Source organism: Sciurus carolinensis, chromosome 1 (assembly GCF_902686445.1).
Source record: "Sciurus carolinensis chromosome 1, mSciCar1.2, whole genome shotgun sequence".
Classification (NCBI taxonomy): Eukaryota; Metazoa; Chordata; class Mammalia; order Rodentia; family Sciuridae; genus Sciurus; species Sciurus carolinensis.
In genome coordinates, this window is record NC_062213.1 from 31,684,975 (window position 1) to 31,973,332 (window position 288,358).

Genomic DNA, 288,358 nt, shown 5'->3' on the forward strand with positions numbered 1-288,358 from the left:
TTCTCAGGCATGCAGAAAGGGCATAATTTTGAAATTTCTAGCACATAAATGTTGCTATGTAATGATGACGTCGGTAAAACAGCTACAATTAGGTACAATGGAATAGTTCATAAACATGACTAGTTTGATGTTACTGTTTCTACATGATTATCTTGGCTCAAATTTTTGAGTATCTTCTGAAAAATTTTAATAATTTAAATATAAGATGCTATCACAATAATATGGTACCTGTGAGCATGTCTATAGAGACATCCATACTACCAAGTTTAGCGGTATAAACTCTTATCTTTTGCCTAAGGGGCAAACACATTCTTCCCTGCAGTATTGAATGCAGGACAAAAGATTTCACCAGCATGAAATAGGGTAGAATCACGTGTATTTAATGTAACACTTTGTTGAGTAGAGTATTCCCCCAAACTCAAGGCATCTGGAAGTTTAATTCAGGAAGCTTTCAAAGTGGGAGGAGGAAAGGGAACTAAGAACAAGAAACACCAGTAGAAAGCGAATTTTTCTTAAAAAAAAAAAAAAAAAATCAGGGTCCCAGTTTCTTGAGTACTGCAGACTGGGTATCACACGTTTTTATGAAATTTCCAGCAGGAAAAACAAAGTCAGGAAACGCTTGTTCTCAAGACAAGCAAAATACTCATCTCACTCCCTAAACTGTACGTTTTGATTTCAGTCTTGCTTTCACATCTGAAGTCTGCTTTCAGCTCTTCCTATAAAACAAAGCCAAGACGTAAATTAAAAAGTGGCAGAGGTACGGCTTCCTGCGGAATGTGGCTCAAGTTTAAATTGTGCTTGTCAGTAGCATTGGTCCTGGCCTAAATCTTGGGAAGGAAAGTCTAGAAGGCATCAGTCCCTCCTCAGATCCCCCCAGCAGGAAGGTTGGCGCTAAGGTTGGAACCGAGCCCAGTGCGCTAGAGGGGACGAGTTGGGCGTGAACCGCCCGGCTCTGTACACAGCAAGGTCTGGGGGCGCCTCCGACCCGAGCTGCTGTTCATTAGCCATCCCCTCTTGGAAAGCTCGGCAAGAGTTTCTCCTGGAGTTATACTCCTTATAGCCGGTCAGCTCTCTTTAGGACCTCAGGGAAACCAAAGAGTTTCTGGCTTTAGGACCCAGGAACGCTGAGGCAGCCTGAATTTAGATGCCTTGGACCACAGCACCACCTACTTATAGAAGCATCCCGAGCCTTAGCCGGTCTGCATCTCCAATGGAAAGTGCGCTCGCCACATCCCTTCCGCCTCCCGAGAGCTGTCTGTCTCTCGCAGGGTGACCAGGGAGAAATCATAGCTGTGAAGTGACCGTGGAGAGAGCCCGGGAAGCAGCACAATTGGATAGAAACGCCGAAAGCCGAAGCACCCCTAGTTCTGGGATCGCACTCGCGGGTGGAGACGCAGCATCTTAGTGGCTGCGGAAACGCCTGCCCAGTCGCGCTCCTGCCAGTCGCCGCCGGCCGGAGGACCCTCAGCTTATGCGGACCCTGCCGCGGGGACCGGAATCCCAGAGCCGCCAGGAGCTCTAGGCGGGTGTTGGCAAACTTTTCCCGAGCCCACGTGCTAACCGAGCGGCTCGCTTCCCGAGCTCGGGATGGAGCGCCGCGCCTAGGCACCCTGTGCCTCCCGAGACTTATGTGCGCACGGTAGGCGACCCACACCTTGCTGCCGCAGCGCTTGAGTGCCCTATCGTGGGGCCCTAAAGGGCCCAAGAACGTTCTTTTAACTCTGCAGTTTCCGTGCCTTTAGAGCGTTCTTCCTTTCCTTGAGCGTCTGCACTAACCCTTTTCCCGCGGTTCGGAGCCCTTAGCTCGGCAGAGGTTACTAATTCACTGATTGTAATTTCTCTCCAAGTCGTCTGCAGCTGTAACGCGCTGCAATAGGCTGCTCCGTGGCTCGTGCCAGGCATTGGGTTTGTTCCTCCTTCCCTCCCTTCTTTAAATTGGGACGCGCGAAGGCGCAGCTGCCTGGCCGGGATTCTCTCAGTCTCCCAACCACCCTGTTTCTCGCTCTTCATCTCAGGTTCACTGTAGAAGAGATGCTGATTGCGCCGAATTGACCAGTGCAGCCCCGGGGCTAGTGGTAACCCTTCCTCTGAATCGCCCCCATCAGCGCAGCCGGCGCCTTCTCTTTGGATGAGCCCTTCAGTTCCTCGACTTTGAGAGGCGTCTCTCTTCCGCCCGATCGTCCAGATGCAGTTTCGCCTCTTCTCTTTTGCCCTCATCATTCTGAACTGTATGGATTACAGCCACTGCCAAGTCAATCGATGGAGACGCAGTAAGCGAGGTGGGTTCCTCTCAGCAGAAGGTGCGTGGGGTCCTGGGTAGGTGGGGGGTGTCCAGGCGCTTACTCACGACCGAGCTTTGGGGACTCAGATAGGCAGAACGGTGCCCTCCACACACCAGCTCTCGCGGGCCACCTCTCTTTGCTTTTGAGGCCCTGAGCGCTGCGGAATGCTCCTTTCTTCTGTCCCCAGTAGGTGCGGTGAGCCGGAATGAGACGCGCTGCGAGCCCGGTGAGCCCGGCGTCTCTAGAGCGCTCAGCGCTAAGTCGTGCGGTTCGCACGCCGGTTCGCTCCCGCGCCTCTACTCCGGGACTCTTGCTTGGGTCTCATTTCTTATTTGGGGTCCGTTTTTCTTGTTTGCTGTCTTTTGTCCTGTTAATATCTTCCCTGAAGCCCATTTCTCTGACTTCTTCAATTGCGCCCCAAATCCTGGCCCCAATTGCTTTGGACATAGCCTAACCTGCGAGAGTGTCGGTGGGGGTGGGGGTGTTGGAGAGCTGGGTAAGAGTATCTATCAAGTTGAGCTGGAGAACCTGCGTTTCCAGGAAAAGGGCAACATTGATCTCTTTTTCTGGAACCTGAGACGAAATGGCAACTTTCTGAATTAACCAGCTACTCCTGCGCTGGCTTTCTGGAGAGTGTTTGCCTGCAGCGTGATGTTTTAAAAAAATAGGCCCCACTTCTCCATTTGTTTTCCTCAAAAGCGGCGATTTCAGAGAAGGGTTTCTGTGCACAACGAAATTCACTTGCGGCTTTCGAACCGCTCGCTCCCTCTCCATCACTTGTGAGAGCAGCAAGGAACGCGGAAGGAAGGTTTCAGAGAATTAACTAGCTTTCCTGCAGATTTATTGTGCGCTTATTTCTGTCTTCCAGTCTTGCTGGGCCTGCAGCTCATACAACTGCATTTTAGAGTATGTGCAGTTAGGCACAATTAAGTCCTCTCGGGGGAATTGAACATGAACCACGCCACATATCCCTTGAATTACCGGCTCAGGGAATGTGCGCAGGAGCCCTTTGCAGGCTACCTACCTGGTGAGAAAAATCTATTTGTCTCCATCCAGCAGTTGAGACTTGCGCAGTTAGAATTTGTCAAGAGGTGTATAGATCTTGATTCCGGCACCTCACGCCCATGATGTAAACCTTTCGACCTGTGATGTGATTTGTTTATAACTCATTTTGTACAACCTGTGGCTCTACATCTAGATTTTTGGAGAGCCCGTTTCAAGTATTATTTGATGACTTTTTCTTAAGGATGTCATTAAGCTGTTCTCACCATAGGGAGAGCTAGAAGTTGACCCACTCCAGGGCAGAGCTGGCTAGGACTGGCGTGGCACTTTCGCAGCCATTAATTTCTATTGGTGATATGTATCTGTGGATATTAAGGATACACACACCTGCCCTCACACCTTTCATTTCTGATTTTAGAAAATGCTTATTTTAAGAAATTGCCCCATCTAAAAATACAAGGGAGAAATTTCTTCCTACCGGTCATGAGAGTTTGATACTGATATGTCATTGAAAAGCTCCTCTCCATGTCCTTCCATGCCCCAGTGTTTTCTTTTGAGGTATTGACAAAGCTGAAATTGATTATACAGCAGTCAAAATTGTTTAGAGAGTTTTTTTTTTCTTCCTTTAAAAGCTGAAGCTGCAGCCTATTTAGTTGAAAAAGTAAAGTGCTTAAGATTTGCAAAATATAGAAATATCGAAAACCCTTGGACAAATTCTGGTTTACTAGATGCCTTACTATTTAGTGATCACTTTCTGGTCCACCCCGCCTGTCCCATTGTGTTGAGTGGAGAAGAATCCAGCACATTGTTTGAGTAGAACTTATTGCAGCGATGCCGTTGGTGCTGTTCGTTGGAGAATGACATTACAGCACTCCTGCGGCCAGAAGTGATACTGCACGTTTCTCTACAGGGCCATCTGTAAAGTTCTGCCTGTGGCAGAACCCATTTCCTTCAAAGCTTGCCTTGGCAAAATCTCCTGTAACATCTACTATCCGCTTCCCCAAACTTTGACATTCAGAAACCCGGTTCCAAAGTGTGCAATAGTAACTGTGGCCAAAATGACCTTTCCATTGCATAAAATTTGAATGCTTTCAAGTACATGTAAATTAATAAGGTTGTAAAAGAAAAGGCAAAAAAATTCTATCAAAGTATGTCGCTTTTTTTTTTTAATCTTTTTTTTTTCCCCTCCAACAGATGTCCTTCTCCAAATCCCAAGTTTCTGGCTAAAATAACTGCGGTCCTTAAAAGTGACCACACTATCTGTGCCAACAAAGGGTGTACTGTGTTTTTAATTAAAAGTGGAACTACTTAAAGGGCTGGCTAGACAGTGCAGGGTGATAGTAGCTTTTCTGCTTTGCAAGGAAGCTTAAGGACTGCATTGTGAGGGTATTGAAATGAATAGAGATCTAACTCAAGTTGTGTGAATTGCCCCTCTTCACAAACTTAAGCTGGTTTTAATTGATCTCATGTCCACTGATTGATCCTACACCAATTGTTGTGCATACCAAACAATTGGCTTTCCCAAAGGAGATTGATTTAAATTAGTTTCTTGGTGAATGCCTGACTACTAGCCAAATCATGTCAGCAGTGACAGTTGACATGCTAGAGTTTATTGTGGTGCCAACATTTCCCTTTTCCCCTTTGTTTTGTATAGTGGCAGTTAAATATTACTTTCTAGGAAGAAAAGTGATTACTACTTTTAGTAAAAGGTGTTGTAGCTTAGAAGATCAGTTGTTTTCTTGGCTTGTGTTCCCATGTAGGCGGCAGTGGTACCAGGATTGGTTAGGCTTCCCCTGGGATCTCTCCTTTTTATTTATTTTTTTCTTTTTTCATATTCCATCTGCAAATAATCAAACCTTCACTGTGGAGCATTCTCAGAACTCCTTTGGCATTATGTTTAGTCTGCTCTATGATCTCAGATGCTCCATAATATCATTTTCTTAATGAAATAAAATTCTTGGCAGAGATCAGATAATTTAGTCAGTTAAAATCAATTGCATCCAGTCTGGGATAGAGAGCAAATGTATCATTTAACTCTATGTTTTATTTCAAAATATAGCCAGAAGATTGAGAAAATAGAATGTAGACCTTCTATACTTTTGGGCAAAATTTTGTATGGGGGAGACCATGAACAGCACTGCTAATTACCTTTTGCATTTTCTTCTCCATATTTGAAACAAAATAAAAAAATGCATTTGATAGTCACGAATGGGACCCAACTGGAATACTTTTGCTTTTATTTTTCTATGTTAGGCACAAAATCAATACTCAGAATGAATATCTTTGTAGAAGAAAGACACATAACATTTTGGAAATCTGATTGACAACTCATGTTTTGTCTACATGGTAACAGTGTTAAATTCCATTGTCCTTTTATCCCACTTCAGTGCACAGTCATTATCAGCTACTGCTAACCCCCTACTGTCTATATCTGTCTTATGGACCTCTTATGATTTATTTGTATGGTAAATGGTGTTATTTTATTATATTTTTTGGAATGATTGTAAGCTACATTTTAGGCTGAATTACTGAAAGCGGATAGACAAATCACAACTTGATTACGATCCCTTAGAAGTTTTTGACATAATATGATGACTTAATATTATATCCCTCCTATATTTTAACCAGGAACTTGATGCAAACTTCTTGATAAAACTCTTTGAAAGCAGCAAGGCTTTAAGACATACAGCTGGTGTTTCTGGTGGCCTGATGGCAGGGGACATGGCATGGTATGGTAGGGGTTGATTTCAGTAGTCTTTTATATACTGAGTGAAGCTTCAGTTTCTCCTTCCTCTATAACATCTCATTTCCAAAAAATCACATTTGACTTCTTACATGATAATGAAGTGTTTACCATAAAGTGTGGTGTGTTTCTGGTGAATGAGGTTGGGGTGGAAAGATAAATGCTTTCTATTAAACCATATAGGGCTGAATTAATTTGTTTGTCTTTTTAAAAAGTTAATGAAGAGATTTGGAGATATTTGTTTTTTACAAGTACTTTTTAATAGTTTATTTCTCCTATTTCAAAATATAAAGTGGCACATGGAACATATTAACTTACACTTAAATGGAAAAGCTTTAAAATACATTTTGCATGCATGCTTACTTTTCTGAGTTCCAGAGTATTTCAGAAAAGCTGATGTGATGTTTAATTTTGCAACATAAACATGTTCTTTTTCCTTTTTCTTTTCTTTTTTTTTTTTTAATTGACTGCCTTTGCTTCCAGCATAATTGCATCAGTTTTTCTGGCCAGCGTCTTACCAATACAGGGAGGTCAGGAAGTTGCTGTGCTCAAACCAACATCTTATTTTGCCACTGAAATTTGGAAGTGATTCAGAATAGGTGATGTTTTCCTAGCCTCCATTTAATTCTGGCTTACTTTATCTGCTCTTAAAATCAAGGCTGAAGAGAATCCAATATTTGCAACAATCACAAGTTGGAAATGACACTTCTAATTCCTTACTGCAAAACTTCCTTTTCATTTATCCAGAAACTGGCCAGTTTATGGATTATGGAGCTACTTTTTACTACTTCCAACTGACTGCCTTTGTACAATCCTTCCACCCCCTGGATATAGGTACTCTTATCCATCCCAAGTCCAGGAAATAGATGACAGACAGATTTTTCAATGTAATGTTTGAGAATCACTTTGCTAAAAGGAAACGATAAGCTTTGGATGAATATAAGGTTTTGAATTTTTATATTTTTCAAGGTGTCATGAGGTTCATTACTTTTCCTCTATAGCAAATGTGGTCTGTCCATGTTCACAAATTATTATGTTTTCAGCTGGAATAGATATGGAAGTGTTAAGACTAAAGCACATATGCAATTGTATATAATTGGGAAGATACATATGTATATGCATATACATATGTATGTGTATGTATATGTACACATATATACATATGTTTACTTGTGTGTTTGAGGGTGTGTAGAGGGCATGGGTGGGATGGGATGATGATGGAGGTTTGGGTTTTCAGAACTAAACAGCATTTTTCACCCATGTTTCCCATCCTTCCATTTGGATTTGTTCTCTTAGGATGCAGGATGGTTGGGGGAAGGAATGAGACAGAAGGGTGACTGCTGTGCCTCTTTCCAAGACCTGCCTCCCACCTGTTCTCTTCGCCAGGACCTCTTTTCCAAAACCCCACTGTCCCCCTAACCTAGCATTTTTGACTCCCTGCCTCTTTGCCCTGCCTGCCATCTTGTCCCCTTTTCTTCACTCCTGTGCTTACCTTCTCTTGCTTGATAATCCTAATTAATTCTTCTTCAGTCTATTACACTCTGGCTTCTACCTCCAGTCTTTTCCTGAAATGATTTTCTTTTTCAAAAAATTATTATATAGACTTTTTTTTGTGAGCAGTTTTAGGTTCACAGCAGAATGGAGCAGAAGGCACGACATTTGTGACATGGTCATTCATGTTCCATACACAGAGTCCTCTGTTGCTGGTTCCCCTGGAGATGATTTACCACAGCTTTACCAGGAAAGTCTCTTCCTTTTGGCTGGTGACACACACTGTTTGCTGTCCATCGCTTTGCTGTGGTCCTCATTCAGAGTAGGTTCTGAGTGATATTTCACCTTGTATTCCTTTTCTTGGATTTCTTAAAAAACAAAAACAAAACCCCATCCCTGTTCTTCTATGCAGGGTCTTCCACAATAGCCTCAACATTTTTTAAGCTTCAGGTTATACTGATTTCCCAACTGCTGCTCTATAAATAGATGCTTCATGCTCAAATTTGACAACTCATGTCCTCATGGCTTCTCTCAACTGTGTACCTCTGTCGTCTTCCCTATTTCTACTCATGAAGTTTCCATGTATCAAGGTTGGAAGTCTCCCTGCAGTATTTTACTTTTCTTTGGCGTTCTTTTCTTTCTTTCTTTTTAAAATCAGTTCATTGTAGCTTAAACTATACCAGATTAGAGCAGTATTTATATCCATCCCCTCTTTTCCATTCCCAAAGGTCTTTCCTAGCTCAGTCCTCACAGGCTCCTCCTCTCCCCGTATCCATTGCGTCCTCACTGCATCTGTTACCATTGCTGCCACATGACATTGTTCTCAACCACCAAAAGCATCCAATTACTTTACTGCTGGTAAACCCCAAGCTTCTAGGACTCCAGGTTGACTACAAGTGAGCACCAGCCTCTTTCATGTGGCTGTCAATGTTCCCACCATCTGATCATAGCCTATTCTGAACCTTTTGCAACCCTGAAGGTACTGTCCACTTACACTGTACCAAGTTATTTCATTTTGTATGGCCAAGCATGTTTTAGTGCCCAGCTAAAATGTCACCATCTCCAGGAAGCCCCCCTGGAATTGCCTACCTATCTTTCTAAAACCACATCAATCATTCCCTCATAGTTCCTTAGCTTCTTGTGCTAATCTTAAGGGACTCTTATTTTCCTCTTTATTCTGATTTTCATGAATGTCTGTCTCATCAGATCTTTAGCTTCTCTGTGGTAAAACAATGGCATGTTCTTCATTGCACTCCTCAAACTAGACCTAGTAGGGTACTTCCTGCACAAGTCATAGTTGAACAAAAAGTCATTGAATAGGCAGTTTTGTGGTTTGCTCTTAAAATAATTTTGACTTAATGAGAAACGTGGTTTTTTTTCAAATTTGACCTTTGTACATAGTTGAAGTTTGAATATTTAAATACTAGGTGCAATCTCACTATTTACTGTTCCTTGTATCATTTAAAGAAGAATAAAAACGTTGAAGTCTAAAAGCATCCCTAGCTCAACTCTCATTCTGAAGTCTCTTCTGATAATTTCAGAATTGCACAGAGTATTCTAATACCTGTTTGTGTATTGACATCCTGTTGGCTGTTTGAACGACAGTTCCTAAGTGGCTAGTGATTTAGGGTACATTAGTGAAATGTCTGGGAGAAGGATAACTATATTTTTAAACACACTGTTTCTAGAGAAAGGAACAACAAGGGACTTGGCACCCCCAAGCACTTTGCCCATATGAATAAAAAATCCTTCAGGGGAAATTAAAAGAAAATGGTATTTGCCTTCTTGAAGGCATTTATATTTATATGGTTAAGTTACTGCAAAATAAATTTAGTCTTTATTCTTACATTTATGACTTTAGTGTACAACAGTTATGAGGACACACCTCTAAGTGACACAGCATGTATATTAGGACAAGTTCTTCTACTTCGTTGTTCAGTGTCTTTCAGAACACTGGAATTTCACTGCCTTTGGGAAGGAGGCAGAGCCTGTTGGACTTGAAAGGAAGGTGAGCTGTTTACGAAGTTGAGGCCTGATTTTAAAACTAACAGTTAAGTGGAAGAGAGAACTAGAATCCAACTTTCTAAATTCACTGACTTTTTCTGTGTACAATATACTTTCAATATAAATATCTTCAAAAGAAAAGTCACCTTTGAATCCATTTAAAAGTTCTTCAGACCACAGATTTTGATTCTTAGAACTTCCTATAGCTCATAAAGTAGCTGATATTAAAAAAAATTGAAGACTGAGGAGTGAAGTAATTGAGGGATAGGACCATAAATATGTTTTAGTAAAAATTTGCATCATTTTACAGTAAACATTTTTATCATTCTTGTATACAAATTACAGGAACCTCGTTTATCTCTGGTACTTTAAGAGCCAGAGGAAGTATATGTGTGTATACATGCACTTATGCATGTGTTTCTACTTGTGTATTTATAGGGGTGTGTACTGTATTTTAGGTGTCTACATGTATACCAATACAGTCAAAATAATGAATAAAGGTCAGAGAAAAGCTTTTAAATGTTCCTATTTTTACTCTAAAATATGGAGAAAGTAATTAAAGGTAGATTTTCTCTAGTTGTTTGGAGAAAAACCTTTCAATTTTCACCACCAGTGAAAAGAGAACACATATAAAATGGAAGTTTTCCTGCTCAGTACATCTCTTTTGAGCAGTTCTTAATTTGGGAGTTCAGAGGTAGAGTCAGGGTTTTAATAAATCTCCTGAAACTAACAGCAAAAGATTTTCTGCTTTTTTGGGGGAGATCTGGATCTTTCCCTAGTGTCTCAAAGTGGCTCAGGGCTCCTCTCCTTCCTTCAACAGGTTAAGAAACGTTGGTTAATGAAATAGCAGGTAGACTTGCTGAAGTAGCATGATGCCAAGCAGCTGCTTCAAATTGGCATAGATTTTGCTTCCTAAAAACTTGTTTTCTTTGCAGGTTTTTCAGTCATTTGCCAGGTGTGTGCTTAGCAATATGAGGCCATGTTAGAAGTAGTGTCTCAAGATTTATTTCAGAAAATACTCAGCCAGTCTCTTCCTCAAAGACAATAGTTGTTAAATTCTCCAGCCCCCTAAAAAGACTTCATAAAAGTACAACATAAATATGCATATGAGGGGCATTGTTAAAAATCGTGTCATATGAAAAGTTTTATCTCATAAGCAGAACAGTTACTGTAGAGCTAACAACAGCTGTTGGAAGTGTTCAGCTGATGTCTTACAGAGCTGGCCTTGTGACTTGATGCATCACACTGCCACTTCACAGAGTGGTCAGAACCAGGGCTTGGCTCTCTTCTGGTCGGTGGATTTTTGCTAGATCCTTGCTCTTATGTCAATGTATTTTAGAAGTTTTGTTCCATAATGGAGTTAGTCCCTCGTTTTGGTGCTTGGTACAACTTGCCAACCAACCACCTCAGCAGTTAAAATGCAGGGACCAACAGAGGGCACACTTTGCCTTCTTTCCCTCCTGTGTTGTTCTCTGCGGGGGCTGCAGGATTTGTACTTTGCTTTGGCCCCTTGCTTGGGGTGGCAAACCAGCTCTGCTACCTCCATTGAAACTGTGATCATAGTGATGTCATTGCAGAGGAGGAAGGGGACAAATCAAAAGAGCTTTTGGTCTTCCTGAGCATTTTTGGATTGGTTCCTAATCTGCTTTTGACAAGACTTCACCAAAAGGCAAACTTAACCAGATTTAATACCGGCAAGGTAGATATTAAAGCTGGAGATTGTATTAGTCTGCAGGTAGATTCCAGCATCTACACCCACTTTGAAAAACATAAGGTTTTAAAATATTTTCCATTAAGTGTATGCCTAAAAATGTAAACAATTAACAGTTTGGAGTTGCCCAAACGTTTCCACACGTTACCAAATATGCCCAACTGGAAAATTATTTGCCAAGTTCTTTGATATTTAAGGACAGATCCCTTTCCATGGATCTTTCATATTATAGTCCTTAAAGAATGGTGAAAATTGTCTGATCTTATTTGAAAAACTCTAGTTTTGGCAAAAATGATTTACTCCCCCGCCCCCTTGTGTAATAACGTCTGACTTGGAGTTTAGAAATGCTCTGGTACCTCATTGTTATTTCCTTCTCATGCTGTGGTCCAGTGGCCTTTTGTGGTACTCAGAAGTTGGATTTTTAACGTTGCAGGATGTGCGCTACGCCATCACTAACTTGCCCATTTAGTTAATCACTCTTCTCCCCTCCCCGACTCTGTAAGACTTTGAAGATTTACTTTGACCCACTGGTTCAGATGGCAAATCCAATCTGCTGTCTTCATGATGTTTCATTGAATCATAGTGGAGTTAATATCCCTTGACCAAAAGACATCCTATGTCTACCCTCCCAAATAGAACTCTTTGGGGTAACTATTTTCAGCTACTCCACTCCCATAGATGGTTTTTGAAGTCTCTGCCCTGAGGGAGAGATGCTTGATGGTCCGGTTTATTAGGAACAATTGCTCCTGGGATGCCCAGGTTTCTATACCTAAATAGGAAGGCAGTCTTCTTCTCTGACTTGTCATTTCCTGTGGGTAGTTCTTATATGTGGAAGAACACTATTAAAAAAAAAATGGGGGGGGGCGCATTTCCTTCTTGATGTTTTAGAACCCATGTATGTGTGCTTAAGGGTCAGATTTATTTAATATATTTGGGGATTCTTAAGTATTCTGCACTCTTAGTAGATATGAGGAAGTGCTGGGGAACAGCTGTAGGTTGGGTGAATTGGAATGAGAAAACTACATGAAAAATTTCTGTTTATCCATGGATCTGGACGCCTTCTAATTCTTTCAGAGAAACTAGAGCTATTCTACCCACAGCCTTTTTTCTACTGATGTTAGCTATTATGTGGCCACCCTCCTTCCCCTGGCCGAGTATGGTAGAGGAGCCTTGTTAGGGTCGGGAGACTGTGATTTGAAAAACCACTGGGGTCTAAGTGGACAGTGGTGGTTCTCAGAAGCACTCTTAGTGGGCTGAGGCTAATTTGTTGGATTGGGTAAGCCTTTTTTACCACTTCTGGTGGCCAAGAAATCATATTATGGTTGATTTGATTCTCACAATTTTTAAAAAATCTTCCTTGAATTATCCTGGAAATTGATCTAGAGTTTGAAAATTACCCTTGAAGATTGATTATCCAGAACCATGAATTTAGTACAATTTACTTCTTCCCTTTGTAGAAATAAAGATAACTAGTTCTTTGCAGCACCATGTGTGATCTCAACACGACGTTGAAAGTGTTTCAAGAGAATAATTACTGTTCTAAAGATTTGGAAGTCTTCTGTACATGAAGCACTCAAGTTTTGTTAAATTTAGAAAGATTTGAAGAAATGGTAAAGGCTGGTCTCGGGGAAAGGAAAAAAGAGCAGGGACAAGATTCTAAGACTTGAAGCCTATCATGTGAAAAAAAGGATGTGATCATTTCTACTTTAGAAGGTGTTTCCTAGAAAGGAAGATTCAAATTTCTATTTTGAAAACTAACCATTAGTGGAAGAGATCTGTCTTGTTGCCTTAACTCTGGCTTTGGAAACGGACACTTTTCAAGAGTGGAGAGCCTCTCAAGTGTGGTAAAGCAGGTGACTGTACTGAGTGAAGGACCCTAAGCACGTTGTACACTGTACGAACCACAGTATGAGCATCTATAAAGCACATGGCATCTGATAGCTGCTTACATATAAATTCTTACTGACAATTATTTGAACTCAGATTATGAGACCCTTGCCTTCCTAAGTGGAGGATACTAAACAAAATCGCTTCTTTAGATTCTGGATCCCATGCCTCTGCATCATCATTGTAAACTTCTGCAAAAAGTACTGTAGACACTGAAATTTGATCCGAGTTCCTAAAAGAGGAAAGAAGGTTTATTTCTCCATTCTTACATGACCATGATGTCAATTTGTAGTCTGTTCCATTATAAGCAAGTCTGATATTTCAGTACAACTATAATCAATGTGGCTTATGGCATACAGATATTTTGCTTTCTTTAATGAGGTTGCTAGACTGTAAAGTATTTGACAGTTCGTTAGTAACTGTAACATATGAAAGCATAAAGGGCTTAAAATTGCTATTGGATGAAGAAGAAAGATGTTGGTTTATCATTTATATCACTTGGATTGTATTTGACAGAGTGGTGGGTAATGATTGATGCCCTCTGTACGGGAATCATCTGGTGTAGTAGAGGTTCCTGTCTTCAGTCTTGCTTGGAGGAATGTTCTTTTTTAATTTTTTTTTAGTTGTCAATGGATCTTTATATTTATATGCAGTGCTGAGAATCGAACACAGTGCCTGACACATGCTAAGCAAGGGCTCTACCACTGTGCTACTGACCCTAGCCCTGGAACAATGTTTTCTTAATGATTTGGTTGCAGACGGATGATACACCAGTCACACTTCTGTGTAATATGAAGTTGAACAGGACATTTAAATTGTTGGCTTACAAAAAAGATCCCAGTGGCTGGGAATAACGGGATGAATTTACTGATGAAACCCTAACTAGAAATGTGTAGAGATTACTCTTTTTTAAGATTAAAGAACCAACTATGGAAGAATACAATGTTGGAGTTGAAGGCTTTTCATTTACTTTTTTTTTTTTTTTTTAACTCAATCTGAAATTATGTGATATAGTTGCAAAAAGAATTGACTGTATTAAGAGAAATATTTACCTAGATTCAAGAGTAGAGCAGATGAAGGCCTCCAGCCACACCAGTCTTATGTTCATTACTTTCAAAAGTGCATTGTATATTGTGATATTATCTATTATCTAGATATTTTAATATCTATTACAGTAGTAATACTGTAATAAATTCCTAGTGCTGCTCTAACAAAATGCCATAAACCAGATGTTTATTTTTCTTTCCTATTCCCATCCCCTTTCCCTTCATTCCCCTTTGTTTAATCCAGTGAACTCTTCTTCCTCCCCCTCCACTTTAATGTATGTTAGCGTCTGCATATCTGAACAGTCAGCCTTTGTTTTTTTTTATTTTTATTTTTTTATTTTTTTACATTTACATAGGGTAATGATGTTTATTTTATTTTTCCCCTCCCCCCACCCCTCCCACCCCTCTTTTCCCTCTACACAGTCCTTCTTTCCTTCATTCTTGCCGCTCTCCTTAGCCTAACTCTAAACCTAACCCTAAACCTAATGCTAGCCCCTCCCACCCCCCATTATATGTCCTCATCCGCTTATCAGCGAGATCATTCGTCCTTTAGTTTTTTGAGATTGGCTTATCTCACTTAGCATGATATTCTCCAATTTCGACCATTTGCCTACAAATGCCATAATTTTATCATTCTTCATTGCGGAGTAATATTCCATTGTATAAATATGCCACAGTTTCTTTATCCATTCATCAATTGAAGGACATCTAGGTTGGTTCCACAATCTGGCTATGGTGAATTGAGCAGCAATGAACATTGATGTGGCTGTATCTCTGTAGTATGCTGATTTTAAGTCCTTTGGGTATAGGCCAAGGAGTGGGATAGCTGGGTCAAATGGTGTTTCTATTCCAAGCTTTCTGAGGAATCTCCACACTGCTTTCCAGAGTGGCTGCACTAATTTCCAACCCCACCAGCAATGTATGAGTGTTCCTTTTTCACCACATCCTCGCCAACACCTATTGTTGCTTGTATTCTTGATAATCGCCATTCTAATTGGGGTGAGATGAAATCTTAGGGTAGTTTTGATTTGCATTTCCCTTATTACTAGGGATGTTGAACATTTTTCCATATGTTTGTTGATTGTTTGTAGTTCTTCTTCTGTGAAGTGTCTGTTCATTTCCTTAGACCATTTGTCGATTGGGTTATTTGTAGTCTTGGTGTTGAGTTTTTGAGATCTTTATAGATTCTGGAGATTAGTGCTCTATCTGAAGTATGATTGGCAAAGATTTTCTCCCACTCTGTAGGCTCTCTCTTCACATTGTTGATAGTTTCCTTTGCTGAGAGAAAGCTTTTAAGTTTGAATCTATCCCAGTTGTTGATTCTTGCTTTTATTTCTTGTGCTATGGGAGTCCTGTTAAGGAAATCTGATCCTGAGCCAACAAGTTGAAGATTTGGACCTACTTTTTCTTCTATAAGATGCAGGGTCTCTGGTCTGATTCCGAGGTCCTTGATCCATTTTGAGTTGAGTTTTGTGTAGGGTGAGAGATAGGGGTTTAATTTCATTCTATTGCATATGGTTTTCCAGTTTTCCCAGCACCATTTGTTGAAGAGGCTATCTTTTCTCCATTGCATATTGTTGGAACCTTTGTCTAGTATGAGAAAATTGTATTTATTTGGGTTTGTGTCCATGTCCTCTATTCTGTACCATTGATCTACCTGTCTATTTTGGTACCAATACCATGCCGTTTTTGTTACTATTGCTTTGTAGTAGAGTTGAAGATCTGGTATTGCAATACCCCCTGCTTCGCTCTTGCTACTGAGGATTGCTTTAGCTATTCTAGGTTTTTTATTCTTCCAGATGAATTTCATAATTGCTTGCTCTATTTCTGCAAGGTACATCACAGTCAGCCTTTTTTTTTTTTTTTTGGGGGGGGGGATTGGCTTATTTTACTTAGCATGATTGTCTCCAGTTCTATCCATTTACTGGCAAATGCCATAATTTCATTCTTTTACATGGCTGAATAATATTCCATTGTGTATGTGTACCACATTCTTTATCCATTCATCTATCAAAGGATGCCATAACTTAGCTATTGTGAATTGGGCTGCTATAAACATTGATTTGCATCACTGTAGTATGCTGATTTGAAGTCCTTTGGTTGTATGCTGAGGAGTGGGATAACTGGGTCAAATGGTGATTCTATTCCAAGTTTTCTGAGGAATTTCCATACTGCTTTCTGGAGTGGTGGCACCAATTTGCAGTCCCACCAGCAATGTATGAGTGTACCTTTTTCCTACATCCTCACCAACATTTATTGTTACTTGTATTCTTGATAATTGTCATTCTAAATGGAGTGAGATGGAATCTCAGTGTAATTTTAATTTCTCTAATTGCTAGAGATGTTGAACATTTTTTCATATATTTGAACAATCGTATTTCTTCTGTGAAGTGTCTATTCAGTTCCACTGCCTGTTTATTGATTTGGTTATTTTTTAATTTTTTATTTGTTCTAATTTGTTATACATGACAGTAGAATGCATTTTTGACACATTGTTTTTTTTTTTTTTTACTTTTTTTTTTTTTGAGTTCTTTATATATCCTGGAGATTAATGCTGTTTCTGAGGTGCAGGTGGTAAAGATTTCCTCCCATTCTGTAGGCTCTCTTCACATTCTTGTTTTCTTTGTTGTGAAGAAGCTTGTTAGTTTGGTGCCATCCCATTATTTATTCTTGATTTTATTTCTTGCTCTTTAGGAGGAATTTGGTTCCCATAGACCTATCATGCCAATTGAGCAAATACTGAGATTTGGCCATACTTTTTTTTTTTTTTTTTTAAATGTGTTGAAATGTTATAAAGCAATTCCTAGATATTTCATTTTATGCTACATATTTTTGAATTCATTTCTTACATGGATGTTTTCTTACCAAATCACAATGTCACTAATGTACCTAACATAATTATTAATAACATAATAATTAATATTAATATAATAATGTACCTAACAATCATAATTAATAATAGCTATTAATAACCTGTACATAATGGATTTCCCCAATTTTCTTAAAAAATGTCTCTATGCAGTTTGTATGTGTGAACCAGCATTTAAAACATACCTACTCATTACACTCAGTGGGATGTCCCTCTAGATCCCTAGATTTTAGAGCAATACTTCTTTCTTACCCCTTTTTTTGTCATGACTTACTGAAAAAAGTGAGTCAAGGCTCTGCAGAATGTCTAACATTGGGGATTTTTCCATTTGCTCCTTTGTAGGGCTCATTTAACTTGTTCTCTATCTTCCATATTTTCTGCCAACTACAAGTTCTCCTGGAAGGTTGAATGAGGTCCAGGTTCAACTGTTATGGCTAGAACACTTCCCAGATGATACTCTGTGCTTCATATTGCATCACATCAGGAAGTACACAATGCCTTGTGCCATTCTCAGTGTTGCTAAGACGAACCAGTGGGGTCATGTGCTACCAACTTGATCTCCTCATTGTAGAGTACCCATTGACCTTTCATCTGCTGGTTTTTTCTGTGATGATCTTTATCTGAATCATAGTTTCTTCAGGGGTTGCACAACAGTGGAACTTTTCTCCTCTCATTCCTTCTAAATTTATTAGCTGAAGTTCTACTGAAAACCTGTTCCTTTTCAACCATAGATGTTTTTACTTTTAACCAGTTCTTATAGGAAAGATAGGCAATAAAATTAATTCTTTAACTGCAATTTTCCAGAGTAAGTAGTGGGTATGTGTGAAGTTAGACAATGGGTCAACTTCACTGCAGGAGAATCAAAAGCTTTGGTTGTGTTGATTCATTGCCTGTCAAGCGAAGGAGGTAAAGTTCTCCTACAGTCTCTGCTTATTGAAACAGCGGTGGTAGGATGACTTTTTGGCTTCTGCTAATAGGAGTGAAATAGAAACCTTCAGAAAACCTGAGTTCTATTGACCATCTTCTGATAATGTTTTCTGTTAATAGTTTTCAGAGAAGCCACGATGGGAACATACAGTGGCCTCAGCCTGGTGTAATCTGAGGCTCACTGGGTGGAAAAACAGTACTTTGTACTACTTAAACACCCCCTGGAAGGCTTAGGAAGGAGAGGAAGGAAAATATTTGAGGAGATCAACTGGATGTTGTAGGATACAAGTAATGTCACCTGAGAAGGATTAAAGTTTCCTCAAAACTTGACCTGAATGGCAGCTGGCCACTTAGAAATTGCTCTTGGAGTCCATCAATGGCTCATTTTCTGCTGTGCAGTCTTCAACTTGCAGACACAAAAGGTCTAGAGATTTCATGTCTTTAGTGGTTAAATGACAAAGTTTTTTTTTTTTTTAAATTAACATTCTTGTTGCTTTTTAGCTGCAGCTGGCTCTTTCTAATTACAGAAATCTTTTTATTCACTTAAGAACTTAGCTTATTGCTACCAATCAAGTTAACATTGGCACGAAATTTGTGCGACCCATAGAAATATGCCTATAATATCTACATTTAATAATTTTATTATCCAAAGATAGACACAAAAATCTATTTGGAAATTTAAAGAGCTTTTTGGCAATTTTGAACATAAACATGAATATAAAACATTTAGTGAATGATTTGAATATACAAACCCCATTGCAGGAGAAGTACAACCCTGCAGAAATTCAATACTTGTAAACTGCCTTCATGGTGATTTTTAGTAAAGCAAAAACTACTGTGAACTGAAGAAACTGGTTATTTGGCAAGTTAGGAAATAGAACTAGGAATGTACATAGCTTCTTTTAGTAACGAAAGAATGAGTGTAGTTCAATGTGTGTAGTGTTTTTAAGTTACTATGCAAATAAGCTTCATATACTAATCAGGGCTAATAGGTCATGTCCTCTATACTTTTTTTTTTTTTCCATGTGTGTTTTGAAAGTTGTCTTTGTAATAAGCCCTGCACGTTGTTGAGACATTTCAGTCTTTTGCCTTGGAAGCAAATGGTAAAACTTTGTTTATGTAAGAATGTTTTTAAAAGCCACTCATTAGTTTTAAAATTGAATATAAACCCCAAACTTATTCATTGTTGAAACTTTGAAAAATAGAAAACAATACCATGAAGAAAATAAAACTACCAATAGTCCTTCCATTTAATTTCAATTCCTGTTAACACATTTTGGCTTTTATCATTTCAGATGTTATTTTACCTGTCTACATAATTTTAAAATTTAAGAACTTTATATATCATAGCCATGTATTCTTAACTATTTTAATGATATATCTACATCATAAATTATTCACCATAAAAATTTTAAAATCCATTTCCTTATTGGGCAGTTAAATGTTTTGGTATCATTAAAAAGTTTGATATTTAAAATGCTGCTGCAATTCTTATGCATCATTTTTCACAATTTTTAGATTTTTAAAATTATTTTTAGATAGGTAGAGTGCATTTTTACATATTACACATACATGGAGTATAACCTATTCTAATTAGGATCTCATTCTTGTGGTTGAACATGATGTCGAGTTATACTGGTGGTGTATTCATATGAATGTAGGAAAGTTATGTCTGATTCTTTCTACTGCCTTTCCTATTCCCATCCCTGTTCCCTTCCTCTCTCACCATTTTTTTTTCCTTAGGAATCATTGACAGAACTAGATATAACAGTATACAGGAGTCATTTTATTTATTGAGCACTTAATATGTAGCAGTCTTGCAGGTTTTTCTTTTTTCCCAGTGGAGCTGGGGTTCAAACCCAGGACCTTGGGCATGCTAGGCAAGCACTTTACCACTGAGCTATCCAGCAGGTTCCTCAAGCATAGAATAGTTCTTCAGGCTACATATTATTGAATCCTCAAATTACTTTGTGAAAGACCTTCTATTTCTCCCCATTTTAGAGATGAAGACTCAAAAGCACAAGAGAATGGATGGTTTGCCCCAGGTCACAGAGCTAGTAGGGTAGAGCTAGAGTTTCATCAAGGCATCCCACTTCTTCCATGTTCTTAACCAACAAGATGGAAACATGAAGCTCTTGATCTTACTGCCTCATGTTTTCTAGAATATGTACTGACTGATCCTAATTCAGTAGGTAGGAGATGATAGACATATTGCCTTGAGTCTTAGAACTTTTCCTCTTTTTTTAAAAACATTTTATTGAAGCATTTCTGTTGAGAATAAAAAGAAGTCACTCCATTATCCCCAAGGAAATCACTATTTAAATAATTTAAGAGACTTGACATTCTCTCCCATTTTTTTTTTTTTTTTCCTGACTCCAAATAACATGACTATCTACTCAATTGCCTCAATCTTATTACCTGCTTTCTTGGTAAAACTTATTCTTTCTACATCCCCTCTCCAGTATATTTTGAATTCCTTTTAAATCTGCTGCCATTTTGTAGACCTCACTTGACCACGTCCCTCCCTAACCACTTCAGTAGCCTTCAGAGTATCTTCCTGTGATCCATTCTAAAAAATTGGCACTTTTGCACTTAAGTACGCCACTTAAGTGCTTCTATAGATTTCTGTTAGAGTTCAAGTAAATTCCAAACTCCTTGCCCAGCCTGGAAGATTCAGTGTGATCTGACTCCTGCCTGCCTCTCCAACTCTCCATTTTTTTTTTTTATCTTAATCCTGCTGGCATGTTCTATTTCTCAAACACTCTAAACGTATTTCTGTCTCAGGACCTTTGCATGTTTTGTGTACCCTGTCTGAAAAGTGTTCTCTATCCTTCTTGTGACATTTCCTGTCCCCAATACTGGAAAAGTATCTAATGCAGCACATTTTTTCCTTTCTATTTTCCATAGCAAACTATTGGGACCAGGACTATGGAGAGGCAAGAGGGGCTTAGGGTACAAAATGGAAGGTGTGCACTTGCTCACACCTGAGAGAGATCACCTCCTTGAATTTTATATGCTAGGAGCTTCACTTATATCCCTTTACTTGCATCTCTGCTCTGCTCTGTCTACTGGTTATTTTTTCTAACACTCTATTCTTGAGTGTTTTTCATTTTTTTCCCATCTCTCTTCCTATGAGAGAACACCGTGCATTTAACAATCTTTCTTTTGCCTCTTAGACATACAGCTAGACAGTGTTTCCGAGCCTCCCTCAGAGTTATACAATTGAATTTTGGCTAGTGAAATGTGAATAGAAATGGTATATTTATTACTTGAGCTTGGCCCAGTAAACCTCCTATGGGGGTGTCTTTTGCTCTTCTTTGTGTATCAACTTGGTAGAGAGGAATGAACCCTTTCTTTGAGACCCTGGAAGATGACAGGACCACAAGGTGAAGTGTGTGTAGATCCTTGAATGACTCTGAAAGTCTCTCTGCTACATTATTTGTAATGGACCCTGCATGAGCAAGAAAGACATTGAGACTTGTTTGTCTCAGAAGCTAGCATTGCTTGTCCTAACTAATATAGGTCCCCTTATCTCACTCCACCAAGGTTTATGGAATATAAACTCCAAAAGGAGGTAGCTTCGTTCATGTTGTATTGCTCAGTATGGAGTTTATCCTTTTGTGGGTGTCCAGAAATTTTTTTAAACAAATAATGAAGAATGTAAATACAATACCAATATATAAAATTTCAGACAAAATTGCAAAACGATATAGATTATGAAATATCTTCTGAGTTCAGAGGGGAAGAAATATTGTGGGATAATGTTCTAGGAAGAGATTTCATGATGCTGCAAGCTTGAGCTAACTCGTAAGCTTAAGGCAGTCACTGTTTATAAAGTGGTTCTTAAATTTCTCAGCCACAGATATTTTGAAAACATGTTCCAATGGCACATCACAGTAATTTCACACCAGAAGTATACAATTTAGTCAAAGCTCACATATTAAGCTATGTCAAATCATTTTTATAGTTATATGCCTATAACCCGAAAATATTGAAAATCCCCCTTTATTTTTTTTCACTGATTATGACCAAGATTTTCTAAAGTGTTAAAGAATTTTTAAATTCTTATAATAGAAGTAATATCTGCTTTTATGACTTATATAGTGAAATTCCTCAGTGTTCAAGGTTCAGTGGGTCATTTTGCTTTCCTGGTGGTAGAAGCATTTGTTTGGGGTTAGGACCTGGTGGCATTCCTTCTGGAAATGTCTATGAGCTCTAAGGAGAGGAGATTGTTTGGCACTGTACTGTCAATGGGAAAGATTTTGTCAGTACTAAGTATTTTTTATTCATTTTATTTATTTTTGGATACTGGGGATTGAACCCAGGGGTGCTATACCACTAATCTACACCCTCACCTTTAGTATTATTTTTAAATTTGGTAAGTTGCAGAGGCTGGACTTGAACTTACCATCTTCTGGTCTCAGTCTCCCGAGTCACTGGGATTATGGTATGTGCCATTGTATCCAGCTGTTCTTTTTTTTTTTTTTTTTTTTTTTAAAGGGAACTGATTTTTAACTTGGGAATTCTGGGTGTGGAGGAGCACGAGTAAGAGGCAAGTGTGATCTCTGTAAATGAGGTTTGCAGGTGGTCTGTGGTTGGGTCTTGGAACATGCTGCTGCTAGCAGTGGGCACCTTCCCACCTTGAAGTTTGCCCTGCAGGTCAGGTGGGGCAGGACTGTGGTGGCAGGAGGTAGCCAAGGTTTTATGATTACAGGATCAATAAAGACAGGGCCAGCACCCCTGTTAAGACCTAGAATCATTAGAAGCTCTGAACCCTTTATTCACATTTGTATTCTAAAGTCACTGGTAATGTAACATCTTTCCTAAGTTAGTCCTCACAAGCAATCCGTCACCAGCTCTGCTACAAACTAATTGTGTGTGTGTGTGTGTGTGTGTGTGTGTGTGTGTGAGAAATAGAACTTAAATTCACTTTTTTTGACCAGATATTCTGCCTATTTAAAGTAAAAAGTTTGATCTAAAAAGTCCCAAGAGCCCTTCTAAGGATAAAACTTGTATCTCTAGTCTTCATTTGGTCCAATTTCTTGCACTGATTAAAATTCTTTCTTGTCTCTATTACTGTGTGGTGTTGATTGGATTTCTTTGTTCTGTGCCTCAGTTTTCCTCTTCATGAATTGGAATGCTCATTTCCTATCTTGTGACTTGGCCATGACAACCATATAGAGGCACATGTCATCTAATGGAACAGTGCCTGGCACGGGGCAGGTGTGCAGTGATTGTGCCCTGCTGTTAGATGAATTTTCTGCTTGCTTCTTGTGGGTGTTTCCTGGCTCACATTTGCTTTCCATACCAAGTCTCTGATAAATTCTCCATTCATGGTTTGGATAGGTTTCCTGAAGTAGAATCTTTAAAAAAAATTTTTATTCTATTTCCTGTGAGCCACCAAGGTACTTCTAAAATATGTAGGAATGAACTGGAGAAGAGTTAGTTTGATTAATCTTAGTTGATCACAATACTAAGGAATCTACCCTGTTGGAAGTTGGTGCCACACGTCAGGTAGGCTTCCTCAAAGGAAGGAGCTCTTCGTTTTCAATTGGTTGCTTCCAGTAAGGAATAGAAAATATAGACACATTGAGATACCAAATGTTGCTGCAAAATGTTGCTCGTCTTGAATGGACAAGTAGAACATTTGGACAAAGCAGTTTTGAATACCATCCCAGCAAATGGAGAGGAAAGATAGGGAGGTAGTGTAAAAGATACACATACTATTAAACCCCATACTCAGATTCATTCTTAGAGTGTGAGACCCTGAAAGGTTCAAAGACCAAAGTCACATTGAGGTGATGCCCAGCTGGGACTTCGACCCAGGACACTCCTGCCTCTTAACTTGGAATTTCTACTTAACTGTCACCAAAGGCAGTCACCAACTCACACACACGACCAGGGTTAAGTAAGCTTACATTTGTTTATTCAAGTGTTTTCTTTGGGCATTTCTATCCTTGCTCTTTGGTAACTTACACCAAACTAAGCTGTGTACATGTTAAAATATAGATTTACATGTATTTTTTTTTAGAAAGTAAAAATGCTATGATAAGTAATATTAAAAGGAAACTTTCAGCTTTTTCAGCTGGTAGAGTAGTTCTAATATGACTCATTCTTACAGCAAAATAAATCTATTTACCTAAAGCTGGATCATATAGAAAGCTGGGAACACAAAAAAGTGATTTAAAGTTCTAGCCTGGCATGTTTGTGAACTCACTTTTCACAATACACTTTTAGAAGCTCTGAACCCTTTATTCACATTTGTATTCTAAAGTCACTGGTAATGTAACATCTTTCCTAAGTTAGTCCTCACAAGCAATCCGTCACCAGCTCTGCTACAAACTAATTGTGTGTGTGTGTGCAAGACGAGACCCTGAGTCTTCTACCCTGTTCTCAAGTCATTCATGCATTTCTTCAAGTCTTACTATTTTTATTGATGAGGCTTTTAGGAAATAGTGTTTTAAATATTTCTTTTAATTCATTTTACATTCATTATTAGTACCACATCTCCTTTTCACTGTAGGAAGCAGCCAGCTCAAAGAAAAATTAAATTTCTTTGCAGCACCCCTGACTTTTTCCGTCGATGGGGCTGCACAACCCCAAACCTTAACTGCACCAAATTTGACGTCTTGATTTCCTACCTTTCAACTACCTTTGCTATGTTTTTTCTCAATGTGGTGACTGCCAGCAGCACACTGACTAGATTATTTTATAGTAATGGACGTTCTGTTGTAACATTGAGATGAGTTTTCATTTTCTCCCTTAACATTCCAATTTTTCTTCATCAGTTGTGTTGCTGGAGTTAGAGATGCAGAGGGAATGAGGCATGATTTTTGCCCCTTGCCTTAAGCCTAGCAGTATTGTTCAACTCTTGCTCACATCCTGATTTTTGTGGTGTAATAGGGTCTTCACTTTGGGATTCACCTGTGGTCTGTTGCTGTAGCCATCACAGTAATTATTCTCCCAAGGAAGAATCTGAAGGCTCAAGTCAGTAAAAGGGAATCCAGGAAAAAGCAACTGAGCAGCATTCTCCCTCCCAGAGGACTGTTCTGCCCTTGGAGCTGTCAGTAGTATAACTTGTTCTCTCTGATCTCATAGATGGTATCGTTTGGCTCCCTCCCACTCCACCACTCAGTGCAGAGGAGGGTGGTGAGATGGGGACAGATCGCCAGGTACATCAGATTTCGGGGCCTGTTCAACATCTACCAGGTAGTGGCAATGGTTTTTTCCTGAAGGCTGTTTCATTTATTCACACTCACAACTTATTATTTTGCTTTGTTCATTCTAAACAGAATTTCATTAATGCCACCTTGCCTCCTTTTATTACTTTAAAAATACTCTTTCACTTTTAATTTTGATTAAACTCAAAATAATCAGAAACAGAAGGAGTAGTAAAATAAACACAGCCTAGAATAAAAATATTAATGTCTTGCCATATCTATTTTAACAATCTATATATACTACATAGATCCATATGTACTATCTATGTATTTTATATAAATATATTATATATGAAAACAGAACTCATTTTTTTAAACAGGGGAATTTGAAGATATTTAGTATGCCCCATGAAAGAAATAATGAATTATCCAAAAGAATTTTACTCTTGGATAAACTTTTTAAAACAAGTATTATCCTTGATATATATCTCAAGCCCAAAATTTATAGCTAGTATTCCAGCAATTAAATATTTACAAGTAAAATGCATCTTGTTTGCATTGGAAAACTTTTTCTGGGGCTGTGGCAATTCTACTTGGAAGTGCAACAGATATAAAGAAATAACTTGGAAACACAGTGATGTGGAGGGTACTGAAGGTTTCTCAATGCTGACTAACTGTATTGGAGAAATAGAAGAAATAGAATAGTGAACCTTATGGTATTTTGTTTTGTTTTCCCACAGATTATGGAATTATGTATATGAGAGAATTTTTTTTTTTAATTTTGTAATTCCCATTTTGGGGTAAAAAGAAAAAATAGCATGGAAAGGGTTTTTTGTGTTCTTCCTAAATGTTAGGCTTTTAAAGGGATAGTAAAGCTATGTGTAACTCTAGAGAATGTGTTATTTTGGAAAGCCAAGATCACAGGTAGATGAAATATTTTAAGCTGTGGAACTTCAAGAAAGTTCATTTTTAAACATGGGTTTTCCTAACATGAATAGATTTTTCATAATTTCATTATTACTTTGTGACTTTGGTATTTCTAGTTGCAGCTGTCATGCTATTGTGCAATAGCAAATGGGGGAAGGTGAGTAAACGTGGACAGGTCAGCTCTGTTCCCCTCCCCAGTATTCCTGGAATTTGCTTTTTAAAGTCCCTCATGATTTTTTTTTTTTTTTTTTTTTTTTTTTTTTTTTTTTTTTGCTCAAGTTGATAAGAACTATATGATGGACAGTGTGCTTCACAGGCACCACTGTAGGTTGAAGTTGTGTGTCTTCAAGTTGCTCAACCTCTGTAGGCCTTAGTGTCCCCATCTGTTAAATGCATGTTAATGGAACCTACCTCCTTATAGTAGTTGGGAGGATTGATAGCTCTTCCTAAGAAGTGCTCATTCCTACCTAACACGTAAGGACAAAATAGTTTTAACAATCAAACTTTCTGCAAAATCAATACACAGAAGCAGATCCCTTGTACACAGGTAATCTTTAATTTTATTTTTTGAGGCACTGGAGATTGAATCCAGAGACAATCACTAAGCTACATCCCCAGCCTTTTAAACTTTTTATTTTAAGACAGGTTTTCACTAAGTTGCTGAGGTTGGCATGCAACTTACACTCCTGCCTCAGCTTCTCAGCCTTCTAAGTCACAGGGATTATAGGAGTGCACTACTGCACAGCAGCTCATAGTCTTTAAAGAATAATTTTTTTTTTGTATCAGTCATTTAACTTTTCCCATTTCCTTGAAGGAATATTGTAGACATAGCAGATCAGTTACTTTTTAAAAGATACCTGCTGTCTGTCTTTACATAGTTATTCTCCAGAACCAATGCCCAGCAACTTTTCAAGAGTATTTTGGAGTATTTCTACATACAACTTTAATTTTTCTATTAAAAAAATACTTAGAAATGTTCCTGAGGTGTGTTGTAGACCATGTATGGTGAAATATGCCAATTCTTTATCATTATAAGAAAATATTACTTCTACTGGCAAAATGTGAGGTCACATATATCCCAGAGTTCCCTTTAATACACTTGGCCTGGCCTCTGACATAAATAGAATTAAAAATTGCAATTTAAATATTTATAATAAGATTGAAAGTTTTGAATAATGTTTCTAGTACATGATTAAATTTCACATTCATTAGTAATACTTCATATCCTGGCTAATGCCTATAAGTTATATTAAGTAATACTGAAGAGCAGGAAGGTGATAAAAATAATCTCAATTGCTAATGCTGCTTCTAAGGGATGACCTCTCCCAAGGAAATGACTCTGGCTGCCAGGTCCTGCTAAACTCCCATGACTCGGGTGCTAGTGCCTGCTTTAGACTCAAGGTAGCTTCTGATCCTCATCTTTGTTTTCCCCTTTTTAACTTTTCCTATTTTCACCTCTCAAGATACTTAATCAACTATTGCCCTTGGAAATGACTAAGGTTCCCACCTCGCCCCCCAATTATATCTGCTGCATAGGTAGAATTTTGTCCCTGTAACTAAATGTGTAACTTTATTTCTTTAGATTAATAAATGTTGGGGGAGGGAGTTCATAGGATAAATATTTAAATTCTTTTCTATGGATAATTTGGCAGAACCATGTCAAGGTATTAAGTAAGATTTCAATTATGAACTTGAAACATGCATGTTTAGACCCCTAGTATATCTGTGCTCTTACTTAGGGAAATGTTTTGCAAGTGATAGTTTTGTCTCAAGTCTTCCAATATTAACCCAGAAGAAAAGTTTACCCAAACAAATATAAGATTTTCCTTCTCAAAGCAAATGGTTAAAAAAAAAAAAAAAAAAAAAACCAGTGACCATTTTCATTGCTAATCTTAGTTCTCTTTATTTTCCCTTTTACATCATATCATGTTCACATCATAATGATTTTGTCTACCACTGAATAGACAATTTTCTTCCTTTCTAATCTTTTGAATAGTCAAAGTACTTGTTAAGTGTTTCATGGTGTATGTGGTGTGAGAAAAATCTGTAATTGTTCTTGATTTGGACGTTTCACAAGGCAATCAAATCCAAGATATTATAATCCAAGATAAATGATAGCATATTTTATCTTTGCATTTGTGAAATCTTATTACGCTGTTCTGCAAGTGTATAAACGTTTTCTTTTCATAAGGCCCTGGGCCTAAATGATGGTTGCTCATTAACAAATGGTTTCCGTATTCTGTGGAACATGTGTGGGCCAGCCTTCCTCCAGCCGCAACTGCCATCTTGTGCGCTGTCTGGAACAAAGGTGGGTCCGTTAGCATTAAGTACACCTACCTGGGCTTTTTGTCTCTCCCAGGTGAGAAGTCTTTCATTTGAGTGTTCACTTAAGTGGACCTGGAAAACAGGGATTCTTCACTTCCACGAATAAAGATGGCAAGTAGGAAGGCAAGATTTCAAATGTAACTGTGTTTTATATTACACAGTTTAATTTTAACCATCAATATCCTGGAGGGCTGCTGCCTCCACAGCAGGCTGGATGTAGTCAGCAGCAGTTAGCGAATAGTTCATGTTTCCCTTGCATCTCCTTTGACATAGAGATAGGAAAAAAGCTTCCACCACTTAGAATGTATGTATTGGTATAACATACACAGATGAGATGACTCTCTTTTAATGTCTGGAAAAGGGGAACACAATTCGGCTACCTTGAGCACAGTTGCATGTGGCTCAGATATTTCTGCTCTCCCACTCTGAGTTGTTGTGAGTTTTGATATCTGTGGAGAGTGAAATATATTTCTTGGTAATCTGGATTGTGTCACATAATAAAGGGGGACACGAAGTAATATTTGGATTTTTGAATGCAGTTGTCTAGTACAAAATTTTTCCCTCATTGATCACCATATGTATATATTATATATGTCAGGTATGTATATAATACATGTTATATATATATACAATCAATCTTTTCTGGACTGCAGAACTGGTGGCACTTTGATTTTTGTGCACTCACTTTAGAATTGGGACATATCAGCCCCTTGTGGAACACGGATTCCTAGAGCAAAGAATACTTGAGCTTCTACTGGGTGTCATGCATCATGCTAAAAGTGACTGCTGTTTACAAGTCAGCAAAAACATTGCTTTTGTTTTAGTGTCTTTAGTGGAAAGTGGGAGGTGTTTTCCCTTTTCTAAAGTCAATTTTGATAATTCAAGTGCAGTTCTAGCCATATACGTCCTTTACATCTCCTAGTCATTAAAACAATGTTTTGAACAAGAGGCTCTTTGATTTCACTTTTCCCTTGGAGTGTCCCCCCCCACCCTCACCAGGGACTTTCCTTTCCTCCTCAGCCATAACCAGGCTACAGAGCTTTCACATTCCTTTGCTTCTTGCTTGGCTATCACAGTTGAGAAGTTCTGCCAAGTTGTCATGGGTATCTCTTTAATTTTCTTTCAAATTAAACGTGGAACGAGAGAATGTTGGCATGCTTCAGGATGAGAGGTGCTAAGACTATCTTTCTGGTTTTTTTCCAAGAGACTACTTTCTCCTCAAACTATATTAGGAACAAGTCTAACCAAATTAACCATTCTTTGGTTGTGATTTAGCAAAAGAGTAATACAATGTTTTAGACAAACTTTAGAAATAATTTTTCTTTGCCTTGGTACGAACTGAATATTCTTACTTGGTGGATGCAAGTCATCCTTACCTTGCCAGGGCCAGAGAGCACACAATGGAGGGCTCTTTACTGGCAGACCTGTGCTTCCCACTATGCTTTTATCTCTGAGGCTTATACAATAAAGTACAGGATTTTAAAGTGGCAAAACGTTAGCATTACATGTAAATAGAGCAAGCATTTTAATCAAAACAAACTTCCCACTACAAATTGAGTATACTTAGCAGTAAGGTTTAAAAGCCCCATTTGTCAAGGCTCTGGCTGTTACATAATTGCTCTTATCTTCCCCACTCCTCCTCACTGGCTGCCTGAGGTGGTTTTCTTTCTCATCAACTTCTCTCTGAGGCAACTCCATGCTTTTTTCATCTGGTAATAATAGCTACTGTTTATTTTTTGATTTTTTTTTTTTTATTTTGTTTTTATTTTTGTATGCTTAGAATGTTTTATTTTTTTTAAATCGTGGATGGACACGATACTTTTATTTTTATGTGGTGCTGAGGATGGAGTTCAGTGCCTCCATGTGCTAGGTCGGTGCTTCACCACTGAGCCACAGCCCCAGCCTGCTTAGTAAGTTTTAGCCACATGCTTTATAAATCTAGATTATTCTGTTGACTCCACAGAGTGGTCATACGCAGTTGGTATGAACTGTGTAGCTCATAGGTGAGGGGTTAAGGGGATCAGAGAAGCGGGGCAAGAGGCATTTGGGACTGTTTTGTGATGAACCAGCATCTGAAGAGGGCGTGACTCCAATGGCTGATTCCCCAGCCTCCTGGTTTTGTGGTCCAGCCAGTTTCTTGCTTCTCCAGTCTCCCGCTGCTGTGGTCCAGACGGTTTGTCCTCGCCTGCCACTGCTTCTCCAGCTTCCTCGTGCTCCTCCCTGTCACTTGGGTCCCCTGGGTGTCTGGAGAAAGCTGCATCAAGGGCAACATGTGTTCCATTTTGTTCTGTGTGTTCATCTTGCCATTTATTAATTCAGCACTTAAAGAGCACCAGTATTGAGCCATAAGGAGTTCTGGGTTACAGGAAATGTCTTTTCTGGGATCTTCGTCCTGTGGAGATCCCTCCTGTCAATTTTCCAGGTTTCCTTGGAAAAGGACTGCTGCTCGCTGCCTGTGACCTTTATGAGCCGTTATTTCCCTCCACTGTTACTTAAGGGTCTCCTTTGTCCTCTACAGAGTTGTTCCTGCTGTTTTCTCCTGTGTCACCAATCCTCAGACCTTTAGGGCTTTCCTTCAGGATCCTTTCAGAACTCATTTACACATGGTTCACAGGGTTCCCGCCATGCGGGTGACCCTGGAGAGCTTGTCCTTCATCTTATTTTTGCCTCAATTACTGGATCAAGTGACTGCATCCTGGGAACCTTCCAACTCCCAGCTCTCAAATTTGTATCTTTTCTTGACTAATTTATATTACACAACTATTCCTTACTATGCCTTAATTGAATTTGTTCTTTGACCTTGTAACCACAAGTCCCTAAATCTCGTTCTGGCCATTTTATTATTAGTTTTTCCACTCTGTCAGTATGTTGGTGCATCCAGGATTCTGCCTAGACCCTGGTCGTCTTCCAGGCTGCATTACCCCACCCATTTCCCTTTGACCTTTGGCGATGCCAATTCCATGCTGCCAAGGGATATTTGGTGTGCTCTTTGACATCAGCTGGTATTTATCACTCCTTGGAGACCCTTTTAATCATTGGTTGGGGACTTCTTAGCATTTGCACTTTATGGCACAGTGACTCCTCTGGATGGTTTTCTGTGGTCTTGGTCTTCATTCCATGCTGTCTCTTATTCAGAAAGCAACATTGCCACTTGATATACTGAGAACATTGAGGCTGTCCACTGAGGGTTCACTGGTCTTTTCTCCCATCCTCACCACACTTGGGCTTTCCTGTTACTATCCCCTACCTTTCTTAGGAATTTATTTATTCACCCATTCTTTTAAGTTTGTTCCTTTCTATTTTAGATGAAGTGGGACCTATTACTTCCCTTGTACTCTTGGTTCCATCTCCTGTTCTGGACCTTGCTTGGATATGATCTAATTTCTGTCTTCTGTCTCTCATTCCCTGGCACCATCTGCTTTTACTTCTGTGAGTTTTGGGGGTATCTTCAGTATTATATATAAAATCATATTTTTGAACTCTTTCAATCCTAAAACCTACTATGTTTGCTCTTTTGTTAACAATTCCTTGAGGAATAAAAACATTTGAAATCTCCATGGGAATTTTCTCTTGCCAGTCATTCATTCTTCAACTCATTCTAAAATATTATAGGGAAAAGAAATCTGATTTCTTTGTGTTTGGGGCTCTTCTCTTAATTTTTTTGATAACTTTAAAATCTCTGTAGACAAACGCTGCATTTCCATTTACATGCAGGAAGACCTCATTTTCCCTAAAATTATTCTAAGGAGGAAACAAATTCATTCATTCGTTTTTGATTTTTCGTGGTGCTGAGAATTGAACCCAGGGCCTTGCAATGCTAGGCAAGTGCTCTACCATTGAGCTACACCCTCAATCCTAAACTAAACAAATTTAAAAACTTGTAACTCCACAGTCTGCTATTGATTTTAGCAGTAGAAAATTTTGACCGACTCTCCCCCAAGTAGACATTTTTGACTGATTCTTCAAATACCCTTTCTGTTTTGGGTTCCCACACTCAATCTGTTACAAACACTTGTTTTTGGTTCACGATGAATCAAATCCACCCTTTGCAAAATTTCCCCTTGCCAACAGTCTGTTGCAGTCATGGCAATTGCAGAAGTCTGATTATTTTTTCCTCTCTCCATCACCTCTACTCATTAGTTTTACACATCAAACCAATGTAGGCTTTATGTTATTACTCTTTAGGTCACATTGTTCTCTTGTTCAGAGTTAGGAACTTTTCAGTGCCTGGAGGCCAGTTTTCAGACCTGCTGATAGTCCGTGTTCTGTTTGGTCTGAACTCCACCTACCTTAAAGTTTTCCTCCAGGACCATCAAAGTTAACTGCAGCACTCGCCATTCCCAAGGTGTCTTGCATTCTTTCTCTGGGCCTTTTGCTCACATGCTCCCCTTCTTACAAAGCCTCACCTAACATGTCTTTCCTTTATCTTGCTTCTGCTTTTGGAAGCCTGGCCCATAAGACAGATGCCTTCACAGGTCACCCTCCATTGAGAAATTACTGGATTAAGACAGGAAATTTCAGTGTTGCTGACACTTATCAGCCTGTTGATGAACTGTTTTAATGCCTATTTACATAGACTTTCAATGGATGCTTTGCAAGGACTTAAAGCTCCTATGGGCTTTTTCCTCTGAACCTTCTGGGAACTGGTGCTCAGAATTATTTTCTTGATTAATCTGTTTATATTATCTGAAAAAAAGGGTATCTTAGTTCAGGCTTCTATAACAGAGTACCATAGACCAGGTGACTGATAAGCAACAGAAATTTCTCATAGTTCTGGAGCCTAGGAGTCTAAAATCAGGGTGGCAGCATGATTGGGTTCTGGTCAGAACCCTCATCTGGGCTGCAAACTGCCAACTTCTTGTATTCTCATGTGCCGGAAATATCTAGTTGGTCCTTCTCATAAGGGCACTAATACCTTTCCCCAGTATTCCACCCTCATGACCTAACTACCTTCCAGGGGTTCTTCCTCCAAATGCCATCATATTACTAGTTAGGGTTTCAATGTATAAAACTTTGACGGAGGGCTTATAAATATCAGTCCATAAGGGAATATAAAATTCTTGTCTATTAATTGTCACTCACTTGCCTTCCTCTTAAGTCTGACAGGGAAGAGAGGGGCAAGGCCAGCCCAGAATGGAGGCTGGATGGATGAGCTCATGTCTTTTTTTTCCCCCCTTTCAAAGGGAAAACCACCTTTCAAACGCTATCTTATTTTTTACTCTAGACACACAGAACAACACACTTGAAACATTCTTTTATTTTCTAAGCACTAAGCCAGATTGTCTGCATTTGGGTCCTGATTTTACAACTTAATAAATGAGTGACCTAGGGCAAAATGTGTAACTCTGTGAACTTCACTTTCCTTCTTTATATAACAGGAGTAATATAAGATTTGTTTTGTAATATTAAGTGAGTCGATCTATGTAAAGAAAGCAAATTAAACAGTGTGGCATATAGTGCATTCTCAAATGCTGGCAATTCATATTAAGCAGTGAGGAATTTCACAAGTAAGGGGAAAGTATTAGAACTTGTTTCTAACTCACTTGCTAGGTTACTAAAGTGTTATGACTTGATACATGAGATAAGAACCACCAAGATCTAGGAACTCTTAAAATATACAGCATAAGAAAAGAGAGTGAATGGAAATGTTAGGGAAATCTTAGACTCTAGATTCATATTTATTTATTTTTTTGGGGGTACTGGGGCTTGAACTCAGGGGAACTCAACCACTGAGCCACATCCCCAGTCTTATTTTGTATTTAGAGACAGGGTCTCACTGAGTTGCTTAGCACCTTGGTTTTGCTGAGACTGACTTTGAACTGCAATGCTTCTGCCTCAGCCTCCCGAGCCACTGGGATTACAGGGGTATGCCACCATACCAGGTTCATATTTATTTCATTGTGATGTATGATGTTCTCATTAACCAACTTAATTACTTAAGCTATCCAAAAATAGGGATAATAATTTAGTAGAGCATGAGCAAAGCATTTATCAAACACTTCCTAGGTGATGGCAATGTGAAGATAATTAACAGGTGGTTTCTGGGGGATACTGAAGCTCATAATAAACTGTATAAATGTATAAACACAGCACAATGCTGCAAACTGCTGTTGACACAGGTACATATCAGGCCACAACTTCTCTGCTGAGGTCTTAGCAGAGGAGGGTTTCATAGGTGCTGAATCTCAAAAGATAGTCAAAGCTTTATGGAGCAGGAAAGCACATCTTTTGCTACAGATATCAACACACATTTAAGTGATGCCAGGTAGGTTTTTGCTTTGCTCTACTAAGAAATGTGAGGCGTGCAAAGCATCAGTGATGGTTTACTTAGTGTGAAGGAAATGTTAACTGCTAATTTTATCAAGTTTTAAAAAGTATTTTTGTCATGGTTTGGATGTGAGGTATCTCCCAAAAGCTCACGTATGAGACAATGCAAGAAGGTTCAGAGGAGAAATGATTAGGTTGTGAGAGCCTTAAACCAATTAGGGAATTAATCCCTAATGGGATTAACTGAGTGTTAACTGGAGGCAGGTGGGGTGTAGTTGGAGGGAGTGGTTCATTGGGGGTGTGGCTATGGGGTATGCATTTTGTATATGGCGAGTCGAGTTTCTCTGCTTCTTGATCACCATGTAAGTTGCTTACCTCTGCCACACTCTTCCACCATGTTGTTCTGGCTCAGCTTAAACCCCAAGGAATGGAGCCTGCTGTCTATGGATTGAGACCTCTGAAACTGTGAGCTCTCTAATAAACTTTTTCTCCTCTACAAGTGTGCTGGTCAGATCCTTTTTGTCACAGCAGTGAAAAAGCTGACTTAAACAATTTTGGATTTTAACACAAACTTTTTAAATGGTTGCTTTTCAATTCTTGGAGGGTAGTTAGTACAGATACACAGGATGCCTCTGTGGCTTTATCTTTGCAATGTATTTAATGAAATCAAGAAAAATGTTTACATAAGCCAGCCCCTGGATAGACTTGGTGGTTCCTGAACAGGATTGTGAAGGGAATACCATGGGGGATCATTTAGTGATGCAGGAGCTCAGGCCCTGCTCCAGGAACAGACTCCTTAGGGGCAAGCTCAGACTATGTGTAGGAACCACAGAAGTTCAACAAATGGGGAGAAATCAACATAAATCATAAACTTGTGCTATTGATGTGGAAGATACTAATTGAGTATGTGTTTATTCCACTCAAAGGTGAGACTAAATACAATCAGAAAACACGAAAATGTGTTGACACTCAGTAGGACCTATTGCCAAATTTTTGACTTGTTATTATGTGGTGACTTAAAGAGCTAGAAGAGGCAATAATTTGAGGATAATACTAAAATTTAGAAAAGATCTAAAATTCTTTTGCTGTTGCTGGATAGGTAATCAGTTGGTCTTTGTTCAACTTTTTTTTTGTCTTGCAAAAGGATTCAATCTCCTTATTTCCAGTTGATTTTTCTTTTTTTTCCCCCTCCCTGTCCTTGCAAATAAGCAAAGGTCAAAGCTTGGAGGGTGTGTTTTCCTGGAGAGCTTTCAATAGATTTCAATTTGATTTAAAACACCAATGTGTTATCATGTGGGGGGTGGGGAAGCAAAACAGCACTTAGGGGAAAAGGTTGGTAATTCCAGTCAAATATGCAGAAAAATAAAACTTTAGGACTCTGATTAGTCACATGGAGTTATGACATGATTAAATGTTGTATGCACACATGTACATTCCGTATAGACTTGCAATTTAGCATATTTCCTGGATTGACTACCTTGGGATTCGATCTTCACATAGTTTTGACTGAAACCTGGGCATAGAAAGATCTTCCTCTACTTTGGTGTTATTGTGACCCCACACTGTTACTGGGCCTCTGCAGTTATTATTCTGAGTATCAAATAAAGGGGAAAAATGAACATTAAGAATATTTTCTAATCAATAGAGGTTATCTCCTCTACCTATCACTCAGATATGACATTTATGATCATTCTTCATATGCTTCATCTGTCCTTTCTCTTTGTCTATTACAGCCTTTTTAAGCAAATCTGATATCACTTTTCATTATTTATAAAATGTTCATTTATAACAGTCATTATCACATTAATACTAATTCCTCACTATCACTGAATACTCACCACCAAATTTCTCAGATTATCTCAAAAATGCTTTTAAAATTATTTTCATTCGTATGTGGATCCTAGCTCAGGAAAGACATTTTAAAGACATACTTAAAGAACACTTCATTCCTGATATAGTTAGAACAAGTGAGGAGGTGGGGGGAAACCCAAAACAAAACCCAGAACCTCATGGGATTTCTTAAGTATTTTTGTGGAAGGAACTAATACTTTCTCTCAATTTTCTGTCCTTAAGGGGCACTATGATCTATCCCCTGAGAATGAGTGATCCAATGCACTTTTTAAACAATGTAAACCACAGTTTCTGGTTTAATGAGGGATTACTTTTCACATTGCATTCCATGTCCGTGCAGATGCATGATTTCATATTCTAAAGTTAGTACTGCAATTACTGTTTTGATTGCACTTAGAAAAATGCACACAAAGAATATAGTGACTCAGCGCAGGGTGTTGCCAGTGGGTTGTCGTTTTTAGCTTTGCAGATGTGATGGAATTGCATAAAGAATGCACAGCTTGGTGTTGCTTTTCCCTGCTCACCATGCCTTTTTTTCCACATATCACCACTGACACCAAGCACAACCAGCTCCTGTTCATTATTTTTGTAACATTGGTGAGGATCTAGGAAGTGCCATATACAGAGGGATTATACGTATCTACGTCCAGAGCTTCTTTTTGATAAGCAGTAAAATATCAGTTCCCTTGTGATCCCAAAGAATATACTTTTTCCTAAAAGTAATAAATAATAAAATAATAAAAGGATATACTTTTTCCTAAAATAATCCAGTGTCTACTAGGAAGTCTGATTTTCAATATAAATGGATGCCCAACATGGTACCTCAGTCTCTGAGGTAATTGAATAGTGTTATTGCAAATACGTGAAGGGGCACTGAGTTAAGACATGCCTGTCTCCTGAGGGGGGCACAGAAGTAGGGTATGGGGAAGATTAGTTCTAAGGAGGGGAGGAGGCTGGGGTCAGGAAGTTCTCCCCAAAGTTCTTGGAGTAATTCAGCTGTAATAATCCAGGAATGGTAATCCAGCAGCTGAATTGGGCATCAAGAAGGGATGATAGAGAAGTTAAGAAATGTTGTCCCAATGTGGTGACATCTGGGAGGGAAAGGGAAGGTGATGGCCAGGAAATTTTACTGCAGTACACAATAAGAAATTCTTCCTAGAAAAATGAGACATGAAGATTGGTAGGGGGAGGTTGATTATTTTTATTTCAGTGTCTTAACTTTGAAATAATAGACAAGGGGGAATTCTCAGTAAATATGTGACTAGCACACAGAATAGAAATGGGAATTATTGAATTGGAAGATAAGTAAGGCTATTTATTCTTTTATATAATCCACATTATCCCTAATATGCCAAACTATATTAAATGACAATAATAACACTTAAGTCTTTCCTGAAAGATTTCATTATTTAGCAGGAATGAAGTTGAATGAGTGGGTTCTTGGGATGGATAATTTGTTGTTAAATGTTGGTGATTATGTTTAGTAAGACCCCAATTTGGTAGACTTCATGGAAGTTTTCCTGTAACTTCCTCTCCTCTTTGCTTTGTTTTCCTTTTAAAAATTGTCTTAATTTCATAACTTGGACAAGAATGTATAAAATATTTGACTGGAGTCATAGGGTTTAAGAGGCAGGATAGGGTCATCACTTGGATTTGGTCCATATGCTTGAAGAATAGACAAAATTCCTGAGCTAACCTGTAACCTGTGCAAGCTGTGTGTGGAGTTGGGTGGCAACCTTCTCTCCTCCCCTTCTGCACCCTTCTCTGCCCATCTAATCCACCCTGTAGCTGCTGGGCCAATGCGCTGCAGTCAGAGTATATGGAGCAGCAGTTCTCTTCTGTTCCATCGCCTTTCTTCTCTTCTTTTTCCCTTGTGCTACAAATTGGGGAAACTCATTACTGTCTGGAAAAAATTGCTGGGCAGATTAGTGTATTGTCTGGTTCAAGGTCATTTTCCCTGCTCCCCAATTTAAAGAGAGAAAGTCGAATCAGCAAAAGTTCAATCTCGAACATTCTCAGTATTGGTAAATGTTTTTTTGTTTTTCATTCATGACCAATCTTGAATTTTCAATGTGATGTTATGGTCTCCCCCCCCCGTCATTTATTATTCTAACTCAGGTGACATATTATTCTAACTTGAAGAATAATGTGTATTTCCTCTTAAATTGAGAGAGCTTTGGCAAACATAAAGATTTAGTTTCTTTTTAAAAAAATGGATTAACAATCTACTTTGTGAATTTTTCAAAGTATATGTGATGCATAATGTTTTTAATAATCAGTAATAAACATGACAATTTTTTATTTGGTAGCTTAATAGGGTCATTCAGTTATACCACAAGAAAGGAAAACTCATAGTGGACTCCATCTGTTTACTCTTACAACTTCTTGAGTCAAGTGTTCTGCACCATGTAATGGTGATCCATTAGAGATGCAAGATCTTTAGGATCTTTCAAGTACTTTGTTTGTATCTAGTTCTGAAGGAAGATTAATCTGGTAGGTTCAAGCTTATGACACTATGGTTTAAATAGACTGGTTCAAGTTATGCTCAGTCCAGTTTAGAAATGTAACTTGCATGCATATCCTGTGTGATACAACCAATTTCACCAAATTATTCTTGTATCTGGAAAAAAATCATTCAGTGGGAGATTCTATTTTTCTTCCTGGTAATATAAAATGAATATCTTGATCCTTGAAACATATGAATACAAGAGTATAATCAGTAGCAAATTACTTTTCAATTTTTCAGGAACCTTGAATATCATGCAGAATGTTAGATATCCTATATCAAATGTATTCTCTTATAATATTTACCTTCAGAAGAGGCAAAATCAGTAGTCGACAGAAATGTAAAAAGAGAACAATTTCATATCAAGAAATGACTTTTGTTACGGATTATAATCGGGCTTCCTTAGATTGCTTTTTTCTTTCCTGACTTGCTTGAAATGGCCAGAGTTGTAGTCCCTGCTCTGGATTCCTGTGGGAACTTGTGTACACCTTTGTGTTGTTACCTACCATTATTATATTGGTTTTATTTTCATATATATCTTATGTAGGTGGAGCATATTTAAACCAGCACATGAATGAGTAAAGGTCTGTGGATTCCACCCCAGTAATTTCTGGACATCACATGCAGTTACCCTATGGTGTTCACTATAACTTTTCTCCCTATCTTGGATACCCACTAGTCATTGTCTATGGCTCCCTGAAGACACTTGGGAGTGACTTGCAATGGCCACTGCCTACACTGGTACAGGTGCCAGGCAGGTAGAACCAGAGACTCACTTCTGAAACTTCTTGGGTTGATAATATGGAGGCCATGCTGGCTTCCATGCAGAGGTAGAGACACTAGTACCCCACAAACTCGAAGCTGCACATTAATCACATGAAGGAACACTGCTTCAATCTCTCCACAAGAGTGTCCCCTCAACCTCCTCATCCGGCTACAGTCCTCATCCTTCCAACTTCTGGAACTGAAATCCAGTCCAAGGGATTGGCTAACCTCACATGCCAGCTGTTTTATCTTTTCCATCTTAGAATCCTACCTTGCAGAACTTTCCTTTATCCCTTGGTTAACAGACAAACTATTGTGGTGAATAGAAAATGGGAGAGGGGTCATTTTTATCACAAACTTTTGAAGTCCAGCTAGTAGAATTTAGATAACTCTGTTAAGTGGATACTTGTGTTCCTCATTATTTTCTTAATTCTGCAAGGTAAGGGCTGTCATTATCTTTGTTACTTACACAATGTTAAAGCACTTACACAATGTTAAAGGAGTTAATTGGAAGAAAAATTATTGCACAGTCTGTCAGATGTAAGAATTTCCACTACCCTATTCAAACTAGGATAACTCCTGTTGGTATCCTCTGCTTCTCATGCATAAAGAATATTAAATATAGAAATATACTTTTGTTGCTCAAGTTCTATTTCCGTATCTTTTAGTAGAAAAGAATGTTTGGTGTATCTTTTTATTTCCCTTGAGTCATCATTGTTCTTGGGAACACTGTGATAAATGTTGTCTTGCAGATACTTTGCGATGTTAAGAGTTTTGTGGTAGGTAATGCTTCCTGAGCCTCCAGATTTGTGGCAAATTCAAAATGATGATTCTCATGGGCTATTTTTTCTATTTTAGGTGTGGAATACTTGAGTGTAGGGTGCCTTAGCTGCTAATTTTGTATGGCTATAAGAATTTTCTTTTGAAAATATTACTTTGAATGTTGCCACCATATTTGATAATAGCCACTTACAGGTTAAAAACTAACACTGTATATAATATTTGCTTCTCAAAAGAATCCTTAGAAACTTTATCTCTGTAAAGGACCAAAAGGAAATACTTTAGACTTTATGGGTCCTATCTCTATAGCTACACATCAATTCTGTCATAGTGCAAAGCAGCTATAGACAGTACATGACAGGATAAATATGGCTATATTCTGAAACACTTTACTTAAATGTGGTGGGCCATATTTGGCTGATGGGTCATAGTTTTCTGAACTATGCTACAGAGATCTCTTTTATTTTTGGGGAAAAAAATTAAGAGACATATCCAAGATCACCTTGCTTTAGGATTTGAACTAATTCCATTGTGTCATGATTAAAATATGAAAATATCAGTAGTAAGATATTTGTATTTTCTGTCTATACAATGTGCAATATAGGCCGTATTAGCATCCTATAGTTTAGAGGGTCAGACAGTCAATAAAAAGCATTTCTTACCTGTCTTAGTTATGAATGATGACAAAGTCGGTATTTTCAGATGACAAACATTTTTGTAACTAGCAAAAGTTGAACATGGAGAACATAACTTTTGAGCACTGCAAAAATGCATTTCCAAATCCCATACCTAGGATTTGGGCAGGTTGGTTTAGTAGACATAGACAGTGTGGATGACCATAAGATGCATGTGGAGGCCTGCTTCTGGAACACTTCAAGAATGGTAAGCACATTCCAAAGAATGGCAGGATGGAGGAGGATGCCGGTCTGCAACGCACAGTTCATTGTCCAAATTCCCCATTCAGAGGACTCTCTTCCCCTTCTTGGGGAAGAATTGGTCAGATGAAGAGATTAGGAATAATGTGTGCATAGAGGTACTCCAAGAGGAAGGAAATATCAGGAGGAGGAGTTAAGTGCCCTTCCTTCTCTTGCACAACACAGGAGGGTACGAGGTGGGCAGGCAATTAAGTTGTTTTGGAATTTATGATGAAGAGAAAGTACTTCCAGGATGATAGCAATAGGAACCCCTGATGGAGATGGTGGCATTTGGATATGTTCTTGAATGATTTTCATTTGGCTATGTCGGAATATGAATGTTGGATTTCGCCAGAGAAAGTTAGTATCAGAAATCAAGGGCTATTTGGGGGAGTGTCAAGGAGGATGACTGCCAGATCACAGAGCAAGTCTGACCAAGTTTCCTGATTTGACTTTGTGTTCAGCACTGACAATTTTGCATACTCTGCCCTGGTAAAGTGGATGGAAGTTCTCTTGAGTGCCAGGCTAGGAACTTGACAATTGAATTGTTGGGTGGGACAGTGTATGGAATGGGAATGGCTACTTGGTCACCAGACCCTGGACTTTTTGGTATAGGCAGTTATTTTGTTAGGTGAACACTAGGCTGAAAATGAAGGGTGAGAGCCTAAAGACTATCAGTAGACATTAGAAACCACTGAGGAATTTTGGGCAGTGTGGGGGTTACATTAAATCTTATAGTATCTAAGTATGTGTAAATAAGTATGAGAACTTATTAGGAAGGGAAGTAAAACATCAATAGGTATTCTGTGTTTTTGAGGTGGAAATTCTAAAAGGAATGAATATGATACATTTTCTTCCTTCTTATTAGGCTTCCAAAAGAGTTCTTAGAATTCAGTTCCCCAAATCACATCTATTTTGAAAAGTCCACTTTAATAGCTAGTGCTGATTTAGAATGAATTGTTATAATTGAACTCGTGGATTTTAAAAAAATATATAAGTACTCTTTTTTAGAAATTATATCTGTAATAAAGTATATAATTTGAAATCATCATTTAAGAATTGTTTTCCTTACCATGACAATATCAAATACTCTCCCTACATCTAGTAATTTTACTATATTGACCTAATTGGTAATTCATTTGGCTCAACCCATTGGATAAAACTTGTATGGTGGTTTGTTGTTTCTAGTGAACTAATAAATGGGACAAACGAGATGTTTCAGCATCTAAACTTACATTCAGTAACTATTTGTTAGAGTTAATCAGTTGGACAAATTTCTGTACTGAGAAACCTAAGGAAAATACTACGTTGAGCATATTCATCTTTTAAGTAATGAACCTTATTATCTAAGAAATTTCAGAGGTTGAGTTCATGATTTACTTAGATTCCAAGAAAAGTAGAAGTAAGGTCTGGATACATGGAAAAACCAGGAACAACTTTGTAAAAGTACTTTGTGTTAAAATTTGTAGTTTCTTATAGGTAATTATTACTTTGAAATTTTGGTAATGTTTCTCTTTCCTAAATGTGGATTGCATGGTTTAAATTTTTACTGTGAAATCATTTCAGACTTATAGAATAGTTAAACATCATACAAATAATTCTTATATGCTTTCTATCCAGATTTTTCAAATGTTAATGCTTTACCACACTTCACTTGAACTGTCGTGTTACATGTTTTCATATTTTTCCTGAAATAGAAAACAAGTTGGAGGCATGATGTTTGTCTCTAGAAATACCCAGGTGTTTTCCTACAAACAAAACCCTTCCCCTAATTTTAATGCATTTTTTGAAAATAAGGAAACTAAATCTGATATACTATTATCTAGTTCATAGAACTTAAATTTTCCTTATTATTCCACTAATGTTTATTTGTAATAAAATGAAAAAATAAACCAACAACCTGTATCAGATCATACATTGTATTTAGGTGTCATGATTCTTTGTTCTCAAATTGGACCAATTATTGAGCCTTTATTAGTCTTTCACGACCTTGAAATTTGAAGAATGCTGGACTGTTTCTGTACAGTAGTCCTCAATTTGGATCTGTCCAATGTTTCCCATGATTAGAAGGAAGTTCTGAGTTTTGCTGGTGGCAGATGGCAATGTTTTCTCTTCAGTGCCTGTATCAGGAAGCACATGTTGCAGTCTTGTTCCATTTCTGGTGACATTAACTTTGATTACTACACAAGGTTTCTTGTCCATAAAACTAGATTTCCCTCTGATATTAGTATCTTCTGGGAGACATGTCGATACTATATGAAATCTTGTTTCTCATTTATTCAATAGTTGGAGCTAGTGCCTGAAACAACTATTACCATGGTTTTCAAGCAGTAATTTTCTAGTTCATTTTTTCTGTACTCGTTGATTGAAATTCTATACAGAAAAGCTTTTCCTTCTCCCTAGTTTATACATTTTCTTATTTATAGAGGTATAGATTCATGGTTTATTCTTCTATGGATTATATTTTTTATTGTCATTTTATTGCTCAAATTGTTCCAAATTGGACTGGGGATTCTGAGGGTTCCTTTAACTTTGACTTTTTGACATGTTTCCAGAATTCTTTGAACACTTTTCTGCTTTCTGGCATAAGATGTCTCAGGCTGATTTTGTATTTCCTCTGACCCAGCCTGTGAGTAGGTATTTCCTCAAGGGGTTCCTTTTGCTCGAGAAGGGTATTTAGAAAACAAAATCTGGATGTGAGGTGTGCTCATTACCATTAGGCATTCTCAGCAAACAAAACCAAAATGAGTGTGCATGTTTGTACTCATGTACACATGTCTGTCTAGATTTGCTTGTTTTTATTCCACTTGTGTTTCCTCTTCCAAATCCTGTTAAAATCTGTTGAGTGTGTTAAATATTAGCATGATTGTGACAAAACCATAAGAAGTTCTTATTTCCTATACTCCATTCCTTCTATGCTGTTCACATTTCCCTCTTCTACACTATCTCCTGCCTAATGTAGGTAACCAGTCTGTAGTTTCTGGTTCATTCCTCTTATGTATCTTTTTGCCCAGTTGAGCAGAGGTGCAGTTTGTTTTTTTTATTTTGATCTCAGAATTAACATTCACTAGGTATTCTTTTGTATTTTTCATTTTTTTAAACTCTGTAATATGTCCTGGAAATAAGTCTATAACAGTTCAGGGTTCTTCCTCATTCTTTTTTTTAATGGCTGTATTGTATTCTGTTGCCTGGATGTACCATAATATATCCAATTACTCTCCTGTATATGGATATTTGGTTTGCTTCCTGTATTTCCATTCATAAATTGAAATAATTTTTCTGGAAAGAAAAACTTTTTGCAAATATATTTCCAAGTTAATGTAACTTTCATTTCACTGAAGCAATTTAACCCAATTTTTTCAAGTTGTCTTTGATGGAGAGAATTTTGAAGTTTTTGTGTTAGCTTGGTTTTCTTCCTTTTTAAAGTATATTCAACATATAAAAATTGTTACCTTCTTCCACTGTCAAACACAGAAACACACCATATTGGGACTACATACCATGAAATTTCAGTAATTTAATTCATGTTTAATGTGTGGTCAAAAGAGCCCTTATGCTTCCTGACTTTTTATTATCTTAGGTAATCTGAGTAGCTTCTAACAAGAGGTTCTAAAAGAATTCGGGTAGCTGGTTTTATAGCCGTAATTGAGACACAACTCTGCATAACTCCTTCCATCCACCACTTCCTCCTCGCTGTACAGGGCAGAGGCCTTACAGATCACAGAATGGCCATGTGCTTTTCCAAATGAAAAGCTGTTCTTTTATTATCAGTAGTCTTAGAGACTACCACTTTTTTTATTAGCCTTAGAGACTTAGTGTTTTCTAAACACTTGGTTATCTCATATCTGTTACCTGTAATCATAACAGAATGTCCTATCAAATAGAACCATATATATTGTGGTTTTTACAAATAAAGATGTTTGTAGGGTCACCCTACAATACCTTCAGTGTTACTACTTTTCTGTCCAACTGACACCACCTAAGAGGAAGGCAATCTTAATTTTATTTGTACATCCTTTCTCTTAAGTGTTCACATTCTGCTGGTTTCTTAACTTTTAAATCTAAAATCAAAGCATATCATTTTAGTTCAGATGCCATGTGTTGTGTTTTTATCTGATCCTCATGCACTTGAACTCGGGTTTCCTCAACAAAGACTTCCTTGTTTCTGGGCTGATTGACTTTAACCAGAAGCTGGTGCTTTCTAAGCTTCACTTTCACATGGGCTCAGGGGGCACAGTGGCGTGATCCTTGGGGTGCTTAAATGCCATGACATTTTTCTCAATTCTGAATTTCCTGCATTTGACTAAAATTGATGTAATTTTATTCCCTTGCAGTATAATGTGAAAGGAGGTTTTTTTCTTAAGAATAAATTAATGAGTAGTAATGTGAATGTTAAGGGAATTTAATTTAAACATTTTGACTATTAATAGTCATTTCTTTATAAAGAATTACTCCACTCACCCCACCCTCTTTCTGTCTCTCTGTCCTCTCACTCTGTTTGGTTACATGTGTAATATATGACTACATTCTTATTGTGCAGAGGAAAAGCAAAGGGCACCTCTCGTGCCCCCTTTAGTGCTTTTCTCCAGATAAAACTACTGTCATTTTCAAGCTTATTTTTGGTGAATATATGGTTCATCCACAAATGATGCTTTGATATACCTGTTGACACTACAGTTGAACAAATTTAGATTTCTGGTCACCTTCCATGATGACACATGTATTAAGAGCACCCCACATAATTTCTGATTTTTCTATGCGTTTATACCCAGCTTTCCCACATGAACTGTGTGTCTGAGGCTTGGGTATGAAGAGGAAATGCTTTTCATCCCAAAGGGTGGGAAATGTTCCAAATTTTGTTGCTACTGACAGGAAGGGGAGAATAGCTTTTCCTTTCATTCTTGGAAATCCGTTTAGACTTTTGAATGCTGCTCTTTCTCCGAGCTACATGAAGAAGGAAAGGGTTTTATGAGATAGGGATTGCCTCTGAAAACGGAGCCACATTTGTGGTCAATGCATGGTTGACCACAGGGTGCATGAGAATGGGGGTGATGGTTGGACAGGACCTGGTAGAGAAGTGGCTAACACGTCCTAGATACAAGGGAAAACTGTCCACTGAATGAGAACTAGAACTTGTGGTGAGGTTGTTAATGGGCTTCCAAAGCCCACCACCCCTGAGAGAAGTCCTGTGGATGATGAAGATGGATAAAGCCATCACTTTGCCTTCCTGAGCCCATTGACAATGAGGTCATTAAGGTCAACCAAGGAGGGGCTGAAAGCTTTAAGTAGAGGACCTGGTCCCATATCCAGTGGGGTAACACTGGATATGTTACCCCAACCCTCAATGCTCATGTTCCAGGTTCTTGAGAATTAGACATCTACCTGTGCTGTAGGTAGGGGAGGTTTATGTTTAATATAAAGTGACATTTTAAGCTGAAATGTAATAGACCTTAAATATGCAATAACTTTAATAAATTTCTCCTTTCATTTATGGAATTTTTTCCCTGTATCTGACCAGCTGGAATTGGATTCGTGGTAGCAGAAAAAGGGAAAAGTTAAGGGGAAAAATTTTGTATAACCCAGTGAATCAAACCATTAATAAATTAGTTAATGATTTGTTTGGTCAGAGAGGTACAGTTTTATTTATCTTTTAAGTTGATATATACAGCATTGTCTTAAGATTGTTTAAAATGGTTGAGACAAAATCTTGATATTTTTTTTTTCCTATTAATGTTGCACCAGGTTTTTCATGTTATGCATACAAGTATTAGCCCCTGTTTCTGAAGACTAGGAACATTTTTATTTTCTAAAGAGCCAAGTACAAGAAGTATGTGCTTAAAACTTAATAGAAAATCACTTCATTTTAGTAATATATTCTTGCACACTATCCATTGCCAATACTGGATGCTAAGCTCTGAGGTGAACTCAGGGTACATCAAAATGTACAGGAGGTGATACCTGCTTTGGGAGTGTACTCCTCACTGGAGAAGACACATAAACAGCTGTGTGATTTTTATCATAATGTGACAAATGTGACAGAGGAATTTCAGCATACCTCACAGGGATATCATAAAAAGTGGCAAAAGCATCAGAGAAGACTTCCTGGAGGAAAGCCCATGTACCTTTTTGAGTTTGAAAATTGTACATCAGTTTTCAACTATAATGCACCAGTAAAAATGTAGAAAGGGAAAATCACTGAATTGAAAGGAACTGAAATGAAATTATAATGCAAGGAACATTGACTAAATTTTTGAAAAAAACATGTTTTACTAATGTATTTTGAAACACTCTCCCTTTTACTCATGTCCCTTGCATGGAATATAGTAAATAATCGTAAATATTTGTTGATGAATGAATGAAAGAAATGGAACCTGATATGAATCTTGACTTACAAATAGTGAGCGACTACACAAATAAGAACCTTGGGGGTTAGTGTGTTCTAGGGAGGGAAGGAAGGTGAAGAGCAGAAGCAGAAATGCAAGAGTTGGTGGTAATGTTTTGTATAGGGATCAGACATGATTCAGAGAGATGAGGTATTGGTTTTTTAGTGTAGACCATATTACCAAATGGGGCAAGGGATAGGATTTTTATTTAATTTTAAATAAATTCCTGTGATGTTTTAGTGGAGGATACATTAAATGGATATGAGGGTTGGGAGCCTGGAAATGTGTAGTTGGTGGAGTTGCCGAAGTTATGGGATGAGAGAGATGGTGATGGAGTCCTCAGGTTTTTCCTCTGTATGAAATCATGTCAGGGATGATATGACTTTCTCCTTTCCAACTTGAATGCCTGCCTTCTGTTGCCTAATTGCTCTTGAAGCAGTTTCACTTTGGGTTTACATCCAAAGGGAATGAAATCATCAGAGATACCGGCACCCTCATGTTTATTACAGTACTATTCACAATAGTCTAGACATGGAATAACCAAGCTGCCCATCGACTGATGAATGGTTAAAGAAAATGTGTCAGATATAAAAATGGAATATTATTCAATCATAAAAAATGAAATTGTCATTTGTGGCAACATGGATGGAAGCAGAGGACATCGTGCCAAATGAAATAAGCAAGAGGCACAGAAAGACAAATGTCATATGGTCTCATGTGTGGAAGCTAAAAAATCTCAAAAGATCAAATTATTGTGCTGTGCACCATAAATATGTACAAGTATTTTATATCAGTAAAAATAGAACTAAAGGAAATAGAAATGCAGAAGAACAAGTGGAGTGAAGCTCTTGCTTTGGAGAATGCAGGTGGAAAGAGTTGGTAACTGACTGGTGAGGAGCAGATCTAGGATGGATGTAAGGTTTTTGGTTGTTGAGATGTAAGCAGAAGTCTTCTAGACAAGCCTTCTGGAAAAGCTATTGGTTTCTCTTAAGAGAGACTTATCTGGCAGGTACCATGTCACTGTCTAGACTGCTGTGTTACAAATCAAATATCTTCTAACTGCCAGGTGGTCTGAGCAGTTAGTGTTTCAATCAAGCATATTGCTCCCCTGAAAAGAATTGGGGTCCTGAAAGAGGGTAGGTAATGAGGAGTTACATGACAATTTACCTATTGGTCTTACTACCTGGACAGTTAGGGTGCTTGAAGTCTATTCTTTTTAAGAACATTTTGAGAAAATGTACCCATGGAGGACTATTACATTGGCAAGAAAAATGTGTCATCTCTTACATACACTGAATCAGCGGGTGCTTTGGCATTTTCTAAGGCCATTATTGTTGTTCTCATCATATGGGATTAAAAAAATAAGTAGGTAATTGTGGGTTTTTTCATCAGCTTGATTTGAGTGAAAAGTAAATAAGTAGATAAATAATTTAAAAAAATCAAAGGAAAGTTTAAAAGTAGCATGTAAACATGTGACTGATAATTGGCTTAGACTAAAAGGCTAAGGCAAGCCCGCAAAGCCGAAAGCCGATCATGGAGTGTCGTTCAGCTTCTCAGAAGATCAGATAAAGATATAAATAGGAAAGGGTTGAATGGATTGTACATTTTTTTTCTCTCTTAACAAGAATCGGTGTTGGGTAGTTCAGTAAGTTTTGAGTTGAATTCATTTTGTAAACTTGAATATGCTGAAGACGATGAGGTTCACAGACCAGAAATTAAAAATCTAATTTGTTTCTCTATATGCATTATATTTCTATTTAGAATAATCTATATTGTATTGGCTATACTTAAATATACTGCCATACATATCAGGTTTTAAAACTGTTTCAAGGACACATGCAGTAATGTGTGGTTTTGGGGCTGGCATGAGGTCTGTTTTCTTAACATATGAATCATTAAGTATGAAAACCAAATTCTCTTAACTCATGAGCACATGAATTTCAGAGGACTGGCACCTTCAGATTTTAGGTATTTTAAAGAAATATAACCTTAGCCTTTGGTGATATATGCTTTTATTATCAGTGCTCTACCTGGATTTTCTATCATGTCTCTACCTTTCCCTTCATATTTAAGACTGAGGCATTTGGCAAAGAGGAACAAAGTTTTAATTCCTACTGAATATGAAACTCCTTAGGCTTGGATAATGTCTCTATTTTTGCTAAGTCTGAAAAGATGTAAGTTTTAGCCAACACTGGAACGGCTGAAACTGCTGAAATCATACATGTATTGTTTTGTCTCCTACGTAGGAACGCACTTCTGTGTGGCCTGGTTTTACTTGATGTGGTCCAGGGAAAGCTGGTTGGCTGCTTGAGGTCTGTCATGTTGATCTAAGGGAGGTTTGGGAAATATCAGTTAATATACCACAGTGTGAGAAGGCTTTATTACAAATGCTCTGTATCATTAATATACACATGCTCCCCTTGTAAACCCAAAGCTTTACTTAAGAATGTATCATGATAGTTTGGATTAATTCCCTGAGTTATACAAGAGAAACCCACCCCCACCCCGTAAGAAAGAGCTCACCTTAAAATGAGGTGAGTTGTGTGTTTCTGGCAATTTTGATCTTTGTTTTCTGCCAAGATGTAAATGAAGTTCCCTTGTGGTAAAGGAACATAATGTATGAATCAAGGGTATCGTTTTGTTAAGTACTTGACATGCTAAATAATGTTTTGTTTCTCTTTATATCAAACAAATGATTCAGTTCAATGACGGAACGATGCAAGATGCTGTGGAACAAGACTTCAGATTTGATTTGCTATTCTATTCGTTGGTAGCAATTAGGAAAAAAATCTAAGAATTTGAAGAGTATATTAACTGCTGATAGCCTGCAGGATCTTACATTCATCTGTATATTTCTCTCTCTTTGGTTTTGCAGGTTCCATGTAATTGAATCTTAAGGTTAGAATTTCTTTAATCCCATAAAATTGAAAATTTCCAAAGTATAGATAAATCATTCATTACTAACGTTTCAAGGAAATACTACATCCTTTGTTTAAGAAGACACATACACATAGAGTCCAGTAGTTCCTTGAGGCTTGTTATGCTCGGACGCCCTCCGGCTACCCCTCCTTTACTTTCAACTCTGTTTAAATGTTGGGCTTTTTATGTTCCTAACACTTCCTCACATTCTTTTATTCTCCACTTTTTAGTTTGGGGCACTGTCTATTGAATTTCCACTATGGAGGGCAAGGATTTAGCTCGCTTTCACTATCTTACAAGACCATGTTTCTCTTTCCAGTTCTCCTGGTAGTTTTAGAGGTATGAACAGCTGGCACTTATGACTTGTACCCAAACATCTACAACTGAGCCACATGGTATGTGTATGTACATATTTTTTTACATTTATTATCCTATATAACATGATTTCTTTGGATTTGGTTTTTCCTGTATATCTGCATCTCTAATTTGACCACAAACTCTTTGGTTTGCCTAAATCTTTTCCTAGTTTGTTAGAGTATTTTAACTATTTGATACTTTTGAGGAAATATTTTTCAGAGTCTTTGATCTTCAGCAGTCTGGACCTGTTGCTTTTATAGCCATCACAGGTGTTACCTTGGGGATTCCTTCTGCTTCTAACTTGTATTCTTTTATTTTTTATTTTTTTGGTTTACTGTCCTGTTTTTGTGGAGCATATCCTTCAGGGATTTACTGAGAAAAGGTACATTAGATAAATACTTTTGAGACCATACATGATAGAAAATGCATTTATTCTGCTTTACCATTGACTAGTTTGGATGGTTGTGGACACTTCTGGAGGTTTTCTACGACCGTCTCCTCACTTCCAGGTTGCAACTTCCAGATGGGCCCCTCTATATAATCTACCATGTCAACCTCTCAGCTTCCTCTCCAGATCTTTTCCAGTATCCAAATAGGTGTTGGGAGTTAGGAACTTGTGCTCTTAGAAGAGACCTTCTCTTTCTCAGAGCTCTCTCAACCTACAAAATTATCAGAGGGACTGATAGTTGATAGTTTTATTTTTCTTCTTGGTTGTCAAAGAAAATCAGAGCTGAATATGAAACAGTGAAAACAGGTTTCATTCAGGAAGTATTAAAGAGACCTCATTATGGAACTGGGCTAAATTCTGAATACAACAAGAAAAAGTTAGGATTATAACCAAGGAGTTGGAGGGTGAGTGGGTAGGGTATCAGTGGGAGGAAAATCACTAATAGGAGACATCAAGAGTGGGGGATTCTTGCTAAATGGATCTTGTTGAAGGCAAGCCAGGATGATCACATATCAGGGGTGGGGAATGAGGAATCTGATCAGGACAAGGGATTCTCTCTAAACTCACTTAGCAAGATTTTTTGCTACAACTGGCTATGCAGGTCCAGCAAGGTCAGGGACCAGAGTTAAGGCCTACTGGGTAGGAGGGATCAGAGGAGCCTGCCTAAGGTTTGGACAGAGTGTCACATTGTTCAAGTTCTTGTGACTATACCAGATGAGGTCAGGTGTTAGAGAATGAAAAAGTTCAAAATAGTCCTTTACCTCTTGGGGGTATGTGACACTGGTGGAATATAACAAAGGGTGGCTCTTCTGGGGAAGATAATGATGTGGATTTGTTTTCTAAGGACAGTGGTGCCCAACTATTAGTTCCATTGATGAATTTAATTCAGGTGTGTGTATACTGTAAGAAAGTGATACAACTTTGCCTCAAATCAATTTGTCACTGTGGAATTGGAAAGTGCACTTATGCTGCTTTGATTATGGTCAACAAACTAACCTGGGAGTCACAGGTGTAATATGCAAAGGAAATATACAGAGAGTGTGGCATTTTAAAATTAATAATTAGTGTTGAATTAATTTACTATTTTGAAAGAGTGCTCAGGTACCACTTTTTGCTATGAATACTAATCTCTGCCAGATAGTAGAAGCCTATTCCAATGGGGAGAAAACTGTAGGACAAGCCTTTGAGCTTCACCAACTATGCAGAAGCACAAAGAGGCAGACGAACTTAACAGTGGTGGACAAGTGTAGGAATAACAGCAAAATACTAAACACGAAAACACAAAACAGGATATAAGTCTGAGGAACTAAGCTAATTTATGTTGAAGTTACTTGTTTCAATGAGGGAGAGCTTATGGATTTCCTGAGGATTTGTCTGTGGACTTGAATCATCAGGAAATGAATTTTGGAACCAAGTAGAGGATATTCTCTTATCTTTGAACAAATTAACAGTATATCCACTCCTTTTAATGGACAAATGTCCTCCCCAGAAAGATGCAAAGTAGAACTGTGGAAGATCAAAGAACTCTAAAGAGATCAGGATAGGAAGAACCTGTCTAGGAGGAGTAAAAAGAAGCAGGAATCTGTGTACAGGCACAAGTACTGTGAGGGGCTATGACCATTTTTAAATTTTTTGATGTCATGGACATGAATAGTATTGATTTGAGGACACTGCCTTCTGTCAGGAACTGGTGAGCATGAGACTAGAAAATATCACCTTACCCAATAAGTCATAAACTTATGGAACCAATTACTCTAAGAGGAAGTAGGGGTGGAAAATATAAATAACCTCGAAAATAATTTAACTAAAATTTGTGGATGACAGATCCATAATGGGTTATTACAGGGAACTAGGATGTTTTGGGTACACTCCTAACCTTTGAGGTTGACATCAAAGAGCAGCCATTTCCCCCACAGCAGTCCCTTGGTGCCATCATCAGAATCCAGGACAGGAAGGATTGTGAGTCTGATCCAGTGTGGCAAGACCCATTAGACTCTCATCTGTGCCAGATTTGTGTGGGTTATAAATTCCAATACAAGAGTTGTAAATTTTGACGAATGAAAATTTGAAAATCTTAACTCTCATATTTCCTCATCTTTAATTCTCCTTTATATAGTATAGTTAAAAACTCATTTTTAAACTTTTTGGAAGACATTTTTATTTTGTACCCTGTACTTGGTTATGATAGTACTTTGTGACCTAGTAGTTTCCCATAGTGTAGGTTGAATAGGGTCAACTAATGACTTGGGGAAATAGAGCTTCACCTTTGACTTTCTCGGGAATGTCACATTTTAATTTTATTGTTTGAGATTATAAATAGAAAGTTTCTACCTCAATTACTGGGTCTATGATATTGGAAATTTCCCTTCAAAATGATTTTTTAAAAAATTTACATATAGAATGGTATGAATCTACATTGTGTACAACCATAGAAATGAAATTATGTACCCCATTTGTGTACAAGGAATCAAAATGCAGTCTGTAAAAAATCTAAATAAAAATAATAAAAAAATTTATAGAGAAATACTAGGATAATTTTAGGGATTTTCATGTACAAAAATTTGTTAATTTTTTTTTTTTTTTTTTTTTAAGAGGGCAAATTCAAAACTTAGTGAGCGCCTTTCAAGCAATGTGTTGGAGTGTATTGGGGCTCTTGTTTACATAACGCAGATTCAGCAGATGTGGGATCAGGACTGAGATGCTGTAATTCACCAGGCAAGGCCTAAGATGGAGCTTCCAGGTGATGCTGTGGCTGCAGGTCTGAGGGCCAGTTTTGCTTGGCAAGACTTTCAAGTTTTCTTGTCAATTTAGCACAATAGTTTTATAAAGCGAATATTTCTTTCTGAAAACATTTAGTGGAAAAACTGAAAGGCAAAAAAATGATGAAAACAAATTATTTAAATGAATATGATCCAAATATTGTATTTATTTTGCTATTAAACTAATCTAAAAATTTTTCTTTCCACCTATTCTGAATTCTTCACCCCTCTCCTTTTTTCCCTTTGTATTTTCATCATATTGAGAAATGAGGAGCTAAATGACACAAATGTTTCTTGATTCTATTAAATTTAAACACACTCTTTCAGCTCTGTACTTCGCCTAATTACTGGCAATAAAACTCAGTAAAGGGATTTAAGGTTTATGAATGTTCTACTTGGAGGAAATTGTAATTAAGGTTATTAAAGCCTTTGGGTTCCTGTGTGTATTTTAAGCAAATCAGGATTTTATGTGTTTTAAAGAGACAGTAACTCTTTGCCCAATTATTCCCTCTATAGAGATGAGCATGTGTGTTCAGGGCTTGAGGTTCAAATAGTGCATGCCCTACTTTGTTCTTGTAGGTAAATCACAGATTTAAGATAAGACTTTTTTTCCTCTCTCTTAGTTCCATGTGTGAAACTCTGGATAACTTGAAGCAAATACTAGGAAATGGAGAGAGATGGTCCATATTCTTTGGTACCAGAATTATTTTAAAAACCAAATTACTCTTTAATTTCTTTAAAATAGTTTAAGATAGGATAATTGTCATTTACCTTTTATTTGCAAATTATCTATTTTCTTTTTTAAAGAAGTAATCTGGGTTCATTGCAAGGTGTTTATGAAGCACCAAATACAATAAAGAAAAAATTCAATCTATGGCCTTTCGGTAACCATTGTTAACATATTTTTGCAAGATGTTTTTCCATGCATTTGTAAAAGGTAGAAATTTCCTAACACGTGCACAGTGGTGCAAGAAAGTTGTTTTTGTTTTCCAAACTTAAGCTTAGTTTCTGTCTTGAGGTTCTTACCTTCGTAGAAATTTAATTCTGGAAAATTCATGTATTCTGTCCATTGTTTTTCCCATTTCATCCCTCCTCGGACCTGCTCATTGAGAATTGCCTCAAGCTCCTCAGTGGAGGAAAAGCCATCTTATTGATTTACCATCCCCATGCTGTGTTCTGCTTCTGTGTGTATCGTTGCTTATCTGTACGCTTCCATATCTAGCGGGCATCGTACCCCGTGCATTCTTGAGGGCTCTGTTCCTTTGTCCAAGCTATTTCTGTCCTGATTGTGAGGCCATCCCCACTCTTTCCTGTCTCTGAGCCCCTTCTCTGATCTTCTTGGGGTGTAAGATAGTTCAGATAGCCTTCTCTGTGATTTTGGGCGTTAGAGGATATTTCAGGTCCTCTGCACAGACTATCTAGCTACCATATCTCCTCAGATGTCACTCTAGCCACGCAGGGTTCAGGAGCACCCCCAGATGCTATCACTGCTTTCAAAGATACCTTCTGGTCTCAGGTTCCCAAACACATGAAGGCACAATATGGCTTATCCTTCCTTCTGTCCTTCCCTTACAGTTAGGGCACATGTTCCTTGGTACAGACACTTTCAACCTAAACTCAACATTCTCTGTCCTCTCCCCAGTTCCTGGGGTCTTGATCTTGTTCAGTAGGTAACTGGGTCTGATAGATTATAACTTTCTATGCTTATGTACAACATTGTTTTTTTGAGTCTTCTGCATTTCTGATCTTTGATACTCAAAACTAAGTGCCTTCTAATGCAATAAAGTTAAAGGAAAGAACAAATTTTTGCTTGTTCCAGGAGTTTGAAATTGTTTGGAAACTCAATTTGAGCTTTTGTATTTCTTTGAGAAATCCTCCCCTTGAGCCAGTGAATTCTACTTGTATATTTGAGGGGAAAAGAAAGCTGAAGGCTAATATTCCAAAATATTATTCTGTCACACATAATGTGTATGATTTTGTTAATAATAGAAAATAGATGATACATTATTTTATAATCTGTTCCTGTTCTACATACATTCTGTATAGAGAGCCTGTTATACATATTATACTGCTATGTATAATTAATGAATCTTTTTAGTCAACATTGTATACCTAATAGTTCAGTATTTTATTGATGGACACCTAAGCTGTTTACCATCTTAACTATTAAAATAAGTGCAATGATGTAAAATACATGTACTTTTTCACTTATCCAACTAATTCTTGTAGATTCCTAGAGGTGACATTACTGGGTCAAAGGAGAACTTCAATATTTCCAAATGTTATAAGATTCCAGTTAATATCACCAGGAGCAGTATGTGAGACACTCATTTCTTAAATGCTTATCAATATTTTAAAAATCAACCTTCTAATCTTACTACAGGGGGGGTGTGACTTATTTTGATTTGCATTTCGTTTGTCACTAGTGAGATTGAATATATTTTCATGTCTTTTCCAGAGGCATATTTCTTCTTATTGATTTGCAAGTGTTCTTTGTACAAAAAAAATTGCCCTTTATATGTTGTAATAATCTTTCCCAGTTGGCCTCTTTGATTATTATGGACTTTGCCACAAAGAAGTTTGTTGTTTTCATTAAATTTACCTTTTTTTCCCTTCAGTTTATGACTTTGTCACACAGCCTTTGAGGAAACCCCTTTTGGTTACTCTATGGACATAGGCTTGAAAATGTGCAAACCACCATATATAGCATATTCATATGATACAGCTATTAGGGTACATTTACATGTTTTTATAAAATGTGAATCTCATTTTGTTTTTTAATATTACTTATGAGCTAATATTTATTACTTTTATGCCAACTGTACTAGACTACAGTTAAAAAATCATCATCTCATGATGAATAATTCATAGTGGGAAAGTTTGCAGTGGTTTGTGAGAAGATCAAGCCTCCCAGTGAATGAGCTGGATGTCATTTAAAGGTTGTCTTTGACAGTGTGAACTTGGGTGTCTTGTCCCCTTTGTGGAGGGTGATTATCAGAGGCCAAGGCACTTGCTTCTGAGTGAGGAAGGCCACAAGATAGTCAACAGTGATGAAGTCTGCATTAAATAGATGAACTCTCACATGGGAACAGCTGCTACTCAGCTCTGGTCAATGGTTATTAAGCAGGAATGTTAGGCATGCCTTCTATTTGAGGAAAAAAAGCAAGAAATCTGAATTTTCTATTAAAAATATTTCTAGAGGAAAAAAGTACACTATAGACAAAATAGAGCTGTGTAGTGCATGACCATATGTAGTAGTCCTAGAAATGCTTATGTATCATGATGAACTGATATTCCCAGGAAGCAACTGATTTTTTCCCCTTTTACTTTACTCATATGGGTGCGTGTGTATGTATGCACATGTGTGTGCAAACATGTCTGCCTATGAATGTCACCCTATTGATCTTCTCTTCCACTGAGCAGAAACCTGCGATCTCTATTTACTGTCTTTCCCCCTCTTGCTCCATTTCTTTTTAAAATGCGTTATTCTCAGTGTACAAGTAAAAATGAGACAAAGACAAGGAAACAAGTTTCTACAATGTCAATTTCTGCTTCTCTGAAAATGGAAGACTTGGTGATTACAAAGTAATTGCAGGAAGGTGTGTGTTGGCCAGACTTCTCTGCAGATGTGCAGCTCCACTGCATTACATTGAGAGGCACTTGATGCAATTTGTCTGATTTTTTTTGATAAGGTTGATCACTTGTTAATGTGGCTTTGGCCAAATCTCTCCACTGTAAAGGCAACTTCTCCCTTTGTTACAAATAGGTAAGTTCTTGGGTGATATATTTTTTTCCTGGTAAACTTTTACCCAGTTTTGTGAGGATGGTCTTGATCCTTGTCTCAATGAAGATATTTTGTTACGGAGATTCACCATTTTGCCATCATTATGTGACCACAGTCGTTCAAATGCATATTAAAGGACCCTCTACAAGACAACTGGCCTGAACTTAAAACATCTCAATGTCAAGATAAATAGTAGAGGAGATTAAAGAAAGAGGAGATTAAAGAAAGGAACCCAAAGCAATGTGTGGTCCTTAATTAGTTTCTGGATAGGCAGAAAATCATATTTTTGGGACAACTGAGGACATAAGAATATAGACACCAATATAACATTATTTTATCTGTGTTAAATTTCTGAGGTCTTACAATGACATTGTGGTGATGTAAAACAATATCCTCATTCTCAGATGCTTGAAGAATAGGGTGAATATTGTGATGTCTACAACTTAATTTTGAATAATTTACTAAAACATGTATTTTTATCTCTAGATCTGGGTGCATATAGGTAGACATATATAGATATTAATATATAGAAGGAGACAAACCAGGGGAAATTGTTTTAAATAATGAGATTAATTTTGATACAATCTATTCTTAATGACTTATAAACACCAGATTTGGTGTTTCACAATTATTTTAAATTATCAGTGCTTACAACCCTGGTGTAAAACCTAAGGCCTCTTCTAGAGTTTGAGTTAGCAAAGTTCACTTTTCCTGATATATTGAAAAATTAGATATTTATTCATCTTCCTTCTTTGAATTCCTTTCATGTTTTTCAGGAATAAATTTCTCAATATTTAAAAAAAATCTATAAAGATGTAACTCATTAGGCTCTTGATTTTTCTCTTTGTATGTCAGAGATATTTAATCACTACATAAACGAATTTTTCTATTTCTTATAATATGTTGTGTCTTAGTTGGGTTTAAACTTTTATTTTTGTTAAATGTACTGTAGAAATAATTTGTAAAATAGGAAACTTCAGCTTCTTTCACATTTTCTTTGAGATTATTTGCTCCTGCACATATTCTTTTGTATATGCTGCTTAGAATGTTTGAATTCAGTTGTGAACTTCCTATGGAACTATATGGAATTCTCTAGAGCATCATATTGTTATTTGGGATTATGTAAATAGTTTCTTATTTTGTAAATAACCTAATTCCTACTGGAACTGAGAAATTTTGGCCTTAAATCCAAATTTGTTTTCTTAAACTTTCAAGTGAAATGTTCCTATTATCTGGGGTGTGTTTCTAGGGTTATGGTTTCTGTATTTCTATATTTAATTTTTTTTTTTTTTTGGTACCAGGAATTGAATCCAGGGGTGCTCAACCACTGAACCACATCCACAGCCTTTTTTATTTTTATTTTTCAACATGGTATCACTAAGTTGTTTAGGCTGGCCTTGAACTTGCAGTCCTCCTGCCTCAGTCTCCAGAGCCTCAGGGATTATAGCTGTGAACCACTATGTCCAACTCTATATTTGATTCTTAAAAGCCCATGGAAATACTATAGTTTCTGTATTGACCATTCTTTGTGTCAAAGTTGACAACTTGGACTGGGGTTGTGACTCAGTGGTAGAGTGCTTACCTAGCAGGTGTGAAGCACTGGGTTCAATCTGCAGCACCACATTAAAAAAAAAATACTGTTCCTCAGTAAAGCACCTTGGCCTTGAGTTTTTATGAAGAGGTTTTTAACTACAAATCCAATTTTTTTCAGTAGGTATAAGACCATTTAAGTTATCTATTTCTTTTTTTGTATTAGTAATTTGTGGCTTCTCAACTTTTTGATTGGTCTGGCTACAATTGAACTACTTCTATTGAGTTGTTTTCTTTCTTAGACTTGAGTACTATGAACACTATAAACATTTTCATTTAAAAAAAAAAGTACTATGTCCATCTACAACTAAAAAGTTAACAACTCCTTTTGTTTTTGCTAGTTATCTGAAAAATCTGTAAGATACATCTTGGTTTGTGTTATTGACCATTTATCAGACATGCTAAACTTTTTCTCCCTAAGTTCCCCAATCCTGTGCATAAAGCTATATGTTTATGCACATGCTGTTCCTTCTGGCTGGGAGTTCTAGTCCAACTGATAAATTCCTCCTTTCTCTTCCAGACCCACTTTCTCTTCACCCTAAAGCACTTGGTAGTGTGTATGGGGAATGGTTTAAAAACCACAGCACCTTGAAGGTTCTTTCTGAATAAATCTAGGATAATAGTAATATTAAATACAGTAAAAGATTTTACTCTATTGAATGAAATCCACAAGTCTTTACGAATAGAGACAAGCATAAAAATAGGGGAGAAGGAAAAACTTCCTAACACTGGAAATCCTGCTAATAGACATTTTTTTTAATGTTAAATCACCAACAATCATCACAGTAATGATTGATTTAGGCAAGAATTATCAATGAATGCTAAAACTTGGGTGGGGAAATTAAAAGAGGATTTTTTTTTAAACAATTTTACTATAGTTCCTCACAAAATACTTTCAGAGGAAAAAATAAAGATTAATTCTATAACGCACAAAACCTAGCAGACACACGTTAAAGTGATCAAAGTTGGTATCACTAACAGTGCCACCAAATTCATCATATGCCATACAGCAGGACACAGAAAAGGCTGTAGTATCACTTCATACATTACACCAAAAAGACATGACCAATCATGAGGGCACATCAAATAGACATGTTGCAAATAACTTTTTAAAAAATGCAAAACTCATGCAAGAGGACCTGTTTCAAAATTAGAGATTTTGAAATTACAGATTTAAAGAGATGAAAACCTAATGCAATGTGTCATCTTGTATGAGATTCTAATCTAGGAAAATAACTGAATAAGGGACAATGGATTAGAAAAAAAACAGTATTATATCAAATATGTTTGTAAAACAATGTTTTGGGAGATACATACTGAACACTGAAAGTTTTGGAGATGGCACAGTGTGTGCAAATTATACTCAAATAATTAAAAAAGTGCATGCCTACCTCACCCATTATAAATGTATGCATGTCTGTCTCTACACATCTATCTGTATACACATTCACATGCAGTTTAGCTACATTTTGAGAGCAATCAAATTGTGTTCAGGTTTCCATGAATGTATATGCAGATGGCTTTTAGCTTTCAAGGATTGGAGGGAATAGAGGAGAATCATGATCCGCAAGCAGTGGCAAATCCATTCCCAAATCTGTTCAGTCCACACTTCCCAGTAAAGCGCATCTTTAAAGTCCAGTTTTGATGATTTGAAGGGTGTTCTGAGGCTTTCTAATTACATAGGTATGCTTTCTGTTACTTCAAAGGCCCCTTAGCCAGGACAGGATCTGTCTTCAAAGACAACTAGGAGAGTGGCCCATTTGCAGGAAATTGCATGGTTTGGGTGATTTTTGTTTTCTTTGAACTTGTCAAGTAGGGAACCCTATTTAAAAAGTGCTGGCCTATTGCTATGTGCCCAAGCAGTTTAAGACTTTCCATTTACAATTCTGAAGATTTCTCTTTAACTTCTGCCAGAGAAAACCTGTAACTCAGTTTACCCCTGCTCTCCTTTTTGATGTATCAGCAGTTTTGTTTCGAAGAGGTTTTTGTGGGTGACATCTTAATGGTATTGGTTTATAGGACTTAACACAGTTCTAGTTTTTTAGGGAAAAATTAGTATAGTACTCCTTGTGGCTAAAATAAACTGAGTATTTTGCTGTAACTGAAAACAGAAGAGGGGTAGCAAGCAAATTATGAGGATAAGGCATACTTTAAAAAAAACTCACAATTTTAACCATGGTTTAGTGAATTTCCTCCTTAGCTCCTATACTTATATTGCTTAGTGGGGAAATAAAGAGCATGGCTCTTGAAGTCAAAGGTCAGAGCTGGACTGAAATTGCAAGGAAAGGTTTCTTAAACTCTGATCTGTTAATTCACTTGATAGATGGAAATTATGAGTAATAAGAATTACTTTAAGAAAGTGTGAAAGCATTGGGCCTATAAAACATGCTCCCTAATGTTTGTTTTATTTTGTTCCTTCATTTTAATACTCCTCTTTTTCAGTTTTTCTTGTTCTGACGAGACAGAACCTTCTTGGAACAATAAATTTCAAACTGGGTATTAGGTATGGATTGCTATGATGTTAGCAAACCCACAAAGCACATCAAAATGAACTTTTCATAAATGAATACACACCATTGGTTTTAAAAATTGACAACAAAATCACTTAAGTATGGAGAAGTAGTAGCAAGTCATTCTGATTTTTGTTAACATGATTTTTACCAACAGTGACCTACACTTTTTTTTTTTGCATAATAGTGTTTTTGTGTGTAATTATTGTGTGATGATTGTTGATCTTCAGTGTTTGTGTGTTTTCCATTAAGACAAGTAAAAAATATTATCTCTGTTTAAGAAATTTTTTCCCTAGAACAATGGAACTACCAGGAGTGTTCATTCTTAATTTTAAAACACAGCGGTAAGACCAGTGAAAGTTTCCACATCTAAAACACATGGAGTCTTTAATCTACTTAGTTATGACACTGATTCTTCTTGTGGTCTGTGTTTATGACACTAAATAAGCCATCCAGTTTGTTTTCCATTTATTGCTTCAAAAAAATTAAGACAGTGATGTAAGCAGGAGTTAGCAACTAGTTTGTATTCCAGGAAGCAGGTGGCACAGGAGGGATAGTTGAACAACTTGTACATGATGGGAATATGCATTGCATTGACTCCATGCTAACTGTTTCTCCCCTTTGAAATAATTTGATCTAGCCTGATGTGGTGGTACATGCTTATAATTCCCGCAACTGGGAAGGCTAAGGCAGGAGGATCATAAGTTTGAGACAGCCTCAGAAATTTAGCAAGACCCTCAGCATCTTAGTTAGACCCTGTCTCAAAACAAAATAAAAAGGACTGGGGATGTTGCTCAGTGGTAAAGTGCCCCTGAATTAAATCCTTCAAGAAAAAAAATCAGTCTTTAGATAGGTAGATAGGTACAGAAGGAAGATTTCCACCCCCCAACAGGCAGTTATAGAAGTCAGACACTTTGGCACTATGTTATGGTACTTAGGAAGTATGGGAAACTGTTTTGAAATAATGTTAGTGTAACAAGTATTTAAGTACTTTATGGAGCAAAAATCTGGCTCTGTCAGCAGTTTATTTTTTCCTCTTTAAATAATTGGATTATCTTCTTGTATAAACATGGACCCATGTGAGAGTTGGTTTCACAATCTTCATAAATGTATATATTTAGCTCTGATCATGTTGGGGTTACCATTAGCACCAGCAGTCTGTCAACATTTCCACGGGTCTTTTAGAAATTTGTTGTGAAAGCTTAAGCCAAGTTTAAGGATGAGGAATCTGTACTCCACATCAGTTCTAGCCATGGTTTATGGGGTTGCATGTACTCTAACTTTAAGCTTACTTTTCTTTTGGCATTAGAACAATTTCGTGGAGTAATTTCTTTTCTCTCATGAATTCAAGCAGGTGGCTTATTTTATAGAATGTAGGATATGATTCTTTATTTCAAAAAATTCCAACTCTGGAAAAATGAGCAGTACCCAACCATCTATATATTTCTCCAGCTTCATCAATAATTAACATTACCAGTGTTGACAGCTGAAAAGCTTTTGTTTCTGGTGGCATGTTTTGCCCACTTCAATAGTTTAGTTTTGTGATAAGTGTTCCAATTCTTAATTGTACATTTTTCATTGCCTGTGGGAATTAGCATTTAACATAGGGATAGGCATCAAGATTTTATGTCTGGGCCAGGGATGTAGCTCAGTGGTGGAGTGCTTGCCTAGATGTGCAAGGTGCTGGGTTTGATCCCTAGCACCAAAGGGGGAAAAAAGAAAGGATCAAATAATTTGGAGAGTGGGGAGCAAAGAAGAAGAATTCTTACAATAGGACTTCCCCAAGTGGGTGTTCATTACAGGAAATGCTTTATCATTTGGGGAACTGCGTGCTGAATTGAGAGCTCATGGTTTTCCTTTTTTGTTGGGATTTATATATAGCTACCTTGCCCCTGGAGCTTGTCTTTTTAGTTAACTTGAGGTATCGACAACTACTTGGGAAATATGTGTCTGGATAATTTCTAAATCCCACTTATTTCTTCTGAATTATTATGTTCTTGATCTTCTCATTCTGGCAGAGGCTGGAATTTAATTGGTTCTCAGTTGATCAGTGCATGAAACTGGCATGTCTAAGTGATCATTTTAGCTTTCCTTGAGTCTCTCTGTGAACCCAGAAATTCAGAAACTGATGGGTGTTGATTTAAAAAAAAAAAAAAAAAAAAAAAAAAAAAACCTCAGTGTTTTTTACACTATTAATGATGTGCAATCAGAAGCTCCTTGGGAATCTGTGGCCCTTACCACCATGTATGCAGCCCACATTTGCTTCAACTGCTTATGTTTTGGGTGAAATATGTTGAAGGGGCATTGCTTTGTGAAATTTATTGGACCACAACATACTAGTATCGTTTATTGCTCTGACAATGGCAGAGATGGTTTGCTTTGTTGAATCCTTTCAGTCCCTTCCAGTTTGGCCGATTGTCCTGAATGTTATTGATTGCAACTTGTTACAGTGGGAGAATGTGTTAGTATGTTCTGGACAGGTCTGCAGAGTTCTGCATGTAAGGCTTCCTCCATTTATTTTGCAGCCTTAACTTGGTTCATCAACTTTCCATGACCTGTAGTTATTGAGTATCCTGAGCTTCCCAGGACATCTTGGTTAAGTCACTCTGAAGCATTCATGATACATGCCTCATAAAGACTTTGTTCCCTGGGCTGTCTAGAAAAATATCCTGTGCAGTAATCCACACAATGGAATAGTTAACCATGGTTGTAAACGTCCTTCTGAGGTGCCAATCTATGAGGTTTGTGGCTCAAATGGTGCTGGCACTGGAAAGTAATTTGGGGCTTGCAATTTTCTTCATTTGGGAGAATATATTAGCACTTCATGGGTTTAAATAGATCCATGACACTCTCTCCATATTTTAAAATTCTCCTGTTTCTCATAATTTTGAGTTTTTGTGAAGTAAGATATGTTTTAGTAGGAAAAGCAAAATGATCTGATTAAAAACCTTTAATTCTCATATAATTAAGAATATTTTGGAGCTAATGTTTGGAAATATTATTTTCCCAGAGAAAACATCCAGAGATAATTATATATTAATTCTTTCATTCCTAATTGATGGAGATGGATAAAATGTTCTTACAAATAACATTTCTAGATAACCAATTAACATGAAATTCCCAAAATTATTCTTTGGAAAATTACAGCTTTATAAATCTAATATTTAAAAATATTGTTCTCTATTAAATAACTCATGACAAGAGATTGAGGAAAATATGGTTTCATTTTAAAGGTTCTAAAATCTTGGAGTTTGGGGCCCAAAATTTGCCTTTCACTATTGTGATAAAATTTCTTTCTATATTAAATTCATGTTGCATTGATTTAGCTTCTCTAAAACCATAATGGACATTTAGAAACTGATCTCTAAAGCTTTATTAACATTTTGAAATTTAACATTTATTTTCTATGGAGAGCATGAAGATATAATGATGGACAGCTAGCACTAAAACGTGTTCATATTAACAATCAGATCACATGTTTTATGATGTAAAAACTAAGCTAAGTATCCTAAGACAGGCATTTCTCATTTCAGTCAATTCTTGTGCGGTTCATTAACTCATGACTTTGATTGCTTGATTGAGTTTGTGTGTAATAGCATACACATTTTAGGATTTTTATACCAATGTTGCCAAGTTCTATGGGGAAGATCTGGCCTTGACCTGATTTGTATAGGATCCTGCACACAAGTTCCTTGTTACTTGTGCCGTAGGTAAGGTTTTTGTTGTTTGTTTAAAAAAAAAAAAAAAAAAAAAAAAAAAACCTCTTGAAGAGACACATTAGCAATTTTATGAGAAGTTTGATCAGAGTGAATACTATTTGTTGATTTTTAAAAATTTGTTGAACTCAAAACACTATGTAACCAGCAAATATGAAGGGAGGCTAAAGTGCCAATGGTGCATTGTTCAGTTCCATTATTTTCAGAATCAGAAATGTGTACCATTGTCAGAAATGGATGCCTTCACCTAGAAGGAATTTAGATTTCTTGCTTGGCAAGCTCTAAATCTAGCAATAGAAGAACACTTTTAGAAAGCGTCAAGTGTATATTGGAAACAGATGGCCATTCAACACCTACATAAAATACTCTGAGATAAAATGCAAATAACTGGACTGACTTAAAAAGGGTCAATCTTTAAATATTAAAATTCATAAAGAGGGCAAACTTCCTTTGCATTTTAGGGGAGCACAAATCAAATAAGAGTAATGAGTTCTAATTCTGATTCTCTCATGATAAAATTCTTAGTGATAAAGGTAGTAGTGTTCCCTTGTTTCTGCCTCATGGTTTTTGTTCTCAAATCCATGCATCCTTTTTGTGTGTTCCTTTTTTCAAGGGGATATGTGGGTGTTTGTGCTAGAATCGCTGTCTATCACAGGATTTTTAGTGTTTTGTGTGATATACTTCATCTTTAGAATTTCGGGTGGGCCTAGATTTAGAAATGTGTTTTGGTTGGAAGGATGAGGCTGTGGATCTCAGCAGGCTTCAGGGTTGGAAGAGTTGAAGCTCACAGAGAGAGAGCAAATAAACATGCTCATCAAAGCCGGGAATTAATATCTGTTTGTTCACCTGCACATTTGAATTAAATCTCACAGCAATGGACAGAGCCATTAGACTTATTAAGGTCCTGATAAAATAGTTATGTTGAAATGTCTGTGTTCCCTGTGTTTTGCACAGATTCATGTAGTTACCACGTTGTAGAGGAGGTTCTTGTTGAATTGCTGCTAAGTTATTGAGAGAGGGCCATGGAGCTGATGATGGACAATGGTAATTAAACTGAAAAGTATGAGATTTGGGACAAGAAGATTCAAAGGGCAAAGATCACTGTGCTCTTGACCCTCAGCAGTGAGTGGTCTTACAAATGACTGAAGAAGATTGGAGGAGGCTGAGAGAGCACTTAGGATGGGTGTGGCTCTCTTCACATGTGCTTTAGGAGAATTCCTCCTGTGTAGGGTTATAAAGATACCTAAGATATGGACTCGGGTAAGTGTTCCCTAATTCATTTTCATTGTTTAAGTCTGTCAAGGTTCAAGTACATAAAGCAATGCTTTTAATGGTTTTAAGAATACCTTTTTAAAAATAAATGTAGGGCACAATTTGTTGACTCTGAAATCCTTGTGGTCAAGATGAAAGTTGATGTCTGATACATAAATACAAAACAAAAAAGCCTTTAATTTGTGTTGATTCCCTTGGTTCTGTAATTGTCTTTGCTCTATACTTCTTACTATGGAGTGTGATTTATGGTGATACAAAGCTCTTGGCTTAACCTTTAAACTGAAAGTAAGTATAGCTTCAACTTTAGTTTGTGATGACTGTGGGCCACAGAACCTTCTCCTTAAACCATTCTGCTCTATGTAAACCTTTCAAGTTCTCTTCTCACTTCAAAGCTGGGTCTGGGGTTTGAATAACCTTTATGCTGCTTTTTCAAATCTGTAATTATGTTCAAGAGCAGAAGGTAAGCAGCAACTCCTCTCACATGTTGCAGAGGGCTCTGTAGTGTGGCTTTGATGTAGCTCTGGCCAGCAACTGACTTTGCTGTAGTCTCCCGACTGCTCTCATTTAAGGGACATCTCTTTCATAAAACAGTTATATATTGCTTTTCTACATACCATGCTATGCAGTCTTCGTGCCTCTGAACATTCCATTTCTATTGCTCTACCCCAGTTTTCTGTACCCTACCAACCTCTCCAATTTTTCCCTTTCTTGAAACTCGAAATCCCAGTTTCGGGTAGTTTCCCAAACTGGTACCAAGAACAAAACCAGAATAAAACTTCTTTAGAAGGCAGCTGGGAAATGGTAGGTAGTATAGGCTTATGTGGGGGGAGCGAGGTGAAGGTGCTTTATATGTCAATAATTATCCAGTCAGGGTAACGTGTAGGAAGTATACAGGAAAATTGCCTCCGCAATAGAATGCTGAGTGAAGAGACAGGTGGGCATGGATTCAGACTCCACAACTGTACAACTGAGAAGTAATAAGGGTGTGAGATTTGAGCAGAATAGTGGAAGTCACAAGAGTGAGGAACTAGCAGAGGTTGAAACTTGAAGCAACCTGAGCTATTGAAGTTGTAGGGACTGGAAATCGAGAATGAGATCTTGAATTGGGGATAAGAAACTGGTTGCAGTCTTCAAAAATGTGGTCTTGGAGGTCATTAAGTAGGGGTGATGGAAGTAGAGGCAGTAGAAAAACTGCCATTTGCAGGAAATAGGAAAGTTACATTGGTCTGGATCATTGCTATGGAAACATGATTATAGCTTGACTGAAATTGAACAAGTTATGACCTACTATCTACAGTATGATTGCGTTTATGAGAATGCAAATTACATATTGTATTATGCACATGAATATAAAGGGATATCCAGTAATCGCTTCTAAAGGGGTGATTTTTCCATCTGAATTTGTTCCCTAGCCTGCCTCCTGCAACTGTAGATTTACTGAATTAAGATACTAGAAATGTTTGAAAATATAGGAAAAAAAATTTCTGTAGCACTTACTGATTATGTATTGACACTTCATTTTTGCCTTACATGCTTGATATTTTTATCTTTTTTTTTTTTTGACTGCAGGCTTTGTTTTCTGGTTATATAACTATCTCCTAGTCCACCATTCAACTTGTGCACAATTTCTTTTTTAGGTTTAGAATTTTCATTCAATATAATTTGCATATTGCTTTTTTCCATGTGGTATTTAGTCCTTTATATATTCTATAGATAATCCTTAGATATAAGTTTAAAAGTCTCTTCTTAAAATGTCTGTTTCATCAGGTTCTTTGAGTATGAATTTTCCTTTTGCAGAGCTGGACTTCCTCACAGAGGTTTGCCTGTTCATGTGGTTCATTTGATGACAAGGTAGTTTTTCTATGACGCAACTCACAGGTTTTAGGATTATAGAAAATTTCTAGAGGGTATTCTTTCTTTTCTCTTTGTGGGTTTTTCTGGATCTGGACAAGTTTTTATGTGACCTTCTTGATTTAGGGATCCTATCTATTGTGAAAATTTGGCTCTCAGACCTGGATGTCTTGCAGGCTCAGGGTTTGCTTTAATCAACTTTTCTCACTGCTGTGACTAAAGGACCCAACTAGAACAACGGTAAAGGAGGAAAGGTTATTTAGGGACTCAGTTTCAGAGTTCTCAATCTGTAGACAACTGGCTTTATTCCTCAGGTCTCCAGGTTAGGCAGAACAACATGGCAGAAAAATGAGGCCGAGGGATGCGACTCACATGATGATCAGAAAGTGGAGAGATCTCCACTTGCCAGATACAAATATATACCCCATAGCCACGCCCCCAGTGATCCACATCCTCCAGCCACACTTCACCCGTACCACTCAGTTAATCCCATCAGGGATTAATTTACTGATTAGGTTAAGGCTATAACCCAATCGTTTCTCCTCCAAACTACTTGTATTGTCTCACACGTGAGTTTTTGGGGACACTTCATATCCAAACCATAACAGGGTTTCTATGCGTCATGGGTTCTCTCCTGTTCTCCTCTCCTCATTCCTGTGTTGGAATCCATTTCTCTGGACAGTTGGGTGAGGGTTGTAGTGCCTGACATGACAAATGGCTCTCAACTCCTTTTGTAGTCTGGTTGTGTTACCAAGTCTGGTTGTGTGTTAAACTTTTAAAAATTATTTTGCTGGGGGTGGTGGTGGTATTTTGTTTAGTGCCTCTATGTGAATAGAGCAGAAAGACAAGACTTTTGTTCTTTCACCATGGTATTCTGACCAGATCCATGAGCATATTCATGTTTAAACATGTTTTATTTTTGTTTTGTTTTTCTTTTACAGCTAGTTATGTATCAAATCCCATTTGCAAGGGTTGTTTGTCTTGTTCAAAGGACAATGGTTGCAGCCGATGTCAACAGAAGTTGTTCTTCTTCCTTCGAAGAGAAGGAATGCGCCAGTATGGAGAGTGCCTACACTCCTGCCCCTCAGGGTACTATGGACACCGAGCCCCAGATATGAACAGATGTGCAAGTGAGTATTTAACTTTTGTCCATTCTACTTAATTGAATATGCAACTTGGAGGATAAGCTAAGCTGAAAACTGACCTAGATAATGTCTATTTGTAATGGGCTAGAGAAATAGTCTAAACTCAAACTTGAAAAAATTAGTAGGGTGGGAATAAGGGCACTTTTCTTTATATTTTGTATAGAAGCCTATAATAGGGTCACATGCTTTTTCTTTAGTTTAACTGAGTATTTTTCATCATGAGGTTCTTAGACACATGCTGATTAATCTTTGTGAGGAATACATACTCTTTGCTTATATACAAGACAAAATCAAAATACACCACAAAACCTCCCCCCCACCAACACACACACCACAAAGAAATTTACATATTTTATACTGGGACATTCTCTTTGATTGACCACAGTTTCTACAGCTCTTTTTTATCCTTTTATCTGAGTTTATAATACCTACATTAGTCTTACCTGCAACTAAATAAAAGCATTTTTGGTTTCTGTAAAGCACCATTAGTGATAAAATATTCAGTATTTGGAGTCCTAAGTTGAACCATTATAAAAATGGTTGCTAAGAAGTGTTATTCTGTACATAGGAATAAAGGTACAGCTGTTTATCTTTTAATCTAAAAATCACTTCTAGAATGATCTTCTAAATTAAGTAGAAATTAGAATTTTAAATGAAATACCAAAGGAACAGTCCTTTCTCAGATTTTAAGGAAAGGAAGAGATGGGGAAAAGACTAGGGATTGAAATGACAAATGACTAAGCATTAAATAATTTACTACGTTAAGTGCTATATCAGTAAACATTAAATTCTTATCTCTCTCTCCTATTAACATGGTGTATATGTGACTATTAACCAAGATGGCCTTATCCAAGGACAATTACTTTGGAAGGAGACAGAACTAGGGGAGGGGTGATTAAATCTAATAAAAGGAACTACATACATTTAAAAATAAGTGTTTGGGGAACAAGTCTCTCCTGCCATGCTATTTGGCATTTTGGTACAGCAATTCTGTTTCATAGGATTTGTATTACATTAATGAACATATACAGTGTCTTTTGTCACTGCCCACTAAATATCCTCTGTGTCTCAAATTACAGCAACAAGAAAAATGTCCTGAAACATTTACAAATGCCCTGGAATAGGAGAGTGGTATCAATCTGGGATAAGAACCACCAAAGAGCATGTGCTTAGTGCAGGTGTGGTTAGAACTGGGAATGGAAAGACTTGAGCACAGCTGATAAAGGCTTTGCGTGCCAGCCTAGAGTCTGCACATTACGTAGGGCACTGAGCTGGTGGTGGATTGTAGAGCACTTTGAGAAAACTCTAGCAGAAGTGAGGGAGATGAATTGGAGAAAGACAAAAAGTAGAGGAAAGCTATTGCAGTGATCAGATTAGAAATCCTGTTGATGAAAAGTTTGTAGGTGATGAGTTCTAGAGGAAATAGAATCAGGGGGATTGGTAACCATGCACAGTGGGAAAAGGGAGAATCAAATTTGATTCTAAGGTGTCTAGCTAAGTTGCCTGGGTGAATAGTAGCAGAAATACTTAGGCTTAGAAGGAATTTGGATTTATCTTCATTTCATGGAATTGTTGGGATTAGAGTCCCTCCAATAATCCAAAGAAGTATCAAAAGATTGTCTAATTTTTTGCAAATATGTATTTTGTTCTTAAGACATATGATTGGGACCACCTAATAATGGGACCTTGAAATAGTTTCCTGTTCATATTGCTTTAGACTACCTATTGGGGGGTTGAGTCATGACTGTTTTGTGCAGTTTTCACTCTAGGTAGTCAGTGCGCAGGGAGGAAGAGGCAAGGGTGTAGATGGGTTGAGGCATTTATACTGGATTCTGGAACTCGCATCCTGTATACTGTGTGTGGGCAACACAGGGCTATACAATGTTTTACTCAACTGGGGACGTTGGAGAATGAAAAGAACTGCTATTACTAACTTTGTAGGGGCATACAGCAAAAACCAGGACTTTCCTGGGCAAGCTGGTGTGAATGCCACCTCAGCCACACCTTTTGCAGATCATCAAAGTCTCCCTTAGAGCAATACTCTAGGTGGGTTAATATGCACATTTTGACTAAGTTGATCCTTTTTCTCAGAAATGGGAAAGAGAGTGACTGTAAATCAGCTTTGGAATGAGTCTACATATGAGAGTGGGCTTGCTGTGGTTATACTTAATACAAGTGAATGCAACCAGTGTTGGTGTTTACTGGCCTAGAGGAAGTCATTACTACCTGGTACAACCAGGAAATACTTATTAGCAAGACTCCTGTGATGCAAAGTGAAAATTCCCTATCCCAATATTTCCTTTCTTCCTATTCATTTTGTCTATTCTTCCTGTTCCCTCCCCTCCATCCTTGTTTCTTTAGCCCTTGCCAATTGACAAATATGCTACGTATTTAACTTGGTATATATTGTATAACTCTCCCCTCAGGTCACAAACCCTAAGAGGGAAGGGATTAGTCTTTTTTTCTTGAACCAGGCTCTTGTTAGGCAGATTAATGTTGGACATGTAATATTGGACATGTTAAGATGCTCCATAAACATGTATTGAAGGAATACATAGAGTGGAGACAGAGATGAGGAAATGGATAGAGAGACTGAGGAAGAATCCATAGGACTTGGTCAACTGGAGGACACTGAATGAGAGTAAAGGGGGAAATTAAGACTACTCCTGGTTTGGGAGTGACATAGAATTTATCAAGGCACAGAATACAGGAAGAAGAGTGAACTTCCTAGAGAGGATGGTGGAGAATATTTGATTTGGGACCTATTGAGTTGAAGCTAAGGGGACCTTCTGGTGACACTCTCCAAAGTGCAGTTAGATGTAAGAATCTGGAGCCCTCAGGGGAGATTTGAACTGAATCATTTGTACAGTGAACAGAAAATTGACTGGGGTGGGGAGAGTTCTCAATATTAAACCCCAAGAATGCTGACATTTAACATTTCTTGCTGAAGATAGTGTATTTAAAGAATATTGGTAAATAAGAAATTACAAAAATGTGAATTTTGTAATTCTAGATCCAGACTACTTTTAACTATTTCTGGTATATTTTTTGATTCTGTCCTTGTGAATGTATTTAGCTAGGATAGTATAAAATTTTATTTTTGAAATGTAATGACATAGGTTTAAAATTAGTAATTTTGAACATACAAGCAAATCCACAGTTAAATAGAACAATCCTTTAATTTTTGAACTCTGAGACCCATATTCAGGTGTTTTTAGAGAATTACTGCATGTCAAGTTTAAGTGCTTTCAGAAATATGTCATTCTTGAATGATGCAATTTAATGATCCATTTGAAAAAGAAATTAACAAATACATTTAAAATGTTTTTTAATAAAATCTGGACAAATGCAGACTACAGATATAAATATTTTGAGTACCATAAATTCTATATAATGTATGTTTAGAGGTCTGTGAAGATGCAGACTTTAAATGAATATACTGATATAACCCCCATATTTTCAGGATTGTAGAAGTGTTTGCTCTTCAGAAAATGGATTAGGAAGCTGGGGTTGTAGCTCAGTGGTGGAGCACTTGCTTAGCATGTCTGAGGCATGGGTTCAAGTCTCAGCACCATCTCTAAATAAACAAATAAAGGTTTATCAACAACTAAAAAAAATATTAAAATGGATTAGGACTACAATTTAGGAGCCTGTGGTCTTTATTTTGGAGTATAGGTAGGGTTAGAATTAAGGATGCCTAATGGAGAAGAGTACTGGTGAAGCTTTCCCAACAAGATCAGTGGGTATTTATCCTGTGAGCAAAGAGAGGGGCAAACTGTAATTTGGAGGATTTTCTAGGCTGCTTAACTGAGCAAACATTTACGACTTTTTATGTACCAAATAGAGGCAGTGTTTTTTTGAAGAAAAAATTGAAGGGAATCCAATGTGATAAGGACTATAATGCAGACCCACTGAGTGTTCAGGGAACCCATAGGGGTCAACAGACCTGCACTTGGGAGTGAGTGCATCTTCAGGTCACCTGAAACAATCCTGGAGGAGGAGGAAGATGGGTAAGAGCATGAGGGTAAAGAGTGTTCAGAGCAGACTCAACTGAAAGTTGGAACTTAAAATTTCAGAAGTGGAAACTTGGAATATGAGGATAGAGGATCCCCAACCTAAACTGGGAAGACAACCAGTTTTCTTGTTTTAGAATTTCATCTGCTGGCCAAAGATAGAGAGTTGGGAGAGTGGGTCAGAAAGGAGGTGTGGAGAGTGAGTAGGAGGCTGTTTCTCTAAACCCAGGGCAAGAATGAGAACTTTAGCTGCAGCAATGATACTGGAGATGGAGGGGAAGAGATAGAATCAAGAGATGAGATGGAATTAACAGAAGTTGGTGATTCATTGGACATGGACACACCAGGGAAGAGACCATGTAGGTTTTGCTTCTCAGGAGTTGTTCACTGAGAGGGAATAAAACTCTGAGGTTTAGAATTATTTGAGATTATTGATTTTTGGTTCTGATTGACAGTGAAAGTAATTCAAGTTTAGAAACACTGAGTTCAACATGACAGTTATGTAGAAATGTGAATTGAAGGGTTGGACATTCAAGTATTTTAGAAAGAATGAGATAACAAGGAGACCATTACTGAATTCTATCTCCTGTTAATACTGATTGTGGATGCAGATAGTACCAGGAATATTTATTATGCTTAGATGCTTACCAGGATACTGTTACATGTTAAACTGATTCTGGTGGGAACAAAATTGCCATGTCATATAGCTATGTCACATTAGTTAACCTTCAAGGATACTTTAGGTAGAGAAACATACATTGTGGAAACTACTTCCCCATCCAAGTGAATGACAAATAGAACCACCCTGCACAAATGTGTACAGCTTGATACTTGTTAGGTGACTCTTCTTGCCCACATCCCAAACCTTTGTTCTGCTGTATTTGTTTTTGGTTGTAACCTTCCTTCCTCACTGCTGGACTAGGCATTCTTATCTTTCAGCTCATTCTCAGAGATAGAGATTGTTCATTATGGACACATACAACTTGAAACTTTTTCATGCTAGAGTGAGATATTTCTCAAATTGAAGTATCAAAATTACCTGTGAAAACACCATTTGGGGATTCCACTCCTAGAGTTTCTAATTCAGTAGATCTGAGCTGGAGTCCAAGAACTTGAGCTTTTAGCATGTTTTCAGGTGATGCTGACAACAGCTGGCTCAGATTGCACTGTGAGAATCTCTGCTATAGTGTGGTTAGGTCATCACTGCCTGTCACTAGCGATGGAATGGAAGATTTTGTATTTAGTTAGTTAACCTCTAAGCATATGAAGATATTGTGAGGAGATGTGACTCCTTTCCCACCTCCCTCATGATATCAATATCTGCTTAGAGACTCTGAGTTGATCATGGTACAATGCTCTAGAATGCTTTAGAAATGATCTAAATGCTTCATCCCTAAAAACTAAGGAAAACCATGAGATCATTGCTCTAATATTCTGTGATTCTATTAGTACTTCCAGAAGTTATCGCCTCTTACTATTCCCAATTAATCTCTCTCCCCATACTTTGGGTGAAAATGGCTATTTCAGTATTTTCTTAACCCTATGATGTAGGTAACCATTTACATATTACCATAGAAAAGACAAACTCTCTGAGAGGTCCAGAAACCTACCTAAGAAGACATGGTATGAAACAGAGCCAAGAATGGGATCCAGGATTGTCTCCAACTCTAATGCCTATACTTCCTTAGCCACACCATAAAGCTTCTCTTGGGGAAATAACAAAAAGTGCATCACTGGATAAGTTTTAGAATCTGTCTCCCCAGTTCCTCTGGCAAGGGTGGGTGGGAAAGATAGTTCTTCACTGTTAGTTGACATATGTTGGAAGAGCATTCTCTTGTGCTGATGTCTTTCACAAGTGGGACTTTGCCTTACTGTGCAGCCTGTGCTGGGTTAGTGGGCTCCTGCCAGCTGGAGAAAGCTCATTACTGAAATGGCCTTACATTACTAATATAAGAACTGTGACAAGCTGGTTAAGACTGGTCATAACTTAGGTTATGACCTTGGAGGAATTTGAGGATTATTCTGTCTCCTTATTGGAAAAACGGAGATGCAGTCTCTTGATTATTCTATATTTTCTTCTTCAGAAGAAAACTCATCTCTGCAAGATAGCTGGTTACATTTGATATACCAATGCCTGGGATAAAACAGTTGTCCATTGATTTTAGTTTTAAGGGCTTGTTCCAAAATGCTTGGTCTCACCAGAGCCACACTTTAATTGAAGTCTGCCAGTCAACCATTTGGCATCTTGCAGACACTCAATACATATTGAATTATTTCAGTGTCCCAGATGTTATGGGGTCTCTGAGTGCAGTAGGGAGGATTCAGTAATGTTAGCAGCTCTTTTGGATCAGATACTATGTATCTAATAATGAATTCTTAACTGGCACCTTTATGGGGGCTAAATTCTTTTAAACAGCTTATGTGGTAGTTCTATGACTGTTAGAGGCAAGTACACTGAGGTCTAGAGAAGCTAAATAGCTTATTCAAAGTCTTCAACTAGTATGTAGTGGATTTGATACTGAAATGTCTGTCTGATGATACCCAATATTCTTTGATATTGAAGTTTGTTTTCTAGAGTATTCTTTTTTGTATTGGGATTGAACCCTGGGGGTACTTTACCACTGAGCTACCACCTACCCCCCACACCCCTTTTTACTTTCTGAAACAGGGTCTCACTAACTTGCTGAGGCTGTCCTTAAACTTGAAATACTCCTGTCTTGGTCTCTTGAATTCCTGGGATTATAGACATGTACCACCGTGCTCAGTTTTAGTTTTGTTGTAGAAAGGGATTGCTTTATAGAGATGTGGAACAGATCAGGTGTAAATATTTGTATGTGTTTTATTTTTTGCTGTTTGTTAGGTTGGAGCATATTAATTATAGAATGGTGAGCTTCATTTTGGTGTATTGGTACATGCATATAACACAAATTATTAGATTTAATGAAGACATTCCTTTATCATTTAATATAATATAAAAATGAGTGACTTTTTTTTTTTGATATGCTCCTAAGTGAGTACTCTCTGGGAAGGAGTGGTACAGCAGAGCTCACTGGTGGGCCACAATTTATCACATATGAGCCCTTTTCCATTCCATGTCCTCTTCCAATGAGCTGGTAGGGACAATGATAATCAGTTGATTTCCTCCCCCCCTATTATTTAATAGGAAATACTTCTTTATTCTGTAGATTGAGTTCAAATAAAGATAAACAGTTCTTATTGCATTATGCTGGAGAATAGTAAGAGTGTATTTCAAAGAGTTCTTAAAGGACTATTTCATCCAGTTAATAAACACTTTCACTGATCAAGCAGACTGTGTGGGATTCACAGCCCTGCATGACCTCTGTCAGGTGCATGACAGTTTAGCTAAAATTCATATGTATAAATCTGGAAGAGAATTGTTTCCCTCTCTTTCCTTCTTCCAGCTCTTCTTTTCCTTCTCTCCCTTCTCTCCTCCTGCCTCTCTGCCTCTCTGCCTCTCCTCTCCTTAACCCCAATAAGTGTGGATGCTGAAGCTTACAGAGGAAGTATTTCTCCAAACTCCACCATAAGCAGTAGGGTGGCCTTGATGTCTGAGTACACTGATGTCAATGGAATATACTTTTCATTGTACAGTTCCTTAAAAATGAACCATGTTATGTAGAATTATAAACCAGAGTATTAGAAAAGTTTCCAAATTTCTTTGGCTATTTTTTTCTTTAATGGTCAGTTTAAGTATTTGAAATCCCATTAAGGATTTCAAGATGCACAGTTTTAACTTCTAAAGGGAGAAACCAATTTGTGGTAAATCACTTCTTTAAGAGAACAATGTGTTAGAAAGGTTACTGCTCTGATTTGAGCTCAGACAGTACCTAGCTTTTCAGGCTTAAACAAATCACATAACCCACTTTGGAATAATAGACTCATGAGAGTTATAAGCAGACTATCTATAAAAACATTTCAGTAAAGGAGTAAAATCTCTGGTTGGCAGTTCCTTTGTTAACTATTGATCTCATCTGATTTTTACATGCATTTAAAGTCCAGTTTCCTCAGTATCCAGTCTGTCCTTCCAGTCCTCCTCTCTATGTGGTTTATATGCATAAATAAGGCATAAGCATTTTATTATATATAATCAATACCTAATTTGGAAATACCTTAATCTAAAGTATTTTTGCTTATAGAAAAATCATGTGATTTTGTTAAAACACATGAAGTGGATTGTTTCAGTGTTTGTTTTAAAGTGACAACAGTTGAATATTAAATGCATTAGTCATTCAGACACATCTGTCATCCTCTGCTAGGTAAGACATCCTTGCTAGTCCTGTGAGGACAGACTAGACTGTTCTGTTGTCTTCATGGGGCCCTTCATTTCAGGGAGGGGATTATGGTGACCATAGGTGGTAACCAGGATGGAAGAAGAGTTTCCACAGTATCTGGGTGCTGGGAGGGCATGGGGTGCTTTGTGGAGATATCAGACTTGTAGCTCAGTATGACCAGGATGAAAGATGCCTGTGGAGAGGAGGCTGGAGGGGGAGATAGATACGTCCAGCAGGAAGGATCTTGGGTTTTAAAAGCAAGGGTTCGAACTAGGTTCTGAGTGTGAAGAGGCACATTTTGAAGGATTTAATTTTAAGTTGTTCCATAAAATTGTGCATATTTATGGGTGCTATGTGATGTTTCAAAACATATATAAATTTATACAATGTTCAAATCAGGGTAAGTATATTGATCTCCTTAAACATTTCACCACAATAAAATGATAAAACATTCAAAATCCTATCTTCTGGGATTTTGAAACATAGTACATTATCATGTAAGGCAGGGAAATGACATGACAAACTTGCAGTTTTGAAAGATCACAGTGGTCATTCTGTCAGCTGCAGAAGAGAAGTCTTATGTCCATCATTGTGATCAGCACCAGTATGGTTAAATGACCAAGGATTTAGTAGGCTAGATAGTCGATAATGGATACTCACCTGTACACTTGCATGCTTGATGTGCTGGTCCATGGAGAAAGGCAGTAACTGTTGAGAGATAGACCTTATTTTATTTGTTATATAATTCTCTCTAGAAAACCCTGAGGACACTCTCCCTATTTGACCTTGAAGATTGATTATCAAATATCTTAAGAGCTAGAATAAATAAATGATTTTTCTCTGACAAACATGACTGTGGTTTTCAATGCTCTTGACAAGACTTTTATTTTTTAAATGATACTAAGAGCTGGAAAGTAATGACTGTTCAATAGAAGGGATCTTATTGTTCAAGCTTATGCTTCAGTTTCTTTTGGATTTTGTGGTTGTCTCGAATGTGATCCCATTATTTCCATATAGAGCCAAGTTAAGCAACCTCATTCTATTTTAAAGGCATGTACAACCTGTGCTCTGTTCTTTTGTACAAGCAAGGCGCTACTTAGCACTTTAGTTTTCACTAACGTCTTTTCATTTTCACCTGATGATCCTAGGGAGGCAACAGTAGCATCTCATGAACAGAACAAGGACTGGACATTCTGAGAAGTCCACTGATAGGTCTGAGGGTTGGCTGCCACTACATGCACAGAGACACTGTCATCAAACTGGACAGGCAGACACGACAAAGCCGTCCTCACAAATAATCCACAGTACTAGGCATATGTTATACTGGTTTCAGTTCAAACACATTATTTTTTAAATTTCTCTTTTTCCCCCCATTCATTACCTTTATTCACAATCAGTGCCACAGCAAGCAAGAAATGAGAAATTTATTAAAGTAGGATGGAATTTTGACCTGTTGGCAACTGATCCTGAGTCATCTTTCTTGTTTTACCAATGTAGTGTGAAAGATATTGCAGTAAAAATATTCCCATGTTGAGATAATTAAATTCCAGCAACTTCATGCTGGTACTTGTCTTATGCACATAGCCAGATGGTGATTGTAACATGTCACTGTGCCTCCCCAAGCTTAAAGGCTACTACTTAAAGGCATGTACGAAATGAAACCCTTTTCTTTTTTTTTCTAAGTGACCCATAAATTTCAATCATCCTGCCTTTGGGGTCGGCAATCTGTAGCCCAAAGGCCAAATCTGGCCTGCCACTTTGTGTGTGTGTGTGTGTGTGTGTGCGCGCGCGCGCACGCATGCACGCACGCACGCTCATGCGGGGCTTTGGGATAAAAACAACTTAGATTTTTTAAATAGGGAAAAAAATAAAAATATTTTGTGATACATGAAAATCTTTTTAACTCGCAATTTCAGTGTTAAATAAGGTTGTATTAGAAAATAACTGTTTCATTATATATGTACTGTCTGTGACTGCTTTTGTTCTACCCCAGAGTTGAATAGATTCGACTGAGACTGTATGGTCTACAAAGCCTAAAATATTTATTATCTGGCCCTTAACAGGAAAAGTGTGCTGACCCCTGCTCTGGCCTGTTTGGAGTGTGAAGGGATTAAGGGATTCTTCGTGTTTTCTTTTGATGGGGGTTGAGTGGAGGGCAAGATGTACATTAGCTCACGGTATGCTTTTCCATTGAGATTTGCCTTTGCTAAGAATTGGAAAAACCCAACTAAGACTCAGGTCTGAAGTTTGTTAAGCTGCTGTGGCTCCACCTTAACGTGGAAGAGTGACAAATTACCAAAAAAGGAAAAGCACAAGGAGTAACAAGATGTGAGATCTGCTACTGGCAAGAATTTAAAATCTGATATGAGATATTAATTGGCTCATTATTTTCAAAACTTTCTTCATGATTATCAATTTTATTTTGAGGTCATTATATTTTTCTTACACCCTTCCCCCCATTAAATGAAAAAAAAAAAAAAAAAAAAAAAACCCTTTCAAACTCTTAGCATTGTATTCCAAGCAAATGTGTTGAAGCTTTAATTTCACTTGAGAATGATTGTGCATTACTTGACAATATGAGAAATTAAGGCAGCATCTTCATAGTTCTGCATTTTTTTGACAATATTTTGACCAAAATTGAGTGATTCTTCATTCTTTTCTACTTTTTCTTTCTGGTATGTGGATGGGGAAGATGTAAAATTTTAATATTAAGATTTTCTAGTAATGCTACCAGCAACATATTTCACAAGTTTGAGTTTGGGGTTTAAAAAATGAATTGTTGCAAGACTTTGAAGTTAAAATGAGTCAAGAGGGAAAAAACCTATTGGTAGGACATATATTTTCAGGTTGAAATAAAGGGTACTATGTCATATGAGATAGAATGCCATAGCTATCTAGAAAACAATATACAAATTTCCAAATGGAGTCCATTCATGTTAATTCTAACTTGAGGATTAAAATCCCTATTGAGGCCAGGACTTCACTGTCTGCTAAAGGTAAGTCTGGTCTTTCCCCCTTATCCGATGAAGGGAGTAGGGTGCAGAGAAGTTAACCTCTGCCGTTAGCCTCCCCCCCAGGTTAAACTGCCTTTAGATTCATTTCCTGACTCCTGGTTCTAGATGACTTTCTATGTAGGTGCTCAACAAATGATTGTGATCAGTTTGTTGAGCTGCATAATCTAAACAAGAATAAAGCGACTCTTTCTGCAGATAGTGGTCTTTGGATAGTATCCTTCATTTAGTAGTGCACATGCATTTACATACATTATTATATGTCAATATGAAATTATTATAATACACTACTATTGAAAGTATAGTTACATGTAAATTTATTATATATTTTTCCCCATGTGGACTATCCTTTCTGAGTTTTCTTCCTTTCACCATCTTGGACTGCCATTTTTGTCTTGGTGTATTTTTATTCTCATGGTAGCTCACATTCTTTGATCACTAATTACGCATAGATACTGCAAGGATTTTTTTGTTTTGTTTTTGCATTAAGCCTCTGAATATCTTGACAGATCTATGATGTTACCCTCTTTTGATGAATGAGAACGTTAAGGCAAAGAGTGTTAGGGAACTAGTTCCCAGGCACATGAGTGTGTGCCAAGATTCTAAAACATATTTGCTAACCTCTGTACTATTTGAATAGTCACTGGATTCTCAGCATAATTCTTATTCACCGACTCTGGCTCTTATCCTAAGTATCCTATTCTGCATTTGACATAATTGAATTTTGTCTGTGCTAACTATCCTAACCTTAAATTAATCTTGATTTGAATTCATTCCACTGGGTTTTACACAGACATCTATCCTGTCTTAGTAATGCTAGTTTTTTTTTTTTTTAATTACTTGAAGTTCAGTTGTAAATATGAGACTGAGTCTTGAAACCTCTTGATCTGACCTTTGTTAACTTTAGGTTGAAATTTAATGAAGGTTTTAGTAAGCTGTGTGTAGCTACACTCGTACAAAATAATTTTAGCTTATATTTTATAATTTTCATCAATCCATATTATAATGGGATTACTGTAATAGTACACATTAAAAATACATGATTTTTGTAACATAATGCTTAAAAACTTAAGGGTATTTATAAACCATTGCAAGTTTTGGGAGAGATTGTTCCATAGTAGTATTTGAAGTGGAGAATTCTAAAAAATATTTAAATAACTTAAACCTCATATTAAGTTGTACAGTCTAGTATTTTCCACGTGAAAAATTGCTAAAAGCCTAATGCTGCTTTTTGGAACAACCTGTCCTTTAAATTTCTGCTTAAATTTTATCAAACAATGAACAGAGAAACCTCTAAGGGTTCCCAGGGATTGGGAACTGCAGTCTGAGGAGTACATGTCCCCTGGAGATGTCAGTGTTTGCCACTCTCGTTGGAGAAGCCATGAGGTTTTCGTAGTGTGCTGCACATCACTGATGAGCACCAAGCAATAGGAGAAAACGTGCTCTTTGTGCCTATGAGGTCTCCTCTACCAAATTTCTTCCCTTTCTCCAAAATTGATAGCGATGTGCAGAATTACATTTTCACAGTTGAATTTAGCAAAAGTTGTCTTGTTTTTTCCCTCTAATTTTAAGGTTTTGATTTTTGTGTTTATGTGATGGGTCTCATTGAGATAGTTAAATAGGTACTGCTTGTCATAGATTGAACTGGGAAGATAAGTAAAAACACATTGTACCCTGAAAGCACCAAGGAACAAAAGGAAGTGGAGATAATTGTGTGATCTTTGCTTTCTCTCTCTGGTGTTCATCTTCTCCAACTCACTGTGTCCATTCTGTTGCCCCCTGACTATTTCTTCTTAGAACGTTGAGCCTCCCAATGGCTTTCCTGACTTATACCCTTTCCTGCTTTCAGGAAAGTTAACTCTCAGAACACCTTCACTCACCAGTTCACTCTGTATGTTCCTCTAGTGCAGTCACATTATTACCTGATTCTGCTGAGGACCTTTCCTGTAAGTAGCAGAAGACCCTGGAGTATGGGAACCTAGCTTTTCACCTGCCCTAGTTGTATCCATTAGGCTGCCTGGATCCTGGGGCTTCTGCCTGTCTAAATGAGGGAACAAACTGGGTACTCAGATCACTCACTAAAAGATCAACTCACTAATCTTGAACCTGGTTTCATTTTCTATTCACTTTAATTGTTACTTCAAACTACACAAAATATGAATAATTTATCATCTTCACTCACAACCTTTGAACCCAAGTAAACATCCCCCTGAACTGACCGCCCCTTCATTTGTGCCACTCCGGAGGTCCCATCACAGGCTGCATGAGCTTTCCCCTTTGCTGAGGGTAGCCCCCATGCCAGGACACTCAGCCTCTGTCTTAAAGAGGCTAAGCTGAGATTTCAGCCTCCATAGCATAGATCACCTGCTTTACTTTGATATTTACATTCTGTTTAAATTGTTTTCAGGTGTTTAACTGTTCTTCCAATATGATTTATAGTTCTTTACAGTAAGTATAGCTTTTTTTTAATTAGATATTTACAGTGCATGTGTAAGCCATCTCATAGTGAGTGTTCAAATATGAAAGAAATTGAATTTTAAAATAGCATTCATGTTTGTTCACTTGGCAAGTATTGAAATTCCGGTGTATCTAGCACTGTGCTAGGAAGAGAATTCACAGATTAAAAAAAAAAAAAAATATATATATATATATATATATATATATATATAAACATTTCATGGCAGCAGAAATGAAACCCTTTTCTGTCTCTAGAATACTCAACACATGCCTCTGCTTTGTTGTTTCGATGCCCTGTTCCTGCCACATGGCCCCCTTCCTTTGGTTTTAGGACCCCCAGGATAGGGAATGGCATTAACATCTCATGTGCTGAGGGTCTGGCACAATACCCAGCACATACTAAGCCTTGGGGAATGTTCAGAATGAATGTTGAACTGGACAACAGTATAATTTGAAAAATGTTACATTAGAGCCTGTATAGGGTGCCGTGGGAGGACGGGAGAGGTGGTACCCAGCCTGTTTTTCTGTTTTGGGGCCAGGGTAAGCTCTTCCTGCCAAATGACAGCCCCATCAGATTCTATTTGGCTACAGTTTCACTTGGACAGTAATTTTACTTTAACCAATATTGGCAGTCCTCACTTGGTGGATTACATTTTTGAGGAGGCACTATAATTTAGAGGCATGTAAGTTGGCTAAAGTAGGGTCTTAAATTTCTGAACAAGGATTTTTAAACCCATATTTTTATAGTAAAAGGCATTTGTTTAGTAAATTTTGATATAACCATTTTCTTACACAGTATGAGGTTTTCTAAGGTTTGCTAATCTATTGTATGAGCACATTGGTATTTTAATTATGCTTAACTTATTCAATTTATAAGATTCATATAGAGTTTCCTAAAGTGTAGACAAGAAACTGAGATTTCTGGGGAGGACACTTAATGTGCCATTCAGGTGAGAAAGAGGATGTCCTATTTCCCTTTAAACTTTCTGAGATATTTTGAATTTTTATTTATGGTGATGCTTCATATATATAAGAAAGTTGATAGAATTGGTATAAATCCTAATTAAATTGTGGCTAACAAGCTGGAGTGGTTACAAGCTGAGGGAGAATGTGTAGAAATAGGTCCCCAAAGAAGTCTTCCTCATCCCAGAGGAAAGGAGTTGCCCTCCGCCCCTGAGAAATGGCTGGGCAGGCAGAGAGAGCATATGGGTCTGTAGCTACTGAGAAAAGGTTTTCAGGTACCAAGGAGACATCTGGAGAAAGTGGCTTGTGCAGGGCCAGCTGTGATGGGCCCTGGGCTGATCTGTGCATTAGAGTGCGCCTCGTGGTGTGTTGCTGAGTGTGTGGGTCGCCTGTGTGGGTCTCTGTTTTATGTTGTGGCAAAGAGTGATGGAGACCAGGAAGGTCATCAGGGCTTCAGATGTCAGGATTTGCCACTGATGAAAATGTTTTTTAAAATTTCTGTTTTGTGTAGATTGTTTTAATTTTTTTCCTATGATCAGAGTAAAGGAAAAAAAAAGTGCCTCAACACAAGAAAATAGGATACTGGCAAGAGATGGTTTAAATATATGGTTCAAAGGTTACAGCAGGTTCAGTATTATTAGATAAAGGGTATAATTTATGTACCTAAATCTGAAAAAGTTATGGGATAATATGCTTTTATTGTTGCCCATTGAAATTAAGTGGGTTTATTTCATTATGTTAATATAGTGACTTTTTTGGTTAAATGTAAGTAAATTTCAAATGTATATTTTGGTAATCTTTTCTGTTAAACTCACTACATAAATATAATTATAAATGATTAATATGATTCAGAATTATATATAGCATTTCAGCATTTCAAAATTCTACCATCCCTTCCCCAAATAAACTTCTCTGAAGTTGCTACTTTCTCACATATACACATCCTGTGCATGCATGCATATAGTTTTATTGAGTCATACTATAAATGTCCTGTAACTTGCCTTTTTTTCTTAATAGGTCTTAGAATACTTTTTTCTGGGTCTTTACTTATAATTCTCCTTGCCTTTTAATGGTGGTAGTACTTTACCACTTGAATGTATCATATTTTTATTAAATTTGAGAACAAATAATTAAGCTTTCTTCTAGTGGGGTTTATGCTTGAAAAGTCTTAAGGGACTTTACAGAGAATGATAGGTATTTCAGAAATTCCACATTCTGTGAACTTGTATCAGGAGCATGGAATGAAATCAGGAAAGGGAGCTATAAGTAATAATAAAGATCAGTAAAAGACCTTGTAAAATTAATTCCAAATGCTTATTGCTATAACTTTTTGGCCAAAAGGGTTGTTGGTGCAGGCCACATTTTAAAGAGAAATCAGACCTTGTAGATAACAGCTGATTTATGAAGTGTATAGTCTTCTTTTTTTAAAATATAAAATCTTTGTTCTCTTCACCCATTTGTTCTGTTTTATCCTTTGGAATGCTTATTTTTTCTTGGAAAATCTGTAACCGAGAAGCTTGCTTTTTTAAAAAAAAAAAATATAGCAAGAAAACCAATAATTTGTGGATGTAATGGTCATGTATTTTGACCATGATTAAGAGGCAACTGACCAGTGATAGTCCACTGTTTTATTAAAATATAGATTACAGCATTTAAGATAACAACTGAACCTTTTATGGATGTTAAACTATGATTCCAATGCCCACTGTTTCCCTCCCCCAATAAAGAAGCGGTTGTGTAATTTGTCTATGGACTTGAACCCATGTGTGGCTGGTTCCTATTATATTTGGTAACATTTTAGAAGTTGTCTGCTCCATGGTGGTCATTTAATACATAATATATGTAACATAAAAACTCAGAATTAAAATTAAAATTCTTTTTATAGGTCTAAAAACTGTCATTATTTATAATTTAATGAAAAAAGTTCTCCTTTTCATTCTTGCATTTTTTCAATTTTCAGAATTTTAATATTTAGTGATTTCATATTTTAGTGACATTTTCTACTCCATTATCTCTTTGCTTGGGAGAACTATATATTTTATAGCTTTTTAGAATCCTTAGAGCACCAAATGTAGTGCTAGGGACTTGTTAAATGGATAAATGTGATGCTTTGGTGCTTTCACGGCACTTTGTATGCCATTAACCAGTTAAATTTATTATAAATAGTAATATGCTATGTTCAAACCAACCTTATAAATAACCAATCCACCTTGCCCTCCTTTTCTTTCCTCGAAGTGTATTTATTTTCACCTGTGCATCCCTGGGTGACTTCTGTCCCAGAGGTTACAGTTTTACCAGGGAATCTGATTTATAATACAAGCCTATTCATCACTGCTTTTAAAAAAAACACCTTGTGTTTTGGGTAAAAATCCTGTTATTAATGCACTGTGCTTCTGTCTGCAGCCTACCTATTATGACCCAATCAACTGACATATATTATTACAGATCCTTACAATAATCTTGTAAGGCCAGTGACATCTCTGTTTTATAATGGAAGTGATGGAAGCTCAGAGAGGCATGTAATCATCCATAGTTGCAGAGCTAGTCTTCAAACTCAGATCTGACCTGAAAGCACTTGTGTTTCACAGACAATTCCCAGCAGGCTTCAGTTAATGAGTTCTAGAGAAAAGAGACTAGATTTAGGAGGGAGATGGTCTGGGGAGCTTTCAGGACCAACTGAGCCACTAAAAGTATATGATTATGCTGTTAGTCTCAGGTTCTTCATTTACAAAGTGGAGAGTCTAATATGTACTCTGTAAGAAGAGTCAATGGACACATGTATAAGACCTTAGGAACATTGTAGGTTTTCCACAAAATGACCCAGCCTACCCACTCATACCACTGTCAAGTCACCCTCTGATAAAAGGAGACACCAGCATTGACCGACATGCTAAGTAATAGACCAAACATTTAAAAATATTTTCAAACTTAAAATTCTCAACTCAGTTACTATCCCCAAACAGAAGATACTGGTTGCAGCGTTCCTGTTGTCTTTTGAAGGGCAGAACAGATTTTAATCTAGGCAGCAATGTAGTTTGGAGTGTGGGTATTTTCTTCATCTTTGTTTTAATCCCATTTGGAGTTGCAAACAATCCCAGAGATCTTTTTGCTGTCTAGGGTCCTGGGCTGGTGTTCCAACTTAGTTAATTAATGTGGCAAGCTGTTGGAAGAGATAGAATGATTTACAATGAGATGGCATTAGGAAACAAATGCTTAGAACATGTATTTCTCTGACCACTAGAATTTCTATTGGGCAAACCAGTGAGTTTGTAAAAAATTTTATTTGAAAAATAAGTAAATTTCCTTGTCTGAAACATTCTCTTTAAAATTGTTTTTAGGATGCAGAATAGAAAACTGTGACTCTTGCTTTAGCAAAGACTTTTGTACCAAGTGCAAAGCAGGCTTTTACTTACATCGAGGACGTTGCTTCGATGAATGTCCAGATGGTTTTGCACCATTAGATGAGACCATGGAATGCGTGGGTGAGTAGTTTTTAATGTAACTCTCAAGCTGAAACTTTTATCACTTATTTCTTGAAAACACACATGCTGGATATATTTAACCTAAAAATGAATTGGTTCTATTGTTCATTAGAACTGAAAATCATTTTCTTTGCTGACTTGCTGAAATCTTTAGGTACCATGATCAGTAGTAGCATAAATGGTGCTATGAAATATTCTAGTTGTGTCTTTGCTAGGTTAACTACTTGGTGCTGATACAGTTTTGTATCTGTAGAGTACATCTATTTCTTATTAATAAATTATTTGTAAATGTTAGAGTAGGTGTACTCTACTTCTCCACTGTATTCCTTACCAAAGGGGATGCTAAGAACTTTTATGTATCTAAGAAAAAATATATGTTTGTTCACTTTTAGAACTATAGTAAGGTACAGCACCAATGTAGAGACTAAGAAATAATGCTGTGGTGTTCAGATACCTGCTGAAAGAAGAGAGAACCAGAAAATGCAAAACTAGCTCCCTATCATTTCCCTCAAATGCTTCCAAAATAAAACAAAAACACATTTTTGAATTAGGGGGCAGGCATTCAGAATTAACCTGTTTAAAAAAAAATGGCTTCTGTCATGATATGAAAATAGTGTCTTCTACTATAGAGTTTGACTGTTCGGTCTTTCAGAGTTTGTACATTTTGGTATTAGAACTGACCAGCAGCATCACTTCAAAAAATGAACTTTTTAATTATGTGGCATTTGTCATAGACAAAAGTACCCTGTGGTTCAAAGAAGTATAATTCCTAAATGGCAAGTGTAGGACTTTGTGGGCCATAGGACTTCATTTTTGGTGTCTGAGACTAGGGAATGTGGAGAAATACTAGTATATAAATTTAATGATCAGAGCAAATGGATCAGATTGTTATGTGTTTGTATTATTTTGTTTGTTTTTTACTCATTATTAGAAGGATGTGAAGTTGGTCATTGGAGTGACTGGGGAACTTGTAGCAGAAATAATCGCACATGTGGATTTAAATGGGGTCTGGAAACCAGAACACGGCAAATTGTTAAAAAACCAGCGAAAGACACAATACCATGTCCAACCATTGCTGAATCCAGGAGGTGTAAGATGGCCATGAGGCACTGTCCAGGAGGTAGGTTTGAATAATCTCTATCATATGCTGTGTGCTTTCTGAATTCTGTCATCACCCTCCCTTCCAATAAAAGTTATTTATCCATGAAGGAAATCTGATAATAACCTTGGAAAGGAGGTAAAATTCTACATTGCATTTATTTTAAAACAAATGCATAAATTTTGAAGAATATCAAGTGAACATTTCTTTCACTTTCATGATGTCTCAAAAATAACTTAGAAGAATATTTTACAAATGCACTTTCTAAAATGAGAATTCTAAAAGTTTTTTTTTTTTTTTTCTTTTTTTCTAATGTACCATAAAAGCAGTTCTTGTGAAATCAGGTCTTTGCAGATGTTGCTTTGAGGGAAGCAGCCAACTTTCAGCTGAGAAGAGTTTAGATTAGAAAGGTTTATGGAATCTGTAAAATCATCTGCGTCGTTACTAGTTGAAGATGACAACTTGAAATAAACTTAACCAAACACTGAGAGGAATAAATGTTGTCTTAATGTTACCACAATTAGCCGTTTCTCTTTGTTTTGATAATAATTTGTAGAAAACAGCTACTGGTATGTGTGTGTTTATTCAACTCGTGGTAGTAATTGTACTGATTTGCAGTCATTATTCTGTAATAACAGGATCAGACCCATTTAGAAATTAGAGGAGTACATAGCTGAGGTGCCAGCTGAAGCAGAAGCAGTAGGTTGAGCTGCAGTTCTTAGCGCTGTCATTGTGCTTCTTAAAGCAGTAATCACTTGCATCACTGGCGGATGCTCTGCTGCCCACAGATGAAATTGGGATTTTCTGATATAGAAAATAGAAAAGTGAAAAAAGAAAGTTGTGTTTGGAAAAATGCCCTACACCATGATCCAAACTCTTGTTTGCCTTCGTTCTTTCTGTTGGTGCATAGCTTTTCAACTTTATAACTGTTGCCCAGAAAGAGAACATATATCTCTGCTGAAAATGGGTTTATATCCACATTATGCTGCCTCATAGAAAATGTCTATGATCCATGGAGGGAGACAAAACTTTAAAGACGCGAAGACTCCAGTCACCCTCTGAGAACTATTAGATCCAGATTCAGAAGCTACTATTAAGAAAGCAGCTTTTCCTCTTGAATTAGTTTTGCTTTTCCTTACTGGGTCTTTGAAACAAAGTTTTTTTGGTTCTGCTTTTCACTAACAAGGATGGTTTTGTTCACTTAAACTGAGTATTTTTCAGTCAAAATATAAGAAAATATTTTCTTACAAAACTAATAAGCCACTTCTTGGATAGCTGAGAGCATTTAACCTGCAACCTTCTGCCTAAAAACAAGCCTGATGTATTCAGGTATTGGAAAGAAAGACTTTCTTTGTTGTATATTGTTTATATTAACTAGCCCCTCCCCCCATTGCTTTTCCAGCAACGTGGTCCCCCGATTGTGGTTTACGTTAATAGCAAAAATTAAACTGAAAATGCTCCTATAACAAACATGCTTATGTGTAACAAGAGCCAACCTATTCCTGTCCCCTCAAAAACTCTTTATTTTGATCTAGCCCCAGTTCTGCTTGAGAATTTCCCAGATAACAGCTGGATTGTTAACCATGTTTATTCCACTTGTATTTTTTATGCTACCAACAACAGTGTATTGTCTTAATGGAATATGCCTCACACCGGTCAGTTTTAAATCATGCCCCCAGATTGCTTGTGTATGATCTGTTAGTTTTCTCTTTTTGACAAGCGAGTCAGTAACGGGCTCTGTTGTAACCTGTGTTTAGGCTTCACTGAATTTTATCTATTATGAAAGGTTAGATACTGCTCTCATCTCTGTACCTACATTTTCAGTTTTATATAAAAATTTTACATAGCCTCATAGGCTTTTGAAGTTATATTGGATGCTTTTGTTTTATGAAAAGGGAAGTGAAAGAATTGTTGATAGAAATGGCAAATTGCTCTGCAACAAAATATCTATTTACAAGTGTAGAAAATAAAAACTAGAAAATTAATTTTGTATCTTGTTCATGAGATGATAAAAATTGGCATAACTTCCAGTGGAGTAGCCCACCTTGCCTCAGGTGAGGGGGGGAAAGTCTCTTTCTTCAATAGGTCACGGTGATTAATGGAAGAATGGAGAAGAAAACCACTTTATCCCTTTTTACATCTTGATTTGATTTTGGTGATCTGCTTTGACAAACCATGCAAAAATGTAAGTCGTAATCAGGTTGGGAATACAGGCATTTTTCAGATCTTTTCAACATATGTATGGATTTTTCTCCTGTTGGAGCCAATCTTAACCTGATTGCACTCAAAGGCAGCCTTAACCTCCTTCACACTGAAGCGGCGGCACATTAAAATCAGCTGCTTTCCATTACTGAAAGGCAGAAGTTAGAGGTCAGAGTAATGGAATAGTCACTAAGTGTATAAGATGTTACACTGAAAATTCCTAAATATGAGAAAATAAATGGCTCTGAGTAAAAAGCAAAGTGTAATGATCTGGCCTATTTTTCCCTTTTTCCCTTAACTGTCAAATGCGTACTTGTTTTAAGGAATAAAACAAAAAAATAGCTGGGAATTTCTTAAGAAGTACATTCATTTATACTTGAAGTACTCAGTGTTCATTCCCAAACTTCATTTTTATAAGGTTCTATCAGAAATGGACTTTTCCAGAACTCATCTTCAGAGGTTCAATCTGTGATCTGGGTCTCTGAATCCTGTGAACTTATTTTGTGACCCTATCAAGTCACTTAACCTCCCTTGGCCTCCATTTCCTCATGTGTAAATTGTGGGTAATGGTGTGGCGATCGCTAAGGCTCAGTCTAGTTCTAAAATCCAATCATTCTAGACTTAAATGTCAAAAATTATGGGCAAGTTTTGTAGTTGACGTGTGGAGGGTGAGGAAGAGACCTGGAAGCCCAAGAACGTTTATTCATGACCAAGGAACTGACCACTTTTCCTGGTAGCTGCATTTGCTGAGCCTTCTGTATTTTGTGGCTTTTGCCCTCCTGTCAGGGAGGGCCACTTGTGTTGCCAACTTCCACAAACTAAATAGGATTCTTTTAAAATCTCCATGTGACCTCTGGATTAGCTACCAATAAAGCAGAAGTGGAGAATGAGATGATAAGGGAAAAGAAGATGGGGGTGAAAGGAAGATGAAAGACTGGAATAAAAGAGAAAGAATGAAATAGACTTTGGAAAATAAGTGGAAGGAGGCATAGACTTCTTAAAAATGAAGGCTATGCTTGTTGCAGATGTAACCATCTTTACTCCCTCCTTCCTCCCTGAGTGCACTAATAACAGATTCCTGTTGGGATTATTTTAGTCATATATAACCCAAAGCTTCAAGTGTAAGGAATTTCAAGTCTGGACCATGTTGTACATTAGGCAATATCTTTATAAAAAGAGATAAACATACTACTATCATATATTTAAATGACAAATGGAAGAATAAAATCCTGGCTGCTGAGGAATAATGTTGAGGATACTCATGGACAGAAAAGCATGCCATCTGTAGGTGTATATGATCTTCCGTTCTTTCACAGGATTGGCCAACATCATGTGACTTCATTTTGAAATATTCTTGTCTATATGGGACTCCTCACTATTTTGTCATTCCATGACAACTAATTTCATTACTTCAGCCCCTCATGTATCTGTTGAGCATTGCTGTGTACTGTTCATTTCTTGAGGCATGGGCTGGCTTGAAGAATCCTCCGGAGCTTTCTCTGGTGGGAATGATTGCAATAAGAAGTAAAAGGGTGAGGATATATAATTTCATATGGAGATGAGGACTGTAGTGAATCAGGAAGGAGGGAACTAGTGCATGAGCTGGGGTGTACAGTTTAATGTTCAGAAAAATGGTAGAAGTTACATTTGATCAGAGATCTGTACAGAGAAGATCTTTTGAAGATAAGAAAATTTTGAGCTACCTGGTCAATGGCTATTTTTTGTGAGTATTCTTCACTCTCCCACCATGTTTAGGGAAGAGGAAGAAACTGAACTCCAGGGAGGTTCTGAATGGCCCAAGGTTGATACCTAACAAGTCACTAGTGGTAGAGCCAAGAGTAGGACCAATGTCTTGCTGCCTAGGAAGTCCAAGTTTTCCTTCTTCCTTGTGATAAAAGTCAAAGATAAAGCTGTGGTTGTCCTGTATCAAAGTACCCAACTTTATCTTTTTCTCCTACCACTCTCTCCTTACTTCGTCCAGCTTTGAATACCCTAAAGGTGGCTTCATAAATTCCCCAGCATTGAGCCACTAGTTCTGCTTTGATTCGGCTGCTCCTATTAAGACCTTCTCCTTTAATTTTAGTGCCTTTGGTCTTCAGTTTGGGAGAGAATGGGGCTTTGAGATTGTTCTTTCCATTCCTAAGCCTTCAGGCTTCTGGATGAGGCTGTGTGGTATTTAGCCACACTCAGCCTTCATCACTGACAGTTGCCTTTTGGCTGACATAGAAACCCTGGGTGACCTGAGTCCCATTCCCACATCTGATGGCTCTGTGCCCAAGATGGATTTTTTTTTCCCTGACATATTCCTGCAATCAGCCCCTTAAGGAAGGTGATGGTCTGACATATACTCCATAACTTTTTGCTTTCTTATGCTCTTGCTACCTTAGCTTACATATTCCAGTTGGTAGCAATCATATCATGCAATTCTCTAAGCCCTAGTCATATTTTTTTTGCAATGTGCAAAAAATTTAAATATGAAGCCTGCTACTGTATACTATTTCAATTTGGAAATAACTCATTCCTCTTAGGAAATATTACCTGATCATTATCTACTATATTTTTTTTTCAAAAGTGTTTAACTTGGTAAGAAACAAAAGAAAATGTTATTTAGCCACTTGGAACCTTAATTTCTGGAAACATCTATTTTTTGAAAGGCAACAGTAATAAGACCTTTTTAAATCTGTGTTTGCTGTATATAAACTGACAGCAATATGTGGAGTAGGTATTAGATAATATAACTAAAGATGGTTGTAGATTATGATGGAGTAAACCAAGAGCAGGAAATAAGCACATTTTCAGTGGGTTAGGGTCAAGAAAATATGCTTTAGACATGTGTTCTTTATTTCTTTACATTTTGTTTACATTTGCGTTGCAATTTATGTGGTCTGCTTTATACATGCCAGCCTTGAGGGTGGTTGGGAAGAGAAAGGATAAGAGAAAAATCTTTTCTTTTGAAACCTTTCAACTTGTCAGGAATGCCAATATCATAATTTTTATATGATGAAGTGATCATCAAAAAATGGAATTCCTGCTGCCCTTCTGTGTGCTCTGCCACATACTTCATTGTATTTTTTTGAGAAATCAGTGATTTGTGTTAGTCATTCTCAAACTATAGTATTTTCTAGGTATTCTGGATATTTGGAGGCTAATTATGTTTTTACTTTTTATTTTTTAGTGATGATAAACTGGGAGAGCTAGCTACAATAGCCACTTTGATTATATCAAGGTGAAGTTACAAAGATCCACCTGCCTCCAAACATTTCCCTTAGTAAAGAGTCTGGAATTCCTGCTTCAGAGGTATTTAATGGTGTTTTGGAAAGTGTCCATTCCTGGCCCCTAATCTCTCCCTAACCCCTGTTTTTTTAATTTAAAATTTTTACTTATTCCTGCAAAACAGGCAGAGTGTAACCTTGGGCTCCTGTTGGTGGTGGTGTTTGTTGTTACTGCTGTTTTTAAGCAACAGTTTCTTTCAGATTTACTGATTCTTGCACAGCAGAGGAAAAGGGGCTAAGGAATTGGAGGAACTGAGTAGGGGGTATTGGTGGTCTGCACGTATGTAGATTGTGAAGTCCAGATGAGGCACAACTGAGTTTAGTCTTGGGCACAGACACAGTTGTAGTTGTGTAAATCTAGAAGTGCGACACACTCATAACGTGGAGGCTGTGGGGGTAGACGCAAGACAATTTCTTTTCCCAGTTTCATTTTGAGTCTGTCCCGATGCCAGCTTTGCTTGCCAGAGGGGACAAGCAAAGTAAGGGAGTAAGCTAGCAAGTGAAAGAAGCCACACCTTTATGCCATTCCCTCGGCTTCCCATCTGGAATCTCTACCAGCCCCATTTAATTATAGTCTGGGGCAGCATGTCCTAGTCTCTTTTATGGGTACTTGTAAAAAGAATTTCTCAACTACATATGCCACTGAAGGCCCCCGTTCCTATGGGTAATAAGACAAAGACAGGAAAATTCCAAAAGGGCCTTTCTTTTATAAATTTTACTCAGCAGTAAGCTACTCTGATCTTAATGTAAAATATGTAAAACAACTTTTACAACACTCTAAAATAAAAACAACTTTAATAGGACTCACATGGTGTCAGTGGTAGATTCTACACCCTCATTCCCCATGGGAGACTTTTCTCCCTCCTCCTAAGATAAGAAAACCTTAAGTACAAATCCCCTGATAGTTTCTTAGAACAACTTTTTCTCCTCATTGGACACCTCTCTGGGATCTGGAGATGGTGTTGATGAAAGGGAGCAGGCGGTTCTCGTTTGGATTTCCTGTAATACGTCTTCAGCTACTGGGCTGACCTGGAGCTGTACTGTGGATTTCCTCCAGGACCAGGAGGCGGAAAGAGAACATTTCAATGGAAAGAATGACAGAGCTTTACTAAAATCCAGCATGATTCATGTTGTCATCATACAGAAGTGGTTAAGATGATAAAATTATTTTGTGTAACAAATTTGGCAAAGATTTTTACCCTTAACCTGAAAATGTAGAGGGAAATAATTTTTACTGTTTGTCATACTTGGGGTCTAATAATTCTTTGCATTACACTTATTTCCTTTTATTTGAGGACTTCGGAGACTGGCAGTAAAACATTTGGATTTGTCTAGTTAAGAGACATTTAATAATTGGTGTTATCCCCTTATATCCTACCCATTACTCAAAGGATTTAGTAATAGTAATACAAGATAAATGATAGCCTGGTTAAAAAAATATAAAGATCTAAACCAGGAAAACCTTTAACTAGAATAAGAGCTCAGGACTGATAAATAGGCCAAATGAATCTATATTAGTTGAAATAATTAAACCAGAAATTCATCTTTGTGTTTGCTACCATATAAAGGGAAAAACAGATATGGTTCTTTTTATCTTAAAGAATGATTATAAAATGTTTAATACTAACTTTCAGAGAAAAACTTACTGTCAGTATAAACCTACATAATATACATGTGTATACATGCATACATGTATTCTCATTTTAATTTCAGACACAGTATGTGCATGGGTGTGTTGAAGTAGCTCATAAAACTTGAGAAATTAAAGATAATTCTTACAGAAAATATTCTAGTCCCCATAGCTCCCTCTAGAACTAGAATATTTTCTCTGAGAAATACCAGATTTTTGTAGTGTTAAACAAATTTCTCAGAGAATCACATTCAGGGCAATGGAAGTCTGGTGGACCATGTTTTCAATGGTGTCCCTGTCACATCTACATTTCTAGAAGGCGGAAGATGGTTTAGTGTTTTTCCTTCAATGAAAGTTGGAGGTTGTATAATGGGGAACTGTCTTGATAGGAGGCAGAAATGATGTGGAATCAGAACTTATTGACTTCAGTTCTGATTGGAATCATCCTGTAGGTTTTAAATGAATGGCGAATACATTTGGAACTTCTTTGTATCTAGAAAATGTGTAGGCCTATTGTTTTTGGGGGGCATCTACCTTCCAAATTTGTCAATAAACATGGTGTCATTTCTAGACAGTAAGATATTCTTAAATTATGAGGAGTTACATATTTAGATGCAGAGTTATTTCTGCTGATTATCTTAAGCCCTGTACTAGTATTTCAAATAAACTTCTGTGATTTTTGTTTCTTTTCCAAGGTTGGACTTGGATCATCTTAATCTTTATCAAAATTATTTGTTATGAGAGAACCATGTGGATTTTGAGTAAATGCTTACTGAGTCAAACTGACTTTATTAAAATATGCTACAAAGTGCCTTCTCATTTCTCTTTTGAACCTAGATAATCCAATTTTGGAGCTGGCATTCCAAACACAATGATTTTTCTATCATTATGTCTGTAGATTCATCAAATCAATTATGTAAATGTGCTTTACTTCCTATGTTCTAAAGACATGGGCAAATTGGGTAGAGGGAGTGGCATAAACAAAAGGATTTATAGTATAGTTGAAGAGGAAGAAAATGCACACAAAATAACAGAAGCAAAGTTGAATTTTTATTTTATTTTTGGGGTACCGGGATTGAACTCAGGGGAATTGACCACTAAATCACATCTCCAGCCCTAGAGACAGGGCTCAATGAGTTGCTTAGCACTTCTCTGTTGCTGAGACTGGCTTTGAACTGGAGATACTCCTACCTCAGCCTCCCAAGCCACTGGGATTTTAGGTGGGCACCACTGCGCCTGACCGAAGTTGAATTTTTAGATGTTAAAATATTGGAGGGGCTGGGGATATCACTCAGTTGGTAGAGTGCTTGCCTCGCATGCACAAGGCCCTGGGTTCGATCCTAGCACCACAAAAGAAAGATATATTGTTATGGATCCTGATATTACAGGGAAAAGGTATGACTTTTTAGCTGTTAGGGCCAGGGAATATTTCCTAAAGAGCAAAACTTAAGTTATATGAGGTTGGAGTGGTGGAAAGTATTTAAAAATGGAAACCAATTAAGACGGAACGTGATGAGGAAGAATGTAGACACCAAAACATGTGTCATACCTCCGAGGGGACACTGGCGGAAGCTCAGCATCTATGAATGACCATCACAGAAGCTCACAGCCAAAAGCACAAACTGCAGCCTGGCCATGAAGTATGTCCATGGAGAAGGTGAGGATTTTGTGTTTGACCTTGTGTACTGTGGAGAGACTGACTTCTCGGTATAGAGGCATGGAAAACTGAGGATGAAGTGACTAAACACTGCGTTGGTAAGGTGTCAGTAAGAGGATAAGATGTCTGTCCCAGATTTCAGCCCAGATTGAGCAGAGGCTGATTTTAATGGGAGAATTACCAGAGAATGCTTAAGGGTTCTGATGTTTACACATTTTTCTGTTATGCTTGCTTTTCTAATGAATGCAGGCTTTTGCCTTGGCTTACAATCCTCTGTGACCCCTCTATCTCTGTCTGCCAACTTTTTAAGCCAGGCCATTCACTAGTTTGTATTTGTGCAATTTTTCCTTTCCCCTCTTTTTTTTTTTTTTTTAAATCTAGACACATTTGCTTCACCCTAAGTGAACTATATTTGTTTCTATCTACTACTTCCATTTGCCTTTTACTGAAGTCCTTGGCTTTATAATTTATTCCCTATTTTTCTTTTGCCACAGTTACTTTCTAATGGCTTTCCCTTACCAGCTAGCTTGGGTTACTCTGAAAATTTTAAGTACACATATATTCATATCAAGGATGAAAATGTTCTTACAAGGTTCAATTTTAATTGTATAATCTAAGATGATCTTATCTGGTATGTTGGCTACTAGAAGTTACCTGGAACATTGAAAAGGATTCTAAGTGCTGGGTTCAGGAGAAAATTCTTATCAACTCTTGGTATTTGAGGCATGAGGTAGGAAGGAATGTATCATGTATTCTTCCCTAATTCTAATTCTTTAATCTGTTCTGCTCAGAACTCTTCCTGCTGCTTTCTCTCTAGCTTCCAACACACTTGGACATCTTTGACAAACAGTTAACTAGCTTCAGAGATAGTAGATGTTTGTATATTGGGGGAAAAAAAAGTATAAAAAAGTAATGACATTTTAGATTTGGCATATGCTGAGCTTGACCACTTATTATTTATATGAAAAGTTACTTAGTTTCCTAAAGCTAAGTCATGTATAAAATGGGGATGATGTTAACAGGATTACTGTAATAAAGGGCCATTCATGCAAATAGGTGAATTCTTAATCTACATTTTATTCAAATTCTATTGTATTTCCCTTCTCATAGCTGGCTGATTCTTGCTGTTCACTCTTTGATTGCAGTCTACCTCTTGTCTTCAGCTATCATTCAGAAATGAATCAACTTCTTTTTGAACTCCAGTCTCACAGGTGCATGTGCTGGTAGGCATCTTTTCTTCACATGCAAACAGATCAGGACTCCAGTTTTTGCTCAACCACCTCAATATACACATTTGAGCAGTTTCTCTAAACTTCAGCATCAGTATCTGTTATGCAGATACAACATACATTGGCATTGTGTCCTTATAAGCACTAAATAACATTCCTGTCTTGCCTTGTACAGACTGAAGGATCAGAACATGTGATTTTTTTTCAATAACTATCCATCCAGTCCCACTTCTCAACTGTCCATTCATCTTCATTTATCTCTATTTGAAGCCTTTTATTTTCTTTACCCACAATATCACTGTACACTTTGTGAGGCAGAGGAAACAAAAGTTAAATTACATTCTACTAACAGATGTGTCCATGTAGTCAAAGCTGACATGCTTCACCATAATCACACTGCAGTATAAATGGTCAAGTGAAGTGGTAGGTTGTAAGTCTGGTGTGGAAAGCCACTGAGCACCATGATTAGCAGACAGCCTCATATACAACTATTCTCATGTTGAAAGAAATGAAGGCTGAAGGACGGTTAGGGTAGGTTAGTGGTACCAAGGAGGTGACTACAGAATACAGCCCTGGAATCATGGGAGGACTGAGTGGGTGAACAGTAATAGAGGGTGAAGAGAAATGATGGACTGAACAAAGTTTGAGAAAGTGGGACCTGTATAGCTTCACATTTATGTGAATGTGAAGAATCTGTTTGAAACAATGCATCTTTCAGGGAGAATAAAGGCAAAAATTGGGGCAAAAGGAGCAGAAATATGGAGAAGGAGTGAATTCAGGAGATAAAATCAATAGGAGCTGGTTACCATGTTTTCTTATGGATGGACCATTGCCTGATGAATTTGAGGTTGACTGAACAGTGATCTCAGGGAAGAGGAAGTCTTTGCCCATTTATGGTGATGCATGCACAAACCTCAATTCTGGGTATGTGGATATTCAATAAGGAGTTAAAGCATGGGCATAATACATGATAGTTTATGACAAGGAAACCAACCATCCAAGTGGCAGGAATGGAATGAGCCTAAAGTTAGAAATGTGGTGTGGAAATATAGCAGATTCAGCAAATGTATATTATTTTTCTGTCTGTACCCACAGGCACTTTTACTTTGTAAATTCAACTCCTTAAAACCATTATGTAATTAAATCTTGAGCAGAGGGTGAAATTTATAGACCTAGACTTATGTTCAGGAAGGTTCAAATTTGACTATGCAGAATATCATGGTGTATGGGTTTTTCTTTGGGCTCAGGGAAAAGCCCAGCAGGTAGGTCTCTCATTCTGGGTTATACAACATAGCTTTATTTTATTCTTTTTTACATTTTGGGATTTTGTGTGCATGAGTTTTGTTTTGGAAAGGAAAAAAAAAAAGCATGTCTTCTCGTAAAACAAAACTTTAAGGTGTATTCATTTGTATCCCCATTTTTCATATGCTGGAAACCAAGTGGTGCCTCATGGTTAAGTGAATTACCTGTTAATAATGTTAGATGGTAGATGCAAAGCTTGGTTCTTGCTTAGACATCAAGCTGGAGCCCTTTCTGCCAATCAGCCTCTTGTCTTTCAACCTATAATAATCCCTTGGTCTTGCTCAGAGGTAATGCAACTAGGAATTTTCTTATTATCATATATGTTCTATATGGTGATTAATCTTTTATTTTTGCAGTGTTACCTTTCAAAATTGTGGTATGAGACTTATGGACTTCAGTAACATAACTCCTATTTGTGGTGGACTCTGCAAGATTCTATGATGGATTGAGTTTGATTCTATGGTGGATCATGCATAGTTAGATATGATGTAGGTGGACAAGCACCCAGTATGCTCCAAACAAGCTTTATTTCATCTTGAGCTGCCTCTAATATTTTATTCATAAGTTACCTTACCTTGTCCCTATAAGAAAATGCTCACTGGTCTCTCATCCTTTCTGATCACATTTTGATACTACAGATCTGTGATCACTTTTAGTCATTGATACACTCTTAATTTAGTTATTACAATGCCCACTTCAAGATAACCTGAACTAGAAACTTGAATTAGTAATATGTCTTTTATTGTGTACGTATACATAGAAAATGAACAACAGACTTTGACTGATTCGAATGGTTTATTTTCCAAAGCACTGAATGCTTCTCATTTTTGAGATAAATTCTAAATAAAACGAATGCCTGATGAAATGGTAAAAGCAGTTGAATGATAACCCAAGTAAAGTGTATCTTGTGTAGTCTCCCATCCCCCTTCTTCTCTTTTTATCTTATGTCAAAACCAGTAGAAGCCATAACCCTCTGACATGCCTCTATTCAAAGATTTCTTGTAGTGTTCTTGTATTTTTACATGGTATTGCTAACTTGAGTAATTTAAAGTAATTTCTGCCTCAAATGTCAAGTGTCTTTTGCGTTTCAGATCTTCCTCTATTTGGTATAATTGTCAACTCTATGTGCGCAGATTGACTTAATACAGTCATCAAATGTGCTTTGAATTAAGAGTTATTTGGCTGGCTTCTGTGGTGCTGTTTGAAGCAGTGCACTCTGTGTTACTGTTACTAGTTTGCTTCTACTTTATCAGAAACATAAGACCTGTGTATCCCAGGAACTATGACGAGAAATCTTTCCACCAGGTGGATGACACGTGAGCATATCTAGTTGCAAAACTATAACATCGGTAGTAGCCTAATTCGAACCATTCCCTTTATAATAGCTTACATTTATTAAGAACTTGCTTGAAGGAGTTCAAACAAGGGTGGTGACCTCCTAAGCACCAACATTTTAAAAAGTTTTTTTTTTAAACCATACAGTGCTCAAAGTGCTGATCTTTTATGCAATGATTAGTACTTACAACAAATTGTTCCACAATCAGTATCACACAATGAGTCCATGAAGGTGACAAAATTAAAAATATATGGTCATTTATTCTCCTTATACATTTGTGTTGCAGGCCCATGTCTGCAAGGGTGAGAATTGGTAGTTCCAGTGCTACATTTAGGAAAATGTTCAGCGTTGTGCTCTGCATTTTGTTTGACAGTTGTCACATTGTTTTCATTGTCTCTCCACTTTTGTTTATTTCTCTGCTGCTTAAGCAGCCTGATGAAATCTCATCAGCTAACTGGGATTGAATTTTGATGAGTGCCAAGTTGCTTTGATGAAATCTAGTGTAATTATCTTAAATCCAATTTTATTTGGTTTTAGCGCTGGCATTTTCCATACTGGGAAAATTAGTGCATTTGTCTGCTACTGGAGATGGAAGTCCAGGAAGCAACAAAGATAGCTCAAATAAAAAAAAAAAAAAAGCAACCACAATTTAAATTCATTTTATACCTTTGTTTTGAAACTAGCTTGTCCATGCATTCAAACTTTTTTGTTTAGCATCTGTTCCTTTTAACAGTAACAAAATCAGAATGAGATGTTAGCTAAAACTACTCTCCTCTACTTTCCCTGCAAAAAAGCAAATGTATAGTTATTTTGGACCAGAAAAAACTTTGGTTTCCTGTTATCTGGATTTTCCTAGGAGGGGTTAAAAAAAAGGTATTTATTTTATTACCATGAAAAAATTAAATTTAACAACTATTTTATTCCTAGCTCTATTTGAGGTTAGAAAGCCAGTACTAAAAAAGAGTCAAAGTATCTTAAATTTAGGTCTTCTTTTCTTCTACTTATGATATAAAGCAAGTTAAATTTACTGAAGCTTTATATAATTTATGTTACGATGCCATTGTAGCTCTTAGGGAGACCCTCATGATACCACAATTTTAAGAGACTTGAGTGTTTGATTATGGCACTTCAAGGAGGGTTTTCAAAACGTTCACATCGGCTGAAGTAAGGCATTTAGCTATTTGGCCAGTGACATTCTGCTGTCCCCAAAGCTTCTAAATCTAATTTGAATTGGAAGAGATACCCTGCTTTTGGAATAACCACGGGCAGGCCAGCCACCTTTTGGAGGTTCTTAGATGAGGGCTGTTTGTTCTCTGGAGGCTTGGATATTATTTCCTGTTTATCTTAGTTTTCTTGTTTAAGTTGATTCCCTAAAGTTACTACAGAATTTTGACCCCCCAAAACCTGGCATGTAACATCCCCAATCTAAAACTCTTACAGATGGTGGCAGTTTAATTGAAGGCAGGTAATTGGTGTCAGATAATTGAAGGAAGTTCTATGGCCCTGGGAGAAAGTTGTACATGTTATGTTTCTTCAGTGTCATTTGCCTTTGCAAAATTTAGTTCAAATGCTTTTCCTTCTTGTTTTCTTTCTTAGTAGGTTTTCAGTGGCCATAACCTTACTGAATAATCACTAAATGTAAAGAATTTCCTTCTTAGTTTTACTATGTTATTCATTGAGTATTGAATCAGGACTACTTCAAAATGACAGTATTACTGAGTTCAGAGAAACCAGAGTTCTCTATGCATGAACACGAAAGGATCAACAAAAGGCAGAGTCCGCCCTGGGTAGATCTGCTCCTACTCTGAATGATGCCCAAATACAAAAAAAGTGAATCTGACTATTATCTCATGGTGATGCAAATTTAATTCTATATTTTAAATGACAGTTTTTATTTATAGCTAATGGGATATCTGGCAAAGACCATTTCAATAAATTCTGTAGATGAAGCTCCACAACACAAAATTAAATACAATCCCCATTTTTTATATATAGAATATGTAGATTACTTTTATGTAAATGACTTTAGAATCTACTTGTTACAATAGTTTTTTAGTGTACTTATTAATTTATTATCATAATCTAGAACAAGAATCTAATGAAGCTGTTGGATTACTTAAGATCCTGGACTGTCATGTAGTTTGATTTAGAGTGCGGATACCACAGAAAACAATTTCTCAATGAATGCAGAAGACTGACTTCTAATAACTCAATTCTAGCTTTTTTTTTTTTTTTTCCTTCCATCATCTATGTCATAGCCCCAGATGAATCTCAAACAGTTATTGTGGAATCTGGAAATAATTGCTGTCTCTTTGATCAAAGGGGCCCCTGACCCACAGTCTTGAGAGAAATGATTAAAAAAAAATATATATATATTTTTGGTCAGAGACATGGTTTTTCATTATAATAAAAATCTTCCATGAGCTGTGATGAAGTGATTCAAGATTTGAAAAGATATCAAAGCTGCTACAACTGAAATTAGTCAAAATGCTGAACGCAGAGAACATAGACACCGTAGAAAAATCCTGATGCCCAGTGTCTGAGGTGTTCTAAAGGAGATACATTATGCCTTTCTACAGAAAAACTTCATTGGAGGGGAGCTGTGATTGGTGTTTCCCTCAGTGGCTGTAACATTTTAGTGTATTTTGACTTTTCCATATTCATCTATTGGTTAGAATGTTCAAATAACTTTTTCTATAAAGTGAATGTTCTTTCAAAATTGTGCTTGGAGGAGCTCTTCAGATTTCCAAGTCTGTTTTCTGTGACATCGTGACTTTCCATTGCTTGCTGGACCCTACCTCAGGAAGAGGCTTGTTGAGGCAGATGCTGAGTGGCTTTGGGCCAAGAGGCTATGAGCAAAGCATTCCCTGGGAGTTGAGGCTTTCGTAAGAGAAACAGACCATCTGACTTTTTAATTAGAAAACCGCTCAAGTCCACACCTCGGTGTCATCTCTTGGGACTCTTAAACCAGAATCTAGGGTAGCTTTACTAGTGTTTTTCTTTTTTAAAACATGCAATAAAAATGTAGAACCATAGCCAGGGGAGGGATGAAGGGTAAAGGGGGTATGTCTCAAGGGATTGATAACAGGATTAGAACTTTGTAGAAATAATTTGCATTTCTGGCTAGTGTCTGTTATAAAACACACATACTTAACTTGGTTCTCGTTAGGAAAACCCGTGTTTGACATTTTGAGCTCCTTTTAGGCAAAATCCAGTGTGTTATCTGCTAAGCAGAAATGACCACCTCTGTGAAAATTAAAACTAACCCTCAGCACAGGAGGGTTAGACTGCATGAGAGGAAATCTACTCGAGATGAGATTTTCTTCAGCCAGTTCAGTGGTAAAAGGCAGAACTCCCGTAAAATTGTTGGTAAGTGAATTCCAAGATGACATTACAACAGCAAAAGCAAATGGGTCCAGGGTGGCTGTACCTATAACTTGGAGGAAGCTGCATTCTAGGACATGTGTGGGATCTGTTGATATTATAGACATCCTTAAAGTCATCTCTGATTCAGACATACTAAGCAATTATAAAACTTGCCTAAAATAGGCATTTTGTTTATAAAATAGTCCCAGAAAAATCAAAGATTTGACGAGTTTAGATAATTTTTCCTTCTCATGTTGAAAGAATATGAGCAAAATGCTTGCAGCTAACTTAGTTGGTACCTTCTGCCTCATGTTCTGTTCAGGTTGAGAAGGTCATTCATGGGGGTCAGTCATATAAAGATAACAGTTTTGAAGTGTTACCACGTTTAGCAATTCAGGCTGTGATCTCACAAACGTTCTGCATTTTGAATTATTGGACAACAAACAGATACAAAACCCTCAATGCTTGTGCTAATTTAATTAAAATTGCAGTTCTGTAAAAATGTCCTATATTAACTTTTTCATCACTGTGTCTTTGGTCCAGTAACTTGTCGGTTTTTCTTCTTCTCATTCTCCCTGTTAAACAGTTTGTGATGGATCAACTGTACCACCAGGGCCATCAAATGTATTCAATTTTGGAAGCAAACACTTCTTGGTTGTTTAAAAATCCAGAGTATCCACATGGGGAAAGTGTGGGAGGTTTCAAGTTTCTGAAACATTCTGCAGAAAATGAAGTGATAACAGTTCCTGCCGGTGGCCATATGACTCAATAATAACTGGAAGGGGAAAAAAATGTTTATTTAGACTTGGCTAGAGTTAATAACAAGAGTTATTACCTTATTTTTGCTCACAAACATGTTTCCTTTCTCCCCCAATCCCTTTCCTTATCTTCTGAAGTTGTTAGATTTTCCTGACACCTGACTTTGGAGAGATTTTCAAAATGTATTTTGTGCTTGTTCAAAGCTTTGTTTTGATTCCTACCATTTATTAAGAACACAAGAGCAGAAAAATCTCAGTGCTGTTACCCTGGGGACCCACGGTAGGCTGTGCTTTGGCTTGACGGGTTGGGGTTGGTGGTAGGCAATCCAAGATGGAGGTCTGAAAGGTTTTCATTTCAGTTTCAGGGCTTCCTACTTTAGTTCATCAACACGCTTTCCTCTTCAAGATTGCAGAATACATTTGGCAACAGTGTGTGCTAACGTGAGTTTTTGTTGTGTTTAAATTCCTGCCCTGCAGTGGCTGGCGAGATCTTTATTTTATTTTGGTCTATAGGCACATCTGTCACCTGTCCCTCAGAGGTTATATGCCCCTGTGGAGGGGCTCTTTTTTTTTTTTTTTTTTTTTACTGAACCTATGCTTTGTGTTTAGCTTTCAGATACTTTGCACATTCCTACAGCCACCATCAGGTGAGCCACTCAATTTTTAATCGAGTTGGTTGATGGGCTGGGGAGTTATGGTCTGTTTTATTGTGTGTATTTATTTTCACTAAGTGGGTGGGATATTACAGCTTTAATAAATGATCTTTTGTGCTGATGGTGTTGTAGGCAGGGAGAATGTGTATTTTGAAAAGAAAGCCTTTCATTTCAATGTTAAGTAATTCTGTAGGAATTCATAAATGAAAAGTTTAAGATAATGTATTTTAAGGAGAGTGCCTATAGCATTTGCCTAGGAAAAGGGTGAGTAGTGAGAAATTATCAGAAGACTGAAATGACTAGAGAACTTTTGTGATAATTTTAATTATATTTTCTGCTTTGAAAATACAAGTCTTACTACTAAGACTTTTCTGTAATAGAGGCAAATATTCGATAAACATGCTAAGAAATAGAGCAAAACAAATTTAGTTTTAAAATTTTTAGTTTGGCAATGACTCAATTCTATTAAATATTTTATCTATTCTAAATTGAACGTTAAACTCTGAGGATATTAAATTTTTATAAGAGTCATTTAACATAGCACTACTATACTAAAATTTAATTTTAGGGATCTTATTGTAGACAGATTCAGGATTTTAAGTGGAAATAAAAGAAATATCTTTATACTCTGTGTGTATACATATATATATGAACAAAATGTATATTTTCTTAACTGGTCTGCTAAAATATGGAGGGGGGAGAGTGTTCCCTTTTATCTGGATCAAATTCATTCAATGAAGCACCCATTTAGTAAAAGTCTTGATGAGAGTAACTTTACAAAAAGGTCATAATGTAGATTTGCAAATTTAGACATTTGGGTATGTTTTGGTGTCTCTCCTGTGAATTTATTTCTCCTTCATTTCTTAATAACTTGGCATCTCCTGTTCACGTCAACTTCAACACCACATCTTGGGACTCCCCTGCTGGTCTGCTCCACATGTTTCTGCATTTTTTCAGTGTTTAAATGCTGGAAGGCAAAATTGCAAAAGAGTAGAAAGACTTGAGATTGTCCCTCAGGTCTGTGACTTTGGGCACATCTCTGATACTGCTTTTCTTTTCGCTAAAGTGGGGGCAGATGTAATGTATGTTGCAGGCCAGTGAGGTTTAAAGGAGAATGCTGAGTGTCTGCACTTGAGCATTTGCATGCTTATGGCTGTCTGTGAGCGTGGCAGCTTTTTCAGACCACCCTGGGTAGCTTGCTAAGACACCAGGGCTCTTTAGATTCTAGAAAGTGGTAGTGCACTTCCAGTTTCCTACTTCCTCTGTTAGATAGGCAAACTCATGAGGGATGAAGGGTGTCGTTCTACCATTTAGTAGAGCACTATTTTGTGGCCCTCGTGGTTCTGTCCCAAACTTTTGTATCTTCTGATTTTTCCCACTTGCATGCGCTACCATTCCCACTGACTTGAGCAGCAGTCTCCAGTCTCTGCATTTGGAGACCTGGTCATGGTTTCCTGAAATTTTGACTAGTATCCCAGGAGGGTAAGGATTTTTTTTTTTTTTTTTTTTTTTTTTTTTTTTTTAAAGAAATCTAGGACCTAGCAGGAAATTGTGAGATCGCAAAATTCTAAGGTGAATATTTAGATAGCATTTTGGTCCTTATCTCATAATGGATAATTTTGGGGTCATAAACATATTTTCTGAAACAAATTTTAAAATAATTACCTTAAAGATTGGTGGTAGTATATAACTTTTTTTGAATCTTTCCAAATATTTTCTATACATAAGTTTGAGTATTGAGTAAAATATATATTAAACATAATATTTATGTGTAATCCTTTTATAGAAATGAGAAGATGCTTTGCATGTAACAAGCCTATGTTCTTTTTTACTTTATCTAAATTTTAAAGTTGGGCACTTAAGATTTTGGGGCATTTTAGGAGAGTTGATATCTTTGTCAGCAGATTAAAGAAAGAAAAATCAATAGCATTCCTAGTCATCAGTACAGCCAATTAAAAAGGTTATCAGTGTATTTGAACAGGGAAGCCACTAAGATGTTGGTTGTGGCTGTTTTTGTAGTTGAATTACAGTTTATGGTGGAAAGGCTCACCATACCCCAAACTCAAATCTTCAGTGTTTAACCTCCTTGCAGACAAGGAGGTTGTTAGTGAAGACTTGAATGAATGAGTATACATTAAACTACTTTCTTTATACTTTTCAGCATTTAAAAATTTTGTACAATCGACACTCTTATTATAATCAGAAAAAATTAAATATTTTACAAGAAAATATTTTGATTATTGTTAAATTCTCTACTTTGGAGTAGTTTCTTGGGATAGACTGAGTAGTAGAATTACTATGTAAAAGGATTACTATGTCAAATGGCTTTCCAAAGAACTTACATCTATTAGTGTGCTACCAGGAAAGTGTGAGTACTTCACCAGAACTAAGTATTGTATTTTAACACATAATTTAAAAATTATTATTGTTTTGATACTGGGGATTCAACCCAGGGGTTCTATACCATTGATCTACATCCCTAATCCTTTTGTCTTTTATTCTGAAACAAGGTGTCACTAAATGGCTGAGGCTGGTCTCCAACTTGCCATCCTCCTGCCTCAGCCTCCTGAGTTGCTGGGATTAGAGGTGTGTGCCACTGTGCCCCGCCTCATTATACTTTGAAACAGTACTTCATCTGTTTTCAATTGTTTGCTTATTCATTATGGGGATCCCTCTTCCCTTTGTGTACCAGTTGCATTTCCTCCTTTGTGAATTGTCTTTGTAAACTCTGTCCTCCTTGGGCAAACAGCATTTACATTCCTTAAAAAGCTTAGAAGGAAACAAAATATGTAATAATTTTAGTTTCAAGATGAGGATCCAGAACTTCCACAATGGTAAAGAGTTCGGAAATTTTCACAGATTATCAGGTCCAAGGGCAAGGACTTTAATTTTTAGATGGATTGAAATGAGTCCCAAGTGGTTCAAAAAATATTGCATTTATAACTTGATGTATTATACAATAGATGAACTTCTGTTCTCATCTTCCATACTTTCCAGGTCTCAAGTAGTATCAGCTAAGGCAAGTAGAATTAAGGGCATAGGCATTCATTGTGAAAAATTGTTTTATGAAATGAAGTTCAAAAATTAAAATATTTAAAACTATTTAAAAATATTGGCATCCGTGTTCCCCTAGAAATCTCTTCACAGATTGTCATTATTTAAGAGTTTGTTCATGTAGTGGTATAAATCATTTTTACACATATGTGTGTGTATACATTTTATTTTACATATATGTGTATGTATTTTAAATGAGTGATAAATATAAGACCAGTATTTATTTGGTTCTTTTTAGTTATACATTACGGTAAAATCCATCTTGACATAATTATGAAAGCATGGAATACATTTTGTTGTAATTCAGTCCCCAGTACCTTCCTTTCCCTTCCCTCCCTCCACCCCCTACTTCCTTCCCTCTGCTGATATTTGTTATTTACCCATAGTTAGTTTTTAAAATTAATTTCTTGAGGATACACACGATGGTGAGATTCATTGTGGTATATTCATATATGTACACAGGAAAGTTATGTCGGATTTGTTTCACTCTTTTTCCTATACCCCTTCCTTCCTTTCATTCCTCTTTGTCTACTCCACTGACCTTTTTTATGAACATAGAAATAAATGAAGATGTCATTTAAATGGATGTATATTTCATGTGAATGTATATACAACTGCTTTGGCCAATTTCTTTTAAAAAGTTGAGTATTTTATGTGATCTTTTATTTACTTTTACAGCTGGCCTAATGTATGTAGACTAAATTGCAATACTGGAAAATGATACCGTGGGATTTTTTGTACTGAGAGTGGCATGGTGAATTTTAATTTGGCTTTTTCTTTTGGTACTGGGGATTGAACTCTGGGGTACTTAACCACTGAGCCACATCCCCAGTCCTATTTTGTATTTCATTTAGAGACAGGGACTCAATGAGTTGCTTAGCAACTCACTGTTGCTGGCTTTGAACTTGAGATCCTCCTGCCTCGGCCTCTCAAGTCACTGGGATTACAGGCATTCACCACCGTCCCCCACCTGAATTTGGCTTTTGATCTGAGAGGCATGTATATGTATGAGCGAAGACTCCATTGGGCATGGCTCATGAGAAGGTTGTCTACTGGCTGTTAGCCTTTCTGTGCTTGAATAACACAGGTTTGGGGAGATAGGCTAGAACCTTGGTTTTCCGGGAGAGGGAGCGAGATGGCCTCCAGGATACACTTTGAGCCACCCACAGGAAATGAAGATGAAGAGTGTATTCTTATTTCCTCATATTCTTCTCAGTCTTAGCCTCATCCTGTTCCAGTAATTGAGTTCTCCAACCCCAAATTCAGTTGAGGGCTGAAGAAATAAATCATAGACTGTGGACCAGTTTTTTCATAGCCCCAGTGAATGGCTAGGCCAGCTTGAGCCTCCTGTTCTCTAGCTACCTCTCAGCAATTTCTCCCTCAGTACACTAATTATTCCTACCCTCAGCTGTTTCTTCTCAGAAGATATGGGCTTGCTGTGGTAGACAATTAGAGTAAACTGCCTCACTTTTCTTCCTGTCTGTCTAACAAGTAGGGACAATGCTTGAATTTTCTTAGGGAAAAGACCACCTTTTTTCTTTGTTGCAGCCCTGGGGATCAAACCCGTGGCCTGCTCAGCAAATGCGCTACCACTAAGCTACCTGCTTCTCCCTCCCCAAGTTGTGAGACCACCTTTCTTCTAAAAATACTATCCTGAGTGTTTCTGACTCTTACCCCTTCTTCTCCAGGAGGACCTTGTTTATTTTATGATCTTCTCTTTATTATATTTTCCTTTCATTTCTCTCCCAGCTCTTGGTTCTTTCATTACCCCAGCTCCTGACCTCCATGTTACCTCCTGGTCATCCCGTATGTACTTCAAACACAGCATGTCAGAGTTGAACTTAAGATATAATATTGGGCTATGTAAAAACATTTCTGTAGGAATCATAAAAAGAAAATTACCTAACTGTATCTTATTTGGCAATGTTTTTCCAGAATTTACCCTGCTCTGTGGAATGACACAGTTTTGTGGTTAAGTGATGTGAAATACTGTGAATCTCACGTCAGTTGCTTATTTCACGTTAGGTGTGAGTTCCTAGTTTCATGTAACTGGACTTCTGCAATTTTTATCCTATTATATTTGACTTTGTTTTTCTATTTTTAATACAACATTTATTTCTGTGACTTGATATGATATAAATAAGTCAGTTAATTTTATGAGTACCAAGCTTCTAAACATCAATTAATGGGGAGTGATAACATTCATATATTTTGATGGCAATTGAAGGGGAAATAAAGGAGGATTGTGTCAAATGTGTACTGCAGATCTCTGATTACCAAGGGCATTACTGGACTTTGGCTATCTCGGAGCCAGCAGTACTGAATAGCCATGATTGGAGGATACATAAGGAATACATACTTCATATTAATACTCTGTAAAGTAAATAGCATTATTGAGGAGAATTATTTATACAGAATAACTTGTCCGTTGTTGGTATAATTTTTAGTGCAAGACTAAAAAGGATTATTAAGTAAATTTTATCTTATAATAAACTTAATTTCACATCATAGAATTTTATGAGCATAATCTAAACATTTTTTATTAACTAGAGAAATGCTATTATTTTTCCAGTCTGGGTAAAGGAATGCTGGATTTTATGTATGCCCTGAAACAAATTAGCACAGTTTGGTTAAAACAGCTGCCTAAATGATGAGAAACGAATTGGATTATAAAATCCTACTTGGTAGTTTAGCATGTCAATTAGTTAAGTAAGGATTTGAAGCATATCATACAGTCATGGGATGAAAAATGACACAGTGGTCAAGCCAAGTGTCTGGTAATGGGGCCAGCCTCAGCGCCTGGCTCTGCCTTTGATACAGGGATGGCTTATGTGCCCGTTTGACAATAATCCAGTTTCTCTAAGGGTGAGCTCATAGCTGTATATTTAATAAGACTTTATTGAGTATCCATCATGAGCTAGATGACTTATTTAGGGATGAAGCAATATACTTTGAAATCATTACAAAACCAAGATATATAATTTGAGTGCACTTATGTTTATTTTTTAACTGTGTGGTTCAGAATGCATCTGCTTATCACAAAAAATTCTAGTGGTACTATGGCGAAATGAAGGACATTTATTAAGTCAGATGAATGAGTGGACCTACAGTGTTCACTGAGTTATTTAGCAGTTGAAGGGGACTTGCTGCTTCAGAACTGCAGGAAAAGTACTGTGAATAGATTGACAGATCTGGCTGTGGAGCCTGTGAAGTTTGATTCCTCTTCTAACTTCATCTATCTTAGAAACAGTTTTCCAGACTCTACTCCTACTTTTAAACTTCAGGCACTTACACTACTAGGCAAAACAACATATTGTTAAGTGAAAGCTTTAGAATTTACTTCCCAGCAACTTTACTTAGTAGCTTTGTGAACTTTGAGGTTACATAACTTGAACCAAGAGTTTCTCCGTTTGTAAAAAGAATGCTTACCTCAAAAGCTATAATGTATACCTTGGGTCAATCCATGCATAGTGCTCACCACAGTACCTGGTAACATGTTCATGAGAGCTGATGTTGATACTGTCAATACATATAAAGAATATAGATAAATCAATCTTAATGGTAGTGATCTAGAAAATAGCTTCCCAAACCTACCAGGGTACCAGGATCACTCAGAAGGCTTCAAATGTGTGAGTAGATACATAGAATCTGTTCTTGTTTTGGTACTGGGGATTGAACCCAGGGATGATTTACTTGAGTTACATTCTCAGTTCCCTGTTTTTAAAAATATTTTTGAATTTTTGAGATGGGTTCTACTAAGTTGCTGAGGTTGGCCTTGAACTTGTCATACTTCTGCTTTAGCTTCCTGAGTTGCTGGGATTATAGGCATGTGCCACCACACCCCAGGATGTATAGATTATTATCTATATATATGTATGTGATTCTTTGTGTGTGTGTGTGTGTGTTTATTCTTTTTAGTTAAACATGATTCTTGTCTATGTATAAATGATTCATAGCTGAACTGGGGCCAGGTAATTCTACCCAGCATTGTCCTTTTCCAGCAGAGGTTTTGCCACATAACTTCTTTACAAATCAGTTAATAGGACAGACAGAATCTCTTTCCATTTCTTTTCATAGTGGGAAACCTACTTGGGTAGTTTCCTCCAACCTGTCCTAGGGTTTTAAATGTAGGGGGAAGGAAGGACACTCAAAGTTTTCAAGTATCTTTTAACTTTTGAAGACTATTTTTCACCTTAGCAAAAACTGAACCACTTTATCTGTATAGTATCTTCAAACTTATAGAAAAAGCTCTCCCTGTCCCCTTCCTCTCTCAGTTGAGAGCAGCATGCACATTATTTGCTTTCTTGGGTGATGTTCTCTGAGTTCGTGTATTTAAAGCCTGGGAGGGAGCCAAGCCACAGGATCTGGCCTGCTTTCAGCTGCTAAACGGGGGGCATGTAACTTGCCATTGGTCCCCAACTGAGAGAATTGTGGATGTAATTTCTTCTTGGTCAGCATCCATCCTGAAGTGAATTTATCTCCTCTACACATTTGTTTTCCTTTGGGTGTTTTCCTTTTGCTGCATGATCCTCACTTTGCTGGACATGAGCATTGCTGTACTCTTCTCTCAAAGCAATGAAAAATTACTTTTGCAAAGCTGTTTGAGCCAGAGGATATAAAATGAATCCCATCCAGACCAGCAGTCACCAGCCATCAGTGTTAGGAAGGGAGACTTGTGATACCTGTCAGACAACTAACAGTCCACGGTGAGACTGAGTTGGGATAACTCAGCCATGACATTGGACTTACCGCAATGCCAAGGCATGCAGTCAAACTTTGTTTGCTGTTTGGTTTGGAGTTAGGTTGTTTTATGTGGTTGATTTAAGGGAGGCTAAGAAGATCTATTCTTGCTCTTTTGGTCTCATTGACGATCTTTATTGCTATTGTTATTACCAGTGCCACCGTCACCACTAACATGCATTGAGGGCTTATGGTATACCATAAACTGGGCTAAATTTTTATTTTCTGTTTAATCCTACCATGAACTTCATCTCACGTGTCACAGGAGAAAAAGTGAGGCTTACAGAAGATGCTAGCTATGAAACTCTGGATAAATTATAGTTAGTAGAATTAAAACTTAAAGCCTTTTTCTCTAGAGAGCATGTTCTTAACCTCTATGCTCTATTGCTGTCCTGACCTAAGATGATGGTTGGAAAGTATATACTTTAAGAATTCACCACTTTTAAAAGTTTCATACATGAAAATTTAGGATAGAATTTATTCCAGTTTTATTACTTCTGTGTCATCTAAGTACCGTTAGTAAAGAATATCAAAAGGTTAGGCCAGAAGCACAGTGTGGGAGAAATCTTTACAGAGTAGTTTGGAATACTTTGGCAAGACTACATTTTCAGTCTCTAAATAAATATGACATTTCAAAAGAAGAATAGGCAGCACATGTTTATAAAGCTAATTATTTATGCAAACTTTGTCAGCTAAGCAATAAATCTGTTAACTGTACACTTCTAGAAAGGGTAAAGGATGCTCCAATGGGGTTTAAAGGACATACAGATTATGTAGAACCTGGTGGCCAACTATTTTTCTCTTTCAGAAACTGCTTGAGTAACCACAAAAGGAGGTTTGGAGTTCAAATAACCAAAAGCTCCTTGGTACTTTAGGTTATTAAGAATACTTATGTGTCCTCATGGGTCTCTAAAATATTCTTTCCAGAATAAATGGATGTAGATACATTTCATGCAGATAAATAGAGCAGATGAGTCTTCAAGGTCTTAACCGCCATTGCATTTTTGTTGTTGTTCCTTTTCATTCAATATTTCTGATGAGTCAGGATTTTTAGAATTTGGCATTTGACGTGGGGGCAAACAAAACAGAATGGGACTGGTGACATACGCTCAGTCATGTAAACTTTAGTTGTACATTTTCTCTGTAACACAAAGTATTTGAACATGCTTAGGACTAATGATCACCAGCCTGATTTACAATGGTGTCTGGATGGATTTGCCCTTGCCAACACCCCTCCTGATGGCTTCCTAAAATACTTACGAGGGTGGGGTGTATATCACTGTAAACTAAAACCGACAGTCAGCCTGTTGGCAGAATCTAGAAGGAAACCCCAACATCTGAATACTGAAAGTGCTGAGTTGAAAATCGTGACTGCAATGCAGACCAATGAGTGTCCTCCATGAGAGTGAGAAAATGACTTTCTCCACTTTCAGCTAGCTGACCTGTGCATCAAGTGAAAACCGTATCAGTTAGAAAACCAGACAGACACCTTTGGTTGCATGGTCTCTGCTTTATAACAACAGAATGATACTTATAGTGAATACTTGTTATACTCAAGACAACGTCTTAAGAGTTTTGTAACTATTTTAATTGCTTCAATTATTATATAGAGTAGGTTCTATTGTTGTTCCTAATTTCCAGATGAGGAAGTATACAGGGATGACTAATCTTAGTGGTGTGGTTTGTAAAGGCATGGGGCCAGGAGTTGACTCGAGAGTCTGGCTTCAGGGACAGTGCTCCTAATGACAAGGGTAAGCTCTCTGTGAAGCCAGATTCTTCTTGGTTGCATCTTTCTCTCTAAACCCTATTGGTATTGCCCTTGCTAGGGACATTTATCATCTCCCAGAAAGCAAGCACATAAGTGGGTGGCACATTGTGTCCTGGAAAATGTGGTTCTCTTATTGTAAGTTAGGGAGATGATGAGAAGAATCCAGATGGGAGCAAATGCTAAAGATGATGAATTATTTCCCTCCAGCATGTTAGAGATATAGATGGTAGCTAAGGGGATGTTCATTTTTCATTCAGTAGAGTCACAGAGAAAACTACCTAAATAGTTAGGTTGGAGGAAGGCGTACCAAGTGCTATTTGTCTGTTGTCAAATGGAATTTGACCAACACTTAGATGTAGTCACCATAATTCATTTTCTGGATATGAGCTGACTTTGGAAGGAAATCAAAAGAAGAATTTATGGAATTATTGTAGAATAAGGGAAATTATTCTTAAAGGTAGTGAAGACAGACTTCTGATATTCAACTACATATTTACAAAATCTTTAGGGAAACTTGTCCTTGGTAGGATTTAGGGAAGATATTTTATTCACAAACCAGGTTGAAAACAAACTCATGAAATGATAGAAAAGAGGATAGATATTAATAACAAAAATTCTGAGGTAAAAAATATCTTGGGTTTACAGAGTTGAAGAACTCAATATGTGAAAGAGGGATCTACTTATAGACACAGGCTGGTAAACCACAGTTGTCCTTTTGAATAGAGTGACTAATTATATTTTAGTTTCCCATATTAATATTTTATGGAGCTTTTTGGACTGTGCATCTTCATCTATGTTCTAAGTTTTGTTAAAAGTCTTCAGTTTTGGGTATCCACATTTAAACCTCTAATTCACTGGGAAATTCATTGTTTTTTTTGTAGGTATGAGTTGAAAAAGCAACTTTTCTTCCCTCTTGGGATAAATAATCATCCTAACATGATTTATTTAAAAGCCTATTCTTTTTTACATCATATCAGGTTTCAATATGTGCATGGTATAGTCTCAGTTTTGTTAAATTGGTCTGTTTGTCAATCCCTTAATCATTTCCATACTGTTTTAATTATTACTAAAAGAAAGTCAGTATTCAGTATTCAAGAATAGAAAATATGCAGTGTATGTCATATTTTTGTGTCAGTGCCAACAATTATTTCTGGTTCACCACTGCAGGTATAAACTTAGAAAGTTTTTTAGTTGACAAATAATAATTTTGTGTGCTTATGGCATATAATTTGATAACTTGATATTTTGATTTCTCTGTATATTATAGAAAGATTTAATCAGGTTAATTAACATGACCTCACTAACAACACAATTTTTTGAGGTGAGAATATTAAAAGTTTAGTAATTGTGAAATACATAATACATTATTATTAACTGTGATCATTCCTTCAATTTAAAACATTGTGCCATTTGATCAATACCTCTTCTCTCCCTTTTCCTACTCCAGTGTCTGGTAGTTACTTCCCTACTTGTTATTTCTATGAGAGAAACTTTTAGATTCCACTTTTAAGTAAGATCAAACAGTCTTTGTCCTTCTGTGCTGGCTTATTTTGCTAATATAATGTCCTCCTCTATCCGTGTTGTGAATGACAGGGTTTTCTCCTCTTCAAAGGCCAATATTCCATTGTGTTTGTGTCTATGGAGATATATATGTGTGTATTGCATTTTCTTTATACAATTATCTACTGATATAACTTAGGTTGATTCCATATCTTGGTGGTTGTGAACAGTGCTGAAATGAACATGGGAGTGTAGATAGCCCTTCGACAAACTGATTTCGATTCCTTTAGATATATACCCAGAAGTAGAACTTCTGGAATCATATGGTGATTCTAGTTTTATTTTTTTGCAGAGATTCTACACTGTTTTCCATGATGGTGGGACTAAGTTACACACCCACCAGTGGTGGACGAGGGTCACCTTTTCTGAACATCTTCACCAATACTTCTTGTCATTCTTCTTTTTTATAATAGTCATTCTAACAGGTACAAGGTGATACGTCATCATGATTTTAATTCCCATTTCCCTGATGATTAGAAATGTTGAACCTTATTAGACACATCCTTTGCCCAATCTTTCTTCTTTTGAGAATTGTCTGTTTTGAGTCTTTGTCCATTTTTAAGTTGGGTTGGTTTCTTGCTATTGCATAGTTTGAGATCCATGGACTTTAAACTTAATTGCACTGATCCATTTAGTTCGAGTTTCAGTACAGGTCCTTGAGTATTCCATGTTAAGACCATGAGCAGTCTGTTTTGTATCACATAATAGCTCATTGATTCTTTATATACTTTTTTTTTTTTTTGGTCAAACTTCAGGTTAGATCTATTAGTGAAATTATAGTGATTTAGAATGTGAATTCTTCTTGGATAACTGATACAGTAATGATTAAGTTATTTTATTGCATCTTGATTATTGTACACTTTTGGTTTCATATGCTTTCCTTTAATAGCTGAGGTGAACTAAATTGATAGGAACATAGTAACAGTGATAAGCAGTGCTTGGGAAACTTATTAGAGATATTGTGTCTGTGTGTACGTGTGTTTAATAGCTTCCTCTGATGTTGGTTTATGTTTAATGGTTTATTTTTCTGATGTGTGAAATGCCATTTTAAGTTGCAAACAAATCTATTAACAGTAGGGTGTCTGCTAAAAATATTGCCATATTCTGTTTTAATATCTGGTAGTCATAGACAAAAATACTAGAATTCGGGATGACCCAGCAAGGTTGTAGATCTTTAGAAACCATAGAAATGTGATGTCTCTACTAATTATGAGGTGTGCTAAATACAATTATTTAAAGCTCATAGACAAATGTTTTCCCATAATTGAAATCAATTGCTTGGGTAGTAAACAAAAATTTTACAAAGACCTAAAATGTTGTCTGGTCTTCACTTACATAAGCATTTGCAAAAATAATCTTTTTCTTGTCCTATAAAAATAATAAGCCCTTGATCATCCTGGACGTGTATCAAACCCATGATGGCCTCAGGCTCCATTTTATGAATTTAATGGCCCAGTCATTTAAATAAATGTTTGAGAGTTTCGAAAGAGTTTGTGACTGAAAGGAGGAACCTGTGGTTGACCTCCTCTTTGGTCCTAGGGAGAGTATACCTTTACCATAGAGAGATGAGAGGAATAATAGCATAGTGGACAAGAGGGTAAGTGTGGGGCCACACTGCCCGAGTTCAAATCCCAACTCTGTTGTTAACTGCGTGTGTCATCTTGTGAAAAAGACTGTAAAGGGAGTGTCTATTTCAGAGGGATCTTTCTGATACAATGTGAATTAAACCATGTAAAGCACTTGGTGCCTGGCACTTGGCTTATACCTACAGGATGATGATTTAAAAACTTGGAAGCAATTCACAGAAAGCACCTTTCCAGAAGAAGAAATGGACTTGGCATAGGCTTCCTTTTTTCTGTATCCAGCTAATTACATCTTGACACCACTGGATTTTTCTTACCTGGACTGAGAGGAACTACTCTTGTCTTCAGTTTTGATGTTCCAACTCTTCATCCTGCCGATGAAGAAGCCCCGCATTTGATTGTAGTTATAATTTTTTTCAAGCGCAATTTAAAAAAAAATTGTTTCAGTTGTCAATAGACCTTTATTTATTTATATGCAGTGCTGAGAATTGAACTCAGTGCCTCATGCATGCTAGGTGAGCACTCTACCACTGAGCTGCAACCCCAGCCCCTCAACTACAATTTTGTTTTCTTTTTTTTTCCCCCCCTCTAACTTCAGAATTTTTGCAAACCAACTAGAGTGCCTTTCAAAACAAACTGTTTATTGAATAAATTGAGATGTTTTGTAGAGTAAATCAAGATTCTGGAACATAAGCACAGGAGAAATGAATCTACTGCCCTATGAGTAACCTACAACATCTTGGCTGGAGCATCTAATAAGGGCCCTTTGCTGAATGTCATGTTCCTCCTGACAGGGGCAGCTTGATCTGTTTTTTTTTTTTTTTTTTTTTTTTTTTTCCTCCTTGGGGCACCACCCACAAGCAGAACCCAGTGAAGGATGTCCAGACAGAAAGAGATTTGCTTCATTTTGCATTTTGCAAGGTAGATTCTCAGCACAATTGAGGAGGAGGTTGCCATGTGTTTCAAACACTGTCCCTTAGCACTAGGTCTCTGTCCTGCTCCAAAGTCCCTTCCCTCCCTGCCATACCCTTGCAGTAGAACTGAACGCTCCAGACTTGAAAGCAGACTTGAAAGCAGTAATTCATAATGAATTACTTTTGAAGCTGAAGAAAACTCTGGACTTTTGAGAGTTATTTTTATGCTGAATGAACCTAGATTTTAAAAATGGAGGATTTTATCACTTTGGGCTTGGGAACTGCTCTTGGAATCGTAGGGCTAAACTTCTTCTGACTCCCAGGTGAAAAATAAGCATCCTGTGTTTACTTTCCTCTGGGTTTCGCCACGGGTGCACCATGGATACTGAGTTGGAACTGCTAAATGTGGTGTTTGACCCCAGGAAACTGAGGTTTGCAATGCCTTAACCCCAGGGAATTATAAATCTGAGAAGCACAGGTTAAGGCCGGGTCCATTGGGGAGCTAATGGATCCTAGGGGAACCCTGATGTGGTGTGGGGTTGGGTGGGGAGGTGATGCCTTCCTCTCGCCTAGTATTTACTTATTAATTTGTTCAGCAAAATGATTATGAGATCAAAGGCATTTTGCTGGGCACAAGGGATGGAAAGAGTACAGGTTTAAGAACCCACCAGATGTTGGTTTGAATCACTGCTGAGCTATGTGATTTTGAGCTATTTACTTAAGTTCTCTAAACCTATTTTCTCATTGCCAAAGTGGAAGTAATGCTTACCTTGCGAGTTGTCGTAGAATTAGAAATAATACACATGAGGAAACCAATATGGTGCTATAACTTAGCATTCATGGGCCAGGTATAGTATTTGGAACTTGACACACATTCTTTTACCTCTCACATCAGTGCTGAGGTAGGCATCACTGCTACTGTCAGCTTAGAAGTGAGAAAAGCAAGGTTCAGAAAATGTTAAACTGGTCCAAGATCCTTAGCTTAAAACTAGCAAAGTTGTGCTTTGAATCAAGGGCTGCATGACCCCAATTCCATGCTATTAAACTTCCAGAAGCAGGCCCATTCTAGCATAATGCACTCTACCTGCAATGGGGCTGGTCTTGTGAGTGAACCCTTCAAGGGCTGCTCAGACAACCATTTGACTTGTAGGTGATCGAGGAATGTTGAGGACCCCTCTTGAGAATATGTAATTGAGTCAAAGGAGACAGAAGCTGTTTGAAGAGAGAGAGGTGAACTGAAAAGTCACAGGCTGTATTCATGGCCAGGATAGTCTACATGGCTATGTATAAAGCCAAAGTTGAGGGAACCCGTTTGTGTTATGATTGACAAAGACCCTGTGGCTTGGTTGCTATCGCATTCAGAGTTGTCTTTTCTCTTGCTCTTAGTTGAGATTGAGTTTGAGTAACTATTGTAACTTGGTTTTTGGAAAGACTAACCAGGACTTTGTGGCACATATTGTCCTTAAATTATAGCTCTTTTTAGCCATTTATAAACTATTAGATACAGCCAAACAAAATTGCAATAGAAAGTGGCAAATTTTATAAAGAGAGTTCAAAATGTTACAGGGGCACAGAGGAGGGGCTGTGTTTGTGATCCTTTGTGGAGCATGTGTACCTCCCTATGTCCAGTGTTCATGTGAGTACTGCTGTGGTAGGCTTGGACTAATCATGCATGTTCTGCTACAACTACCATGTAGAAAACATTGTAGCTTTTCACTTGCATGTGTGTCTTTCAGGTCCATAGAAATTGGGTTGAATCCTAATTAAATAAATGCTTGCCATATGATGATAGTCTTAAATGTCATTTCTTGAACCTTTTTTTTTTTTTTCATTTAGTTAATGGTTATTGATTTAAGACCAAGGAGAAGGTATTAAATCCTCTTGTTCTAATAGAATTATCTTAGAAGGTACACTCTGTTATACTATGAAGTCAGCTATGGAGGGACTTGAAATTCTTGTTATCCCCAAGCTCCTAATCTAATAAACAGTTGTATCATTTTCTCTGCAAAACTTGATGCTCTTTTTGTGACTTAAGAGTGCCACATGAACTTGACGATTTTCTGCAAAATTTATTTTGAGTGAATTTAGATCATGTAGCTGTTCGATGATCTGGTCATATAGTTTGAGTACTTATTCTCAGTTGATGATTAAGAAAAGATATGTATAAAACACAGTTCATGGTATCACAGGAACCACCATCTCACTTACCTATTTAGGAAACTTTGTAGATTACATCTTGTTAAAAGGTAAGCAAAAGAATACGCAATAAGCCAATGCAATATGAATTTATAGAAAGTCTGCTACAGATGAGTTGTTACCTATGCAGTAGGTAACATGGTTCATAAAAGGGCTTTCATAGTTATGATAAGGTGGATGTCTTTTCTCATAGAACTTGAGAGTAATATTAGCTGTCTTCTAACGCTTTTTTGCCTTTCTTGAAAAATGATTCTATAATTTTTTTTCCCCAGTTACCTTTTAAGGCTTTAAAAGTAAATAGGAGAGAAATAGAAACCTGTGCTCCAAACCCAGCTCTGCTACTGGTTATCTGTAGGATCATCTCCAGATTTTTTGTGTCTTGCTTGCCTAGTACCTAGCCTACTTTGCAGATACTAGGACCAGTAAATGACCCTTGCTGTTGCTTCACTCACTCCACTGGCCAACCAATTGTGATCTTTTGTCAGAAATTGCCACACCCGATCAGCTTTTATCCTTGATACCAAGTCTGTGTGTAACTTCTTGACCAAAAGATAGTGCAAATCACTTTTACTTTTATAACTCTTTTCACAAAGACCCAAGCAAAAGATCTGTTCTTTACAGTTTATGCTAACTTCCCCATAAGAAAATGGCAACCTGGGTTTGTGAAAAAGCCTTTCCCCTAAATCACCATTTGAATAGTAGAGTCGTCATCTTAGTATTATTTTTTCATTAGCCACTTTTACCCTCAGATAACTTTTTTACAACATTGTAATTATATTTTTTCCTTGTGCTTAGGTCTCCTTACTTATTGTTCAATCTACTACAGACCTTACCTTTTTCTAGAAAGAAAGAAAAACCCTCCAACTTGGTTTAAAATAAAGTATTTAAGAAATTAGAATACCAAGGCTTCCTTGAACATTAAAAACAAAAACAAAAACCACTCTTATCCTATAGTCTTAAAGTAAAAGTGACTTATTGCCCTCTTGTGGTAGAATTATATATTCATTTTTCACACCAACTGAAATTGTGGGGAGTTTTATTTTCAACTTCCACACCCAGAAACTTTGTCCTTTACAATGAGCCCAAAGTATTTATGAAAGGAATTTTAGGTAGTTTTAAAGCTACATCTCCTTTCTTATTTCGGTGATCTTTAACTCCTTGAAGTCATGTCCTTGAACCGTACTTTGATAGTTTGAAGTGCCAGATATTTAAGGGCTTAAGTTAAACCAAGTAGAGTGAAAATTTTATAGAGCAAATCAGAATCTCATCTCAATTACTTTGCTGTAGTCCTTATCACTTCAAGTGAGTTGGTAGGGTCTTGGAAATACCTTATTAGCCCCATTAAAAGTCATTTTTATATGCCTGAAGAAATTTTTTCAGAACTGTAAAATGAGGAAAATTTTAAATGCTGTGGGTAGTAAACCTGAGTGTTGGTATGACTAATTATAGAGTTCAGGTGATCTTCAGGATTGGCTTTCTTCCATTTTCACCATTTGAACATGAAACAAGATTTTAAAAACCAAACAGCAGTTCCCATCAACAAGATAGGTATCAGATCTCATACCTAATAAAAAGTCTTTTGAAGGAAGAATTGAGAAGTCTTAATAACTGAACAAGCCATTTTGTACCATTCTGATTACAATAAAAACATGGCAAATACTTAGGACTGAGAGAGAGCCAGCGGCTCTCTGTTCAGTTCATTGGTTTTGTGAATCATTAATTAGTGTCATCTACTTAGGTAGTCTTCTGAATCCTGATATTTGAAAGCATGTTTATATGCTTTGACAAGTCCATTTTGCGAGCTATTTTGATTTTTGGATAGTTATCACATTCTACCAATAGCCTTGTAAAAAGAACAACTACTTGAAAGTTATCTCCAGATTATAGATTTTTAAAGCACATATTCTTTTATGAATATGAAGTGACTAAGTGGCCACTTGAAGATTTTTGAGCGATCACTTGAAATTCAAGGTGCCCACTAAACTTTCCTTAGTAGGTGGCTTGTTGCTTTTCAACATTTTAATAATCTGGAGACAAACCAATAAAGGTTATTTTTTCCTCTGAACATATGATCAGTGCAATCATTAAAGCATTAGCCATTGCTAGTCCTTTTAAAAGATAGCTATCTGTGAAATGTTTTTAGTGAAAGTGTATTTCTAAAAATCCAGGTGGATGTGACTAAAAATTGCACTTAAGGAATTTTGTACTATGAATAAGAGTCAGCATTAATTCCCTTGCTTTATATATTCCACCTTACCTGCACTTCTGACTCCCCAAGTCGATGTAAATAATAATCTGTATACTTGAAAATTGCAAAGAGATTTTAAATGTTCCCACCACAGATAAGTACAGGAGGTAATAGATGTGTTAATTAGCTTTAGCTCTTTCACTGTGTGTGTTGTGTGTATATGTGTGCGTGCACGCAAAACATGTTGTAGACCACAAATATATACAATCTTTACTTTTCAATTAAATGTTATTCTGAATGATTAGGGACAATGAAAGGATTTTTATCTTAGACTACTTGAGACATCTGTGATAGATCCTACATGTGCTCATCATATTTGTCTACTTGGTCTCCTTTCCAGATTTGGGGGTGGGGAAGACTTCATGAACTAACATCCATTTTCACTGTCTGAAGGATTTAGGTCAGTAGTTCTTAATCTTCGATATCTTACATCCAATTACTAGCAAATACTTCACAGAAGAATCTGCTCAACACCACACTGAGTGCTTTTGTATTACAGGCAAAGTTTTAGAGACATGTAATAGTAGTACTCTTGGAGAGAGATTTAATTGCTCTAGCCTTAAAATATAAAATACTCCATAGTTGAAAGCACACTTTATTGCTTCAGTAATCATAAAAAGAAGAGGTCATGAAAAATTACAGTTGGACATTTAGGTAATTTACAGTTTTCTCAGTATTATACTAAACATCTCAATGTATAAATCTTTGCTCAAGTATAGATTATTTTCCTAGGATAGATTCCTAGATCCCAGTCAGAAGTTATGAATATTTTTTAGTGCTTTGGTACACATTGCCAGATGGCTTTGGAGAAAGGCTGTGTCAATTTTATATTCTCTTAATCGATTCCAATGCCTGTCTTGTCACATTCTTGCCAGCTTTAGGTATTTTTACTTTTAAAGATCTTTGCACTGATATCTCATTTTATTTGGCAGTTTGAATTGTTTATATTTATTAGCTACTTTTTATGAATTGTATTTAGATCTTTTGTTTATTTTTATGAGCTTTTAAAATATTTTAGGAACCACCTGGCATTTTTCCAGAGAATCATTCATCATTCTTAAATAAATACATTTCTGTTGCTACTTATTCTTGGGCAAACTCAAATGGCCCATATGAGAAAAAGAAATTGCCTAATTGCTATTCATTGTCTACAACTCAGACTTTAGACTCTGGATTTGAAGCAACCTTTTCTGCTATGCTCTAGAATGTCCCCTAACATATGTCAAGATTCACCAGAGTGGTGGGTAAATAGGCTTAACATCCCTCAATATTAGCAAATTTAAAGGAATGCCTAAATCTCTGAAGTGATTCCCGGGTCTCCATGGTGAATTCATAAAGGCAATAAAACCCAGAGCATCATGGATTTGTCCAAATTCAGACATTTATCCTGGTCTTAGATGATTACTGTTGTCAAAGTTCTAATACAGTTCATTGCATTTGTCATGTGGGTTTACCTTCTCTTATTTGTGGGTATATGTATGTAGGCAGTATGGTGTGTATGTAAACTTGTGTATTTTTTATAATTATACTGAATTTTTTCTTCAGTTATCTTCTATCACATTTACCTTCACAAAGTCTTTCTAAAAAACAAGTATTTAGTAGGAAACCCTACCCAACCTCTGGACCTTACTGATGGATGTGCAAGAACCATTGCTCCCAACAATGAGTAGACTCTTACCTGGAACCTAGTGAGAGGAAAATCATTTGAAGACCTTCCTTGAATGTGGGAACTTAAAGAATGATTTTGGTGTCTGACTGGCAGCTGAGTTAATATTATCATAGTTTCATGTAATTTATGGGTCTGTCTTATACCTTGGTGCAAAATAACGTACCCTTTTTCTGATTCTAATGGCAGTAATCCACAGCTAGATGTTAGGAGTATTTCCATAAGGGATTGTTCACTTCTTGTGGTAACTGAGTTGATGATCCATTTCCTTGGATTATTTCCAGATGTGTGCAAGTCAGGGTGATCATGTTGGTTAGACTCTGGCTTTGATAATCTGGTCTTGATGGTGATATTTTACACATCTTCCTCTCATTGTTGGTAAACAGCTTTGTCACATGATGTCCCCTGCCTATCTAGTGAAAAATAATCATAGTTTTTCATTTTACAAATGAAGGAACCAATGTTCACAAATAGAATTCCTTCTTAGACAAATGCCTAGGTAGAGAGCTTCTTCCTCAGCTTTCACCATTAAATCACATTTATTCCCTAAAAATGGTAATATCTAGATCAGTTGTCATTCTGACAGAGCTTTAAAAATCTGCTCTGTAGACCCCATCTTGCCAGATCTTGAAGAGAGTTGCTCTGTAGTGATCTGCTGAAGCCACTACGTTCCCAAAGCACTCAGGACAAAGCCATGTAGAATTTGTAGTTAAAATAGACATGCTGGAGGTTGACAACATGCTCATAAGTTTTTTTTGTGTGTGTCTAATAGGTCAGTGTTTAAGTCTTCTCTCATAAACTTAAGAAGAGTGAAAATTTCCCTTTTCATGACTGGTATATCTTATTTTAAATTCTTCCTATATAGCACAAATGTGTTGAATGTGTGATAATCCAAAGTCTAGAAGTGATCCTCCAACTTTCATCTTGTATCCACAGATGTAAAGAAATTTAAGTGGAAACAGAAATTAGCACACTTCATGTCCAATAGAATTTATTTTCATTATATATTTTTGTTGGCATTGATCTTAATGATATATTTATTATGGTTTTGAAAATCTAAGTTCAGAAGAAAACATGTAAACCCCTTCTATACCTATGTTTTAATACTTTTTATTACACTGAGTTGAGTTTAAAGTCAGAACAAACGATTATGGACCACAAAATATTTTCAGTTAATTTCGGCCTGTCTGTGGTCACATCTTGGCTAACCATCTTAAGTCTTTGGTATTTGTAATATATTCTACATGTGAAATGGGACTGGCCAGAAGCAAAACCAACCAAACAATAGCAAAGAGATGTCATTCAAAAGAGATTTCTGAGAAAAATCTTTAGGATTTTTCATTAAGGCCCTGCAACCATTGTTAGTTGGATTTGGTATCATATAACCTATTGTCAAAGGAGTAATTGTAAAGTTTGAAAAATTATATATGAATAAGTTTTCAGAAGCATTGCTGAATTTCTGGAAAAGATACCATTGTCTTATGCAAATATTGAGTAAGTTCCCTGTTACACAACAACACATCAGCTAACAAACCCAAAGACCATTTCTTATTGACAGCTACATCAGAATAATAAATTGGGTGACACAAAATAGGCCATCTCAAAGGAGAGCTTGTAGTCATTTTGCATAAATTTTCCATTAGTGAAAGTAGTGCACGTATAACTTTCAACTACATGGTCATGAAGAATTGAAATTGTGAATGTGAAATGCTTTTGTTAAATAACATTCATTATAGTTTTCTTTTAACAGAACACACTTTAAAATCTAGTAATGTTAGCCTATTTTTCCATTCAGTTAATTTTGATTTGCTTTTAAAAGAAACTCTAGGCTTTATATAAACGAAGCATAAACCAAATGAATTTTTAAAATGTAGCCAACAGTGATTTTTTTTAACATAAGGAGTTTTGTAGTTTATTTAGAGAAAATAAAGTACTGAGAAAACTTTATAATTGAAGATTCTTTTAAAATATCCTATTTTATGTTAGGTATTCCTCTCTTCCCTCATTAGGTATGTCTCATCATTAGAGATAATGTTACTAAATAGTCGTAACTTTACAGCTGCTTTGATTAATGATGGCTTGGACTAAGGTTTCATTGGGTAGGATTAACTATGTTTAAAGATGGCAAAATGCCATTATAACATTAATGCCAGAATTTAATGAGAACCAGAAGTTAACTTCAAGGACCTTTATAATTTAATATGAGGGCATGATCATGTTCTCATTATTTTAATGTAGTGTCCTATTAAAATAAGTTATTCTTTTTATCTTTTATCTAGTGATAAATTATTTGCCTAGCAAACATCTATTGAATATCGACATGTGCCAATCATTGTGCTAGAGTCTTAAAGAAATGACACCATTTTCCATCTTCCATAGAAACAGGCCCTTTCTGATCAGAAGAAGCAGAAAATGAGAAGCACCTCCCTTAATTTAGAAATCTCAGGCCTCCCTTAATCTTGTATGACTCTGGTCTCCTAAGACATGTGTTTGCCTAATCTCTGGTTTCTGTTTTTCTTTTTCTTGCTTTCTTTCTTTTTTTTTTTTTTTTTTTTTTTTTTTTTTTTTTTTTTTTTTTAGCAGACACCTTCTCCACTGTCTAGATTGCAATGAACAAGTCTGAGATAGTGAGTTTTGTAGGTGTGGAGAGGTTGAAGAACATCAGTCAGAATTGAATGTGCCACTAACAGTGCTGATTCCTGTGGCATCTAATGGCTGCACCCCACAGGAACAGAAAGTAAGCTTTGTAGAACACAGTGATCCCACAGAGGTGTGGGCTGTAGGAGATGGAGAATGACAGTTGGATGTTTTCCTAGTCAACTGAGGAATCTTTCTGTGATGGTGTATAGCAGTGACTTACTTTCTGTAAAATGCCAGAGACTCTGAAAACCCTTTTCTAAAAATCCCATAAATCCTATGTGGTTAGAACCTACAGAGGGCAATGGATCAAAACCAAACGTCTTGTGCTCTTTATTCTCCCCCAACCCTCTCAATCATAAGCATACATATTTGCAAAGAAATGTTGAAACCCTCCACAGTAAGACTATAGACCATAACCACAAGATGTAAAATACAACAGAGGCAGAGGGAAAACTGTACCCCAAAACTCCTGGTGGAGGAAATCCAACTATTTAGTTTGTGGTCTGGGCTTCTTAGTTGCTAAGTCAAAGAAGAGAAATAGGATAACTTGGTGTGATTTTTCTGGTAGTGAGATACATACTACCAGTTCATCAGAATAAACATTCCTTTTGTTCTTGAACAACTTGCCTAGGGGTTTAGAAAAGAACTCATAAGGCACATAATACTATCCCCGTGAATTTTTGTAGAAAGTTAAAATGCATGGCACATATGTCATTTCTCATATTGGTGTTTGGAAAACGTAAAGGAGTAATGTTAACAGCAAGACTCCCCTCCTCTGGGACAGGGAGAGGGCAGTTTGAAACTTCTGGTATATTTACTGTAGATAGGTGCTTATTTTCTTTTGACCCACTGACATGTGGAGCAGTAGAAAGATGTAAAGATGTCTAGTAAAGGGTAGCATTGTTAAAAGTAGGAGGGGATAAATGGAATTTTTGTGGCAGGATGATATTTGAAAGACTGATCTGGCCTCTGGGAGGTTTTTAAATATGCCAGTTCCCTGTAACAGGAAGATCAGTCTCTGTTTTAGACAGCATATCCAATTTAGTAAATTATTATTATTCCGTCAAAATTAATGTGAACAATTTTCTCTTTGAGGCTGCTTTTTCCATAGGTGATGTTTTCCAGATGGGCTTTGTGCAAAACTCAGTGTTTTGTGTTTTCTTTCCTAGAGAAAGGGCCTTTTCTGACATCTCCCCTTTTTATTCTCCTTCCCCCATTGTAGGGAAGAGAACACCCAAGGCAAAGGAGAAGAGGAACAAGAAGAAGAAGAGGAAGCTGATAGAAAGAGCACAAGAGCAACACAGTGTCTTCCTAGCTACAGACAGAGCAAACCAATAAAAGACATGTATGGTGGTTTTGGGGGGGTTGTTTTTGCAAAGGTGCACAAAGCTACTCTCCACTCCTGCACACTGGTACACAGCATTTATGCTGCTCTGCCCAGTCTGTTCCCAGTAACATTGTGAAAGGAAGAGCCCCAAGCATGGTCTCTGGGTTATTTATGCTTTGATTTGAATCTGGAGCCTGCAAAGGCAGGAGCTCATTGACCTAAACCAGTGGAAGCTATTGTAAGTGCATGACCTGTGATTGACTGGGCGCATGCGGGCTCTGCGGACATGTGGGAGGTGAGGCTGTAGACCGCCACTGGAGAAGGCGCTTGTGCCTATTTATGTGAAAGAAGATGCTCAGCAGGCGAAGTGCTATTCACTTGTGACCTTTATTTCTCACATTGTGCATTTTCAAGGATAAATGTATGTGGATATCTGCTTAGTGTTACCACATGGTGTTCTCAAGCATCTGTGACCTGCAAACTGTCCTGTGATGAGGCTGCTTTTTAACTGGGGATATGCAACGGAAATTCCTGTTCAGTTTCAGTGCAGTGCTAACATGTACATATTCTGCTGGGGCTATGTACAAAGTCCTACTTACTGTATATTTATGCTTTCTTGTGTGTAATAAGCCACACCTGATTAATATGATGTCACTTTGTTTCTAGTGGTTCCTAACCATTGTCTGGTAAATGACTTAGTTTTGCAAATTGACAAATGTTTTGTTGCCTCTTAACTTGTTTTTGTGTGTTTGGGCTTATTTCCCTTTGTAAAGATAGGATAAGCTAAGTTGTACATAGTCAAATGACCAGTGTCAAAGTTTCAATATCAGCAGACCTTCCCCAGTCCATGTGTCCCACAGAAAAAGCAGCATGTGACATCTGGACATCGGAAGCCAGAACTGATTCTAAGATGTGATGGCCTTATGAAACATGACCTAAAATGCGAGGAACTAGATGTAGTACTCACTCTGCAATTTATTTCCGACTTTTAAAAACTTTAAACCAATCCCTGACTTTTAATGGCACCTACCAATATTCTTGGGTCACTCTACAAGTTCATATCGTGAAACAGACACAGAATTGAGGAGAAAAGTGGTTGAATTCCTGCAACTTCTGGTCAGATAGAAACAGATTTCCATTAAGCCAGAATCCATTTCATATCCAAAACAGAGGAACATGATATAAACTTCCCAGTTTGACTCACACAGCAGTTATTTCAAAAGCATCATTGTCCTCTCGAGGGAACAGGTTCTTGGTTAAAAATTGGCTTCTTCTAAAAACATCATTATCTTCCTGACTGATCCAGGAGAAAATTGGAACACAAATGTAGATTGTTGAGGAAACAACCAAAGTAAGGTAAAACCTTCTTCTCACCTTGCATTGGCCAAACTACCTCTTCATTTTTGTTAATGTTTGAATCAAAAGCATCTTATTGATACATATAAATGTCATATGCATCATGAAAATATTGCTATGAGAAAATAAGCCATATATGAATGTTGTATACAACTTTAGGATTTGCATTACTCCTAAAGTGCTCACCTCCTTTCATGTCTATTTACACTATATTCTTATTTACTAAGTGGGGAGGGGTCTCCTTTATGTAGTGTTTCATTGTTAATAAGTTGATGCCTGTTCTGTTTGTTCTTTTGTGCATTAAAAACTTCAAAATTATTTTTTTGTGGATTTTTTTGCTTTAGAGATCCATTTAAGAAAAAATGCAATACTTCAACAGTACTACCTCCAAATAATGGTACTTAAAAATTTTAAAAATCTTTTAGTATTTCTAGGACACATTTCAGTATAAATTATATTGGTTAAAAGTGACAATTTGAGACCCAGAGTGCCTGAATTCCAATCCAGAGTGATCTGGGATAAATATCTCCGGGACTCAGTTTCGTTATCTGTGGAGATCACAATATCATATACACATAGGCTGTGTTTTACAGACTAAAATATGTAGTCAGATCTCCATACATGTAGGTTCTACATCAGTGTACTCAACCATGAATCAAAAAATTTGAAAACATTTTGTACTGAACGTCTTGTCATCGCTTAAACACTACAGTATGACAACTATTTACATAGCATTTACATTGTTTTAGGCATTGCAAATTAAATGGAAGAATGTGCATTTTATACAGATATGCCATTTGACCTTACATGAGCATCTTTGGATTTTGTCATCCATGGGGACTCCTGGAATCAGTCCTGCGAAGATACTGAGGGACAACTATGAGAACTGTCTTTTAAAGATATATTTGGTGACATATAACATATGCTTACCTCAGCATGGTATATTTTAAGTACTACACAAGTTATTACCTATTTTTCATTGGATATTCTTTCAAAAATATTTTATTGACAGACTATATTTATGAATGTATTCGTATGTTTCAATCTATCGATCGGTGCCTAACCATTGTTTGCTAAAACTCATTCTCATGGGCATTTATTTACATCTACTTGATTTCTGTCTCCTCGTTATAAAAAAACATGTAAATTGAACTCATTACTGTGTATTTGGGATGCATTTGGGGAGAAACCAATTGAAGTCTTGCAAATAGGAAATTTAACATCAGAAATTGATTACATAGGTGATAAATGAACCAAGAAGTCAAGATGGTTTACCAGGACAACCTAGAGAGTAGCAACAACAGGAAGCCTCTATCACTCTTAGGGTGAAAAGGATTACTAAAAAGGTAAAATTTCCAGAATTCCAGGTCCCCACAGAAGAATTAGAACAATAACTGAGGCTAGAGCTGGAACCAAGGAAACTTGTCTGGTAGGAGCTGAAATCCTAGAGATGATCTGGTCACTGAAAAATGTTGCTTGAGCCAAAGTGAGAGGGAGGAAATAGACTTCCCCCTTTCCCTCAACCTTTAGTGTCTGCCATTTTCCAAATCTGTTGGAAAAACCATTGGGCAAAGGATTCTGGGTAACATTCCCTATACATTTCTGTGACGCATAGGGTAGCTCTAAGAACAGATCATCATGAGAACCACCAAGGCCTGCCTTCCAAATTACTCCTCTTCCTGCCTTCATAGTTAAAAGTGTCTTTTATCTACCTTGTTGCTTAAACAAAGGTCCTTGTATTTATCATTGACTTCCATGGTTCCCTGTATAGGATCAATTGCTGAATTCCAATGAATCTACCTTAGAGACATCTCTTCATTTTTTCTCCCTCTCTCCCCTTTCTTTGTTTTAGGCCTGGTCCTCTGTTCCTCTAGGTTATTTCATTATTCCTAAATATTCTCATCCCTAGCTTCATTCCCTCCAATTATCCCTTTATATTTTTACCAATTCTTATTTGTCCACCTATTATCTTGCTAAATACCTCTGTGTTCCTTAGTCTTAAATTTTTCCACATTGGATGCCATACTCTTTTAAAATGATTGAAAGGGCTAAGATGATTATTTTTGTAAAATCTTCAAATGTTCCTTTATGGTAAACTTTGTCATGCTCAGTATCTTAGTTGATACTTTTGGAATAGTGAAGGTAGAAATATAAGGGCAAATATGGCTTTAAAAGTAGATGGTAAACATGCTAAATCAGATTAGGAGGCTGAGCTGTCCAAAAAAAGTGTTGAATAAAGGTTTAGACAGATTCCCATATGATTCTATGATGAATCATTATAGCAAGCTGCCATGTGCTACCTCCTTCAGTTCTAGCAGACATTGCTAATCACATGCTTTTGACCTCTGAGTAAAACACAGAACCCTTTCCAACAATGGGGTTCCAAAGGAATACCACCAACAGATTGGAGTTGACAAGAGAATCACAACTTTTTGCTTCCCAGGTTCAAATGCTCCTTGGAACATTTCATGTATTTTTTCAAACTTTTCCATGAACATAGCCTTAAAGATAGAGAAAAGCAAATTTCTAACTCTGGGATTATAACCAGATGCAGGTATATTTAACTTGATTTTATTATAAAAGTGCATGCACAGTTTGCAATCTACTTGAAGTGTCTTTATTTTAAATGCAAAATTAGTCCTCCAATATCCCCCCAAAAATTACCTTCCAGAAGATGTACCATGTTTATTAGGAACTGAGTTTTACATTCTTCTTGGCACATAGCTACTTATCATAGGAAAAATGCATATCCTTAAGAAACTGAGCAGTAGTCCTTTTGTAGAGGTTTTGCTGACCAATTCCTCTTTAGGTTTTATAACCTCAGCTCAGATGGTGGCTTTCTCTTCACATGCATATCCAGTTTTTGATTCTCTTCTAGCTCCTTCTGTCTTGCTAGTTTGGTTGTGACTCGGCCATAAACCTTCTTTCCCATGACTCTTTTTACCATGTTCAGCAAACTTTTTTCTGTAAAGAATCAGAAGACAGATATTTTAGGCTCTGTGGACCACATGGTCTCAGTCACAATTGAACTCTGCTGATGTGCCCCAAATCAGCCATATTCAGCAAGTTAATGAATTGGCATACTATGTTGCAATAAAAAATTTAAAACATATTTCATAGTTATTGTGTGTTATCATGACTCAATTTTTCCAAACATTAAAAAAATTTTAAATTGTTAGCTAACCATCCATGGAAAAGAACATGGCAGTCTGAATTTGACCTCCAGACTGGATTTGTTGATCCTACCATGGAAGATAACTGGTTGGTTCATGCACTACTACCCTTGCAAACTATGAGAGGTTGCCCGCATCTCTGTCTCCACCATCCACGCTGCCCCAGGGAGGAGTCCAATAATGAAGGTGTTGAATGCATGTGTCATTTCAATGACAGGATGGTTAAAATAAGGGATAAGTCTCAACTTTATATTGCCACTTCTAGTTTTCTCTCTTATTGGCCATAGGATATGCTTATTCCAGGTCCAGATCTAGTGTGAAATATTAAAAGGCATTATTTTTTCCAGTTTCTCCAACTTCTTCACTGATTTAAATAGCACCACTATTGTCCAGTGTGCCTCAGACCCTGCATTCTAATCAGAAAACTGTAGACATTGTCTTCTATCTCTTCATCAGCAAGACCTCACCATCCTTTTTCTGTGATACATGTCAATGGCTTTCTCTCCCCTTTTTTTAGCCCCAATTTATGTGAATTGATGCTGTGGGCTCATTTTAAACACAATCAAGAAGACACTTTAAAATGATAATTCAAAATACTTACTGGTAGGGCTGGAGAAATAGCTCAGTTGGTAGAGTGCTTGCCTCACAGGCATAAGGTCCTGGGTTCAATCCCCAGTGCTGCAAAAAAAAAAAAAAAAAAAAAAATTTACTGGCATCTTTACTGTGCTTATGGAGTCCGTACTTCCTTCATTGTGCCTCCCATTATCTTAGCACATGATCCTTATTAGTGTTTGGCTCCAATGTTCTGTGTTAGCCTATGAAAACTGAGTATACACCTAATGCCCTTTAAGTATAAAACCTTGTAGATAATGATTGCAGATAATGATTGACTGCTAGGTAATTTTTAGGCCAATGTTTGGTATCATCATGAGGAGTCAAAACACGTGACACAATAAAGGCACGGTGTCAGGAAGGCATCTATGAGGAAGTGTCCTTTGACATGAAGCCTGAGTGATGAGCATATGAAAATCTAGGAAATAATAGCACAGTGAAGACATTGGAAAGAACTAGTGCCAAGGTCCCAAGGAGCAAGCAGGGTCAGGATGATCAAAGTGCAGACAAAAGGGAAGAAATTTTGGAGCACAGTCAGGAGGAAATGGAACCAGAATAACCTCAGGAATAAAGAAGGACCGCGAAAGCTTGGATTTTAGTCTGGGAAGAGCATTGGAGGACTTAAAGTAAGGGAGTGACATGCCCCAATTCCTGTGCCCTTCACTGTGGTCTGCTGTGTAGAAGATGAATTTTCAGACTGATAGGTAGAGAAACAAGATAGCAGGCCATTGTGATAATCAGATGAGATTAATAATATGGGTTAGAGAAGAGTAGCAAGAGAAGTGATTTGAACCAGGATATGTACATTGGCAGAAGAGTCCCCAAGACATACTGAATTGAATGTGGAGTGAAGGAAGAAAAGGAACCAAAGATGTCTCCTAGGTTTCTTATCCTAAGCAGTGGGGCACTTAGGGGACATGGAGAAGACTAAAGAATAAGCCAGTTTATCTCTCACATGCTAAGATTGACATGAGTGTGATGTCTAGGCATAGGGAGAGCTGGATATAAATTTGGAGTTTAAGGAAGAGGTTGGGGCTAGAATATTATTTTGGAATATATCAGTATATAGATGGCATTTAGAACCATGGAACTTTATGGGCTGACCTGGGGAGAGAATATTGAAGGGAAACGGTATTTTCAGACACTCAAACCTTAGATAATAAGCAGAGCATGAGACAATATAAAGAGATAATAAAAGTGTACAAGGAGGAAAATCACGTGCTGATCCTAATTAAGAGTGATCAAGAAGAGTTGGGATTCAAAAGTTTATATAGTTTCCTTCTCCCTGTTTCAGAATAAAAATATTGGGAAAATTGAAGGACAATTATAAAAATTTGTAATAATTGAAGGTTTTGGTCTTCTCAAATTTATTTCCTATTGTATATTCCAACAATGAAACTTAATGATAGTTTATAATCTCTTGAAAATGGTTTTGATGTAGAAAGCACTGAAAATATGTCAATACTTAAAAGGTTTGGAAACTACTCTTTACATAAATGTGGAAACTACTCTTCACATAAATGTGATAATGATACTTAATTTCAGGTTACTATATCACCTACCAATTTCATCTACCTTTATGATGAAATAATTATCTCTCAATGACCCTACAAAGAATTTGCCTTTATTTCTTTCAAATTTAATAAAACATATCAAGTGAGCAGCAAAACAAGCATTCTGTGAATTATAGGTCCTTGGGTTTGTAATTTTCAACATGAGGATTTTTAAGCTTGTAATTATTGAGTTACTGTGGTAGCAGCTCTCTGATGTAAGAGCATACATGTTTGAACAGTTATGTATTGCATGTGCACACAATCATGGTATTTAACAGGAAAGCAAGATGGTGGTAAGAGTACTTTATTTCAATTTTCTGTGTAAAATGGGACACTGAAAGTTTTAAATACTTGCATTCTATTTTTAAATTAAATAAATGTGTTCCTAATCTTGTTCCCCATCACACAGACTTGTCCTTGTTTGCTCAATTCTACACAGACTACCTGTAAGAACTCAGTGTGGTAGAGACTTCTTTTAGTTATTCACAGCCTGTTCTCTCCTCTCTGATGCACCAAGGAACATTCAATTTTCAATCCTTTTGAGTCATATGGGTCCTGTGGCTGCTTTTAATCACTGGGGTTTGGATGAGAGTTATATGTCAATTAAGGGTTGGACACTTAAGAGCATGTATACCTCTTACATGATCTCTTTATCTTTTGACTCTGACCGCAAAAGCAGAACATCAAGGTTAAAGAACCTGGATCACTGAGCCACTGGATAGAAAACAGTTGCCTTGCATGGCTACCCAAGATTAATCAGAATTTTCCCAAGCAAAACATAACTATTTATTGTATTAGGTCACTGAGATTCTGGGGTCATTAGTTAACTTGGTGGCTTTCTCTGTAATGCAGTATTATGGTTAGCTTTTTCTAGGAATCAAGAAACTATCTTAATTGAAATATGATCAATAGACACAGAAACACAGAAAAATCAAATTATTTGGATTTGCATTGAGTTTTTATAGCACTTTTGGTAGTATGGCCATTTTGACAATATTCTGCCTATCCAAGAACATGGGAGATCTTTCCATCTTCTAAGGTTTTCTTTAATTTCTTTCTTTAGTGTTCTCATTGTAGAGGTCTTTCACCTCTTTTGTTAGATTAATTCCCAAGTATTTTATTTTTTTTTGAGGCTATTGTGAATGGGGTAGTTTTCCTAAATTCTCTTCCAGAGGATTCATCACTTATGAGCATTGATTTTATATCTTGCTAGTTTACTGAATTCATTTATCAGCTAGAAGTTTTCTGTTGGAATTTTTCGGCTCCTCTAAATATAGAATTATGTCATCAGCAAATAGGGATAGTTCAAGTTCTTCTTTTCCTATTCGTATCCCTTTAATTTCTTTGGTCTGCCTAATTGCTCTGGCTAGAATTTCAAGGATGATGTTGAATAGAAGTGGTGAAAGAGGGCATCCCTGCCTTGTTCCAGTTTTTAGGGAGAATGCTTTCAGTTTTTCTCCATTTAGAATGATATTGGTCATAGGCTTAGCATAGATAGCCTTTACAATGTTGAGGAATGTTCCTACTATCCCTATTTTTTCTAGAGTTTTGAGCATGAAAGGGTGCTGTATTTTATCAAATGTATTTTTTCTGCATCTATTGAAAGAATCATGTGATTCTTAACTTTAAGTCTATTGATATGGTGAATTACATTTATTGATTTCTGGATGTTGAACCAACCTTGCATCCCTGGGATAAAACCCACTTGATTGTGGTGCACTATCTTTTTAATATGTTTTTGTATGCAATTTGCTAAAATTTTGTTAAGAATTTTTGTATCTATGTTCATTAGGGATATTGGTTTGAAATTTTCTTTCCTCAATGTGTTTCTGTCTGATTTTGGTATCAGGGTGATATTAGCTTCCCAATTAGGTACCTCATAGAAAAAGAGCAAGCAATCATGAAATTCATTTGGAAAAACAAGAGACCCAGAATAGCTAAAGCAATCCTTAGCAGGAAGAATGAAGCAGGGGGTATCACAATACCAGAACTCCAACTATACTACAGAGCAATAGTAACAAAAATGGCATGGTATTGGCACCAAAATAGACAGGTAGGTCAATGGTACAGAATAGAGGACACAGAGACAAACCCAAATAAATACAGTTTTCTCATACTAGAAAAGGTGCCAAAAATATGCAATGGAGAAAAGATAGCCTCTTCAACAAATGGTGCTGGGAAAACTGGAAAACTATATGCAGCAGAATGAAACTAAACCCCTATCTCTCACCTTGCACAAAACTCAACTCAAAATGGATCAAGGACCTTGGAATCAGACCAGAGACCCTGCACCTTAAAGAAGAAAAAGTAGGTACAAATCTTTATCATGTCAGCTTAGGATCAGACTTCCTTAACATGACTCCCAAAGCACAAGAAATAAAAGGAGGGATCAATAATTGGGATAGATTCGAACTAAACAGCTTTTTCTCAGCAAAGAAAACTATCAGCAATGTGAAGAGAGAACCTACAGAGTGGGAGAAAATATTTTCCACACATACTTCAGATGGAGCACTAATCTCCAGAATTTATAAAAACTCAAAAAACTTTACACCAACAATGCAAATAACCCAATCAACAAATGAGCTAAGGAAATGAGCAGACACTTCACAGAAGATCTATAAGCAATCAACAGATATATGAAAAAATGTTCAACATCTCTAGTAATAAGAGAAATGCAAATCAAAACTACCCTAAGATTTCATCTCACCCCAATTAGAATGATAATTATCAAGAATACAAGCAACAATAGGTGTTGGCGAGGATGTGGGGGAAAAGGTACACTCATACATTGCTGGTGGGGCAGCAAATTAGTGCAGCCACTCTGGAAAGCAGTATGGAGATTGCTTAGAAAACTTGGAATGGAACCACCATTTGACCCAACTATCCCACTCCTTGGCCTATACCCAAAGAACTTAAAATCAGCATACTACAGTGATGCAACCACATCAATGTTCATAGCTGCTCAATTCACAATAGCTAGATTGTGGAACCAACCTAGATGCCCTTCAATTGATGAATGGATAAAGAAAACTGTGGTATATATACACAATGGAATATTACTCAGCCATAAAGAAAAATAAAATTATGGCATATGCAGACAAATGAATGAAGTTGGAGAATATCATGCTAAGTGAAATAAAGCCAATCTCAAAAAGGCTGAATGATCTCTCTGATAAGTGGAGGATGATACATAATGGGGGGTGGGAGGGAGGCAAGAATGGAGGAAGGATGGATTGTATAGAGGAAAGAGGGATGGGAGGGGTGCGGGGGAAGGGACAGATTGAGACAAACATCATTACCCTATGTACATGTATGATTACACAAATGGTATGACTCTACTTCATGTACAATCAGAAAAATTTTACCCCATTTGTTTACAATGAATCAAAATAAATTTTAAAAAAATTATTTGAGCAATATAATCAACACATAAAGTTAGAATTAAAATAATGTACATCTACTTTCAATGAAGTGTCTCTGAAGAATGATTGATAAATATTCAGTAATGATAATATGATTTGTTGTCAGACTTCTTCAGAGATGTGTATAATATCATTAGGTCAACAAAGTACATGATCACTACAAATTTTCTCCATATGTCTACTCTATGCAACAAGTGGAAGCAAACTATGAAATGGTGCTAGTGATGGCTTATTATTATTCTATTAATGAGGTTGATTTTTGGCTGTATTCTTTCAGATCATACCACAGACCATTCTCACCGCAAAATATAGCTCCATCCAAATCCCATCTGTTTATGAACTGAACTGTGACCCCACCCTTAATCTTAACAAAATCCATTGTTGGAGCCCTAGTTCTCAATGTGATTGTATTTGAGCTGGGCATGGTGGTATATACCTGTAATCCCAGTGACTGAGGCCAAAGGATGACAAGTTTGAGGCTAGCCTTGGCAATGAGACCATGTCTCAATGTAAAACACAAAAAGGGGCTAGGAATGTAGCCCAGTAGTAGTAGGCCACTGGGTTCAATCCCTAGTACCGCAAAAATAAAATTTTAAAAGGTGATCGTATTTGGATACAGGACATTTATGGAAGTAATTAGGATTTAGTGAGGTCATAGGATGAATTCCTAATCCAATAGGACTAGTATCTCTGTCAGAATGGGAACAGACATGGAGAATCTGGGGACACAGAGGAAAGGCCGTGTGAGGACGTGGCAAGATAGCCTCTGCAAGTCAAGGAGAGAGGCCTCTGGCGAAACCAAACATGCCAACACCCTAATCTCAGACTGGCAGTCTTCAGAACTGTGAGAAATACATTCCTGGGATTGAAGTCACCCACTCTGTCTTCTTTTTTCATGGCGGCTTAACAAACTTGATATACCATCTTTCATGAGAGAAAAATCACCTTTGTTGAGGCCTTACTCCCCTGACTTGTTGTTCATTGATACCTTCCTCTGCATTTCTATAATGAATATAATTTGATACTCAGCAATATTTTTAAATAAAATGCTGTAAATTTTCTTTGGCAATTGAGTATTTTTTTGTTCCACTAACTGGACTGTAAACCCCTTGAAGGGAAAGCCCATGTTCTATAGTCTTTTTATTCATCATAATTATATAGAGAGTACTATTCAGTAAATATTTGGTCAAATGAAGGGATTATGTTAATGAACTAATATTTTCTCCCAGATTTTTATGATTACTAAAATCTGAACCAGTCCAGAATCCTAAGAAGAAAATTTTTTTGAGGGTTAGGAAGATAAAATTTATATTATTTGTTAAGATTTTTTCCAGTTACAGTATTAAATTTCTCTAGAAGATGCAATTGTTGCACTACTAATTACTTCCTATTGTTTTTCAAAGATAATTATGCTTCTATGATCTTGCTCAGTGTTTAAAGGGGTAGTAAAAAGGAATCAGGGCAATTTATCTCTTTTAATTGACTTCTCAATGTATCAGATGAGTTCTCAATTCTATGTAGTTTACAAAGTGATGCACAGTTGAAGTTTTAACTAGAGAAGTAAAACATCTGTTTTAAGTGTGACAATTTTGTGATGAACTAAGTGACATGAGATGAATTACTATAGGTTTCCTTTACAACGAGGACAGAAGTTGGACTTGCCCATTTTCCATCATGAGCCACACTCAGAGTTATAAAGAAACAATGAACACCATAATAACATATTCATTAAAACAAGTCTGGTGTCCTATGTGTCTCTTTCTGCCTTTCTCCTCTTTCTCCCTTGTTTCTAACCCTTTCCCTTTGGTACTGCCCGTTTGTGTCTGTCCCTGAAAACACAAATTATTTTGTTGTGAATTTGTAGGCAAAACAACTCCTAAAGGTCCTTGGTGTTCTCTAAGTTTGTTGTGTGATTGCATTATTAAGAGCTTATGCAGCATGCACATTGATCAAATGGAAAAAAGACACCCCATCAATGTACAGCTCCGAGCAAAACCACTTTATAAGTGTGTGGTGGTGTGTGTGTGTGGGGGGGTGCACGTTAATGACACCAGTGCCCAGGTGGCCAAATTTATGTCCACCCTCTTGATCTGATAGTACAGAGAGCATGGGGAAGAAATGGTAATGAACCAGGCTGAAAACAGATGGCGACTCCATGTGTGTATGCTGCTGAAAACCTACAAAGGGGAAACATTAAATACGTGTCTTTAAATTTAAATTAGTGCATTTCAAAAACACAGGCTGCTGAGCTTTTGAAAATTGGCTGACCGAATGTGTTTCATCTTATAGTTTTGAACTCTGATGTGCTTTGTGGACTAGCAACAGACAAAATGGATGGTATGTTAGTTACCCTTTCTTTAGCTCCTCAATATCAGTGGTGCTCCACTGTAATTAGCTGTTTGTGTGGAGTTCTTTGTCATTAAATTTGCTACACCCTAATTAGGAAATTTGGAAAATTCAAAAGATCACCATCTAAAAATTGGCACCAATTATTAAATATGTTTTGTTAGATTTTATATATATATATATTTTTTTCCTCTACAATATTGATTGAGTTTAGTGGTGAAACGATTTAAGACATTTTCTTAACATTTAAACAAACAGTATTTTATCAAAATGAACTAAAATATATGACAGTCTACTGGTTGTATCTCTACTTAGGATGTTTTGGAGATATTTGGGTCTGAATCTCTCCAGAAATGAGTATTTCTTTGATTTACACTCAGAGACAAATAAAACTGGTACTCAAATGCCAATCCAAATACATTCCAGAATATTTCTGGGGACAAGCTACCACAAATATACCCTGTGCTTCTGTGAAAGTCTTGGATTATTTAATATAAAAGTACATAAAAATAAGTCTAGCTGAAGGTTGAGTAAAATTTAAGGCAAATCCAGAGCTTTGTTTGGGCTCCACAGGCAATGGAGTTACAGGAAATCAAGGCCTAGGCCAAAGAGGAACAGAAGTGGTTCACTCTGCCTCATCCCTCGCCTGCCCTGCATAAATCTTTGTTCTGGTATTACTTGAGCAAGTCCTTCTGTATTCTTCCAGGTGAGCTCAAACTGCCCAAGTTCAGAACATATTCAATTTAATTCTGACATGCCCACGTTTACCCAAAGTGGCAGGATTCTGAGGAGGGCCAGTTTCATACTCCTGTATGGACTTACTTCTATAGTAAGGTATAGTAAGTATAGGTCCTAGATCTACTTTCTCCTTCCTAGATTCTCATTTACTCTCATTCTTTCTCTCCCTCCCTCTTCCTTCTCTCTTTCCCTTACTTTCTCTGGTAACCAAACGGTCTTTGAAAATGTCTGACAAAGCTATTTCTTCCAGGATTAAGTGGCTATTGAAACTAAATCAAACTCATGTTCCTATTTTCTTATTTGATATTTGACATCAAAATGTGTTTCTGCTTAATTTCTTTGAAAGCATTTATAAAGCATAAATTAACATTAAATACCAAGCAATGTGACTTACATTAAGATATATAAGACCTGATTTTGCACAATATTTATTTGCTTTTAAAACACACATGATGTCTTACTAGATGTCAGCTCTTATACTATACGTCAGGAGGGAGAACATAGGAAAAAATACATGGTCCATGCCCTCAAATGGCATAAGATTTAGTAAAATAATAATATAAACAGAAGTGCAAAAAGGCATGGAATACTTGGAATACTAAATGGTAAAATTACGGCTATGAATAAAATATTCTGCTAACACATGGAAAGGTTCTACTATCATTTTCAATGAGATTGGTTTTTATCAATTTAATATTTAATCTTAGATATTTATTTCAGGATTTTCCACTTAAAACTCTCTTTCCAGGGAAGATTTGTCAGAGTACTGTGCTCCAGGGTGGTGTCATGTGATTTTCAGAGTTGGATGGAGGGTATTTGTCCCCAGTGCTGATTGCCCAGTTATTTCTTTGGCATGATTGGTATAAAGAAGCATGTCCCATGTTCAACCTTATTTCTAAGGATTCACTGTGGTTTACATCCCTTCTTGGAAATTTCAAATATAACTGAAGAATTTTTATAGTCTAAATACAGTGTTTTATTAAAGTGCATTTAATTTAGGTTAATAGCTTTAATGAAAATAGAGATGTTTTAAAAATTATCAAAGACTGATATTTAAAAACTATTTTATATCTGCACTCCCACATTGTGGCATTATTTACTTTAGCCAAGATATGGCATGACTGTAAGTCATGAATGGGTAAAGAAAATGTAGTACAGATATGCATTGGAATACTATTCATGTGTACATAGGATAAAATGCTGTTGTTCATGACAACACGGATGGAACTAAAGGTCATTATGCTAAGTGAAATAAGCCAGCCACAGAAAAACAAATACACACTCCCATTCATGTGTGGAAGTCAACAAACTTGATTTCATACAAGTAGAGTGCACAAAGGTGACCACTAGAGGTTGTGGAAATAGAGATGTGAGGGTTAATAGGTCCCAAACTACAATTAGAAGAATTGTTATAATTTTCTAGAGCACAGTAGGGTGTTTATAGTTAACAATAATTAATTTCTCTCTATATATTTTAAAATATCTGGAATACAGGAATTTGAATACTCCCTATACAGAAAGATGGTAAATGTTTAAGGGAATAATTATGATAATTATGCTGTTTTAATCATCGCACATGATGTACAGCTGTCAAAATATCACACCACCCCTTGAATAAGTACAATTATTGTATGTCAAAATTTAAAAAAAAAACTATTCTATCTTCTTAAAATATAAAAATGCAGAAGAAAACATTAAAACTATCTATAATCTCTTCTCTCAAAAAAAGTATTACTTTGAACATTTTAGGGCTGGGGATGTGGTTCAGTGTTTCAGCACCCCTGGGTTCAATCTCCGGTACCAAAAAAAGGTAAACTTTGAACATTTTGGTGTATACTTTTTAATGTATTCATATGCTAAAAATAATTAGAAGCATACTAACTTAAATACAATTTTATAATTCTTTTAAATATTTGCTATATCAACATTTACCTTATTACTAAAATGATGTAGATAAATATTTAATGTGTTATGTTAAAATAAATTCTTTATTTATTACATACTTAAACTGATTCCAATGTTTGCTATTAAGCTTCTGTGAAATTTAATCCATACATTGGACTGGATCAGGAAATACAATCCCTTCCCTCAAATAGCTCATTTTCAGTAGAGAAGATTGACTTGTAACAGGATCAGTTCCATAATGAGTGGATCATAGAATAACTGGAAATGCAAAGCAAGCCTCTTCTTTAAAAAATAGGAATTTCAAGGGAGCCAGAATACAGCATTAAAACTAAGAGCTGGTACCTGCTGAGCACAGGCCCCATGCCACTGCACTGTCACATGTTCAAAAAGCCAGTAGTGGATGTAAGCATAAATATAAGTCAGCACAGAATGGGTATCTTAATGGAGATGAGTCTTAAAGTATAAAAGGAACACAGTGGAATATGAACTTGCATCTGGATAGTTCTTGTGGCTCTCCCAATTAGCATGTAGTAATCAAAATATATCTGACTGCTTTTAACAACAGCAACAACAAAACAGGCAATGAATCATACCTGCAAAGAAAGCAATAGGCTGAACAGACTATACCCACTAGCCAGACAGGGGGTAGCAAGTGTCGTTTCAAACACTGACTTCAACATCCGAGCAGAGACTCATTTTCAAGTATGAAGAACAGTGAGGCAGACACGTGGGATGAACACCAATGTGTTTGTGATTTTGTTCCCTGATCTATGGGAGCCAAGGAAACTTACATAGATTCTTTTTTTCCTAACCCAGTCAAGACAATATAATTCTAAGAAAGCAAATGAAAAATATTCCAGCACAGGACATCAATAGTGTTTTACAATAAGAGTGAACAGACCAACAGACCTTTTGGCTTTTCTTATTTGGATTAACTTCAATGTCTAAAAGTTGCTAAGTAACACTTTTAATAATAAGAGGTTTCAAGGCCAGGAAATTAATGATCCGTGACCCTATTTAAGAGAAATATTAGTGCATCGTAAGGCGAGATGGCTGAATACAGTAATGGGAACTTCGGGTAATACGCTTAACCACTTTCATGTGCTACTTTTGCATTGCTGCTCACAGTCAATTTGGCATGACACTATTTTTTTATTAGATCACTTATGAAGATTATTTCCTCATTATCTCAAGTTAGCTAATAATTAAATGGAAAAATAATGATACAGAGAGAACTATTGTGTAGTCATTACCACTTTGAAACAAAGTTATTTCTAGATCTGATGAAAAGAAAATTTCACAACAAACTCAGTGCAACCTAACTTTTGCAGTATACATCTTGTGGGCTCATTTCAGCAAACCAAACCAACACACACACACCCATGTGCGCATCCATGCATGCACAGGCGCACACATACACACACACACACACACACACACACACACACCACACTCCTTTTGCAACCCTCTTCCTGGGCTGGAAACATTTATTCACTCTGCCTTGGACCTGAGCAACTTGGTCCTCCCCAGGAAATTTGAGCCAAGGGCTGAACTACCACACAAAGAGGTCACAACCTGGGCAGAGAACAATCTGAAGGTCTCCTGAAGCCAAACTTGGCTAAAACCCTGTAAGTCTAAAGCAAAAAGAAACTTCAAAGAAGCAAACAGCTTCTGTGGATTAGTGGCCATGGGAGTTTAAGGGTGAGTAAAACTCTCAACTGGAGTTAAAAAAAAAAAAAAAAAAAAAACCCTTGGCTTGGACTCATTCTGCTGGAAGCACAAAGAGTTTCAGGGGGTGCATGTCACCTTTTAAAACAAATGATTAATATCTTTATAAAAGATTGAGTTTTTTCAAATGAGAAACTTATTCCAGGGGCAATTTACCGTCTAGTACTGGCATTGAGACCACTAGACTCCATGTCAGGCTGCTTTTTATGGCCTCTGAGAGCAGAGACCTTGGGGAGAGCTAGGAATATTTTAGAGAACTCAAAAAGAAAGTCCCAGGGGTATTCATTTTGGTCAAGAAGCTAGGATCCTAGACCTATCTTAAAATTATTTTTCTCATAGAAACAAAAATTACTAATAAATTACCTAAACCCCAGTTTTATTGTTTTTTTGTGGTAAACCAGAGGATTTCTACCAAAAAGTGACTTATTTTCCCTTCTGATAATCAGAGGAAGATGGCTGAAGATGACAGCATGGAGAACTATGACCACTATGAACCTCAGGTTCCTTATCTATGAAATTATTAACAATCTATTGGAAGTGTTGAGAAATCCAATGAGCTAATGTGTAAAGTATCCCATACATAACAACCACTTAATGAATACAAATAAATAGTTAATAAATACAGTATATTAATTATGTCAGAGTACCTTAACGCAATGTCCAGCATTAAGCTTAACTGACCCTTTTCTCTAATATACTTCAAATATTCATTACCTACATAAGGACAGATGTTTATCCCATAAGCTAATGGCTCCTGGGACAACTGCTCTTAAAAACCATCCTAGTCTGAGCCCTCCTATGATATAACACTTTCCATTATTAATTTTCTCTATAATCTTCAAGCATCCATTATCATTATCTCTCTGCTCAAGAGTAATAGAAGCCCCTTGATTTGTTTTGATCTCTTCAGTCCTTCAAAAATAACCTTAAGACCCCAAATTTTACACAACCTGCTATACGCCTTATTTTCATCTTACACCCAGAATTAAGGAAACAAATTGTGCATTGCTTACTTTTTCAAGTGTGAAAAAGAGTTTATTACACAGAGGAAAACTGGTCAGTTGGGCACAGAGGTGGAAAGGAGAATTTTACTTATGTGTTTGGAGCCTTCAAAAGGATCAAGTGGATTCTATCAAACTTTTAATGAATTTAAAATTGTGTAAGATCAAAAGGTGAGTTATTCTGATTGAAGCCACTTTGAAGAAGTGGGCAAATATTATTCATAGAAGAGAAAATAAAATGACAAATAGACACACAAAAAAATGCTCAACTCCACTGGTAATAGGGAAGTAAATTCAAACCATGTTGAAGTACCATTTCATACCCTTTCTATTGAAAACATTTTTATATGTAGATTAGTGAGAATGTGGGAAACAAATTCATTTATGGCTGGTGGTAATTTATAATGCTACTATCATTTGAGGGGAATATTTGTTTAACATCTGCAAAATGAAAGTTTTGTATGTTTGATGACCCAGCAATTCCATTTCCAAGTATACCTCTGAGAGATTTCACTCATGTACATGGTACCCCATATCACAACGTTTATGACCGTATTGTTAAAAATCTACTAACCATAGCAGAAATAAGTTATGGAATATTCACAAGATGATAGAAGAATAAAAACAAAGAAGTGGTCAAACTAACTTTATACATATCAACAGGAATGGATCCTACACATTTGTAGGAAAACCTGGTTTCCAGAATACCTAATGTCATTTACATAGAGTTTAAAAGCAACAAGTAACACTGTACACTGTTCTATGTATATGTACATATGTAGTAAAAGTGCAACAGTGCCTGATGTTGGTAGATATCAGATTTGGGATGGAAGTCACTTCTTTTGGAAGGGGATAAAGCTAGGAGAGAGATGAGAAGGTCAGGTACGTAGATGTCAATTTTCCAATAATGTTTCACTTCAGAAGTTGGGTTTATATTTTATTACTTAAACCTTGTTGTATCTGAAATATCTCACAATATTTTTTCAGGATTTTGAATTATGAGCTATAACAAGTATTCGACTAAATTCAGTTAACTCCAGAGAACTAGATTCAGGACATTCAGGGGAGGGAGAAGTGCCAGCAGGCAGGAAGGTCATGGAGGATATCCCATAATAGAGGGTGTCTTCAACTTCACTTTGAAATCAACACCTCATATGATTCCCCTTCTCCTTTGTTAGTGGTAGTAGAATTCAGGTTCAAGGTTTGCTTGGTTCATTGACACAACCCCATGCTGCATGAAGTTAGTGCTCAGTGCACAGTGGACATTTCATATGCCAGGTGGGTGAACAACTAGGTAACAACACAGATGGGCCAATATGATAATATAGACATGTCATCATTGTTCATTGTTATGAAAGCAATGATTTCAACATGTAAAAAATCAACACAGGCAAAAAAAGGTAAATAAAAAACAGAATACTTAGGCTCAGCTGCAAAATGAAAGGGAGTTACATGCTCTAGTCTAGGGGGCAGGATAATTCCCTTCAAAGTGGTGATTATGGGAGATGATTCTTATTTGAAACTGGTTTCGTAATTGGTGTTTGGCATTTTGAAATCTCACAGGCCTTTAATTTATATATATTTTGCATCGCTCTCCAGAGCTCACCCCTACCACCAACAAACCTCCAGATTCTTAAATTCTTTCCTAAGATCTAGGAGATGAATCACATAAAAGGTCAAAGAATTAACAGTTACTGTTCAGAACATTACTTTGCTATCCAAACTCTTTAAAAAGTGGAATTGTAAAGATATGAGATGAAGGCATTAATATTATGAAAAAAGGTTTTCTGCTCAAATGTCACCTATGAGACTTTTCCTGACCATCAAAACTAAAATAGCAACTCCTCCCCCATCTGCTTCACAGTTTCTAGCAATGACACAGAATCATTTGTCTCTGTGGTGAACATGTCTTTCCTGTTCCCCACAGAATTTAATCTCTGAGGTGCTGGGAGACTCATCTGGCCTTCATGGATGCATTCCTGGTTATCTCCAATAATGACTATAAGTTAATAAGTCCTAAATAGATGTATATTAAATGAATGCATGAATAATTGAGTTTCTCACTTATAGCAATAATTCAGATTTTTATTTAAAAGACAAGTCTATTTCCTCTTTTCCCCCATTTTACAGCTATATTTAGATATAACTGGCATTCAAAGAACTGCTTAGATTTAAAGCATAAAATCTGATAGGGTCGACATATGTAAACACCCATGAAATCATCACTACAATCCAGATATTGAACGCACCCATTGCCTCCAAAAGTTTCCTTGTGACCTTTTGTGATCTTGTATAATCTGTCCTCTGTCACTATAGATTAGTATATATTTTCAAGAATTTTATATAGAAGTATAGAATAGGGACTCTTTATGTCTGTTTTCTTTCACTCAACATACTTATTCCATTCCTTTTTATTATTGAGTAACAGTTCAAATATGAATATAACATAATTTATCTATTTCCTGGTTGAAGGGCATTTGGGTCTTTTCCACTACTGGGTTACTACAAAAACGCTGGTGTGAACATTTATGTAAAAGGATCTAGGCTCTCTTTTCCCTTAAGTCCTAGGAGTAGAAAGCTGGGTCATATGTAGATGTATCTTTTCAGATTTAAAAAACTAACGAGGCAATCCAAGATGGCGGCCTAGAGGGAGACTGCACCCCCGGTCGCTCCAGAACCCAGGAGCTAAGAGGGGGAGGCATTGAGAGACTCGGACTGAAATAGAGCCACGGGTGAGTCTTCCCACTGGGTAAAGCTCAGCCCGGGTGGCAGGCCCAGATAGAGGTGGCTTAGCGGAGCCGGGCAGGGCAGCTAGAGTCATCCACAGGCAGCCCTGCGCACTCCGGCGTTGGGCCCCGCCCACGCAGCCAGCTTCTCCAGGTTCTCGGAACGGAACTGGTCCGCTAGTGAGAGCCTTTCTGACCAGAACAAGCTCTGAGTCCCGGAGCCAGTGCAGCGCAGTGTACTCTGGCAACGAACCAGCGGAGAGCCTCGATCTGCAGGCAGCCTCTGGGATTAGGGCAGGGCAGCCAGAGACCTCTTTAGGCAGCTCTGCCCACTCTGGCTGCAGGCTCTCTTCACAGGGCGATCCAAGATGGCGGCCTAGAGGGAGACTGCACCCCCAGTCACTCCAGAACCCAGGAGTTAAGAAGGGGAGGCATTGAGAGACTCGGACTGAAGTGGAGCCACGGGTGAGTCTGCCCACTGGGTAAAGCTCGGCCCGGGTGGCAGGCCCAGATAGAGGTGGCTTAGCGGAGCCGGGCAGGGCAGCTAGAGTCATCCACAGGCAGCCCTGCGCACTCCGGCGTTGGGCCCCGCCCACACAGCCAGCTTCTCCAGGTTCTCGGAACGGAACTGGCCCGCTAGTGAGAGCCTTTCTGACCAGAGCAGGCTCCGAGTCCCGGAGCCCTTGCAGCGCAGTGTACTCCGGCAAAGAACCAGCGGAGAGCCTCGATCTGCAAGCAGCCTCAGGGATCAGGGCAGGGCAGCCGGAGACCTCTTCAGGCGGCTCTGCCCACTCCGGCTGCGGGCTCTCTTCACGGGGCGATCCAAGATGGCGGCCTAGAGAGAGACTGCACCCCCGGTCGCTCCAGAACCCAGGAGCTAAGAGGGGGAGGCATTGAGAGACTCGGACTGAAATAGAGCCACGGGTGAGTCTGTCCACTGGGTAAAGCTCAGCCCGGGTGGCAGGCCCAGATAGAGGTGGCTTAGTGGAGCCGGGCAGGGCAGCTAGAGTCTTCCCAAGGTAGCCTTCCACACTCCAGCAGTGGGCTCTTCCCACACGGCCAGCTGCACGGTGCAGGCCCACAGTGAGAGCATTTCCGCACAGAGCCAGTTCCAAACCGTGGAACCAGTAGGGGGCTAGGGGCAGTTTTCTTCGGATGAGCTGCTTTATCAGATTCCTCCAAGACATCAGGCTACTGAAGGCTGGGAGGTGATACACTGGAAATCTACTGGGACACTATAAGCCAATAGTGGAAAACTGCAATATCTCAGGGTCCCACTGACAACTGACCATTATGAGAAAACAAGGGAAGAAAATGTCCCAAACAAACCTAGATACTACATCAATAAAACCCAATGACAGCACAGCAGAAGAAATGTCAGAAAGGGAGTTCAGAATGTACGTAATTAAAACAATCAGGGAAGCTAATGAGGAGATGAAAGAGCAAATGCAGGCATTAAATGATCGCACCAATCAACAGTTAAAAGACCAAATACGGGAAGCAAGAGATCATTTCAATAAAGAGTTAGAGATACTGAAAAAAAACCAAACTGAAATCCTTGAAATGAAGGAAACAATAAACCAAGTTAAAAACTCCATAGAAAGCATAACCAATAGGATAGAACACCTGGAAGACAGAACCTCAGACATTGAAGACAAATTATTTAATCTTGAAAGCAAAGTTGGCCAAACAGAAAAGATGGTAAGAAATCATGAACAGAATCTACAAGAATTATGGGATATCATGAAAAGGCCAAATTTAAGAATTATTGGGATTGAGGAAGGCTTAGAGAAACAAACCAAAGGAATGAACAACCTATTCAATGAGATAATTTCAGAAAATTTCCCAAATCTGAAGAATGAAATGGAAAACCAAGTACAAGAGGCTTATAGAACTCCAAACATACAAAATTACAACAGACCCACACCAAGGCACATTATTATGAAAATACCTAACATACAAAATAAAGACAGAATTTTAAAGGCCGCGAGAGAAAAGAACCAAATTACATTCAGGGGGAAACCAATAAGAATATCAGCAGATTTTTCAATCCAGACCCTAAAAGCTAGAAGGGCCTGGAACAACATATACCAAGCCCTGAAAGAAAATGGATGCCAACCAAGAATCTTATACCCAGCAAAACTTACCTTCAAATTTGACGATGAAATAAGATCCTTCCATGATAAACAAAAGCTAAAGGAATTTACAAAAAGAAAGCCAGCATTACAGAACATTCTCAGCAAAATATTCCATGAGGAAGAGATGAAAAACAACGATGCAAATCAGCAACAGGAGGCGCTAGCCTAAAGGAATAGCCAAATAAAGGAGAAACCAAATCATGTCAAAAACAAATATGAGTCAATTGACTGGGAATACAAATCATATCACAATAATAACCCTGACGGTTAATGGCCTGAATTCATCAATCAAAAGACACAGACTGGCAGATTGGATTAAAAAGAAAAATCCAACAATATGCTGCCTGCAAGAGACTCATCTCATAGAAAGAGACACCCATAGACTAAAGGTGAAAGGATGGGGAAAAACATACCATGCACACGGACACAGCAAAAAAGCTGGAGTATCCATCCTCATTCAGATAATGTGGACTTCAAACCAAAACTAGTCAGAAGGGATAAAGAAGGACATTACATGCTGCTTAAGGGAAGCATAAATCAGCAAGACATAACAATCATAAATATCTATGCCCCGAACATTGGCTCATCCACGTACGTCAAACAAATCCTTCTCAATTCCAGAAATCAAATAGACCACAACACAATAATACTAGGCGATTTTAACACACCTCTCTCACCACTGGATAGATCGTCCAAACAAAAATTGAATAAAGAAACTATAGATCTCAACAACACAATCAGCAATTTAGACTTAACGGACATATATAGAATATACCATCCAACAAAGAACGAATACACTTTCTTCTCAGCAGCACATGGATCCTCCTCTAAAATAGACCATATTTTATGCCACAAAGCTACTGTTAGCAAATACATGAAGATAGAGATACTACCTTGTACTCTATCAGATCATAATGGATTGAAATTAGAAATAAATGACAGAATAAAAAACAGAAACTTCTCCAATACCTGGAGACTAAATAATACACTATTATATGATGAATGGATAACAGAAGACATCAGGAGGGAAATAAAAAAATTCTTAGAAGTAAACGAGAACAAAGACACATCATATCAAAATCTCTGGGACACTATGAAAGCAGTACTTAGAGGAAGATTTATTTCATGGGGCGCATTCAAAAAAAGACGTAGAAATCAACAAATAAACGACTTAACACTACAGCTCAAAGCACTAGAAAAAGAAGAGCAGACCAATACCAAAAGTAGTAGAAGACAGGAAATAGTTAAAATCAGAGCCGAAATCAACGAAATCGAAACAAAAGAAACAATCGGAAAAATTAACAAAATAAATAGTTGGTTCTTTGAAAAAATAAATAAAATTGATAAACCCTTAGCCACACTAACAAAGAGAAAGAGGGAGAAAACTCAAATTACTAAAATTCGGAATGAACAAGGAAACATCACAACAGACACGAGTGAAATACAAAACATAATTACAAGCTATTTCGAAAATCTATACTCCAACAAAACAGAGAACCTCGAAGACATCAACAAATTTCTAGAGACATATGAACTACCTAAACTGAACGAGGAGGACATACACAACTTAAATAAACCAATTTCAAGCAATGAAATAGAAGAGGTCATCAAAAGCCTACCAACAAAGAAAAGTCCAGGACCAGATGGGTTCTCAGCCGAGTTCTACAAAACCTTAAAAGAAGAGCTCATTCCAATACTCCTCAAACTATTCCATGAAATAGAAGAGGAGGGAACCCTACCAAACTCGTTCTATGAAGCCAATATCACCCTGATACCTAAACCAGACAGAGACACATCGAGGAAAGAAAATTTCAGACCAATATCCTTAATGAACATCGATGCAAAAATTCTCAACAAAATTTTAGCAAATCGCATACAAATATATATTAAAAAGATAGTGCACCACGATCAAGTGAGTTTTATCCCAGGGATGCAAGGTTGGTTCAACATTCGGAAATCAATAAATGTCATTCACCATATCAACAGACTTAAAGTTAAGAATCACATGATTATTTCAATAGACGCAGAAAAAGTATTTGATAAAATACAGCATCCCTTCATGCTCAAAACACTAGAAAAAATTGGGGTAGTGGGAACATTCCTAAACATTATAAAGGCAATCTACGCTAAGCCCATGGCTAATATCATTCTAAATGGTGAAAAACTGAAAGCGTTCCCCCTAAAAACTGGAACAAGGCAGGGATGCCCTCTTTCACCGCTTCTATTCAACATCATCCTTGAAACTCTAGCCAGAGCAATCAGACAAACCAAAGAAATTAAAGGGATACGAATAGGAAAAGAAGAACTCAAACTATCCCTGTTCGCTGATGACATGATTATATATTTAGAGGAACCTGGAAATTCCACCAGAAAACTTTTAGAACTCATAAGTGAATTCAGTAAAGTAGCAGGTTACAAGATCAATGCTCATAAATCCAATGCGTTTTTATACATAAGTGATGAATCTTCAAAAGAGAAATTAGGAAAACTACCCCATTCACAATAGCATCGAAAAAAATAAAATACTTGGGAATCAATCTCACAAAAGAGGTGAAAGACCTCTACAATGAGAACTACAGAACACTAAAGAAAGAAATTCAAGAAAACCTTAGAAGATGGAAAGATCTCCCATGTTCCTGGATAGGCAGAATTAATATTGTCAAAATGGCTATACTACCTAAAGTGCTATACAGATTCAATGCAATTCCAATTAAAATCCCAATGATGTACCTTGCAGAAATAGAGCAAGCAATTATGAAATTCATCTGGAAGAATAAAAAACCTAGAATAGCTAAAGCAATCCTCAGTAGCAAGAGCGAAGCAGGGGGTATTGCAATACCAGATCTTCAACTCTACTACAAAGCAATAGTAACAAAAACGGCATGGTATTGGTACCAAAATAGACAGGTAGATCAATGGTACAGAATAGAGGACATGGACACAAACCCAAATAAATACAATTTTCTCATACTAGACAAAGGTTCCAACAATATGCAATGGAGAAAAGATAGCCTCTTCAACAAATGGTGCTGGGAAAACTGGAAAACTATATGCAATAGAATGAAATTAAACCCCTATCTCTCACCCTACACAAAACTCAACTCAAAATGGATCAAGGACCTTGGAATCAGACCAGAGACCCTGCATCTTATAGAAGAAAAAGTAGGTCCAAATCTTCAACTTGTTGGCTTAGGATCAGATTTCCTTAACAGGACTCCCATAGCACAAGAAATAAAAGCAAGAATCAACAACTGGGATAGATTCAAACTAAAAAGCTTTCTCTCAGCAAAGGAAACTATCAGCAATGTGAAGAGAGAGCCTACAGAGTGGGAGAATATCTTTGCCAACCATACCTCAGATAGAGCGCTAATTTCCAGAATCTATAAAGAACTCAAAAAACTCTACACGAAGAATACAAATAACCCAATCAACAAATGGGCTAAGGAAATGAACAGACACTTCACAGAAGAAGATGTACAAGTAATCAACAGATATATGAAAAAATGTTCAACATCCCTAGTAATAAGGGAAATGCAAATCAAAACTACCCTAAGATTTCATCTCACCCCAATTAGAATGGCGATTATCAAGAATACAAGCAACAATAGGTGTTGGCAAGGATGTGGTGAAAAAGGAACACTCATACATTGCTGGTGGGGTTGCAAATTAGTGCAGCCACTCTGGAAAGCAGTGTGGAGATTCCTCAGAAAGCTTGGAATGGAAACACCATTTGACCCAGCTATCCCACTCCTTGGCCTATACCCAAAGGACTTAAAATCAGCATACTACAGAGATACAGCCACATCAATGTTCATTGCTGCTCAATTCACCATAGCCAGATTGTGGAACCAACCTAGATGCCCTTCAGTTGATGAATGGATAAAGAAACTGTGGCATATTTATACAATGGAATATTACTCCGCAATGAAGAATGATAAAATTATGGCATTTGTAGGCAAATGGTTGAAATTGGAGAATATCATGCTAAGTGAGATAAGCCAATCTCAAAAAACTAAAGGACGAATGATCTCGCTGATCATGATCTCATTATATGATGAGGACATATAATGGGGGGTGGGAGGGGTTAGCATTAGGTTTAGGGTTAGGTTTAGAGTTAGGCTAAGGAGAGCGGTAAGAATGAAGGAAACAAGGACTGTGTAGAGGGAAAAGAGGGGTCGGAGGGGTGGGGGGGGAGGGGAAAAATAAAATAAACATCATTACCCTATGTAAACGTAAAAAAAATAAAAAAAAATAAAAAAAATAAAAAAAAAAAACTAACGAACAATTTTCCAATGCAATTGTACCATTTGACACTCCAGAAGAACATAAAGAGTTTCAGATAATCTACTTTCTCAACATCACATAACACGGTGGGATGTATTAGACATTCTGATAGGTTTGCAGGATGTATCATAATGTTTTACTTTGTCTGCTGTTAGCATATTTTCATGTACTTACATGCTATCATTACCTTTTTGGGTGAAGTATCTGGTCAAACATTTTTCTTATTTAAAAAAAATTGGGTTGTTTGTTTTTGTATTAGTAAGCTATAAGAGTTCTTCATATATTCTGGATACAATTACATAATGAGATATGTCATTTGCCAGTATTTACTTGCAGTGTGCAACTTTTCTTTTCAATTTTTAGTAACAGAGCAAAAGATCAAGGTTTCTTTATTTGACAAACTTAATGCAACACCTTTGCTAGAATCTAAGAATTGAGATGTCTATTTGAAAATAGGGTCCATATGGAGCTACTGCTGATCAGTGCAGGGAAATGGATTATTACTAAACACATGCCAATGTACCACAAATCCTGGAGGTGAGGATTTTCATCCAGATAAAGTTGTGACCCATGCTTTGAAGAGTCAGAGCTCCTAAAGGAATCCCACGGGTAGAACAATATTGTAGACAGTGATTAAATTTGATTTGTCATGTGTAAAAATAAGAAAAAAAACTCCCATCAGGAGTTTCTGAATTGTAAACTACTTACAAATGTTAGAGGTGCACTTCCATTTTTTTCACTGTGTAAAATATCAACTGACTATTTTGTGCTACCTGAAATAGATAGAAATGAATGTGTTTCATTCACAGTTACAAATCCATTTGTATCTCCATGAAGAATAGAACTAATGGGAAGGAAAACCTAAAAAAGAGCACATGTAGTTATTTGGAGAAATGAAAAAGCCTACAGACACTTGGGATACTGTATCCTTTTCTGTAACCCAGTCTAAGAAATAGGCGGACCAGGCATGAACCAACAAGGATGGTGGGACATAGTTTTAAAGAGTAGATAAGGGAACATTACAAAGGTTGAGCAAAGATGATTTGATAATCAGTCAATTCCAACACTTGACATAGTACGTTAACAGTAAGTACAGATTTTGCATCAAAATTACCGAAAGAATAAAGTGATGCTACTGGTAGAATTGTAAGTTTCAGGAAGGAAGAGAACCTTGTTCTGAGTTCAGGAAAAGTTTAATTAATCTTAGGCATACAGAAGAACATACAAATGGAAATTTCCAGTGGGCAAGGCTAAGTATGACTGGTTTAGAGGGGTATTCAGGATCAGAGGAAGCATTATGAGCCATTATCAAGAAATGGAATATGGGAGTAGGTACATTTTTAAAGGAATGTGGGAAGAAGACTGAGTAGAAAATGAATACTGGAAAAAGGACCTATTGGCATTCTATAGAAGCACTGAACTTAAACTAACTCAATTATTTCAATCTCTTCCACAATGGGAAACAGACATAAGTTTTTACAATTGCTGATGTGGTCATTAGGTACTTGGTTAACAAATGGAGTATTTATAGGCTTTCATGAGCCTATTCCATTGACCGAGAATTCAAACAACTGGAAAAAGCCTTTCTAGTTCTGAAGCCGACCAAACTATTATCTTCACCCTTGGTTTCAGTTTCTGGCACAGAGTAGGCACTCAAGATAATGTTTGTTAGATGACCAGATGGTTCTTCTTGTGTTCCCCGCCAGTTCAGTTAGTCTTCTCTATTCCATGTGTAAGCCAGATGGCTGAAGTTACATGAATTTCTAGTTATTTAAGCCAAAGTCGCTGAAATCAATTGTTTATCATGTGCCCCACTAACATTTTTTATTTTCTAAGATATATGTTCTGGATTGAAAAATAAAATTCTTTGATGATATTTTGAAGAACATAGATGAAGAAGTATGTCACATGACTTCTCAATTTCTTCTGAATGGAAAAATTTGAGGAGACAAGTTTTGGTGTAGTGTCTGTGGAAGAAGATACTTAAGAACCAGTAAAAGATGTATAAAAAGACAAAAATATCAACTAATTATACATATGATGGATTTTCAGTGTACCAAGATGGTTCTATAATTTTCTCTGGGAAAAAAAATGGTTCCATCCTTATGGGAATTAGGGAAAAGGAGACAATGAAAATATTGCCCAGGTAAGCAGGCCACACCAAGACAATGACCCTGAAGTCTTGGACCATGAATACACTTCCTCCTCAGATTTCTCCAAACTAAAATCCCACTTATCATTCCTTCTCACTGTCAGTATACCAGTAGGTTGTGTTAGCCTCCTATGGATCACTGAATAAAGTCAGAGACTGCATCTCTAGTGAGAATCATGACTTACAATATGCTCAAGTTTAGGTTTCTTTAAGTGGGAAGATGGTTGACCATTGGAATTCTCAGTCTTTATTTAGGAAGAGACATAGATAAACAACCTCTCTTTCATAGGTAGTTGATGCTAGTTAGAATTATTGTCTGTCATGGGAGAGGAAGTAGACAAGTGATCTTTGTTTGCATTTCCTCTCTGAGGATGGATAACATAGCACAGTGATTAAGAGCATAGACATAGGAGTCAAAGAAATCTGTGTTTAAATTCTGGTTTAGCAACTTACTCATTTACTTGAACAATAGTAAGTTAATGTCTCTTGTTACACATTTTTCATCTAAACTAAGAATATAGTATTTAATTTGTAAGGCATCTGATATCGAACATGCTTAGTTCAGTGACTAGAACAATAAATAAAATACAAAAAAACTGTTGTTGAGTTCCTGGGCTTATAGAATCCCAGACCTTCCTAATGTAATATTTCCTTTCTCCTATCCTTGCTCTAAGAGATGTTCTTGATTTTCAGGAATAATAAAAACATCAATGATTCATAATAGCAAGACATTCAGGTATTCCAGGAAACTGTCCTTTGAAAGAAGTTTTACATTTTTTTCCTTGGTTGGTCTGGATGGTAGCAGAGGTTTAATGGAGGGAAATCAGGGAATGAAGCATTGATGCTTATGCATGGATTAATTAAAGAAGCTGCTAAGCTTACCTACAGCTGCAGATAAAAATAGCTGCGGAACTGCAGACCTCCTCACCTGCACAACTACTTGCCCTTGCAAGTTTGGTCCCTTTCTCAAAAATTCTGCACAGAAGAGATCAGAGCAGAAAACAGTATATACATGGAGGAATATTAAGTTATAGAACTCTCTAGATGAGAGAAAAAGTACAGAAAGGGTTGACATGCACGTGATTGGTGCTCATCCCCTGTTCAAGGTTCAGGGAGAAAGATTAATTGAAAAAACAGGCAAAGAATGGCATAAGATTTCTTTCCAATACTTTTCAGGGGTAAGAATACCTGTCTTATTAGTCCTTTCAGAAACATGGAGAACTTAAAAAGATATCTGTTCCTATACTCATAATCAAATGAAGGTGACTCAGGAGGAGGAAGAGACTGTTTCATTTTTCTGATTTTGTGCTCTGATCTTATCTGTTAAAGTTATGGACACTGTCATTCATTTTAGCTTGACTGTGGCTACTTTCATACAATTGCATCCATAGAGACAAAATCCCTAATCTGTATCTTAACAGAAAAGGTTTGTGGACCCTGGATTCGCATCCATCACCTAGGCACTACAGGTATACTCTTTCCTCCCTGTCCATTAAGAGGACTCAAAAGGAAAGAGGCTAGTCTCAGCTGCCAATTTAATGCAATGGTACCATGTCCTATTGTGGAGACATTTCTTCTTGGGTACTAAATTCTCTAATCAGTAAGGACCAGTGTTTTAGAGACAGAAAATTTTTTTTGCAAGTGGATGATAAGGTATAATAATCAGAGATGTCTCGCTTATATCGATCACTTGTTTTCCAGTCATGTGTTCTAACTGTGGGAGAAACAGCATTCATATCTGTCACTGACTCAGGTTGTCTCCTGCTTTCCAACCTGGTAAGGTCTTAACTGCCATTTGGTGCTGTAATTGGATCTTTAATAAACCTTGTTTTCTATAGGTAGAGTACATGGTAAAAGAGAGAACTCCAGTAGAATCAGCCTACTGACTTACTTCTTTTGCAGAAAGATATGTTTCTTCCTCACCATGTGTTGTGTTGAAAACTCCAACAGAGTAGAAATTGTAGACACTATTTTTAGCAGAAGCATAGTGTGAGGGGAGAAATACCTAAATCCAGAAGTATCTATTCCATAAAGAATAATGCATACCCAGAACTGGTAGCAATCCTACCTTCTTACCTACCTTGGTGAGAACAGTCTATGTTCTTGATTTTACATGAAAGATATCTCTGTCATTATGTCCACATTGTTCATGAATTGACTAACTGAGCATTAGGGAGGACTAGTGTGTTAGTAACTTTTCATCACTGTGACCAAAATACCTGTGAAGAACGACTTAGGAGGAAAATTTATTTTACCTCACAGTTTCAGTCTATGGTCGACTGGCTCCAAGTCAGAAACGTGGCAAAAGAATATGGCAGAATAAAACTACTCACCTCATAGTAGCCAGGGAGGTACCACCTCCCCAAAATGCTATTGAATTATTAATCCATCAGTGGGTTTATTCATTGATGAGGTCAAGCCTCTCATGAGTCAATCACTTCCCAAGAGTCTCACCTCTGAACACTGCTACATTAGGGACCAAGCTTTCAACACATGAACCTGAGAAGGATACTCTAGATCAAAATCATAACAATTGGAATGGGGCTGACTTGATATCTATGGTGTGTCATCTTTTTCATGTTATTATTGAAAAACCCTTTCAATAATAAAGAAAGAATCTTTGCTGAAATTTCCATGAAGTTATTCTCACACTCTGGGCTTAGTCTGAGGGACCATCCACATGACATTTCCCCAAACCTTATCATCTATCCAAATCTTTCCTGGATGTATGTCTAAACCATGCCTAAGGATCAGTATGAATCTGTACCTTACACCATTGATCCTCCTGGGCAAAGTGAACAACCAATGTATCAGCAATCCTCACTTTGCCTGGTGTAGACATGCATGGATTTCAGTTATCATGGTTTAATTAAACAACAGTCCCTCAACAATGCAGTTCAAATTTCAGTTTGCATGTCATATTAGCCATGAGAAATAAAAATCAAACTTCACTGTAAGTCCTTCAGTCTACAAAGCACTACCTAAAAACCAGTGCACTTTATGATCTGTGACAATCATATCATTTCTTTCAAACTCCATCAGTGATTGGCCATCACTTATTGGTTATTTAGTTCACATACTCGTGGCACTTCTAGGTGAAAAACCCATGACTTTTATCAAATTGGATAATTATAAAAGGAAATTGGTTGACAAAGATTGAAGCCCAAGCTAAGAAACAAGTGATAATGCTGGAAGTGAAGTTCAAATGAAATGTAAATGGAGTTAGTCCATTTTTAGGACTGTTGACACTTTGAGGTCTAGGTGGGTAGCTAGAGAATTAAATTAAGGCAAACTCATTCACATAAGTGAGGAAAGTGGTTGTGACAACAGGTGAAGATATTCCAGAGAAAATGATATTGAAAAAAGAAAAATCACATTAAAGGAACTCTCAAAGATATTTCATGATATGGAAAGTTACAAATGATAAAATGTTGGAAACTGACCTAAACCTAGGAAGGTGATAAGTCACCAAGGCAATATTGTAAGTTATATAACAAGAAGGAACCAACTGCTGTTCAAACTACTCTTGATAAGTTTATCTTTTCAAAAAAACAAAAAATAAAAAAATCTTTCAATCTCAATGTTTCTAATGTTTTAAATTACAGTGTACTAAGGAAATATTCATTTTATTATTTTATTCCCCTATGTACTTACAGTTTATGGTAAGGGTTTTTAATACTTATCAAATTTTAAAGGTCTTAAATTAATTATAGTCTTTCTCACTGATTGTTTAAATTGCTTTTCAAAATTGTAGCTTGCATGGTCATTTTTACAGTCTGAAACTACTATGCAAAGGTGACACAGTAGAAACCTCTGGCTCCTAGGAGGACATACATTGCCAAGTCTCATCCAAAGTTACTCCTGTTTGTTTTAAACAGATGCTGGAATATGAAGTATAATCTTTAACACAGGATTGATTTTTTTCCTTTTTGATCATCTGTCATAAAGAATTCCTCCTGAGACCATATATAGATAGTAATGCTGTGGGGGCAGTTTTAGTGGGAATGCAATCCATCTGCTGAACCAATTTATACTTTCAAGTCTCTTCCTGGTTACACTTCCACTTACAGATGAAGTGGTGTAATGAAGATCAATTTTATCTGTTGGTATAATGGATAACATAAAGTCCTTGCTCGCTATCTCAGTTTGTAGATGCCACTTTTCCCGTAGTTGGACTCTAGCAGGGCCCAAGTGGGATCCAAGACTATTTCCACTAAAAGGGAATAGTTTTGTGGAAGAGCTTTTTTCAAAATCCCTACTGTGATCTCTTTTTAGGACTTATCAGAGATTTCATATACTTCTTGATATCTAAGTGCTTTAATCATATTTGCTTCCACTGTGTTCCCTTGGTCTATAACCTGGATAAACTAGAGAACCTTCTTTGAATTTAGTTTCTACTTAAAACTAGCAGCCTTTTGAGTCACATAATAAATTGGTCAGAATAGTAAACCTGACTGAATATGTTATACACTCCCTGAATCCAAAGAGGTGAAACAAATGATTCATTACCTATCGATATAAAGGTGCAAGGACAGCACCCTGCCTTTCTCTTTGCAGAGAGGATCCCAGACAGCTGGATCCCCAGAAACTTAAGTGCATAGCAAATACTACATTTTTGTGGCACTTTTTTCATACTTTGTTTTAACTAGACATGGATAATATGTATTCTTACTCTCTAGATTCTATCCAAATGACATCATAAATGTCATAAGCTAATAAGGCATCCTTTAAGATGCTGTATTAGGTCTCCAGAGAAACAGAGTCAATGAGAGATAGATAAAAATGAGATAGAGATAGTTCTATCTCAATCTAACAGGAAGAATTTATGATAAGGTATAGCCTTATGTGCTTATGGAACCTGGAAGATCCACAATTCACTGTGGACCAGCCGCTAACCCAGGAAAGCTGGATGTAGTTAAAATGCCTGTGAGTTAGAGCTGAGAGTATAGCTTCCACTTCAGATCCAGAGGCCTGAAAACTAATAGTACTGAGGGCAGATCAAGTTCTTAAATCAGTTTGGCCGGGTTGATTCAACTTCCCTCTACCCTTTTCTTCTATTCAGATACTCAACAAATTAGATGATGCCCACACATTGGAGAGGACCATCTGCTTTACTTAATCCCCCAACTCAGAGCTACTCTTCTTCAGAAAAACCCTCACAGACACACACAGAAATAATGTTTAACAAGCTATCTGAACATCCTATAATACAGTTTTAACACATAAAATTAACCATCGCAGATGCTAAGATAGGTTACCTAAGGACTCAATTATGGATCAGTTAGAGAGCTGACATAATTCTAGACAAAATAGAAAAGGTTACTTCTATCCCTGCCAAGTTAAAGCAAATTGGTTTTGGTATTTCCTGTTTGTGCAACTAGAGAGAAAGCTTTGGCTGCACAGTATACCAGATATCTGGTGTGATATTGATTTGTGCCAACAGAAACACCTGAACCAGAAGCTGCAATTGAAATTGCCCACTTTAATCCTGTCTTTCCAATATTTATGCATTTTCTTTCTTTGTTTCAACTTCTTAGGCTCAATATCCACTATAATATTGAATAGAAGAGGTGAAAGTGAATATTTTTACCTTGTTCCTAATCTTGAGGGGAAATTTTTTTCTTTTACTTTAAGTACAATATTGTCCAGCAGTAGGGTTTTTGCAGATGCCCTTATAAGTTTGAGGAAACTTTCTTATATTTCTAGTTTACCATTATTTTTTTCTGAAAATGTGTGGAATTTTATCAAATTATACTTTTGCATCTTTTGAGATGATCCTGGATTTTCTTTTTTTCTGATAAGATTGTAAATTAGCTTCATTGATTTGTGTTTGTTTTTAAAATAAACCCAACCTTGTATACCTGGGATAAAAATTCTTTTGCTTATGATTCATTATTGTTCTACAATTTGCTGAATTTGAGTTGCTAATAAGTTGCTAAATATTTTCTGTGTTCATGAGGAATATTGTTCTATAATTCTCATTACATGCATCTTTGCCAGTTAACACTTTGTATTCATTAAATCAATGAATTCAGTACAAAATATGGAACAGGAAACATGATATGCTACCACAGTTATACATTAAAATGAATACAGGACACATTGGTTTAAGAAGAAGGGTAAAATCTCCCCTCTTCCAGCTACAATCCATCTCCCACAGTGAAAACAACATAATCTTTCTAAATTTTATCTCATTAATTCCATGTTTAATCTGTCAATGGCTCCCTGTCAGCCTCCAAAGTTTAAATACCTTGAGTTTTTAACTTCCTGTCTTTTGCACCTCCAAAGTACTAGCAGACAGAGCTAGTAATTAGTGATGTGTTTTGTTTCTGGGCTCTCATATTTGCTTGTCTATCAGTTGTAATTTCTTTCTCTTTTCCATCCACCTATTCTCTCTTCTCTCTAACAACTGCCAACACACACATGCAGTCATTTTGCTTGGCTAACTCCAAGATATTCTTTTGATCTCCTCTTAAACATAATTTTCATCAGGAAGATGACTCTATCCCCTAATTAGATATTCCTTATTAAGCACTCGTGGTGGCATAGGGGATAAGATGAAGCACACTTTGTAGATCGGGATTCAAACTCCAAACCTATCACTTATTATCCAGGGACAGCATACAAGTTATCCAGGACAAGTATACAAGTTGCCTCACACACCTCAAAATGAACTTAAAGTGGTTTACGAGGAGGAATAAATGAAATAGAGTCTACATTATGTAATATGTCTGGCACTCTTCATAGAACATAATACATTCTCATGGATTTCCCATGGGTTATGCAGGGCTTGAATAGATTAAAACTGACAAAGGCATCATCAGCATATTTTATTGCAAATTCTCTAATATCACATGCTAGTAGACTTGAGAATTCACATGTGTATATATCCTGGGGTGGGAAGCCAGAAAGTAGGGAGTGAAGTGGAAATGTAGGGTACAGAGTCAGGCTGCTGAGGGGCAGACTCCATGCCATAGCCTGCTGGTGACCAGTTCTTAATCAGCTAGGTCGTGTTGGGCAGGAAGTTCTCCTGTGGACTGCCCCTCACGTTCCCGGTTCTCCCTTCGGCTTCCTCAATTGTGGTCCTGTGAGGTGAGAGAACTGCAGGGAAGTAAGAAGTTCTCCAGCTGTCATTATTTTACCTTGAATACAATGGAGAAATTTCATACTGATTCATTAGTATATATTTCTGTGTTTTACATGCTGTTAATAACTCCCTCAGAAGAACGCTCCCCTTCTCCCAGTTTTTCCGGGAGGAGCTACAGAGTTCACAAAGAAAAGCTTCTGAGCTTCTTTTGACTGTCCACCCTGCTACATGTACCAGCAATTGGTTTGCCTCAGCTAGCACCCCCACCAAACTCTGGAGTCACAGGTCCACTCAAAGTTACAGCTTCCACAATCACATTAAACTGGCATTAGCAGTTCCAGCAAAATTAATGACCACAAAGTTAGGATGATCAACATAAAAAGACCAAAAACCATTCTTTTAAAGCAAGCAGAATCTTTCCCCCTCATATTTATAATACTTTTGGTTTCTTTGGTTACAGGGCATCTTTGTGGTCCTAACGAATCCTTGGGTTTTATAATTTGGTACTTGATAGTCATTACTTAATTACCTCTGGAGGAGGGATCTTAGGGGACTTCAGAGGACACCAATACTGTTTACTACAATCATATCACCTCAGTGCTAACTAGATGTACTAGATGCAACACTGACTTTCCTATGCAATTCATTTAACATTCACAACTATCTCCATTTTTCAAATAAGGGAAGTCAGGATTCCACAGATTAGGAAGATTGCCCAGGGCCACTCAGAACCTAGTATATATTCTAAGCAACCTGGTGGCAAAAATGCTGCTGCATTTTTGAAGAAGTGGCAGTTGTGGTAGATGTCCCCAAGGCTTGGGGTACTGAGGTTGTGGGGCCCTTTCTGTCTGGCTACTTGTGGTAAATTCCTATTAAGGGTGGGGTAAAAATAGACAAATGAAAGGTCTTCCATTTGACCTCTTGTTAGTCCTACATGTCTAGATCCTGTCTGTGGATGTCTAACTGTGAGCCAGAGTGTAATTAACTCAGAGGGTCAGGGAGGAGATGAACTGTAAGAAACTAAGGAGTGCTGATGGTCAGTAGCTGCGGATACTTAGCTAGATAGTTCGACACAGCCTCTTGTCATTAAAGAAATTTAGGAACCATAGTTTTTGTATTACCAGAGATGGGACATTTTAAGTTAAATATATTCAACAATATTTCAAAAAAAGAGCTCATTGGATGAAAAGTAAAGAATTTAATGAGAAAGAAAAATACATCTGTACCTAGGATTTTGTACTGAAAACAGGAAGGGATTTCACAGCTATTCTGAAACTATGTAGCCCACCCAGGAATGCCATTTAGTCAGACATTAATGGGCAGTTGGAAGCTGAGACCTAGGGGTCATGATAGGATTAATCCTCTTTCCCCGAGAGCCAAGGAACACACACTCGCTCCCCTCCTCCCACAAATCATGAAGTTTTGCTGCAGAGACCAGTAGACAATTGGGCATCTGTCTGGTGGTCTAGTTTGTAATTAGAGCCTTCAAGACCATGGCTTGTTGACCCTTGAAATTGTACCCACTGACCTGGCATGATGGGCTATTATATATGCCTCTTGGAGTTTGAGTGGCCCTGTCAATAAAAATGGTGGAATGACCCAGTGTGCAGGAAAAGCATATTTGAGAGATACTTTTCCTTTTGATTACCTCTCACATATTCTACTGGTCCCAGATTTTCTCCCAGAAGAGCTGAGTGTTTTGTTTCTGGACTACTCTAGGCAGTTTTCAGTGTGTATCATGGTCCTCTGATTTGCTGTGGGAAGAAGACCCAATTGTACCAAATCTGTTACACAGCTGCCCAAGCCCATTGTGCTTCTCCCAGTGAGATCTTACCTGAACTTGGGGCGAGGTCCATTGGGCTGCTCCATCCTGAAGCCTCACTGTCTTACATAGGAATCCCTGGATCTTCTCCCCAGGATCTCACAAACTGTTGCAGGAACTATTTTCTCATGTGACATCCAGGATGTTGGAAAACTTCTTGTGCCCTGAGGTTATTATAGACTCTTGATTCTACAAAATACAGAATGTGTCATAATCACCTTAGTGGGCTTGTTTAGCTACAGACTGCTGGGCCTATCCTCAGGGTCTCTGATTTGGTAGGTCTGGAATGGACCCCAAGGATTTGAATTTCTAAAAGTTCTCATTTCATGCTGATGTTGCTCCCTTAAGGACTGTACTTTGAGAATGCCCAGGAGAAAGGTGTCTACACAAAAGGCAGGAGATAATGCATTGGGCTGAAAGTTGCATGTTGATCAGACAGATTTCAGGGCAAGGAATAATTAATTGTTGGCCAAGCACTGAGTAGATCAGGTGAGGAAAATGAGAATGGGAAAACTGATATTAGTTCTAACTCCTGAACTTCAGATTCTCGAGAATGATATCAGTATTAAACATTCCTAAACTAACATCATCCCAGACTCAGCTCAGGCATGGAATCCAAGCAGTTCTACTCCTAAATATCTCTCAAATGTATTTCATTTTCTTTCTCTAGCTGTTACTTCCTAGTTCACCCTCACATCACCTCCTATAGTAACAATCTCTCAACTTCTGCTGCCTTTTTAATCCATTCTCAACACAACTGTGGAAACTATGTGAAATACAATCTTGATCACCTGTTCACATCATTTCCAACTTGATATTTATATTTTACCAAATTAAGTTTTAGAAACACTGCTTCTCATACTGTTCTGTACATTCCTGGACTCAGCAAACTGCAAATTGTCTTTGCCAACTAGATGTTGAGGGTCATAAACAGAGCAGTATCTCTTTGTCTTAATAGAAAATAGATAAAAACAGAGGGATAATGTCCCAAGAAATTTATACTCATCATCTTTCAACTTTAAATTACTTGTAAATTTGATACCATTAACCCCTTCTTTCAGATAAGGAGATAGAGTCTTTGAGAGATTCGTTAAGTAGTGTTAACACAGCTAATAACAGGCAAAGTTGAGATTTAAATCTAGGTTCATCAGGTTCAAGTAGTATCAGCCCATATACTTCTTCCTCAGGTACCTAGAGGAGACAAAACCCATTCTTTGTTTCCTCAACAGACCTGATGATCTACATTACTTAACCTGGCATGTGAGTTTAGTTTCTTGCAGAGTCCTGTGTATCCTGTTCTTTCACATATCTGTCCCTTTGCACCAGTTGAATCTATATAAAGTTTAATCACAATAACTGAGTTTTGGTTGCTTGCAGGAGACCCTTAACTCACTAAGCTGTAAACAGCTAGTCCTTTAGTCTGAAATGCCCTGCTCAGCCATCTTGTTTGCTCTTGTTCAACCATTACTTCATGTTCTCCATTCCTGAAGTCTTGCTGTGCCTCCCTGGTGTTTCCATAGCATCTCAAATACATCTTTGTTTTGAAACTTATCACAGTGTTCCTTGTCTGACACCCTTTCTCCCTACCATGAGTCACTGAGCTTTTTGGGCAAACTCATTTTTAATCTACAGTGCCTGGCACAGAAGATGTGATGTAGTTAGGCTATTTTTGGCTGCAAGGAACTGAAACCCTGGCTCAATATGGCTTAAATAAAAAAGAAATTAATAGGTTCACATATCTTGAAGCTCAAAAACATCTGCAGGGATTTTGTAAAACTAGATACTTTATACACGTACATATAAAATATCTAATATTTACTGCAAGTGTAGCATAGAGCACACACTCAGTTAATAGGAACTGTCATTATCCTTGGTATTATCTTTCACTTAGACATATGTGGATCACATACACAAGGATTATTTGTCAAAAAGTAACCAAATTCTATACTGGCTTTTCTCCATTAGCTAGGACAGTGTTCCTCAAAGTGTAGGGACCACAGACATTAAAATCATAGAAGTATTGTTAAAATTCACTTCTTATTCCTTCTAAATTGGTAGGGGAACCTAGGAATCTGGGGAGCAGAGTCCAACAGCCTTATTAGTAAGCTCTGCAAGCAATTCCTACTGAAGTCTGTTAAATCATATTTTGTAGGAGACCGTAGATTTGGACTGGGCTTCTACACTTAGCCCACAGAGAAAATCAATATAAAGTTTAATCACAATAACTGAGCTTTGGTTGCTTGCAGAAGGTCCTTAACTAACTAAGCTGTAAACAGCTAGTTAAACTGCAACCAATTGATTGCTTGATATATTAAACTGTGGCCACTTAGGTTGTTTCCATGTCTCACATACATTTTTCTGTAATGCTATCTGATTATGTTGTGGATTGGAGTTCTCAGAACTTCTCTGGTTCTGGGGGATGCCCAATTTTTTTTGTTCTTGTATTGCTTTGCTCAAATAAAGTGTATTTAATTTAATTGGCTTAAAGAATTTTCCTTTTAACATGTCTCAATTCCTGCCTTACTTTCTCATCCCAAAATAGGTTCTTACTCTATTATATTTGAGAAGGACACTGAAAATTATGTAGTTCAGTCCCTGGTCTGGGTGTGAGAACTGACTCCACAAATTTATCAACTCTCTATCACTGATTCAGGCTCACCCTGGCCAGCCTCAGTAATCTCAATAGCAAGTTCTTTGCTGTCCTTTTAAGTCCTTGCTACTTGAAGTGTGATTGGAAGGTCACAGCATGAAAATTACCTGGAGACCTGTTAGAAATGCAGAATCTCACACTCCTTCACAACCCACAGAACTAGAATCTTTCATTTAACCAGGTCCCCTGTGTTTTCTGTGAACATTGACATCTGAAAAACACCACATGAAACTCCCTATAATTGAGATTCCCTACCACTTTCCAGGTTTGAATCCTGTCTTCAACCTGCCAGGTACTTATCTTCTCCTTCAGTTTCCTCACCTGCAAAATGAGGATGATTTAGATCATCTAGAATTCATGCAAACATTAAATCAGAGTATAGAGAATAGCTGGCACATGTTTTTTTAAACCAAAAATATTGACAGTTATTCTTCATCAACCATTGGTGATTATGATTTTGCCTCTTTGGAATATTGCACTTTGATTTTCAAGGACTCACCTCCAGTTCCAGGCTCTGCACTGTACATAACCCACATGATGACTGGCCCAATACATTTTCTAAGTTGTTACACACACATAAAATTTATTTGTTGAATTTAGCACTTACCAAGGGATTCGTATTATTTTCTACATGCTAAACAGATTTATGTCCAAGATCCAGGTTAATTCTTTGTATTTGAATAAAGTTCCTACCTTGGGCAGACTCTTCAAAAGAGCATAACATATGGGCAAAGGCCCTAATTAAACTCTTGTTGAAAGTAAATTAGTTAATTAGAGTTGACTGCTACTTCCCACAGAGGGTAATCAACACAAGGTCTGTGGAGAGCACCAACATCCTGTGGGGGCAGAAACAGGGCTTGCTTTCAGGCAAAATTATGTCCTTTAATAAATGCTTTTATGTGCCTCATCCTGTCCACATGAGGAAAAAAAAAAAGTCACTAAGTCCACAAAAACAAAATAAAATAACCATCGCGTGGAGAATTTCTAATTTGGTGTCCTCTTCTGAGATTAAGGTACCACTCACACAAAAGGTCCTGTGAGAGTTAAAAACTCAAAGTTTTCTTTTGCTCTATTTTATAAAGAATATCAAATCTTCATTGAATCCCTTACCAGGAATAACTAAGGAAATAACTGGAATATGTCATCAATCACTGAAATTTGCTTAGCATTGAATGGAGTAGACTAAATTTTTGGACATTTCTTGTGTGTGTGTGTGTTTCAGGGGGAGTGGCTCTCATTTTACCAGTTCAATAACAATTTTATTCGTATAAAAATCAGGGGTCTAATTCAGATAAACACACGCTAAACTGAGCCATCATTCATTCACTCTTCACACTAAGCTCAGATCATTTCTGGGGTTTTTTGATTTACATTTATTTTCATCTGGGTATGTAGTTTGGGTTTTGGCTAGGACCACTAGTGGAAATACCATGAGAAAAAAAGTCTCAAGAGTTTTTTGGCTTCTACCAAACCTGCTGTTTCATGAAATCGGAGTTTTGATGTTAAATTTTATTGAGAGGAAGTGCCAAATAATGCTGGTTTTGGTCATAATAAAACAATAAATAAACACTTTCCCTCTTCTTCTTCTTTTTTTTTTCCTTCTTTTTGGGCTCTCAAGATCAGCCCATGTCTCAGTGAATGCCAGGCAAGTGCTCTACCACTGAGCTGTATCTCAGCCACTGCTTTCCCTCTTTTGTGTGGCTTAGTGGGAGATGGCTGGGAGCAAGAATCCAAATTCGAGAATGGAGAATCTGTTTTGGTTTGTCCCAGTCACACTAAACTAGTCTGCCTTTATTACAGAGCACTGTTCAGGGGTCTTTCTTAGGAATACCTAGTATTTATTTTACCATCCCATTAAAGATCCTATTTTTTCTTCTCTTTCCCTCCTTTCATCCTTCTCCTCTCCCTCTTTCCCCTACTCCCTTCTTTCCTCCTTTCCATTCTTGCTTTCTTTGTTTTGTGCTTTCCTTCTTTCTTTTTTTTTAGAAGAGCTTTCAGTGAGCCCAGAGTCCAAAGGCAAAATAATAGCTCAAATTAAGGATAAACCTGCCTAATAATTTTATGTAACTTATTATATTTTGCATCATGTCCAATTAAGCCTGGTTTAGATGAATGATGATGACATTCTGAGCTGAAGACATTGTGAGCAGCGAAGGGAGAGGGGACACTTTGGCCCAGTAGAAGCATGGCAGTTCCTTAACTGACAGGCCTGGGTGGTTTTGAAATGGTCCTCCTTGTCGGAACAACTACATGAAGTTTAGTTTGAGTGGCTCTTCACTTACCCCAGCCATGGAGACTCCCTGTTTGAAACCACAAGTGCTATTTGTACTGAGAAAGCAGTCCCATGGCTTCTGAAACCCAGCTATTTCATTGGCACCTTTTCAGCTACATGTTCTTCCATTAGAAACTGGTTCTTCAATTAGGGATGGAAAATGCAAATGTGCCTTTTATTTTTTTGAACTCGAATGTAGAGAAACTTCAGGAGTTGAAGAAAGCTCACTGTGTGCCTCAAGATTTCCATATACTTCCCTCTGAATACTGAAAACCATCACAGTCAATTAAAGTAAAAACTACATTTTAATGTAAGGAAATATCTTCTTATGAAGAATAGGATAAGCAGTGAAATAGAGAATGTTTGCTCTGAGTAAAACTTCAATATTTGTGTTATAAAAATGTTTGTATCTCAGTTTAAATGTTATGTTGGCCTAGGGCAACTCAGCATGGAAAATTAGTGTTTCTTTATTCTTTTAGTTGTAGATGTCTTTCGTTTCTTCTTTTGCACACTATTTTTGGCCTCTGACAGACTGACTCGTCTTTGTTGAGTTTTGTGAGAAATCAGTTGGTTGGGAACCAAGATGCTTGTGGCCTCTACTATTATCTCCCAGGTTCCAGAGAAATTTTCATCTTATGAACTTGTAAGAGAGATATTTCCTTTAGAACTGAGTTTCCTTCAATTCACTATTGGATGCTAGCTGTGATCTTAATATAAGATATTGTAGGAATTTCTGAATAATATTAGACATGCATGCATCCCAGCTCCCACCCAGGAACACCCCACCTGCAGAAAAACTGATCGCATCCACTCAGATACAGTTTCCTTCAGAGCTCTGTGCTGGTGTCTGGCAGGTCATGCTCCTGGTACATCCCATCCATGACTTGTATGGCATCACTGGATCAGAGATATTTTCTCTTCTTGCTTTGAAGTTTATCAATAGAATATTTATGATCCATCTGCCAAACATATTATAGATGTTTGTTTTTTAATTGAGGACTTTTCTTCCTCTACCTATTATTTACTGTAGAATTCCATTTCTACATAATGGAATCACTAGATCTGAACCATGCTAGAACAATCTAGACCTCAGTCATATGACGGGGTTTTTAAGGACTATTTTAAGGAAACATGGTCTCTAAGACTAGACAATACCAACTGTGCTGGAGAGTAATCTCCTCCAGGCTAACACTGCATTTTTCTGTTTTAACTACTAAACTAAGATATTATGACATTTTTGTAAACAAGTAATAAATTTTGTACAAAAGTAATAAATTCACTCTGTTATACCCATTTCAAGTTTCAGCACACTTAGAGCTTGCTTAAGGAATTTGTTTAAAATGTATATTCTCTGGCTCTACATCTTCAGATTCTCATTCAATAGGACTGAATGGGGTCCAGGTGTCTGCAGCCTCAAAAGAACATAAGGTATTTTGATGCTGGTAGTTAGCACACTATAATTGGAAAAGGTCTAGCTTATAGAGTACTCAATGAGCAACAATGAGATTTTTTTTTAAGATTCAGTCTTTAATGATCATCAATTACACTGGAAGTTTGAAAATACCTGTTAAATATGCACTCTGAGCATAATTAATTACATGATAATATTTTCAGAGAAAGTGACAATGAAGTGTAATTGCTGTTCATATTCCTAGATGGCTTCTCATGTGTTTGGGTGAGAGAAAGAGAGAGCATGAGCTAGTCATCTACTCAGCACTATTATAGTAGCCAATTTTTATTAAATTCTAATGAGGTGCCAGGCACTTTCAATGTGCTTCACATCAATTGACTTATTTAATGCTCAAAACAACCCTAAATGATAAGTCTTCTTATTATTCCCATGTAACAGTCAAGGAAACTAAGGTACAAAACAGTTAAGTAATTTCCTTGAAGTCATAAAGTTTATAAGTTGTTAACAGTTCAAAACATTGTTGATTTTGGATAAAGGCAAGACTTGCATTTAAAAAGTAGGTACAAAGTGCTCTTCAAAATAAATCAAGGAGGTGAAATAAAATTCGTGAGTTCCTGAGTGTGATATTAGGTAAAGTTTCCTGAATTAATTACTTAAATAGTATATCAATATACTCTTTTACACTGTACTTTCTAGAATAATTTCAGAAATGTAATTGGGGCAAAATTAGGGGCAATAGAAGTTTTCAGATTTTCTGATATTGTTATAGAGGGAATATTAATTCAAATTACCCCAAACCTCTGATGTGATTCCAGAAACCACAGGTAGAATAAAGTTAACTGCTGTAGCAGCTGTGACTCAGGGGCTCCAGGGAGCAGAGTCACAGTGAATGACTCTCTTAACTTGTTCTACCTTGATTCAGCCTGTTTGACCTTGAATACGTTCCATCCCATATTGTCATATTTTTTTTTCAAAATCAGATTTAACAAGATTTAGCTGAGGATGTATCCTTGGCTAGCAACTCTGCTAGTTTTAAAATTATACATTTTTCTTATTCCATCCTGACAACCATGGTCTGAGGTATGTTATTCATTATTTCTTTCACTGCTGGACATTTTATGTATATGAACATTGAGGCTTTGGGTGATTAGGTAAATCACTACCAAGTGGCAGACTCATGATTGGAGTCCAAGTTTAAGGTTTTGCTTCATCTAGAACTATCTTAAAAGTGGTTTCTGATTTTGTAATGATTTGAGTAGTTTATGGGTTATATAAAACAGAATTTTAAAGATGTCACAAGAATTTTCAATTGAGTATATTCTCCACTTCTCTTTGAGTCAATATTTATAATCACTAAAACAATGTGTGTGGGAGTAGGAATGGTGATAAGAGGCATATTCACTCATTCAACAAAATATCCTGAACAGTACTGTATGCCAGGTACTGTGTTAGGTATTATGGTGCTGGATACAGAACAAGACATGGCACTTACATTGTAGCAGGGAAAATACATTAAGCAAATAGAGTTATCTTGCATAGTCCTATGCAAGAGAAAAGATTTCTTTTAAAACATATCACACAGAGTAGTCTGGACAGTGATATTTAAAGCAATACTGACTGAGAAATTTGAGGTATCCAAGCTAAGTAAGAAATGAAGAGCAGAATTCTTCAGAGAATTTTTTTCTTCCTAATTGTCTTCTTCTGGTCTAGAAGATCACACCAACAGTTGTACTTCTGATGAAATCAAATTTCTCCCACTCATTATTGTATGTCTAGGACCTTCCCAACTTACTGGGAGTCAGTTCTAAACAGGGGAGGTCTAGGAACCAGTATTTTGAATATAAACTAAATAAAGGAAGCTTTGAACAGTTTAAATGCTTTTTCCCCAAACCAAACATTGGCAAGGACATCAAATGTACCACCTCTGCCTTTAAGAAAACTTTTTAGCTTAATTTTTGTTATGTTTTTGAAGTATATAAATCTCCATTGTACATTTTCTGCAAAATGTACTTTAATTCCATTGATATTAAAGAAAGCACATGAATTACTCTGGCCCACCAAATGGGGAAATCAGAACATAACGGAAGAGTGGCCAAGGCTCAGAATTTCCATTCTCTTCCAAGGGAAACCAAATGAGAAAAATAATACATCCTAAGAGCCAGAGTTCTGATTACAATTCTGGAAAGAAGGATGAAATAAGATATGTCATAATTTTTTTTTTTTTTTTTGTGTGTGTGTGTGTGTGTGCCTTGAATTCCAAGCTGAATCTAAAAGGTTATGCAGAGTACACCCTATCACCCTGCCATTCAGGCTTAGCCATGATCCTCTTTGGGAAATCTCCAAACACCCATATACACATTTAGAGAAATATAGACAAGTACCTTTGTATAGATCATGCACGAGGTTCATTGGAAATTTGTTTAATATATACCTCCCTCTATCTAAAACTTAATGTTCACAAAATTCATTCATACAAATTCTCCAAAGACACATCTTTTCCCTGCAGTGTGACATCCACAGCCATGAGGCAGCATTGTGAATATTAGGAGAAAGAGTCCTGCCTCCCCCAGCATTAAGTTCTATCAGAAAATCTGAAGCAAGCCCTATACATTAGAATCATGTGCAATGCTTTTTAAAAGTCTCTATGCCATGTCTCAACATCAGGGACTCTGATTTAATAGGTCTAGAGCAATATCTGGGCAGCCATCATTTCTAAAACTCCACCACTTGATTCTAATGTGCAACCAGTTTGGAAGACCATTGAGTTGTATGAACATTAGCAAATCATTGAACAGTCTGAGTCTCAGTTTTCTCCCTTATAAAGTGAAATGATTCCAAAAGCATCTTTTATAAAAAAGATAAAGATCATACATGTAGTAGTGGTTTGGAAGTTTCATGTCTATTCCATCTTAAATGAACACATTATTCATTAACAGATCAACTTGCCTCTGTGTGCTCTTTCTACTTGGATTAAATAAAGATAATGAGAGCAAATATTTATGGAGTGTTTGTTTGTGCTAGGGATGATGTAAAGTCATGTTACTGAAGTGTGACCAGAAGATTGAAGCACAAAAATTGTTACTGAGGATGGTGAGATATATACAAAAATTAATGTGGTTAGAAATTTTTATAGTTGTTTGGGCTTCTATTATATGTATTTGCTTATTTATTATTTAATTTATAAAATTCATTTTTGTTGCATTTTTACTAAAATATCTGTCAGCAGCCATTGGGAATTTTTAAAGTCCTCTCAAATTAGCTCTTCACTATAGATAGTTTGAAAGGCAATGGCATTAAAGTCCCTTATTGATGTGATCTAATTTAATGTTCTCCACTCATTCCAATGAAGCAGTTGCCCATTTCACAAATGAGGAGGCTGAGAATTAGAATGATTTGCTTAGCATTGTACCACTAGTAAGATTTGTAAGTCAGAAGGACTTGAATTCAGTGAATTCAGTCAATTTTTTGCCACTGTGACCAAAATACCTGACATGAACAATTTCAAGGGGGAAAGATTTATTGGCTTGCAGTTTTAGAGGATTGAGTCCACTGTTAGCTAGTTCCATTGTTTTGGACCTGAGGTGAGGCAGAACATTACAGAGGAAGGTTGTGGCAGAGGAAAGTTTCTCAGCTCATGGCAGCCAGGAAGCAAAGAGAGGAACAGGATGGGGATAAGAGAAACCCTTCCAGGGCATACATACCCACAGTGACCTACTCCCTCCAGTGAGATTCCACCTCCAGTAGTCCATTCAGTTATCAGTGGATTAATCCATCAAATGGATTATTTTTGAGAAAAAATTTGAAAGTAATAGTAAAGCATTGGAAACCATGCTTTCCACAAATAAGGTTTTGAGGGGGATTCCAAATCTATACCATAACACCTGAGTCCAGAGCCAGAGCTACAGAAGTGAAAGGACTTAGAAGTTGTTTCCCTTTGCTGGGGTCACAGAAGCATACCTGTGCCAGAGGGTCCAGACATAGGGAGGGCTGTCTTCACACTAGGTGACCCCCAACGTTCTCTGTATTGTTTTTATCCTTTATGCATAATTATAATTGGCTCCAGCCTTGTGAACAGTATTAAGTTCCTTTAAAGAGTTTGAAATTTGAGTTGTCTGGATATTTTTAAAAAGAAACCAGAGCTAAATGAAAAGGAATTGTCTTAAACCAGGAGAGTAGCCTACAAGTGGCAAATCTGAATTTTTTTCTGCCATCTTTATGATGAAATTAATAAAATAAAGAAGTTACATTCATACCCACCCTGGTCACCTAAATGTTAATTATAAGGCTGTAAAGATTTGTGGTGAACCTTTTTAATCCTCATTTGAAGTCTGGAAAGGAAGAAATAGTTTCTCAGAAAAGTTTCTAAGACTCTTGCTCCAGAAAAAAACAGAAATTTTACCCCAAGATATTTTCCTGTTTTCTCTCCAGAACTTTATTTTTTATCCAAAAGATAAAAAGATAAAAACTGCTGGATTTCTCCCTTTTTAATTTGCTTTAAGATATTTAATTTAATATTAGATATATTTAGTTTATTTAATTTAGTATGTTTAATATTTAAAGAACATGTTTACTTTCAGAACTGGTAATTCATGAGTAAGAAAAAAAATGAAATCCAACAAGTTTTATCTTCCATCTTTTGGATCATTGTTCAAAATCTAACATTTTCCTCTAAAGAATAAAATGTTTTAGATTTGGTTTGTAGACATAATTTTCAGAAATGTCCCTATGATGTAGAATGAGATGTCCTTATATTATTAAAAGCAGTGGAAGAGGACAGAAGATATATATTAAGTGGCATATTTGAGTATTTAAGAATTATAATGAAAGTGGAATTCGTGTGGAATTTTAGAAGAATTAACTCCGCTTTTCTCCTTGCTGTGGAACAGCATTGGGTGAAAATCACCTTGTCTGGTATCTAGGATCCCAGAGACCTTCTACAGGAGCAGTGTGATAAAAGCACACTGGTAACATGTCTTAAATCCATAATAAGCAGGTGTCTTGGGTTCTTATCTCTAACTCACTAAACGATGAAAAGCAAAGTTAATTGTATGTTAAACACTTGTTAGTTCCTTGCTGTGATAAGCATTAAAAAAAATGAATGCAAGGACTAGGGATATAGCTCATTTGGTAGAGTGCTTGCCTCACCAGCACAAGGCCCTGGGTTCAATCCCCAGTATCGCAAAAAAAAAAAAAAAAAAATGAATGCAGAGATTTCCCCCTCATTCATAAGGGATATGCTCCAAACTTCCAGTGGATGCCTAAAACATTGGGTAGTACAGAAACCTACAGATACTCTGTTTTTTTCCCCCTATACTTACTTACCATGATAAAGTTTAATCTATAAATTAGGCATATTGAAAATTAACACCAATAATTAAATAATAGAATAATTATAACAATATTTTATAATAAATGTTATGTGAATATGTTGATGCTGTCGAAGTATTCTGTAGTATATTGTATTTTCAGACCATGGTTGACTGTGGGAACCAAAACAGGGGAAGTCAAAACCTTCAAAGAAGAAGGGACTGGGGTAAAGGGACCTTGGGAAACAGTGTAGATGGGTGCTAGGGAAGGAGCAGGTGTGGAGATCATGAAATGGTCAAGCCAAGTGAGTGGTCTCTATTTAGAGTAGAATGTTATGGTGGTAAATCTATAGTGAAAATATGAAATGAAGCAACTTTGCCACCTCTTCCCGATTATTTACTAAGCGTCTCCTTAGGTACCTGTCACTGAATTTAGTGGCAATGAAAGGGGCATCAGAAATAGTTCTTACTTTGAGGTGAGACAGAATCTTTCTTCTTCTTCTTCTTCTTTTTTTTTTTTTAATGAGGAAAGAATTCCCAGGCCATGTGGAAAATATGGAGCAGAATACCTTCACAAATGGTGCTGAGAGGAAAGAGGAGGAAGTGACTGACTGTGTTGGTCTCTGGTGAGCCACTCATTTCTTCACTTTTCCCACTTGTAAAATAAAAATAATGCCATTGAACACAGAGTTGCAGCACATGGTCTATGTGTAGGAAACTGCCTTAAAAGTGAAAAGTAAATTTTTTTTTTTCAATTGCCTGAAAATACCTGAAGGATACAATGATACTCCCACCATTAAGTGTTCCCAATTCCCTGTGAATGGAGGAGGCAGAAGATTATTTTATTCCTGGGATGATGCATGTCAAATTTGGGGATGTGGGTGATGTGATCCTTGCCACTCACTGCCTCCCCACACTTCCCCTGGCCCATGATGCAGTGGTTTAAATGACTTGCTCAGTATGGTCGACCATTGGTCATCTCCACACCTCTTGGTGCTGTGCTCTACCCTCTGTGGGTTGTGCCATGCTTACCTTTTGTGTCTGTCTAAGAAGTTCAAGATTCCAAGGTAGCTGTTCATCAGGTTTCTGGTGAGAGGTCTCTCCCGATTTGCAGATGTGTCCTCACATTGGGGAGAAAGGGGGAAGAGAGAAGAAAGAAGAAGGAGAAGGAGAAGAAGAAGGAACAGGAGTTGGAGAAGGAGGAAGAGGAGGAGGAAGAGAGGTCCATATTTTCTCCCTGCTTCCTCTTATAAGGACAGTGATATCATCATGAGAGCCTGTGTCTCATGATTTCATCTAAACCTAAGTGTGGGGAGCCATTCTTATCTAGCAGAATCAGACTTGGTTAAGCCATGGAACACTGAGGCCTGACTCCCAGGAACTGGTAGCCATGGAGGACTGTCCCAGATTCCCAGAGGGTATGTGGCCCTGTGTAGGAGTGGTTCACCATCTGATTATATGATAGTTTCCCTGAGCAAAATGACTCCTGTAACTCCACCCCATCCTGTTCATCACAGAAGAAGCCCCTCCCAGTCCAGGCCCCTTTACCTGTGTGACTACAGAATAAAGGAGAGTTGGGCTACTCCATTTTGTTAGACACCAAATCTGGTATGGCCTGAACCATCATGCCCCCTCTCATTTAAAAAGAGTATTAAATCTTATGTGTCTATTGATTAGATAAGTTTATGGGTAAATTAATTGATTTATAGTCAATGTCATGCTCTGGCAGTTAACCCTTTTCTCATCCAGTTGGGACATGGCAGAAACCTCAACACCTAAGTGCTTCTCAAAGGTTTCCATCTTCAAGTACCAAGATATTGGGAGTCAGAGCTTCAACATTTGAATTTGGGGAGGGCATAATTCAGTCCAGGGCATCTTTCCAGAATGTCCGTCCAACACACACATTCTTCCAGACTCTCAAGCATCTTGTCTTTAAAAACTTTTTAATGAGCTGATCATTTCCCACATTGCCCCACCAGTGAAATCATTGCATGCAATATAGTTATGGTTTCAAGATAATTGTATTGCTTCAAGAAGTATTAATTGTGATTCTCTTGTACAAAATCCTCTTGCCTTTTTCACTTTGGTCTCCACTGCAGTAAGTTTCATGATGACACATGCAAAGCAGTGAGTATGTATGTTTTGAAATAAAGTTTAAATAAATGATGGCTGCAAGAAAATGACTTACTAGACAGTAAACAAAAGGAGCAAAGAGGCAGCTTAGGGGTCCCTCATCTGTTTACCAATCATGAAAACTTAAATGGACAAGATTTGGAGACAAATTCTAGGAATTTTTTTTTAAGATCTATAGCTTTGGAAATATTTCAGGAGGAAGTCCTGAGAGGTGGTCCTAGAGTAGCGTTTGGACCAACCATGCCTTAGGAATGAGAAACCTAAATATATTTATCCAGGTTTTGAACAGGAATGCAGATTGCCTTCCAGTACTAAGAGAACTTACTAAATGCATGTAGTTTTATTTCAAATTACAAAATGGACTAGATTTGGAAGCATTTTGATTCATTGGGTCTTCAAATTACAAATACCTCAATATTTATAAATTACAAATACCTTGCTCAATAAGTGAGGTATTTGTGTTTCTCCACCTGCAATTTGTATTACTGAAATAAATATTACCAACAGTTCGAGCTCCATTTGGTGTGGTCCCAACTGTAGCTGTGCTAACAGGGCCCTGTTGGGTTGTCTACAGCTCAACACTTTTTATTGGCAGCTAAAGGAAAGAAGGTAATGGTCTAACTGCCTTTTGCCTACACCTCACTCTTTCACCCTTTCCAACAACCAGCCTGCTGTAAAAGTTCAGTCCTGGAAAAGGAAAATATTGCAACATATCCAAGGCTGTCTACAAAGTGAGTAACATCATGTGAGATGTGAAGTGGACAATGCCTCAAAACCCGAGATGAGAAGAATCGGGCCAAAAGGAGATTTTGGCATTGGGGAAGTTGGTCTCTTGGAACATATTAGAATTTCCAAGAAACAAATTAAATGTGATTTAAAGAAAATGGGTGTGTACTTCTAATCCAGACAGAAAGAGAAAATTGCAACCAGGGTTAAATGCTGTGCATGAGCCTCATTGTGGGCTCCTTAAAGGTCATCACTGTTTTCATCAGAGATTACAGAATCATTCCCATGCTGTGCTTTTTGTTTGTTTTTTGTTTGTTCAGTTGGTTATATTTTGTTTGTTTGTACTGCTTCACAGTTGTAAAGTTTCAGGCAGGTACTGGTTTCCAGATTCTAATGTCCAAGAAGGGTGTAAGAGGCAGGAGAAATGAATCAATTTCATCTTTTTCTAAACTTTTTAATCAATGTGGGCATCAGGCTGGCTTGAGCTAGCTCACTGTGGCTTGTGCTCAATGACCCTGAAATTTCTCACTCTGGTCAATATAATGTAGTAAATCACCAGTCTTCCAAATCTCTGCTCTCCAGCAATTTGGACCATTTGGCATAAAGACTCTAGGCAGTGGAACCCATCTTTCCTTGCTAGGACAGATTAAAAAGTGCCTTAGTCTGACCAATAAGGCAACTTGGCATGGATCAGTTCTATTATTTTGCTTTCCTTTTTGTTTTTGTTTTGTTTTTTCCATCCACCGGTAGTGCTGAGGATTAAACCCCAGGGCCTTATTCATGTTGGCAGATGCTCTTCCACCACTAAGCTACAGGCATAGACCTCATGTCTATTGTTGGTGCCTGTGTGAATTTGTGCTCTACTTCTGATAACTGAACCCTCATCCTTATCTTTTTCTTGATAACCAGCTAAGATGGTACTCCCTCTGGGCTTAGGGCCTTATTTTCTGTCTCTGCATTTCCTGGCTGCAGCACAGCATCTACTGCAAATATTCTATGATCCTGACTTTGTGGCACTGAGTACCCTGTTCTGGTCAATCTCTATCCAGATTGTCCACTGTCACCAGCACCTTTGGACAACCTGTTGTGATTTTTTTATGCTCTCTGTGTTCTTGCTTCACTCACCTGGATTCAGTCCATGAGTGGCAGCTTATCCCTTATGGCTGTGACCTTCTGGGGGCCTGGCTTCAAGTGATCTTGCTCATCAACCCCTAAGTGCTCTTTCTGATGCTTTAGCAAAGGCAAAATGAAGAAAAGGTCCCAGTTTTCTCATCCTGTACATGGGCTCCTGAATCAATAGCAGGGTGTTGATAAGAAAATGACCTGCAAGGTCCACCTTTATGTCATAGACTGAGGAAAATACCTGCAGGAACTAGTCAGAGACAAGGCGACCTGGCAGCAGCTTCTGGGCAGAACGAATGCTGCATTCCAGAATTTGCAGAGGAACAGAAGTTTCATGGTTTAACTAGATGCACAGTAGATCAGGGAGACATATAAGTTGGCATTTATCAACAATAGGTTCCTTGAGAACAGAGGCAAACAGTGGCATAGAAAAAAAGCAAAGCAAAAATTTTAGAAGGCTATATGTAACTTCCCTATGGCATCTGACTAGTCTCCTATCAATTTGATCATTATTACTGCCAGGTTTAAAAAAACGTGCATACTCATACTATAGATGGAAAGAAGAGAATAAAGTGAAAAGTAAAATTTCCCTCCCACGTGTGGTCTTCCAAAGTGGGCGTTTTTGGAATTTTTTTCCCCATGAGTTATACCATTTATGTAGGTAAAGATGTATATAGATTCTATCTAACTTAAACACAAGTTAGATAAAAATACATGTCCAATTTCCTTTTATTTTTTAACTGAATATACCACAGGCACCATTCTACATGAGCACTTGCACTGTGGACCAAACATTCTTTTTTAAAAACTGCCTCCTGTTAAGAGTTGGATGATCCAGTCCACGGACCTACTTTTAGATTCTAAACTCAGAAAATTACCAAAGAAGACAGAAAATGCGATTTGCTGGGAGATGAACTGTGGCAAATGTCAAAATGCCTGAGTCAACCTGCAGCCTTAGCTTGTCCATGAGAAGAGTGAATGTTTGAGACAATAAGAAAGGCCTGAAACTTCTTATTACAAGAAGGAGAATTTAAAGGAGAGTACATTTGAATTAAAGACCAGAATGAGGAATATGGCCAATTCAAATGGGTCTGTTCATGAAGAAAGCATCTAGGTTCTTTTCAAGTGGTTCAAAGTTGGGGATAGGCTTCAGTCTCCTAGAAGTAGAGGACAGATTTCAGTTTACAACCAGGAACAGATAATAAGGAAGAGGTCAGGTACCATGGGATTTTTCATTGCAGCTACCATCAAAATGATGTCATGTGGAAAAAAAAAAAAAAGACTAAATTTTATAGATGCACCAGCAAAAAGTAGAATCATTCTTCAGACCCCTAAATTCTGAGAGTTTCTCTTGGGCAAGACCTTTCAAGAGCTTGACTTGAAATGGTGGTTTGTTTTGTTTTGTTTTGTTAAATTTAGACCACCAAAAGAAGAGTCTTGCATTGAAAAGAGTCAAGAGCACACAGTACCTTTTGGTTTTGCAGGAATTCTGCATCAAAAGATGTGCATGTGCATTGGCCGCTGCATGATACTAGAGAACCCTGAAGCTCAGCCAGAGGCAGGGTGCTCTGGAGGGCTCTCTGTGGGCCATCAGCAGAGATGTGGATTGTATGGAGGGAACAGGGGCTCTGGCAGGGAAGCAATCAATGATGTCGGGTTTCATCATTCCTCCCTGCCTTCAAATCTAAGTTGAGTTTGCTGCTTTTTGTCCTGGCATCTTTTGACTGGAACAGAGTATATAAGTGTGTCTCCAAGAGTGGGAGAAAGAGGCTGCCAGGACAGCAAGGAGCTGCAAGGAAGTAGTTTCATTTGAAAATCTGAGGAAAAGGGAAAGAGTCTCAAAAGAGGGTAAATCCAGGTGAGCAGCTTGCCAAGAGGTAGACACTGTGGGTGAAGTAAGAACTTTGTTCCTGTAAGTTGGAAGAGTGGATGCTTTATCCCTGTTCCTTGCCAACAGGGAAGGAAGCTGTGGACTGAAGGTCAATGCCTTTTATACAGACTTGTTTCTAAGGATGACAGTGTGAGGAAGGACATTGAAGTAACTTGCATCTTGCCACTGTCTGAACCTGGGCTCCCTGGAGCGCTGGCACATTGCCCAGGGCAACTTCACACATTTATGTTTAAAATCAGGGAAACCTTCATTAAGGATTGTGATGAACCAGGAAAAGAAAATTTCTGCAGGTAGAATTTTCCTCAACGTCAATTTCAAGTTTTGATGGTTCTAAGCTGGTCATTTTGACACATGCAATTCAAAGTCCATGAAAATAGGAGGAGCTTCAAATCTGCAGGAGGAGCTTCAAATCTGGGTTTTAATTTAAAGCAACTTGGCTGATTTGGGATCAGACATTGATCAAATTGCCATAAGGTCTGTTTTGATCCATTCCATAAAAGAGAAGACGGCTACATTTTATATCACCTTAGGGAAAAATAAATTATTTAATTGCCTGCGAGATTCAAAAATTGCATCCATGTTTGAGCACTGTCCAGTCTTTTGGCTTGCTTCTGGTGAGTCTGTCTTAGGTCATGTGGTTTTATTTAACTTGGCATAACTTTCTATTATTACTGAGGAGGGAAGTCAGGCTTTTTTATTTAAAAAATATCATGTTATAAATCTGGGAATATTCAAATGTCAGTGAAAAAGAAGAAATGTAGGTGGTGTTAACAGTAAAAATCTTCACATGCTACTCTTAAATACAGTTACCACTCATTAATCCAGTGATGGTGTGGAATTTTTTTTTTTTTTTTAGATATACATGAACATAGAATGCATTTTTTCCTCCATTGATATAACAGTACTAGTTTATTGCCTGGAATTCAAATGAAAAGGGAAGATTTGGTCCTTCAATAAAAGAAGTGTTTTGCTATAAATGTTGTGCTTATATTTTTTGTTATGCATGACAATAGAATGTATTTTTACATATCATATATACATGGAATATAACTTCCCATTTTTTGTGGTTATACATGATGTGGATTTACACTGGCAATGTATTCATATATGAACATAGGAAAGTTATGTCTGATTCATTCTACTATCTTTCCCATTCCACTCCCACCCCCATCTCCATTCCCCACCTATTAGGAGTCAGCATCTGTATATCAGAGATAATATTTGGCCTTTGTTTTTTGGGATTGATTTATTTCACTTAGTATAATAGTCTCCAGTTCCATTCATTTACCAGCAAATGACTTAATTTAATTCTTCTTTATGGTTGAGTGATATTCCATTGTTTATATGTACTGCATTTCCTTATCCATTTATCTGTTCACAGGCACCTAAATTGGCTCCATAGCTTAGCTATTGTGAGTTGAGCTGCTAAAAACATTGATGTGGCCATGTCACTATAGTATGCTGATTTTAAGTCCTTTGGGTATAAATTGAGCAGTGGAATAGCTGGGTCAAATGGTGGTTTCATTTCAAGTTTTCTGTGGAATCTCCATAATGCTTTCCATAATGGTTGCACCGATTTGCAGTCCCACAAGCAATGTATGAGTGTAACTTTTCCCCCACATCCTCACCAACATTTATTGTTATTTGTATTCTTGATAATTTCCATTCTGACTAGAGTGAGATGAAATCTCAGTGTAGCTTTAATTTGTAATTCTCTCATTACTAGAGAGGTTGAACATTTTTTCACATATTTGTTGATCAATTGTATTTTTTCTTCTGTAAAGTGTCTGTTCAGTTCCTTAGGCCATTTATTAATTGGGTTATTATTATTATTATTTTAAGTGTTAAGGTTTTTGAGTTCTTCACCTATCCTGGAGATTAATACTCTATCTGAGATGTGGGAGGCAAAGATTTTCTGCCATTCTGTAGTCTCTCTCTTCACATTCTTGATTGTTTCCTTTGCTATGAAGAAACTTTTTATTTTATGAAGAAGCATCCCATTTATTGATTCTTGATTTTACTTCTTGTGCTTTAGGAGTCTTGTTGAGAGATTCATTTCCTAAACTGATAAGATAGTGATTTTGGATTACTTTTTCTTCTAATGAGTACAGTGTCTCTAGTCTAATACCTAGGTCCATGATCCATTTTGAGTTGAGTTGCGTGCAAGGTGAGAGATAGGGATTTAATTTCATTTTGCTGTATATGGATTTCCAGTTTTCCCAACACCGTTTGTTGAAGAGTCTATCTTTTCTCCAATGTATGTATGTTTTTGCACCTTTGTCTAGTATGAGATAATTGTATTTATGTGAGTTTGTCACTGTGTCTTCTATTTTGTACCATTGATCTTCATGTCTGTTTCAGTGCCAATAGCATGTTGTTTTTGTTACCATAGCTCTGTAGCATAATTTAAGTTCTACTATTGTGATGCCTGCTGCTTTACTTTTCTTGCTGAGGATTACTTTGGCTATTCTGGGTCTATTATTTTTCCAAATGAATTTCATGTCTGCCTTTTTTATTTCTATGAAGAACTTCATTGATATTTTAACAGGAATTACTTTAAATCTGTACAATGCTTTTGGTAGTATGGTCATTTTGACATTATTAATTCTGCCTATCCAATAACATGGGAGATGTTTCCATCTTCTAAGGTCTTCTTCAATTTCTTTCTTTAGTGTTCTGTAGTTTTTATTATAGAGGTTTTTCCTAGATTGATTCCCAATATTTTATTTTTTTCAAGGCTATTGAAAATGGGGTAGTTCTCCTCATTTCTCTTTCAGTTGATTCATCACTTATGTATGAATGCAATTGATTTATGGGTGTAAATTTTATATCCTCCTACTTCGATGAATTCATTTATGAATTACAGAAGTTTTTTGGTGGAGTTTGTTGAATCTTCTAAATATAGAATCATGTCATTGGCAAATAGGGATAACTTGAGTTCTTCTTTTCCTATTTGTATGCCTTTAATTTCTTTCTTCTGTCTAATTGTGCTGGCTAGAGTTTCAAGGACTATGTTGAATAGAAGTGGTTAAAGAGGGCATCCTTGTCTTGTTCCAGTTTTTGGAAGGAAATTTGTTCATTTAGAATGACATTGGCCTTGGATTTAACAGATATAGTTTTTACAATGTTGAGGTATGTTTCTACTATCCCTAGTTTTCTGGCATTTTGAACATGAATAGACAGATATTGTATTTTGCCAAATGATTTTTCTGCGTCTATTGAGATAATCATCTGATTCTTGTCCTTAGTCTATTGATGTGATGGATTACATTTATTGATTTCCATATGTTGAACTAACCTTGGTCTCTGGAATGAACCCCACTTAATCATGGTGCACTATCTTTTTAACATGTTTTTATATGTGATTTGCCAGTATTTTACTAATTTGCAACCCCACCAGCGATGTATGAGTGTACCTTTTTCCCACATCCTCACCAATACCTATTATTGCTTGTGTTCTTGATAATCACCATTCTAATTGTGGTGCGATGAAATCTTAGGGTAGTTTTGATTTGCATTTCTCTTATTTCTAGAGATGTTGAACAGTTTTTCATATATCTGTTGATTGCTTTTAGATCTTCTTCTGTGAAGTGTCTGTTCATTTCCTTAGCCCATTTGTTGATTGGATTATTTGTATTCTTGGTGTAGAGTTTTTTGAGTTCTTTATGTATTCTGGAAATTAGTGCTCTATCTGAAGTATGAGTGGCAAAGATTTTCTCCCACTCTGTAGGCGCTCTCTTCACATTACTGATAGTTTCCTTTGCTGAGAGAAAGCTTTTTAGTTTGAATCTATCCCAGTTGTTGATTCTTGCTTTTATTTCTTATACTATGGGAGTCCTGTTAAGGAAGTCTGATCCTAAGCTGACATGTTGAAGATTTGTACCTACTTTTGATTCTATAAGATGAAGGATGTCTGGTCTGATTCCGAGGTCCTTGATCCATTTTGAGTTGAGTTTTGTGTAGGGTGAGAGATAGGGGTTTAATTTCATTCTGTTGCATATGGATTTCCAGTTTTCCCAGCACCATTTGTTGAAGAGGCTATCTTTTCTCCATTGCATATTTTTGGCCCCTTTGTCTAGTATGAGAAAATTGTATTTATTTGGGTTTGTGTCCATGTCCTCTATTCTGTACCATTGATCTTCCTGTCTATTTTGGTACCAATATCATGCCGTTTTTGTTACTATTGCTTTGTAGTAGAGTTGAAGATCTGGTATTGTGATACCCCCTGCTTTGCTCTTTCTGCTAAGGATTGCTTTAGCTATTCTGGGTTTCTTATTCTTCCAGATGAATTTCATAATTGCTTGCTCTATTTCTGTAGGGTACATCATTGGGATTTTAATTGGAATTGCACTGAATCTGTATAGCACTTTTGGTAGTATGGCCATTTTGACAATATTAATTCTGCCTGTCCAAGAACATGGGAGATCTTTCCATCTTCTAAGGTTTTCCTTAATTTCTTTCTTTAGAGTTTTGTAGTTCTCATTGTAGAGGTCTTTCACCTCTTTTGTGAGATTGATTCCCAAGTATTTTATTTTTTTCAAGGCTATTGTGAATGGGATAGTTTTCCTAACTTCTCTTTCTGAAGATTCATCACTTATGTATAAAATGCATTGGATTTATGAGCATTGATCTTTTAACCTGCTATTTTACTGAATTCATTTATGAGTTCTAAAAGTTTTCTGGTGGAATTTCCAGGTTCCTCTAAATATATAATCATGTCATCAGCGAACAGGGATAGTTTGGGTTCTTCTTTTCCTATTCGTATTCCTTTAATTTCTTTCATTTGTCTAATTGCTCTGGCTACAGTTTCAAGGATGATGTTGAATAGAAGTGGTGAAAAAGGGCATCCCTTCCTTGTTCCAGTTTTTAGTGGGAATGCTTTCAGTTTTTCACCATTTAGAATGATATTGCCATGGCCTACCATAGATGGCCTTTACAATATTAAGGAATGTTCCCACTATCCCTATTTTTTCTAGTGTTTTGAGCATGAAGGGGTGCTGTATTTTATTGAATGCTTTTTCTGCATGTATTGAAATAATCATGTGATTCTTAACTTTAAGTCTGTTGATATGGTCTAGTCTTTTAGTGATGCTTTCTATTGAATTTTTAATTTGGTTTATTGAGTCCTTCATTTTGAGGATTTATGCTTGATTTATTTTAAGATTCTCTCTTTATTTAAGTGATATTTCACTTCCTGTATTATCTCTCTGATGTAACTCCTTACATTGTCCTTTACCTCACAGATTAGTTTATGTATTTTCTAAACTTCCTTTCTGATATTTCTTCCAATGTGGTGTCAATGGATTCTGTTATTGAAGTATCTTGGTTTGTTTGGGGTGATTTGTTCCCTTGATTTTTCTCATCACTGTGTGTCCACCTACCTAATGATATGGATCTGAGTCAGTAAAATTTCTACTTTGTGGACTTATAGTGTCTCTGAAAGTTTCCAGTACCTCACACTTTAGAGGAGACAAATGATAACAATCGGTGCAAACAATATACAGCATTAATCTAAATAGTTCTTGCTATGATTACTGTCTAAATAACCAAAATAATATGACCAGTTATTGCCTGCAAAAAAACAGTAAGTTTGCAAAAGGGTTTACAATGTCAAATGGTGGACAGGGAAAGAATAGAATTGATGTAGGATGTGATGATTATGAGGATGAAGGAGAGAAGACAGAAGTACAAAATTAAAGGAAGAGTGAAAGAATAGAGACTGGCATTTAGCAGAACAAAAGAGAGAAAGATAATCAAGGGAAAGAGAAAAGTGAGAAAAATATATATGTAAAGTAAAAATTAAAAAAATTAAAACTAAAAATACAAATCAAAATTGAATTATACTTATCAAACATCCTAGTCCTCAAAATACAGGCCCATAAAAAATAACTGACTTCAAAAATGCTAGTAATGAGAAAAAAAACCCAAATACAAATATAAATATATATAAATGTCCATGAACCATTAAGGTCACAAGGTCACAATTAAACAGAGGGGAAAAAATCTCAATGAAAAATTAAAGAATTGCTTCCATTGGAGTTCAAAAGATTCTCATCTTCCCTTCTCAGCAGTATTAGGTGGGATCATCTGGAGTGCGATGCTTGCTCCACAAGTTGGAGTGAGAGAAGTAATCCTGAAGGTTGAACTCCTGGAGGTGGGGCTTAGTCTTAGATATGTTCTGGGCTCTTCATTCAATGTCAGTTGGTCTGGAGATTTTAAATCAGTGCACCTTCCGAGCCCAGCAACTGCCCATTCACACTGGAAGACTGCTCTCCAGAGATCTCCCCAGGTTTCCACTCATGTGATGGAGGAGTCAATTCCTAGTCCACTATGTCACCTGCGGACCCCATATTTCCTTATCTCGGGTTCAGACTCCAAACTCAATCTTTTGCACATGAGGCATTTTGAATTCTCAGTCAGGCATGTCTCTCTCAGCCAGTCCTGCAAGCAGCTGAATTGGAGGGGGAGGGAGAGAGCTGGGTGAATTTCCACGACCAGTAGTCCCCTGTGTAAACCTCTTTCCAAGTTTAATTTTCTCCTGGTCGCTTAGGCACACTCTGTGTCATGCAGTGTGGGTTTGTCAGGCCTGTATTTTGGGTCAAACTTGGGTTTGCTAAAACTTAGCTCCTGGCCCCCAACAATGCAGCTGCAAAACATTTCCTTCCTTGTCCTCTTCACACAGCTGGGAGAGATGGAGATTCTTTCTTGCCGAAGAATATTGAGCAGCGTGTTTTTCAGTTTAGTCAGGCATGTGTACCCAGACATGCCTCAGACCTCCTAAAATGTGGGTTCCTTTAATTCCTTATCCCTCTACTTTGCTCATGAAGGGACCACTCTGACTGGTGCCTCTGGTCACAGCAGTGGCTGTGGCTCTGGGGATTTCTTCCCTATTTTATTCTATACAATCTCCTGAGTCCCCGATCTGCTTTGAATGTCAATATTAAATTCCAGTAACGTCCCCCTCACTTATTTTTTTGTTCACCCACCTTGCTGAGAAGCCGCCTGTCTGCTTTCTTTGTTTTACATCATGGAGGAGCCAGGAAAGAGACCTTCTCTATCTGGCCATCTTGAAAAAAAAAAACTGATGTCAATTCTTTATTTAACTATACATAGTTAATTCCATGGGGAGGGGTGATAATTTTTGCCTACTTTCTTTTGATATCTTTGTGAAGTTTGGAAGTTTCATTATATTTCATTAAGGAACTACACTTGAATCAGTTGTACCCAACTAACATTTGCATCATGTCTCTGACGCATAGAAATAACAAATGGGCAACATCTCTGACAAAATGAAACCTGATTCATGCCTCTTAACTGTTGAGTCCCTTTAAAAGTTTTTTTTTTTTCTTTTTTTCTTTTTTTTTTCCATGTGGATGTCCTAAAGCAGTTATGTATCAAACATTTGTTGAAAGTTTTGGATTCTTGGGGAGTAGAAGCTGGCGTATCTTTTTTTATGTCTGTCTTGATTCCTTGAGAAGCCATTGTAACTTGTTTCCCATTCTCAAAGGCGCAGTTTTCTTCTGATCCACCAAATAATGCTGCAGATGATGAATGCTTCTGATTTAATCATATTCTTTGTGCCCCAATCTTCCAAAGGCAGGCCATTTGTAACAGCTTGCATCAAATGCATAACCCTTATATTCTAAGCCCCTCCAATCCTCATTCCACTTCTTAGTCCTGAGGAAAGAGGAGAAAAGGAAAAAGAAATGGGGAGAGGAAAGGAAGAAAGCAGAAGAAAAGAAAGGAGAGGAAGAGGGTGACATTAAAGTAAGAAAGGGATGGAAAGGAAGAATTTTTCATGATCCTATAAACTAGGGACATGACTTATCCTATAATACCTTTTTGGAGATTCATGACACCATCTCTCAGTTGACCTCAGAATGGCACTTAAAGAGCTAGGTAATATTGGCTCAGCATTCCATTCCATGACTTGTGGGAAATTTAATACCTACTCCAAGTCTTCGGTGACCTCACAGGTGACATATTCTCATGGTCACACTTGACTAGAGATTCTCATTCTATTGAGTTGGTTCATTTTTCTGAGCTTACTATTCTTATTCTGCACAGTATTAATCATAGTCCTTTTACTAGGTTTCCATAGGGAAATTATTCAAGATACCATAAATTGTACAAATGACCACAACTAGTGCCCTCTGTATCCATACCACTTTGGCAATGTGACACTGCAGCTATTCCCATCAAAAGTGGAGATGACTTTCCCATTTCTTAAATTTGGGTCATACTTGTGACTTGCTTTAGCTAAGAGAAAGCCAGGAAATGATTGCATGCTGGTTGAAGCTTAGGCTTCAAGAGACCCTGAGTGTTTCTGCTCTCTGTCTCTTGGAGACTTGCCAATCATGTGGATTGTTCATCATGTGAATAAACAAGCCTGGTTTGATTAGCAGGAGAACAAGAGACTGGATATGAAGCAGAATTGAATCATCCCAGTTAAGGCCATCCTAGACCAGCCAGCCCCAGTCAGCTGACCTAGCAGCTGACTGATCCATTAGCTAACTGAGAAAGCTGACTGAAACATAAGGCCTTTGTGTATCACAGATTTTACTCAGGTTTTGGGGAGATGCATTTGACCCATCCCTTAACTGGAGCAAACTTAGGAAGAAGTATTGGATCGTCCTGTTCTGAGAGCTTTGTTACTCTGCCACTCTGTTTGCTCATCATTCCCACACCCACATCATCTCCTCAAGCTCAGGTGATCCCTCAGCCCTCTTTCCCCTCAAGTCCTTGCATCTTTGAATACTTTATAATCCAGACTTCTGCAACCCCTGCCACCAAATTCAAATCAGGACTTCATTCTGCACAATCTTTTCTGCACCCCATGTGGACTTTGGTTCTTCTATTCTGAATCTCACCCTTCCTCCCTCCTGACAGTTCCTGCAAGAGGAAGACAGAAGCATGGAACATTGTATTTCAAAACTGATGGGAATCATGACACTTAGAACACAATTAGATGCTTTATAATTAAAAACACTAGAGTTACTTATGATGCTATTATGCAGTTCCTCCTTATCTTCTGTCTTGCTTTCACTGTGGTCAGGTGAAGAGTAGCCTAATGCTAGACCACAGTGCCCTCTTTCTTCGCCTCACTTCCCCTCATCATGTAGGCATTGCATCATCACAAGAAGGCTAAATATGGAACAATAAGATATTTTGAGAGAAAAGGGCAGAGACTATATTCATATAATTTTATTACAGTATGTTGTTCAAATTGTCCTATTTTATTATTTTCATTTATCTCTTATTTGTGTTAGATTTATAAATTAAACTTTATCCTAGGTATGCATGTATAGTAAACATAATAGTATATACAGTAGAGGATCTAGCAAGATCCTCCTTTATTAGCCAACAAAGCTCTGCTGGTAAGTTGCTTATTCCTCAAACAGGTCATTTCTATCCCTTTTAGTCATTCCTTGTGTGAAAAATCCACTTTTCAAGCTCCATCCCAATTCCCCCATTTTCTAGGTAGTTTCTCCAGGGTTTGGACCCACACTGGTCTCTACTTTCTCTGATCCTTCATGGCTCTTCTTCCCCACCTCACACTTAGACATTTTTACATCAAGTAACACATTGCTTTTTCCAGGCCCTAAGGTTTTCTCTCCATAATTAAAACTAACAACTAGATTTTAATCTTCTTGAGGACAGGGATATGATTTCATACTGTTTTTTTTTTTTTCCTATCCCAAAGAGCTGGACACAGAGCAGACCATAAAATCCATTTTCTTGAATTGAACTGATTAAAATGGTGAGAGCAATCACTTTATTAAGCACCTTTGATGTGCTTGACTTTCTATAAAACACATAATGTACATTAGCATATGTTATTTTTAAAGTAACCTTATGAAATATTAGTGTTCTTATTTTACAAATGAGAAGATTAAAATTCAAAGAAATTTAGTCATTTCTATTATAAATGGCCAAGTCACAATTCAGACCCAGGTCTGACTGTACAGCCAGTGATTGCTCTCTAATTACATTTAAACCCATGTGCACCTAATTGTAAGGCATTGCACATAGCCAAAGAAGTCTGCACTTAGCTTAATAGACACTATGAGTTTATGTACTATTTATTGAATTATCAGAAATTCTAAGCTTGAGCTTTTGCTTGCTTTCCTCCTGCAATCAAAATTGCAACACTCTATCACAGCAGGTTTGCACAGCATTGAGATCACAGTAAGATAACAAGAGGGGAAAAAATACCAGAACAGAATTAGAGTAATCATTAAAATCATTAAAAGAAGCATTAGGAGTTTATTCTGAGCCATATCAAGGAGATGTACAGCCCACAGGCTTAGCAGACTAAGCTATATTTGCTATAATTACATTAGGGATGGTGATGGTTTGCACATTTATTGTATTATAAGTTGAGATCATGTACATCATTTAAGCTTTTTAGGAATGATATTAGTTTCAGTCTAAATTTAATTTTTGGAAAAGTAAACAATGCTCAGTATATCTAAACCACAGTTAAAGTGAAGGTTTTAGCCTTGTACCTAACAACACATATTCTTTGGAAAATTGAAAATCCACTCTCCCACCACCCCCACCTCAAAAACTGATCTTGATTCAACTGTGGCTCTGACACTCAGCTCTTTAATTTGGTCTTTGCTGACAGCTGACTTCAATTCTTGCCTGTTTATGGAAGTAAATTAAAAGAACACACTGTCTGTGATCCAGTGGCTCTCTGTGGCAGAGTCTATTCAGCCCCTAAATCAAAACCCAGATAGTTGTCAGGAGAACTAATCCTTATGTAAACATGATTACATTTGTAGGGTACAACACAGAAAGACTCAGAGAGACCATAAGGAATCATGTCCCTTCCCCAGGTACTTTATGGGTCAATGTCTTTGTTATTTCAGTTTCTAAGTAATAATTTTGGAACAATTCACATCACTCAGATTGTTCGTGTTCAGGCAGTGGGTTTAGGCATATGTAAGCGTCCCCACTGTTTAATGATTGCAAGAGCATCCCCTGGCGACTGTACTTACATAACACAAGGGACAAGTGCTTAAAAAGAAACTTCCAACAGTTTTTGTTTGTTTGTTTGTTTGTTTGTTTTTGTACTGTGGATTACACTCAGGAACACTTTATGAGTGAGTTACATCCTCAACCCTTTTTATTTTTGAGACAGGATCTCACTAAGTTGCTGAGGACTTCATTAAATTGTCCAGGCTGGCCTTGAACTTGAAATCCTCCTGCCTTGGACTTCCAAGTAGCTGGGATTATAGGCATGGGCCACCATGCCCACTATAATATCTTTTAACTATATAGCTTCCCTCAAATTCAAGAATTCTTTGGTTAAATCTCATGAAAGGATATTTGATTTTAAGTATAAATAAGCTGACAGGATTACACATGGTATTTCTAGGTTTCTAAGCAAATGAACAAAACTAAAAATAGGAATTTACTGGCAGTAGAGAGTGCCCTGTTAAGGCAGTATGACTTCTTATGTTCTTGAAACCTTCAAATATAGGAAGTACCAGGTCATAAGGATGGTTTCTTCTTTTGAGATGTTATCTTCTTGGAAATACTTGAAATAACCACTGGGAAATACCCCCATGAATGCTGTGCTGCCTTCATGGGGTATGAACTTACCAACTTTGAGTAACAAGGAAGTATTTTACTATGCAGTCGGTTGTTATAAGCAAAATGATCTTATGACCTGAATATAAGGCATAATGGATGCTCTATGACATCTGCAAAGTATCTAACTTAAGTGACCATTTTTGGTGTAAGCTTCATGGGTAATTTTAATCTCAGTGCATAAGATAATAAAATGTGCAAGCACTATGGTATATCCCCCAAAAGTGACTGCATTACAGCAGAAATTGATAATAATTTTGATTTGGACTTGAGATATTCCACTTAACTAACTGCAGACAAATATACTTCTAAAGTGAAAAATACTGACTTCTTATCCTTTTTTTCGTAGAAAAGCAACCCCAGGTAGAAAGGGTTAATGTGCTCCTTCTGAGAACAATTTCTTGCAATAATACCTGAAGTACATTATAAACCTTCTTCTAGTAGTAAATTCCACGGATTCAGGGCAGGGAGGTTATCATGATCAGAGGTCTTGAGACAGGGAGGAGGATCTGAAGAGAGGCTGATATGTCTGGAGCGGAGTGAGCATAAGAACGGAAGAGATGGTAATGGTAGGCAGAGTCAGGTGTGAAACTGCAGAAGGACTTCAGAGCTGGTTTTAAGTTCAAGGGAAGAATTTTAGCAAGATCTGACTGCCTTGGTATTTAGGTAAACAGTTAAAAAAGGTGTTTTAATCATCCTGGGGAGGAAAGAGGGTGATTTAAGCAAGGGAAACCAGTGTGAATGTGGAGAATGAAACCAGAATCACTTTGGAGGTTTTATCTGATAGGTGTTATGTCAGAAGCTGGAAATAAAACAACAAAAGCCATAGTCTGTGTGTGAATTTTAATTTTCTAGAATCTCAGTCTCTGCTGAAATGATAGACCATAAACAGAAATTGTATTTGATAATGACAAATGCTATCATAGAATCAAAAGCAGGACACTTTGGGAAACATGTAGAACAGGAACAGGAAAAAATACATATATAAAGGAAAAAATACATATACACATGTTGTCAACTAATGGGTTGTCAACTATGTGTAGAGAAAGTGTTGTATAAATACTGTTGCAACTTCGGGAAACTCAGCTATGTCATTTAATGTCTCTGAACTCACTGATATAGAAGCTAGCATTTTCGAAGGTTAAACTTCTGTCTTGCCTAAGAACATGCAAATGGGTGATCACAGAATCACTTAAACATTTAGTCAATAATGACTTGTGTTTGTGGTTGTGAATAAGAAACATGGTTCTTGCACTCACTGAATTTTCCTAATTGAGAGAGAGGAGTTGACCGTGACAGCAAGGTTTGTTGCTTGAGTGCTGGACAATGTCACTGACCAAAATAAAGGAACACTGCAGAAGAACAGAACGAGGGTATAAGGAAGAATGGAAGGAATTATATTTGGAGGTGCCTGTGACACGTTCAAGTGCAAATATTAGCAGGACAGACATTTTAATAAACGCCAGCATCAACCTAATAAAACCTATTGTCACATCATCTCATTTTAATTCCTGATACAAATGAGAGCTCGAGACAGTTCATTTCCAGATGGAATTGTTATTTTAAATAGGGGCATAATAATAGAAAGAAATGTTTGCAATCTTATATGTGCTAACTACTCCCAAATGAAATAGAGTTGACATTCTATCTCCTGGGAGATGGAAAAGAATTTTATTTATTGTTCATTGTCTTATTTTTTATTTATTTTTGACACACAAAAAACCCAGACAAATTATACATAGTAGTGGGATACCATGGAATGTTTCCATACATATGTACATTTTATAATGTCAAAATCAGGCTAAAGATATTTATCTCCTTAAATATTTATTATTTCTTTATGGTGAAAATATTCAAAATTCTTTCTTCTAGCTTTTTGAAACATACAGCACATACAGTTCTCTACAGTCACCCCACTGTGATAGAAGCAGGAAGCACACCAGATCGTCCTTCTCCTATCTAACTGTAACTTCATACCATCGATGACACTTTTCCCAGCGCTTGCCCTCATCCATGGTCTCCCTGGCCTCTGGTAACCACCATTCTATTTTTGTCTTCTATAAGATCAATTATTTTAATTTTCCACATATGAGTGAGACCCTGTGATACTCTTCTTTCTGTGCCTGAATTATTTCACTTAGCATCATGGTCTGCAGCTCCATCTGTGTTGCTGCAAATGATAAGTTTTCATTCTTCCTATGACTGAATAGTATTCCATTGTGTGAGTATATATAACATTTTCTTTATCCATTCATCAGTTGAGGGGCACTTAGGTTGTTTCCATTCCTTGCTATTGGGAATAGAAGTGAAATAAACATGGGCGTGCAGTTGTCTCTTTGATACACTGATTTCTTTTCCTGTGGATATATATCCAATGGTGGGTTTTACTGGGTCATATGGTATACAGATTTCCAATTTTTTAAGGAAGCCCCATACCGTTTTCCATAATGGCTATATAAATTCACTTCCCTCCAACAGTATGCAAGAGTTTCCTTTTCTCTACGTTCTGACTGGGGCTTGTTATCTTTAGTTTTCTGATACCAGCCATTCTTACTGGAATGACATAATATCACACTGTGATTTTGTGTTTCTCTAATGATTAGTGTCACTGAGCAGTTTTTCATGTACCAATTGGCCATTTGTATATGTTTTTTGAGAAACATTTATTTAGACTTTTGCCCATTTTTAAATCATTTTATTTTATTTTTTGCTCTTAAGTTTTTGGACTTGCTGAAGTATTCTGTGTATCATTCTCTTGCCAGATGTATAGTATGCAAAAATGGTCTCCCATTCTGTGGGGTGTCTTTGCACTCTGTTAATTGTATCCTTTGCTGTGCGGAAGTTTTTTAGTTGTATGAAATTCTATTTATTTTTGCTTTTGCTTCCTTTACTTTGGGATCATATCAAAAAATTCCTTGTTCATTCCAATATCTGGAAACAACTCTGCTATGTTTTCTTCTTGTAGTTTCATATCTCATGTCTTACTTTTGAGTTTAAATCCACTTTGAGATTATTTTGTAATTGGAGAGATAGGAGTCTAGTTTCACTCTTTTAAATGTTGGTATCCAATTTTCTCAGCATCATTTATTGAAAGACTGTTCTTTCTCCAATGTGTGTTTTTAGCACCTTTTTCAAAAATCAGTTGGCTGTTGATTCATGGGTTTACTTCTCTGCTCTCTATTCTGTTCCATTGATCCAAGCATCTACTTTGGTGCCAATACCATGCTGTTTTGATTACTGCAGATTTGCAGTGCATTTTGAAGTCAGGTAGTTTAATGCCTTCTGCTTTGTTCTTTTTGCTTAAGATTTCTTTGGCTCTTCGGGGTTTATTGTGGTTCCACATAAATGTCAGAATTGTATTTTCTAGTTTTATGAAGAATGTCATTGGTATTTTGATAGGGACTGAGATGAATCTGTAAATCATTTGAGTAGGATGAACCTTTTAACAATATTTATTCTAGCAATTCATGAACACAGGATGCCTTTCCACTTTTTAGTGCATCTTCTTAGATTTATTTTTTCAGAGTTTTGGGAATTTTCATTGTAGAGAACTTTGACCTCTTTGGTTAAATTTATTCCTAGGTATTTTATTTTTCTTGGTAGCTGTTATAAATAGGATTGCTCTCTTGATTTCTATTTCAGATAATTCACTATTAGTGAATAGCAGCACTACTGACCTTTGTATGTTGATTTTGTGTCCTTCAACTTTTTTGAATTAATTTATTACTTCTAATAGTGTTTTGGTAGAATTTTGGGGTTTTGAAAATGAGATTACGTTTTTATAAACAATGACAATTTGATTTCTTCTTTTGTGATTAGGATGCCCTTCATGTCTTTCTCTTGCCTGATTGCTTTGCCTAGGACTTCTAGACTCTGTTGGCTAAAATGATAAAAGGGGAGGGACATCCTTGTCTTCCATCAGATCCTAAAGAGCAAACTTTCATCTTTTCCTGTTCAGTGGAAGTTAGCTGTTGCTTATTATAAACCAGCTTGATTATATTGAGGTATATTCTTTCTATACCTACCTTGTGCAGTGCTTTTATCATGAAGAAATGCCAGATTTTATTAATAGCCTTTTCTGCATCTATTGAGATGACCAGATATTGCTTTTCCTTCAATCTGTTTATGTGAATGCCACATTTATTGACCTGCATATGTAAATTTCCATATACCATTCTTGCATCTTGGGATAAATTTCACTTCATCATGACGAACAGACTTGGTAATGTGCTGTTGAATTTGGTTTGCTAGTATTTTCTTAAGGATTTCTGTGTCTATGTTTATCAAAGATATTGGTCTGTAGTTTTCTCTTTTTGTTGCATTCTTATCTGGTTTTGGTATCTGGGTAATACTGTCCTTCCAGAATATGTTTGGAAGAATTCCTTCCTGGACACTCTTTTTGAATAACTTAATGAGAATTGATATCCATTCTCCTTTAAATATTTGGTAGAATTCAGCAGTGAAACCACCTGGGTTTTTCTTTTTTCTTTTTTTAATGGGAGACTGTATATTACTGATTAAATCTCATTACTGTTCAAGTTCCCAATTGTTTCCACGATTCAGTCTTGGTGAGATATATGTACCTAGGTATTTGTCCATTTCTTCTAGGCTATCCACAGAGATGGCATAACTGTTATTCATAATAATCTTTTATGATCTTTTGTACGTCCATGTTTTCTGTTATCATGTTTCCCCTTTCATCTCTGTCTTTACTTATTGGAGTCTTTTCTCTCTTTTTTCTTAGTCTAGCTAAGGATTTGTCTGATTTTTCTTTTCAAGGAAATAACTGTTTTATTGATGTTTTGTTTTGTATTTTGAGTTCTCATTTCATTTATATCCACTCTGATCATTACCATTTTTTTTCTAGGGGTTTGGTTTGTTCTTGCTTTTCTGATTTTTTGATATACAGTGATATGATATTTACTTGATAACTTTCTACCATTTTTATTAATGTGTATTAATTATATAGCATAAGGGACTTCATTGTGTCATATTTTGACATGTGTGTAATATACCTTTATCATTTTCACTACCCACTTATCCTCCCCTTGATCTCCCTTTTTCTCTAATAATCTTCCTTCAGATCATCTTTTCTTCTATATTCCACACATGAGAGAAAATATTCAGTACTTGTCTTTCTGAGTATGCCTTATTTCACTTACTATGATGATCTCCACACTCTCTATATATACACACACACATGCATACATACACATGCGCGTGTATGTATATATTAGAGCGAGGGAGAGAGAGCACATAAATGAAATGATTTCATTTTTCTTTATTGTTGGATAATTTTCCATTGTGTATATGTACCACATTTTCTTTCTCCATTCATCTGTAGATGGGCACCTAGCTTGGTTCCATGACTTGGTTATTGTGAATTGTGCTGTGATAAACATGGGTATACAGGTATCTCTATAATATGCTAATTTTAATTCTTTCATGTATACATTGGGGGCTGGCTTAACTTGTTATGTGTTAGTTATATTTTTAGATTTTGAAAAAGCTCCTTAGGGATGTCCATAGTGACTAATAATTTACATTCCCCCTAATAGCATTTAAAGGTCCCTTTTCCCCAGCATCCTCACCAACATTTGTTGTTGTTTGTATTCTTGATGATTTGTTATTTGTATTCTTCATTCATCATGGAGTTAGATGCCTGCATCTTTTACATTTCCCAATTGCAAAATATGTTGAACATTTTTTTCATACAATTATTGGCCACTTGTATTTTTCTTCTTTGGGGAAGTATCTGTTAAGTTCATTTGTCCACTTATTGATTGGGTTTTATTTTTAGAGTTGTTTATTTAATTCTTTATATATTCTGGATATTCAGATGGAAACACAAAAGACTCAGAATGACAAAAGCAATCTTGAGCAGAGAGAATAATGTCAAAAGTATCACATATCAAATTTCAAAATACACTACAGAGTCATAGGAACAAAGACAGCATGGTCCTGGTGTGAAAACAGACATGTAGACCAATGGAATAGAACAGAGGACACAGAAATAAATCCAAAGAGCTACAGTCATCTGATTCTTAACAAGGATACCTTAAATGTGTTGGAGAATAGACAACTTCTTCAATAATAATAGTTCTGGGAAAACTGGATATTCATATGTAAAAGATTATAACTAGGTCCCCAGCTCTCATGGTATACAAAAATAAATGAATTCAAAATGGACTAAAGATATAAGACCTGAAACTTTGAAACTGCTAAAAGAAAACACAGGGGAACCACTTGGGACCAGGAAACTGATAGCTGAGGAAATAAGGGAAAGAATTCACTAGTTAGGTTAGCATCAAATTGATAAGCTTCTGTACAGCAAAGAAAATGACTAATAGGGTCAAGAAACAATGTAGAGAATGGTAGAAAATCATTGCAGTTACTCTTCTGACACAGGATTAATTTCTCCCTACTTTTTTGATGTGGCAACGATTGCTATGCATGCCCCTCTTAGCACTGCTTTTGCTGTGTCCCATAGGTTTTGGTATGTTGTGTCTCCATTTTCATTTGCTTCTAGAAATCCTTCGTGATTTCTTCCTTGATCCATTTGTTGTAGTTTTTTAATTTCCATGTACGTACGTACACAAGTACACAATTTCCAAGTTTTATCTTGTTATTGATTTCTAGTTTTTTTTTTTTTGCATTGTAGTAAGAAAAGATACTCAATATGATTTCAATCTTTAAAAATGTATTGAGACTTGTCAGGCATGGTGGAGCATACCTGTAATCCCAGTGACTCAGGAGACTGAGGCAGGAGGATTACAAGTTCAAGGTCAGCCTTGGCAACTTTGTGAGGTCCTAAGCAACTTAGAGAGACACTTTGTCAAAATAAAAAATTAAAAAAGGACTGAATGTAGCTCAGTAGTAAAGTGCCCCAGGATTCAACACTCACTACCAAAAAAAAAGTTATCAAGACTCATTTGTGGGCCTATTATATGTTCTACCCTGAAGTATGTTCTATATCCTAAAGAGAAAAATGCATATTTGGCAACTGTTGGATGCAATTTCTATAGATGTTAGTTAGTTAATTTATTTCTTATTCTGAGTTTGCATATTAGGGATTTTTGCTTTGTGGTCACCATGAAGCTTATAAAACATCTTTTGATTATAAAAAGTTATTTTAAAATAATAACATAATCATAAAGATAAGAATAGAAAGAAAAGAGTGAGAAAATGTACTAATAAGAAACTTCGCACTTGCATTGCATTCCTCCTCATGATTTGAATTCTTGATGCCCCAGTTTAAATCTTTCTATATTGCCTGTATCTTAACATATAAATATAGTTATTATATTTGTTTTATAGTGTTTATACTAAAGATATAAATGCTTTATGTTCCACACTTAAAATATTAAAACATTATACATTTGTTTATATAATTACTCTTACCAGTGAGTTTTATACCTTCCCATATTTTCTTCCTACTACTGAATCTTTCAGTTTAAAGAGCATCTTTTAGCACTTCTTATAGAACAGATGTGATGAAGATCTATTCTCAGCCTTCATTAGAAAATATTTTTATCTCTCCCTCATGTCTTTATCTCTACTTCACAGTATTATGGTTGACAGGTTTCTTTGTTTGTTTTTGTGATGTACTTCTTCAGTACTTTGAAAATCTCAAGCCATTCTCTCCTGGCCATAAGATTTCTACTGAGAAGTCTGCTGTCAGGCAAATTGGGACATTCCTATACATCATTTTGTTGTTTTCTCTTGCAGCCTTAGGAATCTTCCCTTCATCTTTCAGCTTTGCAAGCCTGATTTTAAGATGTTGTGGCAAGGGTAGACACATTCTCAGGGTACATCAGGGTCCATGCCACACCTGGCAGTGAGGCAGACTGACAAACGAGTCTGTCCCTCTGTGGCACATATCTCTGTGTGGTGTCAGAGCGGTTTTATAGCCTTATCTATGATCACCTGCTTGGTAATAGCCGTGTTGCCTGAAGTTGGGGGTTGGAGGGTACAGACAGTCCCTTGGCCATCAAGGGTGACACTGAGTTGGGTTTTGTCTGAATCTCATGGCTCCAGGGGACTGCACAGTCTTGAGCAGAGGGTGAGTGTGTCTCAGGTCCACCCTGAAGCTGGAAATGATGCAGGCTGAAATTCAAGTGTGTCCTACTAGAGCACAGGTCTCTGCCTGATGCTAGGGTGGTCTAGAAGCTTCATGATCTCTGGCCTGTGTAGGAGGTCTTCGGTTTCTACCGGTACTGGGTCTCACCATGGGGGCCTTAGCCTTGGGCTCTGAGACAAAGCCTGTGCTAGTTTTCATGCCCTGTTCCCAGCAGGTGAAGTCCTGCTCCTTGCTCTGCTGCCCAGTGTTGGAGGAGGGGTTGTAGAAGCAGTCAGTTCCAGCCTAAAGCAGTTCTAGCAGCTCATTCTGTGCATGTTGGCCTGGTGGTGTGGGTTGTGGGGCTTTTGCCCAGCACTGGGTTTCACTGTGGAGATCCTTGCACTGGGTTGGACTTAATTCTGACTCCCTGTCCCAAGCAGGAGGCCTCTCTTTCTTGTGAGGGTTGCTTGGAATAGGGGGAGGGGTGACAGAGGGTCATGGACAGGCAACCCTTTCCTTCCTGCCTTCTTCCTCATGTCTTTTCACTTTGTTATTCCCAAACCTGGTCTCTCACCTGATTTCCTTAGCTCCTGTGAAGGTAGTTTGGTGTGTGGATAACTGTTCAACTTGATATCTGGGGAGAGGATCACCAGATCTTACTCAGCTTCCATCTTCCTATGCTCCCCTGTTTGCGTGTTTTAATTATATTAATCTTATAGGTCTAAGCAGCAGACCGTATATGTTGTTTTAATCACCTATGAAGAAACATAAATAGAATTCATTTAGAAAAAAAAGAATCTTTTATTATTTCTTCTTCCGGGATTGTTCTAGGTGTTGGGCTTTTTAAAAAGACAAATGTTGGATTGCCCAGTGGTTCCTCAGTCTAACTCATTCAACGTGCATGGACAATGTGGAACAGCTCCTGGACAAGAATGATGTTGGTGAGAAGACATGATAGAGAAATCACAGTACAGGAAACGCATCTATAACTCTGATTAATTGATTAGGTTTGATTAAAATGGTTTATAAATCTGAAATGTACAGTCAGAATTTCAGAATCCTAAGAATGAGGCAAGTCCCAAGGGAAAAAATAAATCATGGCAGGGATTTGTCAAGTGAACACACATATGAATCCATTCAGTCACTGTTACCATGCCATGACATTAGTTTTCCTACTGTTTTGAAGGTAGCATAATGCAAGTGTCCCTTGCTTTAAAACATTAGGTTTTTAAATATTGCTGGTAAATAAATAGGAAGAGTGGATTCTTGGAGAGGGTAGAACTTTCACAGGATCGCTGTGCTCCATTATGATTGGAAGAAACCCTTGATTTCAGGGGCAAGAAATTCCCCTTACATTTCCACTTACAGAAGCAACAACAAGGTGGTGCATGAACAAACTTTCTAGGTTCTTTTGGTCAATTGAAGAGAATCAGATAAAAATCTTTCTTCCCCATTGTGGGACTTGGAGAGAAGAGACTACTTTTGAAGGCATTTTTTTACCTTCTGTTTCTTGAACTCTCTCAGTGGAGAGTTATAGATGCCCCCAAAAGAGAACTCGATGGAACTCAATGGTAGGGGTTACCCTACTTCATTATCTTCTGCAACAATTAGAGTAAATATTTCAATTATATCTCAGAAGGGCTTATGTGGATACTCTGAAGCACATCTGGCTATGCTTCCCAAGGGAGATTAGCTTGTGCTGTGTCATTATCCTGTCAAGAAATCAAAGACCTTTTCCTGCCTCAGAGGCTGTGCTTTTCCTGTATTTGTCCATTTTTTGTGACCCTCACCTGTGATTGGCTCGAAGTTGCCAGGATGTACTGCTGTGATTACATCATCCCTCTTTGACTGCTGGGTGTAGTGACTTTTATTTGAAGAGTATCCCCTACATACATTTTGAATTAATGTAGAATTTAATGATGATTATAACACTGCAGGGGAAAGTAGGTTCCAGTTTCCAAGTAATGAACTTGAAATGATTTTTCTACCGCCCAATTTCATTGTGAATTGGTGACATTTCTATCTATTTAACTTAGCTTCTTGTAACTTCTTCACTAACAGTATATGGTTTTCATGAGTGAAGTAGGGTGGATATTAAATAAAATGATACAAATTCACATTGAGATTCCTTCTATGGAGTTTTAGGCCTGGAAGTTATTGTAAAGTCATAAATCAAATCCTCTCATGTTATATATGCTCAAGTGTGACCCAGGAACTCATAATTGGAATGATTGTGTAATTTATTGTTCAATGTGAATACTTTTGGAGTACTAGAGCTGCAGGTACAAAAGGGGACAATGTTGGGAACACAGGTAGGTATGCATAACCAAATTTGTTCAATGTGGTGAGTTAATATAAAAAAGATATAACATTGCAAACCTGGGAAGCCTGAAGCATTTGTCCTATTATTACTGAATTAAAATAATATGATTTATGCTATTTATATTTTTCATCAATATATTTCTTTCTTATTCTACATTCATACAAAATAAAGTATTGCCATGTGAACTTAACTTTGTTCCAAATTTAATTTTCAAAGCATCCTCATTAATATTTTACTAATGATAAAATTCATACTCTTCACTTATAGTTTTATTCAAATTAAAATATTTCAAATACATCCTTATCTATATTTCAAATAGTCAGTAGATAAAATGGATATGAAAGTTCTTGGTAAAGTGCCCACCTCTACAAAAACCAAATACCAATAGAATTTTATAGAATATAAAATGAAAGTTAGTATATCAAGAAAAATTATTATAGAGGAACATCTACTAAGTCATAGCCATAGAATTTTCAAAATCTATTCATTTCATGCAAAAGAAAGTAGTAAACACAATCTGTATTTTAACTTGATTGATAGATTCTAGCATAAAAATGAGCATTCTAAACTATCACATCTTGGGGTCATGTCAATTCTAAGCTATTACATAATTATAATAGGTTAACTTTTTAAAATTTATTTTTATTGTAAACAAATGGTATACATGTTGTTTCTGTTTGTACATGGAGTAACAGCATACCATTTGCATATTCATACGTTTACATAGAGTAATGATGTTTGATTCATTCCGTTATTTTTTCCTTCCCCCCACCCCTTCCACCTCTCTTTTCCCTCTATACACTCCCTCCTTCCTCCATTCTTGCCCCCTCCCACCCCCCATTACATGTCATCATCCACTTATCAGTGAGATCATTCGTCTTTTGGATTTTTGAGATTGGCTTATCTCACTTAACATGATATTCTCCAATTTCATCCATTTGCCTGCAAATACCACAATTTTATTATTCTTTATAGCTGAGTAATATTCCATTGTGTGTGTGTGTGTGTGTATATATATATATATATATATATATATATATATCACAGTTTCTTTATCCATTCATCAATTGAAGGGCATCTAGGTTGGTTCCATAGTCTGGCTATGGTGAATTAAGCAGCTATGAACATTGATGTGGCTGTATCTCTGTAGTATGCTGATTTTAAGTCCTTTGGGTATAGGCCGAGGAGTGGGATAGCTGGGTCAAATGGTAGGTCCATTCCAAGTTTTCTAAGGAATCTCCACACTGCTTTCCAGAGTGGCTGCACTAATTTGCAGTCCCACCAGCAATGTATGAGTGTACCTTTTTCCCCACATCCTCTCCAACACCTATTGTTGCTTGTATTCTTGATAATCGCCATTCTAATTGGGGTGAGATGGAATCTTAGTGTAGTTTTGATTTGCATTTCTCTTTTTACTAAAGATGGTGAACATTTTTTCATGTTTGTTGATTGCTTGTAGATCTTCTTCTGTGAAGTGTCTGTTCATATCCTTAGGCCATTTGTTGATTGAGTTATTTGTATTCTTCGTGTAGAGTTTTTTGAGTTCTTTATGTATTCTGGAAATTAGTGCTCTATCTGAAGTATGAGAGGCAAAGATATTATCCCACTCTGTAGGCTCTCTCTTCACATTGCTGATAGTTTCCTTTGCTGAGAGAAAGCTATTTAGTTTGAATCTATCCCAGTTATTGATTCTTGCTTTTATTTCTTGTGCTATGAGAGTCCTGTTAAGGAAGTCTGATCCTAAGCCAACAAGGTGAAGATTTGGACCTACTTTTTCTTCTATAAGATGCAGGGTCTCTGGTCTGATTTCAAGGTAATAGGTTACCCTTAATCAAATGAACTGGTAGAAACTGGAAGAATTGGAGTACCAGGATCACAGTCTCACTTCTTATGATCCCATTTCTCAGACTCAAACCAACTGATTTTTAGCAGTTATAGCTCAACATTATTTCCCCCTCTTCTCCACCAAAGATTGGCTGATGGCCAACCAAAAAGAAGTATTTCCATTTTTTCATTCAAAAGGCCAATCCTGCATCAGAACTCACTACAGAGAAGGAATCAGATGTGCTGCAAAGTAAAGTAGAAATGTAATCCTAGGTTGGATCAGTGAATTATAAAATAGCTTATTGGATTTATCTTACATCAACTTTCAAAAATGAAGTTAATCTCTGAAGATCAAAACACCTTATAGATTCCTAGAAACACAAATTCTCTCTACACAATGATGGGGCTGCTACGAAGATGCAGTGTACTTGATTTTTAGATGGAAAGGGTATTTTTCCCATTTCTATCATCATCATTTAAATACTGACTGTATACAAAAGTCTCTGTTCTTCTAGGAAAAAAGAAAGTACTGCTCCGCCAAGTTGAAAGGTCAAAGCAGACATGAGCATCCCTTGGAACTGAGACATGCGTGAGAGCCATCTGAGGAGTTTGCCAGCTTTCTGGACTCAACCCCCAGAGATTGTGGTTCTGCAGGTCTGGGGAGGAGGCCTGCAGTTGGCACTTTTGACAGGTACTGCAGGGTCCACTCTGCCAGGGGATTCTGGTGGAGGGATTCACAGATACAGATTTGACTTAGAAACAGGAAAGCCTACCTGTGTGCTCCAAACAGTACTTGCCAACAGGTTTCTGGGATTTTATATACATCATTACAGATTTTTTGTATATTTTGTGAATTTAAAGTAAAAAAAAAATCATTTAAAGAGTTCATTTCAGGGCTGGGGTTATGGCTCAGTGGTAGAGTGCTTGCCTAGTATGTGTGAGGCACTGGGTTCAATTCTCAGCACTGTATAAATAAATAAACAAATAAAAGGTCCACTGACCTCCAAAAAAAATTTAAAGAGTTTATTTTATAAGACATATTCAGGGAAAATATAAAGTTTTGACTTTTTTATAGTGTAGAAAGTTGTTGGGTGTGTGTGTGTGTGTGTGTGTGTGTGTGTGTGTGTGTGTCGGGGAATTTAAAAGGTTGAATGTAGTAATCAATCTATTTGCTCCCTTAAAAACAGGAAGTATCTGACAAAATAATTTTTTATGTAAAAAAAGAAGTGGTTTTGATATGCCAGCCTTAGACATACCCCTTTCCATGGGTTTAAAATATGCTTTATCCTTTAAAGATTAAAAAAATAAATATTTATTTTCTATTTTAACTACATATCAACTCAAAAGAGGTAAACATTGAAAAGGATAGTGAAAACGAGAGGTAATATCAAATACTTATGACTTTTAAAGAAGAAATAAAAACTGGTATAGATAAGAACAAAAAAAATTTTTGAAGGCTCTGAGGGAAAGTTTTAGGAGCTGGGATCGTGGAATCTAAAGAAGAGATGGCTAGGGAATACTTTTTATAATGGCCCATCTTAAAACAGGTTATCCAGAGAAAAGAGTTGACATTCTTTTCACTCAAGTGGACAAATAAAGCATACTTCTGTGTAATTTTACAATCATTTGTTTTTATCTTTTTAAAAAAAGCTTTCCCCTCTCATTTCCTTCCTCCTCTCTCTTTTCCCTTCTCTCCCTCCCACCTCAATTCCAGACTCAAAACAACTGACTTTTAGCAACTAAAACTCCCTCCCTCCTTCTGTCCTTTGCTTTCTTCTGCAAATATTGAGCATCTATCATGGGCCAGGCAGAAAGGAAGTAAGGTTGGTAAAAGGTACATTTGGCTATGTTCTCCATGTTCATGAACGAGGCTAGGCTAGTTCAATATTTTATAAGATATATGCACATAAACTGACATATGGCACACATTGTTATGGTTTGGATGTGAGGTGTCCCCCAAAAGCTCACATGTGAGACAATGCCAGGTGGTTCAGAGGGGAAATGATTCGGTTGTGAGAGCCTTAACCCAATCAGTGAATTAATCCAATCACCTGATGGGATAAATTGAGTGGTAATTGGAGGCAGGTGAGGTGTGGCTGTCAGCGGTGGGTCCTTAGGAGGCGTGGCTTTGGGGTATATATTTTGTGTCTGGAGAGAGGAATCTCTGTTTGCTTCTTAATACTCATGTGAGCTGCTTCCCTCCGCCACACTCTTCCACCATGATGTTCAGTCTCACCTTGAGCTTGGAGAAATGGGTCTGGCTATCTATAGACTGAGACTTCTGAAACCGTGAGCCCCCAAATAAACTTTTCCTCCTCTGGTAGGGTCTTTTAGTCACAGCAATAAAAAGTTGACTAAAACACACACACACACACACACACACACACACACACACACACACATTGTGGGGGAGGTTTCTCACAAAGAACTCTTTGGGAAACTTCAGTCTAACATTCACTTTGTTAACCTCTAACAGGAGATTCAACTTCAGGGTATAGAGTCTTATAGAAATTATTAAGTCCAGAACATTGGAGAGACTAGCTGAAAAAAAAGGTTTGGTTTTTTTTTCTTTTCTAGTTTCACTGATAGCACTTGGGAAAGATTATTATATCCACTTGGCAAGCTTTCCTTCCCAAATTGCTACTCTGTTCTTTCATTTCACAATCAAAGAAAAATACTGTTGACTAAGTGGAGTGCCAAATCAGGTGTCAGACTATCTGGTTCTATTTTTAGCAATTATTGATGAGAAACTTTGAATAAGCTGCCTAACTGGTCTGCATTTCATCCCTGTCTTCTCCTTCCTTCCTATAACATTTATGTGTCCTGTTATCTTTAATAAGGATACTCTAGAGAAGCAGCACCAATAAGATGCACTTGTAAATAGAGAGATACAGGAGGAGATACAGTATGAAAATCTGCTTATGTGACTATGGCGGCTGGATATCCCCCCACATAGTGTCTGCAGACTGGAGAATCAGGAAAACCAGTGGTATAATTCATTCCAAGTTCAAAGGCCTGAGAATCTGGGGAAGCCTTTGGTATAAGTTTTGGTATAAGGCTGAAGGCCTGAGAACCAGAAGCTCCAACGTTAGAGAGCAGTGGAAAAAGATGTATGTCATAGCAAAAGAAGAAAAACCAAATTTGCCCTTCCTTGTCTTTTTGTTCCATCTGTGCCCCCAATCTGTTGGTTGACATTCATCCACATTGGTGGGGGTAGATATTCTCTGCTCAGTATACTGATTCAAATGTATTCTCTTCTGGAAATAACCTTGTGGACACCCCCAGAAAAATCGTTATGCCTGTTATATGGGCATTCATCTGCCAGGTAAGCTCAACACACAAAATTAGTCATCAAACCCATTCTTTAAGAAGCTTTCTTCTATATCTTGGGGCTCATTTTGAGTCAGGTTAGACCTAAAAATAGAGCATCCCACTAGATGCGCTGCTGAGAAATAAGTTTATTGGGCCAGCAAAGCACCCTGTTCACAGAGTGGCTGTAGCAGAGCTCAGTCCAAGCAAATACCCATCCATTGCTACCCAAGGATGAAATAGTGAAGGATCTTCAAGTAAGAATGGTGGAGAAAGTGACAGGAGATAATAATAATTAGGACCCAGGAAAACTGGTTGACATTGAGGAATATTGCTAAGCAGTGGGCTTGAATTGAGCTCCTGGGAAGGGGACTGGTAGAACTGTACAGGGAAGTTGTTGGAATCTAGGAACTAAGCCTCCCATTCAGCTGGGTCTTAGCCTTGGGACTTCTGGACTTGAATTCGAATGAATTGGTAGAAGGTTTTAGAAGTAATGTATACACCTTGAGAATGACTATACTACCTCTATTATCCTATGTAGTACAATTAATAGTTCTTTTTTATTTTTTACTAACTCGAACTCCCCCCCGCTTCTACCCCAACAGACACTGCTTCTGCAGCCTCCATTTCATGTCATATTTCGCCATCTAGTGGCTAGTTGTGGTATATGGCAAAACAACCCCAAACATTTTCTACTGTGTTGGAAACCTGAGGTGTCCAACGTTGCAAAACATTGGATATTCTATTTGTTTCCCTTATGTCCTGTCTTGCTTTAAAGAGGATACAGGGTGACTGAGATTTGGTGTTGAAAATTCAGATCATGATAGAGCCCGGCAAATTTCAAAGAGTAAAACTAAACAAAATTATAAACAAAATTTTTATTATTTTTTCTTAACATTAAAAAATATCATTTTTTGGCACTTCCCTCCATTTGAAGTTTGTATATAATAGAACCCAATAGATTTCACCAATCTAGTCGTTCTGGTTGATTCGTTTTATTAGTGTATGCTAAAAGTAATCTAACTCTCATTTAATTATGTCACATGGGATAGGTCCTTTTCCCCATACTTTATCCAGGTTTTTTCTTTTCCTCTGCATCCCATGTGTGTGAAGGAGATAGCACTTGACATTTTTGCATTAAAAATAATCTGTGGTTCAACTTCTTGTGGCCTCCCATGGTAGATGTGACTCTGATCATGATTAAATTAGCTTATATTTTCAATACAAGATTCTGGAAACTCACTTTTTGTTCCACCCAGAATCAAGTTCCTTCAGAACTCTTTAGTGCAATGTTTGTACTGTGGAAAATGTGTGAATGACAATCCATGTTTAGTATTCAACATATACCAATAGTCAAATGAAAGGGGAAGCCCTTGTGATGAACAGTATAAGTGACAATCTGAGCGGAGCACAGCATATTTCATAACCACATTTGGAGAAAGTGAACATGCAGGAATGTAGTTTAGCTTAGTGGTTAAGAGCATGCTTTACATTCTAGTTCTGCTACTTAGTGGCTGTGTTGCCTTGTTTAAGTTATTTAACCTCTTTTAAGCCTCAGGTCTTTTATCTGTCAAATAAGGACAAAAATTGTGCTTGCCACATAAGGAAATTATGAGAATTAAATGAAATAATTTACATATAGCTTAGCCTTGGCATAGTGTTTGGTGCATAATGAACAATGACTAGGAGCTGTTACTGGCAGGAAATCTATCTTCTGTCATTAATTTATAATTCTGCCTAAATAACCTCTAACAGAATAAACACTTGCCTCACTATCATGCAACTATGATCCTCCTCGGGGCAGCCTCTGCAATAAGCACTTGTAGCCTAAAGAATGATTAGGAATTAATGGTCAGAGACATTTCACTCCACACAAGAGAGGAGGGTGTCTCTAGAGTCCAAAGTCCCAGGTCCTATTCACTGTAGGCCCTGACTGTCCAATAGGGATGCTCTATGGCCGGCATAGTGCACTAGAGAGGACGGGAAGATTTAGGTACTTGAAAAATATATTCGCAATGCTGGTGAAATTTTGAGCTGGAACAGAGACTCACACAGAAACATAACCCATCTGATTTACAATGACATGGAAACACCTCTAAAGATTAGACAGGAGATGAGGGAAGGGCAGCACTTAAAAGTAATGAGGCACAGAAAAGCAGATTGGCACTCCCTACCATTTCCCATTTCTATTTGTCAGTTAGCTTAATTTGGGGCAAATCACTGAGCACTATGGAGTCTAATCCTTCAACAGGGAGCTACAGGGAGTAGTGCAGCCCTTGGGGCAAATTACAATATACCATGGAGTCTATATCTTTGACATCTATGAAGACAAATGCATTCAGGAAAAATACATGAGATTGCACTTTCCTGCAAATGCAGAAGGTCCATGAGAGCAGGTACCAAGCTGTCCTGCCTGACACGCAATTCTCTGCACCCCATTCTCTGCTCCATATGGCATAGCTGTTTGTGTATTATTTATTGAAAGAATGGATGAACCGATGTACATGTTGCATTTCTCCATGTTGAATCCTCAACCTGTCCCCATCACTGCCTAAAGAAGATTCTTAATTTGATGTGCAGAATGTTGTACAAAATCAGTGGGTAAAACCAGTCTCTTGATTTCCGTTCACATAGCCTAGTTCTTCTATGAATATTACTACCTTCCACTCTGATAGTCATCTCAGAAACCCCATTTCCATCCTCATTTCTTCTCTTTTCCTCTAATCCTTAACTGTATTTGGAACATGTGCAGCTCTCTACACTTCTTCTACAGGACTTTCTTGAATCTCTATGAGCTCTAAGATTGCTTTTCCCACAATCCACTCTTGTTCTCCTCCAATTCATTCATGATGAAGGACAGACCTCTGGGAAATGAAAACATCCATGCACACAGTCAAACTGGGGGCGGGGGGAAAGGCACATGTTACATTGAGCAGAGGGTTAGGATGGACGAGGTGGTTCTATTACTGCCTGCAAAAGTAAAATTGGGAATTTCTCTGTCTCACTGGCTATTGTCCTTTTTATCTATAAAATAAAGATCTTGGATCAGGTGACTTTTGAAGATACTTCAAATTTTAAAATTCATTTTTTATAGGTGCTTCTAATTCTGGAGCAAACTCCTTTCCTGATGCTTTAAAATTATTTTTAATGATTAGAGTTGAGTTAAGGATCACCATTTTCTGAAATCTGAAGAGTTTAAGCAGTGGCCAAATTAAGAAGGATTGAAGATTCAGATGGACACAGTTACTCATACTAGGAAAGAAACTAACCACATATTAAATATTGACTTTTAACATGTCTCAATTTAAAATATTCTTTGAATGGTTTCTAAAATTTGAATGGCCTCAAACTGATATTCTGGCAATTTTTATGACCATAGTTTTGAAAGAAGTCAACTGACCTTGTAGACAATCTTGAAATTTGAGGTGAAAATACCATGTTTATTTGTATACAAACAAAATGATAATGGGTGAATCAAAAGGCATTAGACTGTAGACTCTCTGAAAATAAGGATTGTATCTATTTCTGTTCATCATTGTAATTCCAGGGCACATAACTGTTGTGCCAAAGATATTGGTTGGCTCAATCAAGGCAAATAAACGTTGCCTATAATTTCACCTAGCCAAATGTCTAGCCAAGTAAGGTTTTGTGGACTGTGGTCAGGGTGACTGTGTACAGTTGCTGAGATGCCTCATTGAAGGGGTATGCAGTAAATTGACTGCAACCATCCATTTCACATCCATGTCCCCTGAGATGTGACTTTGCAACTCTCACCAAGAGATTGAATGTAGTTCCCCACTCCTGAGTCTGGACTAATTTTGCAAGTTGCTTTGACTAATGGAGTGCAGCAGAAGTGATGGGGTACTATTTCAAGCATAGTCCTCATAAGAACTAGCAGCTTCTCCTCTTTCTGCTGGATACTTGCCTCTGCCACAAGAATGAGCCTGGGCTCATCCACTGGAGGTCGAGGGAGTCTGCTGCAGGGAGAAGCTGCACATCTAAGGTTATCCTATGCTGGCCAGCCCTCAGACCACATGGAGCTGCCTGCAGATGAATGCATGGGTCCACTGAGATCTGGCAAGACTGACCCACATCAGCAGAACTAGATGATTCTAAAAAATATTAACATGCATCTTAATGAAAGAGTTGAACATGAACATTGAAGAATGAAGCATATAGTTTTGATGATCTCATTATTAGTGGACATAAACACCTTGAGACAATTTGATAACTTTCCAAATAAATCTTTAACTGCTATTGATTTGCTTAAATGAACCATGTTTTTTGCCCAACTGTGATAAAAATCACTTAAATCTAGATTTTTTAATCCAGATTTTTTTTTAAATCCAACTTTTCCCAGAGATTAGGGAAATATCTTATTTAAGTGGATATATTTAAGTTTCTTACAGACCTCTTTCCATGGATGCTATGAATTAACTAAATCCCTATTAGACTAATAATGCCAGATGCAATCTAACCCCCTAGTTTTCTTTTCTCCTTTTGCATGTACAAAAGTGGATCAGTCAGTTTTTATGTGCCTCTTGTCTGTATTATAAAGATTTTCCAAGGTGCCTTTAGTCCACTAAAAATTGTCTATATAGTTTTCTATAAAATAATACTTAGATAGGAATTCACTTAGTTAAGAGTAATACATCCTCTGTTAGCACATATACATTGATTTAATTACTTAAGAGTTGATAGGATGAAGTCATAGCCTAAAATTGGGACTGCACATTTAAACTTCACAAAGAGGGGTAAAGGAACAGAATACAGAAGACAATGAAAACGCTAGTATTGGTCATTGCTTGGGTGATACTGGAGTTTCTGTCTTTGGTCCAAGTAGCGTCTTTTAGAAGACATGTTGACAAACTAGAATGAGTCTGGAGGAGGACACTGCGTTGTTACAAAGTCCGGGAACCCTATAACATGAAACACAATTGAAGAAACTAGAGGTATTTATGATGGAGGAGAGGAAATGTTATGGGGCGCAACTTAAGAACAGACCGATCACCACTGAGAAGTCCAAATTTGAGAATCTTTATTAAGCTGGCCAGCTGACTGTCTCACACAATGCCCCCAAAAATGTCTATTGGGAGAACAGCCCTGACCACAGGGTTGTAGGGGTTCTTATACCAAAAATCACATTAATCATATGTGTCTGTTGCTATGATTCAAAATTACACATTAACATCATGAGAGCATCGGCAGAGGGGGAAGTGGGTCAAAATGACCCTTACCTAGGTACAAACTAAAGAATGGTTACTAACATCCACACAATCACTGTTCACATGGTACATTGTTTAGGAGCAATAGGAATCAAAAGAGAGCAATTCTTCACTACATAGGAGTTGCCATTGTATATTATTAGACATGTCACACTAAGTAACTGATGATGGGCACAGAGGCGGGGTGTTTCCATGGGAGAAACTTATTTCCTACATAACATGGAGTCTCAGAGCAAAATGGAGTCTGTTTAGTCATTTCCCTTAGAGTCTGGCCTATAACATTCTCATGGAGCCAGCCAGATCTGTCAGCCCATAACAGAAAACTGTGGAGAACCCCAGATAATTCAATTTTCTGAAGGACTATACAGTGCCATAGAGATGTGGCTTCCTTTATTTATTCAATAGATAGAATTTGGAATACTTGAAACACCATAATTCAAATCACGTTATTTATCTCTGTTAAAAATACTACTATGACATATTCTTTTTTGGGGGGGAGGGGTGGGTACTGGGGATTGAACTCAGGGGCACTTCACCACTGAGCCACATCGCCAGCCTGATTTTGTCATTTTATTGAGAGACAGAGTCTCACTGAGTTGCTTAGCACCTCACTTTGCTGAGGCTGGCTTTGAACTCATGATCCTCCTGCCTCAGTCTCCTGAGCTGCTGGGATGACAGGTGGGCACCACTGTGCCTGGTTCCTATGACATATTATTCTTATAACAAAATCTAGTTTTCTTGTTCCAGCCTTCACCCCCTGGCATCACGTGTACCTGTGTGCCTCTCCTTCACTACTGTCCAGATCCAATGATTGCTTTACCTTTTGCTTTAGTTTTTGTTAATGTAAAAAATTCAAACCTACCTCCAGACTCTAATATTTGTTGTTTCCTAACTGAACACAGAACTAAATGAACAAGTAGTAGTGGCTAAAGGTTAAATACAGCAGATTTTGTTTAGTGCAAGGAAGAACAAGGCATTAGAATCCAAAACTCAGAGCCGGGCAGAAAATGGAGATTTGTCCATCCCAAATAATTAGAGAGGACTAGCAACCTTCTAGTGAAGTTGCATAAAGTGAACTGGTTGCTTTGGCTTTTACTGAACAGAAATTCATCATAAATTTCCCTAGGCCCAAAGAGGACCATCCTGATTTATTTAAATGAAAAGTCCCAGCAAGACCAATTCCATATAATCAAATAATGTTTGTAGTTTTCGCTCCAGCCATAGCCTTCAGAAGTTTTGGAATTATATGCTGCCTGATTAGCAACCCCCTCAAAAAGAGTTGTTATTTTCTAAAAAATTGCAGTGGTAGTCTGGGGGTTAACCATGTTTGGTTGGCTTGAGTCACATGATCACCCTAAGTCAATCACTGTGGCCTGGAGATGAGAGGTTTCCGTTGCTCCTTCAGGGACTAGTGTAAGTCACACCTATCACTAAAGCCAGAAGCAGAATCAGCATTGATGGAAGAACATGGAATGAAATTGGGAGTAGGATAGTTCTCTAAAATGAAATAAGGGAGTAGTTAGCTAGCAAACAAAAACAAAACAGGAAGGGAGGCTGGAAAGACAAAAAAGGAGATTCCTGTTATTGAAGGCTTTCCTAACTGGTAAAAAGGTCAGATTGCCTGACTTCTCAGAGCATGTCTGACTCTTAGCATTCTCTCATAGTGTGAGAGCCCTGCCTTGACTTCACCTGTTCTGGTCCATGTCTTAGAGAAGATCCTGTGCATCTGATGTCTTGAGATGAGGGTAAAATAATCTGCTCCCAGTAAACACAGAATAGGTGCTGGGGTTGGAGAAAGGAGAGATGGATCCTGAACTGAGTTGCAAGCTTGCTACAGGGCCTACTCTGGGGGTACCACTGTGAGGGCAATTGAGAAAACATGGACCTTTTCCACACAATTCCAGGAATAAATGGAATCAGTCACCTGGAGTCCTCATTGCTACTCCGTGGTGCTCAGAATCTCACTCTGAAGCTACGTCTGTCAGTGTCTTCTGGAACACTGCTACCTGATTAGGGGTGTACTGATCCTCTACTCTTACACAATTTATCCAGATCCTAGTTTGTGAGGACTTGTTATCTTCCAATTATCTTCAATTCTAAATGAATGATAGTGTTTTGATATATGACCCTTCTCAGGTAAATACCTTTGCATTTTAAGATGCTTTTTGCCAGAAGGTGTTCCAACAGAATCTAAGCTGGAATTTATAACTTAGCTGCAAAGAGTCAATGTGAGTGAATGACGCTTCCCTCATCCTACCACCAGCTGTCTCGCTGCATAAAGTAATTGAAAAGTCCCCTTTTAAAAAGGAAGTTTTGAGCTGATTTCAGGAGAGAATGACCAGAGAAGTGGAAGATGGAAAGGGTCAGCATCCATGAGGATTTTAGCTCCAGGGACTAGATCTGAGCTGGTAAAGATAAGGGCAGTTGACAATTTTCATGAAGTACTTTATAAGTTATAAGGATATTTATACATGGTGTTGCTGAGTCCAAGTGACCATGTGTGATGAGCTGCTGGAGTAAGTGGAATTTCACATTTTCAAAGAGGATTGAATTTGAACTTTGTGTTGTTGTTAGCACTTGTAATGCATTTTGTATTCTTGTAACATGGAAAGGCATTACCCTCCTCCCCACCAAGGTTCTAGGAATCAAACCCAGAACCTGCACATGCTAGGTAAGGGCTCTGCCACTGAGACACACCCCCAGCACATAAACATTCTCTCTCTTTCTCTCTCTCTCTCTCTCTCTCTCTCTCTCTCTCTCTCTTTTCTTCCTGTAGTGCTGGGGATTGAACCCAGGGCCTTGGGCATGCTAGGCAAATACTCTACCACTGAGCTATACCCTCAGTCCTATATCAGCTTTTATTAAAGATTTAATTTTGTAGCAGTAGTACATATGAATTGAATTTCTATTTATGTTTGTTTGTAATGAGCAATTGAGACTTGAGAGAGAAAAGAGACAGATAAGGTACACTTGTACACTGTTTGGCTATTAAGGGTTATAGTAGTTAGTCTTTTTTTTTTTTTTTTCCTGTTGGAAATGTAATCCCAGTTCCCTTATGCAGTCTAATTCAAATCTGGGTTCATTCCTAAAGGCCAAAATTAATTTCAGCATCTCGCCCCAATGCTGGATGTTGATGGGGGTTTAAATTAAGGTTGATATGTTTGGAGTAGAAAGAAGTGTCCAAGTGAGGAAGAGACAGGGTGGGGGTGGGTTGGGTTCCAAGGTCTAGATAGATGGAAATGACATGCCCTTTGCCAAGTCGAGGACTTTGGAAGTAGTTTTAGGTAAAATCTTAATAATTGAAAATGTGTATCAATAATACTTCTATGAAATTCCAGTTAGTTTTAAACTGTAACTAATAGTTATATCCAAGATTTATGTCAGAATAATATCTGAGCCTGACTGTGTGTCTGTGGTGGTCTGTGTGTGCAGGGCCGGTGGGATGGATCTGCAGGGATGGAAGGGGAGGGAGGCTGGACCCTTGAGAGTCCAGTGATAGAGCAACATTAGCCAAAGGAGCCTGCTTCATTCCTTGCTGGGCAGGAAATGCTCTCATTTGGGCAGTAAGATATTTATGAGATCAGGATATGAGGTCGACTAAGAGATTGACAGTCATGAAGTTCTCCACCTCTTAAGATTGGGCTTTAGTTGTTTGAGTTCTACTCTGCACAGAAAACTACTCCATACTAATATAGCTGAAATTTTCCACTTTTCCGGAGAATGGTGGTAGCTTGTTTCCTTTGTTTATTTTCGTTTTTGTTTCTTTTTGAGGGTATGGGAATTGAATCCATGGGCACTTTATGCTGAGCTACATGCCCAACACTTTTATTTTTTATTTGGAGACAGGGTCTCACTGAGTTGCTTAGGGCCTCGCCAAGTTGCTGAGGCTGGCCTCAAACTTGGTATTCTCCTGTCTCCACCTCCCAAGTTGCTGGAATTATAGTCACATGCCACCATGCCCAGTGCTTTGTTCTCTGTGACTGTTTATTTTATATTGTATTATTTTTATCAGGTAAAAATAAAAACTTCCTCTTTTGAGTGTACATTATTATCTGGAAAATATAATTATTAAAAGTAATGCCAGCTGACGTCCTTGAATACCTACCATGTGCCAAGCGCTATTCTAGGCTTTTTAGTGTTTATTACTCACTTAATCCAGGTTAACTCCTCGAGAATAATAAGTACCATCTGCTTTGCAGATGAAGGAACTGAGAAAGTAGCTAAGCAGCTTGTTGAAGTTCTCATAGCTGACAAAAAATGAAGGTAAGATTAGAATTCAAGCAGTCTGGTTACTCAGCCCAGCAACCAATCACATCACCATAAACACATGTGGTAGGTGGCCTCAGAGATGCTCCCTCCCTCTGGAATGCTCCCAGTGGTCCCCTCCTCCTGGACTTCACACCCTGTGTGATCCTTTCTGCTGGTATGTGGGTTGGGCCTAGTCTTGCTTCTAAGGAACAAAAAGAAACAAAAATAATGGGGTGTTACTTCCAAGATTAGGTAATAAAAAGAGTGACTTCCATCTAGTTCTTTCTTGTCTTTCTTTTAGTTAAATAAGAGCCATACGCCTGACTCTGAGTTGTTTAATGGAGATGCCTACAAGGCATGGTCAGAGGGCATCCTCAGTTCAGTAACCCATGTCCTCATTCAGACCAAACAGTTGGCCAGGGACCAGGTGAGTGAACTGAGAAGTGGAGTCCGCAGGTCATCAAAGACCAGGATGGCAACTTGCCTGCAACCTCAAGAGAGATGTTGAACCAGAGCTGCCCAGTTAAGCCAATAGATTACTGACCCATAGAAACTGTGAGGTCCTAATAGTTGTTGTTAAACTACTATGTTTGCTACCTAAGGACAGATAAATTTTAAAACATGTATTTGTAAGTAAAGGTCTAGTCCCTTTCTCTCTTGATTTAAAATGCTCTATATCTTACTTTGGAGAAAGGAGAATTACAACCAAAATTCTGGAGCCAGTTTATCTTTCTATCATCAGCAGCATCCACCTGTTAATACATTACTCTGCTAAAGTGTTCAGTTTATTCTTTTATTAAATAATGATTTCCTTTCTGCAAGACATCCTCTGAAATTTTGGCTATTTTTAGCTTCTGACCAAAGCAGTTTTAGAATCATGGGCTTTGGATTCAGACTGACCTGGGTCCGTCCTCATGCCTTCACCTGTCACACACCAGCGTCACCTGGAAAAGCTACTAAACATTTTGAACTTTAGATTTTTTCATTTGTTAATTGCAATAATAATAATAACATTAGCATTTTAAGGAAACTGAAAAGAGAGAAAGATTTATCTTTTGTCCCTGCTGCATATTTCTGCCTCTCATTCAGTTTGGGAAAGACCATAAGAACCTTTGAGTTCCTTATGCTTAGGGAACCCAGACCTGAGCCTCTAGAATACTATCTCTCTTTAAGTTTTTCCCAGAAGGCTCAGTTTGTTGAAAGATGACTCTAAATGCCTTTGTGAAGAAGGAGGAGAGCAGAGATTAGAGAAAACCCTAGGATGGGGAAGATTTGGGAACGGGGCATGCACAGCTGGAAGAAGTCATTAGGGAGATGCTTTGAGTGTCCCTGACAAGGTGGTCCAGAGGAGCTCCCATCCCTGCAGAGACTTCTGGACCCTGGGAGAACCAAAGTAGCAGAATTGCTACTTTTCTGTCACTTAAAAGCAGGTAAACCTGTGAGAGTAAATAAGGATGATGAATTAATTCTCTGCTAGTTAGGCCACCTGGAATTTTAGAGCGGGCTGTCTGAATAAGACTTAAAGGTAGTAATGAGATAGCGCTTGTAATTCCAAAGGTAGTTAAAAATTCACATCCTGTCTAGAATGTTCTCCCTGTTGGCCCTGAGGGCTTCCAAGTAGTCATCAAAGCTGTACAAGAGGCCTCCTTGGTGTGTAGGATGCAGGTCTATAGGGTTAAAATGCCCTTATCCACCATGTGAAAAAGACTGATCACTTCCTTTCCAGAGCCTGAGGATTCTCCACACTTTATGTATTCCTAGTCTGATAGTTGAACAAGCTATTCTTGATTTTCATCACTCTTTGGGTTAACAAATTTTAGAGTGAAGATTTTCCAGAAGGCCAAGTTCTCATTCTCTCCAGTCTTATGACGATTCCCTGGAGAGTGATCACTGGTTCCAATAGAGTTGTTTATTCTGCTTTGGGAGCTATTTGCAAAGCAGCTTTAATTAGGTGCTGAGCTCTTTATCAGTCCTTGGGCAACCCAAATTCGACATTGGATCCCCCTGAGAGCTCCTTTGTACTGAGTTCTCAGCTGCTTTCCTCTTCCCACCCTCAAAGTCAGTAGGTCCTCTTTAAGGACCAATAGCACTGCTTCCAAACTTGCCTTTTAGTTCTCCATGGTTTTAATCATGTTGCAATCTGCAAGCGGAAGTACTGTTAATGGTCTGACTTTTGTAAAATTTAACAGGCTTTAAGGGAGTTTAGCTATTCAGAGTTGATTCTGGAAGCACTTCAATTTAACTATTTTTCAAAGATGTTTATTTTCTGAACTTCTGGAAGTGTTTTGCTAAGAAATGCTGCTGACACGCTCTCTCAGTAGTGGCATTCCACACCCCTGCAGGAACCCCTTAGATGAGATAAATAAAGGCTACATAGGACAAAGGTCAGACTTGCACAGAATGCTGGGAACTTAAATCAGCGTAAGCACACTGAACTATAACAAACTGAGTCTTCTTTCTTTGCAGTGCCGGAAAATGCTTTGTACTTCTAGGAATAAATTATCAACATGTCTTTATTTTCTCAATGGAAAAAAACAAAAGATTTTAGGCTAAAACTTGCACATGTTGGGCTGTAGGATACTTGTCTTAGGAAAAACAATTGAGATAGGATGTCTAAAAGAATTGTCAGAAGGAAACGAATGATTTTATTAACATCTAAGCCTGAAGCAGAAATTAAGGGGAAAAAATGTCAGTGTTAAAGTTAGCTTTCAATATTCCATTAAATGCTTCATGATTTGGAAGTTATTTTCTTGGTTTTCACTTTTTCCTTTGCAAGGAGATGGCAAAGTTGTGTCCCCCCCAACACATATACATGCATACAAATATGCATATATATATCTTTATATATGCGTGTGTATATATACACACATACATAGCTAGTATCTGCTTGGGTACTGTATATCTGCATGAAGACTACTTTCTATGTTATTTGTGAGATATGAATAGGCCCACATCCATTCCAGATTCAGCGATCCTCTGGGTCCTAGCTGTTTGAACCTGACGCATAAATAAGTTCATTTAAGTTCTTTGAGGATTTAAGCTAGGGTTTCCACTGATTACTTTTTGAACTGTTTTCTCTCAAAATGTCCATTTTCAGATGTTGCTGAGATCTCCATCTGCACATATCTTAGTCCCTTTGAAAGTGTTGGTGTAAAGGACAGTGGGTGTTCACCACATTTTTCTCTTAAAAACGTGCCCTTCTAAACCGACTTGAGGGATTTTCAAGAATAAGAGTCAGATGCCAAAATGGTTTCATATTCTTTGTTTCATTGTGGGTTATTTACCAGAGTCATATTATATAGGATGCACTTTTCGAAAAGAATAACTATATTTAATAATTGCTTCATAGTTTAAGATATTTTACATTATTTTCTATTCTCACAATTCCACAAGTAAAAGAGCTAAACATAGAACTAACTGACTCTCCAAAGGCCCCTCATAACTTTCACAGTGAAGCAAAAACTTGAGACAAATATCTTACTCCCTAAATGGAATTCTATTGCCAAGTTCCTCATATTGGCAGATGGCCCCACCACTCTCCTAGTTATCCAAGAAGAGACCTGGAATTAAACTCTGGATGTCTCCTTTTCCATTTTCCTTCCTGCTAGAAGTCCTTTCCCTCTAGCTGGACCACCTCTGAACTTAATTTATCTTGGCTAGTGCACTGGTCTACTGTTTTTTCTGCCTAGAGGCATTCTTCACCATACCATGGTCAGGGTAGTCTCTCAAAATTGCAAGTTCAATGAAATTATTTTTCAGTTTAATTTCCTTAAATAATTTTCTAATACTTAATTCCTGAACATTATTGCGTTATGGAATAATGTTTTGATATTAGTTAATTTTTCCCTTTTCTGTTTAAGAAAAACTTTGCAATATGAATATGTCAAAGTAACAAAAACAGAGAAAAGAGTAAACTAGTGGAAAGGTTAATGTGATGAGCCCTCATGGATCATCATCTGTCCTCAACAATTACCAATGTGTAGCTAATTTCTTCATTTATATTCTCTACTCTTCCCAGTTTGGAGCCCTTTGCTGGATTAATTTAAAGCAAATCTCAGATGCTGTTTTTCTTTCACAGCGCAGTACTTTCCTTCCTGTCCTTGATGTCAGGCAGGCATTGAGGGAGCCTTGCCGCCTTGGGAAATGGAGCATCTAGAGTCCAATAGAGAAAATTATTTAGGTTTCAAACTTCAAAGAGGCTTTTAATACTGCCCCACCTCTCCTTGAGATTATTTAGTTTCCAAAGGCACAATTTATATTAAGGAATAGAATTGATAGGAAATAGATCATAATGTAAAAATTAGTTATCCCGGGCTTCAGAAAGAGGCAGTTAGGAGACAAGAGAGCATAGATGCTCATGAAATCCTAGCAGTGGGGACAACAGCCTGGTCTAGGGTGAGTCCTGGAATGGGCAAATGTTAGGAAACTCACTTTTGGGGTGCAGGGTTTTAAGAAGAAAGGATGCCTGTGACATTATGTCCATCTAAATCCTAGGAACCATTCTGTCACACCACCGAGTATAAATAATGGAGTGGGAGTGATTGCTTGGCATGTTGGGTCAGAAAATAGATTTTTCTGGAGATCTTAGGGGTTATGAAGAGAAAGTCGGAGAATCTGAAGTGACCAAATGGTGGAGACAAGGGGTTGGTCCAGAAAGAGACCTGTGTGAACAGAGAGCAGGGACCTAGTGAAGAAGCAGATAGCAGTGCGGTGACATGAGGAGATTTGGTGGCAGATGTTCCTGCACACTTGATGCTGTGGCACTTTGTATCCATCCCAAGGGAAGGGGAGAGGATACTTGTCCTGTGTTGACTGATATACTGAGTTGTCTTATAGTAATTGTTTTACTACCTGGTGAAAAGAGACACTAGAGTAAAAACTGCATTTACCTGTGAGTAATAGAGTACATTTTCCCCTGGGGTTCGTCCTCACTCCATAAGGAAAAATCATTCACTCTCAGAATTTCTCTTTCCCTCTCTGTTTCTTTGTAGTCAAGATCCACTTCTACCCAAGTTGACTTTGTGATCAGGTGGGATCTGGGTGGGTGGTGGCCGCTGGGAGCTTTAGACACAAATGCAACCATTGGTAACTGCAGGAGAAAAGAGAGCACTTCGTTACCCATAGCTGTCCCAAAAGTATCAGGGCTGACTATCATGGAATTATTTTGCCTTGTGTCCCTGAGCTGACGACTGTGTCCATTAAAATGAAATAGTCTGATTTTCCTGGCCTGAATTACATCACTATATGGAAACCAGGGGGTTGGGGTCAGTCAATCTCTCTTTCCTAAGGGAAAATGAAGTTATTCTTCCCAAGAAGATGAAAAGAAACTGAACAGATGGAAATAACAGAGATCCACCACATAAGAATTTATAATATTTGCTTAAATGAGTGAAAGAAAGTCATAAAAAATCCAAGACCAGGATGTTCAAATGACAATGTACAGTCTATCTTTATTCCATTATTTGTTCACTAACACCCTTTATTGAAACAGAAGTTGGAACTTCACTACACAAAAGTGATGTTAGCTCTATAAGATGGTGGTATGGTTTGATAAGTGTCCCTCAAAGGTTCAAGTGCTCAAAGCTTGATCTCCAGGATAACACTGTTGGGATGTGCCACAGAACTTTTGGAGGTGGGGCCTTGTGGGGCATAGGTCTTTAGGTCATGGGAGGTATGCCCCTGAAGTGGATTGTGGGACCCTATACTCCTCCTCTTTCTGCCTCATGAGATAAGACAGATTTGTTCTACTATACTGCTTAGTGCCATTACCATCTGGCACCACCACCAAAGGCCCAAAGTAATAAAGTAATGAGTTCACTAGATCTTAGTTTGGAATCTCCAAAACCATGAGCCAAAATAAACCTTTTCTCTTTATATCTTAATTATCTCAGGTATTTCATTATAGTAACAGGAAGCTGATTAACAGATGGTAAATAAACAAATTATGACATTATGCAAGATTTATGAATTTTTAATGATGCCTCTATGGTACCTAGCTTTCAAGATTTAAAGTCATAAAAATTTAATAATGAGTTCATAAGTAGCAAAAGAATGGGAGAAATAAGGTGAAAGATTGCATTCCAAAGTAAGCCACTTGGCCAGTTCTAAGTGGCATGTGAATCTAAGGGGATTCATACATCCTGAAAAGCTCATTTTATTTTGCATGTAGTTTCTGAGTTTTCTTTAGGTATGCCATTTATAGTTAAGCGCCCACTGGGTTTGCATGACAGTGAGTCATTTCTGCTTATTCCCCCAAATACAGGCCTGGTTAGTGATAGGCCATTCTGACTCTGACACCTCTGTTTAGTACACAGAGGAACATGGAAGAACCTCAATAAATACTTGCTAGGTGAATGAATGAATAAAGTACAAGCAGTGATTTTGCTAAACAAAAGTAGTAGAGACTCAGTCAATTTTAACTATAGAATGTTATTTTGAAAGTTACTTCTAGACTTTGACCTGGCAATTGAATTTTCTTAGCTGTCAAGCTCATAGGACCTTTTGTAAATTCTTGTTTGATATCTATTTTCTCTCTCAGGATATAAGCTCTATGATACTGTCTTATCCACAACCTAACACAGGGCTTTGATCATGTTAGTGTTGAATGATAGAATCAAATAGCTAGTTTCCTTAGCACCCACCAATCAATAGAAAAGGAGAGTTAAAAAGTTTAAGTATTGGCGATCCAAGATGGCGGCCTAGAGGGAGACTGCACCTCCGGTCGCTCCAGAACCCAGGAGTTAAGAAGGGGAGGCATTGAGAGACTCGGACTGAAGTGGAGCCACGGGTGAGTCTGCCCACTGGGTAAAGCTCGGCCCGGGTGGCAGGCCCAGATAGAGGTGGCTTATCGGAGCCGGGCAGGGCAGCTAGAGTCATCCACAGGCAGTCCTGCGCACTCCGGCCCCGCCCACACAGCCAGCTTCTCCAGGTTCTCGGAACGGAACTGGCCCGCTAGTGAGAGCCTGTCTGAACAGAGCACGCTCCGAGTCCCGGAGCTGCTGCAGTGCAGTGTACTCCTGCAAAGAACCAGCGGAGAGGCTCGATCTGCAGTCAGCCTCAGGGATAAGGTCAGGGCAGCCGGAGACCTCTTCAGGCGGCTCTGCCCACTCCGGCTGCGGGCTCTCTTCACGGGGCGATCCAAGATGGCGGCCTAGAGGGAGACTGCACCTCCGGTCGCTCCAGAACCCAGGAGTTAAGAAGGGGAGGCATTGAGAGACTCGGACTGAAGTGGAGCCACGGGTGAGTCTGCCCACTGGGTAAAGCTCGGCCCGGGTGGCAGGCCCAGATAGAGGTGGCTTATCGGAGCCGGGCAGGGCAGCTAGAGTCATCCACAGGCAGTCCTGCGCACTCCGGCCCCGCCCACACAGCCAGCTTCTCCAGGTTCTCGGAACGGAACTGGCCCGCTAGTGAGAGCCTGTCTGAACAGAGCACGCTCCGAGTCCCGGAGCTGCTGCAGTGCAGTGTACTCCTGCAAAGAACCAGCGGAGAGGCTCGATCTGCAGTCAGCCTCAGGGATAAGGTCAGGGCAGCCGGAGACCTCTTCAGGCGGCTCTGCCCACTCCGGCTGCGGGCTCTCTTCACGGGGCGATCCAAGATGGCGGCCTAGAGGGAGACTGCACCTCCGGTCGCTCCACAACCCAGGAGTTAAGAAGGGGAGGCATTGAGAGACTCGGACTGAAGTGGAGCCACGGGTGAGCCTGCCCACTGGGTAAAGCTCGGCCCGGGTGGCAGGCCCAGATAGAGGTGGCTTATCGGAGCCGGGCAGGGCAGCTAGAGTCATCCACAGGCAGTCCTGCGCACTCCGGCCCCGCCCACACAGCCAGCTTCTCCAGGTTCTCGGAACGGAACTGGCCCGCTAGTGAGAGCCTGTCTGAACAGAGCACGCTCCGAGTCCCGGAGCTGCTGCAGTGCAGTGTACTCCTGCAAAGAACCAGCGGAGAGGCTCGATCTGCAGTCAGTCTCAGGGATAAGGTCAGGGCAGCTGGAGACCTCTTCAGGCGGCTCTGCCCACTCCGGCTGCGGGCTCTCTTCACGGGGCGATCCAAGATGGCGGCCTAGAGGGAGACTGCACCCCCGGTCGCTCCAGAACCCAGGAGTTAAGAAGGGGAGGCATTGAGAGACTCGGACTGAAGTGGAGCCACGGGTGATTCTGCCCACTGGGTAAAGCTCGGCCCGGGTGGCAGGCCCAGATAGAGGTGGCTTAGCAGAGCCGGGCAGGGCAGCTTGAGTCTTCCCAAGGTAGTCTTCCACACTCCGGCAGTGGGCTCTTCCCACACGGCCAGCTGCACGGTGCAGGCCCACAGTGAGAGCATTTCCGCACAGAGCCAGTTCCAAAACGTGGAACCAGTAGGGGGCTAGGGGCAGTATTCTTCGAATGAGCTGCTTTATCAGATTCCTCCAAGACATCAGGCTACTGAAGGCTGGGAGGTGATACACTGGAAATCTAGTGGGACACTATAAGCCAATAGTGGAAAACTGCAATATCTCAAGGTCCCATTGACAACTGACCATTATGAGAAAACAAGGGAAGAAAATGTCCCAAGCAAACCTAGATACTACATCAATAAAACCCAATGACAGCAGAGCAGAAGAAATGACAGAAAGGGAGTTCAGAATGTACGTAATTAAAACGATCAGGGAAGCTAATGAGGAGATGAAAGAGCAAATGCAGGCATTGAAGGAGGAGATGAAAGAGCAAATGCAGGCATTAAATGATCGCACCAATCAACAGTTAAAAGACCAAATACGGGAAGCAAGAGATCATTTCAATAAAGAGTTAGAGATACTGAAGAAAAACCAAACTGAAATCCTTGAAATGAAGGAAACAATAAACCAAGTTAAAAACTCCATAGAAAGCATAACCAATAGGATAGAACACCTGGAAGACAGAACCTCAGACATTGAAGACAAAATATTTAACCTTGAAAACAAAGTGGAACAAACAGAGAAGATGGTAAGAAATCATGAACAGAATCTCCAAGAACTATGGGATATCATGAAAAGGCCAAATTTGAGAATTATTGGGATTGAGGAAGGCTTAGAGAAACAAACCAAAGGAATGAACAATCTATTCAATGAAATAATAACAGAAAATTTCCCAAATCTGAAGAACGAAATGGAGAACCAAGTACAAGAGGCTTATAGAACTCCAAACATACAAAATTACAACAGACCCACACCAAGGCACATTATTATGAAAATACCTAACATACAAAATAAAGACAGAATTTTAAAGGCCGCGAGAGAAAAGAATCAAATTACATTCAGAGGGAAACCAATAAGAATATCAGCAGATTTTTCAATCCAGACCCTAAAAGCTAGAAGGGCCTGGAACAACATATACCAAGCCCTGAAAGAAAATGGATGCCAACCAAGAATCTTATACCCAGCAAAACTTACCTTCAAATTTGACGATGAAATAAGATCCTTCCATGATAAACAAAAGCTAAAGGAATTTACAAAAAGAAAGCCAGCATTACAGAACATTCTCAGCAAAATATTCCATGAGGAAGAGATGAAAAACAACGATGCAAATCAGCAACAGGAGGCGCTAGCCTAAAGGAATAGCCAAATAAAGGAGAAACCAAATCATGTCAAAAACAAATATGAGTCAATTGACTGGGAATACAAATCATATCACAATAATAACCCTGAATGTTAATGGCCTGAATTCATCAATCAAAAGACACAGACTGGCAGATTGGATTAAAAAGAAAAATCCAACAATATGCTGCCTGCAAGAGACACATCTCATAGAAAGAGACACCCATAGACTAAAGGTGAAAGGATGGGGAAAAACATACCATGCACACGGACACAGCAAAAAAGCTGGAGTATCCATCCTCATCTCAGATAATGTGGACTTCAAACCAAAACTAGTCAGAAGGGATAAAGAAGGACATTACATGCTGCTTAAGGGAAGCATAAATCAGCAAGACATTACAATCATAAATATCTATGCCCCGAACATTGGCTCACCCACGTACGTCAAACAAATCCTTCTCAATTCCAGAAATCAAATAGACCACAACACAATAATACTAGGTGATTTTAACACACCTCTCTCACCACTGGATAGATCGTCCAAACAAAAATTGAATAAAGAAACTATAGATCTCAACAACACAATCAGCAATTTAGACTTAACGGACATATATAGAATATACCATCCAACAAAGAATGAATACACTTTCTTCTCAGCAGCACATGGATCCTTCTCTAAAATAGACCATATTTTATGCCACAAAGCTACTGTTAGTAAATACAAGAAGATAGAGATACTACCTTGTACTCTATCAGATCATAATGGATTGAAATTAGAAATAAATGACAGAATAAAAAACAGAAACTTCTCCAATACCTGGAGACTAAATAATACACTATTATATGATGAATGGATAACAGAAGACATCAGGAGGGAAATAAAAAAATTCTTAGAAGTAAACGAGAACAAAGACACATCATATCAAAATCTCTGGGACACTATGAAAGCAGTACTTAGAGGAAGATTTATTTCATGGGGTGCATTCAAAAAAAGAAGTAGAAATCAACAAATAAACGAGTTAACACTACAGCTCAAAGCACTAGAAAAAGAAGAGCAGACCAATACCAAAAGTAGTAGAAGACAGGAAATAGTTAAAATCAGAGCCGAAATCAACGAAATCGAAACAAAAGAAACAATCGGAAAAATTAATAAAATAAATAGTTGGTTCTTTGAAAAAATAAATAAAATTGATAAACCCTTAGCCACACTAACAAAGAGAAAGAGGGAGAAAACTCAAATTACTAAAATTCGGAATGAACAAGGAAACATCACAACAGACACGAGTGAAATACAAAACATAATTAGAAGCTATTTCGAAAATCTATACTCCAACAAAACAGAAAACCTTGAAGACATCAACAAATTTCTAGAGACATATGAACTACCTAAACTGAACGAGGAGGACATACACAACTTAAATAAACCAATTTCAAGCAATGAAATAGAAGAGGTCATCAAAAGCCTACCAACAAAGAAAAGTCCAGGACCAGATGGGTTCTCAGCCGAGTTCTATAAAACCTTTAAAGAAGAGCTCATTCCAATACTCCTCAAACTATTCCATGAAATAGAAGAGGAGGGAACCCTACCAAACTCGTTCTATGAAGCCAATATCACCCTGATACCTAAACCAGACAGAGACACATCAAGGAAAGAAAATTTCAGACCAATATCCTTAATGAACATCGATGCAAAAATTCTCAACAAAATTTTAGCAAATCGCATACAAATATATATTAAAAAGATAGTGCACCACGATCAAGTGGGTTTTATCCCAGGGATGCAAGGTTGGTTCAACATTCGGAAATCAATAAATGTCATTCACCATATCAACAGACTTAAAGTTAGGAATCACATGATTATTTCAATAGATGCAGAAAAAGCATTTGATAAAATACAGCATCCCTTCATGCTCAAAACACTAGAAAAAATTGGGGTAATGGGAACATTCCTAAACATTATAAAGGCCATCTACGCTAAGCCCATGGCTAATATCATTCTAAATGGTGAAAAACTGAAAGCGTTCCCCCTAAAAACTGGAACAAGGCAGGGATGCCCTCTTTCACCGCTTCTATTCAACATCGTCCTTGAGACTCTAGCCAGAGCAATCAGACAAACCAAAGAAATTAAAGGGATACGAATAGGAAAAGAAGAACTCAAACTATCCCTGTTCGCTGATGACATGATTATATATTTAGAGGAACCTGGAAATTCCACCAGAAAACTTTTAGAACTCATAAGTGAATTCAGTAAAGTAGCAGGTTACAAGATCAATGCTCATAAATCCAATGCATTTTTATACATAAGTGATGAATCTTCAGAAAGAGAAATTAGGAAAACTACCCCATTCACAATAGCATCGAAAAAAATAAAATACTTGGGAATCAATCTCACAAAAGAGGTGAAAGACCTCTACAATGAGAACTACAGAACACTAAAGAAAGAAATTCAAGAAAACCTTAGAAGATGGAAAGATCTCCCATGTTCCTGGATAGGCAGAATTAATATCGTCAAAATGGCTATACTACCTAAAGTTCTATACAGATTCAATGCAATTCCAATTAAAATCCCAATGATGTACCTCGCAGAAATAGAGCAAGCAATTATGAAATTCATCTGGAAGAATAAAAAACCTAGAATAGCTAAAGCAATCCTCAGTAGCAAGAGCGAAGCAGGGGGTATTGCAATACCAGATCTTCAACTCTACTACAAAGCAATAGTAACAAAAACGGCATGGTATTGGTACCAAAATAGACAGGTAGATCAATGGTACAGAATAGAGGACATGGACACAAACCCAAATAAATACAATTTTCTCATACTAGACAAAGGTTCCAACAATATGCAATGGAGAAAAGATAGCCTCTTCAACAAATGGTGCTGGGAAAACTGGAAAACTATATGCAATAGAATGAAACTAAACCCCTATCTCTCACCCTACACAAAACTCAACTCAAAATGGATCAAGGACCTCGGAATCAGACCAGAGACCCTGCATCTTATAGAAGAAAAAGTAGGTCCAAATCTTCAACTTGTTGGCTCAGGATCAGATTTCCTTAACAGGACTCCCATAGCACAAGAAATAAAAGCAAGAATAAACAACTGGGATAGATTCAAACTAAAAAGCTTTCTCTCAGCAAAGGAAACTATCAGAAATGTGAAGAGAGAGCCTACAGAGTGGGAGAATATCTTTGCCAACCATACCTCAGATAGAGCGCTAATTTCCAGAATCTATAAAGAACTCAAAAAACTCTACACTAAGAATACAAATAATCCAATCAACAAATGGGCTAAGGAAATGAACAGACACTTCACAGAAGAAGATGTACAAGTAATCAACAGATATATGAAAAAATGTTCAACATCCCTAGTAATAAGGGAAATGCAAATCAAAACCACCCTAAGATTTCATCTCACCCCAATTAGAATGGCGATTATCAAGAATACAAGCAACAATAGGTGTTGGCGAGGATGTGGTGAAAAAGGAACACTCATACATTGCTGGTGGGGTTGCAAATTAGTGCAACCACTCTGGAAAGCAGTGTGGAGATTCCTCAGAAAGCTTGGAATGGAAACACCATTTGACCCAGCTATCCCACTCCTTGGCCTATACCCAAAGGACTTAAAATCAGCATACTACAGAGATACAGCCACATCAATGTTCATTGCTGCTCAATTCACCATAGCCAGATTGTGGAACCAACCTAGATGCCCTTCAGTTGATGAATGGATAAAGAAACTGTGGCATATTTATACAATGGAATATTACTCCGCAATGAAGAATGATAAAATTATGGCATTTGTAGGCAAATGGTCGAAATTGGAGAATATCATGCTAAGTGAGATAAGCCAATCTCAAAAAACTAAAGGACAAATGATCTCGCTGATAAGCGGATGAGGACATATAATGGGGGGTGGGAGGGGCTAGCATTAGGTTTAGGGTTAGGTTTAGAGTTAGGCTATGGAGAGCAGTAAGAATGAAGGAAAGAAGGACTGTGTAGAGGGAAAAGAGGGGTGGGAGGGGTGGGAGGGGTGGGAGGGGTGGGGGGGAGGGGAAAAATATAATAAACATCATTACCCTATGTAAACGTAAAAAAAAAAAAAAAAAAAATAAAAAAAAAAAAAAAAAAAAAAAAAAGTTTAAGTATTAAAGAATTTATAGATTTCCTAGAGAATGTAGAGAGCATAAAATACATTATAAAAAAATAAGAATAGTTGACTCTTTAATGGAGGTATATAATGAGGTGAATAGAGATATTCAGCATACATAGTCTGCTTTGGTTAAACCCATTTCTTCTCAGTCCTAGAGTTGAATAAAATCATTATATTTTAGGACTGGGTTGGTTGATAAATCAAAATTAATCAACATTTGGACATTTTTCTACAACAGAAAATTATCTTTCTGTTAGTGGATTCTTGAATGGTTTCTTGGAAGTGCATTTGTAGACACAATGGGATAGAAGAAATACTCATGTGAACACTGTAGACTGCAAATTATAACTCACATCTTATTCTGAACCACTGGCACTTTGTACATTAAAAGAATGAGGTAATAAGTTGTGAGAGTATCAAACTCTTTTAAATATTTATATTTAGAAGCCACTGAGTACAATGGTCTTTTGCATTTCCTTAATTATGTCAACTGTAAGTAAAAAATACAAAGATAAATCATAGCAAGGTTTGCACTAATGGTGTCTTTCATAACTGCCTTAAGATTCCAGTTGTTCTTTAAAGTCTGTCAAACAGGTGTTTTTAGCTACCATATGTTCCTCAAGTTGCACATCTGTTTTATTTAATTTTTTTTTTTTTTTTTGGTGGGGAAATCTTCCAAGGTCCAGAATAAACCCTTCATTGAATTTGGATAAATTGTCCAAAAATGACATGGACAATGCATAAAATTAGGTACTTAAGTTTGTGAACTCTGCAGCAGTAAGGTTTATCCCATAAGACTACAGCTGCTAGAATTGAGGTACAATTATGTGATTTATTGACTAGTAATTGCTAGCATTTTAAGGAACCCCAGACTCCCCTAAGATAGCCATCTCTTGAACCTGGTCAAATTCCACAACCAGTCAGTTTGTTCCAGTTTAGGGCTGCAGACTCAGGAGTATGTGAGGGTCTGGTCAGTTTTCTTTCTCCATTCTCCTTTGCTTTCTGCTTGTTACCCCTCTGGTCATGCACGAGGGAGGAGGGAAAGGATAAATGATACTTTCTATGTGACTGCTCAGGGAAGGGTGGGTGGTGACACCCTTCATTCCTTGGTCAAAAAAATCACATTAGGGAAATGTGATTTGGGAGGATGTAGGATTTTTGTGTGATTCCTATTTAATAAAAAAAAATTGATTTAAAATATCCTATAAAAGTCATTTACCCACATATGAGACAGTGATTTATCAATGATGGCTTTAGAATAATAGAGAAGAGATTCTCGTGAATTTGTTTATTGTCTAATCATTGCAACCAAAGATTCCTCATAGTTTCCAAGCCCATTCTTTTCTGTATTGGTCCAGGATTCATCTCTGTTTTCTCTGTTGTCAAATGTAATGTTCCTGGTTAACTTTATATCTCCCATTATGAGAAAAAGGTAACAAAACTGTTATTCATAAAGCCCAAACTCTTCTGAACCTGTTATTCTTGAAACACTTGTCTGCTTGTCTGTGGTTTCCTAACACAATTTACCTAAAGCTGGTTTTATCAATTACTGCTGAGGTTATCTTCACATGTGAATAGTGGCTGCCAATGACTCTTTCAAAGTCTGCTTTGTTGATATGACCACATATGCAAATATTCCCCACAGTAAATAGAACAATGTGAGCAATAATTTGTTTGCAGCCCATTTCAAGTTTATTATTTGAAAATTTACAATGTCAACAGAGGAAAATGCATTTTCTCTCCTTTTCTCTCTTGAATATGTCAGGACCACAGTCCCTTTACTTCCTTGTGGTAGCACTTGTCCAGGTGCTGATTTACTCACGTGAGCATATTTATTGGTTCTTCAAAAGGCTTTAAAGGCCCTACTAAATTTCTCAGTATAGAAGATCCAGCTGAGAATTTCTTTATGCTTCACCAATAACGAGAGGTGGAAACCTTGTATTTCTGTGTTCCAGACCCTTCACCAAGCAGGTAGCCTTTTATGAACCACCTCCATACACAGGACACATTACCATTCTAAATCTCTGCTTCTTGACCCATGGGGAATTCTCACTGACCCATTTGGGAAAGCCAAATAGTGGAAACTAGGTGACCCCACTACTCTGATATCTCTCTCCCACATCAGACTTGTTCAGACATCAGCAAACTTCAGAGAAAGGAAGATCACCAGTTCCTAGTTTAGGGGAAGGAAGAAGATCTTGGGTACTCCATTCTTTTGGGAAGATGGGAATAAATTGAAGAAAGGAAGAGGAGCAGAGGATGAGGTCTCTCCAAAAACTCTTTCTTCAGAACAGACTTATCATAGTTACCTCCACTTATTGCTCCATATTAGACAGGAGGACATAGGATGCATGGCCCAATCCAGCACTTTCTATTCTAGCTGTCAGCTCCTGAGGAGCCCACAGAGGAAGTAAAAAGACCTCTTAGGACTGAGAGCAATAGTCTTTGCAAGAGACGGTGATAGCTACTCAGTTGCAGAGAACTGCCCCACCTAGACTCATGCCCTTCTTGGGACAACATATATCTTCTCTGATGACCAAGGGAATGGAAGAATAGGCCTGACCATTTCTGCCCCATGCAGGGCACTCTGGTGAGCATTGCTTACTCCAGGGCTCCCTGTTTAGGTTGGCCCTGACTTTGCCTGTCCTTTAGTAGAGTTAATCTTCTCCCTCTGCCTGAACCTTCTTCTTCCCTATCCCTCCACGGTGGTTTTTCCTAAGAAATATCCTTCCCACACTTCACCTGAGCATCTGCTTCCAGAGAACCCAGCTGATAACACCTCTTAACCCATTTTTATATAAATTGGTGGCCATTGAAGTGGGGAGAGAGGTTTTGGAGATGGTTTCCTCTGGGGAAGTGTCAGGCCCCATGTTTTCATAGCTGGACAATATGGACTATTTTGATTTTTCTCTCTCTCTACTTCCCTTCTTTTTTCTCTTTCCTTCCTACTTTCCAACCTCCTTCCCTCCCTTCCTTCTGCATCTGTGGCTCTGGTTACTGATATCTAGGAAAAAGTAAAGAGGGCCTCACTAAATGTCATTAGTTTCTTAGGCTTTAGTTTGTACCTCTGACAGATGATAAGCACTTCAATGGCAGGAAGTTATCTTCCTCCCACCAGCCCAGAACCTAATAAATTCTGGGTATATAACAAAGACTTAATACACATTTTCTCATATAAACATTTTATAAAATTGTACATCTTATCTAGTTCCTTATTGCTCTGAAGCTGTGCATGTCTATTTCTCCTCATCCTCTAATAGAGCCCTGTAGTAGCTACCACCCTCTCTTACAAGGACTATTGCTCTCCAGTCTTAAGAGGTATTTTTACTTCCTCTGGGGGCCGCTCAGACTAACCTCCAAAGGACAACCCAGAGAATCTCTAAAGAATATGTTAAGTCATACGATTCCAATGACTTTCCACTGGTGACAAAGCACCCCTGAATGCAGAGATGAAATGTCATCAGAAAACAGCTTGTTAGACACTGGTTGGGAATATCTCCTGATCTGTCCTCTCAGTGAATTCTTTTACCAACGAAGACTTGACTTTTTAATTCATAGCTTTTAGACTACTCCATTGGGCAATGAGCCCAACTACTAGACAAAACTACTTGTTTTTTGGTTTAACAAGAGTTAAGGAAAAATTATTTTTTCTCAAGTATCTGTCAAGTTGGGTGGGACCCAGGTGGATTCCATTCTAATTATGAATGAGAGCAGAGCTGCATTCCAACCTCCTCCACATTCCTTCAGCCTTGGTACCTGTATTAGTTAGCTTTTCATCACTGTGATAAAAATGCTTGACACAAAAAACTTAGGGAGGAAAGGCTTATTTTGGCTCATGGTTTCAAAGTTTCAGTCCATGGTTGGCTGACTCTATAGTTCTGGGCCTCAGGTGAGGCAGAATATGATGGTGGAAGAACATGGTGGAAGAAAGTTGCTTGTCTCATGGCCTCTTGCAAGGAGAGAGAGGGAGAGAGAGAGAGATAAATAAGGAGGGAGAGAAAGAAAGGAGCCAATGACAAGATAAACCTCCAGGGAATGCCTTTAGTGGTATACTTTGTCCAACTAGGTCTTGCATCCCAAAAATCTATTCAAATTTTTAAATCATCAAATGGATTAATTCATTTATAAGGTCAGAGTCCTCATGATTCAGTCAATTCCCCAAAACTCTTCTCTGAATATTGCTGCACTGGGGACCAGACTTCCAACACATGAACTCTTGGGAGACATTCCAGATCTAAACCATAATAGCACCTCTCTCTCTCTTTTTTTTTTTTTTTGGTCCTGCTGACCAAACAGGATGAATCATCACATTCCTACTTTTTAGGTGCCCTTTATCTTTGGCTGTCTTTGAGACCTCAAAAAGGAAAGTGAACTAAGATGCTGTAAGAATATATTGATGTTCACTCTGATGATATGACTTTCTATTTTGTTACTTAAGGATAGAGGCTACTTTTTTTTTATTTTGTTACTTAAGAATTAGGGTAAAGTTGGGCTATGAAGTGTATATCTTGGGACTCCTGAAGACTTTGGGAGTATAAGCAGCCTGCTATATCATCTCAGCATAGATTCCACTAATTTAATATTTTCCCTAACACTAAAAAGTGAAGTGTATGTGTACTGAAGATATTTGAATTATTTTTTCAAAAATAAACTGGGGTGAGAAACTTAAAAAATACATCTTTCCATATATGCTCTCTGTACTGAAATTAATTCCTAAGCTTAACATCTGGTTTTCTAAACTTTCTTTATTGGACACAAATGTAATTAGATCCATGTCCTGGCAACAGATACCAACCTAGAAGCTAAAGATAATAAAGGCATACACTTCTCTATTACAAATAGCTGGTTGAAGAAAGAAAAAGTCAGACTCATTGTTTGAATTGTACCTTAAAACTCTAAAGACATACACATATGAACTACAGGCCATTTGTTTTTTAGTTTTTGGTTTTCTTTGACTTGCAAAATGATTCAGACAATGGAATTATAATTATCCTTAAAATATTATATATAGTCACACACATATTTACATACACCTACATCTTATATATAATGCATATATACTTGGATTTATACACACACACACAGACACACACACACATATATATATATTATGTATGTAAAATGTGTACAGCCACGTTATGTGATGCAAAACAAGTCATCAGGTGGCAATAATGTTATTGAAAGCAGACTTTTCCATATGTTTTGTTTTTTTCAGAAAGTGGGAGATCAATCCTTGGAATAGAATTTTATCACGAAACTTCTATGTAGCTATAGCTTACAGCTTATTTCGCAGAGAAAACGAACAAATACAGTTGTTAATTCCAACCATAAGTTTATCTCATGGGAAACAGAAATACATGACCATGAACTTTCCATTGCTTTGGTTAATTTATGTGTAACATATTTGGTCTTGTCATGGCATTGGATGCTCTCTAGACACTTTTTAATGTAATAATATTCTCCCTTCTGTCTCTACTCATGAAAACACCTTTACTATGGGCTCATCAAAGTAGGGTGCTTTCAATGCAGGTAATTAGTGGAAAAATTTTTGTGATCATATAATATCTCTATCATCTATCTATTATCTATCTTCCATCAAGAGTTTTTTTCTTCTGCCCCATGCAGTTCCTGGGACATTCATGTTTCTTGTAAATGTTGACTTTAGTCAACAGATCCAGGAGAGAGAGGAATAGGTGGATGTGAACGAGGAAAGGTTATTTTTGACCTGAGAATGGAGTGGAGAGTGAAGAGAGGAGAACTGGAGAATACCAGAATTGAAGCTAAAAAGACCAAGTGCAGCCAACAAATTAATCTGAATTCCAAGGCAAGGATCATGAACTTTATCACAGTAAGTAGAGTAGATTGTCATTATTTGTGGATTATATAGTTAAGATTTTGCCTACTACTAGCTAAAATTTGTCTATTTTGCTGTTTAAAATGGCCCTTGACAGTAGGGATAAACTGCTGTCCAGTGTTCTTATGCGCAAGAAAGTTGTAATGTACCTTGCAGAGAAACTGTATGTGTCGGAGTTCTGTTCAGGTGGAAGTTATAGTACCATTGACTCTTAGTTCGAAATCAATGAATCAACAATATGATTGAATTAGATGGTTTAAAAAAAACCCATAACCAAGGCTATGTATTGATTAATTGAAAAAATGTTGGGACCAGAGACTCCCAGGAATGGTTCCATATTCCCTAACTTAGTATTCCTGGCAACTTTATAGAAAATAACTACCATGACTAATAAGAATTATCTGCACCATTTTTTTCCCTAAATGCAATCTTGCTGAAAGCTTTAACACAGAAGACATAATATACAGTATACATGTACAAGTCAGCACACACTTTGATGGTACAAGGCAAGAGGTATCTGCCTGCAGATTTTGACCTAAATTAGAATAGAAGCTGCTCCTTGAAGTTATGCTATGCGGAGTATTGCAATCTAGAGTGAACCTAGCATTTTTCTGAATAGTAATGTACACATGTGCACACAAAGACTGCTGCTCTCCCCTTGGCATATTTTAGAGTGCTCTGTTTTGACCCTCCTCCAGCCCTGCTGATCTCTAAGAGCTTGACGGTTTTTGAGTCCAGGCGAATGTAACTATCCGGAGCTCATGCAGTTGTCCTGCCCAACTCTTCCTAAAGCACCTTTCTGGTAAAAGTGTAACTAGATTTCCCTGTACACTGGACACCAACCCACTTCTTCCTCTGGTCTATCCATCTGGATGCTGGCAGGGTTGATGGGTGTGTGTAGGGAAGTATGGATAGAGGTTTATGTGAGAACTGGATGCAGATAGTCATGTATTCAAGGGCTCCCACAGTGAGAGAGAGACTGGGATGGGGAAGCAAAATGAGTAGTCATGGGTGGGGATGAAAGCCAGCCAATAGCTCTCCCAGTCTCCCATGTTCTAAGGAGCTCAGAGGAGTCCCAAAATTCAAATTTATATCTGGACCTCTGAGGCATTATGGAGATTTATTTCTCAAAGGAGAATAAAAGGTATTTGCCTAGTCATTTACTAGCTTTACTTGTATTTAATATTTACAAATACGCCATTGGATCCATCCATCATTTGTGCTCTTACTTCTGACCCCATAAATTTTATTGGCCCACCTATGGACACGTGTACACACACACACACATCCTAGTTCAACTAGACAGCACCAATAGCTGCTTCACTATTGCATTCAACAAATATTTTTGAGCACTTTTTTGTGGTAGGCAAGGTTTTAAGCACAGGAGATTAAAGAGTGGACATAGACAATCCCACCATCCAGGGAGTTCATAATGTAATGCAATAGTTCTTGATTCTGGATGTATAACTCAAATGTCATACCAAAGTTTTCCCTCCCACCATTACCTTGGCAACCACTGTTACAATTTCTGCTTGTGAGTGTGACTATTTTAGATACGTCATGTAAGTGTGGTCATACTGTATTTGTCATTCTATTTAGCCCAGCATAACATCCCCTGGGTTCATCTGTCTTGTCACAAATGGAAGGATCTCTTTCTTTTTTAGGGAAGAATAATATTCCATCATGTGCATTTACATTTTCATTCTCCATTCATCTGTGGATGGACATTGACATAGTTTTAAGCATTTTACTATTCTAATACAATAAAATTCTGAAGAAGGTATTATTTATTATATCCATACTTAGTAGATGAGGAGCTGATATACCCCCATTAAAGCTGGGATTCAGAATTCCTGCTTTTTTTTTTTTTTTTTTGTACTGGGGATTGAACTTGGGGGCACTTGACCACTGAACTACATCCCCAGTCCTATTTTGTAATTTATTTAGAGACAGGACCTCACTGAGTTGCTTAGGACCTCACCATTTCTGAGCCTGGCTTTGAACTTGTGATCCTCCTATCTCAGCCTCCCCAGCCACTGGGATTCCACGTGCGCTACCGTGTCCAGCTAGAATTCCTGTTCTTAACCATGACTTTGCACTACTACTGGCCTCAATTTCTTGGTCCAGTTCTGGACCTCTGACTCAAGCCAATCACTATTCTTCTCTAGGAATTTTAAGTGGCAGGAGTGGTGGAGGTGGGAAATAGGATGTTGTTAGAGGCCATAATGCCTCCTTGTGGAGGAAGCCTTGCTGGGTACTGAAGTCATTACAGATTGAGATTTACAGCTGATGAATGCTGGGAGCCCCTAGAGCCTTATTTTAGCTGTTTCTAGAAACCAGCAAGATTACTGATCTTTCTGTGGCATGGCTACATTAACTGCATCAAATTTCCATTTCATCTAAACTAGTTCAGGTTGAGAGTCATTTGTGAATAAAGTGTGGTTAATATGTAGTCCATTGGCTATATTCTCCAATGTCACACTTAGTTCACTCAAACAGCAATATTAAATATGTTACCATGAACTTTACATCCACAACTGAATCATGACCTTGGAAATCTCTGATTCTGTTTTTGGGAAAGGCAGTTGCCTAAATCCACAACATAAGCAAACAGTGTCTTTAGCCAGAGTTGATTCCTTTTGTGGAACTGAAATCCCTCAAGAGTGACTGATAATGCTCATGGGAAATTGACCTTCCGTAATGCCAGCCTTGGCAGTAAATATTTTAGCCTTGCTGAATCCAGGATCCTGAGAAATCTTTTTATAGCCTAAGTTTTGACTCTATATATGGTCAAGAACATATACAACATATGCACAGGGCCCTTTGTTTGGTTCATTTTGATTCTGGATGAAGACCTCTCAGCATATCATTCCAGAATAGACATTGACTGACATTCAATTAAGTCTTGTGCATTGAAACTATCAGGCATAGGGTGTATTCTGCTCGATTTTCAGTAGGTAGAGTGAATTAATTTGTTCCCTATTGGCGTTTATGAGTAATTTTACACTGCTGATTGTTGTTCATTTTTCTTAAAACAGTAAGATTCCATCAACTCTTGATGGTACTATTTTAGATAAAGAGGAAAATGTGCAAGAAATGAGTAAGCGTTCATCAGAACATGCACTTTGCAATTCACACAGACTCTGTTAGTACTTGATCTTCCATCACTGCATGAATAGCTACCTGAGCCCAGAAGAACCTAATACAAATATTGGAAAACTGCATTCTCAGGCATTTCGAAAAACTGTGAGCATCGTTCTGGCTTCAAACTACTGCCTCTGGTTGTGTATTACTTTCAGTTCTTCATCTCTTTCTCTCTTTCTGTGGAATTTTCTCCCAGCACACTACAATTTGATTTGTATTTAAAGCATTGCCAATATTCTGCTGTTAACCTTTGAAGATGATGCTTCCCTGAAGAGGCTTATCCTTGAACAGCATAGATCTATGAAGGTGGGAATGAATTAAAACATGAGTTTTCTCTCACTGGCTTATCACGCTAGAAATCTCGGTGTGCCAGCAGGTGGCAGCAGAAATAAATGAACTAAACAATGAATTCTAAATTAGCCCCTTTTATTTAAATCTTCCAGTGTCTCAACTTCAGATAGTTCTCATTTCAGTCCATCTTCCTGATTTTGAAAATTTGGCTGAATAATTGGCTGATGTAGCCATATGGGTTTTAATTTCACTACCGTGGAAGAATCAAAAAGGATGGAAATTCAGTTACTTATTCTTCGCCTTGCTTTTCCTGCCTCCGGGATCTTAGGTATGTCTTCCAGCAGTTGTTGTTTGAAGACAATCCCTCATCCTTGAATGAAATGAAAAAGCTTGAAATCATTAAGCAGATTATGGTGGGTGACCTAGAAGAGGCAAGAAAGAGAGAGATTTGGGAGAAGTGATTCCCTAGAAGTAGAGGGAGAAGGATTACAGGTTCTGGGAGCAGAGGGAACCTGCAGTCTCCTCTTGGTAGTATTGGCTGGATAAAGGCAGAACATATGGATTTGGGTAGATGTCAAGGCCATTATGGATAACTGGAGGGGCTGTTCCAAATATTTTCTCCTGCACAAGGGAACATCGTCCAAGACTAGTGTAGGAGAAGCCCCAGAATAATAATTAAAAATGAATGTCTTGATAACTCAGGGTAATATGGACTCAGTCTCAGATTTATTTGGATTCAGAGAAAATAAAATTAAATGACATTTTAGACTCTCAATTTTCTGGTGCAAGTTCTATTTTTGGCAAAATCTTGGAGTTGTGTTCTGCAGAAACAACTTACCCATAAAGGGCAGGATGGCACCTCTATCCTAGTAAACTCCTTTTCAATCCTCAATCATGTGCCGGGATCTCGCTTCTTTGTGTTGGCTTGAGGGAAAAGGAATAAGTGCCTGTACCAGTCACCAAGTACCCAGGGAGCACCAGCCCTTCTGTTATTGTCCACGTGACAAGTGAACAAGGAGAAAAATGGACTAGACTTACAAGACATCATTTATCTCTGAACTGTCCCCATCCACAGTCTGAGATGGTTTATGGGTCAAGAATATATTCAAGATATGAGGATTATAGTTTTCCATTTAAGACCTTTAAAAATTAAGCCCATATTAACTTTCTAAATTTTATAACAACTGCTTCCCCCAGATTTTTAAGACTTGAAATCTTACTAATGTTCCTTTAAACTTTACAAAGCAACTTCCTAGTTCCCAATAAAAAATTTCCAGAAGTCTGTGTTTGGATGCTACCCATGTAGATAAATGGAGGTAGAACATGATAAAATGGCATGGAAAGCAGTTACAAAATTCACTGCTACAGCTCTGGGACAGCTCTGTGTTCAGTAAATCATGTCCTTTACCACATTACCAGGAGAGAAGTTCCCGTCACTGAGTTTGCAACGTATTATTGAATTCCTTGTTTGTGGTCATCCCTGAATGCAATGCTTTTATAATCATCTTTGGAAACCTCTTAGATAAAGTGACTAGAACAAATGAAAACTCAATATATGCATCAGAAAGGTTGAAAGATAAACTAAAAGATTTTGATTGTAGAGAGATACAGGAAATAGGGATCACACAGGCCTTCTACAAAGCCTGAAAACCTACATAAATCTCAGCACATTTTCTGGACTTCACTCCGATTAGCACTCTGACATTTGGCCATTAGAGGGCAGTCAAAGAGTAGCTCATGAAATTCGACCCATCTAGCTTCTCAACAGTTCTGAAAGATGTCTCCGAGGATCCTCATGAACTGTAAAATCCTGTGCATTTATTATGCCATTTCCAGTCTCCAGATTCGCGTTACTACTATAACATTTTTCCCTAAAAAGTGTTGATTTCCTTTAAATTATTCAAGATCTGAAATTTGTGAGGTGTTGTTTTCAGCAGGATCTTCTGAAATTTAACATGGTCCAACTTACTTTTTAAGAGTCACCGAAAAACTGAGAATGAAAATTTTCTCTATCTGTGAAAACTCTGAATATAATTTAGATTGTTGAATGAAGAATTTGTCCATGAGAGAGCATAAATAGGAGATGCCCGATAAAAAGAAAGATAAGTAAACCTAATGTTTAGAGTTGTGTCAGAAAAGTCAAACTCATGGTTTTAATTTCCCAGTTACTCGAACAACTAAGTCCCCTTGGGAAACAGTGGGATAAAATGCCCTTTTGGGGAGAATTTATGGTACTTTTAGAGGGAAATTATACAGAAATAGGCATGTTTGTAGCATTGTGGCCTCAAATCATTCCTAATTCACATCCATTCTGCCCCCAGGAAGTAGTGAATCATTTAAGTATCAAAATCAAGAACTTCAAATGAAGTCGATATGAAGTTCAGTTTTAAAAATGGGTAAAAGTTCAAGAATGACGTCTTCAAGTATTTTTCATATTGTTTTCACATGCTAGTTGGCATGGAAATCAAGCAACACATTAATATTTATACCAGCAAACAACTTGGCTGCCACCGTGCCTGATGTGTGGGAGAAGGGAGCAGAGCATGACCAGCCGCCATCATGGAAGTTGTGGGAGAAATTTCCTGCCCCATGGAATGTGATGCCAGTGGCTTCAAGGTGTGGCTCCCCACAGACCAGCAGAACCAGGATCACCTGGACATTCATCAGAAATGCAAATAAGTGATGCTGCTGAAGGTGAAGCCCAGCACAGTGTTTTAACAAGTCCTCCAGGTGATTGTGTTGGGCTCTCAAGTTTGACAACCAAGTCAGTGGCTACTAGGTGGGTAGATTCATTTACCTGAAGAAAGAACTGGGTATGCTTAGCTCAGCAGCTGTCCTCCTGTTGAGGGAGCTGCAGGCAAGGAGCATAGCTCCTCAGCTACTTCCCTAAGGACAGGCTTTTCCTGCACACTGGGAATTTTGATTCTAGAGGTCAGTACTACATCTTTCTGCAGGTGTAGACCACCTCTTTCAACCTAGCTTTCTCAGTAATAAAGGTCATATTCTGGCTTCTATCAACCCTATTTCTTGCCTTATTTTTCGGTTGATCCAGAGTCTAAGCAGAAAGTGGTCTTGTGTTCAATGGACCCCACTGAAGACCTTAATGAAGTTCAGAATCTAGCTGAGGAGGTGGATTTACAATGAAGCATGTTGAAAAATGTGTAATCTAGTCTTAACTTCTCTAAAGAGACTCAAGAGACTGTTTGCCTTTGCAATATAAAATGTTGTTTTTCTTTTCCTGCAGTTTTCCCCAATTTTCTTTTCTTAATTTGAGAAGTAAGAACCCTATCCATATAACAAAATTACACATTTTATCACGAGAAAAAAAATCAAGCTGTTCACATAGCTCTTACTTTAAAAAATGTACTTCACAAAACTTTTTTTTTTAAACTTAGAGAATGGATCCACTGAATGCTCATGTATGGGTACAATTGATAACTCAGTGTTTTGAGAATCTTCATCTGCCATTGGAAATTAAAATTCCTGCCTTACTATTATTCTTTGCTTAACTGAGTTTTGCCCATTCCTTACTGCCTGATTTGAATTTTTTTTTCCTTGTCTTCTAGTTGCTAGATACCCCTTCTTTCACTCAGTGCCCTTAGAACAAATGTCTTAGTCTCCTGGTCTGACATTTTACCTGTGCTTATTTATCCACATCTTGTTGTTTAAAATTCATCACAAATAGACATCTCACTTTCCCTTTTCTCAGCATACAGCATATAATTCAGACATGTGTCGAATGTTTACTTCGTATATATCTAATATTTTTTAGTTCTACATATTCAAATTTCATTATAAAATTTTTACATATTCTAGTTATGTAATTTTAATTAATTTATTAATTTAACCTCTGAGTCTGTCATTTTAAAAAGTCTCAGACACAGAAAGTACATTGGCAGTTGCCAACAGCTGGGGTACTTGAGGAAAAAGTTATGAGTCTTTTTTTTAATTTGAGGGTAGTGATGAAATATTTTAAACTATTTGTGGCAATGATAATATAACTTTGTGACTATGCTAAAGACTATTGAATTATACATTTTAAGTGAGAAAATTGTATGGTATGTGAAATACCATCAACAAAGCTATTATTAAAAATATATAATAAAGGCTAAGCAATAAGATATAAGTAAAAGAGGTGAGTTAGCTTCAATATTTTGATTTTGATGTTGATAGGTCTGTCTACAAAACCTATAAAAACTTACATAACAGAAAAGAAAGTTTGAAGACAGGAAAATCTTTATGAAAACCTCTTTTCTCCTTGATATATTTGTATATGTATATGTATATATATACATATATACATACACACACATACATACATATGTATATATATGAATATATAAAGAATGCCAAGTTTTGTCTGTTTTCAGGCAGATTTTATTTCTCAGTTCCAATTCATTTTCCTGGCCAGGAAGGGGAATTTTTGAAAAATTGGTTTCTCACTGGAAATGAAAGGTATGACATGGGCATGATTTAAAACATGTTTTAGAAATGAGGTGGTCTGTGTGTTCATAACAACCACAACGGCCTTCTCTGTTTTAAGCATATTTCTAGTTTGTCAACCTAGGAGCTTAGTCCCCAGTGGACAGACTAGTGAGGATTAATAATAATCCCTCTGGAGACCAAGTAAATAAATTGTCAAAAAAAATCTGAGGTGCGTATTTTGCCAATCATACATGTCCTTTTTTATAATGCTTTCTGGCAGAAAATTCAAGGTGCTTTGTGAGTGTTTTCTTATTACTCATGACCCAGCTACAAACTCTTGATGGATAAATATCTGTAAAGTTTACAAGGTTGGAGGAAACAACATTGAGAAAGGACAAACAGTAAGTACAAACAAGAAATCATCTCAACTTCAGTGTTTTCATGTGGATGGATGGTATTACTAGTGTTAGCACTGCGGTTTCCATTACTCAGTTAACTAATTCAGGCTGATACTATGTAGGCACTGGAGATAGAGCCAGCCATGAATGAGACAGATCAGTTCTGTGCTAGAGTTTACCTTTTAGGAGACATGAAGAGAGAAGGACAATAAACAAGTAAAATAAACAAATGGACTAGAGAAGCCTGGTAGTGAGGAGCCATAATGGGTTAGTTGAAAGGATTTGGTTTAGACCAAGATTAAAACCAACCCTCAGGGGGTTCATTTCTTGGATCATAAAAGCAACTTGACACTTAGGAACTATTGATCTTGCTACAAAAATGTCAACAAATTGTTGTAGAGTTCTTGATAAGCAGAGGACTCTATACATATGCATAGCGCTGTACAGGGTGGACAGCACCCTAAGGTGTATGCATTAATAGAATGACTTGATTTTGTGTTTGTCAGAGGGGAAGGTACTGAACTCAGCAATGCAGTCACCATGGGGCCTGCTGAGCAGCTATTTAGCTTGTCAGCAAAGCCCATTCAGTTAGGAAAGCCTATTTCAATAACGTACTCATTATTACCCTGTGTACATGTATGATTACAAGAAGGGTGTGACTCTTCTTGTGACTCTACATCGTGTACAACCATAGAAATTAAAACTTGTACCCCATTTGTGGACAATGAATCAAAATGCAGTCTGTAAAAATAAAAATAAATAAAAAATAAATAACATACTCATCTCTCTGGTCTTGCTAGGTAAAATACGCTCATTTTTCCTGTAGTCTGAAAACTTGTTGTTGTTGTTCTTCTTCTTATTATTATTAAACATCCATTATCTGTTAATCTTCACATTGCAGGTGCAGCCAGGGTGGCCATAATGTGATCTTTTTAGTCTGTTGTACTGTTGGGAAACAGAAGGACAATGATGGCTTGTGAACTTAAAAAGTGAATTTATTTTTGTGCCTGAGTAGTCTTGAGGTTTTGGTTAACTTCAAGTGACTATGGTGACTTTCTATTGTACTTATCAGTAGTGATTGAGTGGAGAGGACACAAATCTATGGGCTTAGTTAAAATTTGGTCCAAAGGTAAGAGGTTGGCCTATAACAGTTTAATCCCAGCAGAGTCCCTCCTAGCAACACTCCCACCAGGTGGACAAAAGGAAACTTATGAAAGGAAGCTGTCAAATAAATGTCTAGAAGCATCAACTTGTAGGTTAGAAACAGAATGCTTTCTTGAATTTATCATCCAGTTTACTTTCACTTAGGAGGAAAGTATAATGTCTTCACTTTTTTGGGTGTTATTTTCCATTTTTTTTTCTGTATCTTGCTTTTTATTTAAAAAAAAAATAAAATGTCATTTGAAAGTGAGCAAATCAAGGACATGAGTAGTCAGATCCCACTCAGTAAATTAAGTTTTCAGATTACTGATTTTATGAAATACTATGTTTAAGTTACAAAGCAGTTTTGTAGGTTGAAATATATGGGATTGTCATTTTTTTAGGCAAAAAAAAGTAGAATATTAATGATTTTGTATGGTGCAAGTTAATTGTTAATCAAATGAACCAAGGTAGGTTAAGACAGATCCTTTCGAAAATTGACTTAATAGAGACAAATAAATCAACAAATTGAAATCTTAGTTGTATTTAGAGTAAAAATAAGTAAGTTTCTTTCTCTGTGGAAGTTTAGAAAATAAGAATAGCATATTCCTAGGGAATTCAAGAGGGAAAACTTAGAGAATAGGTGAATATGAATCATTTCATATTTGATTTTTTTATTTCTAATGAGCTCAGTTTTTGCTGGTAAGAAGGTAGCACTATGCTTTGTAAAGGACTGATTCCTGTGTATTCATTTGGTTGATCTTAAGAAATTTTTAAAAAAATTTATCCATTTGTTCTGTTACTTGTGGAAATGTTACTAGATACTGAGTGAGATAGAGATTGTGATAACTAAGGTAAATTCACTGTGAAGCTAAAATATGCTTAGATAATATAACCAGAGTAGTTAGTAAGTTAGGTACTGAATTTGGTGATGAAGCTTTGATAGACTTAAGTAAAGAGATCTCTGCATGGCCAGCTAGAACTGGTTCATCCCTGTCTCCCCCAGGGCAGGCCTTTGTACACACTGATACTCAGTGCACATTGAGTTGAGCTAAATATTAAAGAGGGATTTTATAGAGCACACAAGAGACAAGACATTGCTCAATAAAAGAGAGCCTGCGATATACTCAAAAGGTAAAATGAGCACAATAATCATTTGAAATGTAAAAATGGTTTTCTCTAGCAAATTAAATAGAAACCAGTTGATCTGAATCTCATCACAGTCTTGCACTCCTAAAGTGTTAATTGGCATCTTAGGTTGTCTGAAGGTTTGTGGAATAAATAGTGCCTGCATTGAAACCCCACCAAAGGCATGCAGTGTGAAAAACTTAAACAGAGTTGGTATTTTATAGTTCTTGGTGCTGTCAAAAGGCACCAAGCAAATAATTCTTAGTTTGGTTACAGATGCTTTTTAGTTCTGCTTATTACTGGCATAACATATGTGAACCTGATCTTCCTTGGCACTTCCCCTTGCAGTTAAGTAGTCCTGGCTTTTGCTCATTCTCCTTTTTCTCTAACGTAGTTTTAACTAGGTACTGAAATGTACTAAAATGATATGTAAGCACTGTCTTTAATTAATCATGCTTACAGCTAGCATCTGGAAAGTATAACAGAACATCTGCTTTGCATAGAGCCACCTAAGGATTATTAAAATCTGGCATTTTAAGTCTTTTTATAGTGTAAGTATCATGTGTTAGCCACACTGAAATACAAAAGATTTGAAAGGAAATTAAGCAAAATGGCAACAGTTCAGTACTTTAAAAGAAACAACCATGACATAAGGTTAAGTTTTATATTTTCCAATTAAAGGAATTTTTTTTTTTTTTTGGTTTGCTTGGTTGGGGGTGGGAAGGGTGCAGGAGTAGTGGTTGGCAGTTAGAGAGTTATAAATTGATGATGATCATCTGCAGAGTAAATGCAATACACTGTACACTTCAAAAAAAAATAGGCACTAAAGGAAGACAGGCAGCATTAACTTCTAGTTAGAAACATTTTCCAATCTTTGAATTACATTTTAGATCATCTTGGACTCCAGATTTAATTTAAGGGCATGTGATTTTTAAATGTGCTAGTGGCAATGTCCACTTCACAAATGTGCATTTCTGCCTTATACTGTATTATTCTTGTTTAATATAGTCCGTTAAAAAGTGCAGTTCTAGTAAATGTTACCATTATGGATTTTTTCCTTACTTTTATTCTGGGCCTACAACTATCAGTGACACAAAGGACGAATGTTCTTGATCTGTCCCCCTTCACATCACCTCCGCTCCCAGCCACCTCCACATCATTGTATTTATTAGCGACTTTTTTTTTTCAATTAGGTGTGTACACGTTTATGTCTTTGTTATGAAAGTCACAAGGATTTAAAATATTCCCTGTGTGGTCTTTTAGAATTGTACAGAGTACATGGAATAATACTTATATTTTATTAATGATGAAAGAAATTTTGCTAATGACCAAAACACACTGATCACATGAGCATTGACTTGGCTATTATTGGACCAAAAGATCCACAGTTGTTTGGTGTGATTTTCTAGCAGCTGAACTAAAGAGTTAGTTAATATGTTGGCTTGGTATCATTAGTTCATTCTATTTCATAGATGCAGACTAATTTCCCTTCTCTGTTCATCAACTTTGAAAATATCTGCACTGCTTACAATAAACTCATCTGTACTAAATAATTAGAGAAGATGGTATGCAGATAATGGTTGAAGAATGGCATTCCCCACAGGAAGAGAGATCAACTTCAGAATACAGGAATTGCAAATGTCTTTTTTCAAACAGCAACCATCATCGTAGCATGAATAGCAGCTAATGCTTAGCTCCTGCAGTGTGCCAGGTACTCATCCAAGGGCATGTTTCACGTCACTGTCCTGAGTCAAGTGCACTACTCTCCTTACTTTGTAGGTGATAAACCAAGACTTAGTGAGGTTAAGTGACTTGCTCAAGGTCACATAGCTAGTAGGTCACAGTATGTAAGCTGCTCCAATATTGTAAGTACAAGACATCACAGGGACTTATTTATATTGGATTTTTAAAAATACATACTCATTTAAATATTAGGGAAAAAAAAGAAAAAAAAACCTCAACAATCAGAAATTTCAGCATGCAATTGAATTAGGCTTAGAGCAGAAGCCAGGGTAGAATTCGAAGAATATGTAGAAGATCCTACCTGATCTGGGACTCTGGATGTGAATCCTACCCTCAAGTCATTTGAAAAATGAGTTGTTTGAAACTCATTTTTCAGGCTTAAAATTTGTTTTGACACTACCCTACTTAGTTCACAAAGCAATAAGTCTGCTATATGTTTAAAATCAGAAGAAGAAAGAAAAAGAGGGAGTATAGAGTTAATATGCCTTTTGATCTTACTCTTTTCAAAATACGAACTTGATGTGTTGGATATTTGGGCATATTTGTTTTTGTCACACTGAGAAGAGAAAAGCTGGCTGGCTGAAATTATGTTTCAGTTTTTGAAGAAAAATATTTCATTCTGCTGCATATGGATTTCCAGTTTTCCCATCACCATTTGTTGAAGAGGCTATCTTTTCTCCATTGTATGTTTTTGGCACCTTTGTCTAGTATGAGATAACTGTATTTATGTGGGTTTGTCTCTGTGTCTTCTATTCTGTGCTATTGGTCTACATGTCTATTTTTGTACTAATACCACGCTGTTCTTGTTACTACAACTCTATAGTACAGTTTAGGATCTGGTATTGTGATACCTCCTGCTTCATTCTTCTTGCTAAGGATTGCATTGACTATTCTGGGTCTCTTATTTTTTCAAATGAATTTCATGATTGCTTTTTATATTTCTATGAAGAATGACATTGGGATTTTAATAGCAATTTCATTGAATCTGTATAGCGCCTTTGGTAGTATAACCATTTTGACAATATTAATTCTGCCTATCCAAGAACACGGGAGATCTTTCCATCTTCTAAGGTCTTCTTCAATTTCTTTCTTTAGTGTTCTGTAGTTTTCATTGTAGAGGTCTTTCACCTCTTTTGTTGAACTGATTCACAAGCACTCTAATTTTTAGGCTATTGTGAATGGGGTAGTTTCCTAATTTTTCTTTCAGAAGATTCATCACTGATGTATAGAAATGCATTTGATTTATGAATGTTGATTTTATAATCCAATGTAGCAATATAAAGTTAAACCCCTATCTTGTATCCTGCACAAAACTAAACGCAAAGTGGATCAAGGACCTAGGAACTAGACCAGAGACCCTGCCCCTAACAGAAGAAAAAATAGGCCCAAATCTTCACCATGTCCACCTAGGATCTGAGTTCCTTAACAAGACTCTTAAAGCACAAGAAATAAAATCAAGAATCAATAAATGGGATGAATTCAAACTAAAAAGCTTCTTCTCAACAAAGGAAACAATCAATAATGTAAAGAGAGAGACTACAGAATTGGAGAAAATCTTTACCACACACACATCAAATGCAGTACAAACCTCCGGGATATACAAAGACTCAAAAACCTTAAAACCAAAAAAAAAAAAAAAAAAAAAAAAAAAACCAAAAATGCCAAAGATCCCAATCAATAAATGGAGTAAGGAATTGAACAAACACTTAACAGAAGATATATAATTGATCAACAAATATATGAAAAAATGTTCAACATCTCTAGCAATTAGAGAAATACAAATCGAAACTACTATAAGATTTCAAGAATATAGCAATATAATGAGGTAGACATCATCACCCTATGTACATGTATGATTACACTAATGGTGTGGATCTATATCATGCAGAACCATAGAAATGAAAAGTTATACCCCATTTGTGTACAATGAATTAAAATGCAGTCTATAAAAATAAATAAAAACAAAAAACAAAACAAAGAATACAGGCGATAATAAATGTTGGTGAGGATGTGAGGAAAAAGATACACTTATACAGGGCTGGTGGGACTGCAATTGGTGCAACCACTCTGGAAAACAGTATGGAAATTCCTTAGAAAAACTTGGAATGGAACCACCATTTGATCCAGTTATCACAGTCCTCAGTTTATATCCAAAGAACTTAAAGCCAGCATACTACAGTGACACAGCCACATCAATGTTTATAGCAGCTCGACTCACAACAGCTAAACTACGGAGCCAACCTAGATGCCCTTCAACAGAGAATGGGTAAAGAAAATGTGTTATATATACACCATGGAATATTACTCAGCCTTAAAGAAGAATGAAATTATGGCATTTTCAGATAAATGGATGGAGTTAGAGAATATCATGCTAAATGAAATAAGCCAATCCCAAAAAACCAAAGACCAAATTTTTTCTGATATGTGGATGCTTATCCATAATTGGGGGGCTGCACTGGGGAAGTATAGAGGAACTTTGGACTGGGCAGAGGGGAGTGAGGGGAAGGGAATGGGTGTGAGAGTAGGAAGAATGGTGGAATGAGACAGAAATTATTATCCTATGTACATGTATGATTACACAAACGGACTGACTCTGCATCATGTACAGCCAGAGAAATGAGAAGTTTGGCTCGATTTGTGTACAAATGAGTTGAAATACATTCTGCTGTCATGTATGACTAATTAGAACAAATAAAAAAAGGAAAAATATTTCAATGAACTTAGAATTACTTCCAATAGTCATTTTGCCCAGTTAGTGACATAGTTAATTTCTGATTTCCAGTGAATTCTTTTCTGGTTTCCATTTTATTAGGCAGAAGGAAATCCTGAGATTTGAAGAGAGATTGAGCACGTTCACAAGCAACCTGTCACTATGAGCTCCACCAGTGTCATTGAGCATTTGGGTTCAGTGGCACGTAAGGAAGACCCCAAATGAGAGTGGCTTGTGCAATTTAGAAGTTTATTTTCTCTCACAGAATAGTATGAAGGTTAATGGTACAGGGCTGCATGGCTACTCAACCCCAAACAAGAATCAGGTTGCTTCTTTATTACTCTACATTTATAACATGGGAGCACTTGCCTTCTGGTTTAAGATGGCACCATCACATCTATCTTGCAGGAAGCAGAATGAAGAAAGTGGAAGAAGAGTCACAAATCCTCCCTTTAAGCTTAAAATGAAATGTTTTCCCCCTGAAGTTTTTGCTTTGACCTCTTATAGTGTTGGGTGTCTCCAAATAGAGAAAACCAATTATAACAGAGTTTGGTGACATGGTTGGTAATGAATCTTACCGAAGGAAATAAAATTTATTGAGTATTTATTATATTTTAGGCATGTGTGGATGCTTTCCTGTATTTTAACTCATAATATTCATTGTTGTTCCATATAGAATCCATGTTGATTACCTATCAAAATTTTACAATACATGAAATACATTTAATATTAAAATGATACTACACATAATTTTTATCATTTTGGTACTCATGCTTCATTTGGTCAATAGTAACATTATTTTATTAGTTTAATATTCTATCAATTAACAGATTTTTTTTAAGTGTTAGTATGTTGAACAATTCAGTTTTATTTTCTTGGTTCTTCTAGTTTTCTTGGCTTTTAGTTCTCTCACAAAAAGCTTCCTAAAATGCAGGTCTCCACTTGAAACTTTAGGATCATTTTCCATTGCCTAAAAGATAAAACTGCTGATATGATTATAATTTCTCCTGCACTTTGGTTCCTAATTCTCTGTTGCAACCATCAGCTTTTCATCACTGTAATGAAATACCTGAGGTAGCTAACTTTATGAAGAAAAGATGTCTCTTTAGATTATAGTTTTGAAATTTTGACATTTCAAATTGGGTAATCCCATTGATTTAGTTTCTAGGGAAGATGGCTGGTGGCATCATGTCATGGCTGGAGAGTGGGAACAAACATTCACATCTCCAGCTAGGAAGGAGAGAGAAAGGGAGAAAGAGAAAGGCTTGCTCCTTCAATGCCAAACCTCTTAGGAGAACAACTTTAATCCCTTTCAAAGACATGCCCCAAGGGACTGAAGGTTTTCCCGTTAGGCCCATCTCTTAAAGGTTCTCCAACCTCCTAATGCTACCATCATTCTGGGGGACCAAGCTGTACCCTGGGCAGCAGGAACCAGAATCAAAGCACAACACCTGCCCTACTTCATTTTTATCCCTGAAGCTGCTTTCTTACCATACCTCCCTGTGTACCTCGGCCAAATTCCAAGTAGTTCTCTGCACTTCTGAGAACAAGCCAAGACACTTTATGTTTTGATATTTGCCTACTCTGATCCCTTTTCCTGGAAGCCTTTCTTAACCATAAGCCCAGAATTAAAAAACATAGTTTGCTGGGATAAAATCTGGTGCAAGATAACTCTGGTATAGAAATACATTTGAAAACAATCAGTTTGGGCACTAGTTTTTTATATCAACCTTGGAAACTTGCAGAGCAGATTCTCAATCCTCTATGTCTTTCAGCATGTTTTAATTCTATTTTTAAAAGTTCACCTCTTTTTCCTGCTTAAAATATTCTAATTTATTATTATTTTTGAAACACAAAATGTAAAATATATCATGACTTTTTTAAGGCAAAGTTTGGAGAAAAATAATCAAGTCACTTGATTTCTATTAATATTAAAAATTTCTATTAATATCCTAAATTTGGGACAAGCTTTTGATTCTGCTATAAATACCACCCCCCCAACATCTTCTCCCTACCTTTAGTTGTCCATCAATTCTCCAATTAAAAATCAGTATTCTTGAGAGGAACTTCTTGACACCTTTCTTAAATTTTTTTCTAGATGTTATTTTTCTTTATGTCATCTATCACAATTTATAATTATTATATATTTGAGAGGTGTGTGCAGTGTGGAGACAAAGTAGGTGAGTTCAGATTCTAGCTCTGTCCCTAAATAGGCTGTAAGACCTTGACCTCTTAATTAACTTCTTTGTTCCCCAGCTTCTTCATGGGTAAAATGGGACTCAAATTCATAATGACTTCATTGTATTGTAAGGATTAAGAAAATATATTTAAGTAGTTTGCAGAGTGACCTGGCACATAATAAACAAACAGATTTTTATCTAGTTTTTGTGTTTAATTATTGAACATTTATCTTTCTCATTAAACTATAAGCTCCATGTGGGTGGACTACTGCACTTGGCAGATAATAATCATTTGTTGAATGAATGAGATAATAGTTGAATATATTTGAAAAGAGTTTAATATATTCAACCACGTAAACATTTTTGTTATTTCAATTAGGCCCTACACTTAGTACTTTCAATTGTTGGATTTCATGTTTAAAGAAATCTTATGAAAATACATTTTATTGGAAATTACACATTGATTAAAATTAGTCAAAATGTGAATGTTAACTTTCTGATGCAATTAGAAAAGTAGTTATCTGTGTTGAATTTCAGTCTAGATTTTCTTTATACCATGTTGAGAGGTTTATGACAAAAATATCTTATTGAATCAATTGACCCTTTATCCTATATGTTTCAAAATCTTTCCATAGATCATTTGGAATTTGTCTTTGGTTTTTGACAAAAGAATATGTTGACATTCATTGAAATGCTGGCTGTGATATGGAATTGATATTTGAATTCTTATATTGAATTTGTCACAAAAAAGAATATATATTTTAACAATGTTAATTGAGCTTTCTGTCATAGTCACTGTTGTGGAAGTGTGTCAAACAGCTTTTGTATATTTTTATTAGAAAAAATGCAATAGATATTTTACACTTACTCAAGAGAGTACAAAGTGCCTATTCCTAAAGTGATATATATATATATATGTATGTATATATATATATACATATATATATATATGGCTATCCATATATCTATATCTATATGCATTTGTATAATTTCCACATAAAAGTGAAAGTAGCATTTTTTGAGCCTTCTCTCATTTTCTGTATGATTCAAATAGAAACAATGAAGTACTTGTATTATTATGTAGACTATATGCCACTTAATGAATACTCAACTTTCATTCTCATTTTATTGTTCTTCTAAGTAGTTATTTTCACATTAAGTTAAGCTTTATTTTTCTGTATGATGTATATCATTTTAAAAATAAACCACACAGAATTTGAATCAGTATCACATGGACAATTTATATTACATCACAAACTGAATTTTATGCCAAATCTGATCTATACAAGCTGCAACTATGTTCAGCCAGTATTTGGTCTAGTTTGAATTTAATACCCAGCTGGCCTAAATCTGACAGACTTAATTTTATTAATTCAAGAAAGTTTGCTCTGTTTTCCATATGTGCCAGAAATTAATCATGGTTCATTGAGAAGACTGAAGGAAAGATTGCTGAATAAACCTTTATTAAGCATAGAAATGAATGGCCACAGTGATAGGAACTGATACATTAAATGTCACTGATTTTATACTGATAAAAGTATCTAGTGAAAACATTTTTACACTCCTTGCAATTTATTATTGTTTAAACAGCAGGACATAATTAGAAGAAAGTGTGCTGTGTTCATTCATAGTGTAAAAAAATCCGTGGATTGGTTTGAATTATCTGAATAGTTCACATATGGCAATGCCCACGTTAATTACATAATGGCTGAGTTATCAAATTGGTTTTCACTTACAGGTCTTGACTTGTCTTCAGATAGGTCCAGTCTTAGCTCAGGCTTCCATTATAAAATGCCTGGATTGAGTGACTTGAACAACACAAATCAGTCTTATTGCAGTTCTGGAGGCTGGAAGTCCAAGATCAAGGGCTGGTCGGGTTGGTGTCCTCTGGGATCTCTCTCTGTGGCTTACAGATGGGTGCACTTGCGCTGCCTCTTTACATGGCGGACCCTTTGTATATGTGAGTCCCTGGTACTTATTTGTGGGTTGAAATTTCCTTCTCTTATAATAAACACGAGGTAGATTGCACTAGGGCTCACCCAAAGGGCTAGTTTTAACCTAATCATCTTATTAAAGACCTTATCTCCAGATAGAGTCACATTCTGAAGTACTGAGTATTAGAATGAATAATGGAGGAAAAGAAATTTAGCCATTAGCACCCAGAGATGTTTGTTTCCCAATACTGAAACTTTGAGTCACTAATAATAATAAAAGCTGCAATCTAACAGCTTTTCCCAACACATGACCAGCATCTTCTCAGAATCCTAAGCTATACCAGCAGTTTCCCTTCAAACAGCTACTTCTCGTGTGTTTGAAGTTAGATTAGAGATGCCAGGAGTAGGTATGATTTCTTGCCAAGGTAACAGATGAAACAAAGACAAAGTCAATTACTTTCTTAAAAACTTTGAATAAATCCCTTTCTCCCCAGCTATTCTGCAAAGGCTCTAGAGTCCACATTTCCTCATCCCTCATATACCTAGTACGTAGCCCAGTGCCAGACATGGTGTAGGTATTAATAAATAGTATTTGTTTACCAAATAATTAATTAATGATTTTTCTAATGTATAATTATAAATCATAAAACAAGGATAGAATCATCTTCAAAACTGGCCAAAAAGCTATTATACATATGATTGATTGGAGGTTTTTCTTGTTGTTTTACTTATCTATGCAGACCTGAATTTTTTCTTTTGATTGACACATAGTAATTGTATATATGTGTACTATGTGACAGTTCTATGCATGTAAACAATGTGTAATGATGAAATCATGATAATCTGCACTTCTGTTGCCTTAAACATTTATCATTTCTTTGTGCTGTAGTCTTTGAATTTCTGTCTTATAGTTCTTTACAGAATATATAATAAATTCTTGTAAATTATTGTCACCCTATTATATGGTAAAACGCTAGAATTTGTTCCTTCCAACTATTTTGGTACTCATTATTCAACCTATCTCTATTCTTATTCCCCACTGTTCCTAGTTTCCAGGAATCATTATTTTACTCTCTTCAATGAGATTAACATTTTTCGCTTCAATATACGTGTGAGAACCTATAGGATTTTATTTCTGTCCCCATATTAATTCATTTAACATAATGCTGAAGGCTTTTTTTAAGTTTATACATATATTCATGTGTGAAAGAAATATGGAAGTTATTGTATCAAAATGGAGTTGCTTATGTCAACCCCAACCAAAAAAAGTAAATTCAGCCAGGATATTATGAAGGAAGGGTCCTTATGCCCCAGTGTCTGATGGTAACTATCACAAGAGACTCTGGAGTCAGCTTCTACAGAGGCCACCTCAGCCTTATCCAAAAAATATTTCTCTGTGGACATCTCTGCCCAGTAGCTCTGTTCAAATTGGGACTGACACCACTCTTGTTATTACTCACTGGGGTCAAAGCTTATACTTTCAAAATATCTAATATGATCCTCCTCATTTTTATCTTTAAAAACTTTCCTTTGCCTCATTCCCCTTGAATATGTCCATAGTTTACGGTATTCCCAATGCTGTTCCCAAATAGAGGTTATTCTTAGAAGGATCTCTGATCTTTTTAAAATTTAGGTTGACATACGTCTAAGTGATATCAACTGATGTGAGCTTTGAATCTATAGGACTTAAAAACTTGCTAATTTTGGCTATATTTGTTTCCATCTGGTAAATTACGCCTCTAAAATTCTCCTCACTCATGACTTGAACAACTCTATGGTTTTTCTGAGTCAATTTTCCAGCTTGTTGTAGAGGTATAGATGTAGATGTGGTTAGTAATATAGGCAATTTACATACTTCTGTGAAGATATGGTTACATTTTGATAAGGAGGCTGTGAAACGGCCACGGGATTAGTGAGGTGTAAGAACAATACAAGCTCAGAGAAAGCATGAACAGGAGTCTTAGCCACTTTATGAACACCCAAGTTAAAAAAAATGTCTTAGGTAGTGTACATGAAGAAATTTAGAATGTGATTAAAAATGCTAATTCAGTTGATATTTTCTGTAGAAATCATAGAGTGGACAGAAAAGAGTTAGGAAAAATAAAATCCATAGAATGAGATGTTGACAAGTGTTTTCAGTGCACTGCATGGAAAAGTGTCAGTTTTCCCCACAAATGTATTCATGTGATGGAAGTAGTGCGTAAAGCTAGAAAAACACTGGCATTTGTTTTCTGGGGCTCCCTAATAAAACACCACTTTAATATCTTGTAGTTCTTAAGCCTCAAAGCCAGAGATCCAGGTATCAGCAGGCTTGGTTCCTCCTGATTCCTCAGTCACTGGCCGGCAGATGCCTGTCCCTACGTGTTCTTTCCTTTGTGTATAAACCTGGTGTTTCTCTGTGTCACCAAATTTCCTTGTCTTATAAATGACATTAATTTTAATGCAGTCACCTGTTCAAAGGCCCTGTCTTCCCATAAAGCCACAAGTTGAGGCAATGCAAGTTAGAACTTCAACATATGCACTTGTGGGGGACACAATTCAGTCCATAATAGAGTCTTTAACATAACGGATCTGCTTGATTTCATGCTAACAAATGACTTTGTCTTTGTAAACTGACTTTCTGGATATATATTTTTTTCTTACTGAGGTAGATCAGGTTGATCAAACGTCCTTGAACCACACTCTGAATATCCACTTTCTTGCTGACACTGATACTTCACAGGTACTTCCAACTTGACATGCCCTCAGTTGGTGTCTTTAATGACTCCCTAAAACTTGTATTCCTCCTGTGTTGTCTATCTTTTTTTCTGGATGCCACCCATATATCTATTTGCTCAGACCTGGATCTTAACCTGCAGATTCTCTTTTCTTTACCACCTCCTTTTCTATCATAAATTTTATTGACTCTGCTTCCATAATCCCTTGCAAATCTCTTCTCTGTCCATTTTCATTTCAATGCTTTGGTTAGGACCTTCATCTTGTTTTCTGTGATAACCTCTATTTGATTTCCAACCAATACATTCCATCCTTAAAATGCAACCAGTGGAGATTTTCCTTAAAATATAGGTCTGAGGCTGGAGTCATGGCTGTGTGGTAGAGCACTTGCCTAGCACGTGTGAGGCACTGGGTTTGATTCTCAGCACCACATATAAATAAATAAAATAAAAAGTCCATTGACAACTAAAAAAAAATAAAAAAAACTATAAGTCTGGTCATTTTATTCTTTTCTTTGACTTCTTCCCTGTCTCCAGTTACCAGAAGTCAGCCCTACTCAGGAGGCTCACAGGGCCTCCGTTTACACTCCTGATCCTTTTTCTGTCCTGATCCCCAAATACAACATCTGCTCTAGCCAGAGTATGTTACCTGAATCTACCACTGAGGTTTCCTTCTTTAGAGCTGAGGCTATGATTTTTATCTCTTGCTAAAGTGTCCTTCTCTCCTCTTGCTCTTTTTCTTGCGGTGGTACTGACTCAATGAACTTGTATCCACGTAACTGTTGACATTTTACCACCTTCTCCAAAGATGCCTTTTCCTGTTTTCCCTGGAGACTTACATACACCACCTAACATTGCGCCACTTTACAAGGTTGCCGCAATTTGCTTTTTTGTTGATCTCTCTCTCCTCTGAGAGCCCCTCAAAGAAGATCCAGTTTCCTGGTAATCTGTTAATCTTTATCTTTCTAGTGAATTCAATGGAATTAAGAGTATTACCCCTGGAGTCTGACTGCCTGGGTTTTACTTTACTCCAACATATTGTCTTGGGAAGTTTAGACTTGACCCAAAGTAAACAATAAATACTAGTGTACTAATTTTTTATTGACCAAGTAGGAAATTAGTTAATTAATTTGTGGTACTGGGAATTGAACCCAGGGCCTTGTACAGACTAAGAAATCATGCCACCACTGAACACCATTTCAACCTGGAAATTAATACATTTTAAAGAGAAAGAAAAGTTTATACTTTTCTGAATGGTGTAAATATATCACCAAGAGGTAGCAAAATGAAAACTCTTTAGTTTTCTTTCTTAAAAATTATAGAAAATTAGGAAGAAGGTCTTAGGTTATTGAGGTTGTGTCCTTCATACTTTACCGTCTTAATTTTGCATTGAGTTTGCCTTAGATCTCTTTTTTAAGAGAATCATATTGACATATTGTTTAGGGCAAAGGAGTAAACTACAAGTCCCACTTTGTGCTTAAACATGATATAGTGAGGATAAGAGAGTTTGTGATCTTAGAGAAAAGCCTGAAAGCACTATCACTTAAGTGCCTCCTATCTACTAGCATTTACAATGTATTCTTGGAATTATTCCTAAACATCATTATATGATCATTATAAACATCAATTAAGAAGATATATAATCTTTGCTATCAAATTTTTGGCATCAGATTTCATTATTTATTTTGAAGAAAATATTCAAAGTACTTTCTCCATTCTTCTTTTTTTCCTTCAAAAGAAAAAAATATGTTTTTAAGTCTTTGGATCTTTATTAATTTCTTTATGTTAGAAATTCTACCCTTTTCTTTTCATAAGCCAGAATGAAATGAATAATGTAAACATTATGAAAATAAGATCTAATAGGCATTTGATACATTTTTCAGAAGATATCACATATTATTTATCTTTGAAATATTGATGTCATAATCTATAAGTCACACAAATAAGAATTGTTTCAGATTGTTTTTGATGAAGAGGAATTTCAAATTACCAAAGCAAATCAACTGAATCCTTATATCGGTAGTTGAATTTAGATCTCAGAATATTGTTCATTTCTGTACTTTGGATTCATGTTACAGATCATAAATCAAATTTTCTCTAATCCTGTAAGTGTCAAACAATTCTGTGAAAATAAGCCAAATACTTCCCTCTTTTACATAATGGGATGTGACTTCAGATAAACATTGAAGAACATAGATAGGAAAGAATGTTTCATTAAAAGAATACAAAAGAGTTGAACATGTTATATTTTCATAAATTTACTTAAGCTCAGAAAGTAGAATAGAGCCAAAAGCAAGGCATAAAACCCTCTTCACAAATAATAACAAACATATTTTCAAAAAATAGCCCCAAGGCATGCCCTTTTCTTTCCATAATAAAAATGCAGCATTAAAAATAGTACAACAAAAATAAGGAATCACTTACAAACATGAATGCGAATAAAAAAATGAACTCTCTCAATTTATATATATATATATATATATATATATATATATATATACACACATAGACTCTAGTTCTCAGGCAACCTTATATGAAAAGACACACCTCTGACATGCAGATGATAATATAACTATATATCTAAATTAATTTTACTTTTAAAATTAAAGTTACATATATATATTTTTTAAATGACTCATCCATGCTCATGAGTTTGAATTAAAACCTAGGGTTAAACATTACTTTAAATTAAATACATAAGCATGCCCTCAGATAATCTGCATGTTTATTTGCATATGCAAAAGTCTACACATGCATGCCTAATTATGCTCTGAGATTTGGCATTTTCATATAGTTGGATTAACATATTTTGGAAGAAAGATACTGTAGACCATTTTCAAAATTCTATTACATGCTTCCCTGTAAGAAATTGAAATATTAAAAATATTTATGTTTTTGATTTTATCTCATTAAAATAATGCACCATTAAGAAAGATAACAAATAGACCAAGAAATATTTTGGGACTTTTGTTCCTCCCAGTCTAAAAATAGAAAAGAGACAGGCTAGTGATGGAATATAGAATGCAATAAAACATAACTCCTGCCAGTGTTTTCCAACCAAAGTTCTTTCAGGAGGTAAATATGAATTGGGACTAAAGAAATTAATATTCCTACTTATTTAGACCCTCAGAAGGTTTTGGGTAAGATTTTCACTTCAAAATTGTTGTAAAACAAGACAAAACTAAGTTGCTGGTGGATTTAAGAAAATGTTTGCTTTCAATGTAGAACTGACTAAAAGATAGGAATAAATGTCATAGATAATGGAAAATGTATGTAAATGTGTGAATCAAATATCTCTTAAGGGGTATATTAAGCACAAAGGAGTTAAATTGAAGGGAATTTACTAAAATATCAGTCATCCAAACAAAAAACCCCATAATACCTGTGAAAGGGAGCATCAGAAAACTATAACAATAGTAAAGAATAACTATACATTGTTAGACCTGCATTCTAAATATTTATTGCTTAAAAATTGGCATGATGCACTTCTCACTAGTTTCTCACTGGGTTATCAGCTAATTTTCTTCTTCCTCTGCCTGTGACAAGTCAGAAGCCCACAGGACATTTACTCTGATTTTCCATTTTTGTTTCTGTTTCCCACTAGGGGTGAACTCTTGGAAGAAAGGGACAGTGCCTGATTGACATCTGGCACACCTTGGGCAGCCCACAGAACATAAGAGCACACATAACTGCAAAACTTCACTGAAAAAGAAAATGAAACCCATCCATAGCTTGCTTCTCATTGAGTCACATGGTGAGCATTATTTCCTCATGATGGAAAGCTGCTTTTCCTGTAGTTCATTGTATAAGATATACAGATTATTTCCATTTATTTTATATTTCAGGAGTAGCGTGTCTTCTGATAATTTCAAAAGTTTGGGACGTCTAGGCGTAGGCTTTAATAAAGTCATCTGTGCTGTCTTGAAAGGGACAGCCTGAGAAAGAGCCCTTTCTGCTCAGGATACTCTGGGTACTGGCCAAAAGTAGGAGGCTGACAGATAAGTCTGGAGGTAGAAGAGAGGAGCCTTGAGACCTTATCTTCACCTCCCCAAGGTCAACTGCAAAAGTGTCAGGGAAGGAAAGAAACTGGAACTGTGTCAGAAAAACAGTGTCATGAAATCTGTGAATATTCAGGTTTAATTTTTTCAGCTAGTCACAAACTAAACATAAGTCATAATCTAAAATTAAGCTCAAAATAGGGGAAGCAAATAAATACCATAAGACATATTATATTAAATGATTTCTTTAGTCAATTTTAAAATCTTTGCTTACTGTAAACTCATTGAGGACTGAAATGTAATACATAATATAATGTATTTCAGCTTTTTATCCTGTACCCTAGCATCAAAATCAGCACGTAAGAAGGTATCACTATACACTCATTGAATTACTGAATAAATTAATTTTTTAAAATGTTAAAACTAAGAGAGTATATCATATAGGCAATCCTTAACCTGTATCCAAGTTGAACTCCCTGCTGCTTGAAATTCTTTGACAAGTGATTAGAAGATTGCCAAAAAAAAAAAAAAAAAAAAAAAAAAACCAAAAGAATTAGTAAATTTTTTTTTCAGAATTTTCCATGGAAACATGTTATACACAGTGACTAGCAAGTACCCCAAATACTAATTTACCAGAAATGTAACAAGCAGAGAACTTGTTAAGCATGGCTTATAACATTTCTTTAGGATAATGCAAATTGTTTTTATTACAATGATGCTGACCATGACTTAAATTCCTCTTGAAGTAGAATTTTGATTTTATCTATATATGTATAAGCAGACATTAAAAAAAAAGTTCAGCATCATTAGCCATTAGTGAAATGCACATTGAAACAAAATGTAATATCAAACCAAACCCATCAGAAATGACTGACATTACAAAGAAAAAAAGCATCAATACCAAATACAGATGAAGATGTGGAGAGAGCATATCCTCTTGTGTTCTTGTGGAAATATAAAAGGACAACCATTCTGGAAAAGAATGTGGAAGCTTCTTATGCAGATACAATAAATTTCTCTTAGTCATGCATTATAAGATGGAAGAAATAAATTTAAAAGACTCAGTTAAATCATAAGGAACAAGATACCGAAGTGTTATTTACAATTATAATGTATCTTAAAATTTGTACTGCTAATTTGTGTTTTACTCCAAGAGACAATCAACGCTTTATCAATCAAACTCTTTGGAATAATAAATAATAGAAACCCTAAATAATCCTGAAACCCAAACCAACAGTAGATGGTGATTGTACAAAATTACTCATGCCCTTGAGAGAATAGAGTATGTGGAAGTTGCATCTGGCGTTTTCTCCATGAGCCACTGGTGAGAAATAATTTTGGAAGGAGGCAGTTTAAAGAGCAAAGAAGGAATTCCCTTAACAGAGTTAGGTCCTAACCAGATGGAATGGCTACCTCACATAGCTTATGTGGGGGGATGTTCCATGAGTATTTTTACATTCCTTTGCTCACTATGACATTTGTTAGGTGATGACCAGATGAAATAATCTGGAGTTAGACCAATTGTTGAAAGCAAGTTGTTATGTACACATTTTATGGTGGGAGACAGGGTCATGGTGGAAAAAAGAATAATACTTAGATGCAGCAGGGTGGAATATTTAGAGAAGTGAGTGATTTAGATTTTCCCACTTCTGATAGAGCTGGATGTACTTAAACTGTGTAATTCTGAGCATCTGGAAGTACTACTACCAAGCTGATCCTATCTAGACAAAAGTTAAGGCTATCTAGCCATATATACTATATTCCGTGGCCAATATCCAACCCCATAGCTTACTAAATGAAGACTCAGGTACAGAAAGCTCCTATCTATACCACAGCATATATTTTAACTGGGCTTTCTGAAAACACAGTGTGATTAATGTACTCACAGACTGGGAGCAGGAGGGAGGAGAGTCCCATCCCAGGAAAGATGATATTGGGAAACACTTAGGCCAAGAAGATGTTCAATAGGCCATGTTCTACTTGCTATCTTCAGAAGAGACTATTAAACAATTATTTTTATTGAGTATTATATTTAATTATCATTTTGGTAACTACTAGAATTTCTATAAGGCCGAAACGTGGTGTCCACTAAGAACATGTTCTGAATCCCTATCTCCATTCTTCCACATGCTCTCAATCACAATGCTAAAACGGAGTACAAAAATCAAGCTTCACTCTCAAGGATTTCAGCACCATAAATGGTTTGCACAGCCCTGTGGGTCATTGACTCTCTTAATTTATTGAAAGCCGGAGTGCATTTAATAATTGCTGGACATTCGAAGCCAAGGCTAGTCATCATTGGTTATTTACTTCTCTGTCCCTCTACAGCCAGGGAGAAAGCCAGATTCCCATAGCTGCTCCCCACGCCCCTCCCCCTCCAAATGGGGAGAGAGAGTGTGTGCCAGAGCAGATTTTGTGCAGCTCTCCCTGCTTCGGAACTGCCAGTTTTCATAAGTACAGAATCAGAACTAATACATCATCCTTGAACTTTAAATTTCTGATGTGCCTTGACATTTAGAGTAGCCTAGGAACCAGAGGGATAAGGAAACAGGGATTCTACTTCTTTAAAGATTTATGCTGTATTTTCCATCCCCCTTTGCCATTCCAGAGCAGCTTGCTGGCTTCGGTCCATCTGAGGCACAAAAGGGAGAAACCTAGGGTGGTCTCGCAGCGCGTTAGAGGAAGGGCAGGCATATGTGTATTGAGACCATCCTGACATTAGAGACATTCTATATTTATCTAGGAAAGGAAGAATGGTGATTCATTTCCAAATGTTAAAGTGGCGATGTGGGGAATTGGGTGAAATTTTGAGTGATCAGAAGGAATGAAATGCTTAAGGTCTGAGAACAGGGAGGAGGGCACTTGTTCAGTTCTCATTTCTAGCAGAAGCTGTCGTCTTCCCAATGAGCTTTTGCTCAATTTTTGAATTGAACTTGAATTTTTAGTTTGTTTGTAACAAGCAGTGAGGGACTTGGGTTCTAATCAGAGCATCAGATATCACTGAGAATCAGTAGAATGGCAGCTGTGTCTACATGGTTCCAAATATCAGTGTGGATCTTAAGGAAAAGGGGGAAAGAATATACAAAGAATGGTAGAAACTTTGCTCTTTTAAACTCAAGTAGCTATGCTAGACAGATGTGTGAGAAGCGAATGTCTTAGTAAAATAATCAGTTGCCTCAATGCTAAGGATGAACTGTTAGATACTCAACTCTGTGTGTTAAAAATACACCTAGGGATCCAGGAACAAGGCTTATCTTTCTGTTTTATTAAAGAAGCTGCTATCATTTTGTTAACAACACTCTGGATTGCTTGGGCCACCCAGAAGTAAGACCCTCCAATCTTTCTTGTCTGTGGGGAACTCCCCTAGGATAAGAATAGACCTATTTCATCTATTATCTTTCTGAGAACAGACAACCAAAGACTTAACTTACCATATTAAGGTGCATTTGGAAGACTTATTTTTCAATAAGGAATACCTATTAAAATATTTAAAATTTAAAGTATTAAATAGCTAAAATGGCAAATAGTTATGAAACATGTATTTCTTTTCCCATGTTGAGAATACTTTTTAATGAAAATATACCATAATTTGAGTTTGTTTCTGAATTCTCTTCCTGAAGGTAATATGGAAAGGAAGGTATCTCATAGGTCTGCCTATATTTCTCCGTTTTCCACTTCTATCGCCTGGTGCATCTCAACTAAAGAGAATTCAGATTTTATATATGGGTATAACCAATCGTAATGCTAATCTTGCAATTTTATAGCTGGAGATGTCTTTAGCACAATCGTTGGACCCAAACTATCAGATTTGAATCGTGCTTTAGGCACTAAACTCTATATCCACCCTCAGACCAATGATATAACTTCTGCTTCTCACCTGTAGAATGGAGATAATAACAGTACCTACCTCACAGGGTTGGTTTGGAGGAGTAAATCAGTTAATTCACAGAGAGCACTTAGAACATATTAAAGCTGTCACAAAGCAAACACTAAGATGTTAGTTCTTAATTTTAGTTAAGGGTGTCACTTAGTAGTTGAGAAAGCAACAAGTGAAGTTAATACTAGTAAACTTTATATTGGAATATGACTTATTTCACCCCTTTACCTTGTAGATGATTTATGTCCTGTCAGTTTTCTTATAGCTATCTTTTTGCCAATTTTTGCCAATGTTCCCTTGAGAGATGCATATGCCCAGAACCCTGAAATATCATATTCTGATACATTTTAATCTCAATCCTGTAACAGTCTGCAACTTGGCTATTACAAGAAACCCAAACACCCCTGAAAAAGTCATCATTTGGGGTTAACTAATTTAGGATTTCATGTCCATTTGATAGTTACACACAAAAAACTATACAAAGTAGAGTCTAATTTCTCTCCTTTTTGTTGCATAATTTATCTTGCCATCCTTTTCAGGGAATCTAATCCTGCTAAGATGATCTGGGAAGATTCTATGTTACTTTGTAAATGTGTAGGCTCATGAAGTACAATATTCATAATGGTAGAAATATTATCATTAGCAACATCTAGCTTTGATTTCTGTTCTTATATTTTTGTTTTACTCTTAATTATTTTCAGTTCCCACCCCCCCCAAAAAAAAGTAGGTCAAAACTAGAATATGTGATTTTTTTTCTTGTTTCTCTCACCCACACCACTGAACCATTGACTAATAAACTTTTCAAGTGGCCGATTTTGAAAGGAAGGAAAGTGCTTATTATAATTGTTGGAATGAGCAGTCGGCACTTTTAATCTGAGAGTGGAGTTCCAAGAACCACACAGAAGCTCCCAAGAACCCTGGCTGCACTGTCAGACACCTATCTTTAAATTGCCTCCTGCCAGATGATGACCGTGGCCCTGTCACCCTCTCCAGCCCCATAAGTCTCATTCACACTCCTTCTAATTGGCAGGCTCCCACTCTGGGCACCTCTGTGGCCCTTGTAACATTTTTTAGGCAGATAAGTTGACACCGTACATTTGGCTGGGAGCCTGCTACTGTGGGATTTCTTAACATCCGCCCTCGGTGATCATGTCAGTTCACATACCCTTGAAGTTCCAGCTTCAACATTTTTGCAAATCACATTCCAGGGCAGAGAGATGTGCTTGCTTCAGTGTGTAGGACAGACTCTCACCTGTTCAAAGAAGGAGGATTTGGTGACTGGAGAGAGGAAGGGTGAAAAGGTGTTTTGCATGGGCAGGAGGAAGAGGGGGGAGACGGTTCATATCAGCTTTTGAGGTCTGAGGAAGCTTAGAGTGTGTGGCGTTTGGTTTCCGACACGAAGGTGGCAGCCTGCTCACGAAACCTGATAACAGCTTTTGTGACCTTCAGGTCTGGAAACCGTTTCACTGATTGAAGTCATATAAGTTCAGCTAAATTTGAATGTGTTGTAAATATTTATCTGGCAGCCTGACATATAGTTGTTCCTGAAATTATGGGGTAGAGTCTTATCTTTCCTAGTATATAATTTTTGAAATGCTTTTCTGGATGGTGTTTAAGATGATAAATATAACTTAGTTATTGTTTTATGCTAAGGTTTTTCAGGCTGCAAGCCTATTTGAAAGAATAGAGGGTGTTCTCTAGCAATTTTGTTTTCCTAAATATATTGGCGACTGCAATGAAAATCTGCTTAGAGACTGAGCCTCAGTAAAACATAAACAGTCTGCTCCAGCCAGAGCTATATATTTTCCTTCACAATTCCAGAGACACTGGTATATAAGAGCTTAAATCCAGTGGGTATTTTATGTGAGAAAACTGTTAGCGTGCAACATTCCTTTCCAGTGAATTATTGAGTTGGGTAGCAACAGAATAGGCAGGAGACAACCAGTCTTGAGTGAGATCATCCTTGGATGCTTCAAAGGCTGCGCTGGGCTGGCCTTGCCCTCAGACACTGCTGCCTCTAAGAGAGCAGAGGCACAAACACCAGAGAGAGTACCTTGACGGGCTCTCCATCACATGTGCCGCTCCTGTCCCATTAGCTCACACAAGGTCTTCAGCAGCCTGCTGCCCTTTGGGGAGAACCTGGGGAGAGTCAGGGGCAGGCAGGATAAAAGAGTAGTGACAGGAATGAAAATGTCCAGGGTTGGGTCTGAGACAAGAGCTAATGAGATGCAGCCACTATTGACAGCCTCAGCCTTGTCCCCAGGGTCGCAGTTGATTACAAGAGCCCCTTTAGTTACAGTGGTCTTCTCTTATCTGCAGGGATGCATTCCGAGACACCTGGTATCTACCTGAAACTGCAGATTGTACCAAGTCCTGAATGTTCTGTTTTTTCCTCTACATACATACCTATGATAAATTTCAATCTATAAATTAGGTACAGTAAGAGATTAATAACAATAATGGTAAGACAGAATAATCATAACAATATACTGTAATAAAACTTATTTAAAACTTATTTTTCATTTCAGGAATCTTCCATTTAATATTTTTGGTCCATGGTTGACTGAGGATAACTGAAAATACATAAAGCAAAACTTTAGATAAAGGAAGGACTACTAATTTAATTTTACTCTCACAATCTCAAGCAGTTTACCAGCTGGCACTACACCTAAGTTGATTAGAAATTATAAATTGGATTTAGAGTTGTCTTTTATAATGTTCTCTGAAAAGACAGACAGCCATGGGCCAGCTACTCTACTGGTGTGATCCTGAGGCTCCTCTGCATAAATAGCAAAGTCTTTGGCATGCTGTTAATTCCATTCACAGTGTTTGTAAATCAACAATTGTTCATTAAAGGTATATCATCTATCAATATCTCAACTGAGGGATATAAAGGTGAATTAACTATGGACCAACTTTCAGAAATGATGTTGTAGAGGAGAGAGGTTAAGGAGGATCTCCAATTGAACCAATTAGGATATAATTTCAAAAGATATAATTTCAAAAGTAGTATACTAGTGAAATGTGTTTGACATATGATCCAGTAGTAATCCCACCAATGTCATTGTTAAAGTAGGAGTAACCAGAAATTTTAATCATATCATGGAGCTACTTTTTGACAAGATGGAGAGTCCTATACAATTAACTGTCTAAAATAGCACATTTCCATTTAGGGCCCTTCTCCTATTAAATGAAAGTGGTTAGTATTTCAAAAGCAGGCATTATAGCATGAGATGGGAAGGGCTGATACTTGGCAGTCATATTGAGTTAGTCCTTTCCATACCCATTTCAGATAACCATGGTTTTTTTTGAATGAACTTGACTTTAGCCTCAGTCTCTTTAGTCTCCATGGTCTTCCAAGGAGTCATTACTAATTGGTTATATAATGTGTATTTTATCATTCTAGGTACAGGTAGTCTCAGAGTCTAAAGTGGAAAGCATTTTATTTGATCAGTAGTCATTCTTCAGAATGGTTTTACAGTTCCTGCCCTTTCCTAACTTCATGGCTTTCAGTGAAACAATTCTATATTGCAACAAACTTCCTTGGGATTAATTTTACTGTATATTGCACCATAGAGGAGCTCAAAAAGTTCACATTGAAAACCATAATATTCACGTGTGTAAATTAAAATACAGTAATAAGTAGAAATAAATCTCATGGGATTTACATATTTCTTTATAGAATATTATGGAATCAGTTCAGATTTCATGAAAGCTCTAATTCTTAGTTTAAGTAATCATTTTAATTTATTTACAAATATATGATCATATATCTCTTCTACAGATCTTACTGTACTTGTTTTAGTTAGAATAGCATAAATCATGTTGCAATAATGAAAATCTGACAATTTGGTGGCTAACATGACAGTTCGCTTCTTTTACAAGATCTTCTGCAGATCTTGGTCACTCTCTGGGGGCAGTTATTCTCCTGGTGGCAGCTCAGCATAGACTTCAAGACAACCTAGCAAAGGAAGAGAGAGTCAGAGTAAGCAACTGAGAATTAAGTGGCTTCACCTGCAAAGGACACAAATCACTTCTGCTTACTTATTGGTCATAAGCTACAATGATGAGCAAGAAGGCAGGCACGTACAATCCTTCTATTATGTCCCTGACTGGAGTTGGGGAAGAGAATATTATTAATGTCTGACACAGTGTCTTATACCTTTCCCATCTCTCAAACTTTTATCTTAAGAGGTATGTCTTGTAAGAAACCTTAAGAAATTCATGCAATAAGGCAAAGTCTACATACTTTAAATACTCAAAGACTTCATTAGCTGATGTTAGGTGGCCCACAGACTCTCTGGGAAGGGCAGAGAGTCAGACTTGAAAGAGTTAAGAATTGTTAAGAGGGGAACAATATCCAGCCATGGCAAGAGGTGCTCAGGTGGAGAACTGAGCTGTTATCTCTAGTGGGCAGGAAGCAGACCTCCAGCTCCTCCTGCTGATGGTGGGTCTAGACAGTAGCATCTCCTTCACCATTGCCTCAAACAAATAAATGCTTCAGCTGCCCCACTGCCAGAAAGTGAGCTGTAAGCAGAAGTGTTATGTGGATGAAATCTACAGATAGAGACCTTCCCAATGGGCAAGAGTGTATGGGAAAGTGAGCCCAGGCTTCTCTATGAAAGGACAGATGCTCAAAAAATTCTGATGGTCCACTAACATGACAACTGTCCATCACAACACCCTGTCATCATTTTGTGATTTTGATATTGAAGATGTTTTTACTGTATGAACAGACGTGCCCTTTTGTATAATATCTGCTACAAATGCACATTTTCTTCAGTCTCTTTATGGATAGCTACTTTCCCTTTTACACTTGACTTTTAATGCCTCTGAATAGGAACAAAAATTTCTTTTTTGTTATCTCATCAAGTATGCTAACCATACTTGATAGTATGGCCAGAAACAGATCAGGCATTTCAAAAATCATTGGTGATTAGATATTTGAAAATCAATCAATCAGGGTGAGCCAGTTGACCCATTTGCAAGTTCATTGCTTTCCTTCTAACAATAGTGACATATATTGATCTTTATTCCAGGTACTATACTTAGCTTCATTAATACAACTCTATGAAATATACGTATCTATTACTCCAATTTTACATACGAGGAAATTGAGAATTAGGTTCAACAATTTGTGTTAGATTGCACATTTGGATAGGAGCTAAATTAGGATTTAAACCTAAACAAAGTGAACTCCAGATGTGAATTGCTACTCTGCATTGCTCCCAGGTCCACATAAACAATAACTTGGATAGACTACAGAGGAGAGAGAACCCAAGATCTAAGAAAAGTTGACAAACCAGAATAATTTACCTTAGACAAGGAAAGCTGACTCCTGGGTCAATGGAGGGGTACTGATTATATTTACTGTTGTTGCTCAACTCTTCTAAGTCAACATCAAAGGAATTCCATGACACACTGAAGATGGTAAAGATGGAGACATACAATTTTAATATCTTTTCATATTATTTCAAGATCAAATTTCCCAGAAAAAAACTCACAAGGTATGCATATTAAAATTTTATTTTTACTATATCCATATTGAAACAAAGGTTCAAGAATGAATTTCTTCATATTTATTACAAACAAATACTAAGCAACACATTAAATTTTTTGAACTATTAGAAGCAAGAATGAATTTACTATGCAATCTTGAAATGAGAAAACACAAAAACAAAGATTCTGACTTACACATAGATGAAATAAAGGAGTTAGATTTTACAAAACACATAAAATATGATTACTAACTTAAAATGCCTATTTGAAAAAGCATATACCAGAGTTTCAAATTTTAGTTATCTAGTACAACTATTAGTAGTAGGTAAAGAACCTGTCTACAAGGTACCTCATTCTGTTAACTGGTCTATCATGAGAATGACTTTAAAAAAAAAATACTAAACATTCAATGTGATGAAAGCAATTTAACAGTTTACTGTAAGGCTACAGCTTTGGTTGTATCATTTTTATGTTGCAAACAGATTTTATAACATTCTGAATGACCTCTTTCAGTCTTAGTATTCTAGAAAATTTATGAGAACCTCAAAGATTTTCATTGAATTCTTCATAGTGGAAAATTCATCACCTCATATTTATTATTGATTAATCATTATTAACTTATTTCTTATTAACTTATTATTATTCATTATTAAGATTTATACGCAGAAACCTGATCATTCATATTTATCACTAAGATATACAGGGAGAAACCTGATGGGTGTAGAAGTTACTTTAGAGTTGCCGATTAAGAGAATTCTACATTCAGCAGAACCTCATCTGTCTCTAATACACTTCATGGGATGTGTAGTTATTTGATGAGAAATCCTGGTGATTTTTTTGGGTGTGAAATAAGAACTTTCACTCTCAGAAGTTAACTCACACCTCTAATAGCTATAAAAATGTTCATAAGTGGTGACAGATGAATTATAGTGAGCCAGAATATTTCTGAGGGGCACCGGATAAAACACTAAAGCATTCTGTGGTGGTTGTGCCCTCGGAGTTCAAACCCTAATGCAGATGCTGTTGAACCGTGAGTGCCTGGACACATCACTTGACCTTTCTGTGTTTCCATTTTCTTATCTATGCAATGAAGCTAATAATACGGATTGACCTCATAACATTTAATTAGACCATTGGGGAGCTCTTTGAAAACGCTAAGTATCATTTGTTGGTACTTAGCTTCATGAAAGGTTTGTGTTTGACACACTGTGGTTTGAGGATGTGTTGGTACAGCTCCTGCCAACTTCTTGTTTCTCTGCCATATCTTTTCTGACCCCCTTTGAAGTCGATGGGAATTAGGGTGATTGAAGGCACTCAGCGGAGCTATGGGTATGAGAGCCCGTTCTCCCGCATGTTTATGGTCAAACTTTCCTCATGAAGAAAATACCATTCTTTTCACTGAAAAAGATGCTTGCTGGCTTCTCAGTGATTTGGAGTGGGTAAATTAGTGATTGCTCATGGAGCTTAAGCCTCAGAGGAGAAATTTTTGGCAAAGATACTGAAAATCTTTAATTTATTTGTAAAAGAATTAATGTACACTTTTAGGCAATGTAAAGGATAGGTTAGGCCCCTCTAGGGGAGGATTAGGCCTTTTGCTTTCTGTACAAAGTACATAGTGCTGTTTGATACGTGCTTGCTAAATCGATGTATGATGAATGGGCACAAATATCTATGCCGATAGCATATTATATAATTATCATGTAACAATGCAGATTTGAAATACATTTTATTACCTACTAGGCATTTTTATTCTATAATAGCATTAACCAGAGTGCTTGTGATGCTGTTTCCAGAAATGTTTGTTATATAACATACTTTTACTCAAAGCTTAAAAAGAATGGAACTTCCAAAGTTTCATATCTTTGGAAACATCTCCACACTCCCATGACACCCTGCTACACTAACCCAGTAGCCTCTAGTTGGTCTCTGTATGTCTAACTTTCCCTCAGATCCTTTTTGATTTCCCTGCCATGCTAATCTTTCTCAAACATCCCTTTCATTACACATCATGTTTCAAATGTTTTTGGTTGCTTCCTATTTCCTATGTTGACATGCTTATCTCTAAAAGTATGATTTTAAATCCATCTTATTATGGACTGGATTGTTTCCTTCCGAAATTTTATATGTTGAAGTCCTAACCCCTAGTACTCCAGAGGTGATGATGCTTGGAGATAGTATCTTTAAAGAGTCAATTAAAGAAAAATGAGATCATTAGTATGGGCACTAATCAAGATGACTAGAATCCTTAGGAAAAAAAAAAGAATATTTGTGCACAATCACAAAGAAAACACTTTGAAGACAAAGGAAAAAGATAACCATTTATAAGCCAGAGAGAAACACCTCAGAAGAAACCAACCCTACTGGTACTTTGATCTTTGAGTTCTCGTTTCTGGAACTGAGAAAATAAACATCTGATGTTTGAGATGCCCAAACCATGGTATTTTTTAATGGTAATCTTAGCAGATTAATACAACATCTACAATAGAGAAGCTCCACATGACTTTACAAGTCATTTCTGTAATGATAACTTGAGACTTAGCCATCTGGCTAAATCAAAATTATTAATTTTACAATTTGTCTTTTTATCTGTGTTATTATCTTATTATAGAAGGCCCCAAGATTCCCTGGATCAAAGAAAAGAATATTGAGAAGAACACAAACACTTTTTTACTGACCATAAGATCTGGGCATGTCATGTTTCCCCTCAAAAATGAATATACTCTAAAAAATATTCCTAGTTTTCCTACTTCAATACTTTGTAAGATGATGCATATGAATGCATTGGAAGAGTTGGAAAATATCAGGTTCTGGCTTTCAAAACTCTGTATGTAACAAAGATCTTCAGTCTACATGCTCAGCTCCATCCTAATCCGGAGCCCAAATCTAACGGTATTTTAGAAGTTTCATCTACACTAGCAGGTAGAATGTGAAGTCAACTTTACTGAACATACCTCTCCATCCTAAGGGTTTGAAATAAGTTCCTGGAACACCTGCATCTCTTCTTTAGAGTTCCTAGCCATAGCCCTATCCACATGGTTTGATTTTTTAGCCTCATTTCTGGTTTTGCATTCAAAGTCATGGCTAGACATCAGGGCCTGATCCAAACAATAACGTGCTTGGCATAGAGCGTTTCCTGGCACCTTACTCAGGACTTGCCAGCCCCTCCAACAGAGAGCTATACCTCATCCCTGGACATTTACCAATTACTGCAGCTGTGCTCTGAACTGCAGCATATGTCCACAAGATCATAATATTCCCCTAATGTGTCTTTGGATGTATTTACCATCCATAGCAGCACATGTTCTGTATTTAAGAACCAGCCTGAATAAAACCCAGGCTTCACAACTTCCTAAACATTAAGATTTAACCTTGACTCTACTCCTCTAGGGCTAAACCTGCTGTTAGCTCAGACCCTTTTGTGCCTGTTCTGCCCTAAGTACTTGCTGCTTTTCCTCTAATACTGTGCTGCATCACAACAGATTCCAAGACTGACTCGAAAATAGTCCTATGCAACAATAAGGGAATTCCTATTTTATTATGGAAAAATCAAAGCTATGCTCTGATCCTGTAACAAATATTCTCTGATTACTCCCTCATAAATATCTTCTTTCTTTGAACTCTTAAAGTATTTTCAGTCTGTATTACAACATTTAGCCCTTAACTGTGTGATAGATCTTATACTCTTCTTGTAAATTATTTTGCCTGAATCAATTTTAACATCAAGATTTTGAAGCCTCAATAATATAATTCTATTGAGTATATCTTCTGAGTGAAAAAAATATGAAACCTTACGATATGCTCCAAAAGTACAAATACCCATTTATTTTCTTGCATGATGCTATTTATGCCTTTTTTGAACACAAGTTTCAATACCACACAGGTATATTTTGTCATAGTCTTCTTAGGATGCTTTTGACATTCATGAGTTTAAAGTTTAATGCAATTAATTTTCTCAGTGGTTTTTCACTTTATATTTATGCTAAGAAAATTCTTCATTTTTATGAATTTGGTTGATGCATTTGGTTAAATGCATTTCCTGTGGCTCATGTTTAATTCTTTAATTCACATAGTACATTATTAAATTTGTAAATGCATGTACACACTGAATATCCATAGGTTAAGATTGGCAAGAAACCTCAAAATATTAATATGATTATGTAATCATGTCTGGGGAGTAATTATTTTGTTTTCATTCTACATTTCTAATTATAATCTTAATTACTTTAATGTTCATTTTTTTCTTTCATAATTTAAAAAGACAGTGATAAAGAGGTAGCTAAGAAAAGAAATACTGAAATCTACCAATTTCTGTGTTGGCTTGTATATTTAAACAAATTTTTCCTGAACTTCAGGTTACTAATCTCTCTGTATCTATATATGTATCCATATCTATTAATATTATTTTTACTATTCTTAAAGTGGACCAAACCTTATTACGTAAATATGTTTAGAGGCTTAAAAATAGTAAAATTTCAAGAGTTTTGAGCATCCTGTTTTAGCCAGAATAGATCTGCTATGGTAAAAGAAAGAAGAATCTCCTCTCATTAACTGTGTGGTTTAAAACAATAAAGGTTATTTCTGGTTTACATTACATGTTATCTTGAGTCAGCAAGGGACTCAGCACATCACAGTCACTGAGGGAACTGGTTGACAGAGAGGCCACCATCTCAACCTTCATTAGTCACCTTGCCAAAAGAAAAGCGCTCAGGGTGGTCTTCCTCACCCGCAATTAAATACTGAGCCTAGAAGTGATGTCTACCAGCAGTTTATTGGTCAGAACTAGTCACATGGGCCCAAAACAAGAGAAAGAAGATATAAGATCCTAAAATGAGCCATAAGCAGGGAATTAAAAATATAAGGTGAGCCGGGCGAGCAGGGATACTCCTATAATTTCAGCAACTTAGGAAACTGAGGCAGGAGGATCCAGAGTTCAAAGCCAGCCTCAGCAACTAAGATAGACCCTGACTCAAAGTATAAAATAAAAAGAGTTGAGGATGTGACTCAGTGGTTAAGCACCCATGAGTCCAATCCCTGGTAGCAACAAACAAGCAAACAAACAAAGAACAACACTAGATACTACTTGTCTAAAATTATTTTAAGATTTAACTCACAATAATTCAATTGCAAATTCTCAAATGCTATCAATTGCATCTTGACTTAGAGTAAATAATTAGTAGAGGTAATTTTTAATTTAAAATATTTGCATTTTTATGTTATAAAAAGTATGGATATATTGAATATCTTTATATTGAAACAGTATTAGAATAAAACTACAGATCTTATTGGTTATGGAAATAATAACTTGTGAGTCAAAGTTGTTAATATATTATTCTGTGTGCTTAAAATTGTTTTTTATTTTGTTCACTAATTTAGTTAGATAGGAGAAAACATGGGTTTAAAGACAAAGTGATTACCTTTTATGTAAGACATTTGATGGACAAAAAAAGATAATAAAACACTTAACCTTTGGAAAGAAATTGTGATAGAATATCTTTATATTTATCATAGGAGTGCCTGGTAATGAAGAAATAAAGGAAGAAAAAATTAAATTGTTGGATGAAATGAGAAAAGCATTTAAAATCAACAAACACATGCTAAGATTAAAAATAGAACTAGTTTCTGGGTCAGTTCAATTATATCCTTGGCTCTGAGAGTCAATTTTTGAGGGATCGATCCTTAAAAGATTCTCTAAACTGACTCTTGATATTTTCCCACAACATAAATGGAACTTCTTAAATATAATTTTTAAAGAAAAGAACCTAATAACTTCTTTCCAGTCATTTTATGTTGAAGTATTTTCAGTGACCTTGTCAAAATAAAAAATTTTGCACCAATAGGTTTAATAAAAAATAATAAATGACTGTATGATTTGGTTCTTTTCCTTATAAGTAGATATCTTCATCCAATCTGCAGTCTTTGAGTTTTTTTTTTTTTTTTTATATTTTAGGAAGGAGAACTGTACGAAATCATTTATAAGCTTTAAACTGTCAAAAGTGCTGTCATTAACCACTAATGTATGTCTGTAGGGGAAACATTCTCTTGAGAACAAGTGCTGTTCATAATCCACTTGTCTGTGAAGTCATATTTTATATTTTCAGCAGCACACCTCTTGTATATTACAGTTCCTTATTTACTTGGAGGTGCTCCATTATTCTCTGTTTCGAGTATAGTCAATGCCAAACTTTATGATGTAGTTTTTCCTCTCCTGTAACAACAGCAAAGATATGTAGGTATCAGTTGATTCTGCCTTGTGAACAGGAGCCATCAAAAAAGGTCCATTCTTGATCCTTTTTTCCCCCAAACCTTTCAATTCATTGAGGAATGTTTGGATTCAGGTTTAAGTACTTGCTAGTTGACAAATTAAAATTGCTGAACAATAGAAGTTTTGTATTGCGTATTATTTCCCAGAGTTAGATAAGAAAACATTGCAAACACGATGGGAGAGACATTGTAGCCATTAGGCGGGAAAGAATTCTTTTTTCATATCATGGGATTGGAAGATTGATGGCGTGTCTGGAAGTTAGTTCCAGATGTCAAGAGCTGTAGCAAAGAGGACTTTGGCAAGGGGAGTGGTAAGAGCATGGGACTCGCATGGAGAAGTTCAAACGTAGGGTGCCCTGTGAAGGGAGGAGTATGCTTTGGCTTTGATGGAACAGAGAAATGAGACCAGTGAGGGGACCATTGAAAAGAAGGGAAGTCATCCTAAAATGACATGTAGGATTATTGGGAAACCAGGTCTTTATACATCTGAGAACTGTCAATTGGATCTGTCATGAAGGATTCAGAAGCCTTGAGACACCTGATTTGGGGAGCCTCTAAAGATCATTGGAGTAATACAAGGAAGTCTTTCTAGAAATTTGACAGAGGTGAGGATATGAAAAGGTTAATGGGAAACACCTAAAACTGCTATAGTATATGGTTTTTTCTGTAGGATATGGTGCAGAAGAAAACCTGTGAAGGGAGGCTGCAGGAGAGTTGTATAATTTTATAATAGAATTGTCGGTTCCAAGGAATATAATATTGAGTGAAAAAGGAAAAAAAAATGTTATATTCATTTCTATCAGGACAAAGAGGCAAGACCAAACAACGAAGAAAATAGAACTTGCCCAGACCTGAATATCCAGATTTTAATATATTACCAAAAGATAAAGAAAACAAAGGATGAGAATAATGGTTGATACCATGATGTACCCTCTGTAGAGGCTTGTTTAAAAATTTTTTTGAACTTGTAACTGTGATAATAAGTCAAGTCTAAGGGAAAAAACATCATAGAAAAGGAGCCACTGCATATTTCCACTGATGGATGCTGCTGTATGGTGAAATCAGTGCTGAATTTGGATCAAGAAGAAAGGGATTCATATCCTGGCTCTGAGACAAACCAGATGTGTTATCAAGGACAAGTCAGCCTCTAAGTGTTTGTTTCCTCATCTGTAAAAATGAGTTATAATTGCAGCAGAGACTGCTGTTATCCATCAACATCCATTCCCTCTTTCTTCCATAGGAGTCAAGCTCATGATTTTTAGCTAGTAAATTTGTTAGCAAAAATGAAGATTGCATTTTCCATTCTCCCTTTGTAGATAGGTGTGGCCATATGATTTAGTTCTGAACATAATTAGAAATGTCATGCAGCAGCTTTAAGAAACCTTCCTTAAAAGATGACTAATATGAGCAAATAACCCCTTTTATTTTGTAAATGTTTTCCCATGCTCTTTCTGGAATGCAGATATAATGGCTGGAGCACAAGCTGCTCTTTTGGATGAAGAGTGCAGGGTCATACCTTGTTATGGTTTGGATGTGAGGTGTCTCCCAAAAGCTCACATGTGAGACAATGCAAGAAGGTTCAGAGGAGAAATGATTGAATTATAAGAGTTTTAACTCAATTGGTGAATTAATCCCCTAATAGTGATAAACTGAGTGGTAAGTGAAGTGGTAGGGTATGGTGGAGGAGGTAGGCCTTGGGGGCATGTCTTTGGGGTATATGTTTTATATCTGGAAAGTAGAAACTCTCTCTCTGCTTCTTGGTCACAATGTAAGCACTCTTCAACTCTACTGCACTCTTCAACCACGATGTCCTGCCTCACCTCAAGCCCCAAGGAATGGAGATGACCTTCTTTGGATTAAGAACTCTGAAACCGTGCCCTCAAATAAATTTTCCTCCTCTAAAATTGTTCTGGTCAGGTCATTTAGTCACAGCAGTGAAACGGCTGACTAAAACATACCTTAAGGATAGCAGAACAGGAAGTAGCCTTGTTTCTTGAGGACTTAGTGAAGCAGAGTCAACATATGAGCCTTCAAACTTTTATGTGATAAAAAATAGGTTTCTAACTTTTAAACTGTTATTTATAATCCTGAGAATAGTGTATGTTGCACTTTATTAGGATTGCTAAATTCTAACAGTCGTAGAAAACTTACCATCAAAATTCTGGCACATAACTTGAGTACAATATGTTAGAGCTGATTGGATACATATTAAGCAAAACATTTTAACACGAATTTAGTTTATTACCAATATATGGCTCTTCAGATCTAAATTTTAAAAATAGTGTATTTTGAGACTACTTGAAATAATTAAGAAGTTGAAGAAATGGAGCAGAGAACACGTAATGAAGGCAAGAGATAAGGTAAGTCACAAAGAGGTCAACCGTCGCCTCCTTATTAAAGTTTTCTTTGTTCTCCTTAAAATAACTATCATCATTCTCCTTTGTGGCACCAAAATATGTGAGTCTCAAAGCATGCACAAGTGTCAGAACTCAGTGAACACATCCACTCCTACCGTGTGTGCTTCTTCAGCCCCTCTGGACAGCAAGCTCCCTGAAGTCAGGGCCCTTTCTGTGTGTAGTTATCTCTGTTCTCAGCATGGGCCTGGTAGGACTCTCAAAAGTACTAGTGAATGCCTATTCATTCTTTTATTTTCCTTTGGCATGCAGTAAGTACTTCAGTAAAAGCTTTGATTGATTGATCGATTATACATTCAGAATGCCACGTGTTCAAATCTGGGTTGCTTTTCTGTGATTGCGTCTTGGTATCTTCTTGTCTTCTACCTCTCTCTCCAACCCTCTGCCATCCAATCATTAACTTCCAGCTGGCCCTGCCTCTCCATCCCCATAGACATCATCCCAGGTCATTGTCACGACTCTGGTCTTAACTTTTTAGATCTGTCCCTGTGAGTTTCTTTGTTCTATACCCATTGAGGCATAATCTTGCAGACATGCAAGTACAGCAGTGTTTCCTCGTTCCTCCAGGCTACTGGATGGTTTCCTTTAGCAGATGCTGTTGGTGGCTGCTCTACAGCTATGCTTTCCTTTCTTACTGAAGTAATCACCCTTTTGTTTGCAGCATTCTTGTAACATGACCCGTTTATAAAGAAACCCTCAGTTATTTTTTTTTTTTCTCAGTTCTCAGCCTTTTCCATCTACCTGTCTGGTGAGATGCTTTCGCCACCCCAGCTTCTTGTGGACCATCATCTCATGTTGAGAAGGGAAACTCTAACTCCCCTGGAAGCCCTGAGCCTGGCACCAGCAAAACTCAAAGAGCTAGAATTGTAACATATCTGTGGCTTGCACAGCTTGGCTGAAACTACATATGCATGTTTCCTGCCTTTCTGTTCCTAGGAGTTAAAACATTTCTGAGGATAGGTGAGAGCAGATTAACTATCCTCCCAGTTTAGGTCAAACTGTGATTAAGTGCTTTTTTTTTAATATATATTTTTTTCTTATTTCTGATGTGGACAGGTGATCAGATCCAGTTCATTGGGACCCCAGTGGCCTCTGACATGGACTTTGGTAACATTATGAGTTAGTAATATGCTTAGAGGAAGGGATCCCACTTCCCAACCAGAGGAAAAAACCATAAACAGTTTTAGTCATTAGTTAGTAGTAGACTTGGCTGAAAATAACAAGAAAACAAAATAATAGCAATTTTAATGCAGTAGAATGTGATTTCTTTTTCATGGTAATATGAACATGCTGGCAGTTGGGAGCTGGCATGGCAGGTCATTGTTTACAGAGTTCTCAGGAACTCAAGCTCCTTCTGTCTCATAGCTCTGCCCTGGGCTGCTTTCATCCTTAAAGTCATTTCATGGCCACAACTATCTGCTTGAGCTCTAGCTATCACAGTTGCCTTTCAGCCAGCAGGAAAGAGGAAAGGATAAAGAAGAAAGATGAGGAAACATTCCCATTATTTTTAAAGAAAGCTTTCCAGAAACTTTCATGCCAGTTTTCTTTCATACTCCATTGGCTAGAACTGAGTCACAGGGTTAAAATTTGTAGCAAAGGGAATCTAGGAAACATACTCCTTTTTCTAGGCCACCACATGCTCAGTTGTCTAAGTGAGAAAAAAGGTGAGAACAGATTTTGAGAAACACTCACATCCTCTGCTACTCATTTGTCAAGATTAGTTTAAAAGCATGTAGCCCAGTTCTGCCAGTAGAATTTGTGGGGAAGTAAGAAAAGGCTTCCAGGAAAGATCTCTCTCCTTGAAAAAAAGAAAAACAAAAAAGAGAGAGAACAGAGATGCTTAGTTAACAGTGCTGTTTTCTTGTTTTTGGATGCTGAGTCTAGGAAATGAATGCCAAAATGCTTCCAGTAATGGAAAGTTAAGAGAGTCACAGAGAAGCCAACCATGGATGATCCTGAGCAGATTACACTAGGGAGTCTCTGAATATGCCTTGTAAACTCCTACATATGGATCTCTTAATAAATGTGTACAAATGAAGGTTGGTATTGACACAGGGTACAGCGGAAGTAGGGGTGGACAGACAGTCCGGCTCAGAAGGCAGTGAGAGCTGGTCTTACTTGGCGACAGTTGCTGACATCAGGCCTCCAGCTCAACCGTAGATATCCTGCTAGCATCTAATTGGATAAAATATTTGATGGAACCACA

At 37.3% G+C, this 288,358-nt stretch overlaps 1 protein-coding gene across 2 annotated transcripts; it reads left to right on the top strand.

Annotated features, from left to right (window-relative positions):
* The first annotated feature begins 1,217 nt into the window (after positions 1-1,217).
* On the top strand, positions 1,218-132,283 carry Rspo2 (R-spondin 2). 2 transcript variants are annotated; one of them, XM_047565305.1, is made up of 7 exons: positions 1,218-1,639; positions 2,016-2,279; positions 69,988-70,176; positions 88,266-88,409; positions 89,341-89,529; positions 106,870-106,907; positions 130,505-132,283. In XM_047565305.1, the coding sequence occupies exons 2-7, from the start codon at positions 2,186-2,188 to the stop codon at positions 130,559-130,561; spliced, it is 711 nt and encodes a 236-aa protein (XP_047421261.1). In that variant the 5' UTR covers positions 1,218-1,639; positions 2,016-2,185; the 3' UTR covers positions 130,562-132,283. The 2 variants fall into 2 exon arrangements, with proteins under 2 accessions (XP_047421261.1, XP_047421251.1); XM_047565295.1 differs by lacking the exon at positions 106,870-106,907.
* The last annotated feature ends 156,075 nt before the right edge of the window (positions 132,284-288,358 follow it).

Excerpts from the sequence above, each read along its gene's own strand:
- Rspo2 (XM_047565295.1), top strand. The coding sequence starts at position 2,186 with ATGCAGTTTCGCCTCTTCTCTTTTGCCCTCATCATTCTGAACTGTATG. Across the intron at positions 70,177-88,265 it reads AGATATGAACAGATGTGCAA|GATGCAGAATAGAAAACTGT; the intron begins GTGAGTATTTAA and ends AATTGTTTTTAG. Across the intron at positions 89,530-130,504 it reads CATGAGGCACTGTCCAGGAG|GGAAGAGAACACCCAAGGCA; the intron begins GTAGGTTTGAAT and ends CCCCCATTGTAG.